Source organism: Scyliorhinus torazame, chromosome 29 (genome assembly GCF_047496885.1).
Source record: "Scyliorhinus torazame isolate Kashiwa2021f chromosome 29, sScyTor2.1, whole genome shotgun sequence".
NCBI lineage: Eukaryota > Metazoa > Chordata > Chondrichthyes > Carcharhiniformes > Scyliorhinidae > Scyliorhinus > Scyliorhinus torazame.
The window spans coordinates 8,193,272-8,481,629 of NC_092735.1; the positions used below are offsets into that span (position 1 = coordinate 8,193,272).

At 49.4% G+C, this 288,358-nt stretch overlaps 1 protein-coding gene and 1 non-coding gene across 2 annotated transcripts; both read left to right on the forward strand.

The window, feature by feature from the left end:
- Window positions 1-476: 476 nt before the first annotated feature.
- Window positions 477-221,782, forward strand: LOC140404121 (meiosis inhibitor protein 1-like). Its single transcript, XM_072492540.1, has 15 exons — window positions 477-638; window positions 26,102-26,225; window positions 26,646-26,696; window positions 30,942-31,015; window positions 36,170-36,275; window positions 117,383-117,586; window positions 142,014-142,087; window positions 145,085-145,144; window positions 169,040-169,154; window positions 179,572-179,688; window positions 182,919-183,018; window positions 185,310-185,444; window positions 191,895-192,027; window positions 203,642-203,733; window positions 221,356-221,782. Exons 1-15 carry the CDS (start codon window positions 477-479, stop codon window positions 221,507-221,509), a joined length of 1,701 nt encoding a protein of 566 aa, XP_072348641.1. The 3' UTR covers window positions 221,510-221,782.
- trnav-uac (transfer RNA valine (anticodon UAC)) lies at window positions 213,649-213,721 on the forward strand. The gene has a single exon. It is a non-coding gene; the product is annotated as a tRNA-Val (tRNA).
- Window positions 221,783-288,358: the final 66,576 nt, after the last annotated feature.

Genomic DNA, 288,358 nt, shown 5'->3' on the forward strand with positions numbered 1-288,358 from the left:
GGGTGCTCTATGCTGCCGTCCTGCTAGCTCCCAGCAAAATGGGGAATCGGCAGTTTTGCACCAGTTTTTCTGGCGCACAACGCCACCGTTCCCATGCCAGCGTGAGGACATACCTCCATAATCGGAGAATCCAGCCCAGGATCTTTGGGATTTGAAGGGCAGTAGAGCAGAAATGTGAGGTTCAGTTTACTGAATTTGGGACCTGGAGATCAGGAACATGAGATTAGATTATTGGGATTGTATTGGAGAAATTACCAGAAGAGTTAAATGGGGATTTTTGGTGGATTTTTGAGCGCCAGTTTATTGGGACTGATCTTGTCAGCAGTGTGAACCTCATGTGATCAGGAGTTTTCAGACAGGCTTACTGGGATTGTAAAAAAAAAATTATAGTAGCCAATTTTGAATGCTTAAGAGCCTTTTAAATCACCTTTATTGATTGAATTAATATTTGGTTTATGAAGGAAACGATTTGCTAAATGGAGGAGTCAACATCTGACAACTGGAATGTGGTATGCGAGCAGATTCATTCTCGCCACGATGGGCATTGGACACTGCGGTTCAAGGAGGACTTGCAGGATAGAGAGCAGCTGCTATGTGTTGCCTGTGTAATAGAGATGGCGGAAGGAAACAAAATATCGGTAAGAAAGAGGAGAGTACATTACTTCAACAGTGAATTGTAACTATAATGAATGAAGAGCCATTCAGCCCCTCGAGCCATTCAACAAGATCATGGCTTCAACTCCACATTACATTTACCCCTGATAACCTTTGACTCTCTTATCAGAATCTGCCTTAAAAGTATGAACTGACCCTGCCTCCACCGCTCACCGGAGACGAGAGTTCCAATGATTCACGATCTTCAGAGAAAACATTTCTTTTCATTAATGTTTAAACGGTAGACCCCTTATTTGTAAATTGTCTCCTCTAGTTCTAGTCTCTCCCTCAGGGAAACATTTATTCAGCTTCCACCCTGTCAAGTCCCCTCAGGATCTTTTATGTTTCAATAAGATCACGTTTCAATCTTCTAAATACCAATGGATACAGGCTCAGCTTGTTCAACCTTTCCTTGTAAGGGAAGCCTCCTCCATTCCATCCCATCCCAGGTATCAGTCAAGTGAATCTTCTCTGAACTGCTTTGAATGTATTTATATCCTTTCTGGAATAAGGAGACCCAAACTGTACACAGTACTCTAGACATGTGTGGTAATACCAGATATTGCAGTACCTGAGAGGTGGCTGACCATTGGCTAGACCTCGGAGTCTACCATTGGCGAATGTACATAGCTCCGCCCTGAGAGGCGGAGTATAAGAACCAATGCCGTCCCAGCAGCCTTCACTTTCTGTATCAAAGCTGCTGGGAACAGTTCTAGCTGATTAAAGCCTATTAGTTATGACTCACCTTGTCTTGAGAGTAATTGATTGCGCATCAATTTAATCAGCTATTACTTCAGTTGAAAGGATGGATCTCCGCATCAAGCCGGAGTGCCTTCAGCTTAGCCCCCACGCAGACAACTCCGCTGCTATCTTCAAGCATTGGCTGGCGTGTTTTAAGGACTACCTCGACACGGCCGCCGACACCCCCATGGAAAGGCAGAAAATTTTCCTTCTACGCTCGAGGGTCAGCCCTGGGATCTACCCTCTGATCGAGGAGGCGGCGAACTATGCTGCAGCTATCGAGCTGTTAGAAGGACATTACATCCATCCTGTGAACCAGGTCTACGCCCGTCACCTGCTGGCAACTAGAAGGCAAAGCCCTGAAGAAACACTGGAAGACTTCTATCGGGCACTGCTAGTGCTGGGCCGAAACTGTGGCTGCCCACCAGTTTTGGGGAACGAGCATACGGAACTTTTAATTAGGGATGCTTTCATGGCAGGTATGACTTCCCCCGACATCCGCCGAAGGCTCCTTGAAATGGACACACTGGGACTCACTGAGGCACGGGCCCTGGCGGGGTCCATGGACGTTGCGTATAAAAACGCGCTGGCTTTTGCTCCCGGACGCGCGGCGCCCCCCTGAGCTGTGTGGCACCCCGTCGCGGCAGCCCCCCAGACTTTTCCGCTAACCCCGCAAGCCTGTGCGGCGAGACGGCCCGCTATCGCCGCCGGCCTACGCTGTTTCTTCTGCGGGCAGGCGAATCATCCCCGCCCGCGCTGCCCGGCCCGCACTACCACCTGCAAAGGCTGCGGCAAGAAAGGCCACTATGTCGGGATCTGCCAGGCCCGCGCCGTGGCCGCGGTCTCCAGCAACTATCGGCAGCCTTTCTTTCAGGTCCCGGCCGTCCAAGGCCCACCGCCGCCCTCCTATCCCCAGGCCGCATGCGACCCACGGCCGTGGCCATTTTGCCCCCCCCGGCCCCCACGCTGGACAGGTGGGTGCCGCCATTTTGTCCCTCGCCGCCGCCATCTTCGGCATCCCCGGACTCCATGTGTGACCCGTGGCTGACGCCATCTTGGATGGGGCCTCAGGCCCCCAGCACAGCCGACTACACGCTGCCCGACCAGAACGCTCCTTTACTGCAGCTAGCCTCCGTAACCCTGGACCAGAGTCGGCCCCTGACGCTAGCGAAAGCCACTACAACGATCGCCATCAACGGCCACGTGGCGTCGTGCCTGATCGACTCCGGGAGCACGTAAAGCTTTGTGCACCCCGACATGGTAAGGCGCTGTTCTCTTGTCACCCATCCCGTAAACCAAAGGATCTCCCTGGCCTCCGGGTCACACGCGCTGGAGATAAAGGGGTTCTGCCTAGCGAACCTCACTGTCCAAGGCAGGGAATTCTGCAATTTCCACCTGTACGTTCTGCCGCACCTCTGCGCAGCCACCCTTCTTGGGCTGGATTTCCAGTGCCATCTGCATAGCCTGACCTTTAAATTTGGCGGCCCTATATTCTGGTCGCCACACTACCAGAAGGATGTGGAGGCTTTAGAGAGGGTGCAGAAGAGATTTACCAGAATGTTGCCTGGTATGGAGGGCATTAGCTATGAGGAGCGGTTGAATAAACTCGGTTTGTTCTCACTGGAACGAAGGAGGTTGAGGGGAGACCTGATAGAGGTATACAAAATTATGAGGGGCCTAGACAGAGTGGATAGTCAGAGGCTTTTCCCCAGGGTAGAGGGGTCAATTACTAGGGGGCATAGGTTTAAGGTGAGAGGGGCAAGGTTTAGAGTAGATGTACGAGGCAAGTTTTTTACGCAGAGGGTAGTGGGTGCCTGGAACTCGCTACCGGAGGAGGTGGTGGAAGCAGGGACGATAGTGACATTTAAGGGGCATCTTGACAAATACATGAATAGGATGGGAATAGAGGGATACGGTCCCAGGAAGTGTAGAAGATTGTAGTTTAGTCGGGCAGCATGGTCGGCACGGGCTTGGAGGGCCGAAGGGCCTGTTCCTGTGCTGTACATTTCTTCGTTCTTTGTTTATACCCCCCCCTTACTGTCTGCGGCCTCGTGACCCTTAAGGTCGACCCGCCTTCCCTGTTTGGATCCTCACCCCGGATTGCAAACCCATCGCCACCAGGAGCAGACGGTACAGTGCCCAGGACCGGACCTTTATCAGGTCAGAGGTCCAAAGGCTGCTGAAGGAAGGGGTCAGCGAAGCGAGCAACAGCCCCTGGAGGACTCAAGTAGTGGTGTTAAAGACTGGGGAGAAGGATAGAGTGGTCATCGACTATTGCCAGACGATCAACAGGTTTACGCAGCTGGACGCGTACCCTCTCCCCCGTATAGCTGACCTGGTAAACAGGATTGCGCAATACAAGGTTTTCTCCACGGTGGATCTCAAGTCTGCCTACCACCAGCTACCCCTCCATAATGGGGACCGCCAGTACACTGCCTTCGAAGCAGATGGGCGGGTCTATCAGTTTTTAAGGGTTCCCTTCGGTGTCACGAACGGGGTCTTGGTCTTCCAACGTGAGATGGACCGAATGGGCAGCACGGTAGCATTGTGGATAGCACAATTGCTTCACAGCTCCAGGGTCCCAGGTTCGATTCCGGCTTGGGTCACTGTCTGTGCGGAGTCTGCACATCCTCCCCGTGTGTACGTGGGTTTCCTCCGGTTGCTCCGGTTTCCTCCCACAGTCCAAAGATGTGCAGGTTAGGTGGATTGGCCATGATAAATTGCCCTTAGTGTCCAAAATTGCCCTTAGTGTTGGGTGGGGTTACTGGGTTATGGGGATAGGGTGGAGGTGTTGACCTTGGGTAGGGTGCTCTTTCCAAGAGCTGGTGCAGACTCGATAGGCCGAATGGCCTCCTTCTGCACTGTAAATTCTATGGTGAATGGTTGACCAATACGGCTTATGCGCAACGTTCCCGTATCTTGATAACGTCACCATCTGCGGCCATGACCAGCAGGACCACGACACCAACCTTCTAAAATTTCTCCAGACCGCAAATATCCTTAATCTGACCTACAATAAGGATACATGCGTGTTTAGACCGACCGTCTAGCCATCCTAGGCTACGTAGTGCGAAGTGGAGTCATAGGCCCCGACCCTGAACGCATGCGCCCCCTCATGGAGTTCCCCCTCCCTCACTGCCCCAAGGCCCTAAAGTGCTGCCTCGGCTTCTTCAGCGATTATGCACAATGGATCTCCAATTACGCAGACAAGGCTCGACCACTGAACTAGTCCACAACCTTCCCCCTGTCGACGGAGGCCCGCCAGGCCTTCTGCCGCATCAAAGCGGACATCGCAAAAGCCACGATGCGCGCCATCGACGAGTCCCTCCCCTTCCAGGTCGAGAGCGATGCGTCCGACGTAGCTCTGGCGGCCACCCTCAACCAAGCGGGCAGCACCCTCCACGCTTCCGAAATCCGCCACTCCTCGGTCGAAAAGGAGGCCCAGGCCATAGTAGAAGCTGTGCGACACTGGAGGCATTACCTGGCCGGCAGGAGATTCACTCTCCTCACGGACCAACGGTCGGTTGCCTTTATGTTCGATAACGCACAGCGGGGCAAGATTAAGAACGACAAGATCTTGCGGTGGAGGATAGAACTCTCCACCTACAATTACGAGATCTTGTACTGTCCCGGGAAGCTGAACGAGCCTCCTGATGCCCTATCCCGCGGCACTTGTGCCACCGCACAAGTGGACCGCCTCCGAGCCCTCCACGAAGACCTCTGCCACCCGGGGGTCACTCATTTCTTTCATTTCATCAAGACCCGCAACCTGCCCTACTCCATCGAGGAGGTCAGGACAGTCACCAGGGACTGCTAAATCTGCACGGAGTGCAAGCCGCACTTCTACCGGCCAGAGAGGGCGCACTTAATAAAGGCTTCCCGCCCCTTTGAACGCCTCAGCATGGATTTCAAAGGCCCCCTCGCCTCCACCGACCGCAACACGTACTTCCTGAACGTGATTGACGAATACTCCCGTTTCCCATTCGCCATCCCCTGCCCAGACATGACCACAGCCACCGTCATCAAGGCCCTCCAGGGGATCTTTACACTGTTCGGTTTCCCCGTATACATTCACAGTGATAGGGGGTCCTCCTTTATGAGCGACGAACTGCGTCAATTCCTGCTCAGCAAAGGCATCGCCTCCAGCAGGATGACCAGTTACAACCCCTGGGAAAACAGGCAGGTAGAAAGGGAGAACGGAACGGTCTGGAAGACCGTCCTGCTGGCCCTAAGGTCCAGGAATCTCCCAGTCTCCCGCTGGCAAGAAGTCCTCCCGGTGGCCCTTCCCTCCATCCGGTCGCTGCTCTGTATTACCACAAACCAGACACCTCACGAACGTCTCCTTGTTTTCCCCAGGAAGTCCTCTGGGACCTTGCTCCCAACCTGGCCAGCGACACCCGGACCCGTCCTGCTTCGGAGACATGTGTGGGCGCACAAGTCGGACCCGTTGGTCGAGAGGGTCCACCTGCTGCATGCCAATCCCCAGTATGCCTACGTAGCGTTCCCCGATGGCCGCCAAGACACAGTCTCCCTTCCGGACCTGGCACCCGCCGGAGCCCCACGCGCGCCCGCACCATTGCCCCCACCCCCACCCTCCCCGCAGCACCTGATCGGAGGGTCAGTACTGCCGCTGCCCCTACCCAGTGCCGAACAAGCACCGGCGCCCCCTACAGGCGCCCCTCGCCCCTGCCCACTTTTCGCCCCAACAGCGCCGCCTAGGGGTGACAAAGCTGCCTGGGAGGAAGACACCACATTCCCGGAGTCGCAACCGCCAGGGCCCCCACCAGGATCATCGCCGAAGCTCAGAGGCTCCAGAAGGATGACCAGGCCACCCGATCGACTGATTGCTGCACCATGAACACTTTTCTGTTACCCTCGACATCACGCTACCTCCATACCTGGTCCTGCCATGCGAAAGGCGACATTAATGCTGGCCAACACCCCGCCGGGTTCTTTTTAACAGGGGGTGAATGTGGTAATACCAGGTATTGCAGTACCTGAGAGGTGGATGACCATTGGCTAGACCTAGGAGTCTACCATTGGCTAATGTACATAGCTCCGCCCTGAGAGGTGGAGTATAAGAACCAATGCCGTCCCAGCAGCCTTCACTTTCTGTATCGAAGCTGCTGGGAACAGTTCTAGCTGATTAAAGCCTATTAGTTATGACTCACCTTGTCTCGAGAGTAACTGATTGCGCATCAACATGGTTTCACCAACACCCTGTACAACTGTAGCAAAACATCCCTAATTTATATTCTGGTCCCTTTGCAATAAATTACAATATTCCATTTACCTTCCTAATCACTGGCTGTACCTGCATAATAACTTTTCCTGATACATGTACCAGGACACCCAGATCCCTCTACACTAGAGTCTGGCAGTCTCTCTCCACAGTAAGAAGTCTTACAACACCAGGTTAAAGTCCAACAGGTTTGTTTCGATGTCACTAGCTTTCGGAGCGCTGGTCCTTCCTCAGGTGAATGAAGAGGTATGTTCCAGAAACACATATATAGACAAATTCAAAGATGCCAAACAATGCTTGGAATGCGACCATTAGCAGGTGATTAAATCTTTACAGATCCAGAGATGGGGTGACCCCAGGTTAAAGAGGTGTGAATTGCATCAAGCCAGGACAGTTGGTGGGATTTTGCAGGCCAGATGGTGGGGGATGAATGTAATGCGACATGAATCCCAGGTCCCGGTTAAGGCCGCACTCATGTGTGCGGAACTTGGCTGTAAGTTTCTGCTCGGCGATTCTGCGTTGTCGCGTGTCCTGAAGGCCGCCTTGGAGAACGCTTACCCGGAGATCAGAGGCTGAATGCCCTTGACTGCTGAAGTGTTCCCTGCATTGTTTGGCATCTTTGAATTTGTCTATATATGTGTTTCTGGAACATACCTCTTCATTCACCTGAGGAAGGAGCAGCGCTCCGAAAGCTAGTGACATCGAAACAAACCTGTTGGACTTTAACCTGGTGTTGTAAGACTTCTTACTGTGCTCACCCCAGTCCAACGCCGGCATCTCCACATCAAGTCTCTCTCCAGTTAGATAATCTGCTGCTTTTCTACTTTTCCTGCAAAGTGCAAAAGTTCACATTTTCCCACATTATACTCCACCTGCCAAATGTTTGATCAGTCACTTAACCTATGTCCCTTTGCAGACTCCTTACATCCTCTTCACAACTTACTTTCCTATTTATCTTTGTGTTATCAGCAAATTTAATATCACACATTCGGTCATTTCATCAAAGTCATTGATGTGAACTGTTAAATATTCAGACCCCAGTACTGATCCCTATGGCACCCCACTCGTCACATCTTACCAACCTGAAAAGGACCTATTTATCCTAAATCTCTCCTTCCTGTTAGCTAACCAATCTTCTACCCATGGTAATATGTCACCCCCAACAACATGAGCTCTTATTTTGTGTAGTATCTTTTAATGTGGCAACTTTACAAATGCCTTCTGGAGACCCAAGTACAGCAGATCCATAAGTTCCCTTTTATCCATACTGTTTGCTTTCCTCACAGAACTCCAACAAATTAGTCAAAACTGATTTCCTTTGCACAAAATCATGTTGACTAAGCTTGATCACATTGAGAATTTCTAAATTCCTCACTATAACCTCCTTAATAATAGATGACATGTACCTTTTCCGAGTCTTCGTAAATATTTCCTAAGTGTCTGCCGCTGCATCTCTACTGACCTATCCCATGAACTAATCACCCAGTTCACTTTAGTAGCTCTGTCTTCATGCCCTTATAATTGCCCATATCTAAGTTTAAAACACTAGTCTTAGATCCACTTCTCTCTTCCTCAACACAGTGTTAATGTGGCTATTTCAGTTCAGTTTCTGATCAATCGTAACTCCCAGTATGTTGATTGTGGGGATTCAACGATGGTAATGCCATTGAATGTCAAGTGCCGGTGGTTAGATCCTCTCTTGTAGGAGATGGTCATTGCCAAGCACGTGTGTGGTGCAGATTTGGCATCCCCAATGCGAGGAGCAGGTCTGTCCACTGCCATGCTTTGTTGATTGGAGTGAGTGGTGAGGGAGCGTTTAAAAGCAGCTCCCCCTTGTTAGCGGTGAGCAGCTGAGGCACGAGTCTGGCGAATCAGACGGCGAGGCAGCCAGCAATGGCGAGAAGCTCTTGGGGGTTCATTTCCGGCACTGAGTGCCATTGAATACGGGTCGCCAATGCGGCCATCGAGAAACACCTCTCCAATTGTGCCCAAAATGGCACCTAGAAATATTCCCGTTAATTTGCGCCCGGAAGCTCATCCAGGTGGTGGTTACTGTCTCTGGGCCCTCTTTTCACCTCCTCTTCAGGGGCTGGTTTAGCACAGTGAGCTAAATAGCTGGCTTACAATGCAGAACAATGCCAGCAGCGCGGGTTCAATTCCCATACCGGCCTCCTCGAACAGGCGCCGGAATGTGGTGACTAGGGGCTTTTCACTGTAACTTCATTGAAGCCTACTTGTGACAAAAAGTGATTATTAATAATAATATTGTTATTATCATGGTTTTATTATTGCAAAAATATACTTTATTCATAAAATGTCTGAAAGAACATTACAAAACATCTCAAAATGGTCATTACAGAAAGTGCAGTGATCATGTCCGGAATTCCCCGTTTGGGAGACTTTTAGTGTTGCCGCCGGGACTGAATAGCGTGTTTTGGTTGGAGGCACTATTCGATAAGCGAGTCAGGACATGCAAATAGGCCAGCATTCTGGTGGCCAGAGCAATTCCTGGCCCAACGTGCATTGTAACCACTGAGGCCAGAGTTAGCACTAAGGAGCCTGACAGTTTTTAGTGCCCCACATACCACACACTCACTGCAGCCAAGAAGATGGCTCACCGAAGATCTGCCCCCCATTTGAGAGGTCGAGGTGGGCTCACAACTGCATGCCAATGAGGAGCAGAGGGACACCCCCTTCCCCTCGGTGGACAGCAGACTGAAGCCTGCCTGAACAGCTCCTGGGAAGTCATGGAAGAGGCAGTCAGCGCTGCCAGCCTCACCACAAGGAGACAGCTGGTGATGGGGAGGGGTGGGGGGCACTGATGATGCAGAGGGGTGGGGTCACTGTTGAGGCTGGGCAGAGAACCAGGGAGGGTTCCAAAGGACCCTGTGCAGGTGTCATGTGGTTGGGGTGAGTTCTGCTGATCCCCTGCTTCCTCTGCAGTGGGACAGTGCTTCTGAAGAGTGCCAACAGTGGTGGGCCTCTGATTGAGCTTGGCCACGCCCATCCCCTGGGGTATGGAGGGTGTCCAGAAGGGCGGCCTGGGTGGACTCGCAGATGACCAGAGGCTCTCTGAGCATTCAAAGTACACAGGCAGCACTCAACAGTGTGAGCAGCCTGGAGCCTGTCAGTAGCACTTTTGTGAGGGCCACGAAGAATCCAGCACGAGTTGAAGGATAGAAAGAAATAACATTTATTTACAATAAAATATATATACAGCAGCAGCAACTCCTTGCTGCTCACTCCTCTCTAGCTGGTTCCAAGCTGACCAGCTTTATTTATGCAGGGAATCTGCTAATGATTTCTCCGCCCCCCTCAATGGGGAAGCTCATACTCCCAAAGGATTGTGGGATTGCCATTAGTCCCCAGCCAGTGGTAAGCAGGCAGGTTATAACAAGCACTAAAGGGATGTTTAAAGTAAATACAGCCGCAACAGCAGTCGGAACCAGGCTTTCCCGGCCGAGTACACAGACTTGGCACCAAGTCGCTCCCCGCTACTGCTTCTGGTCTGGGTAGCTAAACCCCAGCAAACCCGTCAATTTTTGAGGGTTTTTAAGAGGTTTTTTTTAGCCTTCCGCTCCTGCTCCGCAGCCATGGCGCCCAATTCCCAGCCCCTCGGTGCACTATGGCTGAAAGGGCTTAGACAGCGACCTTTTCCCTCAGCACCTCTGCAATGGCTGCCCCAAGCTTTCAGCACATAGTCATGGACTTTGGAATGTGCCAGTCTGCAACAGTCAGTTGAGGAAAAGTCTTTGCACTGGAAGACCAGAAAGTTTCAGGCAGATCAAAAAGCGTCTTTCACTGAGTTGATGATCCTCTAGCTGTCTTGGTGTGCATCCCTGGGAATAGTCCGTAGAACACAGAGTCCTGCACCACAGAGATGCTTGGGATGCACCTCAACAAAAAACACTTCATTTCTCTCCAGACCTTCTTTGCAAAGGCACATTCCACAAGGAGATGGATAATGGTCTCCTCCCCACCACAGCCAACTCGAGGGCAACATACAAACAGGGGGAGACTCGGGGTGTGTAGGGAGGATCTGACAAGGAGGGCCTTTCTCACCACCAACCAAGTCACGACTTGTTGGTAGTTTAAATGTTTTGACGATCAGGCATTCTGGCAAATGACTTTGGTCTGCTCAGGAAACCATCCAACAGTCACAAAACGTTAGCATGCAAGTGCAACATGTAATCAAGAAGACAAATAGAATGCTAACCTTTATTACAACAGGAATTGAACGTAAAAGGAAGGATATGCTTCAGTTATACAGGACATTGGACAGCCCGCAACTCTGATATTGTGTGTAGCTTTTGTACAGTTTTGGCTTATTTAAGGAAGGATGTAAATGTATTGGAGGTGGTTCAGAAGAGGTTTACTAGATTGATACCGAGAATGAACAGATTGTCTTATGAGGATAGGTTGGACAGGTTGAGCTTGTTTCCGCTAGAGTTTAGAAGAGTCAGGGTGACTTGACTGAAGTATATAAGATCCCGAATGGTCTTGGCAAGGTGGACATTGAAAGGCTGTTTCCACTTGTGGGTGAATCTAGGACTGAGGTGCACTTTTAAAATTAGTGGTTGTCCTTATTGGACAGAAATAAAGAGAACCTTTTTCTGTCAAAGAGCTTTGCGACTTTGGAACTTTCTGCCTCAGAAGGCGGTGGAAGTGGGGTCATTGAATATTTTTAAGGCATAAGTAGATAGATTCTGTTGGGTATGGGAATCAAAGGTTATTGGGGGTAGATGGGGAATGTGGAACTCGATCTTATTGAATAACGGAGCATACTCGAGGGACAGAATGGCCGACTTCTGCTTCTATCTCATGTTCGTATTAGGATCCACCATGTTCTTTTCCTGCAGAGCCTTGATGACGCTATGTGCAGACCATTGCCTGATGGACTTGTGGACAAGGTGTTTCTCTGCACAAACATTTCCGCAAGGAGCAGATGATAGGGACTGTCAAACCACTTGGAATGTTCCGCTGCAGTGTAGTCAGACACACCCTTCTCAACACTGGGGACAGGTAGAATCTCAGCTCATTAGTGACACTTAGTGTTTACGCACAGCTTGATGCAACCGCATACAAAGGAGCCATCAGGATGAGGGTGACATTGGGTATGTTTTCCCTCTATCCAGAGCTTTGTAGATGGTATCCTTGTGGACACAATCTGTCTTTGACCCCCAGATGAAGTAGAAGATGGTTCGAGGACCGCTGCAGTGCAGGATTAGGGTATGGGCCACACCTCCGCCGAGCCATCATCAGCAACACAGAGCCTCACACTTGACGACCAGGTTCTTATCGGCAATGGAGAGGGAGCATCCCTGCCACATGCCCAGTTTCTGTCTCACCCTGATTGTACGCTCCTCCCAGAGTTTGTTACATGCCCCAGCCTCCAAGCCCCCATATCCTCAGCACCTTTTAGGTTAGCTAGCCTGACGATGAAGAAGACAAAGGATCGATAAGCCCAGTTCCCAAAGAACATGGCTTCACTTTGGCTGCGATATACCATGGTGCCATAGGCTAGTTCGAACTGGTCACATTTTCTTTTTAAATTTTATTCCTTTCTCAGTTATAAAGTGAAAGTTGTTGGGTAAGTGCACCCTGACATACCTTGACCAGTTCGCAGTAACCCTTTTCAACGCAGGTGGATTACGCAGTGAGATAGACAAAGGGGACAAGATTCAGGTGAATGTCCAACACAAATTCATTGAACACTTTATTATGAAACAATATTTATCAAACTCTCTTTTAATAAACAGTCTCAAATCTACACTAGCTGTCTACTTCTGAAATGTGCTTCTGAGGATTTGCTATACCCTATCCACAAATTCTTACCACTGTACTTGAACAGTTTGTCTGAAAGGACTGGTAATGCACGTTTAATAAAGCTGGGACAGGCTGTTCCTCGGCCTTTGAGAGTTGGCCGATGTCTCCAGGATCTGCAGTCATCAATTTGAGCTTCACCTCTTGTGTAGAGCTGGTTCAGTCTTCGGGTCGTCTCACTGGGATGGTCTCAGGAAACGCTGTTGAAGAAAGTTCAAAGGCAGAGAGGTGCCAAGGCAGAGAGAGAGAGAGAGCTGAGTTCCAGATTGTCTTTTTATACCCCTTCTCAAAGATTCTGTGGCCTGTGTCCAATACTAGCATCGGCCGTGGGGAGGGGTGGTGGGGGGAGGTTAGCTCCAATGAGGTTTCTACTCCCATATTTGGAGATCGCAGAACAGGGTTTTGAACTTTCAACTGTCAGGCCATGCCATGCCTCTGGCTCCCCATTCTGAGCTGGGTGCCACCAAGCCTGTGCAGCACATCACTTAACAAAAACAGGTTCTCTGGAGGTGTAAACAGTGGCTTCTCTGGTGATGTAAACAATGGTTCATTCTGAAGCAATGTGGCTGTTAGTACCTGACCAAGCAGTTCTAGGCCTGTCTGGTTTCAATGGGAAGTTGATTGTCCAAGGCCTGGTTGCATGAATACAGTCTGTTTCAGTTCTGTAGTTTACAATTGCAGGGCCTGGCTCTGTTTAAACTTAATTTTCACATTCTGAGTTTTCATCCATGTTGATGAAAGAAAAATATCAATACTTTGGTAAAAATCCTAGAGATCATGAATCACCTGACTACAAAAGGACATGAGTCAGCTGACTACAAAAGGACATGAGTCAGCTGACCACAAAAGCCCACGAGTCACCTGACCACAAAAGCCAAAGCGCAGAGTGGACAGGGCAAGCCCTCAATCCATCTCCTTGCTTTCTCCAAAAAACAATTCAAATTCAACTTGAATCCAATTCACCGTCACCACAAAAGAAAGATACCAGATCCAAGCCAACAAGAACAGGCATTATGTCTGCGAACTGGTCACAACTGCTCATCAGTCTGAACACCCGCCATCGGATCGCCTTTCATCAAGTCGATGGTCTTCCAGCTGCAGTTGTTGATCGTCACTATTCTAGGTGAAGGTTACTGCCTCCAGGTCGTCTGCTGATTTACAAAATTATAATATCCGTCTCCCTGCAACACAAGAAAAAGTGAGATGCTCATGCTGAAATATTAACTCAATATTGGCTCTTTAAAATTTGTGTCACGTTTCTGATGATCAACCAAAATTATGGTGGGAGATCAGGTGAATCCTTGTGGAGAGTACTAGTGATTGACTGATAACTGGGCTATTGCCGTGCGATTTTAGAATGAGTGCGTTTGCTTTAAAGAAGGAGGAAAATAATCGGGGTTGTGAGCCAGAAATGTCCACATGTGGATGTTGGGTAAGTAGAAGAATAGAATCAGGCTCAACTGGCATGGTTGGATAGACATGTCTACTTCAAATGCAGCCTGATTGTATGATGCCAATTCTGGCAGAATTGTCTTCCCACTTTTGGATGGGTGCATTGTGAGTGAGGGAGTATTGGCAACTTAATGTCATGCACCTAATTTCCTGTCATTTCTGCTTGTTTTCTGTTGACTAATCATCCATTACACCATTATAAAGCTGGTGTTCAGAGTGGCTAGTGTTATTCTGAAGATGGAAATAAATTTAATGGGACAAGCTTTTTTTAGTTGCTCTCTCTACTACTTCATTGTTGGGCCTTAGGATTTCTTTCTGCTGATTCCACCATCTGCTGTTGTGCCATTTGTCAAGGGGATGACATTTAAACCCTTTACAGATGAGGCACAATGAGTTTCCCATAATGGATTCCCATCTGTCTCTGCTTCTTGGAAGAGCAAAAGAGGAAGCCTCTGTTGATGAGGCTGCACTGCTGCCACATGGCACCAGTCACTCAATTGGAGCTGCAATGCAGCTGGTCCCACTCTACACCAGCTGCCAGAAACTTATAGGGTGATTTGAAGTAGGGTAGGAAGGACGCTCCTGTATAGAATGAACACCGTCACCAGTTGTTCCAAATGGGCAGCCTGTGCTGTAGATGCGACAAAATTCTCTGTAAGTCCTGAGGTTGAATGCACAGAGAGCAGTCAATCATCACCTTGACACAATTAACTCATGTTTTTACAGTGCCGAAAGTCAGAAGGTTGATGATTGAGTGTATGCTCTTGTACAGTTGTCAGTGTAATAAATAAAACAGCAAGATTTCCATTTGTATTGCATGAGTGCTCTTCTTGAAGGCAGTTCTTTGGCTCATTTTGTGCTGGTGCTTCATCCTGAGCTGATTTTGCCAGCGGTGGTTTTCCATTTCCTTCCACTCTCAGACAGGGTGAGGAGGCAGCTCCCAAATCTACCTTAGCCGGAATGGGAATCATACCCCTGCTGTTGCCGTTATTCTGACAACATGCTCGCCATCCAGTCAACTGAGCCCCTGCATTTCTATAGCACCTTTCATGACCTCTGATCGTTCCAAAGCACTTTACAGCCAACAAAATGTAGTCACCGTTATAATACATGGATCACAGCCATCAACTTACAAGGTTCCATAAACAGCAATTTTAAACATTTCTCAGCCCAGACACAAGAACATTTGTTCGCTTCTCCGCATTATCCTGACCTTAAAGTTTCACTTCCAGATTCTCCTCTCTCTCCCTTGGTGGGTCTTCCTCCACACCCTGAACCCAAATTCCATTCTCCAAAGCAACATTTTGGAGAATGCATAAATTAATATACTGGAAACGTGTACTGGAGTATATTGAAGAGCATCACCAGTGCTGGCCAGACCCTGACATTTTGGTTTACAGTCCAAAAGCATATTCAGTGGTAGCCTTGGTCATTGGCATTATTGTACTCTTCGCAGTTAAGTCACCTGTATGTGATCTTTAAGAAAGGCTGACACTGAGGATTGCCTCATGATGAATGTGTAATGACAATTGCTAGGATACCAAACCGTAATGTGCATAATTTTATTCCTGTGGTTACAAACAATTTGTATATCAAGAGAGTGGAATTGCTTTCGGTCAGGCTGAGCAAATGGTGCAATCAACTGGTATTGATGATAATGTGACAGCAAATCCAAGATGAATGCCGTTGCAACCTCAGTAACCATGCTGAGATTAAATTAAATAAAGTTCTAAGTATCTATCACAGACCATAAGACCATAAGATATAAGAGCAGAATTAGGCCATTCAGCCCATCGATTCTGCTCCTCCATTCGATCAAGGCTGATATGTTCCTCATCCCCATTCTCTTGCCTTTTCTCCATAACCCCTGATCCCCTTATTAATCAAGAAATCCCCATATAAATCAAGAACACCAGATTTGTACTTGAGGTGCAGAGCACTGACCAAGAGCTGGGAAGTGGAATTAGACAGAATAGTTTTTTCTTAGAACATAAGAACTAGGAGCAGGAGTAGGCAATTTAGCCTCTCAAGTCTGCTCCACTGTTCAATATGATCATGGCTGATCTCATCATGGCCTCAACTCCACCGCCCTGCCCGTTCTCTATAACCCTTCAAACCCTTTAACTCTTCCTTAAATGTACTCACTGTCCCAGCATCCACTGCACTCTGGGGTAGCGAATTCCACAGATTCACAAACCTTTGGGAGAAGTAGTTTCTCCTCATCTCTGTTTTACATTTGCTATCCCTTATCATGAGACTATGGCCTCTCGTTTTAGAATGCCCCGCAAGAGGAAGGATCCGCTCCAAGTCTTATCCATACCTTTCATCATCTTTTTTCCTCAATTAGATCTCCCCATATTCTTCTAAACTCTAGAAAGTGTAGGCCTAAACTGCTTAATCTCTCTTCATAAGACAAATCCCTCATCTCTGGAATCAATCTGGTGAACCTCTATGCCTCTGCTAATAAAGGCGAATATACCATATACCTTCTTAACCACTGTGTCCACCTGCTCTGCTACCTTAAGGGACTGGTGCTTCCCAGGGTCCTGCCGTTTATCATGTATTCCCTTGCCTTGTTTGTCCTGCCCGAATGCTTATCCGGATTGAATTCTATTTGCCACTGATCTGACCATCTATATCCTCCTAAAATTGAAGGCTAGCCTCTTCACTATTTACCGCCCCACCAATTTTCATATCATCCGCAAACTTACTAATCAACCCTCCTACATTCATATCTAAATCATTTATGTAACCACAAACAGCAAGGGCCCACACTCATCCCTGCGGAACCCCACTGGACACAGGCTTCCAGTCAGATAAACACCCATTGACAATCGCCCTCTGTTTCCTGCCACTCAGCCAATTTTGGATCCAGTTTGCCAAATTTCTTTGGATCTCATGGGCCCTTACCTTCGCTATCAGTCTCCCATGGGGGACATTATCAAAAGCCTTGCTGAAGTGTAAGTAGACGATGTCAAATGCATTTCCCTCATCTACACACCTGGTCACCTCTTCGAAAAATTTAATCAAGTTGGTTAGACATGACACCCCCTTAACAAAACCATGTTGACTGTTCTTCATTAACCCCGCCTCTCCAAATGCAGATTAATTCTGTCTCCCAGAATTGCTTCCAATAGTTTCTCCACTACAGGTTAGACTGACTGGCCTGTAGTTTCCTGGTTTATCACTTGCTCCCTTCTTGAATAATGGCTATCCTCCAGTCCTCCAGCACCTCTCCTGAAGCCAGAGGGGAATTTAAAATTATTGACAGCACTCATGCTATTTCCTCCCTTGCCTCACTCAGCAGCCAGAAATACATTTTATCTGGCCCTGGAGACTTGTTTACTTTTAAGCCTGCCAGACCACTCAGAACCTCCTCTCTATGTTAATCTCTTTAATTTTATCACATTCCTTCTCCTGAGTGAACACTGACACAAAGTATTCATTTAGAACCCTACCTACATCCTCCGGTTCCACACACAAATTGCCACTGTGGTCCTTAATGGGCTCTACTCTTTCCCGGGGTATCCGGGATGCACTTGTAAAACAATTTAGGATTTTCCTTTATTTTACCTTTGCAAGTAGGAATAATGCTGCACTTAGGAATATGTCAACAAGCATCTATTGAAATTGCCAAAATACTTTTTCGACTCAGACACAGGCAGGTGGTTCTTTTTCAAAATGTAAAGGGCAGGGGATTTACTTGACATCTCGACACTTCTACCCATCTTACACCTCCTTTGTGAGCATTCACGTCTGCACTATAATGTTATTGGAATACACAACTGCGTGTTGAGGGCACTCAAGTAGTGAAATTCGGATCTGCTTCTCCTGTGCTTGGAGTTTAAATGGCCCGGCTGATTCATAATTTGCACCAGTGTGCTTCACCCCTCCACCCCTTTCCCCTACCAGCAAAAATGGAACCTGCCGGAAATGGAGGAGGGAGATCTTCTGAATCTGATCTCCAAGCCTGCCCATGCTGCCCACCTAAAGTAAAATCTTCTAAAAGAACAATAAAAAATGCAGCACAGGAACAGGCCACCCATTTTTAAAGAATCTCTCCGACTCCGTGAAAATCCAGCTTGCAATGTAATTTTGCCTGTAATTTCGCCTGTTGTCACAACCTATCTCCAAAATAGCCACCTTATACATTAATTGCCTGACATTGTAAGGTGTCTTAGATCATCTGCAAATGTGTATGTAAAGGTGTGCATATAGTTGAGGCCCCAACATACATTTCTGGGAAACCACTAGTCACATCTGCCAATTACAATATCCTCCCATTACTCCTACTCTCTAAGCCTTGTCACTCAGCTAATTTCCTAACTTGCCTTCAGTTCCATGAACCTAGTGAACAGCCTCTGTTGAAGGATTTTATCAAAAGCCTTTGGGACACCTAATTCAACAACATACATAGACATTCTCCATTTGAATAGTTAACGTCTCAAAAAATTCAATCAGGATCACCATGAATGACCAACCTTTAAAAATCCCTGCCAATTCTTTCTGATAATCTGAAAATTTTAAAGGTATTCTGTCACGTTATCTTTAATTATAGACTCTTGTAATGTCCTGACAACAGACGTTAGGCTAATTGGTCTGTAATTTCCTGTATTTCCTATCTTAAATAACAGAGTGACATGGGTAATTTTCCAATCTAAAGGAACAGTTCCTGATTCCTCCTGCAAGGCTACCCATTTGGCCAGCTGCTGGATGGGAATTGGAGCTAAAATCTGTGAATGAGTTCCAACTGTTATGTTTGGCAGGACCTCTGCATAACCAACCTTCTGCCATTTTCAGCCTCGTTCACTCTCCCTGCCTCACTCTAATTATCAGGCCCAGCGATATACTTCCAAAACAAGGGGCTAACCCAATCCCAGCAATAAATTGACATTCTGTCTCACTGCCAGTTTTACATGGCACCCAGTTTTACCTTCCAGTAACTTTAAACGCTGTTGCTTCACAGCTCCAGAGACCCGGGTTCGAATCCCAGCTTGGGTCTCTGTCTGTGTGGAGTCTGCATGTTCTCCCCGTGGGTTTCCTCCGGGTGCTCCGGGTCCCTCCCACAAGTCCCGATCGACGTGCTTGTTAGGTGAATTGGACATTCTGCATTCTCCCTCAGTGTACCCGAACAGGCGCCGGAGTGTGTCGACTGGGGGCTCTGCACAGTAACTTCATTGCAGTGTTAATGTAAGCCTACTTGTGACAATAATAAAGATTATTATTATTACAGTGGAAATCAGGAGGTCAACCTGATCTTTTCAGATTTCTGCTGGGCATGTTTGGCTAAAATTAAATCTCAAGTTTTATATTTCCAGCCAAATTCTAGAAATCAGACTCTCAGATCTGCAATGTCCATGCCTTGCTGTCAATGCTGATGGGATCAGCTGCCCAAACCCCTTAATCCACTCTGTCAACCCAGGTTCTTCCTCCACAGTATTACCAGACCTAAGATAATGGTAGCAGCTCCACTACTGCAGCCAAACCCCAGAATCAACACCTTGGGCGGGATTCTCCAATATCGACACGATGTCCGCCGACCGGCGCCAAAAAAGGCGCGAATAACACCTGCATCGCGCCGCCCCAAACGTCGCTAATTCTCCGGCCTGGAATGGGCTAGCAGCGGCGTGACGCTATTCGCGCTGGCTCATGTGGTTCACGCCGTGCGGCGTCCTTCACGCCGCACGGCGTGACGGCTCAAAAGACGCGCTGCTCCCCCCCACCCGACCAGAAGACCCGACCGGATGGCCGCCCGCCGCTCAGCCCCGAGGTTCCAGTCCCGCGACATCGAGGCACTCCTGGACGCAGTGGAGCAGAAGAGGGAGGCCCTGTATCCCGGACACGGCCGCAGAGTCGCCCCACGCCACAGCCGGCGTCTGTGGAGGGAGGTGGAAGAGGCCGTCAGCGCTGTGGCTCTGACACCATGGACAGGCACCCAGTGCCACAAGAAGGTGAACAACCTCGTCAGGGCAGCCAGGGTGAGCCCCCCCCTCCCTGCCTGATATCCATATCCCCCATATCCCCCCCTCCCCCATATCCCCCTCCCCCATATCCCCCTCCCCCTTATCACCCTCCCCCATATCCCCCCTCCCCATATATCCCCCCTCCCCATATCCCCCCTCCCCCATATCCCCATATCCCCCCTCTCCCATATCCCCCCTCCCCCATATCCCCCTCCCCATATCCCCCTCCCCATATCCCCCTCCCCATATCCCCCTCCCCATATCCCCCTCCCCATATCCCCCTCCCCATATCCCCCTCCCCCATATCCCCCTCCCCTATATCCCATATCCCCCTCATATCCCCCTCCCCCATATTCCCCCTCCCCCATATCCCCATCCCCCATATCCCCCCTCCCCCATATCCCCCTCCCCATATCCCCCCTATCCCCCATATCGCCCTCCCCCATAGCCCCTCCCCCATAGCCCCTCCCCCATATCACCCCTCCCCATATCCCCCTCCCCCATATCCCCCTCCCCCATATCCCCCTCCCCCATATCCCCCCTCCCCCATAACCCCCCTCCCCCATATCCCCCCTGTCCCATATCCCCCCTCTCCCATATCCCCCCCTCCCCCATATCCCCCCTCCCCCATATCCCCCCTCCCCCAAAACCCCCCTCCCCCAAAGCCCCCCTCTCCCATATCCCCCACCCCCATATCCCCCCTCCCCATATCCCCCCCTCCCCCATATCCCCCCTCCCCATATCCCCCCTCCCCATATCCCCCCTCCCCATGTCCCCCATGTACCCCCTCCCCCACATCCCCATATCCCCCTCCCATATCCCCCTTCCCCCATATCCCCTACCCCATATCCGCCCTCCACCATAACTCCCATATCCCCCCTCCCGCATATCCCCCCTCGCTCATATCGCCCTCCCCATATCCCCCTCCCATATCCCCCCTCCCCATATCCCCCCTCCCCCATATCCCCCTCCCCATATCCCCCTCCCCATATCCCCCTCCTCATACCCCCTCCCCATATCCCCCCTCCCCATATCCCCCTCCCCCATATCCCCCTCCCCATATCCCCCCTCCCCCACATCCCCCATATCCCCCTCCACATATCCCCCTCCCCATATCCCCCTCCCCATGTCCCCCCCTCCCCATATCCCCCATATACCCCCTCCCTCACATCCCCCTCCCCATATCCCCCCTCCCCATATCCCCCTACCCCATATCCGCCCTCCACCATAACTCCCATATCCCCCCTCCCGCATATCCCCCCTCGCCCATATCCCCCATATCCCCCTCCCCCATAACCCCCCTCCCCATATCCTCCCTCCCCATATACCCCCTCCCCCATATCCCGCATATCCCCCTCCCCATATCCCCCTCCCCATATCCCCCTCCCCATATCCCCCCGTCCACCATATCCCCCTCCCCCATATCCCCGCCCCATATCCCTCCTCCCGATATCCCCCCTCCCCCACATCCCTCATATCCCCCTCCCCCATATCCCTCCACCCCCATATCCCCAAGTGAATCCAGCCCTAACCTTAACCTCTGCAATACACGCGCAACCGATGGCGTGCATTCATATACCTGTCTAACACTGTTGCCTTTTACCCCTGCCACCCCCCCCATCCACCCCCCTCCCCCCCCACAGGAGAAGCGCGCACACAACACCAGGGAGCATGTGAGGACTAGAGGAGGCCCAGCTGATGAGAGACCACTGTCCGAACATGAGGAAAAGGCCCTGGAACTGGCTGGCGGACCTGAGGTCCGGGCGGTTGCCGATGCAGAGGTTGGGGCCCACCAGCAAGTGAGCAACCGACAGCCCGTCCCCATATACCCCCTCCCCCATATCCCCCCCTCCCCATATCCCCCCTCCCCCATATACCCCCTCCCCCATATACCCCCTCCCACATATCCCCCATATCCCCCGTCCCCATATCCCCCCTCCCCCATTTCCCCCCCTCCCCCATATCACCTGATCACCACCCGCGTGTCTAACCATGCATGCTTCATTGTGTATCGCAGAAGCAAACGTCGAGGCACCCATCCCTGCAGATGCAGACCGCCCGCATGATACCCCTCGGAGACCACGGGAGACGGAGAGACCTGGACCCTCTGGCACGCGACGACCGCATGATGCCCCCGCGGAGACCACGGGAGACGGAGAGAACCGGACCCTCTGGCAGGCGACGCTCGCATGTTGCCCCGCGGAGACCACGGGAGACGGAGAGACCCGGACCCTCTGGCACGCAACGCCCGCATAATGCCCCGCGGAGACCACGGGAGACAGAGAGACCTGGAGCAACAGGGAGACGACGCGCCCGTCGCGTGAAGTTGCTGCGACGCAGGCGTGTGCCACCCAGCGACAAGAGGGGCAGCCACAGGCCCCCGTCACAGCCGAGCCACGAAACCACAACCCAGGACACCCCTACCCAGGACACCCCTACCCAGGACACCCCTACCCAGGAAACTGAAATACAGGACAGTGACACAGATTGGATGGGTGGAGACGAACCGCCACCCCAAAGTGCCATGGACTCAGAGTCGGACGATGCGCATGACACAACGCCACTGCTGTCACCAACACCCTCCACCATCGCAGAGACGCTCACCTCGGTTGGGCACTTTAGTGATGAGGCGTCTGGTACACTCACTGGTGCGCACAACACAGCCGTCCCGGTACATGGAGGTAGGAGCAGCAGAGGGGCCGGGCGATCGGAGGGCAGCCCGGCGCATGCCAGAGGGGCCGGGCGATCGGAGGGCAGCCCGGCGCATGCGAACATCTGCCGCCCAGATGGATCCCGGGTTCCTGGAGTTACCACGCCCACCCATAGGTCCGATGCAACCACCGAACCTGGGACGAGTGAAGAGGCTGCAGTCGCCGGTGGAGGAGTCCTGCCGCGTCCAGGAGCTGGCAGTGGTGCCGGTCATGCGTGCCACCCAGGCTGACACCGTACGGGTGGCGTCCGCGGTGGAGGCAATGGGTGCGACGGTGTCAGACATGGGGAGCGGTTTGCGAGGCCTGGGGCTTTCCGTGCAGGCGGCGTCTGTGGCCCAGGACATGGCTGCCCTCTCACAAGAGGCCATGAGCCAGCAGGTGGCAGATGTGTGCCACGGTTTCCCGGCTCATCGGGAGTCTCCTCCTGCATTCCCGGTCCGTGAGGTCCTGTGCGACAGCCGGGGCTGGTACACACGGGGCGTCCTCGGGTGCCTCCGTTGCCGTGGGGCCGCGACGTCCACCTCCCCGCCTCGTCCAGTCGGGCGGGTGTCCCTCCAGCCTGGTCGCCTGCCCCCTGCGGCAGCCTGCGCCGCCTCTCTGGCACGCTCCTCCTCCTCATCCAGAGCAACATGGACATTAGCGGCAGCCGCCACGGCGGCCAACATCGCTGACTGACTGAAAACATGACGGCCTGCGGGGGGGGGGGGGGGGGGGGGGGAAACGACGACATGTCATCATTGCCCATACCCCCTCCTCCCCCCAGCCAGGTGGCATGGACCGCATCAGCGCGACTGTTGGAGGCTGGCACCTGGCCAGGTGGACAAACTCACTTGCCCTCGCACCCCCCCCTCCCCCGGCACGGACCCCCCCGTCCCCCTCCCGGCACGCACCTCCCCGTCCCCCCTCCCCGGCACGAACTTTCCCGTCCCTCTCCCCCGGCACGCACCTCCCCGTCCCCCTCCCCGACACGCACCCCCCCCCCCCCCCAGTCCCCCCTCCCCGGCACGGACCCCCCCCCCGTCCCCCTCCCCGGCACGCACCCCCCCCCCCCCGTCACCCTCCCCGGCACGGACCCCCCCGTCCCCCTCCCCGGCACGGACCCCCCCGGTCTCCCTCCCCGGCACGGACCCCCCCGTCCCCCTCCCCGGCACGCACCCCCCCGTCCCTCTCCCTGCACAGACCCCCCCCGTTCCCCTCCCCGGCACGCACCCCCCCCCGTCCCCCTCCCCGGCACGGACCCCCCCCGTCCCCCTCCCCGGCACGCACATCCCCCTGCCCCCCTCCCCGGCACGGACCTCCCCGGGCGCCTCCCCGGCACGCACCTCCCCGTCCCCCTCCCCATCACGCACCCCCGTCCCCCTCCCCGGCATGGACCTCCCCCGTCCCCGGCACGCACCTGCCCGTCCCCATCCCCGGCATACACCCCCCGGAACGCACCCCCCGTCCCCATCCCGGCACGCCCCCCCCCCCCCCCATCCCCGGCAGTCATCCTCCCGTCCCCCGGCACTCAACTCCCCCTCCCGGCACTCCCCCGGAGCCCACCCCACTCTAACCCCCCCCCCCCCCCCGCGCCGCGCACACACACACACACAACCCTACACACAGCTCTCCCCCACACACACAGACTGCGGCCCACGCCATCACCTCTCCAGCGGCCCAACCCCCCAGGCAGTCACTCACCTCCACTCTGGTCGGCGTCAACAATGAGCACTGGTTGACGCCGATTTAAAGGTTTTTTGATTTACGACGGGTCACTTCGGCGAGACTTCGGCCCATCCGGACGGGAGAAAATCGGCAGCCCCGAAATCCATTGCCTCGCGCCCACCCGTGCCATTCTCCGAGGTGTGCAGCGCGATTGACACCCTGCCGACTTTTCTCCCTTCGGAGAATTCGGCGGGGGCGGGATTCACGACGGCCCACGGCGATTCTCCGCCCCGGTGGGGGGTCGGAGAATCGCGCCCCTTATTTCCTTCAAATTCAACCTTGGGTGATGCCTTGGAAGGGTCTTCAAATTAAGGCTTTGTGGGTAGAGCTTTGTGGGTAGACTGAACAAAGAGGCAATCAGATTGCCAGGGGTGTATTATAGGCCCACAGTCAATGCGCAATAGAGGAGCAGATATGTAGACAATTCACTGAGTTGTGTAAAAATAATAGTATTTGGGGGATTTTAACTTCCCCAATATTAATTGGAATAGTCATAGTGTAAGGGCTTTGAGGGGGTCGATTTCTTGAAATGCATTTTTATGTCAATATGTCGAAGGTCCAACAAAGGTTGGCGCAGTGCTCTTTCTAATTTTGGGGAACATAGCTGGATAGGTGTTCGAGGTGTCAGTGGGGGAGCATTTTAGTGATAGCGACCACAACACAGTGCGATTTAAGTTTGTTATGGAAAAGGAAAGTGGTGGTCTGCAAAAAGCGATTTTGGATTGAGGGAAAGGCAGATTTTATTAAAATAAGGCAGGATCTGACTAAAGTAGACTGGGAACAGCTGTTTCTTCCCAAATACTATTTAGTAAAAGTGGAATTTACTAGCCCGGTGCAGACATGGTGAGCTGAATGTCTGCCCTCCTGTGCTGTAATTAATTTCGTGAACCCTGGTTAATGTAAATCGGTACCTGTGATAAACACTTTTATTACTACAAAATAATATATCTTCTGACTCACTGAACAATGCTGGTAAACAGAAAGCTAGAATTTATTTTGTTATGGGAGAGGCGTTTTCAGAATCCCAAAATGTATCATGGAGTTCAACCAACCTCCCCCTTTAATGCTATTGTTGCTTTTCCGAGCACACGGCTTGTTCTCCAGGTGTGGGATTACAATTATGGATACGTGGGTTTTTAAACACAAAACAATGTTTATTCTATGAACTCAACTTAACCCTTTTAAATAAACATTGGATCACTTAACACCCCTCACTTCAAAGATAACCCCGAAAATAATACAACACTAAATAATCCTTCAGTTATTCCTTTCAACATCCAAGAGACTTAACACCTTTAAAGAGGAACACATCAGGTTAAAGGCTTTACTCTTATGAGTTTAAATCATAATGATCCAGAGATAGTCTTTCATGGCAGAGATCACAGTAGATCCAGCTCACTGCAAACACAGGCACCCCCAAGCTCTTTTCAAACTGAAACTAAAAAATCAGAACTAACCTCAAAATGGCCGAACTGAGCTCAGCCCCACCCACACTCTGACATCACTGCATTTCTTAAAGGTACATTGCTTAAACCTCCATTTCTTAAAGGCACTCTCACGTGACAATTTCAAGAGTAAAATATTGTGGTGGATGGAAAGTTGAAATAAAAACAGAATGCAGCATTTACAGGTCTGGCAGTCTCCGTCAAGGAAACATTATTAACATTTTAGGTCGCTGAAATTGTTGATGTTGAAGGATCAAAAGCTAAATTAAACATTCAACTAGTGGGGAGACATGAGAAATTTTGAGACAACCCCAAATGGTGACAAGCTAGCAAGTTTTCCCATGATCTAACTTGCTTACTTTACAGATTGTTCGCAAAACGTATACGCTGACCTGCTTCCGGAATGTTCTGGTAAGATTCCCGCAAGCTGTGGTAGAAGTGCTATCGATGGATGCTCGAGTGTGCGTCCACTTCATAGTTACTCTGCTGGGTAAGGCTGATGTGCTTTCAGGACCATAATACTAACTCGTAATTTTTATTTGATAATCGCTTTGCACTTGAAGTTGTTGCTAGCAGGGACCAGAATTCTTCAGCTATATAGTATCAGTGTCATATCTCCGATTTGAGTGTAGCATGGTTTGATAGAGTGGTTAGTGCCCCCTCTCTCCTGCCCAATAATATACCTTACTCCTAGCCTCAGAAAAACACGCTTGAACTACACATGAAGAGATTTATTTCAGTGCAAAGCATGCACATTTTCTAGATGGAATAATATATTAGTTTTACTGGTTCTACTGAAAGTAATATTTTTAGGTGATTTGCTGTTCTAGTTTATTCAAATTTTTTGTGGTCATTTAAAAATGTATTTAATATTTTTGTTATGCTATGCTTTGTCCTATGTTAATTTTAGATCTGCTACAGAATTTTGAAGACAGTGCCTCATTGGACTTGGTGATTGAAGGTAATGTTGATGGCTCTACTCTGATTCATACTGCAGCATTTTGTGCCATATGATTCATGTTGCAGCGCTAGGTACTTTGTTTCATTGACTTTTCCTATGAGGTAATATACTTTTAAAATATATGCCTGTTCTGAGATTTTACAGACATAAATTTCATTCAGTGACGCTACTGAGACCTAGTGACACTTGCTGAGGTGTGTGGCATTATGTGGGCTTCCATGTTGAGAAGGGCACAGAGGTTGGTGCGTTCAGCATGAGCTAGAAGCCTTGAAGACAATGTTATCCCTCCCAACATGGCACAATCTATTCAACAAGTGACAAACATGCATGTCACTGTACAAATAACAAGCACAGAGAGGCGGGGGGGGGGGGGGGGGCGGTTGGTGGGGGGGGAGAGGGGGAGAGAAGATGGCAGATATTGTATTGAGCTATGCAAAGGGTGAGGCACTCAACTTGCCGGAAAGGTAATTTTAAGAACTTGTACTATTGCAAAATGTCTGGAAGGACTCCAAACTTTTTTTTGGAGCAGCTGTGGCGAGTTCTTGGATTTGCCAAAAAGTGTTTCTCCATCCTTACAGTGGGCAGAGTGTTAGGCGCCCTGGCTACACAAAGGGTTCAGCAGGTATGGAGGTAGTAGTTGCGGTGCCTGTGGCTTTGAAGCATAATCCGGATATGGAGCAGAGGCTGCGAGAGGGCAAGAGTTGGCAACTTGTAGCTAGGCTCCTCCATACTCCTTGACAGGAAACTGTCTGGTATACCAGCCAATGTGCCCAGCATCTCATTAATGCTAAATTGCATATAGCAGAGTAACCTTGCCCTCTGGTGAACTGGCAGAGGAACCACCCTTTGTTCTTGGCCTGGCTGCGTCATGCAGCCCAACAAAATTTAGAGGATATATTATTATTGCTCCTCCATAGGGCTTATAAAGTGCAGGTGCTCCTGTCCACCCCTGATAGTTCTGCTTTGCTCCTTTCTATCATATGGCACCTTGGCTTGACAAGAGAGAGGCTATAATCTCAATGATTGTCTAGTACTCTGGTTGGGTGATGTTTCTGATATTCAATGGTTAGCTCGGCTGTCTGTCTCACAGCACTAGACACCCAGGTTCAATTCCAACCACACTGTGTGGAGTCTGCACTTTCTCCCCCTGTCTGTGTGAGTTTCCTCATGATGCTCCGGTTTCCTCCCACAGTCGAAAGATGTGAAGGTTAGGTGGATTGGCCGTGCTAAATTGCCCCTTGTAGTGCTATGCATCACTGTATATACACAAGGGGTTAATGTAAATACACTACAACTAAGTAACCACTAGAGGGAGCACCAGAGATGTATAAGATAGACAAACAGGAAGTCAAAGGGCACTCTACACAGGAACTGCAGTTGGTGAGCAGGACACAGACAGCTCAGATGTAACGTATAGTATAAGCGCTGGAGAGGGAACGAACTCACAAATAAAGCTTCTACTTCAACTGTAAGACTACGAGCTTTATTCAGACACAAGGAATCATACATGGTACCAGGAGACTTCAGAGCGCTTACTAGAAGATTACACAAGATGCAGACAAAGAAAGATCGAAATGACAAGAAAACTCGTACCGGACATTCGATGTGGGGAGACTTCGCTGATTCGATGGAACTCGTTGGAACTCCACCACAGCTGAAAACAACCGGTAATGTAAGTCATAGTGGGAAGATTTTTGAACAAATGTTCAAACTATATATCGTAGCTAATGATTTGAGCACGGCCTCTGAAGAAACAAAAATAGCACTGCTACTAGCAGGACATGAAGCTAGAGAAATCTATAACTGCTTTAATTACTTGAAAGGTGAAGACAACACCAAATTAGAAGTAATACTCATAAAATCTGAAGATCACTGCAACATCAGTAACAATGCTGCTTTAAGGCATTCAATGCTTGGAGACCAAATTGCACAGAAAATAAGTGATGCGAAACTCAAACAATCATTATCAGAACAGAAAGGCTTAAAGCTGGAAATCGCGATTGATTGCAAGATAAGAATAACATTAAGTGTTTACCTAGAAAGAACACCGAAAAAGTTATTCTCCACTGGTCTAAAGAAGTTGAAATGGCGTCTGAGTACCTTTTAAACAGCCCGGGGAACAAATCTGCTTCTGCGCATGTGCAGGAAACCGCATCCGCGCATGCGCAGTTGAAAATAGCCATTTTGCGCAAAGACCGTTCTGCGCACACAACAATCAAAGTCAAACTACTCTTGAGTCCAGTGAGATCGCATCAATTAAAACCTCATCCATTCTTGACAACCCACAAGAAACTGAAATCTTGACGACGTTGACTCCAAAAGAGGAGCACCTAGAGACCAACGATGAAGCAAATCAAGCAGAAATGACTCCAGAAGAGGAGCACCAAGGAATCAAAGAGGAATCACATCAATCACAAATGACTGATGTCACCAAGATCTATGCAACATCAGATCATTCTCACGATCCTCAAGAAGAAATGCTCAATGGAACATTAGATACCACAGAGGACACTGATACCAATAACTTTGAGAATGACTCAAATTATCAACACGGAACAGTCATTGAGCGCAACAAGAACAACGACAAAAGCAACATGAACAACAACAAAAACAACAAGAACAACAACGAAAACAACAAAGACAGAAACAACAAAAACAACAACAATGAAACAACGACCTGTACAACATGGTACCACTCTGCACTTGAAGGACAATGCAACAGCACAGTCCAAAACAATGGCAAGACTACAAACATCACATGGCATGACGGCGAATCTCACAGATTCATATCTGCTCCACAACAGGCAAGTGGAACGGTTTTCAGGACAGATGCCATACAGAGGCAATGCCGCGGGCGAGGGAAAGAGTCCAGGTCAGACAAGGCGGATGACATACAGAATCAATACCGCAAGCGCAGGAAAAAGTCATGGTCAGACAAGGAGGATGACGTGCAGAGTCGATATCGCAGGCACAGAGAAAGGTCTAGATCAGCCAACAGGGGTGGTTCAACCATTCAAATGCCTTGTGATGACTTGTTGGTTGCTTGGGCACAAGAACACTGACGACATTCACAAGGAAATTACAATATCAACATCACCACATCAACAACAGATGAAAACAAACCTCAACCAAACAAATTCATAAACTTTGAACTCCTAAGTTTTTTTATTAAGATTGGACGCATAAATATTAATCGGCTTTGTATAATCATCAGTATCATCACAACTTGCACATATCATCATTTATCTACCTGTTTTGTACAATTTTCTTTAATAAAGTACAGAAAATATGTAAAAAGAAAAAAGGGGGAATGTAGTGTTATGCATCACTGTATATACACAAGGGGTTAATGTAAATACACTACAACTAAGTAACCACTAGAGAGAGCACCAGAGATGTATAAGATAGACAAGCAGGAAGTCAAGGAGCACTCTACACAGGAACGGCAGCTGGTGAGCAGCACATAGACAGACAGCTCAGATGTAACATATGGCATAAACCCTGGAGCGAGAAAGAACTCACACAATAAAGCATCTACTTCAACTGTAAGACTACGAGCTTTATTCAGACACAAGGAATAATACATTGTCCCTTAGTGTCCAAAGATGTGTAGGTTAGGTGGATTGGCCATGCTAAATTGCCCCTTAGTGTCCAAAGATGTGCATGTTGGGTGGGGTTGCGGGCGGAGGGGTGGGCCTCGGTGCTCTTTCATAGTCTCGGAGCAGACCTGATGGTGTGAATAGCCTCCTTCTGCATTGCAGGAACTCTATGTCATTGGTAAATAGCTGGAGCTATGTGGAGGTAGTGAGTGGTGACTGTGGAGCTGGCAGCATTCGTTGGTGTATGAGGGTAGAGCTACAGTATCCGGCAGTTAGACGTCAGTCCTGAGTGACAAGGAGTGCTGCTGTATGAGTGATGGGACTGTGGTGCACTGATCAGCATTAGAGGCTGGCGGTGTGGTGGATAGGAGATGCCAGAAGGTGACATCTGTGTCAAGTCATTAAACCTTTTGTGACACTGTTGCTGGTGTCTCGGGTCCAGACTCTGGAACTTCTATCCCTGATCAAACTTCCTACAGAGGGTAATCCACAAGGGACTTCTGGTTCCTCGCCCCCGCGGAAATATGGTGCCTTTCGCATTGACAACACCATCACTAATGCCTCCAGTGCTATGTCTCTTCCCCCCACCCCCGATGGAGTAATGTGTTTTAACCAATGTTGGCTAACATATTTGCATTTCTTTTAGTTCTTGCACTTCTTACTGCAGAATTGAAGTCAGAGCAGTTTGTGTGCTGTGTGCTGGAAGAATGCCAGAAACAGGTCAGTAATTGCATAGATGAAAGATATGTCACAATATTTTCATAATGATAGTTAGCTGAAAAAAATATTGAAATAGCATACAGCACATTCTTTGTTGAAAGGTTTACCTTTTTAGAAATAAGTTTAAACACTTGCAAGCATATGCTCACAACCTGTATTGTTCTCACAATAAAACCCTAATTTTTCAAATCTCTAAATACTTATTTTCGTGTGGAGCCCAAAACTGTACACATTAGGTTCATAATTACCATTTGTTATTATATTGTATGCCTTTTGGGATATTAGCTTCATTTTCAGAGCCTTACCAGAGTTGCTGCCTTTAATGTCAAATGAACTTGTACTCCAAATTACTCTGCTCTCCCACTGAGCACCAAACCTACTTCCATTCAGAGTATAATTGCTGCTTTTCTTTTACTGAAATGCATCTCTTCATCCTTTTCTGTGATTCAATTCAACCTCTGCTTTTAGTCCATTTCCCCAGTTTAGCAATCTTTCTGGTGCAGCCTCCTTTTGTCTTCTAGCCATTTAACTTGAACTAATTCTAGGATGGCAAGGTGGCACAGTGGTTAGCACTGCTGCCTTGAAGTGCCTAGGACCCGGGTTTGATCCCGGCCTAGGGTCACTATCTGTGTGGAGTTTGCACATTCTCCCGTGTCTGCATGGGTCTCATCTCCACAACCCAAAGATGTGCAGTGTTGGTGGATTAGCCACCCTAAATTGCCCCTTATTTAGAAAAAACTATTTGGGCGTCACAGTGGTTAGCAGGAACCCGGGTTCAATTCCGGCCTTGGGTGACTGCCTGTGTGGACTTTGCACTTTCTCCCCGTGGGTTTCCTCCGTGTGCTCCGATTTCCTCCCACAGTCCAAAGATGTGCAGGCTAGGTGGATTGGCCATGATAAATTGTCCCTTAGTGTCCAAAAGGTAGGTGGGATTACTGGGTTACGGGGATAGGGTGGAAGCGTGGGCTTATGTTGGTGCTCTTTCCAAGGGCTGTTTGGACTCGATGATCTGAATGGCCTCCTTTTGCATTGCAGGGATTCTTTGATTTTATGCTTCCCATTTTGATAATATACAAATTTTCAAGCTACTCCCTCTAGACGAAATCAATGGTCCCAGAGCTGAGTCCAGTGAAAGAACACTACCGTAATCCCTACTCTTTGGATTAAAATTTGTTAGAATGGAGTAGAAATTTGCTGTCAGTTCTGAAATTCCATAATCTTCTGTAGGCTTTCTGAAATTTAATGGCCACTACCTGTATTTTCCCCAGCTCCCTTTTCTGTTATCTCTTTAAAGAATTCTGAGATTTTTCAAGTGCAGTTGTCCCTTCGGAAACCGTATTGTCTACTTCCAACTATTTTCTCTTTATCTAGATGTGTGATAATTTCATCCTTACTAAAAGACTTGGAGTTCTGTTTACCTTCACACATGTTAAAGTAACTGGTCTGTAATTACACATGTTTCTCTATCTTCCTTTCAAAAACGGGTCTACTTTGGCCAATTTTTAGTCTTCTGGCGCACATTCACACTGAATACCAAACAATCTCAAATGTATCTCAAACAACGATGAATCAGACTACAGGAGGGAGATAAATCACTTGGTTGCATGGTGTACCGAAAACAACCTCTCTAAATGTTGGAAAGACTGATCATTGATCAGGAAGCGTAGCATGACACACACTCCCGTCTGCATCAATGGCTCCGAAGTGGAGATGGTCGATAGCTTTAAGTTCCTGGGGGTCACCATCACCAACAGCCTGCCCTGGTCCATTCACGTTGGTGCAACAGTCAAGAAAGCCTAACAAAGTCTCTACTTCCTACGGAAGCTAAAGAAATTTGGCACGTCTGCATCGACTCTCACAAACTTCTCAAATGTGTGAAAGCGAGCATCCTATCCAGCTGCATCACAGCTTGGTATGGCAACTGCTCGGTCCAAGATCGCAAGAAACTGCAGAGTGTGGTGAACTCAGTAATGCACGATCAATAACCACTAAAGCGAGGTTGTAGTCCAACTGAAGGCTTTAATAAGCTAGATGTTTCCCCCAGCAGCTCAGGTACAGAATGAAGGCTGCTGGGGCGGCACGGGCTCTTATACCCCGCCTAGCAGGGCGGAGCTACCATACATCCTAACCAATAGAAAGCATACAGTTTCCACCAATGGTGCTCCAGCCTATCAGGTACCGTAATATCTATAATACCACATTCACCCCCTGTTAAAAAAAAGTCCGGCGGGGGTGGTGGCCTGATACTACAAACATGGCAACATGGTAGAATTAGTTATGGAGGTACTGTAATACCTCCATACAGTGTTTTGTAACTATTTACAATTCTGATAGCTATGTACATTCGATGATTTACATTTACATTTACAGTTTTTACAATTTAAAATGGAGCTATCAGTTTACAGTGTACAATTTAAAATGAAGCAATCAGTCGATCGGGGGCCCTGGTCGTCCTCTGTGATCGTCGGAGCTTCGGTGGGGGCGCGGGCGTCTGTGACTCCGAGAGCGTGGCTTCGATCTCCATGGCAGCTTCGGCACCCCTAGCAACCCACGGCGCTGGTGGGGAAAACGGTTGACCTGGGAAGGGAGCGCCTGCGGGGAGCATCGGTGGGTGCGGGGGCCTAGACGGGGCCGGCGGAAGGACTGATCCTCCTGTAAGGTGCCCCGGTGGAGGGGAGGGCAGGACTGGTGGCTGGGGCTCCGGCGGGTGCCAGGTCTCGTAGGGAGACCGTATCTTGACGGCCGTCGGGGTACGCCACGTAGGTGTTCTGGGGGTTAGCATGGAGTAGATGGACCCTCTCGACCAACGGGTCCGACTTATGCGCCCGCACGTGATTTCGGAGCAGGATGGGTCCGGGAGCTGCCAGCCAGGTCGGGAGCGAGGTCCCAGAGGAGGACTTCCTGGGGAAGACAAGGAGACGGTCGTGAGGTGTCTGGTTGGTGATCGTACAAAGCAGTGACCGGATGGAGTGGAGGGCATCCGGGAGGACTATCTGCCAGCGGGAGACTGGGAGGTTCCTGGACCGTAGGGCCAGTAGGACGGTCTTCCAGACCATTCCGTTCTCCCTCTCTACCTGTCCGTTACCCCGGGGTTGTAACTGGTCGTCCTGCATGTGGCGATGCCCTTGCTGAGCAGGAATTGACGCAGTTCGTCGTTCATAAAAGAGGACCCCCTATCACTATGTATGTAAGCGTGGAACCCGAACAGTGCAAAGATACTATGGAGGGCCTTGATGACGGTGGTTGCGGTCATGTCGGGGCAGGGGATGGCGAATGGGAACCGGGAGTACTCAACAATCACGTTCATGAAGTACGTGTTGCGGTCGGTGGAGGGGAGGGGGCCTCTGAAGTCCATGCTGAGGCGTTCAAAGGGACGGGAAGCCTTTATCAGATGCGCTTTCTCTGGTCGGTAGAAGTGCGGTTTGCACTCCGCGCAGATTTGGCAATCCCTGGTGGCTGTCCTGACCTCGGTGGAGTAGGGCAGGTTGCGGGTCTTGACAAAATGGAAAAAGCGAGTGACCCCCGGGTGGCAGAGGTCCTCGTGGAGGGCTTGGAGTCGGTCCACTTGTGCGGTGGCACATGTGCCGCGGGACAGGGCGTCAGGAGGCTCATTTAGCTTCCCAGGATGATACAAGATCTCGTAGTTGTAGGTGGAGAGTTCGATCCTCCACCGCAAGATCTTGTCGTTCTTTATCTTGCTACGCTGTGCAGTATCTTTTTAAAATAAAATATATTTATTCAAAATTTTCAACAAATTTTCAAGAAAACCCCCCCCAACCCAACAAAAAGAAAGAAACAAGAACACAACAGTCAGAAATTATACATTGAATTTCCCCCATATACAATAACCCCCCATATAACATTTAAAAACACAAATAGGAAAACCCCACCACTTTCACCCAAACGCCACCCCAAATGAAACCCCCCCACCCCCGGCCCTTGGGCTGCTGCTGCTGCTGACCTCCTAGCGCTCCGCGAGATAATCTAGGAACGGTTGGCACCGCCTGAGGAAACCCTGCACAGACCCTCGCAAGGCAAACTTTATCCTCTCCAGCTTGATGAACCCTGCCATGTCATTGATCCAAGCTTCCACACTAGGGGGCTTTGCATCTTTCCGTAGTAGCAAAATCCTCCGCCGGGCTACCAGGGATGCAAAGGCCAGAATACCGGCCTCTTTCGCCTCCTGCACTCCCGGCTCGTCCGATACCCCAAATAATGCCAATCCCCAGCTCAGCTTGACCTGGGCATTCACCACCTTGGACATAGTCCTCGCAAAACCCCTCCAAAACCCATCCAGCGCCGGGCACGACCAGAACATATGGACATGATTTGCCTGGCTCCCCGAGCACCTTCCACATCTGTCCTGGAATTGAGGATGTAGGGCTTTGGGGCATAGTCTAAGTATCAGAGGTGGACTATTCAGAAATGAAGTCAGGAAACATTTCTGTAAACAAAGATTACGTGAAGTCTGGAACTGTTTACCACAAAGGACAAACGATGCCTACGTAGCTATTAACTTTAAATCTAGGGGCTGATTTAATACATCGTACTAAACAGCTGGCTTGTAATGCAGAACAATGCCAGCAGCGCAGGTTCAATTCCCGTACCAGCCTCCCCGAACAGACGCCGGAATGTGGCAACTAGGGGCTTTTCACAGTACCTTCATTGAAGCCTACTTATGACAATCACCGATTATTATTATTATTAAATCTGGGCAGCATAGTGGCGCAGTGGTTGGCACTGCAGCCTCATGGCGCCGAGGTCCCAGGTTCGATCCCGATTCTGGGTCACTGTCCATGTGGAGTTTGTACATTCTCCCCGTGTTTGCGTGGGTTTCGCCCGCACAACCCAAAATGTGCAGAGTAGGTGGATTGGCCACGCTAAATTGCCCCTTAATTAGAAAAATGAATTGGGCACTCAAAATGTTTTTTTAAAACTTTAAATCTGAGACTGATGGATTTTTATTAACCAAAGGAATATGGACCAAAGGAGAGTATATGGAGTTAGGCCACAGGTCAGTGAATGTGGGAACAGGTCTTGCAGGCAAACATGTGTCATAAATTAGCTCAATTATCTTTACAGTTGGAGTTTGGAAAATGAGATTGCGACATACATTTTAAGAATGATTGATATTCTGTTTATCCTTTTATCCAGTTGTCAGAAAAAAACAGTATGAGGAAGAGTTTACCAGTATTTAAACTGTTGGGTAAACTGTTACTCACCATCCCATTCCTCGCAGAGAAGTTGATCCAGGAGTATAGTGAGTATTCAGAGAAAGATGTAATGCCATGTAACAAACATCACAATGAAAAACAATTTTCGAAATGATGCATTATCAGATTTTCCAGATCAGTTATACCACTGGATAATTTCACTGCCCTTGTCTGTTCTACCCGATTAGTATTTTTAATGCCAGGGACAGAAGAAAAATTCACTACAACAGTGAGGCATTTTCCATCTCTTAGTCAGACAGCCAATCAGTACTAAATTATGAAAATTGTTGTGCTTGGCTCTTATGCCTATTGTGAACTGAGTTAAAACTGAATGACCTTCATTTTAACTTTGACAGCTGGTAAGCGGATGAAGGCCTTTCAGACAGAATTTAACTTGGTTGCTATCCTTAAAGCGTTTCTGCCGAGAGCCAGGAGTTCCATCTTTAAGCCCATATAGCTCATAAAGTGTATATGCTACACTGTGATCTCGATTGCTATTTTGGCAGACTATCAAGCGCCTCACTCCCATACTTCTGTGATCATTCTTTTTCTCCCCTCCCTTCCCCTTTCTGGATCTGCCTTTTTGTCAGCTGTGTCAGCCTCTGCACCACTTAATAGTCATGATGTGGAGATGCCGGCGTTGGACTGGGGTGAGCACAGTACGAAGTCTTACAACACCAGGTTAAAGTCCAACAGGTTTGTTTCAATGTCACTAGCTTTCGGAGCGCTGCTCCTTCCTCACCTGAGGAAGGAGCAGCGCTCCGAAAGCTAGTGACATCGAAACATACCTGTTGGACTTTAAGCTGGTGTTGTAAGACTTTGTACTGTGCCCACTTAATAGTGGCTAATTGGCATCCACACCTTGCCAGAAGCTTGGGAGTGTGTGAAGACCTTCAGAATGGACAGACAGATCAGATAGCCAGGCAGAACACATCTTCTGGTTAGCTGTCCTGTAAGTCTGGATTCAGATACAGGGGCCAAATGTGGGAGGACAATCATGATTTTTGTTTGTTTGTTGCATTTTAAAAGTTCATAATCACTTTTTAATTTCTTTATTTTTTTCAAGTGATTTTAATCCCCACTATCATTTCCTGATGGATTTCCCTATTTGGTGTGATATTGAATATGAGAAAAGGAATATTAAAGACAACAGTAAAACGTTTTGCAAATATATGAAAAGAACGGGTGACGAAGAGTAATGTGGTCTGTTAGTGACAAGTGCAGGATGTATTGTCATTGGATTCGGGAAATTATGGACTTGCTAATTAACTTCTTTGTGTTGGTCTGCACAGCTGAGGGTGAGGATAAAACACTAAAGGTGTTATGGGCGAGGCGTTTTCAGAACCCCAAAATGTATCATGGAGTTCAACCAACCTCCCCCTTTAATGTATTTGTTGCTTTTCCTAGCACACAGCTTGTTCCCTAGGAGTGGGATTACAATTATGCACACGTGGGTTTTTAAACACAAAATAATGTTTATTCCATGAACTCAGCTTAACATCTCAAATAAACATTGGATCTCTTAACCCTCCTTACTTCAAAGATAACTCAGAAAATATTGCAACAGTAAATAATTCCTCAAAATGTTCCCTCAAACTTCCAAGAGACTTAACACCTTTAAACAGAATCACATCAGGTTAAAGGCTTTACTATTATGAGTTTAAGTCACCCAAATGATCCAGAGATAGTCTTTCATGGCAGAGATCCAGCTCACTGCAAACACAGACACTCCTAAGCTCTTTTCAAAGTGCAAAACACAGACACTCCCAGCTCTTTTTCAAAACTGAAACTAAAAACTGCCAAAATGGCTGATCTAAAGCCCAGCTCCACCCACTCTCTGACATCACTGTTTTCTTAAAGGTATATTGCTTAAACATCCATGTCTTAAAGGTACTCTCACATGACACCTCCCCCCAAGAAAAATAAAAATAAACCATCAACTTCAAGATGGTTGCATTTTTCACTTTTGCACCATCCACTGAGAAATGTACACAGTAAATATACCTTTTTGTTTTTTTTAAAAAAACAACACATGCAAACAGGTATAATAATATAGTCCATTTTTCTTTGTTCTTCTTCCTCCAACCGAAATCCTTCTCGACTGACAGTCTCTTTGAACAAAGTCTCTGCACGATCCATCCATTCCTCTACTCCGCGGCATTTCTCTTTGGAACCAGATACTTTAGTTCAATCTGACCACAGAGTCCCTTGCAATTCTCCAATACAGGAACATTGGTGATCACAGCTTTCAGGCAGTCAAATGCCTGTTGAAAGTACGCTGTCCATTGAATTTTTTAATGTTTCTTCAGCAATTCCATCAGTGGAGTAATCATGCCACAAAACGTTTGCTCAAATGTTCGATCAAATCCACTCATGCTAAGAAATCGCATTATTTCCCTTCGTCTTGAGGGCATCGGAAACTCCGCAAGGAAAGTGATTCGGGCTTCCAAATTCACTTTTGGCTAGGTTCATCATCAAACCTGCCTCCTGAAGTCGACCGAAGAACTCCATACGATGTTTTAAATGTTCTTTCCATGTCTGGAAGTTGGAAATAAAAGCAGATTGTCCCTCTTTCTCCATGCAATCCTTCAATGATGGGACAGGATAAGAGTCCGTTCTTGTAACTGCATTCACCTTTCTATAGTCCACACACAACTGTTGGGTACCATCTGGTCTAGGTACCATCACAATGGGTGAGCTCCATTGGCTGCAACCCACTTCAATTATGCCATTTTTAAGCATACTCTCAATCTCTTTGTTAACCTGTGCCAATTTTAAAGGATTAAGTCTATATGGATGTTGTTTGATAGGAGCAGCATTTCCCACATCTACATCAAGTATAGCCATTTTAGTACTTCCCAATTTATCTCTATAAACTTGCCCATGTGATATCAATAACTTTCAGGTCAGTTCGTTTTTCCTCTGGAAGGTAACAACAATTCATCCCAATTTTTAAGAACATCCTCATTTTCCAATTTAATTTGAGGTATGTCAAATTCACAGTCATTTGGTTCGTCACTTTGAGTTAGAATCATTAAAACCTCCTTTTTCTCTCCTTCCCTTTCAAAGTACCTTTTAAGCATATTCACATGACACACTCGGTGAGTCTTCCTTCTATCTGGTGTTTTTACCACATAATTCACCTCACTTAATTTCCTTTCAATCTGATACAGTCCACAAAACCTAGCTTTTAAAGGCTCCCCTACCACTGGTAACAACACTAAAACTTTACCCCCACTGGCAAAACTACAAACTTTGGATTTCTTGTCCGCGACCCGTTTTATCACATTTTGTGCAACTTTCAAATGTTGTTTAGCCAATTCACCTGCTCTATTTAATCGTTCCCTAAAATTTGACAACTAATCCAATAGTGTAATTTCCAATTTCTCACCCACCAATTTTTCCTTAATCAATTTAAGTGGTCCTCTTACCTCATGACCAAAAATTAGTTAAAAAGGACTAAATTTGGTAGACTCATTAGGTGCATCCCTAATTGCAAACAATACGAATGGGATTCCTTTATCCCAATCCTCTGGATAATCTTGACAAAACACCCTCAACATTGTCTTTAATGTCTGATGCCACCTTTCTAACGCTCCCTGCGATTCTGGATGGTACGCAGTTGATTTAAATTGTTTTATTCCTAAGCTATTCATAACTTCTTTGAATAACTTTGAAGTAAAATCCGTTCCTTAATCCGATTGAATTTCTGTGGGTAGTCCATATCTAGTAAAGAATTTAAGTAACTCCTCCACAATCCTTTTAGCTATAATATTATGTACTGGAATGGCCTTTGGAAACCTAGTAGACACATCCATTACAGTTAAAAGATATTAATTCCCACTTTTTGTTTTAGCAAGCGGTCCTACACAATCGATTAGGGCCCTTGTAAAAGGTTTCTCAAATGCTGGAATGGGTATTAAGGGCGCTGGTTTTATCACTGCTTGGGATTTCCTTATCACTTGACACGTGTGACATGATTGACAAAATTTAACTACATCTTTATGTAGTCGAGGCCAATAAAAATGTTTCTGGATTTTAGCTTGAGTTTTCCTTATTCCCAAATGACCTCCCGCTGGTACCTCATGTGCAACTCGTAACACCGCCTTTCTATACCCTACCGGCAATACTACTTGATGAACTTCTGCCCACTTTTCATCCGCCTGCATATGTACAAGTCTCCATTTTCTCATCAAGACATCATTTTTACGGTAATAACACTCTGGTATACTCTCAGATTCCTCTTCCATATATGCTTTCTGATATATCCGTTTTATTTCTACATCTTTCTGTTGTAACTCCGCCAATTATCCTGAACTAAAAATATCCACCTCGTCCTCCACCTGTTCTTGTTCTTTTTCAACCATCTGATCAAAAATCGTTTCTGATAATTGCACTTCAACTTCATCTTCACTCTTTGATTTCTCCTCTTGTCTTAACCTGTGACTTTGTGACCTTGTTACTACACAATCCGGAAAAATCCCAGGATATTCGTCCTTCAACACTTCAGTTGTCTGATTTTCCACTGGCTTATCAACCACAGTCGGCATCACTCCCACCTGCGATCCAGCTATATCATTACCCAATATAAACTGTATTCCTGGACAAGATAGTTTATCTATTACTCCTACTACCACTTCACCACTCTTCACTGGCCTTTCCAACCTTACCTTAGATAATGGAACGCTACTCCTCTCACCCTGAATTCCACATATCACCACCTTTTCTGGCAACATTCTTCCCAAACTACATAATTCCTCATCTCTTACCATTAAAGATTGACTAGCCCCTGTATCTCTTAAAATTGTGACTTCTTTACCTGCTCCTCCTGATACACATGAGTAAACTTTACCCACACAAGTAAATTCTTTAAAAGACATCTGGCACCTTCTTAACAATTACTTCTTGAACAGGCTGTACAATCGTTTGCACCTCCTTCGCTTCCCTTGGGCTTTCCTTTACCACTCTAACAAATCCCACTGTCTTATCCTGTTTTACCACATCGGCCTTCCCAGTGCTTTTCTTCAACCACCAACACTGTAACTTTACATGGCTTAGTTTATTACAGTGAAAACATCTGAAACTTTTCATTTCTTTTCCACCGTCCTGGATTTCTTTTTTAATCTGAGGTACACTCTCTTTATTGTCTCCCATCAGATCACCTTTACCTTTACGACTTGAGTATTTCTCATGTCCCCAGTTTCTATCCCTCACCGGCTCAAACTGATGTCGGAAACCAATCTTTGATTTATGAACTAATTCATAATCATCTGCCAATTCTGCTGCTAATCTTGCAGTTTTAACCCTCTGTTCTTCCACATGAGTTCTCACTCCATCAGGAATTGAATTTTTAAACTCCTCCAAAAGTATAATTTCTCTGAGAGCTTCATACGTTTGGTCTATTTTCAAAGCCCTTATCCACCTATCAAAATTACTCTGTTTGAGCCTTTCAAACTCCATGTATGTTTGACCAAATTCTTTCCTTAAATTTCTAAACCTTTGTCTGTAAGCTTCAGGCACTAGCTCATATGCACTTAAGATGGATTTCTTCACCTCCTCATACGTTCCAGATACCTCCTCCGGTAGTGATGCAAACACTTCACTAGCTCTTGTTTGAATCAGTAACACCCACATGTCCTGTGGCCATTTCATTTGTTTAGCTACCTTCTCAAATGAAATGAAAAAGGCTTCCACTTCCTTCTCGTCAAACCTTGGCAATGCTTGGACATATTTCAATAGATTCCCACCAAGCCTTCGACTATGACGCTCTTTCTCACTACCCTCATCACTATCATCCAACTGTACGTTTCCCTTCATGTCTGCCAATTTTAACTGATTGTCATGTTTCATGGCCATTTTCTGAAGTTCAAACTCCCTCTCTTTATCTTTTTCCCTGATCTCTATCTCCCTTTTTCTTTTTGTTCTGCTAGGGCAATTCTTTCTTTCCTCCTTTATTCTCTCTTTTCTTTTTCCTCTCTCACTCTTTCTCTTTCTTTTTCCTCTCTCTTTCTCTTTCTTTTTCCTCTCTCTCACTCTCTTATTCAAGCCGCTTTAATTTCTCATGTTCCATTTGTTTAATTTGCAACTCAATTTTTGCCATTTCCAATGAGTCAAACTCTATCTCAGGCAACTTTAAATGCTTAACCACTGCCATAATTACCTCATCTTGTCGCATTTTGACAAGTAATGTTAACTGCAATGTTCTTGCCAAATCTAACCGTCTGCTTTTCGTTTCTGACCGTAAAGTACTACGTGTGACATTCTCCACCCCCAAAAACTTATGAGCCTCTGAAAGAGCCATTGTTGACAACACTTTCCCCATTTAAACTAAAATACCACACCGGAAAAGCAACAATCCTTCACTGTCTTTAAGTTCACAAAAGCCAATCCAATAGATCGATCTTTATCCCCCTCGAGCCCCCAATTGTTATGGGCGAGGCGTTTACAGAACCCCAAAATGTATCATGGAGTTCAACCAACTTCCCCTTTAATGTATTTGTTGCTTTTCCTAGCACACGGCTTGTTCCCTAGGTGTGGGATTACAATTATGCACACGTGGGTTTTTAAACACAAAACAATGTTTATTCCATGAACTCAACTTAACATCTTAAATAAACATTGGATCTCTCAACACTCCTTACTTCACAGATAACTCAGAAAATATTGCAACAGTAAATAATTCCTCAAAATGTTCCTTCAAACTTCCAAGAGACTTAACACCTTTAAACAGAATCACATCAGGTTAAAGGCTTTACTATTATGAGTTTAAATCACCCAAATGATCCAGAGATAGTCTTTCATGGCAGAGATCCAGCTCACTGCAAACACAGACACTCCTAAGCTCTTTTCAAAGTGCAAAACACAGACACTCCCAGCTCTTTTTCAAAACTGAAACTAAAAACTGCCAAAATGGCTGATCTAAAGCCCAGCTCCACCCACTCTCTGACATCACTGTTTTCTTAAAGGTATATTGCTTAAACATCCATGTCTTAAAGGTACTCTCACAAGACAAAGGTACAAAGAAAAATTCCCATCCTATTCATGTATTTGTCAAGACGCCCCTTAAACGTCACTAATGTATCTGCTTGCACCACCTCCTCCGGCAGCGAGTTCCAGGCACCCACTACCCTCTGTGTAAAAAAAACTTCTCTCGCACATCTCCTCTAAACTTTGCCCCTCCCACCTTAAACCTATGTCCCCTAGTAATTGACTCTTCCATGCTGAAAAAAAACTTCTGGCTGCCACTCTGTCCATGCCCCTCATAATTTTGTTGACTTCTATCAGGTTGCCCCTCAACCTCCGTCGTTGCTGTGAGAACAAACCGAGTTTATCCAACCTCTCCTCTTAGCTAATCCCCTTCATACCAGGCAACATCCTGGTAAACCTCGTCTGTACCCTCTCCAAAGCCTCCACATCCTTCTGGTAGTGTGGCGACCAGAATGGAACATCACATTCCAAGTGCGGTCTAACTAATATTCTTTACAGTTGCGGCATGACTTGCCAATTTTTATACCCAAGCCCTGGCCCATGAAGGCAAGCATGCCATTCACTCTGGAGGTAATCCTTAAAGGAATCTGAATTTCTAACATTGTCATCAAAAGACTCTGTTTTATTAAGGAGGTGCTACTGCAGTCTGAGAGCAGGATGAGGACGCATTTCTGCATTGGCTGTGCTGGTGACTGTGGTCAGGAACCTTTTCTGTCCAGCTCCCCCCAGGATCGGGCAGATGATACTTGCAGTATTCATCTGCTTAAGATCTGACCTAATTCCCTAACATTCCACCTCTCTGCTACTGATCATAATGTTCACTTGGTCAAAAAGTGAAATAAAAGACACCACTAAAAGCCATTTCAGACCAACATTATCCAAAAACACTTCCAAAAGTATACAGTAAACTGAATTATTCTCCTTATCCACTGCCGGAAGCATGGTTGGTGAAATGTTGTTGATGCCCTTTAGCAGCTCTGGGCCTTGAGGGACTGCACAACCTCAACACGGCGACACCAACTTGGGCTAGCTGGCTGAAAGACAACAGTAAAGGAATTGAGAGAGGACAACAAGCTCATGCTTCATGGGGCAGCAGGCCACCTGCTCGAGGAGCTTTGACTCAGTCATTGAGCTGGAAGCTGAGCTGGAGACACTGCAACACATCAGGGAGGGGGAACATTACCTGGATGCTTTGTACCAGGAGGCACTCTCATCACTTAGGATAGTGGAAAGGCAGCGCAACTCAGCCGGTAGATGCCAGGAGATACTGTAGTCACCTGGGTTGGCCACTTCCCGACTTAAAATGGAGATCCGCAAAGAATGCAGGGAAATTCAGCCAAGCCAGGAAAAACTAGCAAGTGCAAAGTCTCCTGTGTATTAGAACTTGCAGAAGCCCAGACAGCACAGCCATCTGCATACTAATGAGCGATCCCTGGGAACAATTGAAACATGTAAGGTGAATAAGGCCAAGCCAGACTCCTCGGCGGCAGCAGAAGCCAAGACAAAGGAAGGCAACGGACACTCGGGGACCGCCCTGCGATCAGGGAACAACTCCAGTATTGGAGAAATCGATCCAAGTGATCGGAAAGTAGTTCAATCACTTGGAACCAGATACGGGGTACGCCCCGAATGGCGCAAAGCCCCTGGGGACTATAAAGTAGAGCCCCCAAGTTCAAATTGGTCTTCTTGGCAGGGTCACTCAGCAGTGCGAAACAACCCTTGACAGTGACCTGCCTAGCTACCGCAACAACCAAGTAAGTCTCCAGTCAACGCACGCTACGAGATAGGCGCTCCTACCAGTCCATACCAGCTTTTGAATCCTGCAGACTCGGAATCGAATGAAGGCCATTTGTTCCCTGACCTGGCGGGCCAGTTCCGAAGCTAAGTATAGGCCTTTTAGTGTTAGAGATAGTCTAGTACGTAGCGTTTTATGCATGAATAGTGATTGCCTGTGTACAATAAATGTGTTTTGATTTGAATCTTACTAATTGGTGTGTCGAGTTATTGATCAGTACTTGAACTTGAACCTTATGGCGGTATCATTAAGATACCTGGCGACTCTAGAGCAAAGGTTATAGAAACAGAGCAAATTAAGTAAAGACACCACGGGCAACAAATTAAGAACCAACCAAAGTTAGCAACATTTACTGGCGACTCCTGATGGGACCCGACTTAAAAGTAGCCTAACCACTCCGGGAGAACCCAAAATTTGAATTGAGAATCCACTTGCGAACAGGAACACCACAAGTGTTCAAGCAGTTCTGATCAATCCTCATAATTCGGAAGCGTGTTAATGCATGCGTAACTAACAGGGCTATAAGGTAAAACTGATAGATTTTTGTTACAAAAAAACTGTCGGGAGTTTGTATTCCGGAATGTAGCGAACGCCGTACCCGTGTTTACAGCACCGCCTTAGTACCCCTCGTTCCAAATTTTAAAAGAGCATTCAGATAGAGAAAATGGCAATGAAGGCAATGGTACGCCTTATGAACCCCCAGGAATTCGAGGTCGCAGCGACCAGCAGCAGAGTAGGACATTGTCCCGTTTGGGAAGAATAGATCAGAAATATCTCAAAGGGAAAGGATGGCCCCTTTGGAGTGAATTCTGTGATAATGAGGAAATAGGACCTGGGAGTATAGGACATACTTGGTGGGAGTACCTGTCAGAAATCCATAAGAAAAGCTTGGGAAAAGCTCGCAAGCCGATGGCAATCGTGTCCTGTCTGGCACAATTGCGAGGCACAGAGGAGGTCGTTCGGACGCTCCGCAAAGAGAAGAGAGACATCGAATGAGCAAGGTCGATGTTAGTGAGATCGAGAGAGAGAATATAGATTTAAGAAGGAAGTTGGTAGCAAAGGACGGAGAGGTGGATGATGCCAAGTGGGCACACCAGTCTTGCCTAGCGCATCTGAGCAGCTTCCAAACTCAATACGAAAAGGCCTATCAGGACACGCAACGTGCAGTCCTGGTAACAGAAGGGACAGAGAAACAGGTAGAGGCATTGCAAAGGCAGCGCAGCGATCTAAAGGCAGCGTTAAGAGCACTCCATGCTGCCACTACAGAACACAGACAAAGCTTATTAGATAATGCGAAATGCAGGAAGCAGATTGTGGAACTGCAGCCTTTGCTTTCAGTGCAAAATGGGTTTCAGAGCACCTTTGGATCCCAATTAGATGAGGAAGACGGCCCTGATTGGCAAGAATTAAACAAGACCGCGCAGAGGTATGTTCAGGGAACATGTGCGCAAGGAAAGACCCAAAAGAGAAAAGCACCCCAACCCCCCTCAGAGCAGTAAAAATCAGGCACCCATGAATCCAGTCACTACCCACCGCACAGTCACATCGGAAGGAGACACGGAATTCCTTTACACCACCCCCTTAACCATGACCTAATTATGGGACGCGTGTGAAAAGATCACACCGTTCCTCCCCACCTCAGACCCCACCACGTCTTTGCTAGAGTGAAGCAGCAGGCGACCATGTACGGCCTGGATGAGCGTGAGCAAGTGAAGCTCACATTTTTAAGCTTAGACCCTTCGGTTGTAGCAGCGCTTCCTGACCCACAGAATGTAGGAGGAGGCACCCTTGCAGAGATGCACACGGCGATCCTAGACGCGATCGGCTATAACAGAGGCGACCCCGTAGAAGGCTTGAATAAGTGCAGGCAGAAGAAAACCGAACACCCACAGCGTTTGCTGGACGCCTGTGGATCCATTTTATAGCCGTTTTCGGAATGACCGCGCCCATTTGTCCCCAGACAACATGGCCAAATGGACCCGCACCCTTATCTCCCATGCCACAGAGGCAGGACAAAAAGCTCGTACCAATTATGACCCCTCGAAAGAAGCGCACAACGAAAAATGAATTTTAAAAAGGTTGTCCCGCACCTGGGAGCAATCTGTCCAAAACAAACCCGCAATTAGGAAACCCGAAGAACAGCAGGCAGAGGCAGATATCCAAGCAGTTAAAGCGCACCAGAACCCCGCATGGGTGAACGAAGGCAGGAACAGCCCCCCACAGAAGCCACCGGAGTGTTACAACTGTGGACAATTAGGTCACTTTGCACGAGAATGCAATGCCCCACGAAAGCCACAGAGAGCCCAGCAGGCAGGCACTCTGAATAATAACAAGACAAAGCCCATACATAGTGTGAGCGCCCATTCAGACCAGACAGACCTGAACGGAACTGACTGACAGTGTTCGGGCTCCCCCAGTTGGGTCTGCGACACCCTTTGGGATAGGTCCGGCCGACCAGTCGTTGCAGTGAAAATACGGGGTCAGACCATCGAATTTCTCTGGGACACAGGAGGGTCCCGCACCACAATTAATTCCTCCACCATGTTCCAAAAAGACACGTGTCCCACTACAGCCACCATCACCGTCAGCAGCTTCACAGGCCACTCACAACAGGGACATATCACAGCCCCTGCACCCATTCAAATTGGCAACATTACGACAAAACACCCCATAGTTTTGGTCTATCTGGACCACACAGCAGGGCGCATTTTGGGCATCGATTTCATGAACTCCCACAACCTATCATTTGACCCAGTAAATCAATGTGTCTGCAAAATGACAAAGTCAGCAAGAGCCCCCGCAACGCTCACAGTAGGTGAGTATGCTAATAAGATTAGCGCAGTCGGCGATTTTTGGTTTGACCCGACCACGATTAGTGCAGACAAACAGGTTAGGGCAGTTCTACAGAAGAACAGGACCGCATTTGCAAGTCATAAACATGACTGCGGCAGAATGGCTGGTTCGGTTCAAATAATAGGACCTGACCCTAGACCCCAGAAGCAATACGGATTTCCCCAAGAGGCAGAGGGAGAAATCTCAAAGGTTATTGACAGCTTATTAGAACAAGGCGTAGTTAGATCGGTAGCCTCTACCAATAATGCCCCGATTTGGCCAGTGAGAAAGCCCGATGGATCATGGCGACTGACCATCGATTACCGGGAACTCAACAAAGTCACCCCCGCAGCAGCCCCCACGGTAGCCACTAGTCCCGAGACCATGCTCAAACAGGGACTCAACTCACGATATTTTACGGTTTTGAACGTCAGTAACGGATTCTGGTCCATTCCATTGGCAAAAGCGTGCCAGTATAAATTTGCCTTCACTTTCAAAGGTCAGCAGTACACGTGGACATGACTTCCACAAGGATTCCACAACTGCCCCTCCATTTTCCACTTGACAGCTGGCAAATGGTTTATCAAAATTATCTCGCCCCGAATGTCTGGTCCAGTATGCGGATGACCTATTACTGCAGACAGACACCAAGGCAGAGCACATCGAGCTTCTGGGCGAAATCCTGGAACTCCTACAGCAAATTGGATGTAAAGTGAACCCCAAGAAGGCCCAAATTTTGGAAAACAAGGTGGTATATTTAGGAACAATTATCACGCATGGTAAACGCGAGATCGAGCATAAAAGAATTGACTCGATTGTCAAATTACCCCTTCCCCAGAATCCCCCTAACCTGCACATCTTTGGACTGTGTGAAGAAATCGGAGCATCCCGAGGAAACCCACACAGACGCGGAGAGAAAGTGCAAACTTCACACAGACAGTCACCCGAGGCCGGTATTGAACCTGGGTCCCTGGAGCTGTGAGGCACAGTGCTGAGCACTATGCCACTGTACCATTCAATATTGAAGGGTAGAAGGTTAGGAAGTTAGGAAAAGGTGGTGGAGTGGTTCTGTTAATCAAAGACAATATTAGCAGCTTCTTCCGACAGCGACCATGGTGTGAGTGGTCGCACGTTTGGTAGCTCCCGCTCGTGGTGGACTTTTGGGGTCTTTTCCCCCGATTTACAGTGGATTTGTTCGATAAAACAAGGGGCTGGTGAAGTAGGATTCCCCACCAATGTATGGATTTGTGAACCAAAAATGGTCTGAAAAGAAGAGAACGTTGGTCGAAGACGGGAGTGGAGCCTGCGACACAGGGGAATATGGCGGAAGGTCAGGGACCGAAACTGCCGGCCCAGTGGTTGACGGAGCAACTTGTGGCCTTTCTCCATGAGAAATTTGCTCAGCAGAGAAAAGAATATCTGGAAGACCTGGTCAGGGTGGTGGACCCGATAAAGGCGGGGATTGATCGTCTGGAGCAGAGACTGGAAACCCAGGGCCAGGCGATCCAGAAGGTGGTAGAGGCGGTGGCTGAGCACGACGATCAGCTAGCCTCGATGGCTGTGGAGATGGGGTTGATGAAGGACCACCAGAAGAGGCTGCAGGACGAGGTGGAGGATCTGGAGAACTGATCGCGCAGGCGAATCTGAGGATTGTCGGCCTGCCGGAGGGCAGCGAGGGATCGGATGCAGGTGCATATGTGGCGCACATGTTTGAGAAGTTGCTGGGAGAAGGTGTGTTTGCTTGGTCCTTGGAGGAGGACAGGGCACACAGGGCTCTTATGAGGAAGCCTCTGAGGAATGAGCTGCCGAAAGCGATGGTGGAACGAATGCATCGGTTCCTAGACAAGGAACAGATCTTCAGGTGGTCTAGGCAGATGAGGAGATGCTTATGGGAAGGCAATTTTATTAAAACAAAGAGTTTTAATAAAGTGAAATCGTCCCTCTTTAAGAAAGGGGTGAAGTTTGGCATGCTGTACCTAGCACGCTTGTGGGTCATATATGAGGGCCAGGAATTTTACTTCGGATCGCCAGAAGAGGCGATGAACTTTGTCAAGGATAAGGGGCTGGCAGGTGATGGAGGACATTGAACTTGGGGGCGAGTAGTTGTGTTCTTGAATGCTGTTAAACTTCTTTTTCTTCTGGTTTTGAATGCATTGTTTTGTACTAAGTTTGGGGTCGTTGCTCAGTTTTGTTTGCGGGTTAACTTTGTTCTTAATGGTGGATGGAATTTTCTTCTTTGTGTTTGTTGGGGATTGTAATGTTTGCATATGTATGTAAGTTGGTTGAGTGGGGGAGGGGGGGACCAGTGGGGAATAGGATGCTGGGCGCCATGGGCGGGGGCTACCAGGCTAGCTGGGTGGGCTAGCTCACGGAAGCGCAGTGGGGGCTAAGTTTCCTGAAGGGGGTTGGGATTGTTATTTTGTTATGGGGGGAGAGGGAGGGGTATTGATCTGCTAACGGGAGGGACTGGTGTTTGGCGACTGAATGGGGGTCGATGACGGTGGGCGCCTGGGGTGGGCCTGAAGAGGCGCAGGACGCGGGATGGAGGCTGGCCTAAGAAGGGTGATGGTTAAATTGGCAGGGGGCGGGTGGGGGGGAGGTGGATCAGACTAGGCTGAGGAAAGGATGGGTGAGGCAAGTATTTCATTTGGGGCTAGACTCTAAAACTAGTGGTTGCGATTTTGATTCAAAGTGGGAAGCATAGTGGCAGACTCGGGGGATAGGTATGTTATGGTAAGTGGGAAGCTGGAGAGGATGCCGGTGGTATTAGTGAGCATTTATGCACCAAACCGGGACGACGCGGAGTTCCTGAGGCGGGTGTTGGGGAAGATTCTGGACCTGGACTCACATAGGTTCATCATGGGGTGGCGACTTTAATGCGGTTATAGATTCGAGGCTGGATCGGTCGAGTTCGAGAACAGGGAGGGTGCCAGCTGCGGCGAAGGAGCTAAAGGGGTTTATGGAACAGATGGGAGGGGTAGATCCGTGGAGGTTTGGACTGCCAAGATAGGAGTTTTCGTTTTTCTCCCATGTACACAGTGGCAGCACGGTAGCATTGTGGATAGCACAATTGCTGCACAGCTCCAGGGTCCCAGGTTCGATTCCGGCTTGGGTGACTGTCTGTGCGGAGTCTGCACATCCTCCCCGTGTGTGCGTGGGTTTCCTCCGGGTGCTCCGGTTTCCTCCCACAGTCCAAAGATGTGCAGGTTAGGTGGATTGGCCATGATAAATTGCCCTTAGTGTCCAAAATTGCCCTTAGTGTTGGGTGGGGTTACTGGGTTATGGGGATAGGGTGGAGCTGTTAACCTTGGGTAGGGTGCTCTTTCCAAGAGCCAGTGCAGACTCGATGGGCCGAATGGCCTCCTTCTGCACTGTAAATTCTATGATTCTATGATTCTACGATACACAAAGTGTACTCCCGGTTCGACTTTTTTGTTTTGGATAGGGCTTTCCTGGCGGGGGTGGTAGACGCCGAGTGCTCGACGATTGTGGTGTCGGGCCATGCTCCACACTGGGTGGATTTATGGGTGAGCAAGGAGGGGGGCCAGCGCCTGCACTGGAGATTAGATGTAGGACTTTTAGCAGATGAGGAGGTGTGTGTGTGGGTGAGGGAGGCCATCCAGAACTATGTGGAGATAAATGATACGGGAGGTTTCAGCAGCAACGGTATGGGAGGCGCTGAAGGCAGTAGTTAGGGGGGATTTGATTTTCATACGGGCTCATAGGGAGAAGGTGGAACAGGCAGAAATGGACAGGCTGGTTAGGGAAATTCTCCAGGCAGATAGGAGGTACTTGGAGGCCCCAGAAGCATAGCTGTTGAAGGATCGGCAGAAGTTATAGATGGAGTTTGGTCTGCTATCCACAGGGAAGGCGGAGGGGCAGTTGAGGAAGGCAAGAGGGGCAGTGTATGAGTATGGGGAGAAGGCCAGCAGGATATTAGCACACCATCTCAGGAAACGGGAGGCAGCTATGGAGATAGGAAGAGTGAAGGATAGAGGGGGAAACACGATCTTGGACCCAGCGGGAGTGAAAGGGGTGTTCAAGGAATTCTATAGTCGGCTGTATGAGTCGGAGCCCCCAGTTGGGGTGGAGGGGATGAGGCAGTTTTTGGAGGGTTTGGAGTTTCCGAAGGAAGGGTTGGTGGAGGGTCTGGGAGCCCCGATCGGGTTCGTTGACATAGTGGAGGAATTGGAGGCCATGCAGTCGGACACGGCCCCGGGGCCGGACGGATACCCAGCGGAATTCTATATGAAGTTTTCTGGGGTGCTGGGGCCTTTGCTGTTTAGGGCATTTAATGAGGCTGGGAGCGAGGGGTCCTTCACGCAACAATATCACTGGCTTCAATCTCCTTGATTCTGAAGCGGGAAAAGGACCCAGAAAAATGTGGGTCATACAGACCAATCTCCCTCCTGAATGTAGACACCAAATTGCTGGCCAAGATTTTGGCCTCGAGAATAGAGTGGGTGATAGGGGAGGCCCAGACGGGATTTGTCAAAGGAAGGCAGTTAACGGCCAACTTTGGAAGGCTCCTGAATGTTATCATGATGCTCTCCGAGGGTAGGGAGGTGGAAGTAGTGGTCGCTATGGACGCGGAAAAGGCCTTTGACCTGGTGGAGTGGAATTATTTCTGCGAGGCCCTGGGGCAGTTTGAGTTTGGGCAGGGCTTTGTAGACTGGGTCCGGTTGCTGTACCAGGCACCGGTGGCGAGTGTGCGGACGAACCGAGTGAGCTCGGAGTATTTTAGAATGTACCCCCGGGGGATGAGGCAGGAATGGCCACTTTCTCCATTGTTGTTTGTCTTGGCTATAGAACCGTTCGCTTTCGTGCTGAGAGCGTCAAAGAACTGGAAGGGGTTAGTCAAGGGGGAGGGTGTGGGGAGGTGGAGCATAGGGTCTTGTTATTCGCAGACGACCTACTCCTGTATATTTATTTTTTTTAAACTAAATTTAGAGTACCCAATTCTTTTTTCCACTTAAGGGACAATTTAGCGTGGCCAATCCACCTACCCTGCACATCTTTAAATTGTGGCGACGAAACCCACGCAAACACTGGGAAAATGTGCAAACTCCACACGGGCAGTGACCCAGAGCCGGGATCGAACCTGGGACCTCAGCGCCACTGCTAACCACTGCACCACCGTGCTCCCTCTCTTGTATATTTCTGACTCGTTAGAACAAAAGAACATAAGAACAAGGAGCAGGAGTAGGCCATCTGGCCCTACGAGCTTGCTCTGCCATTCAATGAGATCATGGCTGATCTTTTGTGGACTTAGTTCCACTGGTTTAGCACACTGGGCTAAATTGCTGGCTTTTAAAGCAATCCAAGGCAGGCCAGCAGCACGGTTCAATTCCCGTACCAGTCTCCCCGAACAGGCGCCGGAATGTGGCGACTAGGGGCTTTTCACAGTAACTTCATTGAAGCCTACTTGCGACAATATCGATTTTCATTTCATTTCATTCACTTTCCCACCCGAACACCATAACCCTTTATTCCTTTATTCTTCAAACAACTATCTTTATCTTGAAAACATTCAATGAAGGAGCCTCAGCTGCTTCACCGGGCAGGGAATTCCATAGATTCACAACCCTATGGGTGAAGATGTTCCTCCTGAGCTCAGTCCTAAATCTACTTCCCCTTATTTTGAGGCTATGCCCCCTAGTTCTGCTTTCACCTGCCAGTGGAAACAACCTCCCCGCATCTATCCTATTCCCTTCATAATTTTCTGTGTTTCTCTAAGATTCCCCCGCATCCGCCTAAATTCCAATGAGTACAGTCCCAGTCTACTCAACTTCTCCTCGTAATCCAACCCCTCAACCCTCCAGCACCAGTACATCCTTTCTCAGGTAAGGAGACCAAAACTGAACACAATACTCCAGGTGTGGCCTCACTAACACCTGATACAGTTGCAGCATAATCTCCCTAGTTTTAAACTCCATCCCTCTAGCAATGAAGGACAAAACTCCATTCTCCTTCTTAATCATCTGTTGCACCTGTAAACCAACTTTTTGATACTCATGCACTAGGACACCCAGGTCCCTGTTACTTGGATAATTGGAGCACATTGTTCAGTTACTTGGATAATTGGAGCACATTCTGGGGTAGGTGGGACCTGTACAAACAGGACGGGTTACACCTGAACCAGAGGGGCACCAATATCCTGGGAGGGCAATTTGCTACAGCTCTTCGGGAGGGTTTGAACTAATTTGGCAGGGGGATTGGAAACTGATTTGTAGTCCAGGAGATAGTACCGTACTGAGCAAGGTACCAAGGTTACAAGAGTGGGCCTGCAGGCATGAAGGTGGTTTGAAGTGTGTCTACTTCAATGCGAGGAGCATCAGGAATAAGGTTGGTGAGATTGAAGCATGGACTGGTACCCGGGACTACGATGTTGTGACCATTACGGAGACGTGGATAGAACAGGGGCAGGAATGGTTGTTGGAGGTTTTGGGGTTTAGATGTTTCAGTAAGATTAGGGAAGGTGGTAAAAGAGGTGGAGGAGTGGTTTATACTATCCTTGTTAATCAAGGATAGTATAATGGCTGCAGAAAGGCAGTTTGAGGAGGATCTGTCTACTGAGGTAGTGTGGGCTGAAGTTATAATAGGAAAGGAGCGGTCACTTTGTTAGGAGTTTTCTATAGGCCCCCAAACAGTAACAGAGATGTGGAGGAAAAGATTGCAGTGCAGATTTTGGATTGGTGCGGTAGTCACAGGGTAGTTGTAATGGGTGACTTTAACTTTCCAAATATTGATTGGAACCACTACAATTCGAATAGTTTGGATGGGACTGTTTTTATCCAGTGTGTGCAGGAGGGTTTCCTCACACAATATGTGGATAGACCGACAAGAGGTGGGGCCACATTGGATTTGGTACTGGGTAATGAACCGGGCCAAGTGTTAGATTTGGTTGTGGGAGAGCACTTTGGGGATAGTGACCACAATTCGGTGACTTTCACTATAACAATGGAGAGGGATAGGAACATTTAGCAGAGCAATGTTTATAACTGGGGTTCTGCACCATCAATTACCACAAGACGAGAATGGTGGAACAATCGAGGCTTTATTGAACAAGATGTTGTGCGTCCTGTAGCTGGAACCAGAATGGCTGCAGCGCAGGAGAGCATATACTTTTATACGCCGCCTGCTGGGGTGGAGCCAGCAGGCAGGGATTTACCATTGTACCTCTAATATATGGGCAGTGCCGTAATACATACAATATACCACTAGTGGTGACTACCACATTCACCCCCTGTTAAAAAGAGTCCGGCGGGGGTTGTGGAAACATTACAAGTTAAGTCTGTCGGGGGCCTTGACCCTCCTCTGCGATCGCCTCAGTCCTGGTGGTGATGTGGGCGCCAACTTGGTCACCTGCGACTCTTGGGAGTGTGTTGTCCTTGACTTTGTCACCCCTGAGAGGGACCAGTGGGAGGACGGATTCTGCTGGGGTGGGGCTGCGGTGAGGTTCGCTGGAGGGACGGTGAGTGGCGCAGGGTGAATGAGACAACCGGGGGGGTGGTGTCAGGTCAAGGGTCGTGGGTGGGGATCCAGCGGGTGCCAGGTCCTGGAGGGAGCCTGTGTCTTGGCGCCCGTCGGGGTGTGCCACGTAGGCGTACTGCGGATTTGAATGTAAGAGGTGGACTTTTTCGACCAAGAGGTCCGACTTATGGGTCCGCACATACTTCCGGAGGAGGCCGGGTCCAGGAACTGTCAGTCATGTTGGCAGTGAGACCCCGGAGGTGGACTTCCTGGGGAAGGCAAACACACGTTCGTGAGGGGTCTCATTAGTCACGGTGCAGAGGAGCGAACGGATGTAGTGGAGCGTGTCGGGGAGGACCTTCTGCCAGCGGGAGACCAGGAGACTTTTAGACCATAGGGCCAGCAGGACGGCCTTCCAGACCGTCCCGTTCTCCCTCTCCACCTGCCTGTTTCCCCGGGGTTGTAGCTGGTCGTCCTGCTCGAGGCGATGCCCTTGCTGAGCAGGAACTGACGCAGGTCATCGCTCATGAAAGAGGATCCCCGATCACTGTGGATATAGGTGGGGAAACCGAACAGAGTGAAGATGCTGTGCAGGGCTTTGATTACTGTGGAAGAAGTCATATCGCGGCATGGGATGGCGAAAGGGAACCGGGAGTACTCATCAATCACATTCAGGAAATACCTGTTGGGGTCGGTGGAGGGGAGAGGCCCTTTGTAGTCCACGCTGAGGCATTCAAAGGGGCGGGAGGTCTTCACCAGGTGCGCTCTATCTGGCCGGGAGAAGTGCGGCTTGCACTCTGCGCAGACTTGGCAGTCTCTGATGACGGTCCTGACCTCCTCAATGGAGTAGGGCAGACGCGCCTTGATAAAATGGAAGAACCAGGTGATCCCCGGGTGGCAGAGGTCATAGTGGAGAGCCTTGGGTCGGTCCACTTGTGCGCTGGCACATGTACTGCGGGATAGGGCATCAGGGGGCTCGTTGAGCTTCCCCGGGCGATACATGATCTCATAATTATAGGTGGAGAGCTCGATCCTCCACGTCAAGATCTTGTCATTTTTGATCTTGCCCCGCTGTGTATTATTAAACATAAAGGCAACCGACCGTTGGTCAGTGAGGAGAGTGACTCTCCTGCCGGCCAGGTAATGCCTCCAATGTCACACAGCTTCCACAATGGCTTGGGCCTCCTTTTCGACAGAGGAGTGCCGAATTCCGGAGGCATGGAGGGTGCGGGAAAAGAAAGCCACGGGTCTGCCCGCCTGGTTGAGGGTGGCGCCAGAGCCACGTCCGATGCATGGCTCTCCACCTGAAAGGGGAGGGACTTGTCAACCGCGTGCATCGTGGCCTTGGCGATGTCCGCCTTGATGCGGTTGAAGGCCTGGCGGGCCTCAGCCGTCAGGGGAAAGACTGTGGACTGAATGAGTGGGCGGGCCTTGTCGGCATAATGAGGGACCCACTTAGCGAAAAAGGAGAAAAACCCCAGGCATCGTTTCAGGGCCTTGGGGCAGTGGGGGAGAGGTAGTTCCAGGAGGGGGCGCATGCGGTCGGGGTCGGGATCGGGCCCTAGGACTCCATTTTCCACTACATAGCCAAGGATGGCTAAGCGGTGTTGCTAACTTTTGGTTGGCTCTATTTAATCACGTTTGCTCAAGAGTCGCCAGGTATCTTTCGACAACTCCACAAGGTTCAGAACCGAATACTGATCAATGACTCGATACACCAGTTAGTAAGTTCAAAAGCAATGCTCATTTATTTACACACAGTCAAATCTACTCATGCATAAACCCTACAAACTAAACTACCACTATTACTATAGCCTATACTTAGCTTTGGGCGCCCACTCAGTCAGAGGAACAATGGCCGTTGCTCGGTTCTGAGGCTGCTGGGTTGAGCTGTTTACAGGGTAGCAACTAGGAGCGTCTGCCTCGTAGCGTGCGTTGACTTGGGACTTACTTGGTCTGATGCAGCTGCTAGGTAGGTCTCTCTCTTCGGTGAGAGCCAAAGCCAAAGGAGGAAGATTCTCCTTTGGGTGATACCTCTTATACTGCAAAGGGCTTCGCGCTCTTTTGGGCGGGCCTTGAACTTGGCCTCAACTAATTGGGTCTTTCCCAATCATCTGTATCGATTTTCCTCCAATAGAGGGGTGGTTCCCTGATCGCTGGGCGTGTCCTGGTGACTGTCAGTCTGCTTTGTCTTAGCTTCTTCTGGCGCCAGGGAATCTGTCCTAAAATTGTGTATCTAAATGTTTCCCTTTTGTCCCCGGAGATGGCTCATTAGTATGTAAATCGTTTGGTAGTTTCTGTCATGTCTGAGCATTTAAGGTTCGAATCAACAGACGAAGCTTGCACCTGCTTGTTTCTTAGCATTGTCCAATTTTCCTTGCATTCTTTGCGGGTGTCCATTTTGTAATCGGGACGTGGCCTTCCAGATGGCTACAGGGGTTGGGGTGGAACACGCATTTCTCCTTATTGTATGTGAGATTAAGGAGTTTGGCGGTCTGGAGGAATTTTTGGAGGTTTGCGTTGTGGTCCTGCTGATCGTGGCCGCAGATGGTGACGCTATCTAGGTATGGGAAGGTGGCCCGCAGTCCGTACCGGTCAACCATTCGGTCTATCTCTCGCTGGAAGACCGAGACCCCATTCGTGACGGCGAAAGGAACCGTAAGGAAGTGATAGAGGCGGCCATCTGCTTTGAACGCAATGTATTGGTGGTCCTCCGAGCGGATAAGGAGCTGGTGGTAGGCGGACTTCAAATCCACTGTGGAAAAGACTCGATACTGCGCAATCTGCTTGACCATGTCAGATATGCATGCAAGGGGGTACGCGTCGAGCTGCGTGTACCGATTGATGGTCTGACTGTAGTCAATGACCATCCTGTGCTTCTCCCCAGTCTTCACTACCACTATTTGAGCTTTCCAGGCGCTGTTGCTGGCCTCAATGACCCCCTCCCGCAGAAGCCGTTGGACCTCCGACCTGATGAAGGTCCTGTCCTGGGCACTGTACCGTCTGCTCCTAGTGGTGACGGGTTTGCAGTCCGTGGTGAGGTTCGCAAACAGGGAGGGTGGATCGACCTTAAAGGTCGTGAGGCCGCATACGGTGAAGGGGGGGGGGGGGGGGGTAGGGGTCCGCCAAATTTTAAAGTAAGGCTTTGGAGGTGCCATTGAAAATCCAGGCCAAGTAACAGGGCAGCGCAAAGGTGGGGGAGGATGTAGAGCTGGAAGTTGCTGAACTCTACGCCTTGGATGGTGAGGGTCGCGATACAGTACCCCCGGATTTCAACGGAATGGGATCCTGAGGCCAGGTAGATTTTCAGGGTGAAGGGGTGTACCGGGAGGGAGCAGCGCCTTACCGTAGTGAGGTGGATGAAGCTCTCTGTGCTCCCGGAGTCAAAGAGGCAGGTCGTCTCGTGCCCATTGATCTCCACCGTCGTCGTCGCGGTCGCGAGGTTGCGGGTCCGGGACTGATCCAGGGTGATAGAGGCAAGCTGCGGAAGATGCTGGGAGGTCCCGGGCTGGTCAGTGGTGGCGGAGGTAGTGGTCGGCGATGAACGGCCAGACGGGCAGGGGTCCTGCGGCGCAGTCCAAAATGGCGCCGAAGATGGCGACGCCCCTCGGGCCCACATGGCAGGCGGCATCAAAGATGGCGGCGCCCACGGGCCGCATGTGGCTTGCGGTGAGGAAGATGGCAGCACCCACGGGCCGCACATGGCTTGTGGAGGGGACTGGCGGCTCCCGTGGGTCGCACGTGGCGGGTGTAGAAACGCCGGGCCTGGAAACAGCGGTGACCGACCGGGCCTGGCAAACAGAAACAAAGTGCCCGGACTTCCGGGTGCGGCGATGACCAGCTAAGTTGCACGTTTCGGCAGCTCCCGGTAGAACGGACTTTTGGGCTCTTGATAGGAGCCCCAACGGCAATTTTAACGGCAAAAAACACTGCTGTAATCCAGAAGGGAATCCCCCCTGGACACGGATGGAAAAAAGAGAGGAAGGTGGCTGGATTGCGGTGGATCCTCTAGAGCAGCGGCCAGGAAGACAGGCACAAAGCAAGATGGCGTCCGAAGGAGGCAGTTTAATATGGGGCCCTGACCAACAAGAGTTCCTGCGGCGTTGCGTGGAAGAATTAAAAAAGGAGATGAAGAAGGAGCTGTTGGCCCCGATATTACAAGCAATTGAGGGGCTAAAGGAGGAGCAAAAGACCCAGGAACAGGAGCTTCGGGTCGTGAAGGCAAAGGCTGCTGAGAATGAGGACGACATACAGGGCCTGGTGGTGAAAACGGAGATGCACGAGGCACAACACAAAAGGTGTGTGGAAAGGCTGGAGGTGCTGGAGAATAATGCAAGGAGGAAGAATTTAAGGATTCTTGGTCTTCCCGAAGGTGTAGAAGGGGCGGACGTCGGGGCATATGTGAGCACGATGCTGCACTCGTTAATGGGATCGGAGGCCCCGACGGGTCCGCTGGAGGTGGAGGGAGCCTATCGAGTTATGGCGCGAAGACCGAGGGCTGGAGAAATTCCTCGAGCCATAGTGGTGAGATTTCTCCGATATAAGGACAGAGAGATGGTCCTCAGATGGGCAAAGAAAACTCGGAGCAGTAGGTGGGAGAAGGCGGTGATCCGCGTATATCAAGATTGGAGTGCGGAGGTGGCGAGAAGGAGGGCAAGCTTTAATCGGGCCAAGGCGGTGCTGCACAAACGGAAGATTAAATTTGGAATGCTGCAACCGGCAAGACTGTGGGTCACACATCAAGGGAAACACCACTACTTCGAAACGGCAGATGAGGCGTGGACATTTATTGTCGAGGAGAAACTGGAGTGAGCGGGCCATAAAAAGAACGTTTGGGACAAAGTGGGGGGGTGAATATGTGGGATGAAGGGGGGGAAAAGAGGGAAGAGGTGACTTCCCAAGTTGTTAATCCTGCGACCCTGTAACTTTTCTCTCTTCCCCATGTCGTGGGGGAGGGAGGATGAGGAGCTGTGGGCGCCGGCCATTGGGGGCGGGGCCAAAAGGGAAGCACGGGCTTTGTTCTCGCGCTATGGTAATCACGGCGGGAACAGGGAAGCAGGAAGGAGGGGGCCTTGCACAGTGTGAGCCGAGGTCACGGGGGGAAGCCGAGGTCGGCCAGAATTTGCTGACTTCTGGGAGCAACATGGGGGGTGCAATTACGCTAGTTTGGGATCTAGAGGGGGGGGGGGGTTAACTGGGTTGCTGCTGCTGGGGAGAAGGGGGAGCTGGTATGGGGGAGGGTGGTGGTCGGGGCGGGGGGGTGCCGCTTGGGGGAGATACGGCTACGTGGGAACCGGGTGAGGAGCTGCATTGGAAAAGGAGATGGCTAGTCGTCAAGGGGGGGGGTAAAGAGCCCCCCAACCCGGTTGATCACGTGGAATGTGAGAGGGCTGAATGGGCCGATTAAGAGGGCACGGGTACTCGCACACCTAAAGAAACTTAAGGCAGATGTGGTTATGCTTCAGGAGACACATCTGAAGCTGATAGACCAGGTCAGACTACGCAAAGGATGGGTGGGGCAGATGTTTCATTCGGGGCTAGACGCAAAAAACAGGGGGGTAGCCATACTAGTGGGGAAGCGGGTAAAGTTTGAGGCAAAGACTATAGTGGCGGATAGTGGGGGCAGATATGTAATGGTGAGTGGTAAATTGCAAGGGGAGGCGGTGGTATTAGTGAACGTGTATGCCCCGAACTGGGATGATGCCAACTTTATGAGGCGTATGTTAGGACGAATCCCGGACCTAGAAGTGGGGAAGTTGATAATGGGTGGAGATTTTAATACGGTGCTGGACCCAGGGCTGGACAGATCGAGGTCCAGGACCGGAAGGAGGCCGGCTGCAGCCATGGTGCTTAAGGACTTTATGGAGCAGATGGGAGGAGTAGACCCCTGGAGATTTAGTAGACCTAGGAGTAAGGAGTTTTCGTTTTTCTCCTATGTCCACAAAGTTTATTCACGGATAGACTTTTTTGTTCTGGGAAGGGCACTGATCCCAGAGGTGACGGGGACGGAGTACACGGCTATAGCCATTTCGGATCATGCTCCACATTGGGTGGACCTGGAGATAGGGGAAGAAAAACAACAGCGTCCACCCTGGAGAATGGACATGGGATTATTGGCAGATGAGGGGGTGTGCTTAAGGGTGAGGGGGTGTATTGAAAGGTACTTGGAACTCAATGATAATGGGGAGGTACAGGTGGGAGTGGTCTGGGAGGCACTGAAGGCAGTGGTTAGAGGGGAGCTGATATCTATTAGGGCACATAAAGGAAAGCAGGAGGGTAGGGAAAGGGAGCGGTTGTTGAAAGAACTTCTGAGGGTGGACAGACAATATGCGGAGGCACCGGAGGAGGGACTGTACAGGGAAAGGCAAAGGCTACATGTAGAATTTGACTTGTTGACTACGGGTAATGCAGAGGCACAATGGAGGAAGGCACAGGGTGTACAGTACGAATATGGGGAGAAGGCGAGCAGGTTGCTGGCCCACCAACTGAGGAAAAGGGGAGCAGCGAGGGAGATAGGGGGGGTGAGAGATGAGGAGGGAGAGATGGAGCGGGGAGCGGAGAGAGTGAATGGAGTGTTCAAGGCATTTTACGAAAGATTATATGAAGCTCAGCCCCCGGATGGGAAGGAGAGAATGATGTGCTTTCTGGATCAGCTGGAATTTCCCAAGGCGGAGGAGCAGGAGAGGGTGGGATTGGGAGCACAGATTGAGATGGAGGAGGTGGTGAAAGGGATTGGGAGTATGCAGGCGGGGAAGGCCCCGGGACCAGACGGATTCCCAGTTGAATTCTATAGGAAATATATGGACTTGCTGGCCCCGCTACTGATGAGAACCTTTAATGAGGCGAGGGAAAGGGGACAGTTGCTCCCGACTATGTCAGAGGCAACGATATCGCTCCTCCTAAAAAAGGAAAAAGACCCGCTGCAATGCGGGTCCTACAGGCCCATTTCCCTCCTGAATGTGGACGCTAAGATTCTGGCCAAGGTAATGGCAATGAGGATAGAGGATTGTGTCCCGGGGGTGGTTCATGAGGACCAAACTGGGTTTGTGAAGGGGAGACAGCTGAATACAAATATACGGAGGCTGCTAGGGGTAATGATGATGCCCCCACCAGAGGGGGAAGCAAAGGTAGTGGTGGCGATGGATGCCGAGAAAGCATTCGATAGAGTGGAGTGGGATTATTTGTGGGAGGTGCTGAGGAGATTTGGTTTTGGGGATGGGTATATCAGATGGGTACAGTTGCTGTATAGGGCCCCGATGGCGAGCGTGGTCACGAATGGACGGGGGTCTGACTATTTTCGGCTCCATAGAGGGACGAGGCAGGGATGTCCTCTGTCCCCATTATTGTTTGCACTGGCGATTGTACCCCTGGCCATAGCATTGAGGGGTTCCAGGAAGTGGAGGGGAGTACTCAGGGGGGGAGAAGAACACCGGGTATCTCTGTATGCGGATGATTTGTTGCTATATGTGGCGGACCCGGCGGAGGGGATGCCAGAGATAATGCGGATACTTGGGGAGTTTGGGGATTTTTCAGGGTACAAACTGAACATGGGGAAAAGTGAGTTGTTTGTGTTGCATCCAGGGGAGCAGAGCAGAGAGATAGAGGATTTACCGTTGAGGAAGGTAACAAGGGACTTCCGGTACTTGGGGATCCAGATAGCCAAGAATTGGGGTACATTACACAGGCTTAACTTAACGCGGTTGGTGGAACAGATGGAGGAGGACTTTAAGAGATGGGACACGGTGTCCCTGTCATTGGCAGGTAGGGTGCAGGCGGTTAAAATGGTGGTCCTCCCGAGATTCCTTTTTGTGTTTCAGTGCCTCCCGGTGGTGATCACGAAGGCTTTTTTCAAAAGAATCGAGAAGAGTATTATGAGTTTTGTGTGGGCTGGGAAGACCCCGAGAGTGAGGAGGGGATTCTTGCAGCGTAGTAGGGACAGGGGGGTGCTGGCATTACCGAGCCTAAGTGAGTAGTACTGGGCCGCCAATGTTTCAATGGTGTGTAAGTGGATGGGAGAGGGGGAGGGAGCGGCGTGGAAGTGATTGGAGAGGGCGTCCTGCAGGGGGACTAGCCTACAAGCAATGGTGACGGCGCCGTTGCCATTCTCACCAAAGAAATACACCACAAGCCCGGTGGTGGTGGCTACATTGAAAATTTGGGGGCAGTGGAGACGGCATAGGGGAAGGACGGGAGCTTCGGTGTGGTCCCCGATAAGAAACAATCATAGGTTCGTTCCGGGGAGAATGGATGGGGGATTTGGAGCATGGCAAAGAGCTGGGGTAGTACAACTGAGAGATCTGTTCGTAGATGGGACGTTTGCGAGTCTGGGAGCGCTGACGGAAAAATATGGGTTGCCACAAGGGAATGCATTTCGGTACATGCAATTGAAGGCTTTCGCGAGGCAACAGGTGAGGGCATTCCCGCAGCTCCCGACGCAGGAGGTGCAGGATAGAGTGATCTCAGAGACATGGGTGGGGGATGGTAAGGTGTCGGACATATACAGGGAAATGAGGGACGAGGGGGAGATCATGGTGGATGAGCTGAAAGGGAAGTGGGAAGGGGAGCTGGGGGAGGAGATTGAGGAGGGGCTGGGGGCTGATGCCCTACGTAGGGTAAACTCATCGTCCTCGTGTGCCAGGCTAAGCCTGATACAATTTAAGGTGTTACACAGGGCGCATATGACTGGAGCACGGCTCAGTAAATTTTTGGGGGTAGAGGATAGGTGTGCAAGATGCTCGAGAGGCCCAGCGAATCACACCCACATGTTCTGGTCATGCCCGGCACTACAGGGGTTCTGGGTGGGGGTGGCAAAGGTGCTTTCGAAGGTGGTGGGGGTCCGGGTCGAACCAAGCTGGGGGTTGGCTATATTTGGGGTTGCAGAAGAGCCGGGAGTGCAGGAGGCGAGAGAGGCTGACGTGTTGGCCTTTGCGTCCCTAGTAGCTCGGCGCAGGATATTGTTAATGTGGAAGGAAGCCAAACCCCCGGGTGTGGAGACCTGGATAAACGACATGGTAGGGTTTATAAAGTTAGAACGGATTAAGTTTGTGTTAAGGGGTTCGGCTCAGGGGTTCACCAGGCGGTGGCAACCGTTCGTCGATTACCTCACAGAAAGATAGAGGGAATGGAAAAGAAGTAGACAACAGCAGCAACCCAGGGGGGAGGGGGGTGGGGGGGGGGGGGGGGGGGAAGGGCGGGGGGGGGGAGGAATTGAACGGACTCTCAGAGATGTTATTGTATATGTATAATATGTATAGGTAGTTGTTATAGGTAATTGTATATTGGATTGTTGGATTGTATTTTTGGAGAGTATTTATTTTGGACAAGGCAGTTGCCATTCAGTTCTGTTTTTGTTTATATATTATTTATTTATTTGTTTAAAACTGGCCACTGTTATTTATATTGCTTTATTGTTGTGTAAAAGAAACACTACGTACTGTTATGTTTGGCCAAAAATCTTGAATAAAATATATTTTTTAAAAAAAGAAACAAAGTGTCCTTTCTTCCCACACCCATTGCAGGCCGCGCTCCGCGCCCGGCAGCGCTGCCTGGGATGTTTGTTTTGATCGTAAAAATAACACTTGGGGGCCCCCCCAGAGTTGGCAGGCTGCCGCGCGGCGCAGGCTTGCAGTGAGCTGGAGTCGGCAGCTGATGGGGCCCACGATGTCCACGAGGGTGACGTGCGGTCGGGGGCGTAGGACTGAACGTTACGGGAGGCCACTTCTAACGAATTATGTTCTATTAAGGGAATAGTGTAGATGGGGCTTTAGAGTGGTTTCACAGGTCGGCGCAACATCGAGGGCCGAAGGGCCTGTACTGCGCTGTAATGTTCTATGTTCTAATTAGCGAGCTGCCTAGTCCCCGCAAGATCGAGCGTACCCCCTCCCAGTAGCCTCTGGCAGACGTACACAGACTTCATGCCCGTAATGTAAGCGTCTCAAATTAAAAGTTCGGTGTGCTGGACTGCTGAAACTGCCTGGCAGTCACAGTTCCTACCTAGGATCTGCAGGGCACGCAAGAAATCATCCAGAGTCTCCCCGGGGAGTTGCTGTCTCGTGGCCAGGAGTTGCCTGGCGTACACTCGGTTCACCGGTTGATCGTAATGTCCCTTCAGGAGCTCCATCGCTTTGGAGTAGGTGGGCACATCCCGGATGAGGGGAAAAATATCAGGGCGCACCCGTGAGTAGAGGACTTGGAGCTTCTGCGCGTCCGAGGGTTTTTCAGCAGCTGCTCTGAGGTAACCTTCGAAGCAGGCTAGCGAGTGGCCGAAGGTGGACGTGGCGTTGGCTGCTTGAGGGCTCAGCTGCAGGCGATCAGGCTTGATGCAGAGATGTCAATAAATTGATGCACCGTCAATTACCACAAGACGAAAATGGTAGACAAGATGTTGTGCCTCCTGTAGCTGGAACCTGAATGGCTGCAGCGCAGGAGAGCACACACTTTTATACGCCGCCTGCTGGGGTGGAGCCAGCAGGCAGGGATTTACCATTGTACCTCTAATGTACCGGCAGTGCCATAATACATATAATACACCACTAGTGGTGACTACCACATGGGGGAAGGGTAATTACGATGCGATTAGGCAAGAATGGGGAGCATAAGATGGAAACAGGAACTGTCAGGGATAGGCACAATTGAGATGTGGAGCTTGTTCAAGGAGCAAATACTGCGTGTCCTTGATATGTATGACCCTGTCAGGCAGGGAGGAAATGGTCGAGTGAGGGAACCATGGTTTACAAAAGAGGTTTAATGTCTTGTCAAGAGGACGAAGGGGCCTTATGTAAGGATGAGAAAACAAGGTACAGTTAGGGCACTTGAGAGATACAAGATAGCTAGGAAGGAGCTCAAGAAAGGCTTAGGAGAGCTAGGAGGGGGCATGAGAAGTCCTTAGCGGGTAGGATCAAGGAAAACCCAAAGGGTTTTTAACACTTATGTGAGGAATAAAAGAATGATCAAGGTGAAGTTAGGGCCGGTGAAGGACAGTAGTGGGAACGTGTGCATGGAGTCTGAAGATATAGGAGAGGCCCAAAATGAATACTTTTCTTCAGTGTTCACAAAGGAGAGGGGCCATGTTGTTGAGGAGGTGATGCGACCATCAATTCACTGAGAGACACGTTGAGAAGTAAACCGTGGTTTTAATCAGCTTACAACTGAGCCTGCCTGTACAACAATGAATGCAGCCCCGCAGGTCAGCTGCCTTTATACTTCCTGTAAGGGGTGGAGCCATGGGCGAGCCCGTACATGCCTCGACATATCCCCCTGTGGGTGAATCCATACAATGGCCCATAGGTGTAGCCAACAGGGTTAAACACATAACGTAACACGATACAGCAGTAACATGATATCACAGTGCACTGGTGAATTAACAGTAGTTCCATTCACCACAGGAGGATAGTGCGATACAGGCTGGAGGAGGTAGATATTCGGAAGGAAGATGTGTTAGAAATTTTGAGAAGCCTGAGGATAGATAAGTCCCCTGGGCCTGATGGGATATATCCTAGGGTCCTTTGGGAGGCGAGGGATGAGATTGCAGAGCCTTTGGCTTTGATCTTTATGTCCTCACTGTCTTCAGGAATAGTGCCAGAAGGCTGGAGAGAGGCGAAAGTTGTCCCCTTGTTCAAGAAAGGGAATAGCTATAACCCTGGGAATTATAGGCCAGTTAGTCTCTCTTTGGTCATAGGTAAATTATTGGAAAGGGTCCTGAGGGATAGTATTTATAATCATTTGGAAAGATACAGCTTAATCCAGGATAGTCAGCATGGATTTGTGAGGGGCAAGTCTTGCCTCACAAGTTTGATTGTATTCTTTGAGGTTACTAAGTACATAGATGAAGGTAGAGCAGTTGATGTTGTATACATGGATTTTAGTAAGGCGTTTGATAAGTGCCCCATGGTCGGCTCATGCAGAAAGTAAGGAGGCATGGCATAGAGGGAAATTTGGCTGATTGGATCAATAATTGGCTATCACATTGAAGACAGAGGGTGGTGGTAGATGGTAAATTTTCATCTTGGAGTCCAGTCACCAGCGGTGTACCACAGGGATCAGTGCTGGGTCCTCTGCTATTTGTGATTTTTATCAATGACTTGGATGATGGAGTTGAAGGTTGGGTTAGTAAATTTGCTGATGACACCAAGATTGGTGGAGTAGTGGATAATGTGGAGGGCTGTTGTAGGCTGCAAAGAGACAGTGGTAGGATGCAGAGCTGGGCTGAAAAGTGGCAGATTGAGTTTAACCCTGATAAGTGTGAGGTGATTGATTTTGGTGGGACAAATTTGAATGCGGATTACAGGGTTAACGGCAGGGTTCTGAAGAATGTGGAGGAGCAGAGAGATCTCGGAGTTCATGTCCATAGATTTCTGAAAGTTGCCGCCCAAGTGGATAGAGCCGTGAAGAAAGCCTATAGTGTGTTAGCATTTATTAACAGGGGGATTGAGTTTAAGAGCCGTGAGGTTATGCTGCAACTGTACAAGACCTTGGTTGGACCACATTTGGAGTATTGTGTGCAGTTCTGGTCACCTCATAGGAAGGATGTGGAAGCATTGGAAAGAGTGCCAAGGAGATTTACCAGGATGCTGCCTGGATTGGAGGGTAGCTCTTATGAGGAAAGATTGAGGGAGCTAGGGCTTTTCTCATTGGAGCGAAGGAGGATGAGAGGTGATTTAATTGAGGTGTATAAGATGATGAGAGGGATAATTAGAGTGGACGTTCAGAGACTATTTCCTCGGGTGGATGTAGCTGTTACAAGGGGGCATAACTATAAGGTTCATGGTGGAAGATATAGGAGGGATGTCAGAGGTAGGTTTTTAACTCAGAGAGTGGTTGGGGCATGGAACGCACTCCCAGCTATGGTAGTGGAGTCGGACACTTTAGGAACTTTCAAGCGGTTATTGGATAATCATATGCAGTGCACTAGAATGATTGGGAGTAGGTTGATTTGATCTTAGTTTCAGACTAGTTCGGCACAACATCGTGGGCCGATGGGCCTGTACTGTGCTATACAGTTCTATGTTCTATGTACATCTGCACAGCAGCATGTTTTAATAATTTATCATTTAGATAATAATCCCTTTTTTTATTCCTACCAAAATGGATAACCTCACATTTGTCAACATTGTATTCCATCTGCCAGACCCCAGCCCATTCACTTAAACTATCCAAATCCCTCTGCAGACTTCCAGTATCTTTTGCACTTTTTGCAATACCACTCATCTAAGTGTCATCTGCAAACTTGGACACAACTCCAAATCATCTATGTAAATTGTGAACAAATTGTGAACAGATATAAATTGTTAGGGGGGAATGGGAGAGATTATGCGGATCCTAGGGGAATTTGGCTGGTTCTCGGGGTATAAATTGAATATGGGTAAAAGTAAGGTCTTTGTGATCCAGGCGAGGGGGGCAGGAGAGGAGGCTGGGGAAATGCCATTTAAAGTGGTGGGAGGGAGTTTTCGATATTGGGAATTCAGGTGGCGTGGGGATGGGAGCTGTTACATTAATTAAATCTGGCCCGGTTAGTTGAGCAAATGAAGGAGGACTTTCGGAGGTGGGACATGCTCCCGTTGTCACTGGCGGGGAGGGTACAGGCCGTAAAGATGACCGTTCTCCCGAGATTTTTGTTTACTTTCTCCCTATTTTTAGCCCAAACATTTTTTTTTAAGAGGGTCAATGCGGTGATCTCTGGGTTTGTCTAGGCAGGCAAAACCCCGCGAGTAAGGAAGGTGCTGTTGGAGCGGAGCCGAGGGGTGGGGGTGTGCTGGCCTTACTGAACTTTAGGAATTACTACTGGCGGCAAATATTGACATGATCAGGAAGTGGGTAGTGAGGGAGGGATTGGTATGGGAGCAGGTGGAGGCGGCATGTAAGGGCACAAGTTTAGGGGCACTGATAACAGCCCCTCTGCCGTTCTCGCCAGCTCGGCACTCCACAAGCCCGGTGGTGGTGGCAGCTCTGAGAGTTTGGGGGCAATGGCGGAAGCATCTGGGAGTGGAGGGAACGTTGGTGTGGACTCCAATTTTTGGGAATCACTGGTTTGTGCCGGGGAGGTTGGATGGGGGGGTGTCGGAGGTGGCAGAGAGCAGGGATTGAGAGGCTGGGGGATCTGCTTATTGATGGGAGCTTTCCTTATTTGGAGGAGGAGTTTCAAATGCCAGGAGGGAATGGTTTTCGTTATCTGCAAGTGAGGGACTTTGTACGGGGGCAGGTCTCGACCTTTTCCGCTTCTACCGCCCCAGGGGTTACAGGATAAGGTAGTTTCAAAAACGGGGGTGGGGAGGGGAAGGTCTCGGAAATTTATAAAGAGCTTATGGAGTGGGAGGGAACCCAGATGGGGAGGTTAAGCGTAAGCGGGAAGATGAGTTGCGTAAGGAACTAAAGGCGGGTTTGTGGGAGGATGCACTGAGTAGAGCCAACACATCGTCGTCATGTGCCAGGCTCAGCCTGATACAATTTAAGGTGGTCCACCGGGCACACATGACAGTGGCCTGGATGAGCAGGTTTTTTGAAAGGGTGGAGGACAGGTGTGGGCGGTATGCAGGTGCGCCCGCATACCATGTGTAGCACAATCAATCACTCACGAGGCGAGATGAGATGAAGTCAATCGATGGCTTTATTACGCAGACTTGTTCCTCAGCAGCTCGGTTACAGAATTCGGCTGCTGGGAGAACCCGGGTTCTTATACTCCGCCTTACTGGGTGGAGCCAGTAGGCGGCAGATCCAACCAGGACCCAGTGTCTGTCCACCAATAGCCTCTCGGCATCACTGGGTACCGTACTACCCCTAATACATACCACCACATTCACCTCTTGTTAAAAAAGAACCCGGCGGGGTGGTGGGTCGCAGGTGGTAGGGGTTTACATGGTCGGTACTGGGATTCCACTAACACAGTGGCTATGTAAAGATATCAACTGTTAACTATTTACAATGCCGCTTTTACTGGGCCACTGAATTATTTACAGATCTTGCTTTGTCACGCAGATTCGATGAGTCGAATGGGTGCCCTGGTCGTCCTTGCCGATCGTCTCAGCCCTGGTGGTTGTGCAGGCGCTGGCTCGGGCACTGTTGTCTCTGGGAGCGTCGCGATGTTTGTTCCTGTTTAACTACTTCTGGGCGGACACGGGAGGAGGACCGATCCACCCGGGAAGGGAGCGGCAGTGGGGTGTGCTGGCGGGAGGGAGGGGGTGACTGGTGTTGGGGGGTGTGGGGAGCCTTCTGGACCGTAGGGCCAGTAAGACGGTCTTCTAGACCGTTCCGTTCTCCCTCTCTATCTAACCGTTCCCCCGGGGGTTGTAACTGGTCGTCCTGCTTGAGGCGGTGCCCTTGCTGAGCAGGAATTGACGCAGTTCGTCGCTCATGAAGGAGGACCCCCTATCGCTATGGATGTAGGCGGGGAAACGGAACAGTGTAAAGGTGGTGCAGAGGGCTTTAATGACCGTGGCCGCGGTCATGTCGGGACAGGGGATGGCGAAAGGAAAACGGGAGTATTCATCAACCATGTTCAGGAAGTATGTGTTGTGATCGGTGGAGGGGAGGGGGCCTTTAACATCCAGACTGAGGTGCTCAAAGGGACGGGAAGCCTTTATCAGGTGTGCTCTATCTGGCCTGAAAAAGTGCAGCTTGCACTCTGCGCAGATTTGGCAGTTCCTGGTGGCTGTTCGGACATCCTCGACGGAGTAAGGGAGGTTGCGGGTCTTCACGAAGTGGTAGAACAGAGTGACCCCTGGGTGGCAGAGGTCCTTGTGAAGGGTTTGGAGATGGTCCACTTGTGCGTTGGCACATGTGCCGCGGGATAGGGCATCGGACGGCTCGTTCAGCTTTCCGGGACGATACAAGATCTCATATTTATATGTGGAGAGTTCAATCCTCCACCGCAAGATCTTGTCGTTCTTGATCTTGCCCCGCTGCGCATTATCGAACATGAAGGCTACCGACCGTTGGTCAGTGAGGAGAGTGAATCTCCTACCGGCCAGGTAATGCCTCCAATGCCGCACAGCTTCTACTATGGCTTGCGCTTCCTTTTCCACTGAGGAGTGGCAGATTTCTGAAGCGTGGAGGGTATGGGAGAAAAAGGCCACGGGTCTGCCCGCTTGATTGAGAGTGGCCGCCAGGGCTACGTCAGATGCGTCGCTCTCGACTTAGAAGGGGAGGGACTCATCGATGGCGCGCATCGTGGTCTTTGCGATATCCGCTTTGATGCGGCTGAAGGCCTGGCGGGCCTTTGTTGCCAGGGGGAAGGTAGTGGACTGAATCAGCGGGCGGGCCTTGTCCGCGTAGTTGGGGACCCACTGGGCGTAATAAGAGAAAAAGCCCAGGCAGCGTTTCAGGGCTTTGGAACAGTGAGGGAGGGGGAACTCCATAAGGGGGCGCATGCGTTCAGGGTCGGGGCCGATAACTCCATTACGCAGCCAAGGATGGCTAGACGGTCGGTGCTAAACATGCATTTTTCCCTGTTGTAGGTGAAGTTCAGGGCTTTAGCGGTCTGGAGGAATTTGCGGAGGTTGGCGTTGTGGTCCTGCTGTACGCAGATGGTGACGTTGTCAAGATACGGGAACGTGGCCCGTAAACCGTGCTGGTCAACCATTCAGTCCATCTCCCGTTAGAAGACCGAGACTCCGTTAGTGGACGCCGAATGGAAACCTTAAAAAGTGGTAGAGCCACTTCCGGTTGCGGCTATGCGGAGCTAAGCCGCACGATTCGGCAGCTCCCGCTATTACGGACTTTCGGGCTCATTGGAGGAGCCCCAACGGAATTTTTTCGAAGACAACCCGTGGGGAAGGGAAGAGAGAGGTCCCCCTCCAACTTTTATGGACCGGACCAGAAGTGCAACGGCCAAAAAAGCGGCATTGGAGCAGCGGGAGAAGCGAGGGCAAAAAATCAAAATGGCGGCGGCCGGGGACAAAGCGGAGTGCGGGCCGGAGCTGCAGGAGTTAATCAAGCGCTGCTTCGAGGAGCTGCGTAAGGAGATGCTGGCGCCTATGCTGGCGGTAATTGAAGGATTAGGGATAACCCAGAAGGCCCACGAGGTGAAGATCCAGGAGGTACAGAAAAGAGTGAGAATGAGGACGAGCTCTTGGGCCTGGCGGTGAGAGTGGAGCAGCACGAGGCGCTACACAAGAGGTGGGCGGGAAGACTTGAAGACCTGGAGAACAGGTCGAGGAGAAAGAATCTGCGGATCCTGGGTCTCCCAGAAGGAGTGGAGGGGGTCGATGTCGTGGCATACGCGGGCACGATGATCGGGGCGATGATGGGCGCGGAGGCCCCTTCGAGGTCACTGGAGCTGGACGGGGCACACCGGGTGCTGGCGAGGAAGCCCAAGGCAAATGAGCCGCCAAGGGCGATGGTGGTGAGATTTCACCGGTTCACGGACAGAGAGAGGGTCCTGAAATGGGCCAAGAAGGAGCGGAGTAGTAAGTGGGACAATGCAGAGATCCGAATAAACCCAGACTGGAGCACGGAGGTCGCAAAGCGGAGAGCGGGTTTCAACCAGGCGAAAGCGGTGTTGCACCGGAAAGGAGTGAAATTCGGAATGCTGCAGCCAGCGCGACTGTGGGTCACATACAAAGACCAACACTATTACTTTGAAACGCCTGAAGAGGCGTGGACCTTCATACAAACCTAAGAGTTGGACTCTAACTGAGAGTTTGTGAGGGTGGGGGGGGATGTTTGAGGTTTGATGTGTGATGGTTGTTGTATATAGGGGGTCAATCACGCGCAGGAAATGTTACACGGGCTGAGGGAGAGAGACAAGGCCGCGACAGGAGCTGCGTCAGACGGGGCGGGGCAGGCTTTGGAAAGCGCGGGGTTTTTTCCCGCGCGCGGGAAGAAAGGTGGGAAGGGGAACAAAGGAACGCGTATTGATTGGGAGACTCCCACATGGGGAGGTCAAAGGGACGGCGGGGGAAGCCGGGGTCAGCAGGTGTCAGCTGACTTACGGGAGTGATTATGGGGGAGCAAAAAAGCTAGGGGAAGAGAGGGAGGTGAGGTGAGAGACCCTCCAATCCGGCTGACAACGTGTAACGTGAGGGGCCTGAATGGGCCGGTGAAGAGGGCTCGAGTGTTCGCGCACTTAAAGGGACTGAAGGCAGACGTGGTTATGCTCCAAGAGACACACCTGAAGGTGGCGGACCAGATCAGGTTAAGAAAGGGATGGGTAGGACAGGTATTCCACTCGGGACTGGACGCGAAGAATAGAGGGGTGGCAATATTGGTGGGAAAGCGTGTGTCATTTGAGGCCAAGACTATCGTAGTGGATAATGGAGGGAGATATGTGATGGTGAGTGGTAGGTTGCAAGGGACGTGGGTGGTGTTGGTAAATGTATACGCCCCGAACTGGGATGATGCTGGATTCATGAAGCGCATGTTGGGGCGCATTCCGGACCTGGAGGTAGGATGCCTGATAATGGGAGGGGACTTCAATACAGTGTTGGACCCAGCACTGGACCGCTCCAGATCAAGGACTGGAAAGAGGCCGGCGGCGGCCAAGGTGCTTAGGGGGTTTATGGATCAGATGGGGGGAGTGGACCCATGGCGGTTTGCAAGACCGCAGGCCAGGGAATTTTCTTTCTTCTCCCATGTGCACAAAGCCTACTCCCGGATAGATTTTTTTGTACTGGGCAGGGCGCTCATCCCAAGGGTGGAGGGGACGGAGTATTCGGCCATAGCCGTTTCGGATCACGCCCCGCACTGGGTGGAACTGGGGCTGGGAGAGGAGAGGGACCAACGGCCACTGTGGCGGCTGGATGTGGGACTGCTGGCAGATGAGGTGGTGTGTGGGAAGGTGAGGGGGTGTATCGAAAGGTACTTGGAGGCCAACGACAACGGGGAGGTGGGATGGGGGTGGTATGGGAGGCGTTAAAGGCAGTGATCAGTGGAGAGCTAATCTCCATCAGGGCTCATAGGGAGAAGACAGAGGGCATGGAAAGGGAGAGGTTAGTGGGGGAGATTTTGAGAGTGGACAGGAGATACGCAGAGGCCCCGGAGGAGAGATTACTTGGGGAAGGACGACGGCTCCAAACGGAGTTTGACCTGTTGACCACAGAGAAGGCGGAGGCACAGTGGAGGAAGGCGCAGGGGACGACCTACGAGTATGGGGAAAAGACTAGTCGGATGCTGGCACACCAGCTCCGTAAGAGGACGGCAGCGAGGGAAATAGGGGGAGTCAAAGATGGAAGGGGAGCCACGGTTCGGAGTGCGACGAAAATAAACGAGGTATTCAAGGCATTCTATGAAGAGCTGTACAGATCCCAGCCCCCAGCGGGGGAAGAGGGGATGAGACGATTCCTAGACCAACTGAGATTCCCGAGGGTGGAGGAGCAAGAGGTGGCTGGTTTGGGGGCACCAATCGGGTTGAGGAGCTGAGCAAAGGTTTGGGGAGTATGCAGGCGGGGAAGGCCCCGGGACCGGACGGGTTCCCGGTGGAGTTCTACAGGAAGTACGTAGACCTGTTGGCCCCGCTACTAGTGAGGACCTTTAATGAGGCAAGAGAGGAGGGGGACCCTGCCCCCGACAATGTTGGAAGTGACAATTTCTTTGATCCTAAAGCGGGACAAGGACCCACTGCAATGTGGATCGTACAGGCCGATCTCGCTCCTCAATGTGGATGCTAAGTTGTTGGCAAAAGTGCTGGCCACGAGGATCGAGGACTGTGTCCCGGGGGTAATCCACGAGGCCCAGGCGGGATTCGTAAAGGACAGGCAATTAAACACTAATGTGTGGCGGCTCTTAAACGTGATAATGATGCCATCGGAGGAGGGGGAGGTGGAGATAGTGGCAGCTATGGACGCGGAGAAGGCCTTTGACCGAGTAGAGTGGGAGTACCTCTGGGAGGTGCTGCGTAGGTTTGGGTTTGGGGGAGGGTTTATCAGTTGGGTTAAGCTCCTTTACAGAGCCCCGGTGGCGAGTGTAGTGACGAACTTTCGGCTGTACCGAGGAACGAGGCAGGGATGCCCCCTGTCCCCCCTGTTGTTTGCATTGGCGATCGAACCCTTGGCCATGTCATTGAGGGAGTCTAATAAATGGAGGGGGGTGGTCCGAGGGGGAGAAGAGCATCGAGTGTCGCTATATGAGGATGACCTGTTGTTGTACGTGGCGGATCCAATGGGGGGGATGGTGGAGGTCATGCAGACTCTAAGGGAGTTTGGGGAGTTTTCGGGCTATAAGCTCAATGTAGGGAAGAGTGAGCTCTTTGTATTACAAGCAGGGGACCAAGAAAGAGGGATAGGGGACCTACCGCTGAGGAGGGCGGAGGGGAGCTTTCGGTATCTGGGGATCCAGATAGCCAGGAGTTGGGGGCCCTACATAAACTGAATCTGACGAGGTTAGTGGAGCAAATGGAGGAGGACTTCAAAAGATGGGACATGTTACCGCTCTCGCTGGTGGGTAGAGTGCAGTCGGTCAAAATGGTGGTCCTCCCGAGGTTTCTGTTTGTGTTTCAGTGCCTTCCCATCGTGATCACCAAGGCCTTTTTTAAGAGAGTAGGTAGGAGTATAATGGGGTTTGTGTGGACGAATAGGACCCCGAGGGTAAGGAACGAAGTAGGGACCGAGGAGGGTTGGCGCTGCCAAACCTAGGGAGCTACTACTGGGCAGCAAATGTGGCGATGAGCCGCAAGTGGGTTATGGAGGGAGAGGGGGCAGCATGGAAGAGGATGGAGATGGCGTCCTGTAAAGGAACGAGCCTGGGGGCGTTGGTGACGGCACCGCTGCCGCTTTTGCTGACAAGGTACACCACGAGTCCGGTGGTGGCGGCAACGCTAAGGATCTGGGGTCAGTGGAGACGGCACAAGGGTGCAATGGGAGCCTCGGTGTGGTCCCCGATCAGGGGTAACCACCGGTTTGTCCCGGGGAGGATGGACGGGGGGTTCCAGAGCTGGCATCGGGCGGGGATTAGAAGAATGGGGGACCTGTTCATTGACGGGACGTTTGAGAGCCTAGGGGCACTGGAGGACAAGTTTGAGATACCCCCGGGAAATGCTTTTAGATATATGCAGGTGAGGGCGTTTGTGAGGCGACAGGTGAGGGAATTCCCGTTGCTCCCGGTATAAGAAATTCAAGATAGGGTGATCTCGGGTGTATGGGTCGGGGAGAGCAAGGTGTCGGCAATATACCAGGAGATGAAAGAAGAGGGGGAAGCGCTGGTAGAGGAGCTGAAGGGTAAATGGGAGGAGGAGCTGGGGCAGGAGATTGAGGAAAGTCTGTGGGCTGATGCCCTAGGTAGGGTTAATTCCTCCTCGTGTGCCAGGCTCAGCCTGATACAATTTAAGGTGGTCCACAGAGCGCACTTGACGGGGGCGAGGTTGAGTAGGTTCTTTGGGGTAGAGGACAGATGTGGAAGGTGCTCAGGGAGCCCGGCGAACCATGTCCATATGTTTTGGTCATGCCCGGCACTGGAGGGGTTCTGGATGGGAGTGGCGGGAGCAATATCTCAGGTGGTGAAAGTCCGGGTCAAGCCAAGCTGGGGGCTAGCAATATTTGGAGTCGTGGACGAGCCGGGAGTGCAGGAGGCGAAAGAGGCCGGCATTCTGGCCTTTGCGTCCCTAGTAGCCCGGCGAAGGATCTTGCTAATGTGGAAGGAGGCGAAGCCCCCTAGCGTGGAGGCCTGGATAAACAACATGGCTGGGTTCATAAAGCTGGAGAGGATTAAGTTTGCCTTGAGAGGGCCTGCACAGGGGTTCTACAGGCGGTGGCAACCGTTCTTAGACTATCTCGCGGAGCGTTAGAGGAAGGTCGGTCAGCAGCAGCAACCCGGGGGGGGGGGACGTCCTGGGAAAGGGGGGGAGGGGGGGGGAATGGGGGATTGCTTGGGGGGGTGGATGAGCAAGAGATAACATGAAGGGCTGGGGAAACTGGCACGTGCGGGAGAGAGCCAGTGTACAAAGCTATGTAAATATACCATTTTGCCATGTATGTATCTTGCTCAGTGCGATTTCTTGTTATTTTGTTACGGGGGTGGAGGGGGGGGGTGGGGGGGCGCGGGGGGGAGGAAGGGGTTATTGTTTGTAAGGGAGAAAAAGTGTGTTAAAAAACTTTAATAAATATATATATTTTTTAAAGTGGTTGAGCCGCCCGTCTGCTTCGGAGGCAGTGTACTTGCGGTCGCTCGGGCAGATGGGGATCTGGTGATATGCGGACTTAAGGTCCACGGTGGAAAAGACCTTGTACTGTGCAATCCGATTGACCATGTCGGATATGCAGGGGAGAGGGTACGCATCCAGCTGCGTGTACCTATTGATGGTTTGACTATAGTCTATGATCATCCTCTGCTTCTCCCCGGTCTTTACAACTACCACCTGAGCTCTCAAGGGACTATTGCTGGCCTGGATTATGCCTTCCCTCAGCAGCTGCTGGACTTCTGACCGGATAAATGTTCGGTCCTGGGCGCTGTACCATCTGCTCCTCGTGGCGATGAGTTTGCAATCCGGGGTTAGGTTCGCAAACGGGGAAGGCGGTTCAACCTTGAGGGTCGCGAGGCCGCAGATAGTAAGTGGGGGTATAGGGCCGCCGAATTGGAACGTTAAACTCTGGAGGTTACACTGAAAATCTAACCCCAGGAGTGTGGGAGCGCAGAGGTGGGGGAGGACATAAATTTGGTAATTCTTAAACTCCCTCCCCTGCACCGTGAGGTTCGCGAAGCAGAACCCTTTGGTTTCTACGGAATGGGATCCTGCTGCCAGAAAAATCTTTTGGGTACTCAGGTGGATTGAAAGAAAACAGCGCCTTACCGTATCCGGTTGGATAAAACCTTCCCTGCTCCCAGAGTCGATCAGGCATGGCGTTTCATACCCGTTAACCAGCACCGTCATTGTTGCCGTTTGGAGAGTCTGGGGCCGCGACTGGTCCAGGGTCACCGAAGCCAGCCGCGGTTGCTGCAGCGGGGCATTTTCTTCAGGCCCCGTGGAGCCATCCATGCTGGGGTCCTTGGCTGTCAGCCAAGGTGGTGGCGTCCACGGATCGCACATGGCCGGGGGCGGGCAAAATGGCTGCGCCCATGAATCGCACGTGGTCGGGGGGGGCACAAGATGGCGGTGCCCATTCCCCCCGCATGGAGTCCGGGACCCAAAATGGCGGCGCCCGTTGGCCGCACATGGATCGTTGGGGGGGTTGAGTCTGTGGTCCCAGTTCTCCCCCGGAGATTGCAGCGACCCCCCGGGACTGGCTCACCGCTGAATAGTGCCCTTTCTTGCCGCAACTTTTACAGATGGCAGAGCGAGCCGGGCAGCGCTGCTGGGGGTGTTTCGACTGCCCGCAAAAGTAGCAGCGGAGCCCCCCCGGGTGGTCTGGTGCTCTGGCCACGCAGGCTTGTGGGGGGATGGGGGGTGCCGGGGAGTTGGTCGCGGTGGGGGTCCACGGAGCCCAAGGGGCTGCCGCGCGGTCGGGGGCGTAAGCGCGGGCATTCTGCGATGCCACATCGAGGGAGGCCGCAAGGGCCCGTGCCTCCCTGAGCCCCAGTGAGTCTCCAGCAGTCGCTGGCGAATTGGGGATGAGGTCATACCTGCTACGAAAGCATTCCGGATGAGGAGCTCCGTATGTTCGTTAGCTGCCACCGGTGGGCAGTTGCAGTTCCTCCCCAGTATGAGCAGCGCGCTGTAGAACTCGTCCAGCGATTCCCCGGGGATTTGTCGTCACATCGCGAGTTGGTGGCGTGCGTAGACCTGATTGACGGGCCGAATGTAGATCCCTCTCAGCATGGTGAGCGCCGCCGGGAAATCCTCCGCGTCTTCTATGAGCGTGTAGACTTCCGGACCCACCCTGGAATGCAGGACCTGCATTTTCTGGTCTTCCGTAGGTCTGCCGGGGGATGTTCGGAGGTATCCCTCAAAACACGCTAGCCAGTGTTTAAAAGTGGCCGGTGAGTTTGCTGCGTGGGGGCTGATTCGCAGACACTCCGGGGCGATCCGGAGCTCCATAGTCTTTTAAAGTGTGCGTAATAAATTGTAGCACAATCAATCACTCATGAGGCGAGATGAGATGAAGTCAATCGATGGCTTTATTACGCATACTTGTTCCCCAGCAGCTCGGTTACAGAATGCGGCTGCTGGGAGAACCCGGGTTCTTATACTCCGCCTTACTGGGTGGAGCCAGTAGATGGTAGATCCAATCGGGACCCAGTGTCTGTCCACCAATAGCCTCTCGGCATCACTGGGTACTGTACTACCCCTAATACATACCACCACACCATGTCCACATGTTTTGGGCATGTCCGAAGCTTAGGGGATTCTGGCAGGGATTTGCCGATGTCTTATCCACGGTATTAAAAACAAGGGTGGCACCGAGTCCAGAGGTGGCGATTTTTCTAGTGTCGGAAGACCCGGGAGTCCAGGGGGGCAAGAGAGGCTGATGTTTTGGCCTTTGCGTCCTTGGTAGCCCGGCGACGCAGCTTATTGCTGTGGAGAGACTCGGAGCCCCCAAAATCGGAGGGGCGGGGGGGGGGGGGGGGGGGGGGGAGGGGGGCGGGGGGGTTAGCAACATGGCTGGGTTTTTCAGGCTTGAGAAAATCAAGTTCGCCCTAAGTGGTCCAACGTTTGGGTTCGTCCGGAGGTGGCAGCCATTTATCGACTTCTTCGGGTAAAATTAAACTGTTAGCAGATACAATGAGGGGGGGGGGGGGTTGTTAGGGAACAAGGGGGTGTAGGGAGAGATTAGTTTAGTTTAGGCGAGATCAGTGAGAGGAGGAGGAGGGACTGGGGAATTGTGTGTATAAGCCACGTGGCTGGGTATGGTCGTTGGTTGGGGGGTGTTATTTACTGAGTTATGTTTACATTTGTATTTGTTGTTATAAAATCATAAATGCCTTAATAAAATGTTTCTTAAAAAAAAGACAAAATTAGCACAATAGAGAGGGATGACCTAAGTTCAGGATACCAAGATACAGAAGCAGCAGCTTGGGTATGAATGGGGAATGATAAACGCAAGTGGTCACTTGTGGTACAGGCCCCCTTATTGTGTGTGGCAGGCCGGGTCCGCATGCACGGCCATGGACCCGGCAATTCTCTGGCCATATCCGCAGGTAAAGCCAGGGGCTTTACGCTGCATGGCTGCTAGCCCCACACCAGACGGAGGATCGGTGCAGCTTTTGCTCCATTTTTTCTGGTGTAAAACGCCACTGTTCCCATGCTGGCGTCAGCACTTAGTCTTCAAATCGGAGAATCCAGCCCAGAGTCTTTGAATATCTTTGAGGTAGATTGATTCTTGAGAAGCAAGGTGGTGAAAGGTTATCCGGGGTCGGCAGGAATGTGAAATAGTGAAATAAATGCTGGCTTTGCCAACAATGCCCATATCCCACAAAGAAATATATTTTTAAAAACTTTCTGATGCTGTCTTACCAGCTGCTGTAGCCTGAGCGCACCTTGCCTTTTAAGAGGGCAGGCTGTTTAAAAGGTGCAGGGTTGCTGTACGTTGTGCCAGCCACACGTGCACCTGGGTCACCACTGAACATGCAGCCAATCAGCAACACGTTTGTGCTGGATGCCTGCTGGAATCATGTTGTTAAGCAGTCAGCATGCAATTTGTGTGCTGTCTGCCTCATCCTGACCAGTTGAGGTGTGTCGTGAACCATGGTCTAACAGGCCTAATCGAGTCTTACCCCATAATGTTTTTCTAATACAACTTTGATTAAGGGTTCCATTATCTTTCCTACCATTCATGTTAAACTAATTGGCCTGTGGTTCCCTGGATTTGTTCTTTCTCCCTTCTTAAATATAGGAATCACATTAGGTGTCTGCCAGCCCTCTGGCACTATTCTGATTGCTAATGAGTTTTTATATACAAGTAATTTATCTCTGCTCTCTCTTCCCTAACTTATTTTAATATCCTTGGATGCAATGCTGTTCAGTTTGATTTGTTTATCAATTATCTCTCGCCTTTCGATATCTTTATATCTTCTTTGATCTCTTCTTCTAATGTCACGCTCACCATGTTAGTCTCCCTATTGAATACCAAGGTATAATAATTAGAATCTCTACTATTATGTTGTTATTATCTGTGAGCTTATTGTTTGTAACTCTAGTGACTCTAATCCCTGTCCTGATTTTTCTCATGCTGTTGATGTGTCTGCGGAATACTTTATTAAATTTCTTTAAATTCCTAGATACTTTTAATTTAATAGTTCTAATTGTCTTTATAATTTTTTATGGACTTTTTTCCTAACCTTTGTACATTCCCTTTGTCCTCTCCTTTTTGTCTACATATTTAGTGTATATATTTTCTTTAATTTTAATATTGCTCTTATTTCTTTATTCATCAATGGTATGCCATTACTGCCCAATTAATTATTTTGTGCAAGATATTCCTTCTGACTCTGTTGATCATATTTTTAAACATTCCCACAGCTGTTCTATTTTATTGTTAATAAATTTCTCCAGTTTGTTTCCTAGTTCCATTCTCATCCTCTTAAATCAGCTTTTTTCAATTGATCACTTTAGTCTTTGCATTAGTTATGTCCTTCTTCATCTTTTTCTTAAACCTTATATTGTGGTTGCTGTTGCCTAGATAGTTCCATACAGTTACATCTAATGGGCGGAATTCTCTGGTCTTCTTCATGGCGAGACCCATTGCCAGCAAGAGCAGATAATTTGGCGTTCCAGCCAAAACTTCATTCACTTTCAGCGACAGTGTTGGCTGCTCGAAGAGCTCCGGCTCAGAGTTGATGAGCTGGAGTCTGAGCTTCAAACACTGAGGCACATCCGGGAGGGGGAGACTTACCTGGACACTGTGTTTCAGGAGGCAGTCACACCTGTCAGAGTAAGTAGTTTAAATCCTGCCAGTGGCCAGGGACAGCAGTGTGTGACTGCAAATCAGGCAGGTAAAGGAAACCAGCAGTCAGGAACTCAGCCTCAGCCCTTGACCCTGTCCAACAGGTATGAGGCACTTGCTCCCTGTGTGGATGGCGAACAGGGCTGCAGGAAGGATGAGTCAGCTGACCAAGGCACCATGGTTCAGCAGGCCATTCAAGGGGAGGGAGTAAATAGGCAAGTTGTAGTTGTAGGGGATTCTATTATCAGGGGGATAGATAGTATCCTTTGTGAGCAGGATAAAGAGTCCCGCATGGTATTTCGCCTGCCCGGTGCTAGGGTGCGGGACATTTCTGACCGGCTTGAAAGGATACTGGAGGATCCAGTTGTTGTGGTCCATGTCGGTACCAACAACATAGGCAAGTCTAGAAAAGAGGATCTGTTTAGAGATTATAAAGAGCTAGGATTCAAATTAAAAAACAGGACCTCAAGGGTCATAATCTCCGGATTACTGCCCGAGCCACATGCAAATTGGCATAGGGAGGCAAGAATAAGGGAAGTTAACACATGGCTGAAAGAGTGGTGTGGGAAAGAGGGGTTCCTTTTCATGGGACACTGGCATCAGTTTTGGGACAGGGAGGACCTATACCGTTGGGATGGTCTCCACCTGAACCGAGCTGGGACCAGTGTTCTGGCGAAAAGGGTAAATAGGGTGGTCAATAGGACTTTAAACTAGAGATTGGGGGGGAAGGGAAAGTCAGGGAACCAAGAGGTGAAGTAATCAGTGGGAAGCGTAGCTGCTTAGGAATACAAAAAAGCACGAAAAGACAGAACTCAGGAGAGGTTACGATAGTCCCCATCCCACAAAATATGACACAGTGTATGGAAAGGCTCAGTAAACCAAGGTCCACCACACTAAGAAAACAAAAAGGGACGGTCAATTGAGAATTAAAGGTGCTATATTTAAATGCGCGCAGTGTACGGAACAAGGTAGATGAGCTTGTGGCCCAGATTGTGACTGGCAGGTATGATGTGGTAGGCATCACAGAGACGTGGTTGCAGGGGGTTCAGGACTGGCATTTAAACATCCAGGGATTCACAACCTATCGAAAAGACAGAGTGGTGGGCAGAGGGGGCGGGGTTGCCTTGTTAATTAGGAATGAAATTAAATCAATAGCACTAAACGACATAGGGTCAGATAATATGGAGTCTGTGTGGGTAGAGTTGAGGAACCACAAAGGCAAAAAAAACATAATGGGAGTTATGTAAAGGCCTCCTAACAGTGGTCAGGACCAGGGGCACAAAATGCACCACGAAATAGAAAGTGCATGTCAGAAAGGCAAGGTCACAGTGATCATGGGGGACCTCAGTATGCAGGTGGACTGGGTAAATAATGCTGCCAGTGGACCCAAGGAAAAGGAATTCATTGAATGTTTACAGGAGGGCTTTTTGGAACAGCTTGTGATGGAGCCCACGAGGGAACAGGCCATTCTGGACTTAGTGTTATGTAATGAGCCAGACTTGATTAAAGATCTTAAAGTAAGGGAACACTTAGGAGGCAGTGATCATAATATGGTAGAATTCAATCTCCAATTTGAAAGAAAGAAGGTAGAATCAGATGTAAAGGTGTTACAGTTAAATAAAGGTAACTACAGGGGCATGAGGGAGGAACTGACGAAAGTCGACTGGGAGCAGAGCCTAGTGGGAAAAACAGTGGAACAGCAATGGCAGGAGTTTCTGGGAGTAATTGAGGACACAGTACAGAGGTTCATCCCAAAGAAAAGAAAGGTTATCAGAGGGGGGATTAGGCAGCCATGGCTGACAAAGGAAGTTAGGGAATGCATCAAAGCAAAAGAGAAAGCCTATAATGTGGCAAAGAGTAGTGGGAAGTCAGAAGATTGGGAAGGCTACAAAAACAAACAGAGGATAAAAAAGAGAGAAATAAGGAAAGAGAGGATCAATTATGAAGGTAGGCTAGCCAGTAACATTGGAATGATAGTAAAAGTTTCTTTAAATACATTAAAAACAAACGGGAGGCAAAAGTAGACATTGGGCCGCTCCAAAATGACGCTGGTAATCTAGTGATGGGAGACAAGGAAATAGCTGAGGAACTAAATAAGTACTTTGCATCAGTCTTCACAGTAGAAGACATGAGTAATATCCCAACAATTCAGGAGAGTCAGGGGGCAGAGTTGAATATGGTAGCCATCACAAAGGAGAAAGTGCTAGAGAAACTAAGAGGTCTAAAAATTTAAAATCTCCGGGCCCAGATGGGCTACATCCTAGAGTTCTAAAGGAGATAGCTGAAGAAATAGTGGAGGCGTTAGTTATAATCTTTCAAAAGTCACTGGAGTCAGGGAAAATCCCAGAGGATTGGAAAATCGCTGTTGTAACCCCCCTGTTCAAGAAGGAAACAAGGAAAAAGATGGAAAATTATAGGCCAATTAGCCTAACCTCGGTTGTTGGCAAGATTCTAGAATCCATTGTTAAGGATGAGATTTCTAAATTCTTGGAAGTGCAGGGTCGGATTAGGACAAGTCAGCATGGATTTAGTAAGGGGAGGTCGTGCCTGACAAACCTGTTGGAGTTCTTTGAAGAGATAACAAATAGGTTAGACTAAGGAGAGCCAATGGATGTTATCTATCTTGACTTCCAAAAGGCCTTTGATAAGGTGCCTCACGGGAGACTGCTGAGTAAAATAAGGGCCCATGGTATTCGAGGCAAGGTACTAACATGGATTGACGATTGGCTGTCAGGCAGAAGGCAGAGAGTTGGGATAAAAGGTTCTTTTTCGGAATGGCAACCGGTGACGAGTGGTGTTCCCGCAGGGTTCAGTGTTAGGGCCACAGCTGTTCTCTTTATATATTAACGATCTAGATGATGGGACTGGGGGCATTCTGGCTAAGTTTGCCGATGATACAAAGATAGGTGGAGGGGCAGGTAGTATGGAGGAGGTGGGGAGGCTGCAGAAAGATTTAGACAGTTTAGGAGAATGGTCCAAGAAATGGCTGATGAAATTCAACGTGGGCAAGTGCGAGGTCTTGCACTTTGGAAAAAAGAATAGAGGCATGGACTATTTTATAAACGGTGCCAAAATTCATAATGCTGAAGTGCAAAGGGACTTGGGAGTCCTAGTCCCGGATTCTCTAAAGGTAAACTTGCAGGTTGAGTCCGTAATTAAGAAAGCAAATGCAATGTTGTCATTTATCTCAAGAGGCTTGGAATATAAAAGCAGGGATGTACTTCTGAAGCTTTATAAAGCATGGCCTTACTTTCACTCCTATGTCTTATGTGTCATGATATTCAAACACACACATCATGATGGACACACTAACAGGCAAATCAGAGTACACAACACCACAACCAATCACAGACAAGAACACCAACCACATAAAAAGCACGAGCACGACACCTGGAGGTCAGTAGGTCTGGGGAGAAGGAAACAAGAAAGAGCTGTTGAAACACCACAAGCAGGGAGCCCCCCACGTGCAGAGTGCAAAGACCAAGTTGTAAATAGTGAGTTTAAATAAAGAAGCGTTGTACCACATGCAACTGTGTTGGCTCTTCTGTGTGTCAGAACACCCAACACCACATGGTACAGGAGTGGATCGATACCTGCCTACTAACCTGCCATTCTGGACATGGACCACACCGGCAAACCGCAGCCGATGCAAGTCACGGGGAACCTAGGCACCAACTGGAAGCTCTACAGGCAGCGATTTGACCTGTACATCCGTGCCACCGAAAAACAGAATGCCTCGGATGATTCGAAGATTGCAATGCTCCTCTTCTACGCAGGCCCCCACCCAAACGATGTCTTTAATTCACTGGTGTTCGAGGAAGGCGAAAACCAGGCCAAATATGACACGGTCATCCTCAAAATGGACCAGCACTTTCAAACTGAAGTAAACGAAACTTTCGAAAGATACATCTTTCAGCAACGCCTGCAAGGTAAGGAGGAGCTTTTTCAACCCTTTTTGACGCACCTCCGGATTCTAGCCCAGTCCTGCGGTTACGGCACCACTACAGAGTCCATGATCAGGGACCAGATTGTTTTTGGCGTTGCCTCTAGTGGCCTACGCCAGCAGCTTCTTAAAATAAAGAGCCTCACCTTAGCGTCTGCTGTGGAAGCCTGTGTCCTCCATGAAAATGCTACCTGCCGTTTTGCCCGATTTCAGGCGTCCGAGTTGGCACGGAGGGGGTCCCCAGCCGTCGAATCGGCAAGCCAGGCCGCCCACGACGTTGAACGCATCCAGGCCGTCGATTTCTTCCCGCCCCACGGCCCGGACGACAGCGGCCGCCTCCCGCGCTTTTCGCGGTCTCCCGCGCAGGTGCGCGCCAAAAATAACGGCCACAACGAGGGACGCACTGCGCAGGCGCGCCCACCGCAAGATCGCACTGCGCATGCGCAGTGGCGCAACGAACGTCGTGACGTCATGACGTGCAGCAATTGTGGAGGTCTACACTTAAAAGGGCAATGTCCTGCAAAATACCGACAGTGCAACAGATGTGCCATGATAGGCCACTACGCAGCCCGCTGTCGTGCGGCTCAACCCATGGATCCGGCGCATCCTCGACAACCTCGCACACGAGTCAGGACCGTCCAGCCCACGCATCACGACTTCCAGTTAAGTGATGCAGATGACCAGGATGACTTCCGAGTTGCCGTCATTGATGTCAACAAGGTCAATGCCATCAATCCAGACGATGAGTGGTGTGCCACCCTGACGGTCAACCGATCGCGCGTCGCCTTCCGTCTGGACACCGGCGCATCCGCCAACCTGATTGCTTACTCTGCAGTCCAGGCCATGAAGGTCAAACCACCCATCACACCATCCCGGCTTAAGATGGTTGACTATAACGGGAACGTTATCCCGTCCGTAGGATCTTGCCAGCTACAGGTGACTCACAAGAGGTACACGGCCACACTCCCCTTCGAAGTTGTGGGCTCATCAAAGGACTCGTTACTGGGCGCACAAGCGTGTAAGGTCCTTCACCTGGTACAGCGCATCATGTCTCTCTCTCCAGATGAGATATCCGACTTCCCGGATGCTGAGTTCCACGCGAATCTCCATTCCCTCCTCGCTCACAACCAGGAGGTTTTTGAAGGCATGGGGACATTGCCACACACGTACAAGATTCGACTCAGACCGGACGCCATCCCTGTCGTTCACGCACCTCGCAGGGTTCCTGCGCCTCTCAAAGACCGCCTCAAGGCACAACTGCAGATTCTTCAGGACCAAGGGGTCCTATCCAAGGTCACGGAGCCCACGCCATGGGTCAGCTCCATGGTCTGTGTAAAGAAGCCCTCTGGCGAGCTCCGTATATGTATAGATCCAAAAGATCTGAACAACAACATCATGCGGGAACACTATCCCATCCCGAAACGAGAAGACCTCACCAGCGAGATGGCGCGAGCCAACATATTCACTAAATTGGATGCGTCCAAAGGATTCTGGCAGATCAAACTGGACCCGGCCAGCCGAAGACTATGCACATTCAACACCCCTTTTGGCAGATTCTGCTACAACCGGATGCCATTCGGCATCATTTCGGCATCTGAAGTATTCCACCGCATTATGGAGCAGATGATGGAAGGCATCGAAGGGGTACGTGTATATGTGGACGATATCATCATTTGGTCCACCACTCCGCAGGAACACATGCATCGTCTTCGACGTGTCTTCACCCGCATACGGCAAAATGGCCTGCGTCTCAACCGTGCGAAGTGTGCTTTCGGCCAGACGGAGCTGAAATTCCTCGGGGACCACATCTCAAGGTCCGGGGTCCGTCCCGATGCAGACAAGGTTAGCGCCATCACAGCCATGCCACGACCGGCTGACAAGAAGGCTGTCTTAAGATTCCTGGGCATGGTCAACTTCCTTGGGAAGTTCATTCCCAACCTGGCTTCTCATACAACAAACATGCGCCATCTCGTAAAAAAATCGACAGAATTCAACTGGCACCAGTCGCATCAGCGGGAATGGGAGGAGCTCAAGCACAAACTGGTCACGGCACCAGTGCTGGCCTTCTTTGACGCGACTCGCCCTACAAAGATCTCAACAGACGCCAGCCAATCTGGTATTGGAGCGGTACTCCTGCAAAAAGACAGCACGTCATCATGGGCCCCGGTTGCGTATGCCTCACGAGCCATGACCCCTACCGAACAGCGCTACGCGCAAATCGAAAAAGAATGCCTGGGCTTGTTAACTGGACTGAACAAGTTCCACGACTATGTGTATGGCCTGCCACGATTCACGGTCGAAACTGACCACCGCCCCCTGGTCAACATCATTAACAAAGACCTGAACGACATGACTCCTCGCCTCCAGCGCATCTTACTTAAACTCAGGAGGTACGATTTTGAACTGATCTACACTCCGGGGAAGGAACTCATAGTAGCGGACACTCTTTCCCGAGCAGTGAGCACACCACCAGATGCGGAGGGGTTCGTGCGTCAAATTGAGGCACACGTGACTCTGACAGCAGCAAATATGCCAGCTGATGATCCTTGTCTGGCCCACATACGCGCAGAGACGGCGACTGACCCTCTGCTGCAGCGAGTGATGCGCCACATGACGGAAGGGTGGCTAAAAGGGCAGTGCCCCCAGTTTTATAATGTGCGAGATGATCTCACCAATATAGACGGGGTCCTTATGAAATCGCATAGGATCGTCATTCCACACAGTGTGCGCCAGATGATTCTTCGTCAACTACACGAAGGCCACTTGGGCGTCGAAAAATGCAGACGAAGGGCCCGGGCGGCGGTATATTGGCCGGGTATTAATGAAGACATAGCAAACATGGTGCTCAACTGCACAACCTGTCAGAGGTTTCAGCCAGCGCAACCTCCGGAAACACTTCTACCACACGAGATGGTGACGTCCCCCTGGGCGAAGGTGGGTGTTGACCTATTTCACGCGCTCGGCAGAGATTACATTGTTATTATAGACTACTTCTCAAACTACCCGGAAGTCATGCCTCTCCATGATCTGACGTCGTCCGCAGTCATTGGGACCTGCAAGGAAACGTTTGCTCGCCATGGCATTCCAAGGACTGTCATGTCAGACAATGGACCTTGTTTTGCCAGCCGTGAATGGTCGTCCTTTGCCGCAGCATATGGTTTCACTCATGTGACATCCAGCCCTCTGCATCCACAATCGAACGGGAAGGCTGAAAAGGGTGTCCACATCGCAAAGCGGCTCCTGTGCAAGGCGGCTGATGCCGGATCGGACTTTAACCTTGCCTTGCTGGCCTATCGATCGGCCCCGTTATCCACGGGCCTCTCGCCAGCGCAGCTACTAATGGGTCGCTCCCTCAGGACGACGGTACCTTCCGTCCTGGCACCGACAACAGACCATGAGGCGGTTCTTCGGAACATGCAACTGCAGCGTGATCGCCAGAAAGGTCGGTACGACACACGAGCGACGGACCTGCCCCCCCTGTCCTCCGGAGACAAAGTACGCGTCCATCAACCGTATGGTGGCTGGTCAGCACCGGCCGAAGTCCTCCGACAAGTGGCTCCCCGCTCGTTCCTGGTTCGCATGCCGGATGGTTCCGTGCGTCGCCGCAATCGGCGCGCCCTTCGCCGACTTCCACGCTCACAGCCACACAACACGCCAGATCCTCAACAGGCTTCCGAGGATGACTTTGTGGAGCTGCCGCACATCACGCCCTTTCCATCGCCACCCATGGCCATGCCTGCACAGCAGCCGGTGGTTCTTGATCCACCCTTAAGGCGGTCAACCCGAATTCGTCGCAAACCCATTAGAATGGACTTATAATACAGTTCATATGTTTAATAAGTTGGACAATTTTACATGATAACCTGTTGTTGTTTATCGTTCCAGATGTCGTCTGACTGGACAACTGTTCAAATTTTTTTTCTTCTTCTCTCGTTCCCATTTCTGTTATGTTATGGTACAACTGGATTCATGTGACGCACTCGACATCGCCCCATGTACATAGTTCCGTCATAGACACATGCTGCACACGACACACACACACTCTTAGATGCACTCACGTCACGATCATATTTATTACCACGTAGGCACATATCTTTGTAAAAAGGGGGGATGTCATGATATTCAAACACACACATCATGATGGACACACTAACAGGCAAATCAGAGTACACAACACCACAACCAATCACAGACAAGAACACCAACCACATAAAAAGCACGAGCACGACACCTGGAGGTCAGTAGGTCTGGGGAGAAGGAAACAAGAAAGAGCTGTTGAAACACCACAAGCAGGGAGCCCCCCACGTGCAGAGTGCAAAGACCAAGTTGTAAATAGTGAGTTTAAATAAAGAAGCGTTGTACCACATGCAACTGTGTTGGCTCTTCTGTGTGTCAGAACACCCAACACCACATTATGGTCTTATACCCGAGTTGTCTACCCTTGTTTTTAAAAACGGCTGATTTCACCAGTTGGAAAGTTTCTTTGTTACACTTCTGATGCCATATTTGTAGATGCCAGAATTTCCTAGAATTCCTACAATGCAGAAGGAGGCCATTTGGCCCATTAGATTTGCACTGACCCTCTGAAAGAGCACTCTACCTAGGCCCACTCCTCCACCCTATCCCCGTAATCCCACCTAAACTGAACATCTTTTGGACACTAAGGGCAATTTAGCATGGCCAATCCACCTAACCCGCCCATCTTTCGACTGTGGGAGGAAACCGGATCACCCGGAAGAAACCCACAACAGTTACAGAGAAAACGTGCAGACTCCACACAGTCACCCAAGGCCGGAATTGAATCCGGGTTCCTGCCATTGTGAGGCAGCAGTGTTAACCACTGTGCCACCATGCAGCCCAAAATTAAATTCCACCAGAAGCCACAGTGGGATTTGAACATGTTGCCCCAGACCATTTGCCTAGCTGGGCCTCCAGTTTGCTAGTCCAGTAAAATTACAACTACGATGCAATCTCCCAACTTCTTTTCAGTTTTCTCAAGTAATGACATTGCATACCCATAACCTCGCTGCTTCTGTACATAAGAATTATGTTTTAACCTCTAATACTTTACTGATTTCCTGCTCAGTCTATTGGATTTCCGAGGTTGTTCAGTTTTCCCGAGTAAATGCAGCAATATATTTCAAATACTTTCCATGTCAATTGTAGTAATTGCTGAATCGCTAAGTATTGAGAAGTAGACGCCTATTGAATGTCAAATGTAATCGTTGATTTGCTCCTTCCAAGAAAATGTGACCCGTTGTGAGAGTTGGAAAATAGTCCTTCAGCCTCTCATCATTTGTTGTGGAGTAACTGCAACACATGATATGAACAGATATTAGGGAGCCGCAAACAAATTCTCAACTTAAACTTGTGATGGCTATGAAATAGTCACTTACTCTGATTTTTCCATCTCCTGGAGAATGCTGGAGTTAATTGATGGCTACTTATTTATTTTTTGCTGCCAATATTATCCTCAAAATTCCCTTCCGTAACTTTAAAGCCCATTCTACATATGCAGTGATGAAAATGGAGACACCAATAAAACTATTGAATCATTACACTGCCTATGTGTACAAACTTGAAGTTTTTAATCGCTAACATCCTCCGCCTCTGAGGAAGATTATATCAAAGACCATACAGTTTGTGCGGCCATTGATATTGTTATCTGGCAGGCTGCTGCAGATGCGAGTGTGTTTCCACAAAATATAACACAAAGGTATTTTAAGCAAGATTTCCAGTGAAGCTATTTTGCCGGTGATATAATTTCCTGATAGACTGGTTTCAGCATTCAGTGCCAACTATGACTGGGAAGTGATCTGTTTTCTTTTGTCTTGACCGTGGCACATCAGTTGCACTCCTTCAGAGTTGAGTATCCAAAATAAGAGATGGCTTGATTGTCACCATGCCGATGCTGGGTAATGCTGAGCTGTTTGATGCACCATATTTTTGAGGAGCCAAGAAACCGATGGGTGGAATAGGAACAAAATCCCATAGCGAACATGTTCAGCCATGTGTTTCCCAGCGATCTCAGCCAGTACCGAGAAACACAATGCTATAAAAAGGCACCCGGGTTAGACAGGGGGCCACAAAGGGAATCGCACATCCGCGGCTGCACTGAGGAGCTCCGCTCGCCAGAACGCATAAGTGTAGCGAGAGATTGAGATGCCATTTGCCCCCGAAGCAATCCACGACCCCTCCCAAAGCCCCAATGCACTTTGGGAGGGTCACACCCTCTCCGCCCCCCAATGCCCTTAATTGGCACCCTTGGCCCGATCGCCACCATGCAAAAATTGGCAGCTTGACACCTTGGCAGTGCCAACCTGGTACCTTGGCAGTTCCAGGCAGGCACTGAAGTGGCACTGCCAGGCTGGCAGTACCAGGGTGGCAGCAGCAGTGCCAGCATACCACCCTGCCCAAAGGGCATGCACCTGTGGGCCTCTGATCCTTCAGGAGATAGGTGGAGGGGCAGGTAGTATGGAGGAGGTGGGGAGGCTGCAGAAAGATTTAGACAGTTTAGGAGAGTGGTCCAAGAAATGGCTGATAAAATTCAATGTGGGCAAGTGCGAGGTCTTGCACTTTGGAAAAAAGAATAGAGGCATGGACTATTTTCTAAACGGTGACAAAATTCATAATGCTGAAGTGCAAAGGGACTTGGGAGTCCTAGTCCAGGATTCTCTAAAGGTAAACTTGCAGGTTGAGTCCGTAATTAAGAAAGCAAATGCAATGTTGTCATTCACCTCAAGAGGCTTGGAATATAAAAGCAGGGATGTACTTCTGAAGCTTTATAAAGCATTAGTTAGGCCCCATTTAGAATACTGTGAGCAATTTTGGGCCCCACACCTCAGGTAGGACATACTGGCACTGGAGCGGGTCCAGCGGAGATTCACACGGATGATCCCAGGAATGGTAGGCCTAACATACGATGAACGTCTGAGGATCCTGGGATTATATTCATTGGAGTTTAGGAGGTTGAGGTGAGATCTAATAGAAACTTACAAGATAATGAATGGCTTAGATAGGGTGGATGTAGGGAAGTTGTTTCCATTAGCAGGGGAGACTAGGACCCGGGGGCACAGCCTTAGAATAAAAGGGAGTCACTTTAGAACAGAGATGAGGAGAAATTTCTTCAGCCAGAGAGTGGTGGGTCTGTGGAATTCATTGCCACAGAGGGCGGTGGAGGCCAGGACGTTGAGTGTCTTTAAGACAGAAGTTGATAAATTCTTGATTTCTCGAAGAATTAAGGGCTATGGAGAGAGAGCGGGTAAATGGAGTTGAAATCAGCCATGATTGAATGGTGGAGTGGACTCGATGGGCCGAATAGCCTTACTTCCGCTCCTATGTCTTATGGTCTTATGGAGACTCCCACAAGTGTTGTTCCGTCTGGGCCCTGTTTGTGGAGACCAGTACTGAACAGCACTCATCCTGGGTCTCTGAGGCAAAGGGAATAGATCCCAACACCTCGGGTACCTCGGGAAATTGCACATTAAATTGAGACTAGCTGTCTCGCCCTAATATGCAGATTTTCCTAAATGGGATTTACATCACAATGAGGCATTGCGAGCCGACTAGATCCCAGGAGCGGGGTCTCCCCGCTTCTATCGGCCACGAATGGCCAGGCTGCGCCACGGCAAGCTGCTTTTCGGGTGCAGCCTGGCCATTCGATCGTACCCAGTGTTTCGGTCAGCCCTGTCAGGGGCCTCAAATGATCGCATGTCAATGCTTCCAAACTACACAAATTCTACCATCCACCCCATTCAATCTCATGCGGCCCGTAGGTCCATGACCCTTCTGACACCTGCCTGCAACCTGCACTTTGAAAAACCGTCCTAAAGTTCCCTCCCTAATAACACTGGGTGTACCTACACCACATTGGCTGCAGTGGTTCAAGAAGGCATCTCACCACCACTTTCTCGAGGGCAGTTAGAGATGGGCAGTAAATGCTGGTCTAGCCAGTGACACCCATATCGCATGAATGAACAAAAAAAGGATAGTCCTATTAGCATAATCGATCCCTTCTTAGTCTGTTAGTTATGACCCTTTTTCTACAGCCATTATGTTATATTTTATTTACAGATAGCCACCTCCAACTATCTTATCTGCCATTTTTGATTATATTATAACCTGCAATGATTAGTTGCCAGTCCTGACCTTTGCATAGCCTTGTTTCAATTATCTCCACTTCATCATTTCCTGACTACCTTCGGCTCCCCAATTTTATTTTTATTCTGTGTACATTGGCTTTGCAGGCATTTTAATTTGTCTTTAATAATTGTCCCTTTACTTCATTTGAACAGCTGTTTTATTACTCTTTTAGTTGCCTGGTTACTTATGTTACTCTTGCTGCATTCCTTGTTCTATTCCCTACTCTCATCGTTTATTTCTTTTATCTTCTGGGTACTGTTATTTTCACCAAATCTCACCCCCTCCTTTCTGTCAATGACCCATTTATTGTTTCCACAAAGAAACTGGTCCCACTCCAGTACAGGTGGAGCCTGTCCCAGCAGTGCAGATCCTTTCTTTCCCAGTCCTGGTGCTCATGTCCCATCAAACAGAACCTCCCCTCCCCACATGAGCCTTGCAGCCAAATGTTCACCTTCATGATTTGCCTGTTGCTTTGCCAATAGACACAGGGCTTGGATAATAATCGTGAGGCCCTGTTGTTTAATTTTGTTCCTCACATTTGATATTCGGGGCAGCACGGTAGCATTGTGGATAGTACAAATGCTTCACAGCTCCAGGGTCCCAGGTTCGATTCCGGCTTGGGTCACTGTCTGTGCGGAGTCTGCACATCCTCCCCTGTGTGCGTGGGTTTCCTCCGGGTGCTCCGGTTTCCTCCCACAGTCCAAAGATGTGCGGGTTAGGTGGATTGGCCATGCTAAATTGTCCATAGTGTCCAAAATTGCCCTTAGTGTAGGGTGGGGTTACTGGGTTATGGGGATAGGATGGAGGTGTGGACCTTGGGTAGGGTGCTCTTTCCAAGAGCCGGTGCAGACTCGATGGGCCGAATGGCCTCCTTCTGCACTGTAAATTCTATGATAATCTATGATATTCTCTATGTAAGACCTTCTCCTTTTTATTCCCGAAGTCCTAATGTGGATCACAGTAACTGGCTCTCCCCAGTTGCTTTGCACGTTCCTCTCCTGTTGCTTTGAAATATCATTTACCTTTGAATCAGGTAGGCAACTGTTAAGAACCCCATTGAAGTTAGATGTGAGAGTATCCCAAAAAACAGAAGGGTAACTTAGAACGCTGGTTCTTTTAAAAAAATATATTTTTATTCTCCATTTTCACATTTTCTTCAGAATTTACACCCCACCAACAAACAGTAAACGGTAATGAATACAATGTCAATCCCTCCACCAACAACAACAATCCCATCCTCCCACCACCCCACAAACAACGGCCTGCATGACAATATAAGCATCAAATAAAACTAAACCTCCCAAGGAGGAAAAAAAGAAAAAGGAATCAGGAATCGTCTCTGGTCACGGTTGACATATAAAGTCCACCCCAACTCCCCCCCCCCCCCGAATATTCAAAATCCCAGATAGAGTACCGTGAATGGCACCCATGAATTGTAGACACGCCCACACCCCCCCCTCCCAGACTCCTCCCCTCAACTTCCTCTTGTAAACTCCTCCCCCCAACCTCGGTTCCTTCCCCCAACTTTTAACCCCGTCTAGACTCACCGAAACCTGTTCTATCAGACTCCGATGGCCGCAGCCCCTCCCCCAACTCACTCCCGTTCACTGGCCAGCTTAAACAGGCCAGTGTGGAGGCCCCCGCCCGGGTCTCCTTCCCCCTTGCCCTGTCCCAGGAAAACCAAGAAATCCCCTTTTGCACACAACCCCAGCATGCACACCCAAGCCCCAAAGAACCATCATTGCAAATGAAAGTCCCAACTCTTCCCTTGTCCAAATATACAGCGTTGACTCATTTAGTACATACACCAACACGCAGTGAAAAAATAAAGTTACATGAGGCTACATCGGTACACGACCCGCTCTCAGTCCCATTTCTCAATTCTGCCACAGTCCTTCTGCCTTCGCAAACTCCTCCGTCGCTTCCGCCGTCCCAAAATAAAAGTCCTTGGATTTGTAGGTCACCCTCAACTTAGTTGGATATACTATGCCGCACTGCACCTTGCTGATGTACAGTGCCTTCTTCACCCGGCTGAAGGCAGCCTGCCTCCTCGCCAGCTCCACTGTAAAGTCCTGGTGTATGCGTATACCAGCTCCAGCCCACTTAACCACCCACTTCTGCTTGGCCCAGCACAGGACCTTCGCCTTCACGCTGTACCTACGGAAACACACAGTTACTACTCTTGGCGCTCACTCACCTTTGGTATAGGCCTCCACGACCGATGAGCCTGATACAGTTCGTATCGCGAGGGATTGTCCCCCTCCTCCAATAGCTCCGCCAACATCGTGGTAAAATACTCCGTCGGACTCGGGCCTTCCACCCCTTCGGGCAGACCCACGATCCTCAGATTCTGCCGCCTGGATCTGTTTTCCAGGTCTTCCATTTTGGCTCGCAGACCCTTATTGGTCTCTGTCACCTTCCGCATCTCCTTCCTCATCGAGGTGAATTGATCACTGTGCTGTGATAATACCTCTTGCACTTACTTCAGTGGCTCACCTTGCTCCCACACCTCCGCCTCTGCGCTTCATTCCGCCGCCCTCACCGGGGCAATCGCCTCCTCCAACAGCACTTTCTATACGGCCCCCATCTCCTTCTTCATCGATTCCATGTGCTTTGTGAACTGTTTTTCAAGTTCCACAACCGTAACTTTGGTCCTTTCCTCTGCAGTGAGCGATGTGGCCTCCCCTGGTCCTCCAGCCTCCGCTTTCCTTACAGTTCCTGCGCTGATTTTTCCACTCACCGGCGGACTTTCATTAACCCCCTTTTTCACGGTCGTTTTTTCCCCAAGCTTGGACACTTCTCCCTGTGCCTTCTTGCAGATTTGTCAGCCTACGTTGCCCCTGGGACCGGGCGTTAAAACCCCAAAATTTCAGGGCAGCACGGTGGCGCAGTGGGTTAGCACTGCTGCCTCACGCGCCGAGATCCCAGGTTCGATCCCGGCTCTGGGTCACTGTCTGTGTGGAGTTTGCACATTCTCCCCGTGTTTGCGTGGGTTTCGCCCCCACAACCCAAAGATGTGTAAGGTAGGTGGATTGAACACACTAAATTGCCCTTTAATTGGAAAAAATATATAATTGGGTACTCTACATTTTTTTTAAAAAAAGGAAATTTCTATTCCCGAGAGGGAGCCCTCCAGTGTGCGACTGCCTCCCGCCCGCCGTCACCGCAGAACACTGGTTCTTAAGTATTTGTTTTACAGTTTGGTATAATGCGAGGACAGATATGCAAACTTGTGAGGTAAGGTCCAGTCTTGTCGTAAGCATTCAATAAAAAGAATGTTTGTCAAACTGTAAAACCACAACAAGAAAGGCCACAATGCCAAAAACAATTAACTACAGTAATGGCTACACACACACACCCTCACGCGCACTATACTTAAATTAACCCTGTTCCACATCTGTCTATGTTCTAAAACTCTGAGAATGTTCCTTTTCTCAAAACAACACCCCATAAGATTTAACTTTACCAGCCAAATCAAACAGGTAGTTACCACCCACAATTTGTATCTTTATTTTAGGAAGCCTTCTGGTTCAGCAAAGAACCTTGCGGTTTCCGAAACTGCAACTTCTCAGCCTAGAAGCCTGCTTTCGGGAAAGCGTCTGGTGTAGCTCTGATCTAAGGTGTTCATCAGCTGTGCTTCTCTCTCCAGTACAGAACTAACCCAGCTGCTGGCATATTTTGATCTTAACCTATCTAAACAACTCCTCAGAAGTCATACTTTTTGCATGTAAGCATACATTCTTATTCACTTTGAATGCCTGCCTTTTGCAGCTTTTGTTTTTTGCTCCACGAGAAAATCTAGGAACGGTTGTCACCATCTGAAGAACCCTTGCACAGACCCTCGCAAGGCAAACTTTATCCTCTCTAGCTTGATGAACCCTGCCATGTCATTAATCCGGGCTTCCACGCTAGGGGGCTTCGCATCCTTCCACAGTCACAAAATCCTCCGCCGGGCTACCAGGGTGGCAGAGGCCAGAATACCGGCCTCTTTCGCCTCCTGCACTCCCGGCTCGTCCGATACCCCAAATAATGCTACCCCCCAGCTCGGCTTGACCCGGGCGTTCACCACCGTGGACATAGTCCTCGCAAAGCCCCTCCAAAACCCATCCAGCGCCGGGCACGTCCAGAACATATGGGCGCGATTTGCTGGGCTCCCCAAGCACCTCACACATCTGTCCTCCACCCCAAAGAACCTACTCAACCTCGCCCCTGTCATATGCGCTCTGTGAACAACTTTAAACTGTATCAGGCTGAGTCTTGCGCAAGAGGAGGAAGAATTAACCCTACTCCGGGCATCAGCCCACAGACCCTCATCTATCTCCTCCCCGAGCTCCTCCTCCCATTTGCCCTTTAGCTCCTCCACCGAGGTCACCTCTTCTTGCAGCTCCTGGTAAATCGCCAAGACTTTGCCTTCTCCAACCCATACCCCCGAGATCACACTGTCCTGAATCCTGCGTGCTGGAAGCAGCGGGAATTTCCTCACCTGCCGTTTCACAAACGCCCTCACCTGCATATACCTAAAAGTGTTTCCTGGGGGTAGCCCAAATTTCTCCTCCAGCGCCCCTAGGCTCGCAAACGTCCCATCAATGAACAGGTCCCCCATTCTTTTAATCCCTGCCCGATGCCAGCTCAGACACCCCCCATCCATCCTTCCCGGGACGAACCGATGGTTCTCTCGAATCGGGGACCAAACCGAGGCCCCCATCCCATGACCCTTCCACTGTCCCCAAATCTTCAGTGTCGCCGCCACCACTGGACTCATGGTGTACCTTGTCGGCGGGAGCGGCAACGGTGCCATCACCAGCGCCCTCAGACTCGTGCCCACACGACGCCATCTCTAGCTTTTCCACGCCGCCCCCTCCCCTTCCATTACCCACTTACGGATCATCGCCACATTGGCTGCCCAGTAGTAGCCACATAGATTCGGCAATGCCAGCCCTCTTCTGTCCCTGCTACGCTCCAGGAAAACCCTTTTTACTCTCGGGGTCTTATTCGCCCACACAAATCCCATGATGCTCCTGCTTGCCCGTTTAAAAAAGTCCTTAGGGATCAGAATGGGAAGGCACTGAAATACAAAGAGAAACGTCGGAAGGACTGTCATTTTAACCGACTGCACCCTACCCGCCAGTGAGAGTGGCAACAGATCCCATCTTTTCAAATCCTCCTCCATCTGCTCCACCAACCGCGTCAAATTGAGCTTGTGCAGGGCCCCCCAACTCCTAGCTACCTGGATCCCCAGGTACCAGAAGCTCCTTTCCACCCTCTTCACCGTAAGCTCGTCTAACCCCCTTCCCTGGTCTCCTGGGTGCACCACAAAGATCTCACTCTTCCCCACATTAAGTTTATACCCCGAAAAGTCCCCAAACTCCCTAAGGACCCGCATGACCTCCGCCATCCCCTCCACTGGATCCGCAACATACAATAACAGGTCATCGGCATACAGCGACACCCGGTGTTCCTCTCCCTCCCTGAACCAATCCCCTCCAGTTCCTGGACTCCCTCAATTCCATGGCCAGCGGCTCAATTGCCAGTGCAAACAACAAGGGGGACAGGGGACACCACTGCCTCGTCCCCCGGTACAGCCAAAAGTACTCCGACCTCCCCCGGTTCGTAGCCACACTCGCCACCGGGGCTTTATATAGTAGCCTAACCCAACTGATGAACCCCTCCCCGAACCCAAACCTCCGCAGCACCTCCCAAAGATACTCCCACTCCACCCTATCGAAGGCCTTCTCCACGTCCATAGCCGCCACTACCTCCGCTTCCCCCTCCACCGAAGGCATCATAATTACATTAAGGAGCCTCCGCACATTGGTGTTCAGCTGCCTACCCTTCACAAATCCTTTCTGGTCCTCATGAATCACCCCCGGGACACAGTCCTCAATTCTCGTGGCCAGAACCTTCGCCAGCAACTTTGCGTTGACATTGAGGAGCGAGATCGGCCTGTACGATCCACACTGTAATGGGTCATTATCCCGCTTCAAGATCAAAGAGATCAGCGACCTGGACATTGTCGGGGGCAAGGTCCCCCCGTCCCTCGCCTCATTGAAGGTCCTCACTAGCAGCGGGCCCAGCAGGTCCACGTACTTCCTATAAAATTCTACCGGGAACCCATCCGGTCCCGGGCGTTCCCTGCCTGCATGCTCCCTAGTCCCTTAACCAGTTCCTCCAGCCCAATCGGTGCCCCCAGCCCAACCACCTGCTCCTCCTCCACCCTCGGGAACCTCAGCTGATCTAGAAATTGGCGCATCCTCCCCTCCCCGTCGGGGGCTCAGACCTATACAGCTCCTTATACAAGTCCCTGAATGCCTCGTTTATTCCCTCCGCACCGTGTTCCCCCCTTTATCCCTAACTCCACCAATCTCCCTCGCTGCCTCCCTCTTCCGAAGCTGATGTGCCAGCATCCGATTCGCCTTCTCCCCATACTCATACGCCGCCCCCTGCGCTTTCCTCCACTGCGCCTCTGCATTCCCAGTAGTCAGCAAGTCGAATTCCGTCTGGAGGTTCTATTGCTCCCTAAGTAGTCCCTCCTCGGGGGCCTCTGCATAGCTCCTGTCCACCCTTAATATATCCCCCACCAGTCTCTCCCTCTCTCTCCTCTCTCTCTTCTCCCTATGGGCCCTAATGGAGATTAGCTCTCCCTTGACCACCGCCTTCAATGCTTCCCAGACTACCTCCACCTGCACCTCCCCATTGTCATTGGCCTCTAAGTATCTATCGATACACCCCCGAATCCGGTCGCACTCCTCCTCATCCGCCAACAGTCCCACATCGAGGTGCCACAGCGGGCGCTGGTCCCTCTCCTTCCCTAGCCCAGCTCCACCCAATGCGGGGCATGATCTGAAATGGCTATGGCCGAATATTCCCTGCCCTCCACTCTTGGGATTAGTGTCCTATTCACGATGAAGAATACAGTAAGTTTTAAAGTACTGGTGGACAAGGATAAGAGTGGTCCTAGGATGAATGTGCTAAATTGGGGGAAGGCTAATTATAACAATATTAGGCGGGAACTGAAGAACCTAGATTGGGGGCGGATGTTTGAGGGCAAATCAACATCTGACATGTGGGAGGCTTTCAAGTGGCAGTTGAAAGGAATTCAGGACCGGCATGTTCCTGTGAGGAAGAAGGATAAATACGGCAATTTTCGGGAACCTTGGATGACGAGAGATATTGTAGGCCTCGTCAAAAAGAAAAAGGAGGCATTTGTCAGGGCTAAAAGGCTGGGAACAGACGAAGCCTGCGAGGAATATAAGGAAAGTAGGAAGGAACTTAAGCAAGGAGTCAGGAGGGCTAGAAGGGGTCATGAAAAGTCATTGGCAAATAGGGTTAAGGAAAATCCCAAGGCTTTTTACACGTACATAAAAAGCAAGAGGGTAGCCAGGGAAAGGGTTGGCCCACTGAAGGATAGGCAAGGGAATCTATGTGTGGAGCCAGAGGAAATGGGCGAGGTACTAAATGAATACTTTGCATCAGTATTCACCAAAGAGAAGAAATTGGTAGATGTTGAGTCTGGAGAAGGGTGTGTAGATAGCCTGGGTCACATTGAGATCCAAAAAGACGAGGTGTTGGGTGTCTTAAAAAATATTAAGGTAGATAAGTCCCCAGGGCCTGATGGGATCTACCCCAGAATACTGAAGGAGGCTGGAGAGGAAATTGCTGAGGCCTTGACAGAAATCTTTGGATCCTCGCTGTCTTCAGGGGATGCCCCGGGGGACTGGAGAATAGCCAATGTTGTTCCTCTGTTTAAGAAGGGTAGCAAGGATAATCCCGGGAACTACAGGCCGGTGAGCCTTACTTCAGGGGTAGGGAAACTTTAATTTATGGAATCTTGTAATCAGAAGATTCTAGGTTCGACTCCTGGCTGGCTCGCCAATTAAAGGAAACTTTAAATTATGGGATCTTAACCTGTCGAACCACGCCAAGTTTGGGGGAAGCTTAGTTGATGAATCAAGTCCTGGCGCAATACGACAAGTTATAAGATTTGTACTATTTGTAGACTGTGTTAAGTTGTTCGATTCCTTGTATTATTCGACTTTGTATAGTTGAAGGAATTTATATCATCTCTGCTATTCGGTTATCAGTAGCACTTTGCGAATACTGGAACTCAGCAGAAATTTGCAGTATAAACTCCTCAGGTGCCAAAAAGAATTGTTTTATTTGTAGTCGCTTGATTACAATTTGAAAGTCATTTAAAAGGCAATTCGTAGACAATTCGAAGCTTTCAGAGAATTACAGACATTATCTTTCTTTGCTAAGGCAGACAGCTCGAAAGTAACTTTTTAAAGGTCAAAGTCTGGCAATGAAACATGAAGAGAGAGAGAAAGCTAATCTTCAGCTAAACTCAAACTCAAAGTCAAAAGTGGACTAACATCACTGACACAGACTGTTAAACTGACAACCCCCAAAAGACATAAACTAAAATGGAGACTAGAATCAAAGGCAAAAACTGACTAAACTAACAGAAAGACAAAACTTAAGCTACAAAGACAATACTCACAAAGACAACAAAACCCCAACCTAACCTAACCTAACCTAACCTAACCTTACAAAGACAATAAAACCTAAAATGGCGGGGAGAAACTTTTTAGTTATACACTTTCATATCTGTCTTAAATCGTCTAATTACACCCCAATATAATCCTAATTGGTTTGGGTTAGACTCAAACACATTTGATTTGATGGCAAGCCGTCCATCTTCAATGTGCAACATCAGCTTTTCTGACCTAGCTGTTATCTGCATTGTGAACAATGGTGCTGTGTATTCAATCCCTTGACCTTGACAATTAGCACAAGACAGTGTCATTATCTTGAAAATATGCATTTGCCAGAACAACGGACTTCAGTAAAAGTGAATTATGCTGTATAAATGGGTATTTAAAACTGGGGCTCAACATTTATGCTTAAACAGCTATCTTTTACCTATACTAGTTGTATTTGAAATACTTGGCTTCTACAGTCGGCCCTTTGATAAATCGAAAAATTGAGATATATCAGAAAAGATTAAAATACATCATTAATGCGATAGGATAGGTAAAAGCGCAAAGAATCATTGCAGTTTTAAACAATAAAATGGAATTAACATTGCAACAGGCATTTCAAAATAATTATTATAATTAATAGATTAATCAAATTTGATCACATTGGTAATTAATAATAACTTCATGTAAAATGATTATACAATAAAAGTTGAACATATGATCTAGTAATAAATGGTAAAATTATTATCAAAATTGATGTCAAGTCTTTGACATCTTCTGGATAATACACAAAAGCTTGTTGAAAGGGTTAATTTTCTTACAGAGACAAAAAGAGGCGTATAGCTTGGAATGATGCCATTCGCATCTTTAAACTTTTTTTTTTGTCACTCAAATGGACTGGGAGTAAAAGTTGGATTGCTGCCAAATTCCCGTTATCAAATTTCTTTGAACGCTATGTTCTTTTGACTTTTAATCAAAGATTGTTGGGTTTTTTTTTAAACCAGCCTCCACATTGTTTGAAGTTTTAATTTCCAGGCTAATTTTAAATATTTATTTTAAAATATCAAATACAATAACTTATTAAATATATAACTGAACCAATCTTGTGCTGTATCTTGATTTTCTGTAGATGAATTTGCCGATTCTGTTAAAGGAAACACAGCTAACAAGATATGTTAATTTCTTTAAATTAATAAAGCAACGTTCAGAATAATGACAGTTTTCTTAAGTTGACAGTTCTTGGCAACTTTTTAGTGATACATTGAGGTTTCTTTAGCTGCTTTGATGGCAGCCGTTCTCTTCTGAGTAAGTTCCCTTTTTCGTTTGGAAATTTTCTGTCCAAGTAAACATCTTTCTGGGCAATTTGTGCTTTGTGAAAGCTAGCTTTGCGACTGTTAGTACTAAGGTGGTTCAAGACCATCCGTAAATCTTTGTCATGATCATCTTTATTGATAGAGGTTATCAGAACATCATCTTCATATTGGATAATGGTGGAAGGCCGAACAGGCAGTTGCCTGAGATGATTCTGTAAAGCCATGTGGTAAACAGTTGGGCTATTATGATACTGTTGTTGATTAACTGTAAAAGCAAACCATGGTTGTAGTTGCTTAGCCAGTGTTGCTGACCAGAAGCCAAACTGGGTGTGTCTTGTTGGTACGTGTTACATGGTTGACCATGAGGTGGAAATGTATTGTAGTGAACATTGTCTACTTCATTATCATCTCTCGAATCCATCCGTTGTTTTTGATAGCATTTTGCCATCCAGTGTCCTACTCTACCACAGGAAAGACATTGTGGTATTTTCTTACGTGATTTTAATGGAGCAAGGGTACATGTTTGTTCTAGCGCTGGTGGTGAAATTGTAGTTACTGCTGATATTCCTGCAGGTGCTGCAACAGCCGCCGCTGGAGCAGCAGGTAACATGGGCTGGATTTGAGCAATAGGCTGGATTTGAGCAGCTGCAGTGTTAAAAGTTGCCTGATTGTGCAAACCACGATCTATCTGAATGCATCGGTCAACTATGTCTCGGTATGTGCCAGCTGTAGCCCAAGCTGGTAAAACCAAATTCAAGGCAGCAGAAACTCCAGGTTTAACACCGGCTATAAAAGCCGTTTTTAATGGACTTAAAGTGCTTGCATCCCATGTGTCATTTTCCTGGTCGAGTGTCATCCCTGAATATTCCATCCAAGTACGTAAAAATCTTTCCTCAAAATCCTGAATATCTTCATTCTTTTTTTGAAAGCAAGCTGTGATCTTAGACCAATTGGTCCTCGGGGGGCGAAATTGTAATAGCCAATTCTTGATTGTTAGCCAACCAGCTTCTAAATTTTGCAAATCGTCTCCAAGGGCAACTTCTACTTCATTTCTAAGGGTCGAACTTATACGAGTACCTAGCATGATAGTCAGAATTTGTACTCCATCAAGTGGGTGGAGACTGTAAATGGCTTGTAATCTGTGAATTCCATCCCATGTGGTCATACCACCCTTTTTAGGGTGTGGAAGACCCTTGGACCATTCGTCAATTTTAGAAGGATCAATTTGTTCATGAACCCATTGGTGGTCAAATATGTTTCTAGTGATAGTTTCACCATCTTCTTCTATTTTTTTGCTTCCAACTCTAACCCGTTTGCGTTTTAAAGGGGCTAGTCGAATTGCTTTAGTATTTTGTATTGTAGGAACACTATCTTCGTCTGATTCATCCGACAGAGAAAATGATTTATTTTTAACAATTGATCTCGGCTGTGCAATTGCCGATTGTGCCACTAGGTGGGTGGCTTGGACTGCTTTCTGAGTTTGTTCAATCTTTTGTACAGAAAGCATGTTTGTCAAAGATTTACAATGTTCATTCACGCTGGTTATATTTCTTTCTAAAACACATCTTTCTTTCACTAACTTGCAATTTTCAAGTTCAATTCGCTCAGTTTTTAATTGCAATTGTCGGTATTTTGACTCCACTTCAAAGACTTGATTTTGGAATTCTGTTATTTGAAAAGATAACTGCTGGAGTTCAGAGGTTTTGTTTTGCAAATCTGTTTTAATTTCATCATGATGCTCAAGTTTGGATTTTGCAACTCGTAAATCTGTTTTAATTTCATCATAATGCTCAAGTTTGGATTTTGCAACTTGCAAACCTGTTTTAATTTCATCAGAATGCTCAAGTTTGGATTTTGCATCTTGCAGTTCTGTTTCAAGTTTGGATTTTGCATCTTGCAATTCTGTTTTAATTTCATCATAATGCTCAAGTTTGGATTTTGCAACTTGCAAATCTGTTTTAATTTCATCATAATATTCAAGTTTGGATTTTGTATCTTGCAATTCTGTTTCAAGTTTGGATTTTGCATCTTGCAAATCTGTTTTAATTTCATCATAATGCTCAAGTTTGGATTTTGCAACTTGCAAATCTGTTTTAATTTCATCATAATGCTCAAGTTTGGATTTTGCATCTTGCAATTCTGTTTTAATTTCATCAGAATGCTCAAGTTTGGATTTTGCATCTTGCAAATCTGTTTCAAGTTTGGATTTTGCATCTTGCAATTCTGTTTTAATTTCATCAGAATGCTCAAGTTTGGATTTTGCATCTTGCAAATCTGTTTCAAGTTTGGATTTTGCATCTTGCAATTCTTCAACAACTGTAATTAATTGTTTTTTAGTGGACCTATACTCATCATCGCTTCGCTCAGTAGTTAATTGCAACTGTTGGTATTTTGACTCCACTTTAAAAACTTGGATTTGAAATTGCTGGAGTTCAGAGGTTTTGTTTTGCAAATCTGTTCTAATTTCATCATAATGCTCAAGTTTGGATTTTGCAACTTGCAATTCTGTTTCAAGTTTGGATTTTGCAACTTGCAATTCTGTTTCAAGTTTGGATTTTGCAACTTGCAAATCTGTTTTAATTTCATCAGAATGCTCAAGTTTGGATTTTGCATCTTGCAAATCTGTTTCAAGTTTGGATTTTGCATCTTGCAATTCTGTTTTAATTTCATCATAATGCTCAAGTTTGGATTTTGCAACTTGCAAATCTGTTTTAATTTCATCAGAATGCTCAAGTTTGGATTTTGCATCTTGCAAATCTGTTTCAAGTTTGGATTTTGCATCTTGCAATTCTTCAACAACTGTAATTAATTGTTTTTTAGTAGACCTATACTCATCATCACTTCGTTCAGTATTTAATTGCAGCTGTTGGTATTTTGACTCCATTTTAAAAACTTGATTTTGGAATTCTGACTCCACTTCAAAAACTTGATTTTGAAATTCTGCGATTTGAACATTTAACTGCTGGAGTTCAGAGGTTTTATTTTGCAAATATGTTCTAATTTCATCATAATGCTCAAGTTTGGATTTTGCATCTTGCAAATCTTCAAGAACTGCACTTAGTTGGTCTTTAGTGGACTGAAGCTGATGATCACTTTTATTTTTAACAATGATCTCTTGCTGACTGTGTATCTGTCCCGTAATTACCAGGGACCATTTTACACGTTCTGCACCGTGTAATCGTGTGCATTTTCCCCATGCTCTCTTGATATTATTGAAGGACCACTGTCCTCTGGGGATATCATACTTTGATTCAATTTTTTTTGAGGTTTCACATAGGTTAAAATGTCTACGAGTGAAAGATCTACAATCCCCCAACATATCTTCAACAGAAACATCTGGTATTCCAGCACCCCCCTTGGATGTAGTGGGGAGTAATTTTCTGTCTGCTAAAGGCTCTGAATCTACACTTTGATTAGGATCAGCCATAACTTTTCTTGATCGCTGACTGACGTTTTATTTTAGTTACTGCAGTGACTCATCTTCCAGTCACGTCTGATAGTCTGACCGACCGACTGGCACTTGGGCCGACTGGCACTTGATTTATTTAACACAGTCTATAAAAAATGTTCTTTTCAAGGGTCGAAGTACTGATTGATGCGGCTTTAAGACTTTTAATGGGTGAAAAAGATATTTCTTACCCCAGTCTAGCCGTGGGTTCCGGCTGTCTTCTGGGCCTCCTCCGATTATCTCCGAAGCTTCCCGAAGGTTCCCGACCTCCTCCGATTATCTTCGAAGCTTTCCGTCGTCACCTGGGCCTCCGAAGGTCGTCCTCAGTACTCCCCCCCACTGCCTGACTACGCCAATTAAAGGAAACTTTAATTCAAGGAAATCACTTGTAATCAGAAGATTCTAGGTTCGACTCCTGGCTGGCTCGCCAATTATTGGAAACTATAATTTAAGGGATTTTAACCTGTCGAACCACGCCAAGTTTGGGGGAAGCTTAGTTGATGAATCAAGTCCTGGCGCAATACGACAAGTTATAAGATTTGTACTATTTGTAGACTGTGTTAAGTTGTTCGATTCCTTGTATTATTCGACTTTGTATAGTTGAAGGAATTTATATCATCTCTGCTATTCGGTTATCAGTAGCACTTTGCGAATACTGGAACTCAGCAGAAATTTGCAGTATAAACTCCTCAGGTGCCAAAAAGAATTGTTTTATTTGTAGTCGCTTGATTACAATTTGAAAGTCATTTAAAAGGCAATTCGTAGACAATTCGAAGCTTTCAGAGAATTACAGACATTATCTTTCTTTGCTAAGGCAGACAGCTCGAAAGTAACTTTTTAAAGGTCAAAGTCTGGCAATGAAACATGAAGAGAGAGAGAAAGCTAATCTTCAGCTAAACTCAAACTCAAAGTCAAAAGTGGACTAACATCACTGACACAGACTGTTAAACTGACAACCCCCAAAAGACATAAACTAAAATGGAGACTAGAATCAAAGGCAAAAACTGACTAAACTAACAGAAAGACAAAACTTAAGCTACAAAGACAATACTCACAAAGACAACAAAACCCCAACCTAACCTAACCTAACCTAACCTAACCTTACAAAGACAATAAAACCTAAAATGGCGGGAGAAACTTTTTAGTTATACACTTTCATATCTGTCTTAAATCGTCTAATTACACCCCAATATAATCCTAATTGGTTTGGGTTAGACTCAAACACATTTGATTTGATGGCAAGCCGTCCATCTTCAATGTGCAACATCAGCTTTTCTGACCTAGCTGTTATCTGCATTGTGAACAATGGTGCTGTGTATTCAATCCCTTGACCTTGACAATTAGCACAAGACAGTGTCATTATCTTGAAAATATGCATTTGCCAGAACAACGGACTTCAGTAAAAGTGAATTATGCTGTATAAATGGGTATTTAAAACTGGGGCTCAACATTTATGCTTAAACAGCTATCTTTTACCTATACTAGTTGTATTTGAAATACTTGGCTTCTACACAGGGGTAGGGAAATTACTGGAGAGAATTCTTCGAGACAGGATCTACTCCCATTTGGAAGCAAATGGACGTATTAGTGAGAGGCAGCACGGTTTTGTAAAGGGGAGGTCGTGTCTCACTAACTTGATAGAGTTTATCGAGGAGGTCACTAAGATGATTGATGCAGGTAGGGCAGTGGATGTTGTCTATATGGACTTCAGTAAGGCCTTTGACAAGGTCCCTCATGGTAGACTAGTACAAAAGGTGAAGTCACACGGGATCAGGGGTGAGCTGGCAAGGTGGATACAGAACTGGCTAGGCCATAGAAGGCAGAGAGTAGCAATGGAAGGATGCTTTTCTCATTGGAGGGCTGTGACCAGTGGTGTTCCACAGGGATCAGTGCTGGGACCTTTGCTCTTTGTAGTATATATAAATGATTTGGAGGAAAATGTAACTGATCTGATTAGTAAGTTTGCAGACGACACAAAGGTTGGTGGAATTGCGGATAGCGATGAGGACTGTCGGACGATACAGCAGGATTTAGATTGTTTGGAGACTTGGGCGGAGAGATGGCAGATGGAGTTTAATCCGGACAAATGTGAGGTAATGCATTTTGGAAGGTCTAATGCAGGTAGGGAATATACAGTGAATGGTAGAACCCTCAAGAGTATTGAAAGTCAAAGAGATCTAGGAGTACAGGTCCACAGGTCATTGAAAGGGGCAACACAGGTGGAGAAGGTAGTCAAGAAGGCATACGGCATGCTTGCCTTCATTGGCCGGGGCATTGAGTATAAGAATTGGCAAGTCATGTTGCAGCTGTATAGAACCTTAGTTAGGCCATACTTGGAGTATAGTGTTCAATTCTGGTCGCCACACTACCATAAGGATGTGGAGGCTTTAGAGAGGGTGCAGAAGAGATTTACCAGAATGTTGCCTGGTATGGAGGGCATTAGCTATGAGGAGCGGTTGAATAAACTCGGTTTGTTCTCACTGGAACGAAGGAGGTTGAGGGGAGACCTGATAGAGGTATACAAAATTATGAGGGGCATAGACAGAGTGGATAGTCAGAGGCTTTTCCCCAGGGTAGAGGGGTCAATTACTAGGGGGCATAGGTTTAAGGTGAGAGGGGCAAGGTTTAGAGTAGATGTACGAGGCAAGTTTTTTACGCAGAGGGTAGTGGGTGCCTGGAACTCGCTACCGGAGGAGGTGGTGGAAGCAGGGACGATAGTGACATTTAAGGGGCATCTTGACAAATACATGAATAGGATGGGAATAGAGGGATACGGACCCAGGAAGTGTAGAAGATTGTAGTTTAGTCGGGCAGCATGGTCGGCACGGGCTTGGAGGGCCGAAGGGCCTGTTCCTGTGCTGTACATTTCTTTGTTCTTTGTTCTTTGAAGAAATCTATCCGGGAGTAGGCTTTATGGATGTGGGGAAAAAAAGGAAAATTCCCTGGCCACCAGCCTGGCAAACCTCCATGGATCCACTCCCCCCATCTGGTCCATAAACCCCTATGCACCTTGGCCGCAGCCGGCATCTTACCCGTCCTGGACCTCGACCGGTCCAGTGCTGGGTCCAGCACCGTGTTGATGTCCCCCCCATTATCAGGCTCCCTGCCTCCAAATCCGGATCCGACCCAACATGCGCTTCATAAATCCGGCATCATCCCAATTCGGGGCATATACGTTCACCAGTACCACCCGCACCCCCTGCAACCTACCACTCACCATCACGTACCAACCTCCATTATCTGCCACAATGTTCAGCGCCTCAAACGACACCCGCTTCCCCACCAGAATCACCACCCCTCTATTCTTCGCGTCCAACCCTGAGTGAAAGACCTGCCCTACCCATCCCTTTCTCAGCCTAACCTGATCTGCCACCTTCAAATGTGTCTCCTGGAGCATAACCACATCTACCTTCAGCCCCTTTAGGTGCACGAGCACCCCCTCCTCTCAGGCCCCTCACATTCCAAGTTATCAGCCAGATCAGGGGGCTTCCCGCACCCCCCCCCCCTGCCTACTAGCCATCTCCCTTTTTAGGACAGCCACGTGCCTGCGCCTCCCGCCCCCTCCATTCCCCCAGGCAGCGGACCCCCTCTCCCTCTCCTAGCTCCAGCTCCCCTTTGGCCAATGCAGCAGCAACCCAGTTTCCCCCCCCCCTTCCCCCGCTAGATCCTCCTCTAGCCGTTTTGCTACCCCATGGCACTCCCGTAAGTCAGCTGACTCCTGCTGACCCCGGCCTCTCCCACCACTCCATCGACCCCCCAGTGTGAGAATCCCTCCATCTTCCCCTGGCAATCCTCGTTCTCCAAGGCTTTTTGCCGCACCTCCCGGATCACCACCCTTTGGGCCTTCTGGGTCTCCACCAGCTTGTCGATCAACGCCTTCATCGGCTCTAGCAGTTCTGCCTTCAGCTCCGCAAAGCAGCGTTTGAGGAACTCCTGCTGCTCCTGCAACCATAGCGCCCACGCTTCTTGGTCTCCACCTGCTGCCATCTTGCTTCTCCTCCCTCGCACTTTTCGCTGCACTAAAATCACTTTCTTGACCGCTCCACTCCTGGTCCAATCCATACAGTGCCGGGGGAACCCGTACTGTCACGTTCCCATGCTGTGAACCGTCGAACAATTGCTGTTGGGGCCCCTCAAAAGAGCCCAAAAGTCTGTTTCTGGCGGGATCTGCCGAACATGCGACTTAGCTCAGCACAGCCGCACCCGGAAGTCCGCCTTTTGCAGTTTTAACACCTACCATTCTGTACTCTTCTCCACTTCCCTTAAATAAATATCTGTTAACTGTTAACTGTTTCTCAGCGAATTTGCATATCAAGAATCCCTCAGTGCCACTGAACCCTTATCAATTCCCTATTATCCCATTCTTTGATCTTTATTTTATTCCAGCTTCTTGATAGCAACACACACTTCTGAACTCTTGGTGCTGACTCCAGAGTAGAATTAGGGGGGAATTGAAAAGAAATGCTTTCACCCAGAGGTTGATGGGGGTCTGGAACTCATTGTCTGACAGGGTGGGAAATGCAGAAGCCGTCATTACATTTCAAAAGCACTTGGCAACGTACTTGAAAGGCCACAGCCAACAATGGGATTAAGCTGGACAGCTGTTTTTCACCGGAACAGAAGAGGTAGGCTGAATGGTCTCCTTCTGTCTGTACTGCAGATTTCTATGATTCTATGGCCCTGTCAGGCTAGCTGTGGATTTCTTGTTTCAGGTTGAGAATTAATTTGTGGAATTATTTTGGTCTTTTTTTGTCAGTCAGAAAATGTTCATTTTGTCTAAATGGTGCAACTATTTGTTGGACTTGCATGTTCTTTGGTTTAGTCACAGATAATTTGGCTGCACCCATGGCTGGTAGAACTTCAGTAATGGATGACGAGGTGGAACCATCTGCTGGACAACTTCTTGCTCAGCCCTTAACTTTTCTGTCCCATATTCTGCTGCATATTCTCAATCAGATTTAAATTATCTTCTTTGCCCACCCTGGGACTGGATCTTTTAGAAATGTTTCTTTGCTCAATGACATTACAATAATAAAGGAGGGGGATTGAAGATTGATGGTTTGACATACAGTGTGCCATTTGACATGATCCTGAAGCAGGGATTGAGAGATAGAGATATGGCCGTAGCCAGTTTTGTACGCTGTTTTGTTTGCGAGAATCAAATCATGTGAAGCTGCATCTTAAGGATAGCTCACCACTTCCATCAGTATCGGAAATAAAAGAGGGACAGTGGTAGCTTGTGTAAGGGAGAGCTACGAGAGAAACTTGTACATTTTTAAAATGGAGGGGTGAGGATTATGAATGAAGAAACCCAGGGAGAGAAGCTTGTTGTTTTTTAGAATCTGTGTTTGGCGGGGGGGGGGTCTACTTAATGAGGCCTCACGGACTTCTCGCTGCAAATGAAGGCTCGCAAGCTCATTCGCCTGGACCGCGCTCGCCAGCCCCCATTATCTAGACCTTGAGAGGGGGTGAGGGGGTAGGGACGAGGGGGGGGGGGGGGCAGAGGGGGGGGGGGTGGGCAGAGGGATTTCCTGGAGGGTAAGCCATAGGGCAGCCAGTGCTGCCTGGGTCGAGGTGGTGGCAGCTGTGAGCTTGGGGAGAGTGGCCAGGAGGACTCTCCTCCAGTGTCGAAAAAAGGTCAATGACCTACACCGGGCAGCACGAGTGAGTAGACACCACGACCCCCCCCCCCCCACCCCCAAAGAGCAGTTACCCCACAACTTCCCATGCGACCTCCAACCCTCCCTCCACCCCATCCCCCTTCAACCCCACCCCAACCCTACCTACACCCCTCCTCTCCCTTTAACCCCCACCACCCAAACAGCCCCCATCACAGTCCCCTCTCACCATGGGGAACCACCCGTGTGGCTAACAATGCCCTCTCTGTGTCTTCTCAGGAAAAGTTCTCCCATAATCGTCGGTGAGGGCCCAGACTGGCGGTAGGATACTGGTGGAGTGGCCGAGGTCAGGGCGGTCACCCACATGGAGATTGGCGGATGCTTCAGAGGTGAGGAACCACCGCGCTCCACCCGGGGGATCTGTCAAACGTGAGTTATTGCCCTACTGACTGACTGACCCATCCCTCCCACTGACCACATGTCCATTCACCCACAGGTCCTCCAGCCGACTGCGCCGGCCTATCCTTGGCAGCCCTCTCTGCTGCCTCCCATGAGACCACCTCAGAGGAGAGCTCCGAGGCTGCAACCATTATAGTCACGGCACACCCTCCAGCAGCGCAGATACACACACCTCGGTGGGACATGTTAGTAGACATGCTTCAGGGGCACAATCTGGTGAGCACCACACTGTTGCTGATGCACACCAGGTGGAGGCAGTCGGAGGGCTGCTGGATCCCAGGACCCAGCTGAATCTCAGCCAGATGCAGAGCCTGTGATACAGAGGTTCCTGGAGCCGATGGAGACGATAGTGAGCAGCTGTGACATTCCGAGGGCGATGTCAGCGTCGTTCTCGCAGATCCATAGCCGCTTGGAGGAGTCCCAGAGGCTATGGGCACAGGAGATGTTGCTGGCAATGAGTGGCACTGAGGCCAACACTGCTAGGGTGGGGCCATGGTGGAAAGCCTGGTGCATGCCGTCAGCACCATTGGTAAAGTTGTCGCACAGTTGGTGAGGGTCTCGGCACAATGTCTGTCTCACTGAGAGATGTCACCCAGTACCAGGCTGACCTTGATGAGGTTTTGCGTGACATGTCCCACTCTCAGGTGGTAATGGCCGAGGCACTGCGGAGCTTGTCCCAGTCGCTGAGGAGCATCGCTGAGAGCGTCAACACGATGTGCAGACTATGGGGACTGCCAGGGCTGGCATATCCAGATGATATCTCCAGGCATCTCCCCCTCCGCGTGGTACTCACCCACCCTCACACCCTCGGAGCTGTGTCCCATTCCCTGGGTGTTTGGATGTTGGCTGCTGCGTGTGTGGTGTTTCCTCCTGCAGTGTTCAGGCATAGTCGCCAGCCATCAAGGTGTGATTGGGATGCTAGGCAATGACTCCAACATGCTACATGGTCCGCCCATCCACGAGAATCCACTTGGTATGTGTGAGGTGCTCACTTAACCATGATTGCCAATTCCCTGTCAGTAATAGCCTTCAGCCGCACGGCCCCAGGCCTCGGCAGTCGGGTTATGGGTGATCGTTGGGGCAGACGGGCAGAGACAAGGGTTGCCCCTGGAACGGCTAAACGATCCGAGGTTGTCACAGTGGTGCCGCTAGCGGTTGCCCCCCAGTTGACCTCCCTCCAGCACCTCCGCCCCACCCTCCTATGGTAACCCACCCCTGCGGAGGGTCCTCCACCTTCAGCTGAGGGTCCCACACACCCCACCGATCACTGGGGTGGCAAGCCCAGCACCGCCGGGTTCTTTGCCTGTGAGCAAAGATGGCTACTCACCTCCTCGGCTCCCCACAGTAGCCCTTACGCCAGGTTCAAGTTTTTCAGAAGGAGTACTAATCGGCGCTAGCATGATCACTTGCTGGGGAGGCCATTGAATGACAGGAGGCCGTTGGATATGGGGGAAGCTCTCGTTAATTGTATGGAAATGGGGCTTAAGTGGTGATAATTGGTTTTTCACCATGATACGGCGAGATCCAAATTTCGTCTATGGGAGTGGGCTGGTTGCAACACAAACTGTTTGGCCCCTGGCGCGGTTCTCATTTTTGGCTACTCCCGTTATTCACCAGCCTCGTTTCTTTTGAGCGAGAGTGCAACGAGGAGAATCGCGCCCCTGATGTAATGCCACCTCCAGTCACCATTACCTTGACTCGCCTTTGCATATGTGTGTTAAGATGTGAGTTGTTAATAAATGAGGGCTGTCATGGTGTGTGTATATGTGTAGGTGGTGTGCAATAATTGTAGGAGAATGAAGGGAAGTGGGAGAGGGCATTCCTGTGAGTGCTGTGAATCTTGTGAACATAAAGGCCATTAGCAATAATCTTATCTTAATCATTTTAGTGAGATCATTAAATATTGTATCCATGTTTGGGGTGTTAGACTGCTTACATTTACATACCCTACAATATCTTCCCAGTGATAGCAGAGGACCCTTTGCACCCTGAGGAGGAAGAGGTAGTCCTTTCTCCTGTCTATTGCTTGTGATTGGGCCTTCCAGGCATTATCTGAGAACCTTGGTGCTCTCTCAGTACTTCATCTCCTTCTAAAGATTTGTCCCTGGTATCTACAACCACAATGCTCCCCCACCCACTTCCTTTATGCAGCTGGTCGCTTTTAAGTGATAACATAGATGCCCTATAGTCAGCTTCCTTGCAGCTGATGAGTAGCACAAAATGCTTGTTTCATGCCTGACATGATAATGATAAGCTAGCATGAATATTACAGCTTGAATTAGTTATCTGAGCCAGTGTGTCTGCAGAATCATGCCTGATTCTGGCTGCAACTGGATTTCTATAGACCTATATAAAAGGTGTGATTTTACTCAATGGGATCAAAGTCCTTAGCGAGGTTCTAGATTAATAAGGGGATCAGGGGTTATGGGGAGAAGGCAGGAGAATGGGGCTGAGAAAATATCAGCCATGATTGAATGGCAGAGCAGACTCGATGGGCTGAGTGGCCTAATTCTGCTCCTATGGTCTTATGGTGTTTGTGCCGAGGAATACAAGGCTATAAAATGACACTTGCGTTTTATAAGGGGCCTCAGCGAGGAACGTGTGGCCGAGGCCATACATAGCCCAGTTTTGTGCAATGAAGAGCTCCGCTCAATGGCATCCCACTCTCCGAGGTCTCGACGTGACCCCTGACCCTCCCCCAAGCCTCAGCGCACAATGGGAGGACCCCCGGGATTTAATATGTGGATTTGACGGAATTTACAATGCAAGGACTCACAAGATTGCGTTAGATCTCTCGAGGCGTTACGAGCCACATAGATCCTGGCTTCTCTTGGCCATGTTGTGCCACGGCGAGATGCTTTGGACACAGCATGGCTATAAAATCGCGCCAGAAATTCCAGGGGCTGGATTCTCCGTAGCCCCGCAACGTAATCGTGGCCGGCGCAGGGCCGAGAATCCACTTTCGCACCTCGCCGCCGAGGGGCCTTTGCCAGAGGCCCGCCCAGCAATCCTCCGCTCCCAATCCGCCGAGATCCCGACGGCGTGGAACTAACCACCTATTGTCGGTCGGGATGCTGGAGTGGCGGCTGCGGACTCAGTTCGCTGCCGCCTGGTCAGGGGCGGGCGAATTGGAGACCAGGGGGGGTCTCTAGGGGGCCGGGGATTGACTGTGCGGGTATCGAGGCTCTGGCGTACGGCCACTTGGCGAGTCTCTTTTTTCGGTGTGGCTCCGCGGTCTGAGTCCACCATGGAGCACGGCGTGGCCGCTGGAGACTGCCGCCATGCGCATGGGCGGTCTCCGAACTGGAAGTGCGGGGGCCCGCATCTGCAGCCAAAGCGGCGAGATTCACTCCGGGTCCCTGCTAGCCCCCTGCAGGGCATTGAATTAGTTCAACTTTCTTCTGGAATTTCGAGAGTAAAACGCCACTGTTTTTACGCCGGCGTGGGGACATAGTCTCATTTTCGGAGAATCCAGAAGTTTGTTATCCAAAACTGAAACCGTTTTGAGTGGCATCTTTTGAAAGAATTCTTCCAGAACTCCTACAGCAAAGAGAAAACCAATAAACTCGAAACAAACATGCTTCATTGTTGCTGGTGAGTTTGCAGTAACCAAGTTACCATTCTACTTTAAGTGTTCAGTAAAGTGTAACCGCGCATTGATGCATTTAAGGGGAAGCTCAATAAAAACGTGAGGGAGACAGGAATAGCAGGATATAATGGTAGAGTTATATGAAGTAAAGTTGAAGGAAGTTTGAGTGGTGCATAGACACCAGAATTGACCAATTAGACTGAATGTCCTGTGTCTGTGCTGTACATTCTATGAAAACATGATATGGAGGAAGCTTTAGCTTAAATTACTTTGTGAACAATTGTTTCAGTGTGAAGCATTTATTTTCAATATATTATTGCAATTTACTTTATTTAAGCGATGCTTCTGGAACCCATGCGAGTAGGACTGGTTTACCCTGATGAAGCAGTGAAAGCGTCAGTGTGCTATATTTTCTGTACGCTGTACAGTTACCCATCTGTTGCTGAGAAGCTATCCATGTATTTCGATGAGAGACTTTGCAAACTCTTTGTATCAATCATGGAGGCAGCACAGACCAAAGAACTGCAAGTAAACTCCCTTGGTATGTCTGCAGTGTTCTGCAGTGTATAGCGTTTTCTATGTGACATTAAAGTTGCGGAAAGTAGTTTTGGTTATTAGTTTGCATGCTACATTAGTTTATTCAGGAGATGATTTAGTTATTAATTAAACATGACTTTTCGTGTTTGCATTTTTATGTTGATAATTATGCATCATTAACCTGTAATGCAATTGAGTGAGATGGTAAAGTCATAGTAATATCACTGGACTAGTAACCCAAAGGGCTCGCCTAATGCTGTGGGGACACTGGTTCAAATCCCATCATGGCAGCTGGTGGAATTTTAATTCAACTAATAAATCTGAAATTGAAAGCTAGTCTCAGAAATCGTAACCATGACAATGATCAACAATTGCTGTAAAAACTTATCAAGTTTGTGTAATGTGGTCTGCTCTGGCACTAAAAGTGACTCCAGGCCCAAAGCAATGTGGTTGACCCTTTACTGCCCTCTTACATGACTCAGTTCAAGGGCAGTTAGAAATCGGCAACAAATACTGGTCTTGCCAGTGACACCCACATCCCATGAAAGAATTTTAAAAAAATTAGTGACATTTTGTTTTGTTGGGAGATTTTCTTTCTAATTTTTTCCTTGTGGTTCAATGGTAGCACTCTCGTCATTGAATCATAAAATTGTGGATTCAAATGTCACTGTAGAGGCTTGAGCACAAATCTAGAATTGGGGAAATAAACTTGCAGTGCTACAGGGATAGAGCAGGGGAAATAGGACTGATTGGATTGGTCTGCTGAGAGCCGGCATGGACTTGATGGGCTGAATGGTCTCATTCTGGGTCTTATATGTGTTGCATTGTTTGGAGTGGTGGCTTTTGGATAAGGTGATGGACTGGATTTTCATGAAGTCGGTGAGATTCCATGCAGGGATGAAAATGGCAGCCACAACCCCATTCCCAGAGCTCCTGATTATCGTGGAGCCTTTTAAGGGCTTGGACTGTTTTGGGTTACGAGCCTGCACTCCAGACCTGGCTGGCTCCATTGCGGGATTAGATATATCCTCGTCCTGCACAATGTTCACTGAGTCGGACTGTTTTTCCAAGGGTTATGGTTCACGGCACCTCAGAGAAGTTGTGAGCCATAGCCTGCATGAAGGAACCTTTTGAGATACATTCTGTTCATGCCCAATCCATGCCAAGGTATGCTACTTATCCATCCTCAAAGACTTCAAATGTCCTCCCATGCCCCCTTACCCCTCCTCCTATGGCCTCTCATGCCTATCCCCAGACCAAGCTATGGCACCTCCATGCACATTCAACCACTAGATACTGAATAGAACCAATGGATGCTATAGTGTCAATAGAAAGTGTAAAATTGCTTTGTAAAACGTCATTCATTGATAACTTTCCACTTCCTTAAAAATAGCTAATTTTTAACTACAGGCTGCAGCCACCTAAAATGGCTGATTCCCGATTAGAATGGTCAAACCCCGATCTAAAATGGCGAACGAAAGAGGCTGATGGGAAAATCAGCCAACAGGACTCAAACGGACAGCTGCAGGCAAAACAGTGTATTCGGCTCTGGGGAAGTCGGCCCAGGCCGATACCTGCAGCCATTAACATCACAACAACCCAGCCATCTGCATAGTAAGCAGTCATCCCCGGGAACAATTGCTACACATTAGCAACATAAAGCCGATCCAGACCTTTCGGCGCCAGCAGTGGCTGTGACAAAGGAAGGTAGACGACCACCCCCCGATCAAGGAATCGCCCCATTATTGGAGCATATCGAACCAAGTGATTGGGACCAAGTCCAATCACTTGGAACTAGGTACGAGGTCCGCCCCGAGAGGCGGGAAGCCCCTAGGGACTATAAAAATAGGGGCCAAGTTCAGATCGACCCTTCTCTTCCTGCTCGCAACCTTCGAGACCCTTCAACAAAGAAAACAAGTAAGTCTTACTCCAGCAATCGCTACCAGATAGGTGCTCCAGACTATCGACTCGTACCAACCTTTTTGAATCCCGCAGGCCAACCCAATTCGATAGACCATTCGTTTCCCTGACCTGGTGGGCCATCACCAAAGTTAAGTATTGGCCTTTAGTGGTAGGTAGTAGTCTAGAAGTAGGATTATTGTATAAGTATTTATTGCTGTATATAATAAATGATCGTTGATTTAACTTTTACTAAGCGGTGTGCTGCCTTATTAATCATTACTTGGACTTGAACCTCGTGGCGGTATCAGAAAGATACCTGCCGACTCGTGAGCAAAGGTGACAGAATTAGAGCTAATAAAACGAAGGCTAATAAGAGCAACATTTTGGCGACATCCTGACGGGACCCGATCTAGAAGTGGAAAACCACTCCGGGAGAACCCAAGAAATTTTGAATTAGAATCCAGTTGGAAACAAAAAAACCCACAAGTGTTCAAGCAGTTCTGATTAATAGTCATAATTCGGAAGTGTGTGTATGCATGCGTAACTAATAGGGCTATAAGATAAAATTGATAGATTTTTGTTGCGTCAAAACTGTCGGAAGTCTGTATTTTCGGAAATTAGCGCAAGCCGTACCCGCATCTATGACACCGCCTTAGCCCCCTGTTCCAAATTTAAACAAAGCAAGCGGATAGGAAAGATGGCCATGCAGGCAATGCAACGCCTCATGAACCCCGAGGAATTTGCGGTCGCAGCGACCAGCAGCAGTAGAGTGTGACAGTGTCCCATTTGGGAAGAGGAAATCCGGAAATACCTCAAGGGCAAAGGATGGCCCATGTGGAATGATTTCTGCGATAATGAAGACTCAGGTCCCGGAAGTATAGGGCATACTTGGTGGGAGAACATGAGTGAGATCCATAAAAAGAACTTAGCAAAAGCTCGCAAGCCGATGGCAATTGTGTCCTGTCTGGCACAATTGCGAGGCACAGAGGAGGTCGTCAAGATGCTCCGCAAAGAAGTGGAGGGCATACATCGTATGAGTAAAGTCGATGTATGCGAGGTGGAGAAAGAGAATCTGGAACTAAGGAGGAAATTAGCAGCAAAGGACGAAGAGGTGGCTGACGCCAAACGGGGTCACCAGTCTTGTCTGGCGCATTTGAGTAGTTTCCAGTCCCAGTATGAAAATGCTTATCAGGACACGCAGCGTGCAGTCCTGGTAAGGAAAGAAACAGAGAAGCAGGTGGAGACGCTACAGAAACAATGTAGTGATCTCAAGGCAGCCTTGAGAGCACTCCACACTGCAACCACAGAAGAAAGATAGAGCACCATAGACCATGCAAAGTGCCGGAAGCAAATTGCAGACCTGCAATCACTGCTTTCTGTCCAGAAAGGATTTCAAAAAACCTTGGGGGAAAAATTAGACCAGGAAGACGGCCCTGATTGGGAAGAATTACAGGAAACAGCACAGAGATATGTTCAGTGAACATGTGCGCAGGGAAAGCCCCAAAGGAGAAAAGCACCCCCACCCCCCACACAGCAGGTAGTTCAGGCTCCCATGAACCCTGTAATAACCCACCGCACAGCCACATCAGACGAGGCGGAATTCCTATATTCCACCCCCCTCACAGTGACCCAATTACGGGACGCATGTGCAAACATCACACCGTTCCGCCCCGCTTCAGACCCACACCATTTCTTTGCAACCGTCAAACATCAGGCGACCATGTATGGCCTGGATGAGAGAGAGCATGTAAAGCTCATGGTTCTAAGTTTGTATCCATCGGTAGCAGCAGCCCTTCCCGACCCCAGAACGTAGGAGGAGGCACCCTTGCAGAAATGCATACCGCGATCATGGATGCGATCGGGTATAACCGGGGTGACCCCGTAGATGGCCTAAATAAGTGTAGGCAGAAGAAGTCTGAGCACCCCACAACGTTTGCAGGACGCCTGTGGATTCACTTCGAAGCCGTTTTTGGAGATGTAGACCAAGCCCATTTGTCCCCAAACAATATGGCACCCTTATCTCCCATGCCACAGAGGCAGGAGAGAATGCCTGCAATAGTTATGATCCCTCGGAGGAGGCTCATAACGAGAAGTGGGTGGTTAAAAGAATGTCCCGCGTTTGGGAGCAGTCTGTTCACAATAAACCCGCCGCTAAAACCACCGAGGAAAAGCAAGCCGCCGCAGACATGCAGGTAGTAAAAGCCACACCTCACAACCCCGCCTGGGTAAATGAGGGAAAGAACAGCCCCTCCACCCAAATCACAAGAATGTTACAACTGCGGATAGTTGGGACATTTTGCAAACGAGTGCAATGGCCCCAAAAAGCCACAGAGAGCGCAACAGACAGGCGCTCTGATTAAGAAAAAGGCAGAGCCCATCCATTGCGTTAGCGCCCGTTCGGATCAGACGGACTTGACCGAAACAGACTGACGGTGTACGGGCTCCCCCAGTTGGGTCTGCGATACCCTTTGGGATAGGTCAGGCCGACCCGTAGTCGCAGCGAAGATTCGGGGACAGCCTATCGAGTTTCTTTGGGACACAGGAGGGTCCCGCACCACCATAAATTCCTCCACCCTTTTTCAAAAGGACACGTGGCCCATTACAGCGCTATCACCCTCAGCAGCTTTACAGGCCACTCGCAGCAAGGACACATCACAGCCCCTGTATCCATCCAAATCGGAACCATAACCACAAAACAGCCCGTAGTTTTAGTAGACCTGCCCCACACAGCAGAACACATCCTGGGGATTGATTTTATGAATTCCCACCACCTATCCTTCGATCCAGTCAACCAGTGTGTCTGGAAGATGGCGAAATCCGCTAGAGCCCCCGCAACGCTCAACATAGGGGACTATATGAACAAAATTAGCGCAGTCGGCGGGTTTTGGTTCAACCCCACCACACTCAGCACGGACAGGCAGGTTAGGGCAGTCCTGCAAAAGAACAGGGCAGCATTGGCGACCCACAAGCACGACTGTGGACGGATGACTGGCTCCGTACAAGTGACAGGACCGGACCCTAGACCCCAGAAACAGTACGGATTCCCCCTAGAAGCAGAGGGAGAAATCCTAAAAGTTATAGAGAGCTTATTAGAGCAGGGCGTGCTAAGATCAGTAGCCTCTACTAATAATGCCCCGATTTGGCCAGTAAGAAAGCCCGACGGATCATAGCGCCTGACCATTGATTATCGGGAACTCAATAAAGTCACCCCCGCAGCAGCCCCCACCGTAGCAACAAGTCCTGAGACCATGCTCAAACAGGGACTCCATGCCCGATATTTCACGGTTTTGGACATCAGTAATGGATTCTGGTCCATTCCATTGGCAAAGGCGTGCCAGTATAAATTTGCCTTCACTTTTAGAGTGCAGCAGTACACGTGGACATGCCTACCACAAGGCTTCCACAACTCCCCCTCCATTTTCCACCGACAGCTGGCAAATGGACTAGCAAAATTTTCTCGCCCCGAATGTCTGGTACAGTATGTGGACGGTCTACTACTGCAGACAGACACTAAGGAAGAGCACATTGAGCTTCTGTCCGAACTCCTGGAATTATTACATTCCATTGGCTGTAAAGTCAACCCCAAAAAGGCCCAGATATTGGAAGAAAAAGTGGTATATTTGGGTCCAATTATCACACACGGCAAACGCGAGATCGAGCATAAAAGAATTGACTCGATTGCTCAATTGCCCCTTCCCCAGAACGTTTCAGCCCTCCGGTCGTTTTTAGGACTGGTTGGCTACTGCCGAAACCACATTGACGGTTTCGCCAGCAAGGCAGCGCCCCTCTCAGACCTCCTAAAGAAAGGAGCCCCCTGGGAATGGCTTCCACAGCATACGGATGCTGTGGAGTCATTAAAACAGGCGCTCATAGCCGCCCCCGCACTACAAGTTCCAGACCCGCTTTCCCCTTACGCAATAGAGGTAGCGACCACAGACCGCACCCTTTCAGCCGTGCTCCTGCAGGAACGGCACGACCAGTTAAGACCCGTAGCTTATGCTTCCTGACTTTTAGATGCTGTGGAGCAGGGATTTTCAGCCTGTGAGAGGCACCTGCTCGCAGTTTTCTGGGCAGTCCAGTACTTTTCCTATATTACCGGACTGAACCCCATCACCATTCTGACCAAGCACACCCCCACCCAACTTTTACTGGACGGACGACTTAAGGACGGTACCGTCAGCCAAATACGTGCAGCTTGGTGGACCCTTCTCTTGCAAGGACGGGACATCACAGTAAAGCGGACAAAGACTCACACATACTTAGCGGACAATTTGCAGTACCCCGGAACCCCCCATGAATGTGAAATCATCTCTCCACACCACAACACAGGCCCCTTTATAGCAAAAACACCCCCCCAGAAAAATAGGAAATCCATCTCGGAGCCCCCCTCACCCGGACACGTGTGAACCCATTAAGATTTATGTGGATGGATCTTCCACAGTCTTAGATGGGCAACGCATAACAGGTTGCGGGATTTATGTTGAGGACGCGCAGGGACGCGCCCTCGAGGAAATAGCATTAAAACTCCCCGGACACTTAGGCGCGCAGGCAGCAGAGCTTGCGGCCATCGTGTACATAGTAGACCACCCAGATTCCTTCCCCAGCCCAGCAGACATATACTCAGACAGCCTCTATGTCTGTAACAGCCTTACAGAATTTCTGCCCCTGTGGGAAACAAGAGGATTTGTTTCCGCGGATGGGAAACCCCTCCCCTCAGCCCCATTACTCCGCCATATTTTACAAAAAGCCCAGAACAGGACCTTTGGCATCATAAAAGTCCGCAGCCACCATCGTTCCTCCCCCCCTGGAAATGTAAAAGCCGACGCACTGGCTAAGGCAGGATCCAGGCATGGGTATTTCTGGAAACCCCCCGAACGCGCGCCAGTGAGTGCGCCAGTGAGTGCAGTTCAGGTCACGCAGACTAGGATCGAGGATCTAGTAGAGGCCCAGAAGCAGGATAGCGCTCTCACTGAGATCGTGAAAGGGAGGTTTCCAGCCTCCTACGAGAGGTTCAGAAATACACTAACCACACATGACGGTGTGGTGTTAAAGGACACCCTTTATGTAGTTCCTGAGCAGGATAGGAACCAATTAATTTGTTTATTCCATGATGGTCATGGACACCAGGGAATCGATCGCACTACAGCCCACCTGAAACAGCTTTGTTGGTGGCCAAATCTCAAGGAAGATGTAAGCCATTACATTGAGAATTGCCTTATCTGTGCGCAGAACAACCCCGATAGATATGCCAAAAAGGCCCAACTCAGCCACATCCGACCCCTCAACGGCCCCTGGACTAACCTCCAGATTGATTTTATAGGTCCATTGCCCACTTGCAGGAATGGCTATAAATATGTTCTGGTGGTCATAGACACTTTTACAAAGTGGGTGGAAGCATTTCCAACCCGCACCAACACTTTGAAAACCACAGCCAAGATCCTAACCCACCACATCTTTACAAGATGGGGACTCCCCCGCTGTATTGAATCGGACCAAGGTTCTCACTTTACGGGACGGGTCATGCAGAACGTCCTCACGATATTTGGCATCACCCAAAAATTCCACATTGCGTACCACCCACAGTCGAGTGGTATAGTGGTGCGCATGAATCTGACCCTAAAAACCACCCTCAGAAAAATGGTCCAGCAGAACAACACCACTTGGGACTCAGTCCTCCCTTTTGCGCTGATGTTTTTGCGTAACACTGTTTCCACCTCCACAGGTTACACCCCACACACTCTTATGACCGGACACCCGATGAAAGGGACAGAATACTTGTTAGGTTTAGACCTGACCAGCCCTGAAGTAACGGCCCTCACCCACGAGAAAGCCGTGGAACAATTAGTTGCGAATGTAAAAACGGCTCAGTTAGCAGCCGCAGTTAAATTGGGCACCAAAAAGAAACAGAGCAAGGCCTGTTTCGATAAGGCAGTGCATGCAACGGAGTATGATATAGAACAGCAAGTGATGTTGTCTGTATATAACCCCAGCATATTCCTGTCTCCAAAATACTCGGGTCCGTACTCCATTGCGGATAAAGTAAGCCCATCGGTATACAAAATAAAATACCCAAATGGTAAGACTGCGTGGTTTCATATAAACCAGTTAAAGGCTTATGGAACACAGTCAAACCACGCCCACCACGTCATGCTTGACGCAGCAGACCACACCCCGCCCACAGCCAACGTAACCCGACCAACCCCTACCACGTCCAGCCCAGCCACGGACTCGACCTCGACTCCACCCCCAAAATATACACTCCGCCCTGGAACGGCCACAGACTGCAGCAGCAGAGACAGCGACTGTGACTCAGACGATGGCCACAGCACGCCTCCCTACTATCCCCATACAACCGGACCCATACCCAGCGACTCCGACTATGATCCCAGTGATCCCTTCCTGATCACTTTGCTAAATAAATCCCACCACCGACCACCGAACCACACGGACGACCCCGACTTTGTCCCCACACAACTCGATACAACTCATTGGCACCGCGACAACTCCTACAGACTCGTCCACAACGACGAGAGCAACCCCAACTCACACCAAGCAGCCCTTTCAGCCCTAATTCACTCCAGAGTTTGGCACCCGGGAGAAGGGGACGACCTCGAGTCTGACTCCCAAGCCGCCAACCCCTTTGCGACCCTGTTCGCAACAGAGAACTGAGGTGTCCACATGATGTTTAAAGGAAACGCTTGGGAGAAGTGTTGTCCTTCCTGATGGAACCTGCAGGATGTTTTATGTTGTTTGTACGTTTGTTTTGTGTTGTTCGTCCGACAGGAGAATTTTTTTTCCAGCCGCTTGTTCAGCGGTACCAACTTATCTGCAGATACCTGGTCAACAGACCAGACGCTTGTTCAATGGAACTAGCTTGTCTACAGACACTGGTCAACAGACCACACGCTTGTTCAGTGGAACTAGCTTTTCAGCAGATACCTGCTCACCAGACGCCCGATCATAACTGCTCTTGTGATTCAAGGATAGAATCACTGTAGCAACCCCACCACGATGACTACATTTCTGCCCGTTCTTGTCGGTTGCTCAGGCAGTGGAGAAACGACGTGAGACCCGCCCTGCCTGGGGACCCCTCCGTTGGTCAAACACGCTCGGGTAGGGGAGATACGGCATTGGTAGCCGTCCTATCCGGGGACTCCATCCAAATCTTACCCGTCGCGGCCCATACGCACCTCATTTGACATTCTTTCATTTCAAAAAGTTTTTATTTGTTGAGGTGACCTTTAGGTTGCTGCCATCTGCTATTTACATCCTGGAACATTTGGATGGTAAATAAGCACTGGTCCGTCATTGGGATGTATGCCGTGTCCTAACATTTGTTTTGGAAAAAAAAAATGAGGGAGTCACATATAGTGACCAATTATAAGGGAATAATTGGCCCCAAAGGACAGACACACTAACACACCGGATATTGAACCAAGGTAGTTACAGATACTATGCTTGTTTTTACAGAACTCCAGAGGCTCCAGGACCGGAGAAAACTAAGAACACAAGAAGGAAAAGGAAAGAGGACAGCCAGGACAGCCATGAGGACGCCCTTCATCGTGCTCAACATGCTTTTTGTGGACACTTGGTTGTGCGGGAACGCAGACCCCATTACTTCAAACCTCCCTGCCGTTAATGCTTCACTGCCCCGCAGTACCCAGAGCCCAGTCACCAGCGACACTGCATCTTCCTGGTGTGCCAGGTTCATAACCTGGTACTCCCTGTCCTACGTGATCGAAGCACTGTTAGCGTTGGCGATACTCTGCTGTGTAGTGCAGACTATGCGCCTCCGCAAATGGAGAAGGAGAGCGTACTGCGCTCGAACCCCGGTATATCGGATCAGACCCCCTATATTCGGTTACGACCAGACCCCCGGCCCCCGTGATCTATAACAAAATAATAAAGAGCATTCACTTGCGTTATTACTGTGAATAAAGAAATGTACAAATTTTTCATGAAAAACACTGTATGATCCTGAGCTTGACTGCCAAGCCAGGAAAGATTATGGAATAATGTGATTTTTGTTGTATGTTTTAGGAAGATAGGATAATGCAATGTTTAGTGAGTGTAGCGTAATAAGGTTAAAATAGAGGTTCCAAGTTTGTTATTTTGTAAATGCATGTCCCTGCCTGACATAGCGCCCTTAGAATTGTTAGGTAAAAATGTTTGTGCATAGCTAGGGTCAGAGCAGAGGCCATGTAGGAGGTGTGTCCCCCCCCCCCCCCCCCCGGTCAGGGAATGGAAAGAACAACATTTATGTGATCCTTCACGCTTCGCATTAGGATCACAAGGAGGGAATGTAGCCACCTAAAATGGCTGATTCCCGATTAGAATGGTCAAACCCCGATCTAAAATGGCGAACGAAAGAGGCTGATGGGAACATCAGCCAACAGGACTCAAACGGACAGCTGCAGGAACAGTGTATTCGGCTCTGGGGAAGTCGGCCCAGACCGATACCTGCAGCCATCAACATCACAACAACCCAGCCATCTGCATAGTAAGCAGCCATCCACTGGAACAATTGCTACACATTAGCAACATAAAGCCGATCCAGATCTTTCGGCGCCAGCAGTGGCTGTGACAAAGGAAGGTAGACGACCACCCCCCGATCAAGGAATCGCCCCATTATTGGAGCATATCGAACCAAGACGCCGAGATGACGGAGGCAGTGGACTCCGACTCTGAGATGGAGACACAGGACGCCTCAGAGGGGGAGTCCTCGGGCCCACGGGCCGTGGATGTACAACCGTTCATCACGGAAGCGCCGTTCTCCGTCTCATTACACGCTGCCCGATCCAGCGCCTTGTGCAAATGATGTCCAGCCTGCGGCAAAACAAGTCAGACGCCCTCCTTCGCCAGGGTCTTCGGTGGATTCCTTGGACTTTGGGGGGGTGGGATGTTATAACCTGCCTGCTTACCACTGGCTAGGGACTAATGGCAATCCCACAATCCTTAGGGAGTATGAGCTTCCCCAATGAGGGGGGGGGGGGGGGGGGGGGGACAGAGAAATAATTAGCAGATTCCCTGCATAAATAGAGCTGGCCAATTTGGAACCAGCTAGAGAGGAGTGAACAGCAAGGGAGTTACTGCTGCTGTTGTATATATATATATATGTTATTGTAAATAAATGTTATTTCTTTCTATCCTTCAACTCGTGCTGGATTCTTCGTGGCCCTCACAAAAGTGGTATTAAACTGTTTCTACTTCGATGCAAGGAGTATTACAAACAAGGTAGAAGAGTTAAGGGCACAGGTCGATAAATGGCAGCTGGATGTCATTGCTATAATGGAAACTTGGCTAAAGGAGGGGTAAAATTGGCAGCTCAATATTCCTGACACGGTAGAGTGGGTGATAAAAAAGGAGAGGAATAGCACTAATGGTTAAAGAATCAATTCTAGTTGTGAGAAGGGCTCATATACTAAACGTGTCAACAAACAAGGTTTTATGGGTTGAGCTTAGAAATAAAAAAGGGGCAGTCACACTTCTGGGAATATACTACAGACCCTCAAATAGCGAAAGGGAGAAAGAAGATCAAATATGAAGACACGTTGCTGCCTGTAAGAACAAAAGGGCAATAATAGTAGGAGACTTTACCTTTCCCAATATCAACTGGGATTCAAACAATATAAGGAGATCTGAGGGAGAAAGATTCATGTAGTGTGTCCAGAATAATTTTTTCAACCAATTATTGACAAACCCAATGAGAAGAGATGTCTAGACCTAGTCTTAGGGAACGAAGAAAGGCAAGTGGGTGAAGTGAGACTTAGCGACCATAGAGGGGATAGTGATCACAATTCAATTAGATTCAGCATTACCATGGAAAAGGACAGAGATAACACAGGAGTAAAAATTTAGAACTGGGGGAAGGCACATTTTGCAGAAATGAGAAGCGACTTGGCCGAGATGGACTGGCCAACACTGCTAGAGAACAAATCAGTGGAAAACCAGTGGGAAGCACTAAAAAGTGAGATCCTAAATGCAGAAAGTAGACATGCCCCCCCCAAGGAATAAGAGTGGTCTTCCCCTGGTTGTCTAGAAGAATACAGGGGAAGATCAAACAGAAAAAGAAAGCGTACAATAGGCACAAAGAATTCATAGCGACATGAACCCTGGTTCAATTCCGGCTTTCGGTCACTGTGGAGTTTATACGTTCACCCTGTGTTTGCGTGGGTTTCCTCCGGGTGCTCTGGTTCCCTCTAACAGTCCAAGGATGAGCAGGTTAGGTGGATTGGCCATACTAAATCGCTCATTAGTGTCCAAAAGATTAGGTAGGTGGGGTCATTGGATTATAGGGATTGGGTGGGTCGTGGGCCTAGGTAGGGTGTTCTTTCAGAGGGTCGGTGGAAACTCAATCAGCTGAATAGCCTCCTTCTACACTGTAGTGATTCTGTGATTCTATTCTAACTAAGCACTGCAGAGAGCCTAAATGAGTATAGGAATTGAAGGGATGAAGTAAAAAAGGAAATAAGGAAATCAAGGAGAGGTCATGAAAATAGATAAGCAAGTAAAGTTAAAGAGAACCCAAGAGGTTTTTCAAATATATATGATGAAAGGTTAGTTAAGGAAAAAGTGGGGCATATCAGAGATGAAGAAGGGAAGTTGTGTGCAGATACAGATGCTTTTGGAAGGGTTGTAAATGAATATTTTATATCCGTATTTACAAAGGAAATGGAAGATTCAGATGCAGTAGTACAGGAGGAACACTGTGATACATTGGATAGGATAATCATAAAGGAAGTACTCGAAGGATTGAAATCCTTGAAAGTTGATAAGTCGCCAAGGTCAGATGAAATGTTTCCGAGGCTACTGAAGGATGCCAGGGAGGAGTTAGCAGATGTTCTGAGGATGATTTTCCAATCCTCACTAGATACAGCGAGGTTCCGGAGGACTAGAGAAATGCAAACGTGGTTCCGTTGTTTAAAAAGGGATCAAAGGAAATGCCAAACATTTATAGGCTAGTTCATCTTACATCGATGATGGGCAAATTAGTAGAATCAATCCTGAGAGATAGGATTAACTGTCACATAGAAAGGCATGGACTAGTCAGGGATGATCAGCATGCATTTGTTAAAGGAAGATCTTAGCTCACAAATTTGATTGAATTCTTTGAGGAAGTGACAAGAAGGGTTGATGCAGGTGGTGCAGTGGATGTGGTGTACATGGATTTTAGCAAGGCGTTTGACAAGGTCCCACATGGCAGATTGGTCAAAAAAAGTAAAAGCCCATGAGATACAGGGCAATGTGGCAAAATGGCTGAAAAGTTAGCTTAGTAACTGGAAACAAAGGGTCGATGGATGCCTTTGCAAATGGAAAACTGTTTCAAGTAGTGTGTATTGGGACCCTTACTGTTTGTGCTATATGTTAATGATTTGGATGTGAATGTGGGGGCACGATTGGGAAATTTGCAGACGACACAAAGATTGTCTGAATGATGGACAGTGTAGAGGATAGCTATAATCTCCAGAATGATATAGATGTGTTGGTGGAGTGGGCAATAAAGTGGCAGATGAAATTTAACACAGAAGTGTGAGGTCATACATTTAGGGGGGTCAAACAGTTATACGGAATACGCAGTTATGGGCGCACGGTAGCACTGTTGCTTCATGTTGCCAGGGACCCGGATTCAATTTCTGGCTTGGGTCACTCTCTGTGCGGAGTCTGCACGTTCCGTGGGTTTCCTCCGGGTGCTTCGGTTCCTCCCAAAAGTCCCGAAAGACGTGCTTGTTAGGTGAATTGGACATTCTGAATTCTCCCTCTGTGTACCCGAACAGGCGCCGGAATGTGGCGACTAGGGGATTTTCACAGCAACTTCATTGCAGTGTAAGCCTACTTGTGACACTAATAAAGATTATAAAAGATTGCAATAAATGGGAATATACTAAGAGGAGTAGATGAAATGAGAGATCTTGGCGTACAAGTACACAGGTCCCGAAAGGCAGCAGTTCAAGTAGACATTGTTGTTAAGACAGCATATGTAATGCTGTCCTCCATTGGCAGAGGTATAGAATATAAAAGTTAGGATATAATGTTGGAATTGTATAAAACACTGGTGAGGCCACAACAGGAGCATTCTGTGGAGTTCTGGTCACCACATTACCGGGTGCTAGGGCTAGAAAAGTGTAGCTACGAGGAGAGATTGGATAGGTCAGGGTTATTTTCGTGGAATAAAGAGGGGTGACTTGACTGAATTGTACAAAATTATGAGGGAAAGTGATTGAGTGGACAGGATAAAATTATTTCCCTTGGTGGAGATTCTAGAATAGATTCAAGATAAGTGGCAGAAGGTGTAGAGGGGACATGAGGAAGATCTTTTTTATGCAGAGGATAGTGGGTGTCTGTATTTTGCTTCCTGAGTTGGTGGTGGAGGCAGAGACCCTAAACTCTTTTTAAAAAGTACCTGGATCTGCCCTTAAGTGCTGTAAGATACAGGGATATGGACCGGATGCAGGAAGGTGGGAGTAGGAAGGGCACCTGGGTGTCCTTGGGCTGGCATGGACAAGATGGGTTGAATAGCCTCCTGTTCTGTAACTTTTCTATGGTTCTATATTTGTGCTTGTCTTCTCAGTGGAAGTTGTAAATTTCATACCAGAAATAGAAGGTGAGCCAAGAGTGAGAGTTTGGAACTCGCTGCCTGAAAGGGTGGTGGAGGCAGAGGCCTTCTAACATTAAAGAAGTATTTAGATATGTGCTTGCGATCCCAGGGCATACAAGGAGGTTATGACGGAACTGTATAACACATTGGTTAGGCCACAGTTGGACATTGTGTGCAGGTTTGGAATCCACATTACAAGAGGGATGTGATAGCACTGGAAAGGGTGTAGAGGAAATTTACCAGGATGTTGTCTGGGTTGGAGAGTTTTAGCGATGAAAAGAGATTGGATAGACTGCAGTTATTTTCCTTGGAGCAGAGGAGACTAAGGGGGGACATGATTGAGATGGATTAAAATTATGAGGGGCATAGATAGAGGAGTCAGGAAGAAACCTTTCCCCTTGGTGATGGGATCAGTGACCACAGGGCACAGTTTTAAGGTAAGGGACAGAAGGGTTAGAGGGAATGTGAGGAAACACCTTTTCACCCAGAGGATGGTGGGAGTTTGGAACTCGCTGCAAAGTAGCTACAGAGATAGTGGGTGCGCTGGTTACGATTTTCTAAAATTACGTAGTTTCTAGTAGGGTCCTTTGAGGGGAGTAAAGTAAGAAGTCTTACAACACCAGGTTAAAGTCCAACAGGTTTGTTTCGAAGTCACTAGCTTTCGGAGCGCTGCTCCTTCCTCAGGTGAATGAAGAGGTATGTTCCAGAAACATATATATCGACAGATTCAAAGATGCCAGACAATGCTTGGAATGCGAACATTAGCAGGTGATTAAATCTTTACAGATCCAGAGATGGGGTAACCCCAGGTTAAAGAGGTGTGAATTGTGTGATGCCAGGACAGTTGGTAGGATTTCGCAGGCCAGATGGTGGGGGATGAATGTAATGCGACATGAATCCCAGGTCCCGGTTGAGGCAGCACTCATGTGTGCGGAACTTGGCTATAAGCTTCTGCTCGGCGATTCTGCGTTGTTGCGCGTCCTGAAGGCCGCCTTGGAAAACGCTTACCCGGAGATCAGAGGCTGAATGCCCTTGAGTGGAGACAGCGGCATAGTGGTATTGTCACTGGACTAATAATCAAGAAGGCAGGGTAATGCTCTGGGGATCTGGGTTCAAATCCCACCACAGCAGATGGAGAAATTTGAATTCCATAACAAATCTGGAATGGAAAGTCTAATGATGACCATGAAATTGTCGATTGTCGAAAAAATCCACCTGGTTCACTAATGTCCTTTAGGGAAGGAAATCTGCCGCCCTTACCCAGTCTGGCCTACATGTAATTCCAGATCCACAGCAATGTAATTAATTCTTAAATGGCCCAGCAAACTACTCAGTTCAAGGGCAATAACAGGGGCTGGTTTAGCACACTGGGCTAAATAGCTGGCTTGTAATGCAGAACAAGGCAGCAGCACGGGTTCAATTCCCGTACCAGCCTCCCCGATCAGGTGCCGGAATGTGGCAACTAGGGGCTTTTCAGAGTAACTTCATTGAAGCCTACTTGTGACAATAAGCGATTATTATTATGATTATTATTATTAATTAGGGATAGACAATAAATGTTGGCCCATCCAGCGACACTCGCATCTGTGAATGAATTTTAAAAAGTTGGAAGCTAGCGAATATAACATTGCTTTTCAAGAAAGGGTGGAGGGAAAAATAGGGAACTGCAAGCCAGTTAGCCGATTTACATCAGTCATTGAGAAAATGTTGGAATCTGTTATGACAATGTGCTTTGAAAATCACAAAAAGAATATGATCAGACAAAGTCAACATAGTTTAATGAAAGGGAATTCATGTTTGACAAATTTATTAGAGTTTTTTGAGGATGTAACTAGCGGAATAGATAAAGGGGAGCCAGTAAATGTAGTATACTTGGATTTCGAAAAGACATTCAGTAAGTTGCCACACAAAAGATCAATAAACAAGTTAAGGCCTCATGGATTTGGGGGCATGGATGTGACATGGATGGAGGATTGGTTAACTGACGGGAAGCAGAGTGTCGGGTAAATGGGGCATTATCAAGTTGGCAGGCTACATGTAGCCATCTGGGATGGCCACTTACAGCCAGGGACAGAGAAACCCGCAAAGCCTAGCGGGTAAAATCAACAAAGCAAGATTCAGGCAGGCTCAGAGCCTGAAATGTATATTTGCAAGCAAGGAGCCCAGACGGTATCGAAACTCCGACCAATTAGCATTTTAATGGGGCCGATTAGCATTTGATGGCCCATCTCCACCAATACAAAGAACTGGTACTTGAGCGACCGGTACAGTCCAAGACAGTTCAGCGCCACTCCCTGTTCTAGGGAAGCGGAAACAACAGGATCAGTGACCACTTGAGATACGCCCAGCCATTCAGGCACCCGCCCATTTATTGGTTAGAAATCGAACATAGTGATCGGGGATCACCCAATTAGTGGGGTCCAAACTGAAGGACCGCCCAAAAGAGCGCGAAAACCCCCAAGTCTAAGAAGAGAGTCCTCCATATGTTCGTCCTCTCTTGGACCTGGCGCCCCGGCTACGTCTGTTTCCAAGTGCAGCACCACCAGAAGCAAGTCCAAGTTCAACACTCGCTGCCAGGCGGATGAGTCTAGCTGAGTAGCAGTTATTTCTACAGACTCGATAGATCCAGAATCAAACAGCGGCCACTGTTCCTCTGACCTAAGCCGGGTGCCTGAAGTTAAGTACAGATTGTCTTAGTCGATACGTGTAGTTAACTGGTAGTGTTTATGTTGCATGACTAATTGTGTGTAAATAAAGTACCCATGACCTTGAACTAACTAACTGGTGTTTGGCTCTTTGATCGATAGCCGGTTGAACCTTGTGGTGGTATCATTTGATATCTGGCGACTCTGAGCATTGGAATATAGATATCAAAAGAAAGGAGGGCAAACTCACTGATTGCCGTAGTTCGAACAGAGCCACAGAAAAGGCAACAACAACTACTGGAATGCAGCAGAATAAGTGCTGGGGCCTCAGCTATTTACAATCTATAGTGTCTTAGGTGGAGAGACAGAAAGTAAGGTAGAAAGTAAGTTTGCGGATGAAGGTTGGTGGGAATGCAAGATGTGAGAAGGACACATAGGCTGCAAAGAGAGAGACAGGTTAAGTGAGTGGGCAATAAGGTGGTAGAGTGAGTATAATGTGCGGGAGTGTGAAGTTATTCATATTGGTTGTAAGAATAGAAAAACAAAACATTTTTAAAGGCTTAAAATTTATAAATGTTGATGTTTAGGGGGACTTGGGGGTACTTATAGAAGCAACACAGAAAATTATCATTCAGATACAGCGAGCAGGGGCTTCTGGTTGCGGCTATGCAGAGCTAAGTCGCACGTTCGGCAGCTCCCGCTAGAAACGGACTTTTGGACTCATTAGAGCCAGTAACGGCGCTTGCTTGACGTTTCCCGGTGTGGGAAGGAGATAGCAACATTCCCCCGATAGTGTATGGATTGGACCAGGAGTGGGGCGATCAAAAAAGTGGCAGTGAAGCAAAAGAAGGTGCGAGGGAGGAAGACCAAGATGGCGGCGGGTGGAGACCAGGCAGTGTGGATCAGTGGGCGCAGGAGCAGCAGGAGTTTCTTCAGCGCTGCTTTAGGGAGCTGAAAGCGGATCTGCTGGAGCCGATGAAGGCGTCAATCGATAAGCTGCTGGAGATCCAGACGGCAAAAGGGGCGGCGATCCGGGAGGTCCGGCAAAAGGTCTCTGAGAACGAAGATGAGATCCTAGGCCTAGCGGTGAAGGTGGAAGCGCACGAGGCGCTCCATAAAAAATGGCAGGAGAGGTTCGAGGAGCTGGAGAACCGGTCGAGGGGGAAGTGTCTGCGGATCCTGGGCCTCCCGGAGGGACTGGAGGGGTCGGACGTGGGGGCCTACATGGTCACCATGCTGAATTCGAGGGAGCGGGGTCCATCAAGTGCTGGCGAGGAGGCCCAAGCCCAACGAGCCGCCGCGGGCGGTGGTGGTGCGGTTCCACAGGTTTGCTGATCGGGAGTGCGTGCTAAGGTGGGCCAAAAAGGAGCGGAGCAGCAGGTGGGAGAATGCGGCGGTCCGGATCTACCAAGATTGGAGCTCGGAGGTGGCGAAGAAGAGGGCCGGGTAGAATCGGGCGAAGGCGGTGCTGCACAGTAGGGGGGTGAAGTTTGGCATGCTGCAGCCGGCGGGTCTATGGGTCACCTATAAGGACCAACATCATTATTTTGAGTCCCTGGAGGAGGCAAGGGCCTCTGTCCAAGCCGAAAAATTGGAATCGGACTGAGGGTCAGGGGCGGGGGGCCGTGGTGAAGGGATGGTTAGGGATTGTTGTGTTGTATTTTGAGGGGGGGTTCTTTGTTCGTTGTTGGTTCTTTGTTTTTTGTGGGTTGGTTGGGCACTGTTTCGGTTGGGTCCGCCCTTGTAGGGGGCAGGTAAACGGCTTCATAGAATCATAGAATCTACAGTGCAGAAGGAGGCCATTCGGCCCATCGAGTCTGCACTGGCTCTTGGAAAGAGTACCCTACCCAAGGTCAACACCTCCACCCTATCCCCATAATCCTGTAACCCCACCCAACACTAAGCGCAATTTTGGACACGAAGTACAATTTATCATGGCCAATCCACCTAACCTGCACATCTTTGGACTGTGGGAGGAAACCGGAGCACCCGGAGGAAACCCACGCACACACGGGGAGGAAGTGCAGACTCCGCACAGACAGTGACCCAAGCTGGAATCGAACCTGGGACCCTGGAGCTGTGAAGCAATTGTGCTACCGTGCTTGGGGGGGTTGATGGCCGGCAGGTTGGATGGGGCCCCGCGGGGGGTGGGGGGGGTGTTGAGGCCTGAGTTGGCGGCAAGGGGACCGGGCCTGAAAAGGGAGCTGCGCCAGAGGAGGCGGGGCCGGGCGAGTGGAAAGCGAGGGCTTTTTCCCGTGCTAAGGGCTGAAGGGGGCGGGGCCAGAGCTGGGAAGCACGAGCTTTTTCCTGCGCTGGGAGTGGAAGGGGGAGGGGGAGAGCCTGCTGGTGGGCAATGGGGGTGGGTGGGGATGTTCCACACTGGGAGGGGTCGAGGGAGTGGCTGGGGTCAGCAGGAATCGGCTGACTTACGGGAGTGCAATGGAGGGAGCAATGCAGCTGAGGGGGGCCTAGCTGGGGGTGGGGGGGTGGGGGGAGAGAACCGGGTTGCTGCTGGAATGGCCAAGGGGGAGCTGGAGTCGGTAGAGGAGGTCAGGGCGGAGGTCTGCCGCTGTGGGGAGCGGGCCGTGCGGGGGGCGCGGGCACGTGGCTGGCTTAGGAGGGGATATGGCTTGTCGGCGGGGGAGGGGGGCGGGTAGCCCCGGCGGGGGAGGGGGGCGGGTAGCCCCCTGATCCGGCTGATAACCTGGAACATAAGGGGACTGAACGGGCCGGTCAAACGGACCCGGGTGTTCGCGCTCCTGTAGGGGTTGAAGGCAGATGTGGCCATGCTTCAGGAGACGCACCTGAGGGTGGCGGATCAGGTAAGGTTGAGAAAGGGGTGGGTAGGCCAGGTGTTTCATTCGGGGTTGGATGGAAAAAAATCGGGAGGTGGCGATCTTGGTGGGGAAGAGAGGCGTCGAGCATCGTGGCAGACAATGGCGGTAGGTATGTGAAGGTAAGTGGCAAGCTGCAGGGGGATCGGGTGGTGTTGGTCAATGTATACGCCCCGAATTGGGACATGCGGGCTTCATGCGGTGTATGTTAGGCCGGATTCCGGACCTGGAGACAGGGGGACTGATAATGGGGGGGGGGGATTTCAATACGGTGCTGGACCCGGCACTAGATCGCTCCAGGTCTAGAACGGGTTGGAGGCCGGCAGCGGCCAAGGTTCATGGACCAGATGGGAGGGGTGGACCCATGGAGGTTTGCAAGGCCAGGGGCCAGGGAATTCTCATTCTTCTCCCATGTCCACAAGGCCTATTCCCGGATTGACTTCTTTGTTATGAGTAGGGCGCTGATTCCGAGAGTGGAAGATACTGAGTACTCGACGATAGCCATTTCCGATCACGCTCCGCATTGGGTAGACCTCGAGCTGGGGGAGGAGAGGGACCAGCGCCCGCTGTGGCGCTTAGAGGTGGGGTTTCTGTCGGACGAGGAGGTGAGCGGGCGGGTTCGAGAGGTACCTGGAGGCTAAAGACAATGGGGAGGTCCAGGGGGGGGTGGTCTGGGAGGCGCTGAAGGCGGTGGTCAGGGGAGAGCTGATCTCCATTAGGGCCCATCAGGAGAGGAGGGAGAAGAGAGAGAAGGAGAAGCTGGTGGGGGGAGATGGTGAGGATGGACAGGAGGTACGCGGAGGTCCCGGAGGATGGACTGCTTAGGGAGCGGCGCAGCCTCCAGGCCGAATTCGATCTGTTGACCACCAGGAAGGCGGAGGCGCAGTGGAGGAAGGCGCAGGGGGCGGTATATGAATATGGAGAAAAGGCGAGCCGGATGCTGGCGCACCAGCTTCGGAAGCGAGAGGCAGCTAGGAGATCGGGGGAGTTAAGAATGGGGGAGGGAGCATGGTGCAAAGTGGGGTGGGTATCAATGGGGTCTTCAGGGACTTCTACGAGGAACTGTATCGTTCGAGCCCCCACTGGAGGAGGGAGGGATGGGTCGCTTTTTGGACCGGTTGAGATTCCCGAGGGTGGAAGAGGGGCAGGTGACGGGGCTGGGGGTGTTGGTTGGGCTGGAGGAGTTGGTCAAAGGGATAGGAAGCATGCAGGCGGGGAAGGCACCGGGGCCAGATGGGTTCCCGGTCGAATTTTATAAGAAGTATGTGGACCTGCTGGGCCCTCTGTTGGTAAGGACCTTTAACGAGGCAAGGGAAAGATGTCTCGGGCGCTGATCTCCTTGATCCTGAAGCAGGACAAGGATCCACTACAATGTGGGTCATACAGGCCGATCTCACTCCTAAATGTAGATGCAAAGTTGTAGGCGAAGATTTTAGCCACGAGGATAGAGGATTGTGTGCCGCAGGTCATTCATGAGGATCAGGGTTCGTGAAAGGGAGACAGCTGAATACGAATGTATGGAGGCTCTTGAATGTTATAATGATGCCGGCGGTGGAAGGGGAGGCGGAGATAGTGGAGGCGATGGATGCGGAGAAGGCCTTTGATAGGGTAGAGTGAGGGTACCTGTGGGAGGTGCTGAAAAGGTTTGGGTTTGGGGAGGGATTTGTCAGGTGGGTTAAGTTGCTGTATGAGGCCCCGGTGGCGAGTGTGGCCACGAAGAGAAGGAGGTCAGAGTATTTTTGGTTACTCCGGGGGACGAGGCAGGGGTGTCCACTGTCCCCCCGCTCTTTGCTTTGGCGATTGAGCCCCTGGCCATGGCATTGAGGGAGTCGAGGAATTGGCGGGGGCTGGTGCGGGGTGGGGAGGAACATCGGGTGTCGCTCTGTGCGGACGATTTGCTGTTATATGTGGCGGACCCGGTGGGGGGGAATGCCGGAGGTGATGAGGATTCTCAGGGAGTTTGGGGATTTCTCCGGGTACAATCTCAATATGGGGAAGAGTGAGTTGTTCGTTGTTCACCCAGGGGACCAGGAGAGCGGGATTGGTGAGCTCCCACTAAAAAGGGCGGAGAGGAGTTTCAGGTACCAGGGGGTCCAGGTGGCGAGGTGTTGGGGGGCCCTGCATAAGTTTAACTTCATGAGACTGGTGGAGCGAATGGAGGAGGAGTTTAAGAGTTGGGATGTGCTGCCACTCTCCCTGGCGGGTAGAGTGTAGTCAGTTAAAATGACGGTGCTCCCGAGATTTTTGTTCCTGTTCCAGTGCCTCCCCATCCTGATCCCTAAGGCCTTCTTCAGGCGGGTTAATAGGAGCATTATGGGGTTTGTGTGGGTGCAGAAGACCCCGAGAGTGAGAAGGGTGCGGTGCAGGGATAGGGGGGTGGTTGGCGCTGCCTAACCTCTGTTGGTATTATTGGGCCGCCAACATGGCGATGGTGCATAAGTGGTGATGGAGGGGGGGCAGCATAGAAGAGGCTGGAGATGGCGTCCTGTGTGGGCACGAGCCTGGAGGCGCTGGTGACGGCGCCGCTGCCGCTGCCTCCAACGAGGCATACCATGAGCCCGGTGGTGGCGGCTACCCTCAAAATTTGGGGGCAATGGAGACGTCACAGGGGGGAGGAGGTGGGGGCCTCGGTGTATTCCCCGATACGGGGGAACCACCGGTTTGTCCTGGGGAGGATGGACGGAGGGTCCCTGAGCTGGCACAGGGCAGTTATTAGAAGGATGGGGGACCTGTTTGTGGACGGGAAGTTCGCGGGCCTGGGTGAGCTGGAGAAGTTCGGGCTCCCCCTGGGGAACACCTTCAGATATCTGCAGGTAAGGGCGTTTGTTCAGCGGCAGGTGGTGGAGTTCCCACTGTTGCCGCCACGCAGGGTCCAGGACAGGGTGCTGTCGGGGCTGTGGGTTGGAGAGGGGAGGATCTCGGCAACGTATCAGGTGATGCAGGAGGAGGAGGAGGCCTCGGTGGAGGAGCTAAAGGGTAAGTGGGAGGAGGAGTTGGGTGAGGAAATTGACGAGGAGACGTAGGCGGATGCCCTGGGGAGAGTGAACTCTTCCTCTTGCTGGGGGCTCGCAATATTTGGGGTGGCAGAGGAGCCGGGAGTGCAGGAGGCGAAAGAGGCCGGTGTTCTGGCCTTTGCGTCCCTGGTAGCCCGGCGAAGGATTCTTCTTCAGTGGAAGGATGCGAGGCCCCCAAGCGTAGAAGCCTGGATTAATGACATGGCAGGGTTCATCAAGCTGGAGAGGATAAAGTTTGCCTTGCGAGGATCTGTGCAAGGGTTCTTCAGGCGGTGGCAACCGCTCTTAGACTTCCTGGCAGAGCGTTAGGAGATGGTCAGCAGCAACTCGGGGGGGGGGGGGGGGTTGGTTCTTTTTTCTTGAGTGGGCGTGTATATTTGCTTTTGTGTTGATGATGGCTGTTAATTTATTATTTATGTATTTGGGGGGGGGGGGGGGCGTTCTTTTTTTTCTGTATTTTGTTGTTCATATTTTGTGAAAATTTGAATAAAAATTATTTTTTAAAAAAAGATCCAGCGAGCAGTTAGGATGGTAAATGGCATGTTGACCTTTACTGTATGAGAATTGAAGTATAAGAATAAGATAATCTTACTACTAATTATACAATTTGGTGAGACTACACATGAAGTACTGTGTGCAGCTTTAATCTCCATGTCCAGGTAAGAATGCACTTGATTTGGAGATGGTCCAGTGAAAGTTTACTGGATTGGACTGGGTGATGAGAGGGTTGTCTTATGAGGAAAGGCTGAGGAAATAAAGTCTATGCTCTATAGAGTTTAGAAGAAAGAGGACTGATTTTATCAAAGCATACAGATTCTGAAAGGATAACAAGAAGGTTGTTTCCCCTGGCTGGGGAACCTAGAACATGAGAACACAGTCACGGGAGGGGGGTGCGATTGCGGATCTTTGCAATTCTTCAACTCAAGAAGATTGCAATTACTCCATAGTTGGGTATATTTAAAGCTGATATAGGCAGATGTTTGGTCTCTCCTGGAACAAGGGATATGTTGAAGTGTGTGGGAGGAAGGAAACTGAAGCAGAAGATCAAGCGTGAGCGAATTGAATGGCAGACCAGGCTCAATGAGCCAAGTGATCTACTTCTGTTCCTATTTGTTATTGTGTTCTTACTAAAAATAAACAAACATCCTTGTGGTGGTATGTATTAGGGGTAATACGGTACACCAGGAATGCCGAGGAGCTATTGGAGGACAGATGCTGGATCCCGATTGGATCCTCCACCTACTGGGCTGCATAGATAGGAGGGGTATAAGAACCTGGGTTTAATCCCCGCAGCAGGATTCTGTGACTGAGCTGCTGGGGCACGTGTCTGAACAAGTCTGCTCAATAAAGCCTCGATTGAAGTTCTTTACGTCTCGCCTCGTGTGTGATCGATGGTGCTACAATCCTTTAACACACCTTTGTTCTTTTCACGTAAATATAGGGCTCCTGAAACATCTCCTGCAGTTTAGACAGTTTGTGACTGTTATGATGGGTTCATTTGGGACAGAAGAAGTTGTCCCTGAGGATGAAGCAATTTCTCAAGGTATGGTACCACAAAGCCTTTACATACAGGGTGACTGGGGAAAATAACATGAACAATGACAGAAAAAAAAGACCTTCTGGTCTTTTTAGCCTGTGCTACAGAACTATGATGTCTTTTGCATCAAAATATGTATACTCTCCACCTTGCCCGAAAACCATGTGATCTTATGGAAGTGGTGAAATAAGATCAAAATCTGAGGCCAGTTTATAGAGTAATTCAACTGCCTTAATTGATTGAAACTAGTCTAGTAGGTCACATTGATTTCAAGTCTTGTTGTACCTACCATTTTTACGTGTTAAATGCACCCCATTCAGAAACAGGTCCTGCTCCCACTGGAAGAAATTCTGTGTTCGCTGCATGAGCCAGCAGCCTGTTCCATTTTCCTTGGGAAAAGCACCTCTTCAAATGCAGTCTAGTTCTGGCCTTTTATAACTTGAAATTGTGATCCTTAGTCCTCCCTAACCTTTAAGTGACAAAATATGTCCACATAAACAAAGTTTGTGCTTATTGTCTTATTGTCCTGTACATTTGGTCAAATCATCTATAAGTCCCCACAGTGCAGAAGGAGACCATTGGCCCATCGAGTCTTCCCTGACCCACTGAAAGAGTACCCTATCAAGGCCCATGCCCCCACCCTATCCCTGTAGCCCAGTAACCACACCTAACCTTTTGGATACTAAGGGGCAATTTATCATGGCCAATCCACCTAACCTGCACATCTTTGGAGCACCGGGAGGAAACCCACGCGGACGCGGGGAGAATGTGCAAACTCCATGCAGTGACCCAAGGCTGGGATTGAACTCAGGTTCCTAGCACTGTGAGGCAGCAGTTCTAACTGCTGTGCTGCCCACTATGTTTCTCTAAAATGTAGGGTCCCACTTATTTGAGCTTTTCTTGATAAACGAGGTGCTTAAAACTGGAAATTAATCTAATGGCCATTATTGGCACTTTTTCCCAAGCCTCAGTATCACCCAGGAAGGACACCAAAAATAGACACAGCAGTCTACCTGAGGCCTAGTTATTGTTTTTTTACAAAGACAGTATGGCATTCCTGTTGAAAACTCTATTACGAAGGAGAGGGCAAACTAAGATCTAGTTTTCCCTAAGAGTGTAGTCCAATAGCCTAAACAGTATGAGTATAATCTGTGATGATCCTTGGATAAAGGAAGGGCATGGATGCAGTTTAAGACAAGAAGTTTAAATTCTAATGCATTAGAGGATAGTGAGTGAGGTGATAAGTCTGAAAGGACCGGAGTTATAGATGAATGGGGATAAATGAGAGACTACGGATTGGTGTGGATTTTTAATCAGAAGAACAGAGTGCCAGTAATGCTGCAGTGTAGGCATTCAAAACACTTAATGGAGAAGAAAATGATGCTGAATAAAATGTTGAGAGTTGACTGAAGGCATGATTGTCGAGGGAGGTTTGAGCAGGTGTTTCAATATGAATAGTGGTTCGTGGTAGCAAGGCAGAGGGGTTTAGAAAATGATGTGGAGATGCTGCCGTTGGACTGGGGTGGGCACAGTAAGAAATCTTACAACACCAGGTTAAAGTCCAACAGGTTTGGAAATGATAGCAGGGCTAATCCAACTAAAGGCTTTGCTAAAGCTGGAGGGAGGAAAACACAGGAAACCAACATCACAAGAACAGAAGGTGACTGCTGGCACATGAGATTGGAGTCGCAAAGATTTGAGACTGAGTTTTACCTCTTTCCCCACCTCCACCCTGACCATGGGGGATAAAATTAGGCATAAGAGCCATGGTAGTCGCACCATGCCTGTCACCTGTTTGCTCACTTGTGGGCTAATTGATGCCCTTAAGTGGTCGGTTAATGGCCGACCACCTTACCACCACTAGGGTTTTTCTCTAGCAGGGGAACACCACGCCAATTGTCCAGGCTGTTCCGTGAAACCTGATTGGGCCAGGGCTGATGGGTGTTCAGGCACCCAAGGTATTCTTCTCCCATCTCCCTGCGTTTCTCCTACCCCTCCACCCTGTTAATCCTCCACCCCACCTCGCCAAAGTCTGCCAGCCTAGCCTGGGAAAGACCCTGACATAACCCCGGGTTCAGTCGGCATCTTCTGTTCAGATTGGATGCCGCCCCATCTTTGGCCATTGTTTCCAGTGAAGCTTCTGGGACAAGAGATTGCGACATTTGATTGGCCAGCAGCTCTTGGAGGCAGGATGTACTTTCTGATGGGCACAGAGTTCCCGCCTCAAGCCAATTAAAATGGCCACGGAGTGCGCCAGCCAAGCACAGTGTGGCCTGCCCCCAATATTATATCAAGGACAAGGGAGTTTGCGCCCTGTATAAAATTCACTGGAGCAAGAGGGTCAATTAGGCAAAGAGAATGATAAGTGGGCAAATCTCAAATCTTAGTTTGGGATAGAACTAGGAGTTTGTGAAGATTGGAGTGTAGGTAGTGGTGTTCAAGGCCAGTTGAAAGTGGCACTGCTAACTCCCAGGTTTTTTTCAGAATCTGCCAAGATTATATAGCAATGCAATGCACAGGCCAACTGACCATTAGGAGAATATCAACATGTGTCACTGAGATGGTTTCACAAATTAAAAATGTTGGAAGTCTGCGAAATTCTGAGGAAAATGTTTTTCAGAATTCTCTCTTAAATTGGATCTTTACAAATTAATTTGAAGTGAGGGATGTACATAACACTGAGAACTGATTGTTATTTGCTTCGGAAATCTTCTCAAAACCAAGGACTAGGGTCAGATATAAGATGCAAAAGGGACGTTATTTTTATTATTGTTATGACCATAGCGGATATCAATTGCGAAGCAAACCAAATCCCAAAGGCGTCAAGGGTGACACGGTAAGTGATTAGCACTGTGGCTTCACAGCGCCAGGGTCCCAGGTTCGATTCCCGGCTTGGGTCACTGTCTGTGCGGAGTCTGCACGTTCTCCCCGTGTCTGCGTGGGTTTCCTCCGGGTGCTCCGGTTTCCTCCCACAGTCCAAAGACGTGCAGGTTAGTTGGATTGGCCATGCTAAATTGCCCTTAGTGTCCAAAAAGGTTAGGAGGGGTTATTGGGTTACGGGGATAGGGTGGAAGTGAGGGCCCAAGTGGGTCGGTGCACACTCAATGGGCCGAATGGCCTCCTTCTGCACTGTATGTTTTATGTTCTATACTTGTTATTTGTATTCAGAAACCTAGTAGAAAAGTATTTTAAAAAAAATTTAGAGTACCCAATTACTTTTTTCCAATTACGGGGTAATTTAGTGTGGCCAATCCACCTAATCTACACATCTTTGGATTGTGGTAGTGAAACCCACGCAGACAAGGGGAGAATGTGCAAACTCTGCATAGTCAGTGACCTGGGGCTGGGATCGAACCTGGGTTCTCGGCGCCATTGGCAGCAGTGCTAACCACTGGGCTACCGTGCTGCCCTTAAATAATAGAAAAGTATTGATCTCAGCAGAAATAAGTCCAGTAACACGTGGGATTATAAATTCATAAAATATAGGAGCAAAATTAGGCCCTTTGGCCCTTCGAGTCTGCTCCGCCATTCTATCATGGCTGATATGTTCCTCATCTGTTACCTACAATGTTACAGACCAAGAGCTGAATTACAAAATCAGCCAGAGCATCTCCTCCCTAGAATACATGACCTAGGAGCAGGAGTGGGCAATTTAGCCTCCCGAGACTAACATCCTCAATGTGATCATGGCTGATCCCATCCTGGCCTCAACTCCACTGTCCTGCCCGTCCTCCATCTCCTTTCAACCCATTACCAATTAAAAATCTGTCTAACTCCTCCTTAAAATTACTCACTGTCCTAGCATCCACCGCACTCTGGGGGAGCGAATTCCGCAGATTCACAACCCTTTGCGAGAAGTAGTGTTTCCTCAAATCTGTTTTAAATTTGCTATCTCGTATTCTAAGATTATGACCTCTCGTTTTAGAATGCCCCACAAGAGGAAGCATCTGCTCCATGTCTACTTTATCCATACCTTTTAGCATTGTAAACCTGTGGTAATACCAGGTATTGCAGTACCTGAGAGGTGGATGCCCATTGGCTAGACCTAGGAGTCTACCATTGGCCAACGTACGTAGCTCCGCCCTGAGAGGCGGGGTACAAGAACCAATGCCGTCCCAGCAGCCTTCACTTTCTGTATCGAAGCTGCTGGGTACAGTTCTAGCTGATTAAAGCCGATTAGTATGACTCTCCTTGTCTCACGAGTAATTGATTGTGCATCAATTTAATCAGCTATTACTTCTGAAAGGATGGACCTCCGCATCAAGCCGGAATGCCTTCAGCTCAGTCCCCACGCAGACAACTCCGCTGCTATCTTCAAGCGCTGGCTGGTGTGTTTTAAGAGCTTCGTCGACATGGCCGCCGACACCCCCACGGAAAGGCAGAAAATGCACCTTCTACGCTCCCGAGTCAGCCCTGCAATCTACCCTCTGATCGAGGAGGCGGAGAATTATGCTGCAGCTATCGAGCTGCTAGAAGGACATTACATCCGTCCTCTGAACCAGGTCTACGCCCGTCACCTGTTGGCAACTAGTAGGCAGAGCCCTGAAGAAACACTGGAAGACTTCTATCGTGCTCTACTAGTGCTGGGCCGGAACTGCGGCTGCCCACCAGTCACGGGCAACGAGCACACGGAACTTTTAATTCGGGACGCTTTCGTGGCAGGTATGTCTTTCCCCGACATCCGCAGAAGGCTCCTTGAAATGGACACGCTGAGCCTCACGGAGGCACGGGCCCTGGCAGGGTCAATGGACGTTGCGTACAAAAACGCACTGGCTTTTGCTCCCGGGCGCACGGCACCCCCCTGGGCTGCGTGGCACCCCGTCACGGCAGCCCCCCCAGACTTTCCCACTAACCCCGCAGGCCTGCGCCGCTACATGGCCCGTTTTCACCGCCGGCCAACGCTGCTTCTTCTGTGGCCAAGCGAATCATCCCCGCGCGCGCTGCCCAGCCCGTACCGCCACCTGCAAAGGGTGCAGCAAGAAAGGCCACTATGTCGCGGTCTGCCAGGCTCGCGCCGTGGCAGCGGTCGCCAGCGACTATCGGCAGCCTTTGTTCCAGGTCCTGGCAGTCCAAGGCCCACTGTCGCCCTCCTATCCCCAGGCAACATGCGATCCACGGGCGCGGCCATTTTGCCCCTCGGCCACCATGCTGGATGGGTGGGCGCCGCCATTTTGTCCCTCGCCGACGCCATCTTCTGCATCCCCGGAATCCATGTGTGACCCGTGGCTGACGCCATCTTGGATGGGGCCTCAAGTCCCCAGCACTGCCGACTCCACACTGCCTGACCAGAACTCCCCCTTGCTGCAGCTGGCCTCCGTTACCCTGGACCGGCCTCAAGCCCCCAGCACCGCCGACTCCACGCTGCCTGACCAGAACTCCCCCTTGCTACAGCTGGCCTCCGTTACCCGGGACCGGCCTCAGCCCTCCAGCACTGCCGACTCCACGCTGCCTGACCAGACCTTCCCCTTGCTGCAGCTGGCCTCCGTGACCCTGGACCAGAGTCGGCCCTGGACGCTAGCGAAAGCAACCACAATGATCGCCATCAACGGTCACGTGATGTCGTGCCTGATCGACTCCGGGAGCATGGAAAGCTTCGTCCACCCCGACACGGTAAGGCGCTGTTCTCTTGTCACCCATCCCATAAACCAACGGATCTCCCTGGCCTCCGGGTCACACGCGGTGGAGATAAAGGGGTTCTGCCTAGCGAACGTCCCTGTCCAAGGCAGGGAATTCCGCAATTTCCGCCTGTACGTTCTGCCGCACCTCTGCGCAGCCACCCTTCTTGGGCTGGATTTCCAGTGCCACCTACTAAGCCTGACCTTTAAATTTGGCAGCCCTATACCCCCCTTACTGTCTGCGGCCTCGCGACCCTTAAGGTTGACCGGCCTTCCCTGTTTGCGAACCTCACCCCGGATTGCAAACCCATCGCCACCAGGAGCAGACGGTACAGTGCCCAGGACCGGACCTTCATCAGGTCCGTGGTCCAAAGGCTGCTGAAGGAAGGGGTAATCGAAGCAAGCAACAGCCCCTGGAGGGCTCAAGTAGTGGTGGTAAAGACCGGGGAGAAACATAGGATGGTCATCTACTATAGCCAGACCACCAACCGGTTTACGCAGCTGGACGCATACCCTCTCCCCCGTATAGCCGACCTGGTAAACAGGATTGCGCAATACAAGGTCTTCTCCACGGTGGATCTCAAGTCTGCCTACCACCAGCTGCCCCTCCGTCATGGGGACCGCCAGTACACTGCCTTCGAAGCAGATGGGCGGCTCTATCACTTTTTAAGGGTTCCCTTCGGTGTCACGAACGGGGTCTCGGTCTTCCAGAGTGAGATGGACCGAATGGTTGACCGGTACGGCTTACGCGCAACGTTCCGTATCTTGATAACGTCACCATCTGCGGCCATGACCAGCAGGACCACGACACCAACCTCCGAAAATTTCTCCAGACCGCGAATCTCCTTAATCTGACCTACAATAAGGATCTACAGAAGACCTACAGAAGACAACATGGGACACAACCGACAGAATACCCTTCGTCGTCCAGTACTTCCCCGGAGCGGAGAAACTACGTCATCTTCTTCACAGCCTTCAACATGTCATTGATGACGATGAACATCTTGCCAAGGTCATCCCCACAACCCCACTACTTGCCTTCAAACAACCGCGCAACCTCAAACGAACCATTGTTTGCAGCAAACTACCCAGTCTTCAGAACAGCGACCACGACACCACACAACCCTGTCATGGCAATCTCTGCAAGACGTGCAAGATCATCGACATGGATACCACTATTACACGTGAGAACACCACCCACCAGGTACGCGGTACATACTCGTGCGACTCGGCCAACGTTGTCTACCTCATACGCTGCAGGAAAGAATGTCCCGAAGCGTGGTACATTGGCGAGACCATGCAGACGCTGCGACAACGAATGAACGGACATCGCGCAACAATCACCAGGCAGGAATGTTCCCTTCCAGTCGGGGAACACTTCAGCAGTCAAGGGCATTCAGCCTCTGATCTCCGGGTAAGCGTTCTCCAAGGCGGCCTTCAGGACCCGCGACAACGCAGAATCGCCGAGTAGAAACTTATTGCCAAGTTCCGCACACATGAGTGCGGCCTCAACCGGGACCTGGGATTCATGTCGCATTACATTCATCCCCCACCATCTGGCCTGCGAAATCCTACCAACTGTCCTGGCTTGGTACAATTCACACCTCTTTAACCTGGGGTTACCCCATCTCTGGATCTGTAAAGATTTAATCACCTGCTAATGCTCGCATTCCAAGCATTGTGTGGCATCTTTGAATTTGTCTATATATGTGTTTCTGGAACAGACCTCTTCATTCACCTGAGGAAGGAGCAGCGCTCCGAAAGCTAGTGACATCGAAACAAACCTGTTGGACTTTAACCTGGTGTTGTAAGACTTCGTACTGTGCTCACCTCAGTCCAACGCCGGCATCTCCACATCATGGCTACCAACGACACCGCAAACCGCCGGCTCAAAGTGGAGAGGATCTCCAGGAAGATCGCGCATATAGACACTGACATTAAGTTTCTACAAAGATGCAAGAAAGCAGACAAGATCCCGAAAGGGCTACAGATCACAAACCCACTCAAGTCGACCTACAACACAGACTTCGCTGAGAGACTCTGCCGTTGCACCTCTCACACTCCTCAACCACCTCGTACACCAGCTCTACAGCAGACGACGCAACCTGGAAACCAAGATAGAGGCCATATTCTCAACTTGCGCTCAGGATGCAGCAGACCAGCTGCGGAACACCGCCAAACAGATGAGACAACAATACTATGCCACCTATATGCATACCAAGAACAGAAAGCTTGAGAAACTTGGCATCACCACCGGCAGCAACCAAGCCACCCCCGGTGTCACAGTAGAAAACAATACAGGGAAATCTATTGTCAACTTGTCAGACTACACCCTTCAACCAGATGAAATCGAAGTCCTCAGCAGAGGGCTCAATTTCTGCACCACCACCAAAATGGACCCCATCAGTCTCGCGGCAGACACGGAGGAATTCATCAGGCGAATGAGGCTCCGGGAATTCTTCCACAGACCCCAAGAGGCCAACAGCGAACCCAAGCAGACTACCAATGAACCGGAACAGCAGACCGAGAGATCTGCGGTGCGGCAACCGAAGAGGAAAGAGTCGAATTGGACCCCTCCGGAAGGCCGCTGCCTTAGACTCGACATGTATGCTCAAGCCGTCAGGAGTCGCGTCAATGCCAGATTCATCAGTCGCATTCACAAGACAGCCCCGAACGTCACCCAAGCACAACGCAATGCCATCCGCGCTCTCAAGACCAACCACAGCATCGTCATCAAACCAGCAGACAAAGGGGGGGCCACTGTCGTACTGAACAGAACGGACTACTGCAAAGAAGTATACCGACAACTGAACAACCAAGAACACTACAGACAGTTACCCGCAGATCCGACCAAGGAACACATCCGCCAACTTAACAGACTGATCAAGACCTTGGATCCAGATCTTCAGAGCACCCTACGTGCTCTCATCCCACGTACTCCCCGTATTGGAGATCTCTACTGCCTCCCGAAAATACATAAGGCCAACACACCAGGCCGCCCTATCATTTCAGGCAATGGGACCCTGTGTGAGAACCTCTCTGGCTACATCGAGGGCATCTTGAAACCCATCGTACAAGGTACACCCAGCTTCTGTCGCGACACGACGGACTTCCTACAGAAACTCAGCACCCACGGACCAGTTGAACCAGGAACATTCCTCGTCACAATGGACGTCTCGGCACTCTACACCAGCATCCCCCATGACGACGGCATTGCTGCAACAGCCTCAGTACTCAACACCGACAACTGCCAATCTCCAGACGCAATTCTGCAACTCATCCGCTTCATTCTGGATCACAACGTCTTCACCTTCGACAACAAGTTCTTCATCCAGACGCACGGAACAGCCATGGGGACCAAATTCGCACCCCAATACGCCAACATCTTCATGCACAAGTTTGAACAGGACCTACTCACCGCACAGGACCTTCAACCGATGTTATACACCAGATACATCGATGACATTTTTCTCCTTTGGACCCACGGCGAAGAATCACTGAAACGACTACACGATGACATTAATAAGTTCCATCCAACCATCAGACTCACCATGGACTACTCTCCAAAATCAGTTGCATTCTTGGACACACTGGTCTCCATCAAGGACGGTCACCTCAGCACTTCGCTTTACCGCAAACCTACGGATAACCTCATGATGCTCCACTTCTCCAGCTTCCACCCTAAACACATTAAAGAAGCCATCCCCTATGGACAAGCGCTCCGTATACACAGGATCTGCTCAGACGAGGAGGAGCGTAACAGACATCTACAGACGTTGAAAGATGCCCTCGTACAAACGGGATATGGCACTCGACTCATCGATCAACAGTTCCAACGCGCCACAGCGAAAAACCGGACCGACCTCCTCAGAAGACAAACATGGGACACAACCGACAGAATACCCTTCGTCGTCCAGTACTTCCCCGGAGCGGAGAAACTACGTCATCTTCTTCACAGCCTTCAACACGTCATTGATGACGATGAACATCTTGCCAAGGTCATCCCCACACCCCCACTACTTGCCTTCAAACAACCGCGCAACCTCAAACGAACCATTGTTTGCAGCAAACTACCCAGTCTTCAGAACAGCGACCACGACACCACACAACCCTGTCATGGCAATCTCTGCAAGTCGTGCCAGATCATCGACATGGATACCACTATTACACGTGAGAACACCACCCACCAGGTACGCGGTACATACTCGTGCGACTCGGCCAACGTTGTCTACCTCATACGCTGCAGGAAAGGATGTCCCGAAGCGTGGTACATTGGCGAGACCATGCAGACGCTGCGACAACGAATGAACGGACATCGCGCAACAATCACCAGGCAGGAATGTTCCCTACCAGTCGGGGAACACTTCAGCAGTCAAGGGCATTCAGCCTCTGATCTCCAGGTAAGCGTTCTCCAAGGCGGCCTTCAGGACCCGCGACAACGCAGAATCGCCGAGCAGAAACTTATAGCCAAGTTCCGCACACATGAGTGCGGCCTCAACCGGGACCTGGGATTCATGTCGCGTTACATTCATCCCCCACCATCTGGCCTGCGAAATCCTACCAACTGTCCTGGCTTGGTACAATTCACACCTCTTTAACCTGGGGTTACCCCATCTCTGGATCTGTAAAGATTTAATCACCTGCTAATGCTCGCATTCCAAGCATTGTGTGGCATCTTTGAATTTGTCTATATATGTGTTTCTGGAACAGACCTCTTCATTCACCTGAGGAAGGAGCAGCGCTCCGAAAGCTAGTGACATCGAAACAAACCTGTTGGACTTTAACCTGGTGTTGTAAGACTTCGTACTGTGCTCACCCCAGTCCAACGCCGGCATCTCCACATCATGGCTACAATAAGGAGAAATGCGTGTTTAGCACCGACCGTCTAGCCATCCTAGGCTACGTAGTGCGAAATGGAGTCATAGGCCCCAACCCTGAACGCATGCGCCCCCTCATGGAGTTCCCCCTCCCTCACTGCCCCAAGGCCCTAAAGCGCTGCCTCGGCTTCTTTAGCTATTATGCACAATGGGTCCCTAATTACGCAGACAAGGCTCGACCCCTGATCCAGTGCACAACCTTCCCCCTGTCAACGGAGGCCCGCCAGGCCTTCTGTCGCATCAAAGCGGACATCGCAAAAGCCACGATTCGCGCCATCGACGAGTCCCTCCCCTTCCAGGTCGAGAGCGATGGGTCCGACGTAGCTCTGGCGGCCACCCTCAACCAAGCGGGCAGGCCCGTGGCTTTCTTCTCCCGCGCTCTCCATACTTCCGAAATTCGCCACTCCTCGGTCGAAAAGGAGGCCCAGGCCATAGTAGAACCTGTGCGACACTGGAGGCATTAGCTGGTCGGCAGGAGATTCACTCTCCTCACGGACCAACGGTCGGTGGCCTTCATGTTCGATAATGCACAGCGGGGAAAGATTAAGAACGACAAGATCTTACGGTGGAGGATAGAACTCTCCACCTACAATAACGAGATCTTGTACCATCCCGGGAAGCTGAACGAGTCTCCTAATGCCCTGTCCCACGGCACTTGTGCCACCGCACAAGTAGACCGCCTCCGAGCCCTCCACGAGGACCTCTGCCACCCGGGGGTCACTCGTTTCTTTCATTTCGTTATGACCCGCAACCTGCCCTACTCCATCGAGGAGGTCAGGACAGTCACCAGGGACTGCCGAATCTGCGCGGAGTGCAAACCGCACTTCTACCGGCCAGAGAGAGCGCATCTGATAAAGGCTTCCCGCCCCTTTGAACGCCTCAGCATGGATTTCAGGGGCCCTCTCGCCTCCACTGACCGCAACACGTATTTCCTGAACATGATTGACGAACACTCCCGGTTCCCATTCGTCATCCCCTGCCTGGACATGACCACGACCACCGTCATCAAGGCCCTCCAGGGTATTTTTACACTGTTCGGTTTCCCCGCATACATTCACAGTGATAGGGGGTCCTCCTTTATGAGCGACGAATTGCGTCAATTCCTGCTCAGCAAAGGCATCGCCTCCAGCAGGACGACCAGTTACAACCCCCGGGGAAATGGGCAAGTAGAGTGGGAGAACGGAACGGTCTGGAAGACCGTCCTGCTGGCCCTTCGGTCCAGGAATCTCCCAGTCTCCTGCTGGCAAGAAGTTCTCCCAGTGGCACTTCACTCCATTCGGTCGCTGCTATGTACTACCACAAACCAGACACCTCACGAACGTCTCCTTGTTTTCCTCAGGAAGTCCTCCTCCGGGACCTCGCTCCCAACCTGGCTAGCGACACCCGGACCCGTCCTGATGCGAAAACATGTGAGGGCGCACAAGTCGGACCCGTTGGTCGAGAGGGTCCACCTGCTGCATGCCAACCCCCAGTACGCCTACGTGACGTTTCCCGACGGCCGCCAAGACACGGTCTCCCTTCGGGACCTGGCGCCCGCCGGAGCCCCACGCGCACCCGCACCATTGCCCCCACCTCCACACCCCCCGCAGCACCTGACCGGAGGGTCAGTAATGCCGCTACCCCTACCCGGCGCCGAACGAGCACCGAAGCCCCCTACAGGCGCCCCTCCACCCTGGCCACTTTTCGCCCCAACAGCGCCGCCTAGGAGTGACGAAGCTGCCAGGGAGGAAGACACCACGTTCCCGGAGCCACAACCGCCGGGTCCCCCACCAGGATCATCGCCGAAGCCCAGACGTTCCAGAAGGACGACCAGGCCACCCGACCATCTGATTGCTGCACCTTAAAACACTAAAAACTATCTCTGTTACCCTCGACATCACGGTACCTCAATACCTGGTCCTACCATGCAAAAGGCGACAGTAACGCTGGCCAGCGCCCCGCTGGGTTCTTTTTAACAGGGGGTGAATGTGGTAATACCAGGTATTGCAGTACCTGAGAGGTGGATGCCCATTGGCTAGACCTAGGAGGCTACCATTGGCCAACGTACGTAGTTCCGCCCTAAGAGGCGGGGTATAAGAACCAATGCCGTCCCAGCAGCCTTCACTTTCTGTATCGAAGCTGCTGGGTACAGTTCTAGCTGATTAAAGCCAATTAGTATGACTCTCCTTGTCTCACGAGTAATTGATTATGCATCAATACCTCAATTTGATCTCCCCTCATTCACCTAAACTCTCGAGAGTATAGGCCTAAACTGTTCAATCTCTCCTCATACGACAAACCCCTCGGGCGCAATTCTCCGCTCCCGCGCCGGCTGGGAGAATTGCCTGGGTCGCCAGATTTTTCCGCGACGCCGGTCCGACGCCCTCCCGCGATTCTCCCAAGCAGCGAGAATGCCCCGTCGAGATCCGTGCGGCGCAGGCCGGAGAATCGTCGGAGACACCCAAAATAGAGATTCTCCGGCACCTCTGCTATTCTCAGGCCCGGATGGGCCGAGCGGCAAGCCCAAAATGGCGGGTTCCCCCCGGCGCCGTCCACACCTGGTCGCTGCCGGCGGAAATAGCGCAGGAACGCTGGGGGGGGCGGCCTGCGGGGGGGGGGGAGGGGGGATCCTGCACCGGGGGGGCCTCAAATGGGATGTGGCCCGCGATCGGTGCCCACCGATCGTCGGGCTGTCCTCTCTGAAGGAGGACCTCCTTTCTTCCGCAGCCCCGCAAGATCCGTCTTGCATCCTCTTGCGGGGCGGACTCGGAGAGGACGGCAACCGCGCATGTGCGGGTTGGCACCGGCCAACCCATGCATGCGCGGGTGATGCCAGTTATGTGGCGCCGGCCGCGTCATGTATGTGGCGCCGCCTTTACGCGGCGCCAAGGCCTGGCGCGTGTAAATGACACGGCGCCGCTCCTAGCCCATTATTGGGCCCTGAATCGGTTGGGATAGGGGCCGTTTTGCGCCGTCGTGAACCTCGACGGTGTTCACGACGGCGCGAACACTCTGCCTCCATTTCGGAGAATCCCACCCCCTATCTCTGGAATCAAGTAGAACCTCCTCTGAACTGCCTCCAATGCCACTACATCTTTCCTCAAATAAGGGGACCAAGACTGTGCACAATTCTCCAGGTGCAGTCTTACCAATGCCTTGTGTAGTTGCAACAACACTTCCTTCTCTTTATACTAAATTCCTTTTGCTATAAATGCCAACATTCCATTTGCATTCCTTATTATCTGCTGCACCTGCATGCTCGTTTTCTGTGACTCATGCACGAGTACACCCAGATCCCTCTACATCAGAGCACCCAAAATCTCTCCCCATTTTGATAATAAGTTGCCTTTCCATTTTTTCAACCAAAATGCATGACCTCACACTTATCCACATTAAACTCCATCTGCCACATTTTAGCCCACTCTCCTGACCTATCTATAACCATTTTGTAAGGTTCTTATTTCCTCATTGCAACTTACTGTCCCACCTATTTTAGAGTCATCTGTGAATTTGGCTATAGAACCTTCTATTTTTATCCCTGTAGCCAAGTCGTTAATATAGATTGTAAATAGCTGGGGCCCAATGACCGAACCCTGTGGCACCCAACTAGTTACATCTTGCCATCCAGAAAAGACCCATTTATCCCGACTCTCTGTCTCCTCTTCGTCAGCCAGTCTTCTATCCAAGCTAATAAGTTACCTGATTCAAACTTCACCTTCTCCCAGCCCAGAGCTGTTTTCATCAGGAGGTCTTGCTCACACGGACAGCAACAAATCCTCTCAACATTGTTCCTTAAATATCCTTTTTCTCTTTCATCTACAATTCCATTGTCCTCAGCACTTCTTTGAACTCAACTTTTCCAAAATAAAAAATCTTTCCTGTCTTCCTTTCATCCCCACTTTTGGGTCAAATAATATTGAATAACCTTCCCTTGTTTACTTAGGAACAGTTGCAAGTTGTAAAAGCTTTTTACCTCACTTTAAAATTTAACAGCTGATAAACCAGGTCCCTAATGGAAATTCTTAATCTTTATGTATTTACTTAGAAAAACATTTGACCATAACTTCATTACAAATGCATGCATTTAGCACCTTCTCATCTCTCAATTCTTCAGACAAACTGACACCATTTAACCTATTCCCAACTTAATTAAATCATTTACACACAGCCTTCTTTACAGAATAACACAATATCCCCCCCAAAATATATTTTTAAATCCATTTTCACAAAGTTGGATACAGAACTGGCTTGGGCACAGAAGACAATGGGTATCAATAGAAGGGTTCTTTTCTGAATGGAAGGCTGCGACTAGCGGCATTCCACAGGTATCAGCTCTGGGGCCTTTGTTATTAGTGGTGTATATAAATGATTTGGAACAAAATTTGGCTGATCTGATTTGTAAGTTCGCAGATGACACAAAAATTGGTGGAGTTGGTGATAGTTAAGAGGATTGTCAGAGGATACAGCAGGATATAAACTGGTTGGAGTCTTAGGCGGAGAAATGGCAGATAGAGTTTAAGTGTGAGATAATGCACTTTGGAAGGTCCAATGCAATTAGGGATTACACAATAAATGATAGAACACTTGCGAGAACTGACAGGCAGAGAGATCTGTATGTCCACTTATCATTGAAAGTAGCAACGCATGTGGATAAGGTGGTCAAGAAGGCATGCTGGCCTTCATCGGTCGGGGCATTAAATATAAAAATTGGCAAGTCATGTTGCAGCTTAGTTAGGCCTCATTTGGAACATAGTGTACAATTCTGGTCGCCACACTACCATAAGGATGTGGATGCTTTGGAGAGGGTACAGAAGCGGTTTACTGGGATGTTGCCTGGTATGGAGGGCATTAGCTTTGAGGAGAGGTTAGATAAACTCGGTCTGTTCTCACTGGAATAACGGAGGTTGAGAGGCGACCTGATAGAGGTCTACAAAATTATGAGTGGCATGGACAGAGTGGATAGTCAGATTCTCTTTCTTAGGGTAGGAGAGTCAAGTACTAGGGTACTTAGAACAAAGAACAAAGAAAAATACAGCACAGGAACAGGCCTTTCGGCCCTCCAGGCCTGCGCCGACCATGCTGCCCGTCTAAACTAAAATCTTCTACACTTCCAGGGTCCGTATCCCCCTATTCCCATCCTAGTCATGTATTTGTCAAGATGCCCCTTAAACGTCACTATCGTCCCGGCTTCCACCACCTCCTCCGACAGCGAGTTCCAGGCACCCACTACCCTCTGTGTAAAAAACGTGCCTCATACATCTCCTCTAAACCTTGCCCCTCACACCTTAAACCTATGCCCCTTAGTAATTGATCCCTCTACCCTGGGAAAAAGTCTCTGGCTATCCACCCTGTTTATGCCCCTCATAATTTTGCAGACCTCTGTCAGGTCGCCCCTCAACCTCCTGTGTTCCAGTGAGAACAAACCAAGTTGACTTAGGTTTAAAGTGCATTGGGAAAAGTTTAGAACAGATGTGTGAGGAAATTTTTTACATAGAGAGGTAAATATATGGAACGCGCTGCCTGGTGAGGTGGTGGGAGCATGTACGATAGCGGCATTTAAGGGGCATCTAGACAAATATATGAATAGGGTGGGATACGGACTCCGTAACGGCATACGGTTTTAGTTTAGGCAGGTACCATGGTCGGCGCAAGCTTGGAGGGCCGAAGGGCCTGTTACTGTGCTGTGTTGTTCTTTCTTCTTAGATGTTGGCTCGTATTTTTGTAGGAAAACCTGACCTTTGCGCCTTTAAAAATGCACATCCGACCTGTGTGTGACTTTGCCCAAGGTTTTGTCTTTCACAAAGGGGTCATGTGTGCAATGCATTTTGTGAGCCACAGTGGAGTGCGTGAGGTGTGTGAGTGCAGTGTTGGGCCAGTTGGAGGATCTACCTTGGTTCTCCAATGCAGTCGTACAGTTCACACCATAATTGTTCCCTAAACTTCACTCACTCACTCCCCAGCACCTCTTATGTTACCCCATGCCCCTCAGATCATCCATGCTACTCTCTGCCACCTAATCACCCATGCCAACTCCATGCCTCTTCACCCCCATTCACCCCATGCCCTCTCAGATTGCCCATGTCATCTCCATGCCACCCATGCCCCACTCAGATCCCCATAACCCCTTCATATCCCCATAACCCCTTCATATCCTTCGCCACCTCCATATCTTCCATGTATTTTCCATAGCCACTCACCCAGTATGAGCCATGTTTAGTCCTCAGGAGCCATGAAATTATTTTAAAATCATGGAAAAAAATAAGCCTGTAATAATCTAATAAAACCTTGAATTGAACCCTTGTTATTGATGCTGGGATAAAAAACATTCCAGTACAAAAAAATTGTAATCCTTTAATTGCCTGTTAGGTTTGTTATCAAACAAGAAACCATGCCAAAGGTGTATTCTGTTATTACAGTCTTTTAAAAGTTTCAGTTGTTCTTGGATCAACAGATCATTTGCTGAGCTGAAACCATGATAAGGTTTGGACACCAACCAAGCATTCATAATGGCTATATTTGTCAGAATAAGAGCTTCCCAGTTACATTGACTGAAACTCTCAGAACAGAATGATGTCCGATTTCCATTTTGAAGCAGAGTGCCTGTTAGTTTATGGAGGGGAGCAGGTGCAGAGGTTTTTAAACTTGCAAAAGTTTTTTTTTTTAAAGAGCCAGAGCTGCCTGCCGATTTAAATCACAACACACAATGTGACAGCAGAGTCCGACAAGACATATTTTAACACTTTTTAATGTATTCTGGCACTTTTAACAATTGAAACACTACTGTAATGTGATGACAATTACACAATGTTGGTCAACGTAAGAGTCAACTTAACTTTGCAGGATAGGTCCCTATGATGAATCACTGTATTAAAAACACATCCACATTACAATCCAACATCTAACAGTGACATTTAAAAGTTTCTAAACATTTTACACACCTTTCAGAATGTTCCTGACTCCTCAGCAGGCTCACCCAGTGGTTATGGTTCACAAAATCCACCTCAGTGCATGAAAATAGTGTGCAGGTGGAGATACAATTTTTCTGTGGTCCTCTCAATGGGGACCCTGACCTTGGATAAGGTGTGTGTATGTGTTTTGCACCCAAGGCCTTCCTGACCTCCAAACGGCCACATGAAAATGGTGTGAGGAAGACACAGGGAAATTGTTTTTCAAACGACCCGATTTGCACCCTCACTAGAAGATGAGTATCGGCCCGAGAAGTGGATTAACACATTTCATGTAGGACACTTTCAATGGTTAGAAGGGATTTTATGTAGTAAATCTGGTTCAGACTTTAAACCAGAGCTCAGAAGTTAAAGAACAATTTCTACCTCGTGCCTAAATATAGAATTAGAGCAGCGACACTCTAGTCACAACGAATGTAGCAAAATAATTAAAGTCAACATTCCTTTAAATCTGAGTGAGATAAGTCTTTGATTGGTATAAACAAAATCAATTTATTGAGTAAGACATTATTAAGGATCTTCTGTTTTTTAGGTGGAAATTCGCTACTGTTACTGTTAAAAAAGGTAAGAGTCTTGAGTCGTGCAATCCAAATTTTCTACGGTTGTAGATGTGTGTATTCTGTATTCCAGATCCGTGTTTTGCCTGTATAGTTCTTCAATCAGATGTAAATGATTTATTTTCAAACAATAAATAATTAGGTCAAAGTTGTTAATCCTTTTGTGTGAATGTAATTGCAGGGGTGTAAAATGAACTAAAACCTGCACCAGTGTCCCCCTAAGGTATAAGATTTGACTGGAAACGGAATTAATTTACCCATCACCCTCAAAGATAAAAACAAATCCAAATGTGTTGCATAATCTCCTTGGATTCAATTTTATAATTACTTCCAACTTTCCAGTATGTCATATAGACATAGAACATACAGTGCAGAAGGAGGCCATTCGGCCCATCAAGTCTGCACCAACCCACCCTATTTCCACCCTATCCCCCTTACCCAATCACCTCACCTAACCTTTTTAGTCACTGAGGGCAATTTATCATGGCCAATCCACCTAACCTGCACGTCTTTGGACTGTGGGAGGAAACCGGAGCACCCGGAGGAAACCCACGCAGACACGGGGAGAACGTGCAGACTCCGCACAGACAGTGACCCAGCGGGGAATAGAACCTGGGACCCTGGCGCTGTGAAGCCACGGTGCTATCCACTTGTGCTACCGTGCTGCCCAAATTTGAAGTTCTTGATTAACTTACAGTCTCCTGTATAAATATAATTCTATATTTAAATGTATTTTCTCCAAGAGATCTGAGGGTTGGATTTGGTTGAATACATTAGGTGCTAATATGGGTCTGTGGTGACCAAGATGGGGTCTTAAGTTACAATGCCGATTTAGTCTATGTTTAGTGTCAAACACCATCTTGATAAATGAGTTGAAGCATGTGCTTGGGACAGCCACCTGGAGGATCGTTAAGGGGCCAATTCAGGATTAAATTGTATGATTGTACCCATTAAAAAAAGCTGCACAACATTTTAGTACACGACACTTTGTTTACCCTCTCCTAATAGCTACCAGCTGATTGGTATATAGAAGGCTTTGCTGAGAATTTCAAGCACTAATTAAAAATATATTCAATTGTCAGTGTTGACTTGTTGATTGAGATTGACTGCATTTGAGGAGGGCCTTTGGAACACCTGGGCGACTTTCTTGAACACTTTGTCAATTGGGCTTCACCAACATTTTATCAACATTTTTCCATGGATAATCTCCAGGATTTAACCAAAAAGGTTGAATGGTGTACTACTCCATCGGACATCTTAAAAGAGTCACCAGGAGAAAGAGAGCTGAGTTTGGGGCATCTTGCTAGCAGTCTTCCTTGCTTTGCATGTTGGAATTGAGGAGGAAATGAGGTCAAGTAGAGCAGCCTTAAGCTGCTGCAGAAAAGTATGAGAAGGGTCCTCAGTAGGAAGCCTTGTCCACCCAGAATGCCACTCTTCTATTTGTGATCTTCAAGCAAGTCTTTGCTCCAGATTTGTGCCTCCAGGTTGGGTGCACAGAGACGGAAGAATTCCTAACTCTGGGAAATCAGCCTTTAAAATTGGCTGCCCAACATTCTGATTTTTAGTTGGCCGATGGTAGGTGGTGCCAGGATGGCACTGCCAGGCTGGCCCAGGTGCAGAGGGAGTGCCAAGGTACCACCCTGCCCCGACCATCCAGGGGACTCTAATGGCCTGGGAGATCCCCCCCCCCCCGCTCCCCAGGTCCACGTTTGTGGAAACCAGTATTAAACGGCACCCTGGCGAGGTCTCCCAGGCCCAGTTGACACTGCGCCCCAATCTATTTTGCCATCAACGTAGCTCTCCAGATAATTTTAGTTGAATCTCACATCAGAGGAAAATAAAACTGGAACAAATCAATATCGACACATATTGTCAGTGAACGTTGCTGAAAGTGAGCCAAAAAACATAAAACATAACCAAGATCCACAAAACAAAGGTAAAATACACACAATGCAACATGCACTTTTATTTACATGCATTGCTTTTTGGATAATGCAGAATGGTATTTGAATATGAATATTATATTGAGAGATGAAGAAGTTCCTTATAAATATGGGGACAGAATATATGGCTTTAAAATGGCCATTTAATTATCCCTGTGCACCCTGGCTTGATAGAATTGATCTTGAAGCCATATGCAATAAATAACATGAAAAATTCTTCTTATTAACTATTCTTAAGCTCAAATGAATAAAGCATTTATATCTTTCTGAATTGTTAGTATATTTTATAAATATTACTTGCAATCATGTCTTATAAAAACCTATTTCAAAAGCAAAGATTACTAGCAGAACCATATTTTAAAAAAACTAGACAGCACCACCCTCTTCACAACCTATATCACCAAGTTTTAATGATGCTTTTGAGTCAACATTTGTCATTTGTATGGATTGATGCGACTCCTGTCTGATTTCTATTAATGTATAAGAAGGAAAATTGCATCAACTGGAATCAAGGCAGTAAACTTATTGCTATTATTTTAACTGCGCTATCGCTGCCCACAGCACATTGGTACCCAATCCATCAGTGTTCACCCATGCATGCTAATTTCAGACTCATGCTTGCGGCCCAGCCATATCACTTTGAATCCTGTCTGTTCAGGGTTTTTAGTAACATCACATAGCTGTTGTGAACGTTTAAGTTATTTAAGCAAACTTGAATTAGCATTGTTCCCAAAAGATGCATCTTCCCTAATTGTCTTCCTGTCTACTAATCTGAGATGATTGCAAGACACCGGCTGTGAAGTACAAATACTTTGGTATTTTGGAGCCTCTTAAAATACATTCAAATGTTATATTCACAGATGACTATGAGCAAACATTTAACATTTCCTGCTGTTGGCTGATTTGACTTTCGCACTTTGCTATTTTTTTCTTTGCTCTTCATTTTCTCTTGGCCCCTTTGTCTTTGTAGTAGGTCCAAAGGGCAATCCTGCAGCAACTGCAACATTTAGTCAAATTGACAGACACTTGCAGGCCACCAACACTTAAAATAGTACAACACTATTTTATTAAGTTAGAAACTGTTGAACATACTTTCACTGTGGGTTAACACAATGTTAGATTAAACCTATGCCTGTCCTAACCAGTCTATGCACTCAGCACATGGTGAAGATCTGTGCTGTAAGCTGTAAGCTCTGTCCTTCTGAGAGGCTGCATCCCGAATGAGCAGGAACGCTGATGCCCTCTGTGAGTGTGCTCTAACTGGTGATTGGCTGCGGTGTTGTGTGTGTTGATTGGTCTTGCTGTGTGTCCATCAGTGTGTGTGTCTGCACCATGATATACTGGTGTATATTATGACATCCCCCTTTTATAAAAAAATGTACGTGTGTGGCAATAAATAATGTGTGGTGAGAATGTTCCTCACTACGTGTGGGGTGCGAAGACATATTTACAGGACTACGTACATGAGAACTAAGCTATTTACATGGGAAGGAGCCTGGTGCAGAGAAGCAGTATGCAACAAGAGTAACGAGATCAACACTATATACAAACCAGGGAAATGATCAAACAAAGCAACGAAACAATTCAGAGAGTCCATAAATTTGAAAAGTTCATAAATCTAGTCTCTGAGGTGGGCGACGAATTCTGGTTGACCGCCTCAAGGGTGGGTCGAGAGCCGCCGGTTCAGGAGCGGGTTGGACTGCGTCAAAGTCAGGGGGAAGCAGAGTGACAGGGAGCTCTGCAAAGTCCGTGGCAGGGTCAGCAGGAGGGTAGGCGACACTGGAGGATCACGTGGCGAGTGTGGAACGAGACGAAGGGCACATCGATTGCGGCGCAGAATAGAGCCATCCGGTAGACGAACCAGGAACGAGCGGGGTGCCACCTGCCAAAGGACAACAGCGGTTGTAGATCAGCCACCATCCGGAAGATGGACGCGGACATTGTCATCTGGAGCCAGAGCAGGGAGATCAGCTGCACGGGAGTCCTGAGCAGCCTTGTGCAGTGCACGAGACAGCTGCATCCGGCGAAGGACCGGAACGTGGTCTAGGTCTGGGACATGGATGGACAGCACCATCGTCCTCAGGGTGCGACTCATGAGTAACTGGGCTGGCGACAGGCCAGTGGACAGTGGGGTGGAACGATAGGCCAGCAAGGCAAGGTAGAAATCAGACCCAGCATCGGCAGCCTTGCATAGGAGCCGTTTGACGATATGTACTCCCTTCTCTGCTTTGCCGTTGGATTGGGGGTACAAGGGACTGGACATCACATGGGCAAAACTGTACTGCCTGGCAAAGCTGGACCATTCTTGGCTGGCGAAGCAGGTGCCATTGTCCGACATAACCGTGAACGGGATGCCGTGTCGAGCAAAGTTTTCTTTACATGCACGAATGACTGCAGATGAGGTGAGGTCACGCAACCGTATCACCTCTGGGTAATTCGAAAAGTGGTCCACGATCAGGACATAGTCTCTACCCAGCGCGTGGAACAGGTCGATGCCCACCTTGGTCCATGGTGACGTGACCAACTCATGGGGCTGCAAGGTCTCACGTGGTTGGGCCGGCTGGAAGCGCTGACAAGTGGGGCAGTTGAGCACTGTGTTGGCTATGTCCTCATTAATGCCGGGCCAGTACACTGCCTCTCGGGCCCTCGGTGGCACTTTTCCACGCCAAGGTGGCCCTCGTGTAGTTGTTCCAGGACAAGCTGGCGCATGCTATGCGGGATGACTATGCGGTCATCCCGCATAGATCATCTCTGACATTATAGAATTGAGGGCATTGGCCCTTGAGCCACCCATCCGTTAGGTGGCGCATGACACGCTGTAGCAAGGGGTGAGCCGCCGTCTCGCGGCGAATTTGGACGAGGCGTTCATCCGAGGCAGAGAGATTGGAGGCCGCGAATGCCACATGGGCGTCAACCTGGCAGACAAATCCCGCTGGGTCACATGGAGTTTTGACTGCCCTGGACAGAGCGTCAACAATGATGAAGTCCTTGCTTGGGGTGTATACCAGCTGGAAGTCGTATTGCCGGAGCTTGAGAAGAATGCGCTGGAGGCGAGGCGTCATGTCGTTCATGTCTTTTTGTATTATATTGACCAGCGGGCGATGGTCGGTCTCGACGGTGAATTGAGGAAGTCCGTAGACACAATCGTGAAACTTAACAACACCGGTCAGAAGGCCGAGACACTCCTTTTCTATCTGCGCGTAGCGCTGCTCCGTGGGGGTCATCCCATGTGACGCATATGCAACGGGGGCCCATGATGAGGCCTCATCACGTTGAAGGAGCATTGCCCCAATGCCGGATTGACTGGCATCGGTTGAAATTTTGGTCTCCTTTGCTGGATCAAAGAAAGCTAAGACCAGGGCCGTGGTCAGTTTTGCCTTGAGTTCTCGCCATTCGCGCTCGTGGGCAGGGAGCCATTGGAAGTCTGTCGTCTTCCTGACCAGGTTCCTGAGAGCCGTGGTATGAGAGGCGAGGTTAGGGATGAATTTCCATAAATAATTGACCATGCCCAGAAATCGGAGGACGCCTTCTTGTCCTCTGGTGTTTTCATAGCTGTGATGGCAGCTACCTTGTCCGCATCCGGCTGCACACCCAATTGGGAGATGTGGTCCCCGAGGAACTTAAGTTCTGTTTGACCAAAAGAGCATTTGGCCCTGTTGAGGTGGAGGCCATGCTCATGTATATGTCTGAATACGCGCTGGAGGCGACTAACATGCTCCTGCGGGGTGGTGGACCAAATGATTATGTCATCAACATAGACACGAACACCTTCAATACCTTCCATCATTTGTTCCATAATCCTATGGAACAGTTCTGATGCAGAGATGATCCCAAACGGCATCTTGTTGTAACAATATCTTCCAAAGGGGGTGTTAAATGTGCAGAGTTTCCTGCCGGATTTATCGAGCTGGATTTGCCAGAATCCTTTCGAGGCGTCAAGTTTGGTAAAGAGCTTGGCGCGAGCCATCTCACATGTGAGCTCTTCGCGCTTGGGAATTGGATAGTGCTCTCTCATAATATTGCGATTTAGATCCTTGGGATCAATGCAAATTCTCAATTCGCCGGAAGGCTTTTTTACACATACCATTGAACTGACCCAGTCGGTCGGTTCTGTCACTTTGGAAATCACGCCTTGGTTCTGGAGGTCCTGCAGCTGCTGCTTGAGGCGGTCCTTAAGGGGTGCTGGGACCCTGCGAGGTGCGTGCACCACAGGCGTGGCATTCGGTTTTAATAAAACCTTGTAGGTGTACGGGAGTGTGCCCATGCCCTCGAAGATGTCGTGGTACTGGTTGATAATGGCGTCGCATTGCGCCCTGAAGTCAGTGTCCTGAAAGGCAGACGCGTGAGCAGGAGAGAGAGAGTGAACTCTCTGAACTAGGTTCAACAGCTTGCATGCCTGCGCGCCAAGCAGGGAGGCTTTCGAGGAGCCCACGATTTCAAAGGGATGGATGGCTTTGCGTCACTTCAAGTTGGCATGAGCCGCTGGCAGCAATGGCATTGCCATTATAATCTAATAGCTGGCAGGCTGATGGCAGGATGGCTGGTTCGACACGAAGGCTTTGGAGGTCAAACCGCACAATGAGATTGGCGGTGTCCATGCGGAATCGTATTTGGGACCGGTTGACCGTAAGGGTGGCACACCACTCATCGTCCGGATCGATGCTGTATACCGATAGGGGCTGGATTCTTTGCTTCGGGGACACCCTGTTTTTTGTAATGATACCGACTCGAAAAGGCGCCTTCGGGTCCTCGGTGTCAATATCGGGTAGCAGGTCCATGGGTTGAATGGCCCGGACATTCCTGCGGGGCTGGCTGGAGCGACGAGAGTTGGCAGGCTGATCTGATCTGCATAAAGCAGCATAGTGGCCAGGTTTGCCACATCGCAGGCATCGTCAGGATTTAGCAGGACATTGCCGCTTTAAGTGGGCGGAGCCACAGTTGCCGCACATTGTAGCATCAGTACGTTTGCTGCGCCACCGCGCATGCTCAGTGCGGTCGTACGTGGTGCACGCCTGCGCAGTACGTTCGTCGACGTCGCCATCCCCTCGTTCGGTGCGCATAAGCGCGGGAGTCCGCGAAAAGCGCGCGAAATGGCCGCCCTCATCCAGGCTGAGGCCCTGGAGTTGCTCGATTGCTTGGACCCGTTCTGCCTCGTGGGGACCTTGCTTCGCCGTTTCAGCCGCTTGGATGTGGGAATACCGACTAGTGGCGTGTTCGTGTAGCACGCAGGTCTCAATGGCAGTCGCTAGGGTGAGCTGCTTTACCTTGAGGAGCTGCTGGCGTAGGGGGTCCAACTGAACACCAAAAACGATCTGGTCGCGTAACATGGAGTCGGAGGTGGGCCCGTAATTACAGGACTGCGAAAGGATGCGGAGGTGGGTGAGAAAGGACTGGAAAGGTTCATCCTTACCCTGCAAACACTGTTGGAATACATAGCACTCGAAACTTTCATTCACCTCGATGTCGCAGTGACTGTCAAACTTAAGGAGGACCGTCTTGAATTTTGATTTATCTTCACCATCAGCAAGGTGAGATTGTTGAAAATGTGGATGGCATGTTCCCCGGCCGTGGATAGGAAGAGAGTGATCTTCCTGGTGTCTGAGGCAGCTTCCTGGTCTGTGGCTTCGAGGTAGAGCTGGAAGGGTTGTTTGAATATCTTCCAGTTGGCCCCTAGGTTACCGGTGATGCGGAGCGGCGGCGGCGGGCGGACGCTGTCCATTTTGCAGGATGGCTGTATGCTGGTGGAAGGCAGATCACTTGCAGGTAGGTCTAAGAAGTTCTAACATCTCTCAACTACTGGTACCATGATGTGTTGGGTGCCCTGGATCCGTGGAACACATACAGGCCACCAACACTTAAAATAGTGCAAGACTATTTTATTAAGTTAGAAACTGTTGAACATACTTTCACTGTGGGTTAACACGATGTTAGGTTAAACTAAAGACCTATGCACTCAGCACATGGTGAAGATCTGTGCTGTAAGCTGTAAGCTCTGTCCTTCTGAGAGGCTGCATCCCGAATGAGCGGGAACTCATGGGCGTCATTCTCCGACCCCCCGCCGGGTCGGAGAATGGCCGTTGGCCGCAGTGAATCCCGCCCCCGCCCCCGCCGAAGTCTCCGGTACCGGAGATTGGGCGGGGGGTGGAAATCGGGCCGCGCCGGTTGGCGGGACCCCCCGCTCAATTCTCCGGCCCGAATGGGCCCAAGTCCCGCCCAGAAATTGCCTGTCCCGCCGGCGTAAATCAAAGCTGGTATTTACCGGCGGGACCAGGCGGCGTGGGCGGGCTCCGGGGTCCTGGGGGGGGGGGGGGGCGGGGCGATCTGACCCCGGGGGGTTCCCCCACGGTGGCCTGGCCCGCGATCGGGGCCCACCGATCCGCGGGCGGGCCTGTGCCGTGTGGGCACTCTTTCCCTTCCGCCTCCGCCACGGTCTCCACCATGGCGGAGGAGGAAGTGACTCTCCCCACTGCGCATGCGTGGGAAACTGTCGGCGGCCGCTGACGCTCCCGCGCATGCGCCGCATTTCCGTGCCAGCTGGCGGGGCAACAAACGCCATTTCCGCCAGCTGGCGGGGCAACAAACGCTATTTCCGCCAGCTGGCGGGGCGGAAATCCCTCCGGCGTCGGCCTAGCCCCTCAATGTTGGGGCTCGGCCCCCAAAGATGCGGAGCATTCCGCACCTTTGGGCCGGCGCGATGCCCGTCTGATTGGCGCCATTTTTGGCGCCAGTCTGCGGACATCGCGCCGTTGGGGGAGAATTTCGTCCCTGATTCCCTCTGTCTTCATAGTGAGTGTGCTCAACTGGTGATTGGCTGCAGTGTTGTGTGTGTTGATTGGTCTTGCTGTGTGTCCATCAGTGTGTGTGTCTGCACCATGATATACTGGTGTGTATTATGACAAGTATCAGGAATTGTATATCATTGATATAGCAAGGAGTAACAACACTGGCAAATGAAACAATAGTTAAAATCAGATTTTATTCTGTTTTCTTTCAGTTGTTGCTCAGCAGAGATGAAACACTACAGATTGCAAGTGTGCAATGTATGACTTCCATACTGGTCCACTCTCCAGTGCAATACGCTCCTGCAGTAGTATATGCAGATATTCCAGGTACTTTTTTTTTAACCAGGATGTATTTCCTGTCTGTTTCATTGTGAAAGATGGTTGCATATTTAGAAGTGATGTATCTCGATATCTCGTCTCTGCGCCATTGTGTGCCTATTTGCTGCTGACACCCTTGGTTGTGTTTGTCGTCTGCAAGTATGACTATTCTAATGCTCTGTTTGGCTGCTACCATTTTACCCCCAAACTACAGCTTGTCTGACTTCTGCTGTTCATATCCTATTTCATAACAGATCCAGCTTGTACATTTCACCCAAACTCAGTGACCCATGTTCATTCACTGTGCCAGAATTCTTAAGAAGTTCTGATTTTAACTCACTCAAAATCCATTCGCTTAGGTAAAGTTACAATCATGATCCTTGTCCTTGCCTTCTTTTCCTGCACGAACCCACTCCTTACTAACATAATGGGTTCCTTTATTTGCTAAGATAGAGAAATTAATTATTTATTTTCAGTCCTAAATAGAACATGAAGGGAAATTTCAGACACAGCAGATTTTAACCCCAGCTTTGACAAAGGGCCATCTGGACTCGAAACGTTAGCTCTTTTCTCTCCCTACAGATGCTGCCACACCTGCTGAGATTTTCCAGTATTTTCTCTTTCAGTTTCAGATTCCAGCATCCGCAGTAATTTGCTTTTAACACTGCCTGTTCAGTTGAAAACTGGTGTTGTGGGACAGGGATGGTTAGAATCACCCAGTTCACTTAGCTGTCCTGGAGTTTCTGAGAACTGGCCTGCCAGGCTTTGCACCTGCTCGATGCCAATCAATAAAAGTTGACAGGAACCTTTCGCAATCGATGCATGCTGGGTTTTTTTTTTCATTTTCCTTGTGGGACCTGGAATGCTCATGTAAGTAAAGTTTAAGCTTCCTCTGTTGTGATCTCCTGGTTTCCTGGGGCACAAGTTCTTCTGGAGGTTGCAAAGAGGCTACGAGGGGTTTAAGACAGGAAAGTGAGTGAGCAGCAACATGGTAGATGGCATTTAATGTGGAAAGATGTGAAGTTATCCACTTTGGTTGGAAAAACAGAAATGCGGAGTACTTCTTAAATTATGAGAGATTGGGTAGTGTTGATGTGCAAAGAGACTTGAGTGTTTTATTGCAAGATTTGAGTACTGTATCTGGAATATTGTGTACAGTTTTGATCTCCTTACCTAAGGAAGGACTTGTTTGCCAGAGAAGGAGCGCATCAAAGATTCACCAGATTGATCCCTGAGATGACAGCACTGTCCTTGAGATGTCGGCACTGTCCTCTGTGGAGAGATTGAGGAGACTGAGCCTATATGCTCTAGAGTTTAGAAGAATAAGAAGTGATCTCATTGAAGTATGCAAAATTCTTGCAGGGCCTGATAGGGTGGATGTAGGAAGAAATTGGAAAATCTCAGCAGGTCTGACAGAATCTGTGGAGAGAGAATTGAGCTACTGTTTCCAGTCTGGATGACTTTTTGTCAAACCAGATGCAGGAAGGATGTTTCCCCTGACTGGGGTGTCAAGAACCAGGGGACACAGTCTCAGAATAAGAGTTGGGAATTTAAGACTGAGATGAGGAGTAATTTTTTCACTCCGAGGCTCCATCGTTGAGTATGTTCAAGTTAGAGATCAGTAGATTTCTAGATATTAAAACTATCCATATTAAAGCTTGGCCATAGAAGACAGGGTAGCAGTGGAAGGGTGTTTTTCCGAATGGAGATCTGTAACTAGTGGTGGTCTGCAGGGATCAGTTCTGGGACCTCTGCTCTTTGTAATATATATAAATGACTTGGAAGAAAACGTAGCGGGTCTGATTAGCAAGTTTGAGGATGATACTAAGATTGCAGGAGTTGCGGATAGTGATGAACATAGAACATAGAACAGTACAGGCCCTTTGGCTCTCGATGTTGTGCCGAGCTTTGTCCGAAACCAAGATCAAGCTATCCCACTCCCTGTCATTCTGGTGTGCTCCATGTGCCTATCCAATAACCGCTTGAAAGTTCCTAAAGTGTCCGACTCCACTATCACAATTGATAAAGATTGTTAGAGAATACAACATGATATAGATAGGCTGCAAAATTGGGCAGAGAAATGGCAGATGGAATTTAACCTGGACAAATTCGAGGTGATGCATTTTGGTAGATCCAATTCAGGTGGGAGCTATTAAATAAATGGCAGAACCATCAGGAGCATAGAGACACAGAGAGCGTGGCTGTGCAGGTCCACAGATCCTTAAAAGTGGCAGCAGAGGTGGAAATGGTGGTAAAGAAAGTATATGGCATGCTTGCCTTCATAGGACGGGGTATCGAGTATAAAAGCTCAAAATTATGTTACAGTTATATAGAACGCTGGTTAGGCCACATTTGGAATACTGTGTCCAATTCTGGTCACCACACTGCCACAAGGATGTGGAGGCTTTGGAGAGAGTACAGAAAAGGTTTACCATGATGTTGCCTCGTATGGAGGGTATTAGCTATGAGGAGTGATTGAATAAACTTGGATTGTTCTCCCTAGAGAGACGGAGACGGAGGGGCGATCTGATAGAAGTTTATAAAATAATGAGGGGTATAGATAGGGTGGAGGCTTTTCCCCAGGGTGGAAATGACAATTACAAGGGGGCCCAAGTTCAAGGTGAAGCGGGAAAGGTTCAGTGGAGATGTGCGAGGGAAGTTTTTTACACAGAAGGTGGTGATGGCCTGGAATGCACTGCCAAGTGAGGAGGTTGAAGTAGATACGTTAGCAACCTTTAAGACTTATCTGGACAGACACATGAACAGACAGGGTATAGAAGGATACAGGCGGGTGGTCTAGACAGGACACATGATTGGCGCAGGCTTGGAGAGCCGAAGGGCCTGTTCCTGTGTTGTATTGTTCTTTATTCTTTGGTATCAAAGGATATTGGAAATAGTGCAGAAAAATGGCACTGATCTAGTTGAATGGTGGGTCAGGCTCGAGGGGACAATTGGCCTACTGCTCTATTTTCCTAAGTTCTAACCCAGCTGCGGCCTTGTACTGCTGGTTTTGATGGGAACCTTGCTTGAAAATTTTAAAAGACGTCTTGCTTCTAATTTCTTTTAAAAAATATATTTTTATAGGCATTTATATTATAATTTTAACGATTTTAACAAGATAACAAAATAGCAAAATGAATAACACACAACCAACCAACAACAAAACCTAGCCAACATGGCTTACATCAACAACTCCCCAATGCTTCCCCCCACCCCCTCCCCCTGCTGACAGCTTAATTTTTCCCAAAGAAGTCGATAAGTGGCTGCCAACTCTAACATCGGTCCCCTCAGGCAAACTTAATCTTCGCAAGCCGGAGAAACCCTGCCATGTCACTGACCCATATCCCCTATTTTGGGGGCTCCGAGTCCCTCCATGTCAATAAAACCCACCTCTGGGCAGACAAAGGCCAAGACATTGGCCTCTCCCGCCCCCTGGACTCCCGGTTCTTCTGACATACCAAACATCGCCACCTCTGCACTCAGAACCACCCGTACCTTCAGTACCTCCGACATCAGCGAATCCCTGCCAGAATCCTCTAAGTTCCCCAAAACATATGGGGTGGGATTCTCCCTTCTGGGAACTAAGTCCCCACACCGGCGGGAAAACCGGCACCAACCACTCCGGCGTCAACAGCCCCCGAAAGTGCGGACTTCTCCGGAGGGGTTGGCGCCGCCGCCGAAGGGCTAGCGCGAGTTCACACGTGTGGAGTAGCCGGCGTGATCTCGCACATGCGCGGAACGGCCGGTGTGATTCCGGGCATGCACAGACCGGCCGGCGTAATCTCTTCTCCGCGGCGGCCCCCGGGCAATATGGCGGAGCCCTACAGAGGCCCGGCGCGAAAGAAAGAAGTGCCCCCATGGAACAAGCCCGCCCGCAGATTGGTGGGCCCTGATCGCGGGCCAGGCCACCGTGGCCCCCCCCCCCCACCCCCCCCCCCCCCCATACTCACCTGTCAGAACCTGCCATGCGTGAAGTGAGTAATTCACGCCGGTGGGACTGACCAAAAATGGACGGCCGCTCGGGCCATCGGGACTCGGAGAATCGCCGAGAGTGGGGGCGCTGTCAGCGGCCCCCGACCGGTGTGACCCGCCGCCGGAGAATACGGCAACTGGTGGTGTGGCGGGATTCACGCCTCCCTCCGGGGATTCTCCGACCCGGCAGGGAGTCGAAGAATCCCGGCCCAGGACATGATTCGCAGGCCCATCTGCACACCGTCCACACCTGCTCCACACCTTCAAAGAACCTGCTCTTCCAGGCCACAGCCATGTACGTCCTGTGGACCACCTTAAATTGTGTTAGGCTAAGCCTGGCACATAATGAGGATGCATTCACTCGCCTCAGGGTATTCTCCCACAACCCAGCCTCCAGCTCCCCACTAAGCTCTTCCTCCCACTTTCACTTCACCTCCTCTATCAGGACTCCCTCCCATTCCATCAGCTCCTTAGAAATCTCCGATACCTGCCCCTCCCCCATTCCTGTTTTCAACACTACCTTGTCCTGTAGCCCCTGAGGCGGCAGGTGCGGGAAAGCCGTTAACCTTCCTCCGCACAAAGTCCCTCACCTGCAGGTAGCGGAACCCATTCCCCCCAGACAGCTCAAACTCCTTCTCTAACTCATTCAAACACGTAAAGTTGCCGTCAATAAACAAATCCCTAATCACTCGTGCCCTGCCCGTTACCATCCCCGGAACCCACATCCAACCCCCCCCCCCCCCCCCCCCCGGAACAAAGCGGTGATTACCACAGATTACACACCGTTGCCCCATCCAGCCCCATGTGCTGCCGCCACTGTCCCCACACCCTCAGGGCAGCCACTACTACCCAAAACCCACTTCCTGACCATCGCTATGTTTGCCGCCCAGTAATAATTTATAAATTTCGGAAAGCCAGACCCCCTCCACTCGATCCCGCTCCAGCAGCACCTTCTTCACCCGCGACGTTTTACCCGCCCAAACAAACCCTGAGATCACCACATTCACTTTCTTGGAAAACGCCTTGGGGATAAAGATAGGAAGGCTCTGGAAAACAAACAAAAACCGCGGGAGTACCGTCATCTTCACCATCTGAACCCTCCCCGCCAATAACAACGGGGGTGCATCCCACCTTCTAAACTCCACCCTTCATCTGCCCCACCAACTGAGCCTGATTCAGCTTGTGCCGCCGCTGCAATGCTCCCACCCCTGTGCCACCTGAATACCCAAATACCGAAAGCTCCCCCCACCCCACACCGCCTTGAAAGGCATCTCCCCCAATCTCTTCTCATGCTCCCTCGCCTGGATCGGAAAAACCTCACTCTTACCTATATTCAGTTTGTACCCCGAAAACTGGCCGAATTCTTCTAGGATCCCCATGATTCCCCCCCCCCCCCCGCCCAAAGTCGTCTGCGTAAAGTGAGACCCTATGCTCCAGCCCCCCCCCCTCCCCCGGACTATCCCCTGCCAGTCCCTCATCGCACTCAGCGTCATCGCCAACATCCTCCCCGTGTGTGCGTGGGTTTCCTCCGGGTGCTCCGGTTTCCTTCCACAGTCCAAAGATGTGCAGGTTAGGTGGATTGGCCATGATAAATTGACCTTAGTGTCCAAAATTGCCCTTAGTGTTGGGTGGGGTTGCTGGGTTATGGGGATAGGGTGGAGGTGTTGACCTTGAGTAGGGTGCTCTTTCCAAGAGCCGGTGCAGACTCGATGGGCCGAATGGTCTCCTTCTGCACTGTAAATTCTATGATAACGGTTCTATAGTCGAAGCAAAAGGCAGTGGAGAAATTGGATCTCCCTGCTTTGTCCCCAGTCAGCCTAAAAGAACCCAAACTCACCCAGCTCGTCCACACACTCGCCACCGGCGTCTGATATAGCAGCCGGACCCAGTCCACAAAGCCCTGCCCAAACCTAAGTGCCCCATGACCTCCCACAAATAGTCCCACGCCACCCGATCGAAGACCTTCTCCGTGTCCATGGTGACCACCACCTCCACCTCTTGTCCCTCGGGGGGCATTATTATCACGTTTAGCAACCTCCTGAAATTCGCAGCCAGATGACTACCTTTAACGAACCCCGTCTGGTTCTCCAGTATCACCCCCGGCACACAATCCTCAAATCTCGAGGCCATGATCTTGGCCAATAACGTGGCATCCACATTTAACAGGGAGATCGGCGTATATGACCCACACTGCTCCGGATCCTTATTCCCGCTTTAAGATCAGAGAGATCGAGGCCTGCGACTTTGTCGGGGCAAGCAATCCCCACTCCTTTACCACCAAGGGCCGCAGAACCCCCACACACTTTTTATAAAACTCCACTGGGTAGCCGTCCGGACCTGGGGCCTTGCCCAATTGCATCGCCTCCAGCCCCTCCACCACTTCTATCAGCTCAATTGGGGCCCCAGGCCCTCCACCAGCTCCTCTTCAACCCTCGGGAACTCCAACCCTTCTAAAAACCACCTCATCCCCTCCACCCCAGTTGGGGATTCCAACTCATACAGCCTACTGTAGAAATCCCTAAACACCCCATTCACCCCCACCGGGTATAAAAACCAGGTCCCCCCCCACCCCTGTCCTTCACTTTCCCGATCTCCCTCCCTGCCTCCTGCTTCCTCAACTGGTGCAGCAACATCCTGCTTGCCTTCTCATCATATTCATACACCGCCTCTCTTGCCCTCCTCAGCTGCCCAACCGCCTTCCCCATGGATATCAACCCGAACTCCATCTGCAGCTTCTGCCGCTCCTGCAACAGCCCCGCCTCCGGGGATTCCGAGTACCTCCTGTCCACCTGCAAGATCTCCTCCACTAGCCTTTCCATCTCCACCCACTCCGCCTTCTCCTTATGTGCCTGTATCGATATAAACTCCCCTCTCACCACTGCCTTCAATGCTTCCCATACCATGGCTGCCGAGACCTCCCCTGGATCATTTATCTCCACCGACCCCCGGATGGCCTCCCTCACCCATTCACACACCTCACCCGTCAACACCCCACATCTAGCCTCCATTGTGGGTGCTGCCCTCCCCACTTACTCACCCGCAAGTCCAAGGGGCAGCACGGTAGCATTGTGGATAGCACAATTGCTTCACAACTCCAGGGTCCCAGGTTCGATTCCGGCTTGGGTCACTGTCTGTGCGGAGTCTGCACATCCTCCCTGTGTGTGCGTGGGTTTCCTCCGGGTGCTCCGGTTTCCTCCCACAGTCCAAAGATGTGCAGGTTAGGTGGATTGGTCGTGATAAATTGCCCTTAGTGTCCAAAATTGCCCTTAGTGTTGGGTGGGGTTGCTGGGTTGTGGGGATGGGGTGGAGGTGTTGACCTTGGGTAGGGTGCTCTTTCAGGAGCCGGTGCTGATTCGATGGGCCGAATGGCCTCCTTCTGCACTGTAAATTCTATGATAATCTATGATTAATCTAGGACAAAGGTTCGGCACAACATCGTGGGCCGAAGGGCCTGTTCTGTGCTGTATTTTCCTATGTTCTATGTTCCACCCAATGCGGAGCATGATCTGACACCACTATCGGTGAGCATTCCACATCAACCACCCCCGCCAGCAACGTCTTATCTAAAACAAAAACGTCAATTTGGGTGTTCACCCTGTGCACATGAGAAAAGAATGAAAATTCCTTCGCTCTCGGCCTCCCAAACCTCCACGGATCCACCCCACCCCATATGCTCCATAAACCCCCTTAGCGCCTTCGTTGCCACCGACACCCTCCCTGACCTCGAGCTCGACCGATCCAGCCATGAATCCAGAACCGTATTAAATTCTCCCCCATAATCAGCCAATGTGAGTCCAGATTGGGAATCTTTCCCGTCTCATAAACTCTATATCGTCCCAGTTCTGAGCATAAATATTCACCAGCACCACTGTCAACCCTTCCAATTTCCCACTCACCATCACATATCTTCTCCCCCCGCGAGTCAGCCAACATACTCCCCACTTCGAATGCCACCTGCTTATTGATCAAAATCGCCACCCCCCCCCCACCTTGTTTTAGAATCTAACCCCGAGTGAAATACCTGCCCTACCAACCCTTTCCTCACCCTAGCCTGATCCACCATCTTCAGGAGTGTCTCCTGCAGCAGAGCCACATCCGCCTTCAAGCTTTTCAAATGTGTGAACACACAGGCCCTCTTGACCGGCGCATTCAACCCTTGCATGTTCCATGTCATCAGCCTGGTCGGGGGGCACCCCGAACAGCCCCCCTCCCACACCCTCGACATACCACCTTTTAGAAACCCCTCCCCTGTCAGCAGTCCTCCCCCTCCCGCCCCTACCTCTCACCACACAATCCCAGCCCCAAGCCCCCTCAGTCTAACCACCTGCTCACCCACCACTGCGCTTCTGTGAACTAGCCCGCCCAGCTAGCCTGGTAGCCCTGGCCCATGGCACCTAGCATCCTAGCCCCCATTGATCCCCCCCCCCTGCTCAAACAAACTCTCAGTGCAAAACCTAGAAAAAACAAACCCAAAACAATGGCCCCAAACAGTCCCAAAATAAACCAAACAAACCGCAAAGGAACAGTCCTCCAGAGTTCAATGTCCTCCTTCTCCTGCCAGTTCATTGTCCCTGACTAAATCTATCACCTCCTCCTGGGTCCAGAAATACAGCTCCCGACCTTTATAGGTCATCCAGAGGCGTGCCTGTTACAGCATTCCGAATTTCACCCCCTACTTTAAGAGGGCCGCCTTCACCTTATTGAAGCTCGTTCTCCTCTTGGCCGGCTTCGTACCTAGGTTCTGGTACACACGGAACTCACTGCCCTACCACCCACCTCAAAATCCGTTCTTTGTCCAAGAAGCGGTGCAGTTGCACCACCATCATCCTCGGCAGCTTGTTCCCCTGCGGCTTCCTCATTAGCGCCCTGTGCGCCCGGTCCACTTCCAAGGGTCGTGCAAATCCCCCCACTCCCAGCAGCTTCCCAGACATCTGAGCCCCATACCCGCCGGCGTCCGTTCCCTCACTGACCTCCAGCAGACCCACGATCCTCAAATTCTGCCTGCGAGACTGATTTTCCAGGTCCTCCATTTTCTCCTGCAGCTGCCTCTGTTGGTCCCACATCATCCCCATCTCCACTGCCAGCGAGGCAAGGTGCTCCTCGTGCTCCCCCACCGTCTCCTCCACCTTCTGGGTCACCTGGCCCTGGGCCTCCAATCTCGTCTCCATGTGGGCGATCCCTGCCTTTATCGGGTCCACCACCCTGGCCAGGTCCTCCAAATTCTCCTTCCTCTGCTGGGTGAACTTCTCATTCAGGAAGCCCACCAGCTGCTCCGTCGACCACTTGGTGGGTAGGATCGGTCCCTGACCCTCTGCCATCTTCACCTGTGTCACAGGCACCACTCCAACTTTCACCGACTGTTGCCTTTTTTTTAGGCCACCGGTGGGCCACTCTTCTACCACCCCTCCTGCACCATTTTTCAGTCACAAAATCCACCCGTTAACCGGGTATTAGGTCCAAAAATTCCACCACTAGCGGGAGCCACCAGTTGTGCGACCACTCACACCATGTCCGCCACCGAAAGTGTTAGGCCTCAGCCCGAGAAGCTTGCTTCTAATTTCTACATGACATTGTGGAAACCCTTGTATCCTGGAAGATAGGTTCAGAAATCTAGTCCACCCTTTTACTGCCCTGAATAATTACAGGGACCGAACGTTTATTGCTAAAAACTGGTTCTCTATTGGGGCCATTTTGATTTTGCACGAATATTTGAAAAGTCTAATTTCAAGGCGTAAGTTTTTGGTTAATGTCAACTATTAGATAATAGTGAAACGTGTTAAGTGACACTGTAACTGAGAACTATAAAAGCTAAAGTTAGTGGATTCAAATGACAGGCCACTATATGAAATCTCTGGATGCCTGTATATGGTAGTTAAAAGAACTTCCTTTTTGCTTTCTCTGCAGTGGAGATTTGGACTGACCAAAACGCTCCACCTGATGCCGAGGTAGCTATTGAAGCTTATCTTTAGTGTAGCACAATCAATCACTCACGGGGCGAGATGAGAAGGAGTCGAACGATGGCTTTATTACGCAGACTTGTTCCCCAGCAGCACAGTTACAGAATGCGGCTGCTGGGAGAACCCGGGCTCTTATACTCCGCCTTACTGGGTGGAGCCAGCAGGCGGCTGATCCAATCGGGATCCAGTGTCTATCCACCAATAGCCTTTAGGCATCCCAGGGTACCTTAATACCCCTAATACATACACCACAATTAGTTAGCCTCAAATGTAATTTTCCTCTGGATTGAATATCAAACCTTGCACTGCAGGTAAATACAGGCCAGGCAGCATGTATAGAGAGAAAGACAGAGCTGATATTTCTGTTTCTCTCTTCAGAAATTATGCCTGATCTACTGAGTACTTCCAGCATTTTCTGTTTCTAATTCCAGATTTACAGCATCTGTAATATGTTGTACTTGCACTGATTTTTTTTCTCATTCTGCTGTCACCTCTAGAATTCCTGTTTGAGCGACTCTGCAGTACGGATGAGATATTAGTGTGGTCGGTGTACAGTTGTCTTCTCCTGCTGACTGAGGAAAAACGTTTCTTTTCAAAGTGCCACACCATTTATGGTAAGATTAAAGACTGCTTGTAGGGATGTCTCTGAGCCAAAGTAAACGCAAGTATATACTAGCCTACACAATGTAGAAAGTCAAATAATGCTGTGTCAAAAGGATCTTTTACTACTTTAGCTCAATAACTCTCTGTCCATTAAGAGGTGACCAATTAAGGGAGAAACATTTTTGATTTAAAAAGGGAGCCGAATGAATACCTCAATAAGAGCACAATTTAACGTTAAAGAATAAATATGGAAATAAAACTGATAAAATACTCAATGATTCCAGTCCTGTATGATCATGGAAATTCAGTTATGGATTTGAATACCATAGACTGTAATATTAGATTTATATCTGGAGACTTTTTGTTTGGGGGTGGGAGCTAAGCATAACGTTCACAGAATTCATTCTCCTTGCATGTTTATCAGTGATGCTTTACCTTCATCACATTAAGTATGGCTAGAACTCCCTCCCTTTCCCCCCTGCCTCTCCCCAACATTGCAATTTGTACTCGGCCTTATGTAAGAACTAGGCAAATTGACCTTAGTTTGTAACTTGTTTGCCAGAATTGGAGAATTGAGATGCTGTTTACAGTTATATGACCTGTACTAGAAGATAATTGTTCTTCAGCCCAATTAATTTCATCCTTTCCGAATACATGGATTTTCACTGAGTTAGGATGACTTGAGAGCCCTTTAAAAATGCAGGTCTGTCTCGATTCCGGGATTCCCAAACCCATTCCAGAGTTGTCTTTTTAGGGAGTGCCTTTAAAGGGTGCAGCCTGGTTCCTGTCAAAAGCCTATATGTAGCCTGCTCTATTTTGGAGATAGGCATGCAAGTTCAAAAGGTCCTCCTCATTCCAAACTCCTCCCTCCCTTCCACCTACCACCCAAGGCCATAGTCTTGCAGGTGACCACACTTTAGATGGGGATCGAGGTACCTTTTAAATGAGTTGAGGATTTCAGTCTCAACCACCAACTTAGGCAGCAAATTCTTCATGCCCAGCACCCTCTGGGTGAAAAGGTTTTTCCTCACCTCCTCTCTAATCCCTTCTGCTAATCATTTTAAACATCTGGTTATTGACCCCTCAGCTAGGAGAAACAAGTCTTACCTGTCTACCCTATCTAGGCCTCTCACAATTTTGCACAACTCAATTAGGTCACCTCTTAGCCTCCTCTATTATAAGGAAAACAACCCTAGCCTAGCCAATCTCTCCTCATAGCTGCAATTTTCAAATCTTGGCAACATTCTTGCAAATTTTCTCTGTACTCTCTCCAGAGCAATTATGTTCTTCCTGTAATGTAGTGACCAAAACTGTATTCAAAACTCCAGCTGTGCCCTAACCGGTGTTTTACACAGTTCCATCATTACCATAAGAAATAGGAACAGGAGGAGGCCGTTTGGCCCCTAAAGGCTGCTCCACCATTCAGTAGGATCATGGCTGATCTAACGTTCCTCACCTCCTCTTTCCTGCCCTTTCCCCGTAACCCTTGATTCCCTTACCAATCTGGAATCTATCTCAGCCTTAAATATACACAAAAACTCTGCCTCCACAGAGGGGCAAGGAGTTCCAAACTCACAACTCTCTGAGAGAAGACATTCCTCCTCATCTCAGTCTTAAATTGGCAGCCCTTTATTCTGAGACTGCCCTCTGATCCTAGACTCTCCCATGAGGGGAAACATCCTCTCAGCATTTACCCTGAAAGCCCCTTAAGAATCCTATACATTTCAATGAGGTCACCTCTCGTTCTTCTAAATTCCAATGAATAGAGTCCCAACCTGTTTAACCTTTGCTTATAAGTTAATCCCTCCATACCTGGGATCATCCTAATGAACCTTCGCTGAGCCACTTCCACTGTCCCGGGTACAATTCCGGCCTTGGGTGACTGTCTGTGTGGAGTCTGTACGCTCTCCTCATGGGTTTCCTCCGGATGCTCTGGTTTATCTCCTACATTTCAAAGATGTGCAGGTTAGGTGGATTGGCCATTCCAAATTGCCCCTTAGTGCCCAAAGATTAGATGAGGTTACTGGGTTTCTGAGATTAGGGTAAGGGCGTGGGCCCAGGTAGGGTGCTCTTTCAGAGGGTCACTGCAGACTCGGTGGGCCGAATGGCCTCCTTCTGCACTATTGGGATTCTGTGAGAAGGGGGACATTGAAAGGATATTTCCTCTTGTGCGTGAGTCCAGAACTAGGGGCACTGTTTTAAAATTAAAGGTCGCCCTTATTGGAGAGAGATGTGGAGATTTCTTTCCTCTGAGAGCTGTGTGACTTTGGAACTTTCTACCTCAAAAGGTGTTCGAAGAGGGGTCACTGAATATTGTGAAGGCTGAGGTAGATATATTCATATTATTGGGGGCAGATGGAGAGTGTGGAACTCAACACAAATAGATCAGCTGTGCTCTTATTGAATGGCGTAGCAGGCTGAAGGGGTAGAATGGCCTTCTCCTGTTCCTATTTTGTATGAATAATGAATGCGTAGTGTTTGGTTCTTAACTATGATTCTTGTGACTCATTTCAGCTCCACCTGCATAAAAAAACAAATTCCTGCAGTACATCTTAAATTTGCTATTTATAATCCTGCTGAGAGCCATCATTATATACTGGGTTTTCTTTCTCTATTCCATTAAGTATCTTGTATACCTCTAACAGGGTGTCAAAACACCCGGGTGCATGGTGTGGACCACATTCAGCAGAAGCTATTTGGAAACATGAGGATAGAAACTGGTTATGTCCTTCACCTGTTTTGAGGCATATCGGTTTCCTGCATGAGGCTGTGTACATTTGCTCACTAAGTTACTCTGGGTTGCTGGCAGCCGATACTTGGCCCTCTTTTGTCTCACTCTGTAATGTGATGTAAAATCAGGGCACATAGGTTCTACGCATACAATAAAAATCCTGAATCTTTCCCTACAATCTCTTCGAGCCTCTCAGCATTGGAAATGGTCCTTTTGTTATTCCCCGCAGGAGATTGGACACAGCACATAGGCCAGGTGAAACTGTTCAACAGACTGTAACAGTCCTGCTCTATAACTTCTTCTCTCAAGATTATGAGCCTCACTTTCATCACTTTTAGCTCATACATGAAACACCAAATTCTGATTCCTGAAGTTCTCTTGGAATTTATAGGAGATATTTTGATCATTCAATACTAAATATATCGTCAGTGTTAAAGTCATAGATTCAAGACCAAGTGAAACCTACCAAGCTCTTAATACAAACATAGATAATATTTATATAAATTACAGGTATTGAATCCTTAGTTCGTAGCTTGAAGGAGACTATGAGAGTGAACAATGTTGAGGTCCAGAAGCAAGGTCTACTATTGTTTGGAGAGATTTTAAAACGGTAAGCATCTATGTTGGTTGAGGTCTTCGAACAACAAGCAAGGGGCCCAATTTTAAGTTTGTGATTCACGGGCAGATGGGGTGGGGATGAGGGGAGAGCTGGAAGTAAGCTCAACTCATCTGTTAGTGATGTTTTAACTCATTTTACTTCTGAATTTTCTGTCTAATCAGCAGCATTAGAAGTGATGTGAACCCACATGATGCGATCTCCATTCCAGTAATCAGAAACAATCCAAACAAGCAGATTTCAGGAGAGCAAAACAAATGTTGAAATGAAATCCAGTGGCTGAGAGCCCCACTTTGCTAACACCTCCTCGAATGTGCTGCTAAGAGTAGCCTTTCTTGTTCAGCAGAGAGATGCTTTGCCATCTGCTGCAACAGCAAACACTAATTAGTATTCAAGCTGGCACATGCATTGGCAATAATAGTAGCTTGATTGCACCTCCTTGACGGCAAGCTGCAATGCTAAGGGATAGAGTGGAAGATCACCATTCTCAAAAGCACCGCATGCAAATTCAACCGTGAAACAGTGTGGAGGTGGGCTTATCTGCAGACACATTGAGCAAAAGTCTCAATTTTTTGTTCTAAGTGTTGGACCAGGCGAGAAAACCAGCGTGCAAGTCTTCAGCTACACAGCAGGCTTTTCTCTCCATATTGTCCAGCACCACACCCTCTCCCTGGCACTGCTAGGGGTACTGCCAAGCCATGTCCCTCTCCCTCCCCGGAGGTGGGGCGCACAGGTTTCCCAGCGATGAGGGGTATAGTCAACAGAAAATCCCCTTTGACAACGCCGGGACCAGAAATCCCGCTGGCGGGCTGCCTCCGCTACCCAAAAACATGCGGCAGGTTGGTTGGTGAACCCTGCCTCTGTTGTAAACCTCGTCCACGTGACGCCACGTTGGTGAGTGGGGGAGTCCTATGTGGGGGGCAATTTGACAGGGAAGCCCGCTAATGATATTAAATGGATTGAAATGAGGGTTCAGACCTTCTTGGGTGGAAACCTTGTTATATCATTGGCGGTGCAAATCTGGAAATGAGATCTCACCGGCGAGTTTGACGTTTTCAGCTCTCGCAGAATTTAACATCCGCGTCGCTATTCACGTCTGCGATGAACGCGGGTGCAAAATCTCCCCCATTCTTACACTTTTGGGTTTCCTGTTACTTCATTTATGTCTCTTTCCAATTTGGCAAAATCTGCTCATGGTTTTAGATGTCCTTTATGGCTCTCTTCGTCTTTCAAAATCTTTGTTTCCCTGTTGTATTGCTTCTCTTTAATTGTCCTTATTTCTTTAAGTTTAATTAAAACAGGATTCTGTGCTCCCTCCACTGTGCTCTCCAGTCATCCAAATCTGCACCTGGAGCAATGGTAATGACATTAGAAACTAGGATGTAACTGGCAGACTTCCATTTCAATCCATCTGTAACGCACCAATAGCCACTTTGACATATGTAGCAACAGCATTGGAAAAATTATACTTGAGTATGTCCCAAATGGCTACTGTAATTTCTCTGAAGTCAATTCTGCAGGCCAAACTGGTAGCAAAAAACCTGCAAACAGTAACCTGGCTGCATGAGCTTACAACCCTGCTGTTAGTATTTTGCCTCTATTGTGTATCTTTGGGTTGCCATCCAGGTCAGTGCGAGGTTGTGCATTGATTTCAATAGATATTCTTTAGGATTTAATTGATTAGTAACAATAACTTCTGTCACTGTAACATTTCCTGGTACAAGTGGGGAACTGAAATGGTAGAGCTGAAATTTGTGCCTGGGAACTGCTTACACTCTTAGGTGCAAACATGATTTCAAAGGCTGGGGGGGGAGGAATCTCTATGAAGGCAGTTCTACATCAATTTTTCTGAACTGTTAATGACGTTATCGAATATCTTAGTCAGTAATGCTATAAAACTGGCAGAAAGAGAGTGGACATTTTTCTTCTGCTGCTCTTGTAAAGATCTCTGATATATTTTTAGACAGCACACAGCCATTATCACAACTGCAGGCTCTAATGGTTTTAATTCCAGAATCGAGATGGGTTCATTCCATATCAGGCAGAGTTTGCTTTCTTGTGTTCTATCTGACATGTGCGCAGGTAGAATGGAAGACGATTGGGGCCTACAGTTCTCCATGAGGAAAAATGAATCGGAAATTGAAACTATTTTCTGTAGGGTTTTTCAAAAACTATATTGATGGGAGGGTATCTGCTGTGTTATCCATTTATTGATGTTTCTACAATTTGTTTAAAATGTGTAAGCGAAAACATCGAATCATGTTTTATAAATGTATCTTTTACAGGCAGCCTATAGGAATAAAGCTGTTTATGAATTTCACTATTTGGCATGAAGCGATTGTTGTATTACGGGAAGCAATGACCAGCTGCAGCCTTGAAGTCACGACTGAGGCAGCCAATGCTTTGGCAGCCTTCCTGCGGTAAACATTGCTAACTTTCTTGTTACCAATTACATAAATAACAAGAGGTTTTTTTTTACAAAGAGTTAGCAGAAATAAAAGAAAATTCGCTGAACTGGATTAATTACACAAATGCCATTTTTAGGTTTCTCTTTCATGGAAACAAGGATATTATGTTCAGCTTCCTGAAACTATTCTTCATTCTGTTAGATTTATCCACCTTTGTTGCATCCCAATACTCGAGCAAATTTTTATCACTCTTGGTTTGAAAAATTTCAGTTGACCTAACGTTTCAGTCTTTTGGAGGAGAGAGCTCCAGATCTCCAACTACCCTCTATGTAATAAGTGATTCTTGATTTTGCTGATAAATGGCTCAGCTCTAATTTTAAGATGTGATGCACGATCAATGACCACTAAAGCGAGGTTGTAGTCCAACTGAAGGCTTTAATAAGCTAGATGTTTCCCCCAGCAGCTCAGGTACAGAATGAAGGCTGCTGGGCGGCACGGGCTCTTATACCCCACCTAGCAGGGCGGAGCTACCATACATCTTGACCAATAGGAAGCATACAGTTTCTACCAATGGTGTTCCAGCATTACCAGGTACCGTAATACCTCTACTACCACAAGATGATAGCCCGATTTTTTGCTCCGCGGTTGGGAGTACAGCAATGGGGAATTTCCAGGCTCCACGAGTCCAACCTGAGGAAAAGAGACCCGGAATGTCGGATTTTCGGTCTGGGGATGCGGGCTGCATGAGAAGTCGGGCTTGCTGCCGTTGGAACGAGTGTGGATGGACTGCCGGGCGTGGAGGTGGGCTGGCTGGAATGCTTGCCTCTGTGCACCAGTGTTTTGTTTGTTATTTAAAAAATGAACAAATCATAAAACATCCCACCAGCCCTTACCTGCCACAAGCTCCTCATGCCCCATCCATCACCTCATGCACTCCCCCCATGGCCCCTCATGCTCCAATGGCACCTTATGCCCCTCTACCCATCTCCTGTATAGCACTCCATATCTCACCTCCAATGCCACTCTATGCCCTTCTACATACCCCCATTAACCTAGCCATTCCAGGCCCCCAACATTCCCATGATCCTTCATAGTCCTGATGTCAATTTAGTGCCAACACATGCTCCCCACCCAACCCCCTTTGCTCCTTTTGTGCAAACTCACCTAGTATCCACTATGGACAAACTGCCATGCTGACATAATATAGTTATGTGTCCATTGATAATGTCACAAATTTTATAAAAAAGTCACTGTCCTTGATTAAAAACACAGTCAAGACATTGAAATTTTCCAACTAATCTCTTACGACAACAAACCTTTCTATTCCATAACCACTTGGAGTTGTCAATCAAACTGCTCACTTAACAGGCACCCACTGTGATACTGTTAAGTTGCAAAATCCGAAAACCCTATAATGATAACCCTCAGGCTTATGTCATGATTTATGATCATGAATAATAAATCATGAATCATTTATGATATGATATCATAAATGAATCATGATATCTTTTATATCACGATTCAATGATATAAATGCGTTAGAAGCAGTTCAGAGCAGGTTCACTTCAACTGATGCCTGGGATGAGAGGGTTATCTTAAAGAGGGTTATCTTAACGAGGAAACATTGGATAGGCTGGGCCAACACATTGGAGTTTAGAAGGTTGAGAGGTGCTCTTATTGAAACACATAAGATCCTGAAGGACTTGAAAGAGTGGATATTGGAAGGATAGACTAGAATTAGGGGACACAGTTTTTTTTTTAATGTGGGAGGGGGGGGGAGGGGAGGGTCTGCTCTTTAAGACGGAAACGCGAAGAAATATTTTCTCTGAGGGTCCTGAATTTTTGGAACAGTCTTCCTCAGAGCACAATGGAGACAGGAGAAGTTAATATTTTAAAGTTGTGGAAGGTAGATTCTTGACTAACAAGAGATCACCGAGGAATGGGGAATTGAGGCCACAATCAGATCTTATTGAATGACGGAGCAGATTCGAGGGGCTGGCTGGCCTAATCTTGCTCTTAGTTCATATGTTACCTGCTATGAAAATGGCAGAGGCTGGATTCAGTAGTGGGACTTCTAGATTTGGACCTCTGCTAGCATTTATGCACAGCAGTAAGCCGCTTAATCTGTGTGAAAATTCAGACCAATGTCTCCTTGCTTCTAGATTTCCACACCAGAAGAAATATTTCCCCTATTTCCTGTGCCTCCTAACTTGATGTCAAGCCTGGATATAACTGCTTTTTTTCATCCAAATCATTAATGTAAATGATAAAATGTTGAGACTACTACTTCCTAACCAGTTAACAGCCAATAACACTCTGTGCACTTATTTAGTTTAAAGCCCTTGGGTGAAAGCCATCAAGTCCATACAATCCCTACAGTGCAGAAGCAGGCCATTCGGTCCATCGAGTCTGCACCGATCCTCTGAAAGAGCACTCTATGTAGGCCCACTCTCCCGCCCTTTCTCTGTAATAACCCCTATGCATTGATCATGGCCAGTGCACCTAACCTGCGCATATTGGAACTGTGGGAGGAAACCGGAGCACCCAGAGGAAATCCAAACGGAGAGAACGTACAAACTCCACACAGTCACCCAAGGCTGGAATCGGTCCTTGGCACTGTGAGGCAGCAGTGCTAACCACTGTGCCACCACCCAATCAATCGTGGAAATTTGTCCATCTTCATTCAGCCCATTATTTTCTCCATTACCATTTTGATGACTCAGAAATCTACTAGGTTCCTGAACTTAAGTTTTAGAATTCTTTATAAAGCTAGAATTTTGTCTGCATCCTCCGCTATGAAAGCAGTTGGAAAGAACCCATTTAACATACCTGCAATTTCTTTATTGTCCATTATAGTCTCATTCTTGCCTTAATGGGTCCACATTCTCCATTTATTTCTGTTTGTGTTTTATGGAGGAAATTCCTTTAGGACCAGAACACACACCCCTACCAGGAGGCCTGAGACTAATCCCAACTTGGGCCTTGGACCTCAGACCTCAGGGACATTATTTGGACGAGTTGCTGTCTGAGGGATGTTTACCTTGCCAGCCTGGTACCTCTGAGAAGGAAAGGACAACAGAGAGAGGCCAATTGTTGGCCCAATGTGGCTGTGAATCTGGGATGAGGACTCTTGTTAGGTCCACACCACTGGCCTCTTGTTCAGCTGCATCCAGGCCTGGAAAACCTGAGCAGAGCAGGTCTGTGACGACTTGGTTCAGGTCAGCCCAAACGTCTTGAGGGGTCCTGAGCCAGGTGTTGTACTTCTTATCAACAGAGATAAGGGGCGGACTTCCGGTGACGGCGGGCAGGAGGCGGCCGCACAATGGAGGGCTCCCGTTCGGCAACGGTATTTTCAGGGCTTTAAGTCCGGTCCCAGGGTCCACGGAGGCGGCAGAAGCAGGGAGAAGGCACGGAGGAGGCACAGTGAAGACACAAGAGGAAAAAAGAACAAAGAAAAATGTCGAGGGTGAGCAAGAAAACGGCCAAAAAAAAAACAGCTGAAAGTCCGTCGGGGAGTGGAAAGGTCACCGCGGGTTCACCAAGGAAAATGGAGGCTGGAGCACCAGGGAAGGCCGCACTGCTTACGGCTGAAGAAATAACTAAGGTGATGGCTTCGGAATTTGAAAAGCAGTTGGCGCAGATTGCGAAATGCATGGAGACGGTGAGGAAGGAGATGAGGGAGGTTTTGAGTGTGCTGGTGGAGGAGGCGGTTTCCCCGATGAGGACGGAGGTGGCGAGCGCAGTGGCGGAGGTGCGAGAGCAAGGGGAGGCGCTGAAGGAAGTGGAGGAGACGTTATTGCAGCACGGTGATCAACTTGCCTCGATGGGGAAAGAGATGCGGAAGGTGATGGATACTAACAAGGATCTGCAAGGAAAAATGGAAGACCTGGAAAACAGATCCAGGCGACAGAATTTAAGGATTGTGGGGCTGCCCGAAGGAGTTGAAGGACCGAAGCCGACTGAGTATTTTGCCGCGATGTTGGCAAAACTATTGAGGGAGGGGGAGGATCCCTCCCGATATGAACTGGATCGGGCTCATCGGTCGTGGAGGCCTGTACCAAAGGCGAGTGAGCCGCCAAGGGCAGTGACTCTGTGCTTCCGTAGGTACAGTGTGAAGGAGAAGGTCCTGAGCTGGGCCAAGCAGAAGCGGGTGGTGCAGTGGGCTGGAGCGGGTATACGTGTATACCAGGACTTTACGGTGGAGCTGGCAAGGAGGTGGGCTGCCTTCAACCGGGTGAAGAGGGCAAGGTGCGGTGCGGCATTGCATATCCAGCGAAGCTGAGGGTGACTTACAAGCTCAGCGACTTTTATTTTGGAACGGCGGAAGCAGCGGAGGAGTTTGCGAAAGCAAAAGGACTGTGGCAGAACTGACAAACTGAGGAATGGCCATGTGCCGATGTAACCTCATGACTGTATTTTCTTCTTTTTTGTATCACTGCGCGCGGGTGTAGAGATTAAAGGAGCCAATGTGGTATATATTTGGACAAGGGAAGGGACGGGACTTTCACTCGAAATGAGAGTTCTTTGGGGTGTAGGTGGATATGTGGGGTTTGTGTGCTAAAAGGGGATCTTTGGGCTTTCCTAGGGCCGGGCAAGTGGGAAAGGGACCCGGGCGGGGGCCTCCACGCTGGCCGGTTTAAGCCGGCCAGTGAACGGGAGTGAGGTGGGGGGAGGGGCTGCAGCCATCGGAGCCTGGCAGAACAGGGTCCGAGTGGTCTAGCCGGGGTGGAAAGTTGGGGGGAAGGAACCGAGGTTGGGAGGAGGAGTTTTACAAGAGGCAGTGGACGGGAGGAGCTGGAGACCTGGGGTGTGGGGGGGGAGGTGGGGGGGTGGGAGCTGTGTAAGATTAAGGGTGACTGCGGGTAATCCTTGATTCCTTTTTGTCATTTGTTTATGTAAACATGCGGGTTGAGGCTTGAGGGTTGGTGGGTAGATGGGATCGTTGCTTTATGGGGACTGACATATCTTGCTGATTATTGTTTATTGTTGATGGATGTAAATGTGGGAGAAAATGTGAAAAAGGAGGAGAATAATTTTTTTTAAAAAACAGAGATAAGGGGCTGGACTATCGGCACCGCCGCGCCACATTTCTGTTTTACCTCGCCGGCGGGATACTCCGTTACGCCAGCTAGTCAATGGGGTTTACCATTGTGGACAGCCCCACGCCGTCGGGAAATTCCCAGGCTGCAATGGAGAATCCTGACAGCGGAGTATCCAGCCCCAAGTGGTTTGGGGTCTTCAGCATGCATTATTATTACTATATCCAGCTTCTTCAGTAGACAAGGGGAGAATACAATGAAGATACTGCTAGAATGCTGGTCACTGTTCCTCTGATGAAATATTTAAACAAGACATTTAAGAAAAATATATGCATGAAGATGCTTCCTCTTGGAGACTGAAGGGAGCAGGAAAAATAAATATAACATGATAAATTATTATTGGTAGGGAAATTCAAATCAGAATTCTCCATGCACGTACAATAAGTTATAATAGTTGGATAACCCTATAGTTGGCTGAATTATTTCAAAGTTACAATATTCCAATTTAAAGTTGTGCCAACAAGTTAAACAGAGGATTTAGGTGGTTTGGAGACTAGGGCGGAGAAATGGCAGATGGAATTTAATCCGGACAAATGTGAGGTAATGCATTTTGGAAGGTCTAATGCAGGTAGGGAATATACAGTGAATGGTAGAACCCTCAAGAGTATTGAAAGTCAGAGAGATCTAGGAGTACAGGTCCACAGGTCACTGAAAGGGGCAACACAGGTGGAGAAGGTAGTCAAGAAGGCATACGGCATGCTTGCCTTCATTGGCCGGGGCATTGAGTATAAGAACTGGCAAGTCATGTTGCAGCTGTATAGAACCTTAGTTAGGCCACACTTGGAGTATAGTGTTCAATTCTGGTCGCCACACTTCCAGAAGGATGTGGAGGCTTTAGAGAGGGTGCAGAAGAGATTTATCAGAATGTTGCCTGGTATGGAGGGCATTAGCTATGAGGAGCGTTTGAATAAACTCGGTTTGTTCTCACTGGAACGACGGAGGTTGAGCGGTGACCTGATAGAGGTCTACAAAATTATGAGGGGCATAGACAGAGTGGATAGTCAGAGGCTTTTCCCCAGGGTAGAGGGGTCAATTACTAGGGGGCATAGGTTTAAGGTGAGAGGGGCAAGGTTTAGAGTAGATGTACGAGGCAAGTTTTTTACACAGAGGGTAGTGGGTGCCTGGAACTCGCTACCGGAGCAGGTGGTGGAAGCAGGGACGATAGTGACATTTAAGGGGCATCTTGACAAATACATGAATAGGATGGGAATAGAGGAATACGGACCCAGGAAGTGTAGAAGATTGTAGTTTAGTCGGGCAGCATGGTCGGCACGGGCGTGGAGGGCCGAAGGGCCTGTTCCTGTGCTGTATATTTCTTTGTTCTTTGTTCTTTGTATTAATATTGTTCAAAAAAATTATTCAGGAAGGATCACCTGTCCGTACCTGCACAGTATCAGGAACTGCAAAGACTGATTGAAGTTCTGTTAATGCGCTGTGCAGATCTTCCAGTGCCTTCCATGATCAGAAGCAATGGCAGCACTATCAAGGGTAAAGAGGTAATGTGACATGTTTTTAAATGTATTGAAATTATACTATATTTCATATTATGGAACATAAGAATCAATACCATGTTCATGAGTTTTCAGGATATTTTTAAAAAAAATCTTTTTATTGGCATCTCCCATATTTACAAACAGTTGTATATATACACATCACATTTTTCTCGCCCGCGCTAATTTTCTTTATTGTACAGAGAGGTTTAGTTTGTCCTTCGCTTAACTGACCCTATGTGCATTTTGTTGCACTCTTGATCGGTCTATGGTTCCTCCCCCTTCGTGTTCCCCCCGGCTTTGGCTGTGCTTTTTTACATTTTCTGGACAGAATGGAAAAAAAAGGGGGGTATCTCTCGTGCCGCCCCCCCCCCCCCCCCTTTGGAACAGACCGACAAACTGCCCCCAAGTATCCAGGAAGCCTTCCTCGGACCCTCGGGTGGCGTACTTAATCTTCTCCAGGTGGAGAAATTCCGAGAGGTCAGCGGGCCAGTCTGCAGCTGTGGGTGGTGCTGCCGATCGCCAGCCGAGCAGGATTCTACGGCGTGCAATTAGGGAAGAGAAAGCGAGGGCGTTGGCCCCCTTCACCATGTGTAACTCTGGCTGCTCCGATACCCCGAAGATTGCCACTATTGGGCATGGCTTCACCCTTATCCCCACAACCCTGGTCATTGCCTTGGAGAAGGCTGTCCAGAACCGAGCAAGCTTGGGGCAAGCCCAAAACATGTGGGTGTGGTTGGCTGGGCTCCTCTGGCACGCTCACATTTGTCCTCCACCTCCGGGAAGAACCTGCTCTTTCGGGTTCTGGTCAGGTGCGCTCTGTGCACCACTTTGAGCTGCATTAGGCTTTGCCTTGTGCAGGAGGAGGTGGAGTTCACCCTGTTCAGTGCTTCACTCCAGAGTCCCCATCCTACCTCTGACACAGTTCGTCCTCCCATTTTTGTCTGGTCTCGTCCAGTGGAGTCCGGGCTCTGTCAAGTAGCTGTCTGTATATTTTACCACATAGCCCCCACTTCTCATTGCTTGTGCCTATCAGGTCCTCTAGTAGTGTGGTTTCTGGGGCCCCGGGGTACCCTATTTTTCTTTGCGGAGGAAGTGTTATTTGGAGGTGTCTCATTTCCTGTCCTTTTGCTAGCCTCCACTTCCTCGTCAGTTCGTCTAGTGTCGCCAGTCTGTGCCCTACATAGAAGTCCCCGACCGTCAATGTGCCCCCGTCCCGCCTCCATCTTTTGAAGGTGGTATCCAGCATGGCTGGGGGGAATCTGTGATTGCCGCATATGGGAGCCATGGGGGACATTTTAGTTATCCCGAAGTGTTGTCTCAGCTGGGTCCATGTTCTCAGCATGGCCGCTACCACTGGGCTCGTTGTGTATCTTGTTGAGGAGGATGGGAGTGCTGCTGTAGCCAGGGCCCGGAGGGTCGGTCCTTTTCAGGATGCCTACTCCATTTGTAACCAATCTGTGTCAGGTTCTTGTACCCATCCCCTCACTCTTTCTGCCGCTGCTGCCGAGTGGTAGTATTGTAGGTTTGGTAAGGCCAAATTTCCTTCTTTGCAGTGTCTGTTTGGGAATTCTCAGGTTCTTACCCCCCCCCCACACACAAACGCCATGATTAGACTGTCTACTTTTTGGAAGAAGACCTTGGGGATGAAGATCGAAATGGATCTAAACAGGAAGAATAACCTTGGCATTACGTTCATCTTGATCGTCTGCACTCTCCCCGCCAGGGAGAGTGGGAGTGAGCCCCACTTTTGAAGGTCTCTTCTTACTTCCTCCACCAGGCTGGTCAGGTTCAACTTGTGGATCTGTGTCCAGTCTCTGGCTATCTCCGGATCCCCAGGTAGCGGAATCTTTTCTGGGCTGTTTTGAACGGGAGCCCCTCCAGCTCTCTCCCTCCCCCTTTTGGTTTCACTGGGAATGCCTCGCTTTTGCCCAGGTTAAGTTTGTAGCCCGAGAAGGTTCCAACCTCTTTCAGTATTTGCAGTATTGCCTTCAGTCCCTCCTGTGGCTTCAAGACATTGAGGAGCAGGTCACCTGCATAGAGTGAGACTCTGTGCTCTGTGCCTCCTCTCCAGATTCCTTTCCAGCTTTTCGCGTTCCCGCAGGGCTATCGCCAGAGGTTCGATCGCTAGCGCGAACAAGAGTGGGGACAGGGGGCAGCCCTGTCTTATTCCTCTCTGCAGCTGGAAGTATTCAGAGCTGGTGGTGTTAGTTCGGACGCTCGCTTTGGGAGCGTTGCACAGGAGCCTCACCCAGGCGGTGAACCCCGCTCCTAGCCCAAACCGTTCCAGTACCTCGAGGAGGTATTTCCATTCGACTCTGTCGATGGCCTGTTCTGCGTCCAGGGAGACGATCACCTCTGGTGTTCTCCCCCCGGAGGGGGGTCATTATTACATTCAGCAGCCGCCTGATGTTCGCTGTGAGCTGCCTACCCTTGACAAAGCCCGTTTGGTCCTCTGCGACCACCTCTGGTACACAGCCCTCCAGCCTTTTGGCCAGGACCTTTGCGAGTATTTTCGCATCCACATTCAGCAGTGAAATGGGTCTGTATGATACACATTCCGTCAGGTCTTTATCTTTTTTGGATATCAGTGAAATTGTGGCCTGCGCTAGCATGGGGGGCAGGGTGCCCCTTGCCAGTGAGTCCGCGAACATGGGACTTAAGTGTGGGGCCAAGACTGGTGCAGATGTTTTGTAGAAGTCCGCTGGGAACCCATCGGGTCCCTGTGCCTTCCCCGCCTGCATGGAGCTGATGCTCTCCATGATTTCTCCCAGATCTATTGGTGCTTCCAGCTCCTGCCTGATTTCCCCCTCAACTGGTAGTTCCAGTCCGCCTAGGAACTGTTTCATCCCCGCGCCCCCGTTGGGGGGTTCGGAGGCGTACAGTCCCCGGTAGAAGGTCTCAAATGCCTGATTGACCTCCTTTAGTTCTGTTACCAGTCTGCCTCTGCTATCCTTTACCTGCACCATTTCCCTTGTGGCTGCCTGCTTCCTCAGCTGGTGAACCAATAGGTGGCCAGCCTCGTCTCCGTGTTCGTAGAAGGTCCCCTGTGTCTGGCAGAGTTGGTACACTGTTTTCCTAGTGGATAGCAGGTTAAAGTCCATTTGCAGCTTCTTTCTCTCCACCAGCAGCTCTACAGTCGGGGCCTCGGAGTATTTTCTGTCGACTTCCAGGATGGAGTCCACCAGTTGTTGCCTGGCCACCCTCTCTTCCCTATCTCTGCTTGCCTTGTAGGCTATGATCTCTCCTCTAATCACGGCCTTCAGTGCCTCCCAGAACATGGAGGGTGAGACCTCCCCATTTTGGTTGTTACTAACGTAGTCACCTATGGCCGTGATGTTTTTTGACAGAAGGCCTTGTCGGCCAGGAGGTCCATGTCCAGCCACCACGTGGGGCGCTGGGCCCGGCCTGTCTCCAACCTCACATCCATATAGTGTGGAGCGTGGGCAGAGATCACGATCGCGGAGTAGTCCGTTCCCGTGATCCCTCGAAGCACTGATTTCCCCACTGCAAAGAAGTCGATATGGGTGTATACCTTGTGTACTTGTGAGAAGTTAGTGTAGCACCGTCAATATGACGCGAGGCAGGTTAAGGTAATGTCAATTGAAGGCTTTATTAAGCAGAACTTTATCCCCAGCAGCGTGGTAACAGAATGCAGCTGCTGAGGGAAATGGAGGGAAAAGCTGGGTTCTTATACCGGCATTTCTGGGTGGAGTCCAGTAGGTGGCAGATCCTATCAGGACCTGGCATCCCTCCACCAATAGCCTGTCGACACATGGTGTACCGTATTACCCCTAATACATACCACCACATTCACCCCTTGTTGAAAAAGAAACCGGCGGGATGGTGGTTCGCATGGTGGTAGGGGTTTACAGAGTCGGTACTGTGCCGTAACTTTGAACAAAACACAAAATTATCGCTTCAACTGGGTCAACGGGCCAAACAGGGTCGGCATGATGCCATAACTATAACAAGACACAATAACTGAAAACTGGGCCAACGGGCCAAACAGGGTCGGCATGATGCCATAACTATAACAAGACACAATAACTGAAAACGTTGAGAGTTAAAGTGATTCGATGAGCCGGATGGGCGCCCTGGTCGTCCTTTCCGATCGTCTCGGACGTGGTGGTGCTGGCGCTGGCTCGAGTCCCGTCGACTCTGGGAGCGTAGCGCTGTCCCCTGTGTCCTTACTCCTGGGCGGGTCTGGGAGGAGAACCGAACCCCCCCGGGAAGGGGGTGGCTGCGGGATGAACCGGCGGGAGTGAGGAGGTGGTGATTGGCGTTGGGGGGGTGTGGGTAGCTCCGGCGGGCGCCAGATCTCGCAGGGAGACCGTGTCCTGTCGCCCATCGGGGTACTCCACATAGGCGTATTGCGGGTTGGCGCGAAGGAGATGCACCCGTTCCACCAACGGATCTGACATGTGCGCCCGCACATGTTTCCGGAGCAGAATGGGTCCTGGAGCTGCTAGCCAGGTCGGAAGTGGCGTTCCAGAGGAGGACTTCCTAGGAAAGAGGAGGAGGTGCTCGTGAGGCGTTTGATTCGTGGTGGTGCACAGCAGGGACCGGATAGAGTGAAGGGCATCCGGGAGGACTTCCTGCCAGCGGGAAATTGGGAGACTCCTAGACCGGAGGGCCAGCAGGATGGCCTTCCAGACCGTTCCATTCTCCCTTTCTACCTGCCCGTTCCCCCGGGGGTTGTAACTGGTCGTCCTGCTCGAGGCTATGCCCCTGCTGAGCAGGAATTGACGCAGTTCGTCACTCATAAAGGAGGACCCCCTGTCGCTATGGATATAGTCGGGGAAACCGAACAGTGTAAAAATGGTACCGAGGGCTTTAATGACCGTGGACGCTGTCATGTCGGGGCGGGGGATGGCGAAAGGGAAACGGGAGTATTCGTCAACGACGTTCAGGAAGTACGCGTTGCGATCGGTGGAGGGGAGGGGGCCTTTGAAATCCAAACTGAGGCGTTCAAAGGGTCGAGAGGCCTTAACCAGGTGCGCTCTATCTGGCCTGAAAAAGTGCGGTTTGCACTCAGCGCAGATCTGGCAGTTTCTGGTGACTGTTCGGACGTCCTCGATGGAGTAAGAGAGGTTGCGGGCCTTAAGGAAGTGGTAGAAACAAGTGACCCCCGGGTGGTAGAGGTCCTCGTGGAGGGCTTGTAGACAGTCCACTTGTACATTGGCACATGTGCCACGAGATAGGGCATCGGATGGCTTGTTCAGCTTTCCGGGACGGTACAAGATCTCATAATTGAAGGTGGAGAGTTCGATCCTCCACCGCAAGATCTTGTCGTTCTTGATCTTGCCCCGCTGTGCATTATCGAACATGAAGGCAACCGACCGTTGGTCAGTGAGGAGAGTGAATCTCCTACTGGCCAGGTAATGCCTCCAATGCCGCACAGCTTCCACTATTGCTTGTGCCTCTTTTTCCACTGAGGAGTGACGGATTTCTGAAGCGTGGAGGGTTCGGGAGAAGAAGGCCACGGGTCTGCCTGCTTGGTTGAGGGTGGCCGCCAGAGCTACATCTGATGCGTCGCTCTCGACCTGGAAGGGGAGGGACTCGTCGATGGCGCGCATCGTGGCCTTTACGATATCCGCTTTGATGCGGCTAAAGGCCTGGCATGCCTCTGTCGACAGGGGAAAAGTAGTGGACTGGATTAGCGCACGGGCCTTGTCGGCGTATTGTGGAACCCACTGGGCGTAATAAGAAAAGAAGCCCAGGCAACGTTTCAGGGCTTTGGCACAGTGGGGGAGAGGGAACTCCATGAGGGGGTGCATGCGTTCAGGGTCGGGCCTATCACTCCATTACGCACTACGTAGCCCAGGATGGCTAGACAATCGGTGCGGAACACGCATTTTTCTTTGTTGTAAGTGAGGTTCAGGGCGTGAGCGGTCTGGAGGAATTTTTGGAGATTGGCGTCGTGGTCCTGCTAGTCGTGGCCGCAGATGGTGACGTTGTCAAGATACGGGAACGTGGCCCGTAAACCGTGCTGGTCAACCATTCGGTCCATCTCTCGTTGGAAGACCGAGACTCCGTTCGTGACGCCGAATGGAACCCTTAAAAAGTGGTATAACCGCCCGTCTGCTTCGAAGGCAGTATAGTTGCTGTCACCGGGACAGATGGGGAGCTGGTGGTAGGCAGACTTGAGGTCCACGGTGGAAAAGACCTTGTACTGTGCAATCCGATTGACCATGTCGGATATGCGGGGGAGAGGGTACGCATCTAGCTGAGTGTACCTGTTGATGGTCTGACTATAGTCGATGACCATCCTCTGTTTCTCCCCGGTCTTAACGACTACCACCTGGGCTCTCCAAGGACTGTTGCTAGCCTGGATGATGCCTTCCTTCAGCAGCCTCTGGACTTCGGACCGGATAAATGCTCGGTCCTGGGCGCTGTACCGTCTGCTCCTTGTGGCGACGGGTTTGCAATCCGGGGTGAGGTTCGCAAACAAGGAAGGCGATTCAACCTTGAGGGTCGCGAGGCCGCAGACAGTCAGTGGGGGTATAGAGCTGCCAAATTTAAATGTTAAACTCTGGAGGTTGCATTGGAAGTCCAAACCTAGGAGTGTGGGCGCACAGAGATGGGGGAGGACATACAGCCGGTAATTTCGGAACTCCCTCCCCTGCACCATTAGGTTAGCGATGCAGAACCCCGTGATCTGAACGGAGTGGGATCCCACCGCCAGGAACATTTTCTGGGTGCTTGGCCGAATTACGAGGGAACAGCGCCTTATCGTGTCCGGATGAATGAAGCTCTCCGTGCTCCCAGAGTCGATAAGACACGGGGTCTCGTAGCCATTCACTAGGACTGTAGTGGTTGCAGTCTGGCGCGTCCGGGGTCGCGACTGGTCGAGGGTCGTCGAAGCCAGACGTGGTTGTTGAAGTTGAGCACTGTAATCAGGCAGTATGTGGCCGCCTGTGTCGAGGTCCTTCAGCCAAGATGGTGGCGTCCACGGATCGAGCGCGGTCGGGGGTGGACAAAATGGCAGCGCCCATCTCTCCCTCGTGGCGTCCGGGGTCCAAAATGGCGGCGTCCGTTGGTCACACGTGGATCGCTGGGGGGGGCTGGGTCTGTGGTCCTGTTTCTTCCCCGGAGATAGCGGCGACCCCGCGGGACTTGCACACCGTCGCGTAGTGGCCCTTCTTCCCGCAGCTTTTGCAGGTAGCCGCGCGGGCCGGGCAGCGCTGCCGAGGGTGTTTCGGCTGGCCGCAAAAATAGCAGCGGGGCCCCCCCCCGGTTGGCGGGCTGGATGTAGATATCCTTCAGCGCGGCGATGGCACCGGTGAAACCGTCCTCGTCCTCGATAAGGGAGTAGACGTCAGGACTCACCCTGGAATAGAGGGCCTGCATCTTTTGTTCGTCTGTCGGTGTGCCGGGGGCCGTTCGGAGGTAGCCCTCAAAGCATGCCAGCCAGTGCTTGAAAATAGATGTCGAGTTAGCTGCTTGGGGTGCGATGCGCAGGCACTCCGGGGTGATTCGGAGCTCCATGTTCCCACGTTTTCTTCAATTTAAATTCTGTTTAATAAATTGTAGCACCGTCAATATGACGCGAGGCAGGTTGAGGTAATGTCAATTGAAGGCTTTATTAAGCAGAACTTCATCCCCAGCAGCGTGGTTACAGAATGCAGCTGCTGAGGGAAATGGAGGGAAAAGCTGGGTTCTTATACCAGCATTTCTGGGTGGGGTCCAGTAGGTGGCAGATCCTATCAGGACCTGGCATCCCTCCACCAATAGCCTGTCGACACGTGGTGTACCGTATTACCCCTAATACATACCACCACAGTATGAAAATTCCTTCTCCCGGGTGCAGGAACCTCCATGGGTCCACCGCCCCCATCTGCTCCATAAATGCTCCTAGTTCGCTAGCCATGCCAGTCTTTTTCCCCGTTCTGGGGTTTGATCGGTCGGTCAGTGGGTCTTGTACACAGTTGAATTCGCCGCCCCCCATGATCAGTCGGTGTGTGTCAAGGTCGGGGATTTCTGCCATGGTCTTCTTTATGAATTCTGTCTCGTCCCAGTTGGGAGGGTACACATTTAGCAGTACGACCAGTGCCCCTTCCAGGACACCGCTGACCATAATGTACCATTCCCCTGGGTCCGTAACTGTCTTGGTTTCCGTAAACCTCGTTCTCTTGCTAATTAATATTGCTACCCCCCCTAGCCCTCGTCCCGTAGCATGAGTGGTATGTCTGTCCCACCCAGCCCTTTCTTACCAGCAGTCGGTCCTTCTCCCTCAGATACGTCTCTTGTAGGTAGATTATGTCTGCTTTTAGGCCTCTTAGGTGGGTGAAGACTGGATCTTTTCACTGGGCCTTTGAGTCCCCTTACGTTCCAGGTAACAATCCTGGTGGGGGTTTTTCGACCCCCTGGTCCCGTGGGATCACCCATACTCACCTGGTGGACGCTCCCCTGCACTCCGGGGTTTCCCTTCATTAGGGGGCCGTCCCAAATGGCCACGGTCGCCACTCTCGCCATGAGGCCGGGCTCCGGGGTTTCCTTTTGTCCAGGGGGCACCCAACATGGCCGGCAGCTATGTGTACGCCACGTGGCTGCACCCCTGCACTCCAGGGTCTACCTTCGCCCTGAAGCCCTCCCGAGTGGCTGTTTGTGGCACCATCTTGGTTCCTCGCTCTGCTCCATGCCTGCCGAGGCCTGTGTTCGTGCTGCTTATCTACCTCACTCTTCTCTTTGCTTCTCTTTTGTTCTGCGCTCTCCCCCCAACTCCATTCCCCCCCCCCCATAGTCCCTGTTCCTCTGTCCACCCCCTGTGTTCTTCCCCCCCCCTTCTGCCCTGTCACCCCCCTCTTTGTGCCAGGTGCTCCCTCACCCCTAAGAGGCACGCCGCAGCCCTCCTTTCTTCCTGCCCTCCCGTGTTGGCCCTCCTTGCTAGCACGGTGGCCACCCTCCCAGTACTTGCCCTGCTCTGGTCCAGTTTTACCTTCCCTTTGCTCGCCCTTGTCTCGCCCGCCTGTCCGCCTTTCTCACCCTCATTTACCTTGCTTCGCTCCCCCCCCCCATTGCATTGAGAGATGGAACGAGCCCGGGAACGAGTCAGCACAGTCCCACGCAGTAGACCAAACGCGTGTGTACAGTTCGTGATCGTATTGTCTCTGTTTGTGGTCTGCCCGCTGCTCTTTGTTCCGATTCGTCCTTTCTTTTCCATCCCCGTCGCTTTCATGATGGCCGTTGCCGCTGTCCCTCCCCCAGTTTGTTCGCTCTAACAAACTCCTCTGCTGCCGCTGGGGTGTTTAAAAAACAACTCCTTCCCCTCAAATGTTACCCAGAGTTTAGCCGGGAATAACATCTCAAATTTCACATTGCTTTTGTAGAGTACTGATTTGGCCCTGTTGAATTCAGCCCTTCTTTTGGCCAGGTCCACCCCAATGTTCTGGTACACTCTTATGATCTTCCCTTCCCGCGTGCTCGATTTCATCTGCCGGGTCCACTTTAGGATTTTTTCCCTGTCTTGGAACCTGTGCAGCTTCAAGATAATCGCTCTGGGCTGCTCCCCAGCTTTGGGCCTGGGTCGAAGCGACCTGTGTGCCCTTTCGATTTCTGGGGGGTTTGGAAATTTCTCCCTTCCAACTAGCTTGCCCAGCATTTGGGTGACATAGCCTGCTGGGTCTCTGCCCTCCATCCCCTCTGGCAGACCCACCATTCTGCCACCTGGACCTATTTTCTTTGTCCTCCACTTTCCCTCTTAGGCTCCCCTGGGTCGTTACCAGCCTTTTCACCTCGGTTTCCTGAGTTACCATCCTGTCGCTCTGGTCCGAGGCGGCCCTCTCCAACTCCTGAATCGTTTTCTCCTGTGCCTCCACCTTCCTTTCCAGGCCATCGATGGTTCGCTGCATTTTGTCCGTTGTCTCCGCCAGCATCTCCTTCATCATTGTGTGGCGCTCCGTCCTGAGTGCCTCCCTCATGGCATTTATCTCCGTTTTTAATCTCCTCCTTTATGGCGTTTATTTCCGTTTTCAGCACGCTTCTCCATTCCTCCCCCTGTGTGCGGGGGGGGGATGGTCGCTGTGTCCTGTTCCTGCTCCACTGCTCAACTCGCCAGCTTTTCCGGTTCCTGGTTCGCCTGAACCTCCGACTTGCCTCGTGGGGCCGTCTGCCTGCGCGGCTGCAGCTCCTGCTTTTCCTTCGCCTTCGCTGCTGCTCCTTCTTACATCTCGCCGTCCGATTTATTATTATTTGCAGGCATATTTCTGTTATGTGCCTTTCTCTTTTTTTCCTGGGCTTTGGTGCGAAAAAGAATTCATTTTTTGCCCTCCCAAGAAAAAAACCCCAAGGGTTTTATATCCTTTTAAAAACAATTTTTCTAAAAATAAAAAGGCATTTTTTTTAGAAAGGAGAGGGGAAAAAAAGTTGAATTAAAACATTTTTTTTCGTCTTATCCTCTCCGTGCTCCGACTTTCAGGCTGTTTCTTGTTGTGATCCCTACTCCTTCACGTGCAGCTGCTCCGCTGACCAGGACCAGACTCTCTTTTTCTTTCGCTTCAGCTCCATGGAACGGAGCTTTGGCGCCTGGGCAGGGCGAGGGAGGCAGGGCCAATTTCACAGGAGTTTAATTTTTTTTAAACCCGTCAGGAAACCCCCCGAAAAAAGGCACGATTTTGTGGACCTGCGGTCGCAGGTTTTCAGGATATTAATTGCACCGTAGGGCAACACGGTAGCACAAGCGGATAGCACTGTGGCTTCACAGCACCAGGGTCCCAGGTTCGATTCCCCACTGGGTCACTGTCTGTGCGGAGTTTGCACTTTCTCCCCGTGTCTGCGTGGATTTCCTCTGGGTGCTCCAGTTTCCTCCCACAGTCCAAAGACGTGCAGGTTAGGTGGATTGGCCATGAGAAATTGCCCTTAGTGACCAAAAAGATTAGGAGGGGTTATTGGGTTACGGGGATAGGATGGAAGTGAGGGTTTAAGTTGGTCGGTGCAGACTCGATGGGCCGAATGGCCTCCTTCGGCACAGTATGTTCTATGTAACCCCCCCCCCCGACCCGCCCACTAGATCTACTAGGCACCTGGGCGTACAGCGACCACCGTGTCCATTTAGCAGATTCCAGGATCAGGGCATCCCCTTTCAAGGAATGTGGTAGCCCATTAACTGGAAAAGTAACTCTCTGGCAATGCTTCAGAATTTGGAACAATCTTAGGTGAGGTGCAACAAGGAAGGAATACTGCAGTCCAATCACAAAATATTTGTCTCATCCAGTTCACTACATATATGATCATTTTGAAAATAAGCACACCTGCAGGTAAAGGACACCTGGTGCAAGTCTCTTACTGATTTACAAGTCTCACAGTTGATCTCCTGTTGCATTGCACATAGGGGGTGGTATTTAATGAAGGTGATGGGGGTCTTTCCCGTCGCTGGAGAATCAGCGAGGGCCCCGAGTCAGCTGTTTTGTGGAAGTCCCACTGGCTCCAAACTAAGTGCAACTCAGGTACTTGACAGATTAGTGGTGGGCCTTGCCTGACATCAAGGACCCCAGACGCTGGCAGCTCTTCCCCATCGGGGAAGTGCTGACTGCTGCTATTTCGACAAACAATCAATACTGATTATTACTGCAACTCCAGGTTTCACTTTTAACCATTACCTATTGTGTTCTTGTTCCAGAGTCAATCTGTGATGAGGGAACAAAGCAAAAAGTTTTCAAGACAAGGACAGTTGTTATTAAGTGCTTTAGAGGCTTTTCTTAATGCTTGCAGGTATTTTATATACATCAACCCTATCATATTAGGTGTGTATGTGTTATGAATAACATGCATGTATTGATTTTGTGCACTCAAATTATTTGTTACCTTTGTTATGACCATGTGAGAATGAGTGAACTGGCTCCTCTCTATTCAACCTCGTTGTTTGGTCGCAACTATGGTTTAAGTTTATTTTTTACAAGGATATGCCTTTTCCAAATCAGAATGTATTTAACTATTTAAGCTCTGAGCAATAAGCAGTCAATCAAACAAGGTTTTCTTGAATGAAAGAAGGAGAATATTTATTCATCACTAAACCCAAGAGAAGTAATAAAAGTGTAACCTTAAGCATTCAGCCCTCGTGCAGTCATGCGCCATACTGCCACTCCTCTCCCCCCCCCCCCCCCCCCCCACACACATACATATAGACAGGTATCAGAGATAAGGGGAGTCCAACAAAAAAGGTAAAATAATACACAGTCCTTTGGTTGCCCTTGAGGCAGAGATTTTAAATGCTGTGGCCGATTTGAGTTCGCTTTTTTTGTATATGGTCAGATGTAAACGATATTACAACTAGTATGAGATCTTGGTTCACTGGTGGGTTGCTGATTGAGTTAGTATTTCAAGTGAGGTGCACTCTTATTCCCAAAGAGAGGGGGGGGGGTGAAAAGAGCAGCCGTTGGCCTGTTTCCTCTGCTGAAGACTTTCTTTACACTGTTTATGTCACGTGCAATCTCCTCCCAAGTGGCTAGGCAGCTCTACCTTGAAATACTTTACCAATTGTGTACTTCCAAGAGGTTTGAGGTGTGTCTGTCTGTGGCAGCCATTGTTTTAATAGCCAGTACTCTACATTTTAAATGTCTTCTCCTTAGGCAGTTGCAATTTTCGATGGGTGCCTGGATTACAGGAAATATCTCTCTCTTCACATTCTTCTGAGGGTGATTAGTTTGCTTTCTCACCCTTGCCTTGAAATTTGGCCTTACATTTTTAAGCTGTTTGCTCCATCTCCGTTCAAATTGCAAAATTTCCATCGAGTTGAAAGTCGAATGATCATATTTTCAAAAATAATGGGGCATTGCCTTGTGACACCTTATTCAAGATAAATTGTTGAATATTAATTTTTATATACATGATGTGAAAGAGCGAAACGCTTCAGAAGTTTTTTTCTACAGAATTACTTGATTACAAGAATGTCCAACAACAACAACTTGTATTTATACAACACCATTTTATACCAATCGTGTATTTAAAAATAGCTATGCATATGGTCAGGTCAAACCTTCATAGCATGTTTAGAAATCTGGGCATTAAGCTTTCTTGTCAAAACTTCAACTGCTGCTTCCTTCTTATCATCACCCGCCACATATTAAGGATGTGAAATTTCAGCTATCTTGGAGAGACTCGAGAAACTGGGTTTCATCTCCTTAGAACAGAGAAAGTTACGCTTAATAGAGGTGTTCAAAACTATCAGTAACTATTTTGAGCAAATAATGAAAAACTGTCAGGAGATTCAGTAACTGGAACCCATAGATTCAAAATAATTCATAAAAGGCCAGGAAGATGGGGAGGAATATTTTTGTTCAAGCAATTTGCTATGATTAGAATGCACTGCCTGAAAAGGACCATGGAAGCAGATTAAGTAAAGACTTTCTAAAGGGAATTGGTACTTCACTTAAACAAGGAAACTTTTGCAACACTATGGGAATAGAAAAGGGGGAATGGGACTACTTAGCAGCTCAGTTTGGAAGCAGATACAGCACAATAGGCCAAATGCCCTCCTTCTGTGCTGGGTATAAGGCAGATTGGATCTATGCGATGAATATAGTAAATAGTTATATTTTATATTTTGTTGTAGTAATGTTATTAAAAATCCTGGTTTAAAATACGCACAGGTAGATGGCTGCTAAAGCTGTAATTAAGGAATCATAAAGGTGGGTAATGATTAATTTTAATCAATTACTTATGTTACAACGTTGGGCGTGTGCACGGTCAATTCCAGCCCCACAGTCCCCGGAGTCCCAAAATAAGTGAATTGACCAATAATTTGTGTATTTTCCTGAGATCTTTGACCCTTGACTGCTCTAATGAGTTTCAGGCACCAGATTTGTAAGTAAAATAGTAACAAAACTGTTTATTTATAACAAGAGTAAAAGATGAACATAAAATGGTAAAAATGAAACAATGCTTATCTAATTATTCCTCAAACCCCATCCTGTCGTGTTGGGTGTTCTGGTCTACAAACAGGTCAACACGGCTGGAGATGGTGTAACTCTATTTTATTAACAACTCAACTGTTATAACATACTGTAAGCTTGGGTACGTGCATTACCAGCTTATCTGTGGACCCTGTCCTATCACTATCTAGGTGAGGCACTCAGCACATGGTGAATGTCTGAGAGGCAGGCTGTGAGCTCTGTGCTCTGAGCAGGCTGCTGCTAGAAGGAGCGGGAACACTGGTGTCCCCTGTCTTTACAGTGCATGTGCTCTCACTGGTGATTGGCTGCGATGTTGTGTATGCTGGTTGGTCCTACTGTATGTCCGTCAGTGTGTGTGTGATTTCACCATGATATGCTGATGTATATCTTGACATCCCCCCTTTTCGCAAAGAATATGTGCCTACATGAGAATAAATAAAGTGTAGTGAGTGTGTCTGATCATGTGTGTGCATAATTTACATCAATATGTACATGTGGCTATGCTACATACACGTGAAGGTGCCAGGTGCAGAGGAAAACTATGTTACACCAAGAACGAAACAAATGCTATTAACAAATCATGAAAAACTCTTAACCAGCACGGCAGAACAAGTCAGTGAGTCCAATAGTGCAAGGTTTATAAATCAAGTCTTTGGGGTGGGCGATGAATTCGGGTTGACCGCCTCAAGGGTGGTTTAGGATCCACCGGCTGAGGAATGGGCCGGGCCACGGTCGAGTGAGGAGGAGGCAGGGTATCCGGAAGCTCAACAGAGTCCATGTCAGGGACAACAGGAGGGCGTGGCACCCGTGCAGTATTTCGTAGCGAGCGTGGAACCAGACGAAGGGCACGCCGATTGCGGCAGCGAATGGAGCCATCAGGCAAACAAACCAGAAACGAGCGGGGAGCCACCTGTCTAAGAACCTCAGCGGTTGCCGACCAGCCACCCTCCGGAAGATGTATACGGACATGATCTCCAGGCACCAGGGCAGGAAAATCAGTCGCCCGAGCATCATGAGCCGCCTTGTGTTGCTCATGCTCTTGTTGCATCCACCGAAGTGCCGGAGCATGGTCGAGGTCTGGGACGTGAATGGACGGCACAGTGGTTCTGAGGGTGCGATCCATAAGCAGTTGGGGCGCGATAGGCCCATGGACAGTGGGGCCGAGCGATAGGCCATCAAGGCGAGGCAGAAGTCAGATCCTGCATCAGCAGCCTTGCAGAGGAGCCTTTTTACAATGTGGACTCCCTTCTCTGCTTTGCCATTTGACTGAGGGTGCAGGGGCCTGGACGTCACATGTGCAAAGTTGTATGCACTAGCGAAGGAACACCATTCCTGACTCGCGAAGCAGGGGCCATTGTCTGACATCACGATGAGCGGAATGCCGTGGCGAGCAAAGGTCTCCTTACAGGCCCGGATAACAGCCGATGACGTGGTGTCGTGCAGGCGTATGACCTCAGGATAGCTGGAAAAGTAGTCAATGATGATGATGTAGTCCCTGCCGAGCGCATGGAACCTTCGACCAGGGGGACGTGACCAACTCATGGGGCTGAAGGGTCTCACGTGGTTGTGCCGGCTGGAACCGCTGACAGGTGGGGCAATTGAGCACAGTGTTGGCAATGTCCTCATTTATTCCTGGCCAGTATATAGCCTCTCGGGCCCTCCGTCGACACTTCTCAACGCCGAGATGGCCTTCGTGCAGCTGTTCTAAGACAAGCCGGTCGGTGCATGCTGTGTGGGATCACAATGCAGTCCAGCTTCAGGAGGACACCATCCACGACTGCCAAGTCGTCCCGAATGTTGTAAAACTGTGGGCATTGTCCCTTGAGCCACCCGTCCGTCATGTGGCGCATCACACGTTGCAGAAGGGGGTCAGCCGCAGTCTCACGGCGAACGTGGGCAAGGGGTTCGTCAGTGGCCGGCAGATTGGCAGAAGTGAAGGCTACATGTGCGTCGACTTGGCCAACGAACCCCTCAGGGTCGGACGGCGTGTTGACTGCCCTGGACAGAGCGTCTGCTATGATCAGGTCCTTGCCCGTGGTGTATACAAGTTGGAAGTCGTACCTCCGGAGTTTGAGCAGAATGCGCTGGAGGCGAGGGGTCATGTCATTAAGGTCCTTTTGGATGATGCCAACCAGCAGGCGGTGGTCGGTCTCCACAGTGAACTGGGGAAGGCCATACACATAGTCGTAGAACTTGTCAATGCCAGTCAACAGGCCTAGGCACTCCTTCTCAATTTGCACATAGCGCTGCTCTGTGGGCGTCATGGCACGTGACGCATAGGCTACAGGGGCCCATGATGAGGCGTCATCTCGTTGCAGGAGGACCAGCCCCAATGCCGGATTGGCTGGCGTCAGTCGAGATCTTCGTCTCCCTTGCAGGATCGAAGAACGCCAGTACCGGGGCGGTGGTAAGCTTGACATTGAGCTCCTTCCATTCACGTTGGTGGGTGGGAAGCCACTGGAATTCAGTTGTCTTCCTGACAAGGTGCCGGAGAGCTGTGGTGTGGGAAGCGAGGTTAGGGATGAATTTTCCCAGGAAGTTGACCATTCCTAGGAAGCGTAGCACCGCCTTCTTGTCTGTTGGCTTCTGCATAGCCGTGATGGCTGCCACCTTGTCGGCATCCAGCCGCACACCCAACCGGGAGATGTGGTCCCCCAAGAACTTGAGGTCGGTTTGGCCAAAAGAACATTTGGCTCTGTTAAGGCGCAGGCCCTGGTCCCGTATCCGTTGAAAGACGCGTTGGAGGCAACTGATATGCTCCTGCGGTGTGGTAGACCAAATAATGATATCGTCCACATAGACGCGCCGCCTTCGATGCCCTCCATCATCTGTTGCATGATGCGATGAAAAACTTCAGAGGCCGATATGATTCCAAATGGCATCCTATTGTAGCAGTATCTGCCAAATGGAGTGTTGAAGGTACACAGCTTCCTGCTGGACTGATCCAGTTGAATCTGCCAGACGCCCTTTGAGGCATCAAGCTTGGTGAATATTTTTGCCCGAGCCATCTCGCACGTGATCTCTTCACGTTTGGGTATAGGGTAATGTTCCCTCATTATATTGCGATTTAAGTCTTTCGGGTCTATACAGATCTGGAGCTCACCGGAAGGCTTCATGACGCACACCATGGAGCTGACCCATGCAGTTGGCTCCGTCACCCGGGAAAGCACTCCTTGGTCCTGAAGGTCCTGCAGCTGCTGCTTGAGGCGGTCCTTGAGGGGTGCAAGAACTCTGCGAGGTGCATGAACTACCGGGGTGGCAACCTGTTTGAGCAGGATTTTGTATGTGTAGGGCAGTGTACCCATGCCCTCGAAAGCATCCTGGTTGTGAGAGAGGATTGAGTTTAGTTGCACCCTGAATTCCGCATCTTGGAAGTCAGACGGGCCTGCTGGAGAGAGAGAGTGTACTCGCTGAACGAGGTGGAGGAGTTTGCACGCCTGTGCGCCTAGCAGAGAGTCCTTTGAAGAGCCCACGATCTAAGGGTAGGATGGCTTTACGCGAGTTGTACGTCACTTCGAGTTGGCCCGAACCCGTGGCGGGGATGACGTTGCCATTATAGTCGACCAGTTGACAGATGGATGGAAGAATTGCTGGCTTGACCCTCAGGGCTTGAAGTGCTGACCATGCGAGGAGATTTGCGGAAGCACCCGTGTCCAGGAAGAATGTGATCTGGGATCGGTTGACCGTCAGGGTGGCACACCACTCATCGTCCGGATCAATGCTGTGCACTGACAGCGGCTGGTGCGTTCGACTCGGGGACAGCTTGTTCTTGTTGATGACAGCAATGCGGGAAGGCTCCCTGTCCTCAGTGTCACTGGTCTGTATGATGTCAGGATCGGACTCGGTGAACATTGGTAGAATTGCCCGAACATTTCTGCGAGGCTGGTTAAACTGTTGCGAGTTGGCAGGCTGAGGTGCTCGACAGCAGGCAGCATAGTGGCCAAGCCTGCCACAGCGTAGGCAGTGTCGCGCTTTGGCCGGACATTGCCGCTTTAAATGGGCGGAGCCACAGTTGCCGCACGTCATGACGTCAGTGCGTTCGTTGCGCCACCGCGCATGCGCGGTGCTGTCTTGTGTAGTACGCGCCTCGCGTTCCTCCGCATCAACGTCCCCTCTTTTGGCGCATACAAGCGCAGGAGGCCTCGGAAAGCGTGCAAAACAGTCGCCCTCCTCCGGGCCGCGGGCCGGGAGGTACTCGATCGTCTGGACCCGCTCAGCCTCGTGGGGCCCCTGCCGCGCCGTTTCAGCCGCCTGGATGTGTGAGTACCAGCTGGTGGCGTTCTCATGCAGGATGCAGGTCTCGATAGCTGTCACTAGGGTGAGTTGCTTGATTTTAAGGAGCTGCTGGCGCAGGGTGTCCGACATGACCCCGAAAACTATCTGGTCGCGTATCATGGAGTCAGAGGTGGGCCCATAGCCGCAGGACTGCGCGAGGATGTGGAGATGCGTTAAATAAGACTGGAAAGACTCGTCCTTACCCTGCAGGTACCTTTCAAAGCTTTTGTTAACTTCAGCGCTGAGGTGTTCATCAGATTTTAGGAGCACCGTCTTGTATTTGGTTTTGTCCTCGCCGTCCGCGAATGTAAGGGAGTTAAAGATGTGGATGGCGTGTTGCCCTGCCGTGGAGAGAAGAAGTGCAATCTTTCTGGTGTCCGATGCATTCTCCCTGTCTGTGGCCTCTAGTAAGAGCTGGAAGCGCTGTTTAAAAAGCTTCCAATTCACCCCGAGATTGCCAGCGATGTGTAGCGGCAGCGGCGGGTTGATGTTCTCCATGCTGCAGGATGGCGGATTGCTGATAAGTTGCAGGTAGGTCTCACAGGGGCTAGTATGCGTCCACTTCTGGAACCATGTCGTGTTGGGTGTTCTGGTCTACAAACAGGTCAACACGGCTGGAGATGGTGTAACTCTATTTTATTAACAACTCAACTGTTATAACATACTGTAAACTTGGGTACGTGCATTTGTGTGTGATTTCACCATGATATGCTGATGTATATCTTGACATTCCCCCTTTTCGCAAAGAATATGTGCCTACATGAGAATAAATAAAGTGTAGTGAGTGTGTCTGATCATGTGTGTGCATAATTTACATCAATATGTACATGTGGCTATGCTATATACCCTCAACGCAGACACACACGATAGACACACGGTGGAGGGGGGTAGGAAAGGTTAAAAAATAACAGGGATTAAAAGGTATGAGAGATTTGAGAATCTTTGCAGCTGAGGTGGAGGTCTTTATAGGCGGTGACCTCTCAGAATGCGAGGTGTTGAAAACTGCAGGTTGGTTTTGATCTTCAAGCTGAGCCACTCAGGCCGGATTCTCAGGTTTCAGGATCCGCTCGAGGGGCACACTTCAACTTGTGTTGAGCTGAGCCTTTTCCATGGAAGATGCACTTCAGGTTTGCTCAGTTTCTGATATGTGGTCAGCTTCAGCAAATTCACCAACAGCTTGTCTCAGTTAAACAGAATATCAGTGCAGCAGTTTTCGCAAGGTCTTCGAGTGGTCTGATAATTTTCATGGGAGAGGAATCTGGTAAGTTCCCATCTCCTCAGCTCTATCCTCAGCCTTTGAATGCTCACTAACTGCTCTGTTTACCTGAAGGGAGTTCCAGTTAAGATTTGAGAAAGAATTCCACCCCTTCTGGGAGAGAGATTCAAAAGGATCCTGCTCAGCTCTGCAGTTCCAATCAAAATTGAAAGTAACACACACACAGGCACCCAGCAGGGCATTCAGGATAAAAAGCCCCAATCCGCATCGAGGATCTGGTTAGCCCCGGGGATTGCAATACAGCTGATTGATTGTTAGTGAAGTCTGTCAAGACGTGTCACTGTTGATGGCAGAGCACATCCTGCTACTGTTACTTTTAAATTAAAGGTGTAGGCCCCAGCAGTGCCCAGGTGCAGGGGTTTTAACAGCCAAAAGAACAGGAATTAAAAGGGAAACAAGAATCCAATGAGGATTCACAAGAGGGTTCCTTACACTTGTTTACAGAAAGATGGCTAATGGAATATTGTTTATATTTTTGGAGGTTCCCTGGGGTATAGATAATTAATGAGGCATGGTGACTCATGATCTTAGCTAAGCAGGCCATAGGACATCTTAGTGGGATACATATGATGTAACTATTGGAAGGAGCCAGGTCAGTCTGTGGTTTTGGCACAAGGTGTTGTGGGTGAAGTATTCTTTCCTCACAATTTTACAAATTGCAAGTTGTGTGTTTTTTTCATCCGATATCCTAACAAAAGTCGGGGTCTGCTCCGGTACCCTAGCAACTGCTAGTATTAAACACCAAGAGCTGAGAGGAAAAATAGGTCATTGTGAGTAGTCATCTTGATACCTAACTTAGGTCAGGAACTGTTATCATAGGTTCTGTAATAAGTCCACGGAGGAAGAAGTCCCGTCACCAGAATTCCTTTTATTTATAAACTCAACATCCACGGTCTCCATATCAGAGTCCGATGTCCTCACCAGTGGTGTCGGAGGGGCGTGAATAGTTTGTCGTGGAGGACTCGCCTTGGTGTGCTGGTCTGAGTCAGCACCGGAGGAGGAAACGACTCTGAGGCCCTGCTTAGTTTTGCGCCGGGTCTGGCTCTTCCACTTCGGCCTCCGACGTATAACGGCTGGGCGCCCGTCTTTTCCGATGTGAACGCCTGAGGGGCGGTTCGCCCCCTTCCTCCGGCGGCAGGGGTACAGCTGCGGCATCATCCACGGACTCCATATCCGAGTCCGATGTCCTCACCAGTGATGTGGGAGGGGTGTGAATAGTTTGTCTGGGAGGACTCTCCACAGTCTTTGGTATGCTGGTCTGAGTCAGCTCCAGAGGAGGAAACAAGTCTGAGGCCCGCACCTGGTCCAGGTGTTTCTTTATTACATGTTTTCCCACACATATCTCATACGACACAGGTCCGGTCCTGGCCTTGACTGTTCCTACAACCCATGTGGGGCCATTCGCATAATTTCTAACCCATACATTTTCACCCGTGTTGAACTGCCTTTCTCGGCGAGAGTTGTCGTGGCCCCTGAATTAGGCCTCTTGGTGTCTCTCTATTTTGTCACCTAAATTCTGGAATAGTAGACTCAGCGGGTTCGGAGTCGTCTGCCCATGAGTAGCTCCGCCGGTGCTATTCCCGTTGTGGCATGTGGGGTTGTTCTGTAGTCAAGTAGCCAGCGTGACAGTTTGGTGTCCAATGATGCTGCTGACTGTTTCTTCAACCGGCATTTTAAGATCTGGACGGCTCTCTCCGCCAAACCATTCGATGCCGGGTGGTATGGTGCCGTCCTTATGTGCCGAATGCCATTCGACTGAAGTCATGGCTGGTGAAAACCGATCCATTATCCGAAACTAACACCTCCGGGATACAATGAGTTGCGAATGAGGTATGGAGTTTTTCCAATGGTAGTTTTTGAATTTGCAGAGTTCATTTTGTAGATGTCCAGCCATTTGGAATTGGTGTCTACGATTATAAAAAACATTGAACCCATAAACGGGCCTGCAAAATCGACATGAAGTCGCGACCATGGTCTACTGGCCATTCCCATTGGTGCAGCAGGCTGCCGGTGGCACCTTCTGCCCTTGTTGGTATTCTTGGCACCGACCTACCAGTGCCACTATGTCTGTGTCCAGGCCCGGCCACCAGACATAGCTTCTGGCCAGCATTTTCATTTTTGAGACTCCAGGGTGCCCATGATGTAGTTCAGCCAGTATGGCTCGACAGCCTTCTGCTCCAGTAAGTTTCTGTAGTGTAGTGGTTATCGCATTCGCCTTACACGCGAAAGGTCCCCGGTTTGAAACTGGGCAGAAACATTTCGTACTTCTAGTCTGTGGCTGGTTTAGCACACTGGGCTAAATCGCTGGCTTTTAAAGCAGACCATAGCAGGCCAGCAGCACGGTTCAATTCTCGTACCAGCCTCCCCGAACAGGTGCCGGAATGTGGCAACTAGGGGCTTTTCACAGTAACTTCATTTGAAGCCTACTTGTGACAATAAGCGATTTTCATTTCATTTAATTTCATAAGGGTGGAATTCCACCTGGACCGGTCTTTCCACTCCCCAGTTAGCACCATGTGTTTCATTTCATTACAGGCCCTTCAGCCCACATGTTGTGCCGACCATTTATCCTAATCTAAGATCAACCTAACCTACACCCCTTCAATTTACTGCTGTCCATGTGCCTGTCTAAGAGTCGCTTAAATGTCCCTAATGACTCTAACTCCACCACCTCTGCTGGCAGTGAATTCCACACACCCACCATTCTGTGTAAAGAACCTACCTCTGACATCTCACCTATACATTCCTCCAATCACCTTAAAATTATGTCCCCTTGTGACAGCCATTTACACCCTGGGGAAAAGTCTCTGCCTATCCAAGCTAGCCATGCCTCATCACCTTGTACACCTCTATCAAGTCACCTCTCTGCCTTCTTCGCTGGAGTGAGAAAAGCCCTAGCTCCCTCACCCTTTCTTCATAAGACATGCCCTCCAGGCAGCAGCCTGAATGAAAATCGCTTATTGTCACAAGTAGGCTTCAAATGAAGTTACTGTGAAAAGCCCCTAGTCGCCACATTCCGGCGCCTGTTCAGGAGGCTGGTACGGGAATTGAACCGTGCTGCTGGCCTGCCTTGGTCTGCTTTCAAAGCCAGCGATTTAGCCCTGTGCTAAACCATCCTGGTAAATCTCCTCTGTACCCTCTCCAAAGCATCCACATCCTTCCTATAATAAGGCGACCAGAACTGGACACAATATTCCAAGTGTGGTCTAACGAGAGTTTTATAAAGCTGCAGCAAAACCTCGCGGCTCTTAAACTCAATCCCCCTGTTAATGAAAGCCAACACACCATACGCCTTCTTAACAACCCTATCAACCTGGGTGGCAACTTTGAGGGATCTATGTACGTGGACCGCAAGGTCCCTCTGTTCCTCCACACTTCCAAGAATCCTGCCTTTAACCCTGTATTCAGCATTCAAATTCGACCTTCCAAAATGAATCACTTCACATTTATCAAGGTTGAACTCCATCTGCCACTTCTCAGCCCAGCTCTGCATCCTGTCAATGTCCCGTTGTAACCTGCAACAACCCTCAACACAATCTACAACGCCCCAACCTTCGTGTCATCGACAAACCTACTATCCCACCCTTCCACTTCCTCATCCAAGTCATTGATAAAAACCACAAAGAGCAGAGGTCCCAGAACAGATCCTTGCAGGACACCACTGGTCACCGACCTCCAGGCGGAATACTTTCCATCCCCTGGAATACTCGCTGTCTTCTTTCGGCCAGCCAATTCTGTATCCAGACAGCCAAATTTCCCTGTATCCTATGCCCCCTGAATGAGCCTACCATGGGGAACCTTATCAAATGCCTTACTGAAATCCATATACACCACATCCACTGCCCGACCGTCATCAATGTGTCTCGTCACATCCTCAAAGAATTCAATGAGGCTTGTGAGGCATGACCTGCCCCTCACAAAACCATGCTGACTATCTTTAATCAAACTATGTTTTTCGAAATAATCATAAATCCTATCTCTCAGAATCCTTTCCAATATTTTGCTCACCACAGGCGTAAGACTGATGGATCTGTAATTCCCAGGGATTTCCCTATTCCCTTTCTTGAACAGGGGAACAACATTCGCCTCCTTCCAATCATCCGGTACGACTCCAGTGGAGAGTGAGGACGCAAAGATCATCGCCAACAGCGCAGCAATCTCCTCCCTCGCTTCTCGTAGTAACCTTGGGTATATCCGGTCAGGCCCAGGGGACTTATCTATCTTGGTGCTTTTCAAAATTTCCAGCACATCCTCCTTCTTAATATTGTAGCCATCTGGGATGGCCACTTCCCGATTACAAAATGGACACTTTGCAAAGGTTGCAGGGAAAATGGACAATACTGAGAAAGCAAGCAGGTGCAGGGTTTGTCTGTTGATTGGAGCCGCAGCTCCCAGACAAGACCAAAACTGCAAACCCATTACCATACTAATGAGCCATCTCCGGGGACAAAAGAGTAACATTTAAGTAAACGATACCAAGGCAGACACCCCGGCGCCAGAGGAGACTAGAACAAAGCAGGCCAGCGGCCACCTAGGACACGCCCAGCCATCAGGGCACCTATCCCTTTATTGGAGGAAATCGATAGGAACGATTGAGAAATGGCCCAATTAATTGGGGCCAAGTTCAAGGCCCGCCCAAAAGTGCGCAAAGCCCCCTTTGGGTATAAGAAGGAGCCCCCAAGAGAGAATCGTTCTCTTGGCTCCGGCTCTCACTGAGGAGAGACCTGTCCAACAGCTGCACCAGAACAAGTAACTCCAAGGTCAACGCACGCTACCAGACAGACATCCTTAGCTTTTATCCCGTACCAGTTCCACCCCAGCAGCCTCAGAACCGAACAACGGCCATTGTTCTTCTGACTGAGTGGGCATCCGAAGCTTAAGTATAGGCTTTAGCAGTAGTGATAGTTTAGTCTGTAGTATTTGTGCATGAGTATATTTAACTGTGTGTGTAAATAAATCAGCATTTGACTTTGAACTAACTAACTGGTGTATCGAGTCTTTGATCAGTATTCGGTTTGAACCTTGTGGCGGTATCGAAAGATACCTGCCGACTCTAGAACAAAACGTAATTAGAATTAAGGAAGGCAACCATATTGACCGCCATATTCAGAGCCAAATAAAGAGAACACAATTAGCAACTGGCGACCTCTGACGGGACTGGACTTAGAAGTGGCCTAACCACTCCGAGAGAACCCAAATTTGAATTGGAATCCAATTGGAAACAGAAAAACCACAAGTGTGAGAACAATACTGATCAAACCTCCGAGATTCGGAAGTGTGTTAATGCATGCGTACTAACAGGGATACAAGGTAAACCTGAGAGATTTTATTGCGTGAAACTGTCGGGAGTTTTGTAGGCCGGAAAATAGAGTAAGCCGTACCCGTGTTTACATCACCACTTTATCACCCCCTGTTCCAAATTCAGTGGAGAACCCAGATAGAGAAAATGGCAATGAAGGCAATGGAACGCCTTATGAACCCCCAAGACTTTGAGGTCGCAGCGACCAGTAGAGTAGGACAGTGTCCCGTATGGGAAGAGGAAATCAGAAAGTACCTCAAAGGGAAAGGATGGCCGCTTTGGGGCGAATTCTGCGCGAATGATGAAACAGGTCCCGGGAGGATAGGACATACTTGGTGGGAGAATCTGTCAGAGATCCACAAGAAGAGCTTAGGGATGGCAATAGTGTCCTGCTTGGCACAATTGCGAGGCACAGAGGAGGTCGTTAGGATGCTCCGTATAGAGATTGAGGAGAGAGACAGAAATAGTGAGGGAGATGTGAGCGAGTTTGAGAAGGAGAATAAAGATTTGAGAGAACAGTTAGCAGCGAGGGACAGAGGTGGATAATGCCAAGAGGGCACACCAGTCTTGTCTCGCCCATTTGAGTAGTTTTCAGACCCATTATGATAAGGCCTACCAGGACACGCAACGTGCAGTCTTGGTAAAACAAGAAACCGAGCAACAGGTAGAGCAATTGCAGAAACAGTGCAATGATTTAAAAGCAGCCCCACGACCCTCCACACTTCCACGACGGAACAAAGGCAGAGCTCAGTACATCACGCAAAGTGCCGGAAGCAAATTGCAGAATTACAATCTCTGCTTTCTGTTCAGAATGGGTTTCAAAGTACGTTTGGACTCCAGTAAGACCAGGAAAACGGCCCTGATTGGCAGGAGTTAAATGAAACTGCCCACAGATACGTACATGGGACATGTACGCAAGAAAAACCCCAAAAGAGGAAAGCAACCCAACCCCCGACTGAACAGGCAGAACACACCCCCATGAACCCTGTAACCACACACCGCAGGGCCGCAGCGGAAGGAAACACAGATTTCCTATATACAACCCCGTTAACCGTGACCCAATTACGGGACGTGTGTGGAAAGATTACACCGTTCCTTCCCACATCAGACCACACCAGTTTTTCGCTAGAGTTAAACAGAAGGCTACCATGTACGGCCTGGACGAAAAGGAGCAAGTGAAGCTCACAGTTTTAAGCCTCAACCCTTGAGCCGTGGCAGCCCTTCCCGACCCACAGAATGTAGGAGGAGGCACAATCCAAGAGATGCACACAGCGATCCTAGATGCAATCGGCTATAACAGAGGAAACCCCGTAGAAGGCCTAAACAAGTGTAGGCAAAAGAAAACAGAGCACCTCACAGCTGGACGCTTGTGGGTACATTTCACAGCAGTTTTCGGTGAATTAGCTCGTGCCCATTTGTCCGCAGGTAATATGGCCAAATGGACTTGAATCCTAGTCTCTCATGCGACAGAGGCAGAACAGAGAGCTTGCGCAAATTACGACCCCTCAGACGAGGCACACAACGAGAAAGTGGTTTTGAAGAGATTGTCCCGCACTTGGGAACAATCAGTCAAAGGCAAAACCGCATTTGCAAAACCTGAGGAAGAGCAGGCAGACATGAATCCAGTTAAAGCGCACCAGAACCCCGCATGGGTAAATGAGGGCAGGAACAGCCCACCACAGCCAAAATCCCAGGAATGTTACAACTGTGGACAATTAGGACACTTTGCACGAGAGTGCAACGTGCCCCAAAAGCAGCAGAGAAACCAACAGACAGGCACCCTAAATAAGAATAGGGCAAAGCCAATCTATAGCGTTAGCGCCCGTTCAGAGAACATAGACATGAACGGCACTGACTGACGGTGTTCGGGCACCCAAACTTGGGTCTGCGACACCCTTTGGGACAAGTCCTGTAGACCCGCCGTAGCAGGCAAAGTCCGTGGACACCCCATAGAATTTCTTTGGGACACAGGAGGGTCCCGCACCACATTCAATTCCTCCACGATGTTTCAGCGAGACACATGGCCCACAACAGACACCATCACACTCAGCGGCTTTACAGGTAATTTACAACAAGGACACATCACAGCCACTGTAGCGATACAAATAGGGAACATTACAACTAAACACCCCGTAGTTTTGGTCAATCTACCCCAGACAGCTGAACACATCCTAGGAATCGATTTTATGAGCTCCCACAACCTCACTTTTGATCCAGTTAATAAATGTAGTTCCCAGCCAGGACAGGAACCAGATTATTTGTCAGTTCCATGACAATCATGGACACCAAGGCATTGAACCCACCCTAACCCACCTCCGACCTCTCTGCTGGTGGCCTGATTTAAAACCGATGTTACTCACTACATTGAAAATTGCTTGATCTGTGCCCAGAACAATCCGGACAGATATGCAAGAAAGACTCAGCTTAGTCACACCCGCCCCGTTAATGGCCCCTGGACGAATTTGCAGATAGATTACACAGGACCCCTACCCCCCTGCAGAAATGGTTTTAAATATGTGTTGGTGGTCATCGACACCTTCACAAAATGGGTGGAAGCTTTTCCATCCAGAACGAATACAGCCAAAACAACAGCTAAAATCCTCACACAGCACATCTTCACAAGATGGGGCCTCCCACGCAGTATAGAGTCCGATCAAGGCTCCCATTTTACAGGACGAGTAATGAAGGACGTCCTCACAATTTTCGGAATTAGGCAGAAGTTTTACAAAGCCTACCACCCCCAGTCAAGCGGCATTGTAGAGAGGATGAACAGAACTCTAAAAGCCACTCTCAGGAAAATGGTGCATTAGAACAACAGCACCTCGGATTCAGTTCTCCCATTTTCATTAATGTTCTTGAGAAACACGGTATCCACGCCCACAGAATACACCCCCCACACCCTCATGACCGGACGCCTCATGAAAGGGACAGAGTATTTATTAGGACTGGATTTGGCCAGCCCTGCAGTCACCGCCCTCACGCGTGAAAATGCTGTACAGCAGTTAATTGAGAACATAAAGGCAGCCCAACTTGCCCAGCTGTGAGACTTGGGACCAGGAGGAAACAAAGCAAAGCTTGTTTCGATAAAATGGTACACGCCACCGAGTTTGTAGTAGGGCAGCAAGTGATGCTTTCCCTATACAACCCCAGTTCATTCCTTTCCCCCAATTTCTCTGGACCGGACTCCATTTCGGACAAAGTAAGCCCCTCTGTATACAAGATCACATATCCCAATGGCAAGTCTGTGTGGTTTCACATAAACCAGCTCAAGGCTTATTGTTGCAGAACAACCATTCACACCACATCTTGCTCGCAGCAGCAGACGAGCATGCCCCGCCCACAGATGATGCATTCCTACCCTCCCCCAGCCAGTGCAGCCCGTCCTCAGACACATCTTCAACTCCACCCCCAGAGGCACGACTCCGTCTCTCCCTTCCTTCAACCAGCAGTGACAGCGACAGTGATAGCGACAGCAATGACGACAGCCACAGCACACCACGTTATAATTATACCCCTGCACCAGGCCCCACTCCCAGCGAAGCCGAGCATGATTCCAGTGATCCCTTCGAAATCACATACATCAAAGCCCCTGACCCAGACCCACCGCCCGACGATTACGGATTACAACCTAGCAGCTCCAACCTCAACACACGATTCTGGCATTGCGACAATTCATTCAGGCACATCCGGAATGATGAGATGGACCCCAATTCACCCCAAGCAGCTTTAGCCAAACTATTCCAGTCAAGAGTATGGCAGCCAGGAGAAGATGATGACATAGAGTCTGACTCCCACCAAACGAATACCTTTGCGACCCTGTTCGCTACTGAGCAATGAGGTGTCCACATGATGGAAAAAAGGAACCGATGGAGAGATACGGTATCCTTTTTGATGGAACCTGCACCATGTTTGTTGTATGTTAGTTCGTTTAAGGTAAATGTTTGTTGTTTGTGAATTTGAAAGTTTTTCATGGCTTCTACGCCACCACACTTTGCCGCCCAATGGCTGTTAGAGGAACTAGTTTGTCGACAGACAACCGTTCAGAGGAACTAGTTTGTCGGCAGTCACCACTCATAGCTACTCTCCTGATTCGATCATGAGGGGCAGCCCCCCACGACGACCATATTCTTACCTGTTCTTGCCGGTCACTCAGGCAGTGGAGAAATGGCACTGGTCCCCGCCCTGGCTGAGGACCCTCCTCTGGTCAGCTACGCTCGGGTAGAGCACATACGGCACTGATCACCGTCCTACCCGGGGATTCCACCCATTTCTTACCCGCCGCGGCCCATACTCACCACATTTTGGCTCATTAGGTTCGAAATTCTTTTGTTTGTTTTTGGCGATCCTTAGGTTCCTTCCGTATGCTATTTACATCCTCAAACACCAGGATGAAAGATTGCACAGGCTGCGAGATGGCTCGCACTATATCAGCATTTTTCTCGGATGTGTTGTCCCAAATATTTGGTTTTTTAAAAAATGAGGGAGTCACAGATGGTGACCAATCATAATGGGCAATTGGCAACAAAGGACAGACAGACAGACATACAAGATCTTAAACAAGATAATAACAGATATTATGCTTGTGTCCATAGAACTCCGGAACCTCAGGAACCCCAGAGGAAGAAACACAAGACAGAAAGACGGAAAGATGAAGCCAACCTTCATGTTCACCTGGATCTTAGCGGGATCCTTTCAGCTGCACGCGGACGCTACCCCCCTGACCTCTACCACACAGGCTGTGAATGATTCTCACCCCTACCATACACTACACCCCGAGATAGTTAACCCCGAGATAGTTAACGACACCCGGACCTGGTGTGACAAGTTCATAACCTGGTATTCACTATCGTACATAGTAGAATCACTCTTAGTACTGGCGATACTCTGCAGTATCGTGCAGACACTTAGTCTCAGAAAACGGCGAAGGAGAGCCCACCGCTCTTGCACCCCGGTATACACGTTTAGGTCCCCTATTTTCGGACTTCACCAAACCCCCCAACCCCTTGAGTGAATTAAAGTGCATCCGCTTCTCTTTATGTGAGTTTTGTTCAATAAGGAAATGTAAACCTATGTGCTTGACTGCCAAGCCAGAGAAACTTGTGTTGCTGTTATTTGTCCATTTAAAATGTTGTAGAATTATTGTTGATTGTTTGAGTGAGGATAGTTAGAGGTTCCAGTTTTTTTATTTTGTAATGCATGCCTGAATGTCATAGCGCCCCGTAGAGTTTTATACTGATGTATGTAAGTAAAATGATTTTAGGTAAAAATTGTGTTTCATAGGATAGGGCAGTGTAGAGCCCATGAAGTGCTTATGGGTGCCCCGCTTGGTCAGAGAATGAAGACGACGCAGTAATGTGATCCTTCACGCTTCGCGTTGAGGATCACGAGGGAGTGTAGTGATCTCGGATGGCCACTTCACAATTACAAAATGGACACTTTGCAAAGATTGCAGGGAAAATGGACAGTGCTGAGAAAGCAAGCAGGTGCAGGGTTTGTCTGTTGATTGGAGCCGCAGCTCCCAGACAAGACAGAAACTGCAAACCCATTACCATACTAATGAGCCATCTCCAGGGACAAAATTTAAGTAAACGATACCAAGGCAGACACCCCGGCGCCAGAGGAGACTAGAACAAAACAGGCCAACGGCCACCTAGGACAGGCCCAGCCATCAGGGCACCCACCCCTTTATTGGAGGAAATCGTTAGGAACGATTGAGAAATGGCCCAATTAATTGGGGCCAAGTTCAAGGCCCACCCAAAAGCACGCAAAGCCCCCTTTGGGTATAAGAAGGAACCCCCAAGAGAGAATCGCTCTCTTGGCTCCGGATCTCACCAAGGAGTGACCTGCCCAACAGCTGCACCAGAACAAGTCAAAGGTCAACGCACGCTACCAGACAGACGTCCTTAGCTGTTATTCCATACCAGTTCCACACCAGCAGCCTCAGAACCGAACAACGGCCATTGTTTCTCTGACTGAGTGGCGCCCGAAGCTAAGTATAGGCTATAACAGCAGTGATAGTTTTGTCGATATTATTTGTGCATGAGTATATTTAACTCATATACTGTGTGTAAATAAATCAGCATTTGACTTTGAACTAACTAACTGGTGTATCGAGTCTTTGATCAGTATTCGGTTTGAACCTTGTGGCGGTATCGAAAGATACCTGCCGACTCTAGAGCAAAACGTAATTAGAATTAAGGAAGGCGACCATATTGACCGCCATATTCAGAGCCAAATAAAGAGAACACAATTAGCAACATTTATCAACCTGTTCGAGTCTATTAACCTGGTTCACACTGTTCTCATGGGCAACTAGGTCCCTCTCTCTAGCGAATACTGAAGCAAAGTATTCATTTAGGGCCTCCCCCATCTCCACAGACTCTAGGCACAAGTTCCCTCCACCATCCCTGATCGGCCCTACTCTCACTCTGATATCCTCTTATTTCTCACATAACTGTAGAACGCCTTGGGGTTTTCCCTCATCCTTCCCGCCAGGGCTTTTTCATGCCCCCTTCTAGATCTCCTCAGTCCATTTTTGAGTTCCTCCTTGGCTACCTTGTAACCCTCTAGAGCCGAGTCAGATCCTTGCTTCCTCAATCTTACGTAAGCTTCCTTCTTCCTCTTGACCAGAAGCTCCACTTCTCTTGTCATCCAAGGCTCCTTCACCTTACCATTCCTTCCTCATCTCAGTAGGCCAAAAGTATTCAGCACTCGCAGCAAGTGCTCCAGAGGGTGGTGGGTGCCTGGAACGCTTTGCCAGTGGAGGTGGTAGAGGCGGGCACGATAGCATCATTTAAGATACATCTAGACAGATATATGAACGGGCGGGGAACAGAGGGAAGTAGATCCTTGGAAAATAGAAGACAGGTTTAGATAAAGGATCTGGATCGGCGCAGGCTGGGAGGGCTGAAGGGCCTGTTCCTGTGCTGTAATTTTCTTTGTTCTTTGTTCTTAAACAATCCCCACATTACAATTGTGCATTTCCCCAAGAACAATTGTTCCCACTTTATGCCCCTCAGCTCCTGTCTAATAGCAGTATAATTTCCCCTTCCCCAATTAAAGACCTTCCCATACTGTGTGTTCCTATCCCTCTCCATGACTATGGTAAAGGTCAAGGAGTTGTGGTCACTGTCACCGAAATGCTCTCCCATCGAGATATCTGACACCTGGCCTGGTTCGTTGCCGAGCACCGAGTCCAATATGGCCTCCCCCCTAGTTGGCCTATCTACATATTGAGTCAGGAATCCTTCCTGTACACACCTGACAAAATCTGCTCTATCCAAACCATTTGCACTAAGGAGATTCCAGTCAATATTAGGGAAGTTGAAGTCACCCATGACAACAACTCTGTTACTTCTGCACTTTTCCAAGATCTGCCGCCCAATCTATTCCTCTATCTCGCTGCTGCTATTGGGGGGTCTATAGAAAACTCCCAATAAAATGACTGCTCCTTTCTGGTTTCTGACTTCCACCCATACTGACTCAGTAGACAAACTCTCCTCAATTACTTCCTTTTCTACAGCTGTGGTGCACTCCCTAATTAACAGTGCCACTCCCCCTCCTCTTTTACCTCCCTCCCTATTCTTCTGAAAACATCTAAGCCCCGGAACATCTAACAATCATTCCTGACCCTGTGAAATCCACGTCTCCGTAATGGCCACAACATCGTAGTTCCAAGTACTGATCCATGCTCTAACTTCATCTCCCTTATTCCTGACACTCCTTGCATTGAACCAGACACACTTTAACCCATTCCACTGAGTGCAACTTTGCCCTATCAACTGTCTATCCTTCCTCACAGACTTGCTGCATACTATTTCTGCCTGTTCAACAGCTACCCTATCCTCTGATCCATAGCTCCATCCATCCCTCTGCCAAACTAGTTTAAACCCAACCGAAGAGCTCTAGCAAACCTCCCACCCAGGATATTGGTGCCCCTCCAGTTTAGATGCAATCCGTCCTTCATGTGCAGGTTCCACCTTCCCCAGAAGATATCCCAATGATCCACATATCTGAAGCCTTCCCTCCTGCACCAGCCCTGCAGCCACGTGTCCAACTGCACTCGCTCTCTGTTTCTTGCCTCACTTGCACGTGGCACCGGTAGCAATCCTGAGATCACTACTCTGCTTGTCCTGCTCTTTAGCTTCCAACCTAACTCCCTAAAATCACTTTTAAATCCTCATCCCTTTTCTTAGCTATGTCGTTGGTGCCTATGTGCACCACGACTTCTGGTTGCTCCCCTTCCCCCTTAAGAATCCTGTAGACTCGATCCAAGACATCTCTGGCCCTGGCACCCGGGAGGCAACATACCTTCCGGGAATTTCACTCGCGACCACAGAATCTCCTATCCATTCCCCTAACTATTGAGCCTCCTATCACTCTTGCTTTTCTATTCTCCTGTAGCCATCTGGGATGGCCACTTCCAACTAGGTACAGAGAAACTCGCAAAGCCTGGCAGGTAAAATGGACAAGCCAAGACTCAGGCAGACTCAGGCAAAAAATCCTGACGGTATCGAAACTCCGTTCAATTAGCATTTTAATGGGGCCGATTAGCATTTGATGGCCCACCTTCCCCAAAACAAAGGACTGGTACTCAAGCAACCAGGACAATCCCAGACATTTCGGCGCCACTCCCTGTTCAAGGGAAACGCAAACAACGGGGAACAGTGACCGCTTGGGACATGCCCAGCCATCCAGATTCCCGCCCACTTATTAGCTATGGAATCGAATGGAGTGATCAGGGATCACCCAATTAGTAAGGACCAAATCGAAGGACCACCCAAAAGAGCGCGAAAACCCTCCGAGTATAAGAAGAAGACTTTGGCATATGTTCGCTCTCTCTTGACGCCCTCTTGGCCTTGGTACCCCGGTCACGGCCATCGCCAATTGCAGCAACATCAGAAGGAGTCCAGGTTCAACGCCCACTGCCAGACGGATGAGCCCAGCTGAGCAGCAGTTACTCCTTTGAACCCGAGAGATCCAGAATTGATCAGCGGCCACTGTTTTCTCACCTAAGCCAGGTGCCCGAAGTTAAGTACAGGTTGTCTTAGCTGATAGGTGTAGTTAACTAGTAGTGTTCATGTTGCATGACTAATTGTGTGTAAATAAAGTACCCTTGACCTTGAACTAACTAAATGGCGTTTGGCTCTTTGATTGATAGCCAGTTGAAACTTGTGGTGGTATCATTCGATACTTGGCAACTCTAAACATTAAGACATAGATAACACAGAAAGAAAGACAAACTCACTGATTGCCATCATTGGAACAGAGCCACAGAAAAGACCCAAGTAGAAAAGAAAGGCAACACTCCCCCCTTCCCTTCTGAGCCACAGAGCCAGACTCAGTGCCAGAGACCTGGCCGCTAGGGCCTTCCCCCGGTAGGTCATCCCTCCCCCCAATAGCATCCAAAACGGTATACTTGTTTTGAAGGGGAACAGCCACGAGGGATCCCTGCACTGTTTGCCCGTTCGTTTTCCTTCCCCCGACTGTAACCCAGCTACTCATGTCCTGTACCTTGGGTGTGGCTACCTCCCTGTAACTCTTCTCTATCACCCCCTCTGCCTCCCAAATGATCCGAAGTTCATCCAGCTCCAGCTCCCTAACACGATCTCTGAGGAGCTGGAGTTAGGTGCACTTCCCGCAGGTGTAGTCAGCGGGGACACCGGAGGTATCCCTCAGAACCCACATCCTACAGGAGGAGCCTCCATCCCCTCTGATCTTACAGAATGTAGCTGCCCTGTGGACCAACTGGAACTCCGCCCTCCAACTCTGCTCCCAGTCAGCTGCACTCTGTAAACTCTCGGCTCCCTCCTCGCTCTTTGAGGAAATGAAATGAAAGGAGCAGCTTGCTCCCTCCTCACCTAACTCCCTCAGTCACCAAACTCTCACTATAGCACTCAAATGCACCCAAATTCAGCACTCAGTGCAAACTTCTGCCTTTGTTTTCCCTGTAATGAGGACGTTGTACAGGTAAATGGCGACTTGTGGTAGCCCTTGCAATATATTCTCCATTGTCCTCTGGAATATTGCACAAGCTAATGATACCCTGAAGGGCAATCTTGTATACTGAAAAAGGCCCTTCAGGGCGTTTATCGTTTAGAATTTTTGGGACTCTGTCCAGCTTCAGCTGTAGATATGCTTGGCTCATATCCAGCTTTGAGAATAGGAGTCCTCCAGCCAACCTTGCATACAAATCCCCAATCCGGGGAATTGGGCATTTGTCCAGTTGTGAGTAGCCATTAATCGTTTGTTTAAAATCTCCACAAAGGCGGACCGAGCCGTCCGGCTTAAGGATAGGCACCACGGGTGCCGCCCACTCTGCAAACTGGGCCAGTTTTATTATTCCCTCACGCTCTTTAATCGTTTTATTTCCATATTGACTTTCTGCCTTAATGCGAAGGGTACTGGTCGGGCCTTGTAGAATTTTGGGACAGCCTCTGGATCTACATGCAATGTCGCCTTTGCTCCCTTTTTTGTTCTGAGCCCTTCTCGGAAAACCTCTGGGTATTTGCACAGGAGTTCGCTTAGGTGGCCATTTTCCAGCTGGAAAATGTTTACCCAATCCAGCTGGACCTCTTTTAGACAGTTTCGTCCCAATAAGCTTGGTCCCCCACCTTTCACTACCATTAAAGGCAGCCTAACCAGTTGTTCTCCATAAGCCACAGTTACATGCGTTGTGCCCAATACTCTCAGTGGTTTCCTTGTGTATGTCCTCAGTTTTGCCGAGGTCCTGGTTAGGAATAAGGGTTGGAGTCCAGTGTGAATTTTATTGAATACTGTTTCCCCTATCACTGATACTTTTTAAAAATTAATTTAGAATAGCCAATTATTTTTCTTTTCCAATTAAGGGGCAATTTAGTGTGGCCAATCCACCTAACCAGCTCATCTTTGGGTTGTGGGGGTGAAAGCCAGGCAGACATGGGGAGAATGTGCAAACTCCACACGGACAGTGACCCAGGCCCGGATTCGAACCCGGGTCCTCAGTGCCGCAGTCCCAGTGCTAACCATTGCGCCACATGCCACCCTCCCTATCACTGATACGGTTGCTCCAGTGCCGACTTCCATCAGTGTGGGAACGTCCATTCAGCCGTATGGATAATTTAATGGGTTTTGATTTCACCATCGTTACACAATTTAGTTGTTCCTCGTCGGAGGTAGGTGGAGCTTTTAGGGTATGTATTCTCCTGTACCCTGGCCTACATGACCTTCTCCAAGATGATGGTTTTGGGCTTCTATTTCTCCTTTCTGGCTACGATCTCTGGCAACAACTACAATATTTTGCCGGGCGAAAGGCTGCAGGGGCTGCCGTCTGGACCTAATATTCCCTTGCTTGGGTGGGCTTCTGCGAGTGGGCCTGGTTAACGTAGTATCCGAGTCGTTCCTGAGGGTAGCTATGCAGTTGCCTATCCCCCAGTGGTAGTCCCTTAACCCAGTTTCACTGGTATGGGCGTCTTCCTCCATCGGAGTACCCTGCAACACATGCGCTCTGCTTGCCGCTTTTTCTAAGGACAAAGCCAGCGGCAATGCTTGTTTGCAATCCATCTCGGCCTCTGCTAACAGACGTTCCTGTTTTGTTAAATTATTTATTCCACATACCAAACGGTCTCGGAGCATCTCATTTAGCGTCAGACCAAATTCACAAGCCTCTGCTAATCGCCTTAATCTTGTTAAAAAGTTTGTTAGTGACTCCCCAGTGTCTTGGAATGCTGAGTAAAACCGGTACCTTCACAGGATCAGTGGTGGCTTAGGGTCAGAGTACTCTTTTACTAAGTCCATCAATTCCTGGAAAGTTTTCATGTCCGGTGCCTCCGGAAAAGTGAGACTGCGCATAATGGCAAAGACTGCTGGCCCACACGCGGTCAGCAGAATGACCCGTTGCTTTTCATCCAGAATTATATTGTTTGCTCTGAAGAAGTACTTCATCCGCTCTACATATTGGGCCCAGTCTTCTACTGCAGGGTCAAAAGAGTCCAACTTTCCGAATGAAGGCATTTTGCCTGTTAATGGCTTACCCTCAGTATGAGGCAGCTGCTGACGAGCAGGTTTCTTCGGGTCGTTCCGGTTTCCTCATCACCACTGTAATAAGTCCACGGAGGCAGAACCCGTCACCAGAATTCCTTTTATTTACAAACTCAACAGCTGAACAACCGTGACCATTCAATCTGCTGTCTACACCCGGAGTGCAGAGGATCTGACACTCCCTGTTATATATACAGAAAGGGGTTCCCTGATTGGGCCACTAATCAGGGAACTCGTATTCTAATTGGCCAATCTCAAAGGCCTGGCCTAAGTCATTACAGGTTCCAAGTGCCAGTCCTTTGCTCAGTGGTCACTGACCATCTCGTCTTTCCCACCAGTTTCTGGTGGTAGTTGTTTTTCCGCATGTCGTAATGTAGCCTGGGCCTCATACTGACTCTTCAAGAGTGTTTCCCACTCACCTTGGCCTCAATGCTCACATTGTAACTTAGAATCAGGACTGCATTGAGAATGCTTGAAGGGGCCTTCGTCAATACACATGAGTTACAATGTGGATGCGTTCATATATTTATCCTGCATGCAAGAAAGGTGTCCTAGCTTCATTTCCCCACCTTGTTGCTCCTCCATCCCTTTTTTCTTCATCTGCATATCCAATTCAATCTTGATGTAGCTTCTGCCTCAACCACTCACCTTCAGAGTGAATTGCACTTCCTAACAACTGACTGTAAGTAGAATTCTCTTGCTCTCCGTTCCAAAGCACAATATCCTTCCTTTGATATGGATTCCACTACCTAATACAGTATTCTAATAAAGATCCTATTAAAGTTTCATTAAGACTCTTTGTTATCTCTTGGTTGTAATATTCTGTACCTCCCGTGCTAAAACCTTGAGTTTCATTAGCTCTTTTTACAGTCCTACCAATTTGAAGTGCTGCCTTTAAAAGCCTATGAATGTGCGCTCCCAAATCTCTCTGCTTATCTGCAGCATTGAGGCTACGTCCAATCAAAGTTTATTGACTACAGTTTTGTTTTATTGAAATCCTGGGCAAATCCTTTCAGAATATTTTGTCTAGTGTATGTGAAAGTGATGGTCTGGCAATTGTCAACTGGTTCACCGAATTTGTATTAATGTGTAGATAAATGCCACAATGTTTGTGGCCCCACCACATCACCTAACCGGCAAAAAACAAACTTAAGAGAGTCTTAATTCAAGGGAAAAATGTTTCAAGGAAATTCCTGTCCGAGATGTTGCTAACTTTTGGTTGGTTCAATTGGCTCTGTTTTATAACCTTTGCTCTCGAGTCGCCAGGTATCTTTATGATACCGCCACGAGGTTCAAGCCCAAGTAATGATCAATAACTCAATACACCAATTAGTAAGATTCAAATCAAAGCACATTTATTATACACAGTAATCGCTACTTATGCACAAATTCTACGTCTAAGCTACTTCTACAACTAACAGGCCTATACTTAGCTTCGGACTGGCCCACTAGGTCAGGGGAACAAATGGCCTTTCGTTCAGATTCAAAGTTGGTACGGATTGGTAGCTTGGAGTGCCTAACTCGTAGCGAGCATTACCTTAAGACTTACTGGATCTCGGCGGCAGTTGAACCGGTCACGGTCAAGGTTGGTTCGCGTTGCTGGGTGACCCGGTCAAGAAGAACGATTTGAGCTTGGGGGCTTAACTTTATAGTTCCCAGGGGTTTTCCGCCTTTTGGGGCGGACCCTGTACCTGGTTCTAGGTGATTGGACTTCGTTCCAATCGCTTGGTTCGATTTCTCCAATACTGGAACAGTTCCCTGATCGATGGGCGGTCTTGAGAAGTCCGTTAACCTCTTTTGTGTTTGCGCCGGGGAATCTGGCTTAGCTTTGTTTGTCCCAAATGTTGCGATTGTTCCCGGCGATCGCGCATTAGTATGTAGATGGCTGCTACATTATTATGCCGGTGGCTGCTTGTATCGATGCTGTCTGGGCTTTTGCAGAGTTTAATACACAGTAAACTTGCACCTGCTGGTTTCTGCCTGTGTTGGCTGAATTTCCCTGCAGCCTTTGCTATTCTCCATTTTACATCGGGAGTTGGCCAACCCAGGTGGCTACACTCCCTCCTTGTGATCCTAACGCAAAGCGTGAAGAATCACATAACTGCGTTGGTTGTCATTCCCTGACCCGGCGAGCACTCTTCTATGGCCTCTACACTGACCATAACTATGCAAACAGTTTTAACTGACAATTCTAAGGGGCGCAATGTCAAAAAGGAACATGCATTACAAAACAAAAAATTGGGAACCTCTAACTATCCTTAATATACTACACTCACTCAAACATTTCATCACACTAGCTTCCTAAACCATACAAACAAAATCATAGCAGTTTTATACATATTTTCTGGCTTGGCAGTCAAGCTCAGGATTGTACAATTGCTCATGAACATTTCTTTATTTACAACAAATCGCAAACGAAGGCTCTTTATTGTAGATCGCGGGCGTCTGGGGTCTGGTCGTATCTGAAAATAGGTGATCTTATTCTAGATACCGGGGTGTGAGCGCGGTAGGCTCTCCTCCATTTTCTCAGACGAATAGTCTGCACGATGCAGCAGAGTATCGCCAATACCAATAGGGATTCTATCACGTAGGACAGGGAGTACCAGGTTATAAACCTGTCACACCAAGATGGTGTGGTGTCGCTTGTGACTGGGTTCTGGGTACTGTGGGGAAGTGAATCATTAACGGCTGGGGGAGTTGAGGTCAGGGGGTTCGCGTTCGCGCATAACCAAATGTCCATTAGTGTTATGAGGCACGCGGAGGATGTCCTCATGGTTCTTCTTCTTTCACTTCTCTTCTCTTCTCTTCTCTTGTCTGGTCCTGGAGCTTCTGGAGTTCTGTGTGATCAAGCATAGTGTCTGTTAATATCTCGTACGACAGCCTGTCTGTCCTTTAGTGCCAATTACTCCCTTTATAATTGGTCACTATGTGTGACTCCCTCATTTTTTTTTTTCAAAAACGGAATTTCAGGACAAGACACACTTACAAATACTGAACCAGTGCGAGCCGTCTCGCAGACTGTGCGGTTTACCATCCAAATGTTTGAGGATGTAAATAGCAGAGGGTTGGCAAGCTAAGGGTTACCTGAAAACAAAAGAAAACTTTTTGAACCAAACTTTGCCGAAATGAGGTGCGTATGGGCCGTGACGGGTACAATTTGAATGGAGTCCCCGGGTAGGACGGCGACCAATGCCGTGTGTGCCCTACCCGAGCGTTGCTGACCAGAGGGGGGGTTCCCAGGCAGGGCGGGTCCCGATGCCGTTTCTCCACTGCCTGAGCAACCGACAAGAACGGGCAAGAAATGTAGTCATCGTGGGGGGTTGCCGTATTGGTTCTTTCCTCGAACCAGAAGAGCAGTTACGAACGGGGGTCTGTGTTTCCATCGACAGACGAGTTCCTCTGAACTGGCGTCTGGGACCTTAACAAGTCTTTGTGGACAAATTCTCAGAGGTTTCGGCAGAAAAGGCGTGGGGCCGTGGAAAAGAAATTTCCGATCTGACATACAACATTTAACAAAACACTACAAACAACATAAAACATGCTGCAGGTTCCATCAGAAAGGATACCGTTTCTCCCAAGCGGTTCCTTTTAAAACATCATCTGGACACCTCAGTTATCGGTTGCGAACAGGGTCGCAAAGGGGTTCTCGTTTTGGGAGTCAGACTCCAAGTCGTCATCTTCTCCCGGATGCCAAACTCTCGAGTGTATCAGGGCTGATAGGGCTGCATGGTGTGATTTTGGATTGCTCTCGTCGTTCCGGACGAGTCTGTATGAATTATCTCTGTGCCAATAGGTGGTGTCGAGTTCTGTGGGGACGGAATCGGGGTCGTCATTGTAGGTCGGTGGTCGGTGGTGGGGTTTGGTTAGGAAAGTGATTGAATCGTGGTCAGATTTGTTGGGTGTGGGGCCTGTTGCATGGGGATAGTAGGGAGGTGTGCTGTGGCTATTGTCTGAGTCACAGTCGCTGTCCCTGCTGCTGCAGTCTGTGGGCGTTCCGGGGCGGAGTGTATATTTCGGGGGTGGAGTCGAGGTTGAGTCCGTGGCTGGGCTGGACGTGGTGGGGGAGGGTAGGGTTACGTTGGCTGTGGGCGGAGCGTGGTCTGCTGCGTTGAGCATGACGTGTGCGTGGTTAGACTGTGTTCCATATGCCTTCAGCTGGTTGATATGGAACCACGCAATCTTTCCATCGGGGTACTTTATTTTGTAGACGGAAGGGCTGAATTTGTCCGCAATGAAGTACGGACCCGAGTACTTTGGTGACAGGAATGTGCTGGGGTTGTATACGGAGAGCATGACTTGCTGTCCTACACTGAACTCAGTCGCATGTACTGTCTTATCAAAACTGGTAACTGACTTCAGGAAGCAAAGTACTGTACACACCCCTGTCAGCATCAACGGGGCCGAGGTGGAGATGGTTAGCAGTTTCAAATTCCTAGGGGTGCACATCTCCAAAAATCTGTCCTGGTCCACCCACGTCGACGCTACCACCAAGAAAGCACAACAGCGCCTATACTTCCTCAGGAAACTAAGGAAATTCGGCATGTCCACATTGACTCTTACCAACTTTTACAGATGCACCATAGAAAGCATCCTATCAGGCTGCATCACAGCCTGGTATGGCAACTGTTCGGCCCAGGACCGCAAGAAACTTCAGAGAGTCATGAACACCGCCCAGTCCATCATACAAACCTGCCTCCCATCCATTGACTCCATCTACACCTCCCGCTGCCTGGGGAAAGCAGGCAGCATAATCAAAGACCCCTCCCACCTGGCTGACTCACTCTTCCAACCTCTTCCATCAGGCAGGAGATACAGAAGTCTGAGAACACGCACGAACAGACTCAAAAACAGCTTCTTCCCCACTGTCACCAGGCTCCTAAATGACCCTCTTATGGACTGACTTCATTAACACTACACCCTGTATGCTTCATCCGATGCCAGTGCTTATGTAGTTACATTGTATATGTTGTGTTGCCCTATTATGTATTTTCTTTTATTCCCTTTTCTTCTCATGTACTTAATGATCTGTTGAGCTGCTCGCAGAAAAATACTTTTCACTGTACCTCGGTACACGTGACAATAAACAAATCCAATCCAATCCGATCCAACAGGCCTTGCTCTGTTTCTTCCTTGTGCCCAATTTCACAGCGGCTGCTAGCTGAGCCGTTTTAACATTCTCCACTAATTGTTTGACTGCGTTCTCGTGTGTGAGGGCCGTCACTTCGGGGCTGGTCAAGTCTAAGCCTAATAAAAATTCTGTGCCTTTCATGGGGCGTCTGGTCATGAGGGTGTGTGGGGTGTAACCTGTGGATGTGGAAACCGTATTTCGCAAAAACATCAGCACAAAAGGGAGGACTGAGTCCCAAGTGGTGTTGTTTTGCTGGACCATTTTTCTGAGGTTGATTTTAGGGTCCGATTCATGCGCTCCACGATACCACTCGACTGGAGGTGGTATGCAATGTGGAATTTTTGGGTATTGCCAAATATCGTGAGGACATTCTTCATGACACATCCCGTAAAATGGGAACGTTGGTCGGATTCAATGCTGCGGGAGAGTCCCCATCTCGTAAAGATGTGGTGGGTTAAAATCTTGCCTGTGGTCTTTGCCGTGTTTGTTCTGGATGGGAATGCTTCCACCTATTTTGTAAACGTGTCTATCACCACGAGTACGTATTTATAACCATTCCTGCAAGGGGGCAATGGTCCTATATAATCAATCTGGAGGTTAGTCCAGGGGCCATTAACAGGTCGGGTGTGACTGAGCTGAGCCTTTTTGGCGTATCTGTCCGGGTTGTTCTGGGCACAGATAAGGCAATTCTCAATGTAGTGATTTACATTGTCCTTTAAACTCGGCCACCAACAGAGCTGCCTGAGGTGGGCTGTAGTGGGATCGATTCCCTGATGTCCATGACCGTCATGGAATAAACAAATCAGTTGATTCCTGTCCTGTTCAGGAACCACATAAAGGGTGTCTTTTAACACCACACCGTCATGTGTGGTCAGAGCATTTTTAAACCTCTCGTAGGGTGCTGGATAGTTTCCTTTTAAAATCTCCCTGAGATTGCTGTCCTGCTTCTGGGCCTGCACTAAATCCTCGAAATTAGTCTGCGAGACCTGAACTGCATTCAGTGGTGCGCTTTCGGGGGGTGTCCAAAAATATCCATGCCTGGAACCTGCTTTAGCCAGTGCGTCGGCTTTTACATTTCCAGGGGGGAGGAACGATGGTGACTTCGAACTTTGACTATCCCAAAAGTCCTGTTCTGTGCTCTCTCTAAAATGTGACGGAGCAATGGGGCTGAAGGGAGGGGGTTTCCGTCTGCGGAAACAAATCCTCTTGCTTTCCACAGGGGTAGGAATTCCGTAAGGCTGTTGCAGACATAGAGGCTGTCCGAATATATGTCTGCTGGGCTGGGGAAGGAATCTGGGTGTTCCACTATGTATGTGATGGCCGCAAGTTCTGCTGCCTGCGCGCCTAAGTGTCCTGGAAGTTTCATTGCTATTTCTTCTAGGGCGCGTCCCTGCGCGTCTACCGCATCCTGTTATGCGCTTCCCTTCTAATATTGTGGAAGATGCATCCACATATATCTTTATGGGTTCGCACATGTCTGTGTGCTTGGGGCTCTGGGTTGAACTACCTATCTTTCTGGGGGGTGTTTTAGCAATAATGGGGCCTGTGTTGTAGTGTGGAGAGATAATTTCACATTCATGGGGGGTTCCGAGGTACTGTAGGTTGTCGGCTAAAAAGGTGTGGGTCTTTGTCCTTTTAACAGTGATGTCCCGTCCCTGCAAAAGAAGGGTCCATCTAGCTGCTCTTATCTGGCTAACTGTACCGTCCTTGAGTTGTCCGTCCAGTAAAAGTTGGGTAGGGGTGTGTTCTGTGAGGATTGTGATGGGGTTTAGTCCGGTAATGTAAGAAAAATACTGTACTGCCCAGAATACTGCGAGCAGGTGCCTTTCACAGGCTGAAAATCCCTGCTCCACAGCATCTAAAACTCTGGAGGCATAAACCACGGGCCTTAACTGCTCGTGCCGTTCCTGAAGGAGCACGGCCGAAAGGGTGCGGTCTGTGCTTGCTACCTCTGTCGCATAGGGGGAAAGCGGGTCTGGAACTTGTATTGCGGGGGCTGCTATGAGTGCCTGTTTCAAAGAGTCCACAGCATCCGTATGCTGCGGAAGCCATTCCCAGGGGGCTCCTTTCTTTAGGAGGTCTGAGAGGGGTGCTGCCTTGCTGGCGAAACCGTCAATGTGGTTTCGGCAGTAGCCAACCAGTCCTAAAAACGACCGGAGGGCTGAAATGTTCTGGTGAAGGGGCAATTTAGCAATCAAGTCAATCCTTTTGTGCTTGATCTCGCGTTTACCATGTGTGATAATTGTACTCAAATATATCATCTTATCTTCCAAAATCTGGGCCTTTTTGGGGTTAACTTTATAACCAATTGAATGTAAGAGTTCCAGGAGTTCGGACAGAAGCTCAATGTGCTCTTCCTTGGTGTCTGTCTGCAGTAGTAGGTCATCTACGTACTGGACCAGACATTTGGGGCGAGAGAATTTGGCTAAACCATTTGCCAGCTGTCGGTGTAAAATGGAGGGGGAGTTGTGGAATCCTTGTGGCAGGCCTGTCCACGTGTACTGTTGGTTTTAAAAGTTGACGGCAAATTTGTACTGGCATGCCTTTGCCAATGGAATGGACCAGAATCCATTACTGATGTCCAAAACCATAATGTATCGGGAATTGAGTCCCTGCTTGAGCATGGTCTCGGGACTTTTGCTGCTGTGGGGGTAATTTTGTTGAGTTCCCGGTAATCGATGGTCAGTCGCCATGATCCATCGGGCTTTCTCACTGGCCAAATCGGGGCATTATTAGTGGAGGCTCCTGATCTAAGTACGCCCTGCTCTAATAAGCTTTCGATTAATTTTGCGATTTCTCCCTCTGCCTCTTGGGGAAATCCATACTGTTTTGGGGGTCTGGGGTCAGGTCCTGTGATTTGTACTGAACCAGTCATCCGGCCACAGTCGTGCTTGTGGGTCGTGAATGCTGTCCTGTTCTTCTGTAAAACTGCCCTAACCTGCTTGTCCGTGCTAATTGTCGTCAGGTTAAACCAAAATTCGCCTACTGCGCTACTTTTGTTGGCGTATTCACCAATTGTGAGCGTTGCGAGGGCTCCTGCAGACTTTGCCATTTTCCAGACACACTGGTTGACTGGATCGAATGAAAGGTGGTGGGAGTTCATGAAGTCTATTCCCAGAATGTGTTCTGCTGTGCGGGGCAGGTCAACTAAAACTACGGGGTGCTTGGTGGTGATGTTGCTGATTTGAATGTGTACAGGGGCTGTGATGTGTCCCTGCTGTGAGTGGCCTGTAAAGCTGCTGTCGTGTTGGGTGCTCTGCTACACAGACGACCCAACACGGTTGTGGATGGGACAACTCAGTTTTCTTACTAACAATATTTACAATGGTAAACTGGTTACTGTGGTTTGTTCATTACCCTTGAATCTGTGGACCTATCCCTAACACTATCTTGGAGTGGCACTCAGCACATGGTGGATGTCTGAGTGGCTTGCTGTGAGCTCTGTGCCCTGAGCTGTCTCCTGCTGGAATGAACGGGAAGTGTCGTGTTCCCCGTTTTATAGTGTGTATGTTCTTGCCTGTGATTGGCTGTGGTGTGTGTGTATTGATTGGTCCGTTGATCTGTCCATCAGTATGTATGTATGTTTGCACCATGATGTTTACCTGAATATCATGACATCCCCCTTTTTTACAAGAACATGTGCCTATGTGGTTATAAATAGAGATGTGTACTGAGTGCAGCTGAATGTGTATGTATGCAATATCTACAGCATGTACATGAGGCTAAACTATATACATGGGGTGATGTCAGGTGCGACATAGCAACGAGGTTGTACCATAAACAAAACACATGGAAATGTTAAACGTCAAAACAAACTCCTGTAACGACAAGGAAAAAGAGAAACATATTAACACAGTGGTATGATACATCAGTGAGTTCAATGTTCAAACAGGCTCATAAGTCCAGCCTAGTAGGTGGGCGACGAATTCGGGTTGACCGTTAGGGTGGCACACCATTCATCACCCGGATTGATGGTGTTCACTGGCATCGGCTGGTGGGTCCTGCCTGGAGACATCCGGTTCCTAACAATGACCGCAACACGGAAGGCATCCCGGTCGTCTGTGTCACTGGTTTGGATATCGTCTGGGCACACTTCGTACTACGGAGGCTGAATGGTCCGCACAACCCCCTGCAAGGTTGTCGGAATTGGGGAGCATTGGCAGGTTGAGCTGCTCGACAGCAGGCAGCATCGTGGCCCATCTTGCCACAGCAGAGGCATTGTCGTTTTTTTGCCGGACATTACCGCTTTAAATGTGCGGCTCCGCAGTTGCCGCACGTCGTGACGTCATGGTGTTCGTTGCGCCACCGCGCATGCGCAGTTCGGTCTTGCGTCGAGCGCGCCTGCGCATCACGTCCCTCTACGTCGACGTCTTTTTTGGCGCGCACAAACGCGGGAGGCCGCGGAAAGCGCGCAAAATGGCCGCCCTCGTCCGTGCCGCGGGCCGGGAGTAACTCGATCGCCTGGACTCGTTCGGCCTCGTAGGATGCCCGCCTTGCCAATTCGGGCGCGTAGGACCCCTGCCGCGCCGATTCGGCCGCTTGAAGTTGGGAGTAGCGGCTGGTTGCGTTTTCTTGAAGGCCACAGGCTTCGATTGCAGAGGCTAGGGTGAGGCCTTTAATTTTGAGGAGCTGCTGGCGTAGGGCACCCGAGGTGACCCCAAAAACAATCTGGTCCCGAATCATTGAATCGGAGGTTGTGTCGTAACCGCAGGACTGCGCGAGGGTAAGGAGGTGTGTAAGGAAAGATTGAAAGGGCTCATCCTTACCCTGCAGGCGCTGCTGGAAGAGATACCTCTCAAAACTCTCATTTACCTCGACGCTGAAGTGTTGCTCGAGTTTGAGAAGGACCGTCTTGTACTTGGTCTTGTCCTCACCTTCCGAGAACACCAGGGAGTTGTAGACATGGATGGCGTGTTGCCTTGCCGTGGAGAGGAGGAGGGCGATTGTTCTGGTGTCCGAAGTGCTCTCCCTTTCGGTGGCTTCCTGGAAGAACTGGAAGCGCTGTTTGAACAGCTTCCAATTGACACCGAGGTTTCCAGCGATTTGTAATGGCTGCGGCGTGCTGACAGTGTCCATGGCACAGGATGGCGAATTCCTGAGGATTCGTAGGTAGGTCTCACAGTTACCGGGTTCTAATCCTGGTACTATGTTGTGTTGGGTGCTCTGCTACACAGACGAACCAACACGGTTGCAGATGGGACAACTCAGTTTTATTACTAACAATATTTACAATGGTAAACTGGTTACTGTGGTTCATTCATTACCCTTGAATCTGTGGACCTATCCCTAACACTATCTTGGAATGGCACTCAGCACATGGTGGATGTCTGAGTGGCTTGCTGTGAGCTCTGTGCCCTGAGCTGTCTCCTGCTGGAATGAACGGGAAGTGTCGTGTTCCCCGTTTTATAGTGTGTATGCTCTTGCCTGTGATTGGCTGTGGTGTTGTGTGTGTATTGATTGGTCCGTTGATCTGTCCATCAGTATGGATGTATGTTTGCACCATGATGTTTACCTGAATATCATGACAGCCGCTGAGGGTGCTAGTGGCTGTAGTGGGCCACGTGTCCTTTTGGAACATGGTGGAGGAATTTATTGTGGTGCGGGACCCTCCTGTGTCCCAGAGAAACTCGATGGGCTGTCCCCGTATTTTCGCTGCAACTACCGGTCGTCCGGACCTATCCCAAAGGGTGTCGCAGACCCAACTGGGGGAGTCCGAACACCGTCAGTCCGTTCCGTTCAGGTCCGTCTGATCTGAACGGGTGCTCACACTATGTATGGGCTCTGTCTTATTCTTACTTAGAGTGCCCGTCTGCTGGGCTCTCTGTGGCTTTCGTAGGGCATTGCATTCCCTTGCAAAGTGTCCCAACTGTCCACAGTTGTAACACTCCTGTGACTTTTGTGGGGGGCTGTTCTTTCCTTCATTTACCCATGCGGGGTTCTGGTGTGATTTTACTGCTTGTATGTCTGCTTCTGCCTGCTTTTCTTCGGGATTTTTAACTGCGGGTTTGTTTAGTACAGACTGTTCCCAGGTGCGGGACAATCTTTTTACTACCCATTTCTCATTATGAGCCTCCTCTGAGGGATCATAATTCCTGCAAGCTTTTTGTCCTGTTCTGTGGCATGGGAGATAAGGGTCCATTTGACCATGTTGTCTGGAGACAAATGGGCGCGGTCTAAGTCTCCAAAAACTGCAGCAAAGTGGATCCACAGGCGTCCAGCAAACGCTGTGGGGTGCTCGGTTTTCTTTTGCCTGCATTTATTGAGGCCATCTACGGGGTCACCCCGGTTATACCCGATCGCATCTAGGACCACGGTATGCATTTCTGCAAGGGTGCCTCCTCCTACATTCTGTTGGTCGGGAAAGTGCTGCTACGACCGAAGGGTTTGGACTCAAATGTGTGAGCTTTACATGCTCTCGCTCATCCAGGCCGAACATGGTCGCCTGCTGCTTTACTCTGGTAAAGAAGTGGTGGGGTTCTGAGGTGGGTCACTGTTAAAGGGGTGGTGTACAGAAATTCCGTATCGTCCGATGTGGCTGTGCGGTGGGTGGTGACTGGGTTCATTGGAGCCTGAACTATCTGCTCTGTGGGGGGTTGGGATGCTTTCCTCTTTTGCGGCTTTCCCTGCGCACATGTTCCCTGAACATATCTCTGCGCTGTCTCATTCAACTCTTCCCAATCAATGCCGTCTTCCTCATCTAATTTTGCTCCAAAGGTTTCCTGGAATCCTTTTTGGACTGAAAGCAGTGATTGCAACTCTGCAATCTGCTTCCGGCACTTTGCGTGGTCTAACGAGCTTTGTCTTTGCTCCGTGGTGGCAGCATGGAGTGCTCTTAATGCTGCCTTCAGGTCACTACACTGCCTCTGCAATGCTTCTATCTGCTTCTCGGTTTCTTCACGTACCAGGACTGCACATTGCGTGTCCTGATAGGCCTTTTCATACAGGACTGGAAGCTGCTTAAGTGCGCCAGACAAGACTGGTGTGCCCACTTGGCATCATCCACCTCTCCGTCTTTTGCTGCCAACTTCCTCCTTAACTCTAAGTTCTCTCTTTCTACCTCACTAACATCGACCTTACTCATTCGATGTATGCCTTCCACCTCTTTCCGGAGCGTCCTAACGACCTCCTCTGTGCCTCGCAATTGTGCCAAGCAGGACACGATTGCCATCGGCTTGCGAGCTTTCCCTAAGCTCTTCTTGTGAATCTCGCTCAGGTTCTCCCACCAAGTATGCCCTATACTCCCGGGACCTGTTTCCTCATTGCTACAGAATTCGCTCCAAAGGGGCCATCCTTTCCCTTTGAGGTACTTCCTGATTTCTTCCTCCCATACGGGACATTGTCCTACTCTACTGCTGCTGGTCGCTGCGACCGCACATTCTTCTGGGTTCATGAGGCGCTGCATTGCCTGCATTGCCATCTTTCTTATCTGAATGCTTCTTTTCCATTTGGAACAGGGGGACTAAGGCGGTGCCGTAAATACGGGTACGGCTTTCGCTACTTTCCGAAATACAAACTCCCGACAGTTTTGTCGCAACAAAAATCTATCAGTATTACCTTATCGCCCTGTTAGTTACGCATGCATACACACACTTCCGAATTATGAGGATTGATCAGAACTGCTTGAACACTTGTGGTTTTCTGTTCCCAATTGGATCTCTAATTCAAATTTTTGGATTCTCCCGGAGTGGTTAAGCCACTTCTAGTTCGGGTCCTGTCAGAATGCCGGCAGTAATATGTTGCTAACTTTTGGTTGATTCAATTGGCTCTGTTTCATAACCTTTGCTCTTGAGTCACCAGGTATCTTTATGATACTGCCACGAGGTTCAATTCCAAGGAATGATCAATAACTCAATACACCGATTAGTAAGATTCAAATCAAAGCACATTTATTATACACAGTAATCGCTACTCATGCACAAATTCTACGTCTAAGCTACTTCCACAACTAACAGGCCTATACTTAGCTTTGGACTGGCCCACCAGGTCAGGGGAGCAAATGGCCTTTTGTTCGGATTCAAAGTTGGTACAGATTGGTAGCTAGGAGCCACACAAAAGGTTGTTGCATAAGATAAAGATGCATGGCATTAAGGGGAAAGTAGTAGCATGGATAGAGGATTGGTTAATTAATAGAAAGCAAAGAGTGGGGATTAATGGGTGTTTCTCTGGTTGGCAATCAGTAGCTAGTGGTGTCCCTCAGGGATCAGTGTTGGGCCTACAACTGTTCACAATTTACATAGATGATTTGGAGTTGGGGACCAAGGGCAATGTGTCCAAGTTTGCAGACGACACTAAGATAAGTGGTAAAGCAAAAAGTGCAGAGGATACTGGAAGTCTGCAGAGGGATTTGGATAGGCTAAGTGAATGGGCTAGAGTCTGGCAGATGGAATACAATGTTGACAAATGTGAGGTTATCCATTTTGGTAGGAATAACAGCAAAAGGGATTATTATTTAAATGATAAAATATTAAAACATGCTGCTGTGCAGAGAGACCTGGGTGTGCTAGTGCATGAGTCACAAAAAGTTGGTTTTCAGGTGCAACAGGTGATTAAGAAGGCAAATGGAATTTTGTCCTTCATTGCTAGAGGGATGGAGTTTAAGACTAGGGAGGTTCTGCTGCAATTGTATAAGGTGTCAGTGAGGCCACACCTGGAGTATTGTGTTCAGTTTTGGTCTCCTTACTTGAGAAAGGACGTACTGGCACTGGAGGGTGTGCAGAGGAGATTCACTAGGTTAATCCCAGAGCTGAAGGGGTTGGATTATGAGGAGAGGTTGAGTAGACTGGGACTGTACTCGTTGGAATTTAGAAGGATGAGGGGGGATCTTATAGAAACATATAAGATTATGAAGGGAATAGATAGGATAGATGCGGGCAGGTTGTTTCCACTGGCGGGTGAAAGCAGAACTAGGGGGCATAGCCTCAAAATAAGGGGAAGTAGATTTAGGACTGAGTTTAGGAGGAACTTCTTCACCCAAAGGATTGTGAATCTATGGAATTCCTTGCCCAGTGAAGCAGTAGAGTCTCCTTTATTAAATGTTTTTAAGATAAAGATAGATAGTTATTTGAAGAATAAAGGGATTAAGGGTTATGGTGTTTGGGCCGGAAAGTGGAGCTGAGTCCACAAAAGATCAGCCATGATCTCATTGAATGGTGGAGCAGGCTCGAGGGGCCAGATGGCCTACTCCTGCTCCTAGTTCTTATGTTCTTATGTAACATCTCTTTCTGGTTCAGCAAAGACAACTAACTGCGTATTTTCGAAAAGAATGTCTGCAATCTGCCGTGGCTCTAAATCTTAGCTGGAACAGACCTCCATGGCTCAGATCATGGATGGAACTGGCCCCTGTGACTGTTGGATGGAGAACTAGTCTCCTTCCCCAATGAGGGTGTGAGCAGTTATACTTTTAAGTCTCTTTCATATCCCACCCTGTGGATTCAGCTGTCTGCATCCCTCAAATTCTTTGGCTTTTGAAGTTATCATTCGTATAGCCCCACTGATCTCTGGTAAATAATGTTTCAGATATGACCATTCGCACTTCTATGTCACTAGACGTCTACTAATCTTGGAACTGGGTAAATTGCAGCTCATTGTTCCTCCAGAAGCCTGCTAGTCTTGTTACTCGTCTGTTATTTTGTTTCCATCTCAAATTCACTGTTAACCTTGTTACCGTCCCAAACTCTTAACACATAGCTTTTATCCTACTGAGTTTGATTAGTTTATTTAATTCATCCACCGTATTATTTTAAATGCGCTCATCCCATTTAATTGGTCATCCCATTATCCAATGTCAATTCCACCTGTTCCATCTCACTGGTAAATACTGAAAAAAAGTAATTATGTTATATTTTTATCTCAATTTCTTTTAATGACAGTATGCCATGCAAGTAGCACAGTGATTAGCACTGTTGCTGCACAGCACCAGGGTCCCATTTTCGATTCCCGGCTTGGGTCACTGTGCGGAGTCTGCACGTTCTCCCTGTGTCTGCGTGGGTTTCCCCCGGGTGCTCCGGTTTCCTCCCACAAGTCCCGAAATACATGCTTGTTAGGTGAATTGGACATTCTGAATTCTCCCTCCGTATACCCGAACAGGCGCCCGAGTGTGGCGATGAGAGGCTTTTCACAGTAACTTCATTGCAGTGTTAATGTAAGCCTACTTATGGCACTAATAAAGATTACTATTAATTATTAAAAAGCATTAAAAAACAGTTTATGCTCACATTTTTTGTAGATTAGCCGTTGATTGTCAGAAGGATCCTTCTGTGCAAGAAAATGCATTCACAGCTCCTAGCATTGCAAGTGAGAACATGTTGGAGAAGTACTCAGAGTTCCTCATGAAAGTTTGCGACACTTTATGTATCCCAATTACAATGGTAAGAAGCATTAACATTTTAATTAGAAAGAAGCAAGTTAGATTTAATTAACCAATGATGAAGATCTCAATTATATGGAGAGACTGAGGAACCTGGGGATATTCTCCGTGGTGCAGATTTGATAGAGCTGTTAGAGCTGTTCAAAATCATCAATGTTTTTAATGGAGTAGATAAGGAGCAACTGCTTCCAGTGGCAGAAAGGCCAGTAACCAGAACAGATTTAAGGGGACTGGCAAAAGAACCAGAGGGGAGATGAGGGAAAAATAATGAGTTGTTATCACCTGGAATGCACTTCCTGAAAGGGTGGAGAAGCAAATTCAAAGCAACTTTCGAAAGGGAAGGAAAATAAATACTCAAAGTGAAAATATTTACAGGGCTTCAGGGAAGTGGCAAAGAGAACTATTTGGACAGTTTCACTACAGGCATATAGGGCCGAATCTCTCTGTATCAATCTATAACACTATGTTTTGTTAGAGAGATGTCCTCCGAAAGAGCACTTGTGGAGCTTTTCCTTCGACCTTCAGCCTCAGCTACTGAGGTTAGTTGCAAGATGAAAAGGTATCTCGTAACTAGCCTCCGCATGTGAAACCGCTGCATTTTGTGCACAACACATACTGGACAATATTTTGACTTGCTCAAAACCCATTTACTTACACAGAGATCAGGCCCAATAAGTGTGGAGACTGACCTCTTGTGCTTGTGAATAATTTGAATCTGTTTCCCGTTGACTCAATTATGGAGTTTATTGATACATTCTTGGGACCTTAAGCTTGATCCAGCAGCTCTTAAAGTATTCATACTGTAAAGTGTTTAATGGGGGTTGAGGGGGGGTTATGGTGGCCTGGATGAACAAAATAGAACATAATTGTATACTTGCCTTCAAGACCAGGGAGATTATGCTGGAACTGTATTAAACATTGGTTAGACCACAGCTAGAGAATTGTGTGCAATTCTGGAATCCATAGGCATGTTGCCTGGGCCGGAGAGCTTTATCTATGTAGAGAGATTGCATAGACTGGGGCTGTTTTCCTTGGAGCAGAGGAGTCTGAAGGGGGACATAATCGAGATGTATAAAATTATGAGGGGCTTAGATAGAGGAGACAGGAAAAAACTTTTCCCCTTGGTGGGGGGATCAATGACCAAGGGGGCATAGATTTAAGGTAAGTGGCAGGAGGTTTAGAGGGGATGTGAGGAAAAACCTTTTCACCCAGAGGGTGGTGGGGTCTGGAACCTGCTGCCTGGAGGCAGAGACCCTCATATCATTTAAGAAGTATTAATATGTGCACTTGCGATCCCAAGGCATACAAGGTTATGGACCAAGTGCTGGAAAATGGGATTAGAATAGTTAGGTGGTTGTTTTTGACTGGGGCAGACTCGATGGGCTGAAGGGCCTTTTCTGTGCTATGTAACTATGACTCTAATGCACTCGAGGTTTGGAGTGATGGAGCACCTTGCTGCTTGGTCAACGGCTGGTAGATTACGTGTACTGCTGCATGAAATGGCCAAAAGTATAATGGCATTCCAGGTCAACTTCTTCACAGGCAGCAATGCCTGACAGCAGGTAGTTGCCAAACTCAGTGATGTGCACAGTGGCTAGAACAGATCAAGCATTTAAGGAATGTGACTGTCATGTGAGAGTACCTTTAAGAAATGGATGTGTAAGCAATGTACCTTTAAGAAATTGAGCTGTTCATATTACTGAAGTGATGTCAGGGGGGGGGGGGGGGGGGGGGCGGGGAGCTGAGCTCACTTCTGCTTTTTTGAGTTTCAGTTTGAGAAGGCAGCTAGGAGTGTCTGTGTGTTTTGCTGAGAGCTGCAGGAAGAAACACAGAGCTGATCTGTTGATGTCTGCAATCCAAAGAGTATAAATATATTGAATGTAACCTAATGTGTTATTATTTTTGAAGGTTTGAAGTCTTTTGGATGTTTAAAGGAACAGTTTGAAGGATTATTTAGTGTTGTAGTCTTTTGGGGTTATCTTTGAAGTAATGGGTGTTAAGATATTCAATGTTTGTTTTTAAAAGGTTAACTTGAGTTCATAGAATAAACATTGTTTTGTTTTAAAAACCATTTGTCCATAATTGCTGTATCACACCTGGAGAGTTCGCCGTGTGCTTCCCACACCACCATCTATTAAAAGTTGTGGGTCGGTTGAACTCCATGAAACACTTTGGAGTTCTGTAAACCCGGACCCATAACAAATGAGGGCTCAAGGGGAATAAAAGTCTATCTATTGGATTGGCTTAGTGAACTTAAAGACAGTGAGCGGTGAGCATATTGTGGTTGCTTTTCAGGTGTGGTATTTTAGTTTAAGTGGGGAGTGTGTTGTGGACAATGGCTCTTTCAGAGGCTCAGAAGTTTTTGGGGGTGGAGGCGGTCACATGCAATCCCTTATGGACAGAGACTAAAAGCAGACTGTTAGATTTGGCAAAAATATTGCAGTTAACATTACCTGACAAAATGCGAAAAGATGTGGTAATTATGGCAGTGGTTAAGCATTTAAAGTTGCCTGAGATACAGTTTGATTTATTGGAAATGGAAAACATTCAGTTGCAAATTAAATAAATGGAACATGAGAAAGAATTAAAGCAGCTTGAATACGAAAGAGGTAGAGAGGAAAGAGAGAGAGAGAGGAAAAAGAAAGAGAGAGAGAGGAAAAAGAAAAGGAGAGAGAAGAAATGAGAAAAGAAAGAATAGCCCTAGCAGAACAAAAAGAAAGAAAAAGAGAGATACAGATCAGGGAAAAAGATAAAGAGAGAGAGATTGAACTTCAGAAAATAGCCATGAAACATGACAGTCAGTTAAAATTGGCAGATGTAAAGGGAAACGTACAGTTGGATGATAGTGATAAGGATAGTGAGAAAGAGCGTCAAAGTCGAAGGCTTGGTGGGGATCTATTTAAATATGTCCAAGCATTGTCAATGTTTGACGAGAGGAGGTAGAAGCCTTTTTCATTTAATTTGAGAAGATAGCTAAACAAATGAAATGGCCACAGGACATGTGGTTATTACTGATTCAAACAAAGCTGGTAGGTAGAGCTAGTGAAGTGTTTGCATCACTACCGGAGTAGGTTTCTGGAACGTATGAGGAGATGAAAAAATCCATCTTAGGTGCATATGAGCTAGTGCCTGAAGCTTACAGACAAAGGTTTAGAAATTTAAGGAAAGATTTGGTCAAACATACATGGAGTTTGAAAGGCTCAAACAGAGTAATTTTGATAGGTGGATAAGGGCTTTGAAAATAGACCAAACGTATGAAGCTCTCAGAGAAATTATACTTTGGAGGAGTTTAAAAATTCAATTCCTGATGTAGTGAGAATGCATGTGGAAGAGCAGAGGAATAAAACTGCGAGATTAGCAGCAGAAATGGCAGATGATTATGAATTAGTTCATAAATCGAGGCTTGGTTTCCGACATCAGGGGCAAAATTCTCCGTTATCGGCGGAAAGTCCGCCAATCGGCGCAAAAAATGGCGCAAATCCCATTTGCGTCACGTCAGAAAAATGGGTCGATAGTCTCCGGCCCGAAATGGGCTAGCAGCGACGTAACGGGATCCGCGCTTGCGCAGTGGTTCACGCCGTGCAGCATCATACGCGCCGCACGGCGTGACGGCTCATAAGGCCGCGCTGCTCCCCCCCCACACGACCGGAACACCCGACCGCAACCACCCGACTGGATGGCTGGCCGTCGCTCAGCCCCGAGGTTCGAGTCACGCGATGTGGAGGCGCTCCTGGACGCGGTGGAGCAGAGGAGGGACGCCCTGTATCCCGGGCACGGCCACAGAGTTGCCCCACGCCACAGCCGGCGTCTGTGGAGGGAAGTGGCAGAGGCCGTCACCCGCTGTGGCCCTGACACCACGGACAGGCACCCAGTGCCACAAGAAGGTGAACGACCTCGTCAGAGCAGGCAGGGTGAGCCTCCCCCATATCCCCCCTCCCCATATCCCCCCCCCATATCCCCCATATCCCCCTCCCCATATCCCCCATATCCCCCCTCCCCATATCCCCCCTCCCCCATATCCCCCCTCCCCCATATCCCCCCTCCCCATATCCCCCATATCCCCCCCTCCCCCATATCCCCCTCCCCATATCCCCCATATCCCCCCTCCCCCATATCCCCCCTCCCCCATATCCCCCATATCCCCCCCTCCCCCATATCCCCCCTTCCCCCATATCCCCCATATCCCCCCTCCCCCATATCCCCCCTCCCCCATATCCCCCCTCCCCCATATCCCCCATATCCCCCCTCCCCCATATCCCCCTCCCACATATCCCCCATATCCCCCCTCCCCCATATCCCCCCTCCCCCATATCCCCCATATCCCCCCTCCCCATATCCCCCATATCCCCCATATCCCCCCTCCCCCATATCCCCCCTCCCCCATATCCCCCATATCCCCCCTCCCCCATATCCCCATATCCCCCATATCCCCCTCCCCATATCCCCCATATCCCCCCTCCCCCATATCCCCCCTCCCCCATATCCCCCCTCCCCCATATCCCCCATACCCCCCTCCCCCATATCCCCCCTTCCCCATATCCCCCCTACCCCATATCCCCCATCCCCCATATCCCCCATATCCCCAAGTGAATCCAGCCCTAACCTTAACCTCTGCAATGCACGCGCAACCGATGGCGTGCATTCATATTCCTGCCTAACACTGTTGCCTTTTACCCCTGCCACCACCCCCCCCCCCACAGGAGAAGCGCGCACACAACAATAGGGAGCATGTGAGGACTGGAGGAGGGCCCGCTGATGAGAGGCCACTGACCGTACACGAGGAAAGGGCCCTGGAACTGGCTGGCGGACCTGAGGACCGGGAGGTTGCTGATGCAGAGGTCGGGGGGCCCACCAGCAAGTGAGCCACCGACAGCCCGTCCCCATATCCCCTCTCCCCCATATCCCCCATATCCCCCATATCCCCCCTCCCCCATATCCCCCCTCCCCCATATCCCCCCTCCCCCATATCCCCCATATCCCCCCTCCCCCATATCCCCCATATCCCCCCTCCCCCATATCCCCCCTCCCCCATATCCCCCATATCCCCCATATCCCCCCTCTCCCATATCCCCATATCCCCCATATCCCCCCTCCCCATATCCCCCATATCCCCCCTCCCCCATATCCCCCCTCCCCCATATCCCCCATATCCCCCCTCCCCCATATCCCCCATACCCCCCTCCCCCATATCCCCCCTTCCCCATATCCCCCCTCCCCCATATCCCCCCTCCCCCATATCCCCCCTCCCCCATATCCCCCCTCCCCCATATCCCCAAGTGAATCCAGCCCTAACCTTAACCTCTGCAATGCACGCGCAACCGATGGCGTGCATTCATATACCTGCCTAACACTGTTGCCTTTTACCCCTGCCACCACCTCCCCCCCCCCCCCCCACAGGAGAAGCGCGCACACAACAATAGGGAGCATGTGAGGACTGGAGGAGGGCCCGCTGATGAGAGGCCACTGACCGTACACGGGAAAGGGCCCTGGAACTGGCTGGCGGACCTGAGGACCGGGAGGTTGCTGATGCAGAGGTCGGGGGCCCACCAGCAAGTGAGCCACCGACAGCCCGTCCCCATATCCCCCCTCCCCTATATCCCCTTCCCCCGTATCACCTAATCACTGCCTGATGTCTAACCATGCATGCTTCATTGTGTATCGCAGGACCAAACGTCCAGGCACCCATCCCCGCAGATGCACACCGCCCGCAGGATGCCCCTCGGAGACCACGGGAGACGGAGAGACCCGGACCCTCCAGCATGCGACGCCCGCAGGATGCCCCTCGCACACCACGGGAGATGGAGAGACCTGGAGCAACAGGGAGACGACACCCCCGTCACGTGCGGGAGCGACCACCCAGCGATGAGGGGGGCAGCCACAGGCCCCCGTCACATCCGAGCCAGGACACCACTACCCAGGACACCACTACCCAGGACACCACTACCCGGGACAGCACTACCCGGGACAGCACTACCCAGGAAGACAAAATACCGGACAGTGACTCAGAGTGGATGGGTGGAGACGAACCCCCACCCCAAAGTGCCATGGACTCAGAGTGGGACGAAGAGCACGACACAACGCCACTGCTGTCACCAACACCCTCCACCATCGCAGAAACACTCACCACGGTTGGGCACTTTAGTGATGAGGCGTCTGGTACACTCACTGGTGCGCACAACACAGCCGTCCCGGTACAGCAGGTGGAGGTAGGAGCAGCAGAGGGACCGGGCGGTCGGAGGGCAGCCCAGGCCAAGCGAACATCTGCCGCCCAGATGGATCCCGGGTTCCTGCAGTTACCACACCCACACATAGATCCGATGCAACCACCGACCCGGAGACGAGCGAAGAGGGTGACGGGCGGCTTGCGGCGGCTGCGGTCGCAGGTGGAGGAGTCCACCCGCGTCCAGGAGCTGGGAGTGGTCCCGGTCATGCGTGCCACCCAGGCTGACACCGCACGGGTGGCGTCCGCGGTGGAGGCAATGGTTGCGACGGTTTCAGACATGGGGAACGGTTTGCGAGGCCTGTGGCCTTCCGTGCAGGCGGCGTCTGTGGCCCAGGAAATGGCTGCCCTCTCACAGGAGGCCATGAGCCAGTGCCAGCGCCAGATGGCCGAGGCGCTCAACGCCATAGCCCAGTCTCTGCAGGCCATGGCCCAGTCTCAGCAGGCCATGGCCCAGTCTCAGCAGGCCATGGCCCAGTCTCTGCAGGCCATGGCCCAGTCTCAGCAGGCCATCGCTGAGGGCATCGGCGCCAGTGGCCATGTGCGAGCCGGCGTCGCACTGTCACAGACAGGGTTTGCCAACCCCCTGGGCTCCATGGCTGCAAACCTGCAGACCCCTGTCGATACCAGCATGGGCCTCCAGGACTGGCAGCGCCAGATGTCGGGGGGGCGTCGGATGGCCAGTCCGTTCGCATCCCCCACCCATGTAGAGGCCTGGGGGCCATCGGGCACCCCAAGGGAGGAGGAGGTGGTGTGGTCCGTCCCGGCTCCCTCTGTAGGGGAGGTCCCGGTACACCGCGACACCTCGGACTCCCCCCCTTCCGTCCCAGGTGCATCGGGTGGGCAACGGGCAGGACAGGCTGGCAGCTCGCCATCCCAGTCGCCCGGGCCGCAGCCTGGCCCATCTAGGCCAGGACGCCCCAGGAAACGGCCGCCAAAGGGATCCAGTGTCAGAGGGCAGGAATCACAGGAGTCCACCTCCAGTTCTGCTGTACCGTCTGGGGAACCACGTAGACGTAGTCAAAGGGCCCGTAAGGCCAAACAATTAGACACTGAGTAAGTTGGCACGGGTGCAGGGCACAGATGAGTTTTAGGGGCTAGGGCACGTGCATGAACTCCTTTGGTTATTAAAGTCAATGTTACACCTACCGAAGCTGCCTTTGTGCTCTGTCCAAAGTGTGCGGGCGTGTCATGTACATTGAGCGCAAGTGTGTGTGTGAGGGGTGGTCTTACCTCAGCCCCAGGTGAGTCTGCCCCCTTCCCCCTGTGCCGCCATCAACATCCCCCGGGCAGAGGACGGGACCGTGCGCTGCAGTGTCACAGCCGCATGCAGGGATGGTCCGGGTGGATGGTGGTACTGTGGCCATGGGTCAGACATAGTCCAACGATGTAGAGCCAGGAGCTCATCGCAGGGCGGGTTGTCATCATCCTCCATGGCCTGCGATAGACACGCGTCCACCCGCAACTGTGTGAGCCCGGCCCGTTGTGCCGCCGGTGGATCGGCAATGGGGGGGGGCTGGTGTGCATGCGGGTGGGGTGGGTGGGGTTGGGGAGGGGGGTGAGGGTGCTGTGTGGGTGGATGGATGGGGGGTGTGGGTGGTCGGCTGTTGCCATGGTGTGCGGTCTGTGGCCATACTACCCGATTCCCATGCCCATCTAGTCAGTGAAGCGGGCGTCTATCAGTCTGTCCCGTGCCCGCTGGGCCAGCCGGTAACGGTGGACAGCCACCCGCCTGTGTCTACCCCGTCTGCCCTGACCATTGCCCCCATCCCCCTCATCTGGGGAGGACTGTGCCTCTTCCTGCTGCTCCTCCACTCCGCCCTCCTCTGCCTGCGGCACATCGCCCCTCTGCTGGGCTATGTTGTGCAGGACGCAGAACACCACAATGATGCGGCTGACCCTATCTGACCGATACTGGAGGGCGCCCCCAGAGAGGTCCAGGCACCTGAAACGCATCTTCAGCACGCCAAAGCACCTCTCGATCACTCCCCTTGTCGCTACATGGGCATCATTGTAGCGGTTCTCCGCCTCATTGCGTGGCCTCCGTATAGGCGCCATCAGCCACGATCGCAATGGGTAGCCCCTGTCGCCCAGCAACCAGCCCCTCAGCCGGGGATGGCGTCCCTCGTACATGCCGGGGATGGATGACCGCGACAACACGAATGAGTCGTGTACACTGCCTGGGTGACGGGCGCAGACGTGCAGGATCATCATGCGGTGGTCGCAGACCACCTGTACGTTCATCGAATAGGTCCCCTTCCTATTAGTGAACACGGCCCTGTTATCTGCAGGTGGCCGCACGGCGACGTGCATCCCATCGATCGCGCCCTGGACCATGGGGAACCCGGCCACGGCAGAGAAGCCCACGGCCCGGGCATCTTGGCTGGCCCGGTCCACGGGGAAGCGGATGTAGCGGTGCGCCATGGCATAAAGGGCATCTGTCACTGCCCGGATGCACCGGTGCACCGATGTCTGCGATATGCCGGACAGGTCCCCACTCGGTGCCTGGAATGACCCCGTTGCATAAAAGTTCAGGGCCACCGTAACCTTGACGGACACGGGGAGAGGGTGTCCCCCGCCAGTGCCACGCGGTGACAGGTGTGCCAGCAGGTGGCAGATGTGTGCCACGGTTTCCCGGCTCATCCGGAGTCTCCTCCTGCATTCCCGGTCCGTGAGGTCCTGGTATGACTGCCTGGGCCGGTACACACGGGGCGCCCTCGGGTGCCTCCGTTGCCGTGGGGCCGCGACGTCCTCCTCCCCTCCTCGTCCTGTCGGTCAGGTGTCCCTCCAGCCTGGCCTGCGCCGCCTCTCTGGCACGCTCCTCCTCCTCCTCCTCCTCCTCCTCCTCATCCAGGGCAACATAGACATGAGCGGCTGCCACCACGGCGGCCAACATCGCTGGATGATCTGAATACATGACGGCCTGGTGGGGGGGAGGGGAACGACGACATGTCATCATTGCCCATATCCCCTCCTCCCCCCAGCCAGGTGGCATGGACCGCATGGGTCCAACTGTTGGAGGCTGGCACCTGGCCAGGTGGACCAACTCACTTGCCCTCCCATCACCCTCCTCGGCACGGACCCCCCCCCCAACCTCCACCCCGGCACGGACCCCCCCCAACCCCCAACCTCCACCCCGGCACGGACCCCCCCCCCCCAACCTCCACCCCAGCACGGACCCCCCTAACCCCCAACCTCCACCCCAGCATGGACCCCCCCCAACCCCCAACCTCCACCCCAGCACGGACCCCCCCCAACCCCCAACCTCCACCCCGGCACGGACCCCCCCCCCACCCCCAACCTCCACCCCAGCACGGACCACCCCCAACCTCCACCCCGGCACGGACCCCCTCCCCAACCTCCACCCCGGCACGGACCCCCTCCCCAACCTCCACCCCGGCACGGACCCCCTCCCCAACCTCCACCCCAGCACGGACCCCCTCCCCAACCTCCACCCCAGCACCGACCCCCCCCCAACCCTCAACCTCCACCCCAGCACGGACCCCCCCCCAACCCCCAACCTCCACTCCGGCACGGACCCCCCCCCCAACCTCCACCCCGGCACGGACCCCCTCCCGGCACTCCCCCGGAGCCCAGCCTACTCTAACCACCCCCCCCCCCCGCCGCACACACACACACACAAGCCGAGACACACCTCTTCCTGCCCAGAGCCAACCCCCCAGGCCGTCACTCACCTCCACGCTGGTCGGCGTGAGCCTGGAGTACCGGGTCATGCCGATGAAAAGGAGGTTTGATTCACGTCGACGTGAACGGTCATCACGTCGACGGGACTTCGGCCCATCCGGAAGGGAGAATATCGGCAGGCCGAAAATCCGCTGCCTTGCGCAGACCCGTGACATTCTCCGCGGCAGCGGCGCCATTAACGCCCCGCCGACTTTTCTCCCTTCGGAGACTTCGGCGGGGGCGGGATTCACGGCGGCCAACGGGCATTCTCCGACCCTCTGGGGGGTCGGAGAATGATGCCCCAGTTTCAGCCGGTGAGGGATAGAAACTGGGGACATGAGAAATACTCAAGTGGTAAAGGTAAAGGTGATCTGATGGGAGATAATAAAGAGAGTAAACCTCAGATTAAAAAAGAAATCCAGGAGGATGGAAGAGAAATGAAAAGTTTCAAATGTTTTCACTGTAATAAACTAGGCCATGTAAAGTCGCAGTGTTGGTGGTTGAAGAAAAGCACTGGGAACGCTCATGTGGTAAAACAGTTATCCTGTGGGGTTTGTTAGAGTGGTAAAGGAAAGCCCAAGGGAAGCGAAGGAGGTGCAAACAATTGTACAGTTTGTTCAAGAAGTAATTGATAAGAATGTGCCAGATGTCTTTTAAGAATTTACTTGTGTGGGTAAAGTTTACTCATGTGTATCAGGAGGAGCAGGTAAAGAAATCACAATTTTAAGAGATACAAGAGCTAGTCAATCTTTAATGATAAGAGATGAGGAATTATGTAGTTTTGGAAGAATGTTGCCAGAAAAGGTGGTAATATGTGGAATTCAGGGTGAGAGAAGTAGCGTTCCATTATATAAGGTAAGGTTGGAAAGTCCAGTGAAGAGTGGTGAAGTGGTAGTAGGAGTAATAGAGAAACTATCTTGTCCAGGAATACAGTTTATCTTGGGTAATGATATAGCTGGATCGCAGGTGGGAGTGATGCCTACTGTGGTTGATGAGCCAGTGGAAATCAGACAACTGAAATGTTGAAGGACGAATATCCTGAGATTTCTCCGGATTCTGTAGTAACAAGGTCACAAAGTCCTTCCGGTTGCGGTGATGCCTTGCTAGCCGCACGTTTCGGCAGCTCCAGCTCCGACGGACCTTCGGGCTCTTTTAAGAGCCCCAACGGGGAATTTTTTGACGACGCAACCCGGTGTGGGGTGTGTGAGAAGGGAGTTCCCCCCCCCCAACGAAGGAGGAAAAAACCGGCGGCGGCGGCTGCAGCCCGAGGAATCGTCGACCAAAGGGTCAGAAAGAGAGAAGCACAAGATGGCGGCGGAGAAAGCGCAGGCGACATGGGGGCCTGAGCAGGATGAAATTGTGACGGTGCGTGGAGCTGCTGAAGAGGGAGGTGCTGACCCCGATGCTACAGGCAATTGAGGGGCTCAAGGAGACACTAAAGACCCAGGAGACAGAGCTCCGCGTGGTGGAGCAGAAGGTGACAGATATTGAGGATGAGATCCTGGGCCTGGCGGTTAAGACACAGACGCACGAGGCACTTCATAAAAAGTGTACTGAAAGGATCGAGGCCCTAGAAAACGGAGCGCGAAGGAAGCACCTTCGGATACTGGGTCTCCCTGAGGGTGTGGAAGGAGTGGACTGTGGAGCTTATGCAAGTACGATGCTGAGCTCACTGATGGGTGCTGAGGCCCCTACGGGCCCCTTGGAGGTGGAGTGGGCACATCGGATCCCGGCGAGAAGACCGAAAGCGGGAGAACCACCCAGGGCGATAATCGTGCGATTTTACCACCTTAAGGATAGAGAAGAGGTCCTGAGATGGGCTAAAAAGGTGTGGAGTAGCAGATGGGAGAATGCAGTGGTACGGGTGTACCAGGATTGGAGTGCGGAGGTGGCGAGAAGGAGGGCGAGCTTTAACCGAGCCAAAGAGGTGTTGCATAAAAGGAAGGTGAAGTTCGGGATGCTGCAGCCGGCAAGACTATGGGTCACGTATCAGGAGAGACACCATTATTTCGAGACGGCGGAGGAAGCATGGACCTTTATCAAAGAGGAGAAATTGGATCGGAACTGAGGGACTGATGCTGCAGGAAATGTTATTGTTAATGTTATGGTTGGAGTTAATTGAGAAGTAAATTGGGAAGGGGGGAGACATTGGGAAATGTGGGCGCCGGTGAGGGGGGAAAGACGGGACATAGTTGGAGAATGGGAAAGGGGAGGGGGAGGGGAAAGGGAGCTGCGCCATAAGAGGCGGGTCAGGTAAAGGGATGTTCCCGCACCAGAAAGAATGAGGCGGGAAGACAGGCGCAAGGCGGATGGGAGTTCCCCACACGGGGGGGTCGAGGAGTGAGCAGGAGTAGCCGGGGTCAGTTGAAGTCAGCTGACTTACGGAAGTAATATGGGGGGAGCAATCATGCTAGAATCTAGCGGGGGGCGGGGGGACGACACCTGGGTTGCTGCTGCGGAAATCCAAAAGGAAATGGCTAAAGAGTGGGTGGACGGGGATGGTGTGCGACGCAGGGGGAGCGAGCGGGAGCGCGGAGGCGGGATATGGGACTGGCCTAGAGAAGGTAATGGCTAGTCGACACGGGAGGGGGGCAGGTAGCCCCCTAGTGAGGCTGATCACGTGGAACGTGAGAGGCCTGAACGGACCGATAAAAAGGGCCCGAGTGCTCGCGCATTTGAAAGGACTAAGGGCAGACGTGGTTATGCTCCAAGAGACGCACCTAAAGGTGGCGGACCAAGTTAGGTTAAGGAAAGGATGGGTGGGACAGGTGTTCCACTCAGGACTAGACGCAAAGAATAGAGGGGTGGCCATTTTGGTTGGGAAACGGGTAGCATTTGAAGCAAAGAACCTCATAGCAGATAGCGGAGGTAGATATGTAATGGTGAGTGGCAGGCTGGAGGGAATGGAGGTCGTGTTGGTTAATGTGTATGCCCCAAACTGGGACGATGCGGGATTTATGAGACGGATGCTGGGGCGTATACCGGACCTGGAGGTAGGAAACTTGATTTTAGGAGGGGACTTTAATACGGTGCTGGACCCGGGGCTAGATAGATCCAGCTCAAGGACCGGAAGAAGGCCGGCAGCGGCCAAGGTACTTAAGGGGTTTATGGACCAAATGGGGGGAGTGGATCCATGGCGATTTCTTAGACCTAGGGCTAGGGAGTTCTCCTTCTTCTCCCATGTCCATAAAGTGTACTCCCGGATAGATTTTTTTCATTTGGGAAGGTCGTTGATCTCTAGGGTGGAAGAAGCTGAGTACTCAGCCATAGCGGTTTCGGACCATGTCCCACATTGGGTGGACCTGGAATTAGGAGAGGAAAGGGAGCAGAGAACACTCTGGCGATTAGAGGTGGGACTGATGGCGGATGAGGGAGTGTGTGCAAGAGTGCGGGGGTGTATTGAGAGATACCTGGAGGTCAATGACGACGGCGAGGTCCCTGTGGGAGTGGTATGGGAAGCACTAAAAGCGGTGGTCAGAGGAGAGCTGATCTCCATTGGGGCCCACAAAAGGAAAACAGAGGCCAAGGAAAGGGAAAGATTACTGGGGGAGATTTTAAGGGTGGATAGGGAATTTGCAGAGACCCCGGAGGAGGAACTGTACAGGGAGAGGAGACGACTCCAGACGGAGTTTGACCTTCTGACCACCAGAAAGGCGGAGGTACTGTGGAGGAAGGCACAGGGGAGGAGGTATGAATATGGGGGAAAGGCTAGTCGCCTGTTGGCTCATCAATTGCGAAAGAGGGCAGCAGCGAGGGAGATAGGAGGAATTAGAGACGAAAGGGGAGACACGGTGCGAAGGGCAGGAAAGATAAATGAGGTGTTCAAGACCTTCTATGAGGAACTGTATAGGTCTCAACCCCCAGAGGGAGAGGAGGGGATGCGGCAGTTCCTGGACCAATTGAGGTTCCCGAAAGTGGAGGAGCAGGAGGTGGTAGGCCTGGGGGCACCGATTGGGGTGGACGAGGTTATTAAGGGACTGGGAAGCATGGAAGCAGGGAAGGCCCCGGGACCAGGTGGGTTCCCGGTGGAATATTACAGAAAATATGTGGACTTGTTGGCCCCGTTGATGGTGAGGACGTTCAATGAGGCCAGGGAAGGGGGGACTCTACCCCCGACGATGTCGGAGGCGACGATATCGCTAATTTTGAAGAGGGATAAAGATCCGTTGCAGTGCGGGTCCTGTAGACCTATTTCATTATTGAACGTGGACGCCAAATTGTTGGCAAAGGTACTGGCATCGAGGATAGAGGACTGTGTCCCGGGGGTGGTGCACGAAGACCAGACAGGGTTTGTAAAAGGGAGACAACTGAATGTTAACGTGCGACGACTATTAGGGGTGATAATGATGCCCCCAGTGGAGGGGGAGGCAGAGATAGTGGCGGCAATGGATGCAGAGAAGGCATTTGATAGGGTGGAGTGGGAGTATTTATGGGAAGTGTTAAGGAGGTTTGGGTTCGGGAACGGGTTTATTAGCTGGGTTAGACTTCTTTATGGGGCTCCAACGGCAAGTGTAGTTACAGGTCGACAAAGATCGGAGTATTTCCGACTATATAGGGGAACAAGACAGGGATGCCCGCTGTCTCCATTGTTGTTCGCGTTGGCAATTGAACCTCTGGCCATGGCGTTGAGAGACTCCAGGAAATGGAGAGGGGTGATTAGAGGGGGAGAAGAACACAGAGTCTCGTTATACGCGGATTACCTATTGTTATACGTGTCGGACCTAGGGAGGGGGGATGATAGAGGTTATGCGAATTTTGAGGGGGTTCGGGGATTTCTCGGGGTATAGGCTAAACATGGGGAAGAGTGAATTATTTGTGATACATCCAGGGGACCAGAGTAGAGAGATAGAAGGCTTGCCTCTAAGGAAAGTGGAAAGAAACTTCCGATACCTGGGGATTCAGATCGCTAGGAGCTGGGGAACCTTGCACAGACTTAATCTGACACGGTTGGTAGAACAAATGGAGGAGGACTTCAAGAGGTGGGACATGCAGCCTCTATCGCTGGCGGGCAGGGTGCAAGCAATTAAGATGATGGTCCTCCCGAGGTTCTTATTTGTATTTCAATGTCTCCCTATACTAATCATCAAGACCTTTTTTAATAAAATAGACAGGAGCATCACGAGCTTCGTGTGGGCAGGGAAAGTTCCGAGAGTAAGGAGGGGGTTCCTTCAGCGTAGTAGGGACAGAGGAGGATTGGCACTACCGAACTTGGGCGATTACTATTGGGCCGCCAATGTGGCAATGATACGTAAATGGATGATGGAGGGTGAGGGAGCGGCGTGGAAAAGACTGGAGAGAAAGTCCTGTAAAGGGACGAGTTTAGAGGCGCTGGTGACGGCGCCGCTACCGTTCTCACCTAAAAAGTTTACCACAAATCCGGTGGTGGTGGCAACATTGAATATCTGGGGACAGTGGAGGCGACAGAGAGGGGTGCGGGGAGCCCTGGTGGGGTCCCCAATCAGGAACAACCATAGGTTCGCCCCAGGAAGAATGGATGGAGGATTTCAGAGCTGGCACCAGTTGGGAATTAGGAGGGTGGGAGATTTGTTTATAGATGGGACTTTTGCGAGCTTGGGAGCATTGGAGGAAAAGTATGGGTTGCCCCGGGGAAATTTCTTGAGATATATGCAGGTGAGGGCGTTTACTAGACAACAGGTGAGGGAATTTCCGTTGCTCCCGACACAGGGGATTCAGGACAGAGTGCTTTCAGGGATGTGGGTCGGAGAGGGCAAGGTGTCAGAGATATACCGAGAGATGAGGGAAGAGGGGGAGAAGTCGGTGGGCGAACTAAAAGGAAAGTGGGAAGAAGAACTACGGGAGGAGATAGAGGAGGGTATGTGGGCTGATGCCCTAAGCAGGGTAAATTCCTCTTCCTCATGCGCCAGGCTTAGCCTGATTCAATTTAAGGTGCTACACAGAGCACACATAACGGGAGCAAGATTGAGCAGGTTCTTTGGAGTGGAGGACAGATGTGGGAGGTGTGGCGGGAGCCCGGCAAACCACGCACATATGTTTTGGGCGTGCCCGGCACTGGAAGGGTATTGGAAGGGAGTGACGGGAGTGGTTTCGAAGGTGGTGAAGGCCCGGGTCAAACCAGGCTGGGGGTTAGCTCTATTTGGAGTTGCGGATGAGCCGGGAGTGCAGGAGGCGAAAGAGGCCGACGTTGTGGCCTTTGCGTCCCTAGTAGCCCGGCGCAGGATCCTACTCATGTGGAAGGAGGCGAAACCCCCCGGACTGGAGGCTTGGGTAAATGATATGGCGGGGTTCGTTAAATTGGAGCAGATAAAGTTTGCCCTGAGAGGGTCGGCTCAAGGGTTCACCAGGCGGTGGTAGCCATTTCTCGACTACCTAGGGGAACATTAGAGGGAAGACAGATGACCAGCAGCAGTAACCCAGGGGGGAGGGGGGGGGGGAGGGGGGAGGGGGGGGGGGTTAGTTTAGTTTATGTCAAAAGATAATGGGGTTTTGTTATTTGTGTATTGTTAAAAATGTCTTTATTGTTACGTTTGCTTTGTAAGAGGGGAAAAATTGTTGTTTGGAAAACATTTTCAATAAAATATATTTTTTTATAAAAAGGTCGCAAAGTCACAGGTTAAGACAAGAGGAGAAATCAAAGAGTGAAGATGAAGTTGAAGTGCAGTTATCAGAAACGATTTTTGATCAGATGGTTGAAAAAGAACAAGAACTGGTGGAGGATGAGGCGGATATTTTTAGTTCAGGAAAATTGGCGGAGTTACAGCAGAAAGATGTAGAAATAAAATGGATATTCCGAACTTGGGCGATTACTATTGGGCCGCCAATGTGGCAATGATACGTAAATGGATGATGGAGGGTGAGGGAGCGGCGTGGAAAAGACTGGAGAGAAAGTCCTGTAAAGGGACGAGTTTCGAGGCGCTGGTGACGGAAGAGGAATCTGAGAGTATACCAGAGTGTTATTACCGTAAAAGTGATGTCTTGATGAGAAAATGGAGACCTGTACATATGCAGATGGATGAAAAGTGGGCAGAAGTTCATCAAGTAGTATTGCCGGTAGGGTATAGAAAGGAGGTGTTGCGACTGGCACATGAGGTACCAGTGGGAGGTCATTTGGGGATAAGGAAAATGCAAGCCAAAATCCAGAAACATTTTTATTGGTCTGGACTACATAAAGATGTAGTTAAATTTTGTCAATCACGTCACACATGTCAAGTGATAGGGAAACCTCAAGCAGTGATAAAACCAGCGCCTTTAATACCCATTCCAGCATTTGAAGAACCTTTTACAAGGGTCCTAATTGATTGTGTAGGACCGCTTCCGAAAACAAAAAGCAGGAATCAATATCTTTTGACTATAATAATGTGTCTAGAACATAGAACATAGAACATTACAGCGCAGTACAGGCCCTTCGGCCCTCGATGTTGCGCCGACCTGTGAAACCACTCTAGCCCATCTACACTATTCCCTTATTGTCCATATGTCTATCTAATGACCATTTGAATGCCCTTAGTGTTGGCGAGTCCACTACTGTTGCAGGCAGGGCATTCCACACCCTTACTACTCTCTGAGTAAAGAACCTACCTCTGACATCTGTCTTATATCTATCTCCCCTCAATTTAAAGCTATGTCCCCTCGTGCTAGACATCACCATCCGAGGAAAAAGGCTCTCACTGTCCACGCTATCCAATCCTCTGATCATCTTGTATGCCTCAATTAAGTCACCTCTTAACCTTCTTTTCTCTAACGAAAACAGCCTCAAGTGCCTCAGCCTTTCCTCATAAGATCTTCCCTCCATACCAGGCAACATTCTGGTAAATCTCCTTTGCACCCTTTCCAATGTTTCCACATCCTTCCTATAATGCGGCGACCAGAATTGCACGCAATACTCCAAATGCGGCGCCAGCAGAGTTTTGTACAGCTGCAACATGACCTCATGGCTCCGTAACTCAATCCCTCTACCAATAAAAACTAACACACCGTATGCCTTCTTAACAACCTCTCAACCTGGGTGGCAACTTTCAGGGATCGATGTACATGGACACCGAGATCTCTCTGCTCATCTACACTGCCAAGAATCTTACCATTAGCCCAGTACTCTGTCTTCCTGTTATTCCTTTCAAAATGAATCACCTCACACTTTTCTGCATTAAACTCCATTTGCCGCCTCTCAGCCCAGCGCTGCAGCTTATCTATGTCCCTCTGTAACTTGTAACATCCTTCCGCACTGTCCACAACTCCACCAATTTTAGTGTCATCTGCAAATTTACTCACCCATCCTTCTACACCCTCCTCCAGGTTATTTATAAAAATGACAAACAGCAGTAGCCCCAAAACCGATCCTTGTGGTACACCACTAGTAACTGGACTCCAGTCTGAACATTTCCCATCAACCACCACCCTTTGTCTTCTTCCAGCTAGCCAATTTCTCCTGGCTCTTCTTAGCTCTCTCTTTAGGTCCTTCCTAGCTAACTTGTAACTCTCGAGCGCCCTAACTGAACCTTCATGTCTCATCTTTACATAAGCCTCCAACTTCCTCTTGACAAGTGATTTGACTGCTTTAGTAAACCACGGTTCCCTTGCTCGACCACTTTCTCCCTGCCTGACAGATACATACTTATCAAGGACATGCAGTAGCTGTTCCTTGAACAAGCTCCACATTTCCATTGTGCCCATCCCCTGCAGTTTTCCTCTCCATCCGATGCATCCTAAGTCATGCCTCATCGCATCACAATTGCCTTTTCCCCAGATATAACTCTTGCCCTGCGGTATATACCTATCCCTTTCCATCACTAATGTAAACGTAATCGAATTGTGGTCACTATCACCAAAGTGCTCACCTACCTCCAAATCTAACACCTGTCCTGGTTCATTACCCAGTACTAAATCCAATATGGCCTCGCCTCTCGTTGGCCTATCTACATACTGTGTCAGGAAACCCTCCTGCACACATTGGACAAAAACGGATCCATCTAAAGTACTCGAACTATAGCGTTTCCAGTCAATATTTGGAAAGTTAAAGTCCCCCATAACAACTACCCTGTTGCTTTCGCTCCTATCCAGAATCGTCTTTGCAATCCTTTCCTCTACATCTCTGGAACTTTTCGGAGGCCTATAGAAAACCCCTAACAGGGTGACCTCTCCTTTCCTGTTTCTAACCTCAGCCCATACTACCTCAGTAGACGAGTCCTCATCAAATGTCCTTTCTGCCACCATAATACTGTCCTTGACTAACAATGCCACCCATCCCCCTCTTTTACCACCTTCCCTGAGCTTACTGAAATATCTAAACCCCAGCACCTGCAACAACCATTCCTGACCCTGCTCTATCCATGTCTCCGAAATGGCCACAACATCGAAGCCCCAGGTACCAACCCATGCCACAAGTTCACCCACCTTATTCCGGATGCTCCTGGCATTGAAGAAGACACACTTTAAACCACCTTCCTGCCTGCCGGTTCACTCCTGCAACTTTGAAACCTTACTCATGACCTCACTACTCTCTCTGGAGCTACAATTCAGGTTCCCAAGCCCCTGCTGAACTAGTTTAAACCCTCCCGAAGAGCATTAGCAAATTTCCCCCCCAGGATATTGGTACCCCTCTGGTCCAGGTGTAGATCTTCCCGTTTGTAGAGGTCCCACCTACCCCAGAATGAGCCCCGATTATCCAAGAATCTGAAACCCTCCCTCCTGCACCATCCCTGTAGCCATGTGTTCAACTCCTCTCTCTCCCTATTCCTCGTCTCGCTATCACGTGGCACGGGTAACAACCCAGAGATAATAACCCTGTTTGTCCTAGATCTAAGTTTCCACCCTAGCTCCCTGAATTCCTACCTTACATCCCTATCCATTTTCCTACCTATGTTGTTGGTATCTATGTGGACCACGACTAGGGGCTGCTCCCCCTCCACCTTAAGGATCCCGAAAACACGATCCGAGACATCACGCACCCTGGCACCTGGGAGGCAACACACCAACCACGAGTCTGTCTCGTTCCCACAGAATCTCCTATCTATCCCCCTAACTATGGAGTCTCCAATGAGTAATACTCTACTCCCTTCCCCCTTCCCGTCTGAGCAACAGGGACAGACTCTGTGCCAGAGACCTATACCCCATGGCTTACCCCTGGTAAGTACCCCCCCCCCCCCCCCAACAGTATCCAAAGCGGTATACTTGTTACTAAGGGGAACAACAACAGGGGATCCCTGTACTGACTGCTTCCTCCCAGCCTCTCTCACCGTCACCCATCGATCTTTATTCTTCGGAGTAACTACATCCCTGAAGCTTCTATCTATGACCACCTCTGCCTCCCGAATGATCTGAAGTTCATCCAACTCCACCTCCAGTTCCCTAACGCGGTTTCTGAGGAGCTGGAGATCGGTGCACTTCCCACAGATGAAATCAGCAGGGACACTGATGGCATCCCTCACCTCAAACATTCTGCAGGAGGAACATTGCACTATCTTCCCTGCCATCCCCTCTAGATAAAGAAAAGAAAAAGAAAGAAAGAGCTTCCCTGTTTTTCACTCCCCTTCTCAGCAAGCACTCACTCAGCAACCTGTGCGCCCTGCACAATAACACCTGAGGGAAAATAAAAGAAAAACTACTTATCAGTCACCAGCCAATCCCTTACCTGCAGGCTGTGACATCACGGTTCAACTTCTTCCTACTTCTACCTGTCCTCGAGCCTTCCTCTTGATCTTTACAGTGGTTGATTTTTTTTGGTTAGAGGAGGAGGTAGGGAGGGAAACACTGAAGAAGTGTTTCGGGTTTAAGTGTCACTTGACAACAGCTCCTCCACAAACTACCGTCAGGTTAGGGTGAGCACACGGACGTATGCAAAATTCCCCCGCAATAGCCAATCAACAGCTCTGCTCTACTGCCCTCTGCTGGATTCCAGAGGCCATTCCAGTACATAATATTACAGCTAAAAAGATTGTGGAGGAATTACTTACATTTTTTTTACGCGATATGGACTACCCACAGAAATACAATCAGATCAAGATCAAATTTTAGGTCCAGGTTATTTAAAGAAGTTATGTATAGCTTAGGAATAAAACAATTTAAATCAACTGCGTACCGTCCAGAATCGCAGGGAGCGTTAGAAAGGTGGCCTCAGACATTAAAGACAATGTTGAGGGCTTATTGTCACGAATATCCAGAGAATTGGGATGAAGGAATTCCATTTGTACTGTTTGCAATTCGGGATGCACCTAATGAGTCAACCAAATTTAGTCCTTTTGAACTAATTTTTGGTCATGAGGTAAGGGAACCACTTAAATTGATTAAAGAAAAATTGGTGGGTGAGAAATCGGAAGTTACACTATTGGATTAGGTGTCAAATTTTAGGGAACGATTAAATAGAGCTGGTGAATTGGCTAGACAACATTTGAAAGTTGCACAAAATGTGATGAAACGGGTAGCGGACAAGAACTCCAAAGTTCGTAGTTTTGCCAGTGGAGATAAAGTTTTAGTGTTGTTACCAGTGATAGGTGAACCTTTAAAAGCTAGGTTTTGTGGACCGTATCCCACGTTTGGAGGATTGCATTGAGAAAGTGGGACAATCCGCTTTTATTTCAAAATTGGATTTACTTAAAGGTTCCTGGCAGGTACCTTTATCCAAAAGGGCGAAGGAGATTTCAGCTTTTGTGACTCCAGATGGTATATACCAGTTCAAAGTTATGCCATTTGGCATGAAAAACGCCCCTGCCACATTTCAACGGTTAACTAATACAGTCGTTTCAGGATTACCCAATTGTGCGGTATATATCGACGATCTGGTAGTTTTCAGCCAGACATAGAAAGAACATTTAAGACATCTTATGGAGTTATTCGATCGACTTCAGGAGGCGTGTTTGGTGATGAACCTAGCCAAAAGTGAATTTGGAAAAGCCCAAGTCACTTTCCTTGGCCATACAATCGGACAGGGTCGACTGGTCCCACGGGATGTGAAAACGAAAGTTATTGGGGAGTCTCCGATACCCTCGACACGATGGGAAATAATGCGATTTCTTGGTATGAGTGGATTTTACCGGAAATTTGTACCAAATGTTAGCAGTGTGGTCACTCCACTGACGGACTTGCTCAAGAAGCGTAACAAATTCCAGTGGACAGCGGACCTGAAGGCTGTGTTACCCACTGCTCCTGTGTTAGTCATCCCAAATTATACCAAACCCTTCAAAGTGGCTGTTGATGCGAGTGATGTGGGCGTAGGTGTGGTGCTTCTACAAGACGACGACGAAGGGCTAGAGCGGCCTGTTGGTTATTTTTCAAAGAAATTGAATTCTCACCAGAAAAAGTATTTGACGATTGCGAAGGAGACTTTGAGTTTGGTGCTGGCTTTGCAACATTTTCACATTTATGTGACCAGCAATCCGTCTGACACCGTTATATATACTGATCACAATCCTCTAACGTTTTTGGAGCGATTCCGGAATAACAATGTGAGGCTGTTTCGCTGGAGTTTATTGTTACAGCCATTTCATTTTAAAATAGTACATGTGGCAGGACGGGAAAACGTGGTAGCCATTGCTTTGTCACGAATGTGATGAACGGAAGGATTTCGGTTGGAGGAAGAAGAAGGGGAAAAAAAAAATGGACTATATTATTCTCCCTGTTTGCCTGTGTTGTTTTTTTAAAAACGGTAAAGTGTTTTTACTGTGTGCATTTCTTAATTGATGGTGCAAAGGTGAAATGGCCCGGGCCAAAATTTTCACAAAGCTTGATGCCTCGAAGGGTTCTTGGCAGATCCAACTGGATCAGTCCAGCCGAAAGCTGTGCACCTTCAACACTCCTTTCGGCAGGTTCTGCTATAACAGAATGCCGTTTGGCATCATCTCGGCATCCGAGGTCTTCCATAGAATCATGGAACAGATGATGGAGGGCATCGAAGGGGTGCGCGTCTATGTTGACGACGTCATAGAACATAGAACAATACAGCGCAGTACAGGCCCTTCGGCCCACGATGTTGCACCAAAACAAAAGCCATCTAACCTACACTATACCATTATCATCCATATGTTTATCCAATAAACTTTTAAATGCCCTCAATGTTGGCGAGTTCACTACTGTAGCAGGTAGGGCATTCCACGGCCTCACTACTCTTTGCGTAAAGAACCTACCTCTGACCTCTGTCCTATATCTATTACCCCTCAGTTTAAAGCTATGTCCCCTCGTGCCAGCCATTTCCATCCGCGGGAGAAGGCTCTCACTGTCCACCCTATCCAACCCCCTGATCATTTTGTATGCCTCTATTAAGTCTCCTCTTAACCTTCTCCTCTCCAATGAAAACAACCTCAAGTCCATCAGCCTTTCCTCATAAGATTTTCCCTCCATACCAGGCAACATCCTGGTAAATCTCCTCTGCACCCGCTCCAAAGCCTCCACGTCCTTCCTATAATGCGGTGACCAGAACTGTAGGCAATACTCCAAATGCGGCCGTACCAGAGTTCTGTACAGCTGCAACATGACCTCCTGACTCCGGAACTCAATCCCTCTACCAATAAAGGCCAACACTCCATAGGCCTTCTTCACAACCCCATCAACCTGGGTGGCAACTTTCAGGGATCTATGTACATGGACACCTAGATCCCTCTGCTCATCCACACTTTCAAGAACTTTACCATTAGCCAAATATTCCACATTCCTGTTATTCCTTCCAAAGTGAATCACCTCACACTTCTCTACATTAAACTCCATTTGCCACCTCTCAGCCCAGCTCTGCAGCTTATCTATATCCCTCTGTAACCTGCTACATCCTTCCACACTATCGACAACACCACCGACTTTAGTATCGTCTGCAAATTTACTCACCCACCCTTCTGCGCCTTCCTCTAGGTCATTGATAAAAATGACAAACAGCAACGGCCCCAGAACATATCCTTGTGGTACTCCACTTGTGACTGAACTCCATTCTGAACATTTGGTTCATCATCTGGCCCACCACACCACAGGAGCACATCAGTCGTCTCCAGCGTGTCTTTGCGCGGATACGAGAACACGACCTGCGTCTCAACCGAGCCAAGTGTTCTTTTGGCCAAACTGAGCTAAAGTTTCTGGCGGACCACATATCCCGGTCGGGAGTGCGTCCGGATGCAGACAAAGTGAGCGCCATTACAGCCATGCCGCAGCCGGCAGACAAGAAAGCAGTGCTACGCTTTCTACGCATGGTCAACCTCCTGGGGAAGTTCATTCCCAACCTTGCCTCCCACACAACGGCTCTTCGCCACCTAGTTAAGAAGTCCACGGAGTTCCAGTGGCTGCCCGCACACCAGAAGGAATGGGAGGAGCTCAAAATTAAGCTCACCGCAGCCCCGGTATAGGCGTTCTTCGACACCTCTCGGGATACGAAGATCTCAACTGATGCCAGCCAGTCCGGCATTGGGGCGGTACTCCTGCAAAGGGACGACACTGCATCATGGGCCCCAGTTGCCTATGCCTTGCGGGCCATGACCCCCACAGAACAGCGCTATGCGCAGATCGAGAAGGAGTGCCTGGGCTTGTTGACCGGAATAGACAAGTTCCATGATTACGTGTATGGTCTCCCCCAGTTTACCGTGGAAACCGGCCATCGTCCCCTGGTCAGCATCATACATAAATACCTGAACGAGATGACCCCTCGCCTTCAGCGCATCCTACCCAAGCTCCGGAGATACGACTTCCAACTGGTCTACACCCCGGGTAAGGACCTCATCATTGCGGATGCCCTATCCAGAGCAGTAAGCACACTGCCCGATTTGGAGGGGTTCGTCTGTCAAGTCGAAGCGCATAGCGCATGTGGCCTTCACATCGGCCAATCTGCCAGCTGACGATTCAAGTCTGGCCCGTATTCGCCGGGAGACTGCGGCTGACCCCCTTCTTCAACATGTGATGTGCCACATGATGTGAGGGTGGCTCAAAGGACAGTGCCCACAATTCTACAATGTCCGGGACGACTTGGCCGTCATTGACGATGTTCTCCTAAAGCTGGACCGGATTGTAATTCCACACAGCATGCACAAGCTGGTCCTCGACCAACTGCACGAAGGCCATCCTGGGGTTGAAAAGTGCAGACGGAGGGCCCGAGAAGCTGTATACTGGCCGGGCATCAGCGATGACATTGCCAACATGGTGCTCAACTGCCCCACCTGCCAAAGGTTTCAGCCGGCGCAACCCCCCAAAACGTTTCAGCCCTATGAGTTGGTGACGTCCCCCTGGGCGAAGGTGGGTGTGGACCTCTTTCATGCGCTTGGCAGAGACTATGTAATCATCATAGATTACTTTTCAAATTATCCAGAGGTCATACACCTGCACGATTTAACATAGTCCGCTGTCATAAGGGCATGCAAAGACACCTTCGCTCAACGTGGCATTCCGATTACTGTCATGTCGGACAATGGGCCCTGTTTTGCAAGCCAAGAATGGTCTTCTTTTGCTGCTTCGTATGGCTTCACACACGTGACGTCCAGCCCTCTGCATCCCCAGTCAAATGGCAAGGCGGAAAAGGGCGTTCATATCGTCAAGCGGCTCCTCTGCAAGGCTGCTGATGCCGGATCGGATTTCTGCTTAGCCGTGCTGGCCTATCGCTCAACCCCACTAGCCACTGGCCTCTCACCAGCCCAGCTGTTGATGGGCCGCACCCTCAGGACCACTGTGCCATCCATTCTTGTCCCTACACTCGACCACATTCCAGTACTGCAAAGGATGCAACAGCAGCGTGCTCAGCAGAAGGTGGCACACGGCACTCAGGCAACTGATCTTCCTGCCTAGGCGCCTGGAGACAACGTCTGCATCCACCTGCCGGAAGGTGGCTGGTCGGCAACTGCCGAAGTTCTCCGACGCGTGGCTCCCCGCTCGTTCCTGGTTCGCATGCCTGATGGCTCCATTCGCCGGCGCAATCGCCGGGCTCTTTGCCTGCTTCCGCGCTCGCTACGTGGTCATACACCAGTGCCACGCCCTCCTGTTGTTCCTGATGTCGAATTTGTGGAGCTTCCTGCCACCATGCCCATTCCTCTGCTGCCTGTGGCCAGGCCCATTCCTCAGCCGGTGGTTCCTGACCCACCCTTGAGGCAGTCAACCCGAATTCGTCGCCCACCTACTAGGCTGGACTTATGAGCCTGTTTGAACATTGGACTCACTAAAAGTTTTATGCCACTATGTTAATAAGTTTCTCTTTTGTTGTTACAGGAGTTCGTTTTTGATGCTTGATGTTTACACTTGTTTTGTTAATGGTACAACCTCGTTGCTATGTTGCACCTGACACCTTCCTATGTATATAGTTTAGCCTCATGTACATGTTGTAGATATTGCACACACACACATTCAGCTGCACTCAGTACACATCCATATTTATGACCACATAGGCACATATTCTTGTAAAAAAGGGGGATGTCATGGTATTCAGATAAACATCATGGTGCAAACACACATACGCACTGATGGACAGATCAACGGACCAATCAATACACACGCAACATCACAGCCAATCACAAGCAAGAGCAGACACACTATAAAATGGGGAACATGACACTTCCGATTGATTCCAGCAGGAGACAGCTCAGGGCACAGAGCTAACAGCAAGCCACTCAGACATTCACCATGTGCTGAGTGCCTCTCCCAGATAGTGTTAGGGCTGGGTCCACAGGTTAGAAGGTAATGAACGAACCACAGTAACCAGTTTACAAATGTTAATACTGTTAGTAATAAAACTGAGTTGTACCTTCCGCAACCGTGTTGGTTCGTCTGCGTAGCAGAGCACCTAGCACGACAGAGAGAAAAATAAATTCAGTGTTTCAGATCTATGATCCTTCATCAGACCTTGAATGAATTAAAGGTATATCAAATGCAATGACACAGAAAGGGAAGGGGAGGAAAGAACAAAAGGGAAGGTCTGTGCTTGGGTTGAAGGCAGGTGGTATTAAATGGCAAAAGAGATAATGCTGCAAGGAAAAAGGGGTGGTAATGGGATAAGCTCTTGAGGAGATGTAAATGGGAATAGCAGTCATTATTGCCATGCCCACGTAAAAGGCATTTCTTCAAGTGGTCCGTTTGTGTTTGTATGGCACCCCTTTTAATTTGAGTGATTCCATTTAAAAATAGTCCAGGAGTCTAACTTTATTCTGAAACAAGGTAGTTTATTATATAACTACTGCTGAAAGTTACTTAAGTAAACATGATGAACTTATAAACTAAAATACTGATACAAAAGATTAAAATATACATAATGAAAAAGATTCTTGAAGATGAGATTTCAAATCAGTCTCTGTGAGATATCATTGCGGGCCCGTTGCTTGAATTCCTCCTTTCCAAAGTGAAGGGGTTGAAACTTGAGGTTCAGTTCAGCAGCTGAGATGACTTGTGAAGCCGAAGAGTCAGAGTTTTTTTTCATAGGTAGACTTGATTGGTAGAGCAGATGCTGGAAGAGAGTATAGGCTCTTTCTCTGGAAACTACAGGTACCGACACTTGATGGTTGCATTTTATTTCTCAGCACACCAGGGATGATATTCTGGATGCCTTAACTCAAACTCCAGGTGGCAGAAAGAAACACAGCTCTCGCTTGCTGTTCACAGTTAGTTTAGCTGAGAGTTTTGGGCTGGAACTGACTTCCCAAGGCCCTCTGGGTTCTCTGCACACAACCATACAAAATGGCTTCTTACAGCCTCCTTTATACAGTTCAAAAATACAAAATGGCGACTTCCGATGACGGCGGGCGGGAGGCGGCCGCACAATGGAGGGCACCCGTTCGGCAACGGCATTTTCGGGGCTTTAAGCCCGGTCCCAGGGTCCGCGGAGGCGGCAGAAGCAGGGAGAAGGCACGGAGGAGGCACAGTGAAGACACGGGGAAAAAAAGAACAAAGAAAAATGTTGAGGGTGAGTAAGAAAACGGCCGGAAAAAAAACAGCTGGAGGTCCATCGGGGAGTGGAAAGGTCACCGCGGGGTCACCAGGAAAAATGGAGGCTGGAGCAGCAGGGAAGGCCGCACTGCTTACGGCTGAAGAAATAACTAAGGTGATGGCTGCGGAATTTGAAAAGCAGTTGGCGCAGATTGCGAAATGCATGGAGACGGTGAGGAAGGAGATGAGGGAGGTTTTGAGTGTGCTGGTGAAGGAGGCGGTTTCCCCGATGAGGACGGAGGTGGCGAGCACAGTGGCGGAGGTGCGAGAGCAAGGGGAGGCGCTGAAGGAAGTGGAGGCGTTATTGCAGCATGGTGATCAACTCGCCTCGATGGGGAAAGAGATGCGGAAGGTGATGGATACTAACAAGGATCTGCGAGGAAAAATGGAAGACCTGGAAAACAGATCCAGGCAACAGAATTTGAGGATTGTGGGGCTGCCCGAAGGAGTTGAAGGACCGAAGCCGACTGAGTATTTTGCCGCGATGCTGGCAAATCTATTGGGGGAGGGGGAGGATCCCTCCCGATATGAACTGGATCGGGCTCATCGGTCGTGGAGGCCTGTATCAAAGGCGAGTGAGCCGCCAAGGGCAGTAACTCTGTGCTTCCGTAGGTACAGGGTGAAGGAGAAGGTCCTGAGCTGGGCCAAGCAGAAGCGGGTGGTGCAGTGGGCTGGAGCTGGTATACGTGTATACCAGGACTTTACGGTGGAGCTGGCAAGGAGGTGGGCTGCCTTCAACCGGGTGAAGAGGGCACTGTCCATTAGCAAGGTGCGGTGCGGCATTGCATATCCAGCGAAGCTGAGGGTGACTTACAAGCTCAGGGACTTTTATTTTGAAACAGCGGAAGCAGCGGAGGAGTTTGCGAAAGCAGAAGGACTGTGGCAGAACTGACAAATTGAGGAATGGCCATGTGCCGATGTAACCTCATGACTGTATTTTCTTCTTTTTTGTATCACTGCGCGAAGGTTGGCCGGGTTGGGTCGCGAAGGTTGGCCGGCGTGGGTCGCGAAGGTTGGTCGGGTTGGGTCGCGAAGGTTGGCCGGGTTGGGTCGCGAAGGTTGGCCGGGTTGGGTCCCGAAGGTTGGTCGGTTGGTAATAATGGATCCCGGGAAAAAAAGTTTGAAAAACACTGGTCTATGGTACCACCTATTTTAGTGTAATCTGCAAACTTACTGATCATGCCTTGTACATTCTCATCCAAATCGTTGATATAGATAACAAACAGCAATGGGCCCAGCACTGACACAACATGGTGTAGAGATTAAAGGAGCCAATATGGTATGTATTTGGACAAGGGACGGGACGGGACTTTCACTCGAAATGAGAGTTCTTTGGGGTGTAGGTGGATATGTGGGGTTTGTGTGCTAAAAGGGGATCTTTGGGCTTTCCTAGGGCCGGGCAAGTGGGAAAGGGACCCGGGCGGGGGCCTCCACGCTGGCCGGTTTAAGCTGGCCAGTGAACGGGAGTGAGGTGGGGGGAGGGGCTGCGGCCATCGGAGTCTGACAGAACAGGGTCCGAGTGGTCTAGCCGGGGTGGAAAGTTGGGGGGAAGGAACCGAGGTTGGGAGGAGGGGTTTTACAAGAGTCAGTGGACGGGAGGAGCTGGAGACCTGCGGTGGGGTGGGGGGGGGGGGGGGGCGGGGGGGAACTGTGTAAGATTAAGGGTGACTACGGGTAATTCCTGATTCCTTTTTGTCATTTGTTTATGTAAACATGCGGGTTGAGGTTCGGGGGTTGGTGGGTAGATGGGATCGTTGTTATTATGGGGACTGGCATATCTTGCTGATTATTGTTTATTGTTGATGGATGTAAATGTGGGAGAATAGGAGAAAATAGGAGAAAAGGAGAATAAAAAAATCTTTTAAAAAAAATACAAAATGGCTCCTATGTTATAATTCAATCAGTCAAATAAGCAAAGATTTAATTATGTTGAGGTCCTTTGACGTCCCTTCTTTCTCCGAGTCCATGGATTTGGCGTAAAGTCGCTCCTCGCCACCCGTCAGCAAGCTCGACAGTTTTAAACGGTTTTTCAATATTTTTTTAGCTTCCTGCTCACAGCATGGCTTTGTGCATGGGAGATCATGCCTTACAAACTTGTTAGAGTTCGTTGATGAAGTGACCAGGAAGGTTGATGAGGGCACGGCGGTTGACGTAATCTATATGGACTTCAGTAAGACATGGCATATGGTCCAATACGTTGCCCGACATAGGGTGTTATCAGACGGACAAAGGGCCCAAATGGTCAAGTTCCACATGGTAGGTTGCTCTGGAAGGTTAAATCACATGGAATCCAGAGAGAGCTGGCAAATTAGATATACAATTGGCTTAATGGTAGAAAGCAGGGGTAATGGTGGAAGGATGCTTGTCGGACTGGAGGCCTGTGACTAGTGGTGTGCCTCAGGAGTCAGTGCTGGGCCCATTGCTGTTTGTTATCTATATCAACGATTTGGATGAGAATGTACAAGGCATGATCAGTAAGTTTGCAGATTACACTAAAATAGGTGGTACCATAGACCAGTGTTTTTCAAACTTTTTTTCCCGGGATCCATTATTACCAACCGACCAACCTTCGGGACCCAACCCAGCCAACCTTCGCGACCCAACCCGGCCAACCTTCGCGACCCAACCCGGCCAACCTTCGCGACCCACGCCGGCCAACCTTCGCGACCCAACCCGGCCAACCTTCGCGACCCACGCCAGCCGACCTGCGCGACCCATCATTTTCTCTTACCTTGTTTGTTGCTGACAAAAATGGAGGAAATGGTTTTGGGTCTCTTTGGCCCCAATGGTCCCTTTGGCCCCCCGAACTTGAAAACAAAAGGCTGTGACCATTAAAAAAAAATGCGGCCGTACTGCGCATAGTTTTGCGCATGCGCACCAATGAGCGGGCACGCATGCGCAGTGCGGGCAAATTTTTTAAATCTGTTACTACCCATTTTGAAGGCCGCTCTCAACTGGCATTAAAAGCCTGCTGCCTTGGCTGTTGCGCGCGGATTTGCGCGATCGGGAGCGCTGCGACAGACGGCTCTGCGACCCTCCCGACACCTGCCCACAACCCACCCGCGGGTCGCGCCCCTGAGTTTGACAGTGCCTGCTATAGACAGTGAGGAAGGTTATGAAAAATTGCAGTAGGATCTTGATCAGCTGGGTAAGTAGGCCGAGAAATGGCAAATGGAGTTCAAGACAGAAAAGTGTGATGTGTTGCATTTTGGAAAGTCAAATCAAGGTAGGACTTTCATGGTGAATGGTCGGACTTTAGGGAGTTTCATGGAACGGAGGGACCTTGGAGTTCAGATGCATGGTTCTCTAAAGGTGGAGTCACAGGTAGATAGGGCAGTGAAGAAGGATTTTGGCATGCTGCCCTTCATCAGTCAGGACACTGAGTAAAGAAGTTGGGAAGTTATGTTGCAGTTGTACAGGATGTTGGTGAGGCCGCACCTGGAGTATTGTGTTTCGTTTTGGTCGCCTTGCTATAGGAAAGATGTTATTAAACTGGAGAGAGTGCAGAAGAGATTTACAAGCATGTTACCAGGGCTCGAGGGACTGAGTTATAGAGAGAGATTGGACAGGCCAGGACTTTTCTCTTTGGAGCTTAGGAGACCGAGGGGTGATCTTATAGAGGTGAATAAGATCATGAGAGGCATGGATAGGGTGAATGTACTCAGTTCTTTTCCCCAGGGTTGGGGAATCAAGAACTAGAGGATATAGGTTTACGTTAAGAGGGGAAAGAATTAATGGGAACCTAAGGGCAACTTCTTTTACACAAAGGGTAATGAGCTACCGGAGGAGGTGGTTGAGGCAGGGACATTGACAACATTTAAAAGGCATTTGGACAGATACATGAATAGGAACGGTTTCGAGGGATATGGGCCAAATGCAGGCAAATGGGGTTGGCTTTTTGATTGGTATGGACCAGTTTGGGCCGAAGGGCCTGTCTCTGTACCGTAGATTCTATGAACCCCAGCAGGGGTTTGTGGTTGGTAAATACCATGGACGTCCGCCCATAAATGTACTGGTGGAATTTCCTCACCTGCCAAGCCTTCCTTTTCTATATGGGTGTAGTTTCGCTCGGCGTCCACCAGTGTGCGAGGCGCAAAAGCTAAAGGTCGCTCTGAGCCGTAGGGCATGCGGTGTGCCAGGACTGCTCCGACGCCGTAAGGCGAGACATCGCACGTGAGGGGCAGGGTTTTATCCAGGTCACAGTGGGTCAGCAATTCGCCTGACGAGAGATGCTGTTTCACCTCTTGAAATGCCTTCTTGTGAGGGAGACCCAAGTCCCACTTCTGTCTCTTCAGTAGTTGGTGGAGCAGGCTGAGCACCGTGGCCATCCTGGGTATGAACTTCCCATAGTGGTTCACTAGGCCCAGGAAAGAGCGAAGCTCCATTTGGTCTTGAGGGATGGGGGCCTGCCGAATCATCTGCAATTTTCTTCCACTGGATGGAGGCCTCTGCTGTCCACTCTGTAGCCAAGATATGTGACCTCCGGTGCGTGGAAAATGCACCTCTCCCTCCGGAGGCAGATCCGGCCCGAGCAAACTCTTTGAGGACCTCGGTTATGTTCTCCATGTGTACCTGATGTGAGGTCCTGGTGATGAGAACATCATCCAGGTAGACGTCCACCCTTGGCAACCCTCGCAAGATATTCTCCATAATCCTCTGAAATATCACACAAGCCGAGGAGACTCCGAACGGCAACTGCGTATCTCGTACAATCCCTGATGGGTATTGATTGTCACATATTTCCAGGAACTTGGCTTGAGCACCAGCTACAAGTACGCATGGCTCATGTCTAGCTTAGTGAACATTTTTCCTCCACTGAGCCGGGCGTAGAGATCTTTGATTCAAGGGACCGTTACCGAACGACAACCGAGTATATTCATACATTCCCTGATGGGAATTTATTGTCATATATTTCCAGGAACTTGGCTTCAGCACCAGCTGAAAGTACGCGTGGCTCATGTCTAGCTTAGTGAACATTTTTCCTCCGCTGAGCAAGGCATAGAGATCCTCGATTTGAAGGACCGAGTAATTGTCAAGGCGGGATACACGGTTCAGGGTCATTTTATAGTCCCCACAGAGTGGTACTTCAACACGGGGACTACGGGCGTGGCCCAATCAGATTAGTGGATGGGGCGAATAGTGCTCCCGCCAACCGGGAACGCTGAGTCGGGGGAAGCTCCACGGTCGCTCCGGGGTGAGTCGCGGCGGAAGTTGCGGGACCTGCGGTGACTTCCGACCTGGGACTTTACTTCTGGTGGTTGTCAGCTGGAGGCGACTCTTAATGTTCAGGACCGTCTGGTCCTGGAGTTCTCGGCGTCCGTGGTCGGCGCTTTCTTGGGCGAGCGCTATGTCGACGGCCCAATTGAGGGTCAGGGGTGTCTCCATTAGCAGCTTTCGCTGCGTCTTCCTGTTCCGAAGTCCACAAACGAAGTGATCCTGTTTGGAGCCAGTGCAGCTCCAAACTTGCAGGGGGCAGTGAGTCCCCGTACACGCACCAAGTATTCCCCGGAGACTCTGCGGGCGTCTGTGAAGCGGTATGGAAGCTGTACCGTCGGACCATAATTGGGGGCCATGGATTTAGGTGACGGCCCACGATCAACGTGGCGAACGTCAGTCCATCTGGCCTGCCAGGGTAAGTTAAGTTCCTGATTAGTGCATAAGTTGATCCGCCACTGGCAGTCAATAAGGTGATGGTCTGTCACTCATCAGTAGTGCGAAAAAAAGTTGAAGTCTTTTGATGTACTAGGCCCAATCCTCCAAGTCGGCATCAAAAGGCTCGTGTTTACCTGTGTGCCATGCCTGCCAGCTGAAGAAAGCCTCCCGAGGTAGTTGGAAAACGGTCCAGATTCGCAGCACTTGCTGCCTACGGCAGTTCCACTTGATCCTCGTCGCCAGTGTTGTAGACGGATGAAAAGACTCCACTAAAGGCAAGGCTGACAGGATGCAACTAACTTTATTCCACACTAATCACAATAATCACTCCCCACAGGATCTTCTTCCCCAAACTGCTCCCAGGTCGGGGTTTATATCCTGTGGGAAACTCCTCCAATCGAGAGGATGCTCTGCCCCCTAGTCACCTGAGTAATTGACACTCTGAGGTGTTGGAGGGGAATCTTTCCCTGAGCTCCTGCTGCTTGTGGCTGTAACCCTTCTTCCGGACCTGGTGTGTTATGTATGCTGGCTGCCTTTTTCAGACTTTGAAGCCTGGACTACGGCAAGTGAGAACACTGCTCCGATCGGTTGGATGGAGGGGAAGTTGCTTGCATCGATTCAGCCAGGGCAGGATAGAGTTTGCCTGCCTGCAGTTACCACGCCTGGTAACAAGGACTCGTACTTGTTACAGGCTGCCTTTCTGCTTATTGGCTGGGAATGGAGCTTGGGGGGGTTGATGGTTGGCCCGCTGCCGGGCTGAAAGTGGAGGAGAACTGACTTTCTTTTGCAGTTTTGGATTGGATGGTGTCCGGAGGCCCGATGCCGGAATGAGAGCAGCAGGGCGGTGGCCCAATTGACTATGTGTACTGCTTGTACTGATGTTGGCTTTGTTTTATCGTTGGGGGATTGTATGGTGATTATTGTATTTTTGTTGTGTTTTGGGTTTTTTTGTGCCTAGCGGCTGGGTGCTTGCCAGTTGCCTCCCTCCTGTTTCTGTGTATTTGGGGTTGAGGGGTCCCTCTCGGTGCTAGTGAGGGGGAGGGGTGTTTTATCTCTCTCTCTCCTCAACCGTGCGCTGCCTGTCCTTTTCTGGTGGACTGTATTGCTTGCGGGCGCCTCTCCACCGACATAGGGCTATTGCTGGAGCCAGTGGAGGGTTGGGGGAGGGGGGTTGGGGGGTGGGGGGGGGAGCTGGCTTGAATGCTGGTGGCTTTGCCTTGTACTTGGTTGATGTGGGGTATCTTGTGGTTTCTCTGTATTTTGTATTGTTTCTTTTTGTAAAGGGAGTTCTCTCTCTCCCTCTCTCTCTTTCGCCATGCCCTTTTCTGGAGGTCTGTGCTGCTCATTTGGGTGCCTTTCCACCGATGTGAGGCGACCATTGGGGAGGGGTGGGGGGAGAGGTGGTCGTATGCTGGCTTTGTAGCTGGTGATTTGTTTAAAGTAACTGTTTTGGGTTGAACTGTGCCTCCTCTTGGGAGGGGAAGGCTGTTTTCTCTCTCACTCTCTCTCTCTCTCCCTCTCTTTTTTGCCATGCCCTGTATTGGTGTGTCTTTTTCAGTGGTCTGTGCTGCTTGTTGGGCACCTTTCCCCTGATGTGGGGCTACCATTGGGGCCGGGGGGTGGTGGTGGTGTGTGCTGGCTTGAGAGCTGGTGGTTTGGTTTGGTTTTTTGGTGTCTTGTAAATGCCTTTAGCATATTTCTGATTTTCGTGACTGTTTAGGGCAGCACGGTATCATTGTGGATAGCACAATTGCTTCACAGCTCCAGGGTCCCAGGTTCGATTCCGGCTTGGGTCACTGTCTGTGCGGAGTCTGCACATCCTCCCCGTGTGTGCGTGGGTTTCCTCCGGGTGCTCCGGTTTCCTCCCACAGTCCAAAGATGTGCAGGTTAGGTGGATTGACCATGCTAAATTGCCCTTAGTGTCCAAAATTTCCCATAGTGTTGGGTGAGGTTGCTGGGTTATGAGGATAGGGTGGAGGAGCGGACCTTGTGTAGGGTGCTCTTTCCAAGAGCCGGTGCAGACTCGATGGGCCGAATGGTCTCCTTCTGCACTGTAAATTCTATGAATCTGAAACTGATATAAAATTCTATGAATTAGCATGTTGCCGATTCTTTTGTATTTTTGAGTTGTCAATAAACTTAGGAATCGGGTGTTATACAAGTTTCATCCCTGTAGGGGGTCGTAACAACAAATGTACCAAAAACAGTTGTCCTTAAAATTGGTAATATTGGAATTACATGCTTGTGGTGTAACCAATTATTCAAAAAAAGTCAGAGATTATGATCTGAAACTGTTGAACTCATTGAGTTGGAAGACTCTGATGCGTTAGGCAGGTTGGTTCAATGTGGACTGCACTCGATGCAGGGAAGTTAGAAACAGACGTCTAACACAGGAGAAGATCCAACACTGTTTTATTCAACTGGATGAACTGCTGTACATATTCAGCTGTGGGTCGACACTATACTGATCTGACCAGACTTGCTAACTGCATGGTTATTTGTGCTTGCTAGCTCGTGGACTCTTACTGTCTCAGTAGCTGGGTCCCGAGAGAGCGGGAAACCTAGTGCCCTCTGGCTTTATAGTGGTAGTGTCCTGTCTGGTGATTGGCTGTACTGTGTTGTATGCTTACTGGTCATCCTATGTGTCAATCACTGCCTGTCTACATCTCATTATATACATGAGTGGATATTATGACATCTCCCTCCTTTTTTTTGAGTTAAATAAATACTGAGGTATGTATACATCCATGGTTAAAAGATGGTCACGACTGGGAGTTAAATATCCAAGGGTATCAGACTAGACGAAAGGATAGAATGGACGGTAAGGGCGGTGGTGTAGCTTTGTTGTTTAAGGATGGCATCTGGGCAATAGTAAGGGATGATATTGGTGCTATGGAGGACAAGGTTGAATCAATTTGGGTGGAAATCAGGAATAGTAAGGCGAAAAGGTCACTGATAGGAGTAGTCTATAGGCCACCAAATAGTAACAGGATGGTAGGGCAGGCAATAAGCAAAGAAATAACGGATGCATGTAGAAATGGTACAGCGGTTATCATGGGAGATTTTAATCTGCATGTCGATTGGTTTAACCAGGTTGGTAAAGGCAGCCTTGAGGAGGAGTTTATAGAATGTGTCCGGGATAATTTCCTGGAACAGTATGTAATGGAACCTACAAGGGAACAAGCGGTCCTAGATCTGGTCCTGTGTAATGAGGCAGGATCGATTAATGATCTCATAGTTCGGGATCCTCTTGGAAGGAGCGACCACAATATAGTGGAATTTAAAATACAGTTGAAGGATGACAAGGTAAAATCAAACACAAGTGTTTTGTGCTTAAACAAAGGCGATTACAATGGGATGAGAGAAGAACTAGCTAAGGTAGACTGGGAGTAAAGACTTCATGGTGTAGCAGTTGAGAAACAGTGGAGAACCTTCCGAGCGATCTTTCACAGTGTTCAGGAAAGGTTCATACCGACAAAAAAGAAAGACGGTAGAAAGGGGAAAAATCGACCTTGGATATCTAAGGAGGTGAGGGAGAGTATCAAATTGAAGGAAAAAACATACAAAGTGGCAAAAATTAGTGGGAGACTAGAGGACTGGGAAGTCTTTAGGGGACAACAGAAAGCTACTAAAAAAGCTATAAAGAAGAGTAAGGTAGACTATGAAAGTAAACTTGCTCAGAACATAAAAGCAGATAGTAAAAGGTTCTACAAATATATAAGACAAAAAAGAGTGGCTAAGGTAAATATTGGTCCTTTGGAAGATGAGAAGGGAGATTTAATAATAGGAGACGGGGAAATGGCTGAGGAGCTGAACAGGTTTTTTGGGTCAGTCTTCACAGTGGAAGACACAAATAACATGCCAGTGACTGATGGAAATAAAGATATGATAGGTGAGGACCTTGAGATGATTGTAATCATGAAGGAGGCAGTATTGGGCAAGCTAATGGGGCTAAAGGTAGACAAGTCTCCTGGCCCTGATGGGATGCATCCCAGAGTGTTAAAAGAGATGGCTAGGAAAATTGTAAACGCACTAGTGATAATTTATCAAAATTCACTAGACTCTGGGGTGGTCCCAGAGGATTGGAAAGCAGCAAACGTGACACCACTGTCTAAAAAAGGAGGTCGTCAGAAAGCGGGTAATTATAGGCCGGTAAGCTTAACTTCGGTTGTAGGGAAATTGCTGGAATCTATCATTAAGGAGGAAATAGCGGGGCACCTGGAGGGAAATTGTCCCATTGGGCAGACGCAGCATGGGTTCATAAAGGGTAGATCGTGTCTGACTAATTTGGTAGAATTTTTTGAGGACGTTACCAGTGCAGTAGATAACGGGGAGCCAATGGATGTGGTATATCTGGATTTCCAGAAAGCTTTTGACAAGGTGCCACACAAAAGGTTGCTGCATAAACTAAAGATGCATGACATTGAGGGTAAAGTGGTAGCATGGGTAGAGGATTGGTTAACTAACAGAAAGCAGAGAGTGGGGATAAATGGGTGTTTCTCTGGTTGGCAACCTGTAACTAGTGGGGTCCCTCAGGGATCAGTGTTGGGCCCGCAGTTGTTCACAATTTACATCGATGATTTGGAGTTGGGGACCAAGGGCAATGTGTCCAAGTTTGCAGACAACACTAAGATGAGTGGTAAAGCAAAAAGTGCAGAGGATACCGGAAGTCTGCAGAAGGATTTGGATAGGTTAGGTGAATGGGCTAGGGTCTGCCAGATGGAATTCAATGTTGCCAAGTGTGAGGCTATCCATTTTGGGAGGATTAACAGCAGAATGGATTATTATTTAAACGGTAAGATGTTAAAACATGCTGCTGTGCAGAGGGACCTGGGTGTGCTGGTGCACGAGTCGCAAAAAGCTGGTGTGCAGGTGCAACAGGTGATTAAGAAGGCTAATCAAGTTTTGTCTTTCATTGCTAGAGGGATGGAGTTCAAGACTAGGGAGGTTATGCTGCAATTGTATAAGGTGTTGGTGAGGCCACATCTGGAGTATTGTGTTCAGTTTTGGTCTCCTTACCTGAGAAAGGACATATTGGCACTGGAGGGAGTGCAGAGGAGATTCACTAGGTTGATCCCAGAGTTGAGGGGATTAGATTATGACGAGAGGTTGAGTAGACTGGGACTGTACTCATTGGAGTTTAGAAGGATGCGGGGAGATCTTATTGAAACATATAAAATTATGAAGGGAATAGATAGGATAGATGCGGGCAGGTTGTTTCCACTGGTCGGGGAAAGCAGAACTAGGGGGCATAGCCTCAAAATAAGGGGAAGTAGATTTAGGACCGAGTTTAGGAGGAACTTCTTCACCCAAAGGGTTGTGAATCTCTGGAATTCCTTGCCCAGTGAAGTAGTTGAGGCTCCTTCTTTAAACGTTTTTAAGAAAAAGATAGATACCTTTCTAAAGAATAAAGGGATTCGGGGATATGGTGTACGGGCCGGAGAGTGGAGCTGAGTCCACAAAGATCAGCCATGATCTCATTAAATGGCGGAGCAGGCTCGAGGGGCCTGATGGCATACTCCTGTTCCTAGTTCTTATGTTCTTATGTTCATATATATATGCCTGACTATATACAAACGGTGATTGAACAAACGTATATACATGGGAAGGTGTCGATAGTGCAGATACATGGCAAACTAAGCAATATTTACAAGAGTTAAGTCGATGGATTCAGTCACAAAAATTTACAAAAGTTAAGTCTACAGATTCAGTCTTTGTGGCGGGCGACAAATTTGTGTCGATCGCCGCAGAGGTGGATCAGGAGCCGCCTGCACGTGGAGAGGTGGGATCGCTGCCATTGCGGTGGTCGCATGGGCCGGCAGGATCGCTGGCAGATCGGTGGCCTCGTGGCAGGGTACATCCGGAGGAAGCATGATAGCCGGCAGAGCACTGCGGTGGGCGTGGAACTTTTCGCAATGCCCGTCTGTTGCGCCGTAGCAGGGAGCCATCAGCCATGCGAACAATGAAAGACCTCGGGGCAACTTGTTTGACAACAACAGCTGTGGCTGACCAACCGCCCTCAGGCAACTGGACGCGAACATGATCGGCTGGAGCCAGCTCAGGTAAATCCGTGGCATGAGCATCGTATGTGGCCGTCTGTTGGGCCCGGGACTGCTGCACTTTTTGTAGTACCGTGAGGTGGTCAAGGTCTGGAACATGGATGGCTGGAACTGTGGTCCTCAGAGTGCGATTCATGAGCATCTACGCTGGAGACAACCCAGTGGACAGTGGGGTTGCCCTGTATGCCAGCATTGCCAGGTTGAAGTCGGAGCCTGAGTCTGCAGCTTTGCACAGCAACCACTTGACAATATGGACCCCTTTCTCGGCCTTCCCGTTTCATTGCAGGTAGTGGGGACTGGAGGTAACGTGACGGAAGTTGTAGGACTGTGCAAAATCAGACCATTCTTGGCTGTAAAAGCATGGACCATTGTCGCTCATTACCGTGAGCGGTATCCCGTGCCTGGCGAACGTTTCTTTGCAGACTTTGATGACCACCTTCGACGTGAGGTCAGACAGTTTCACCACTTCTGAGTAACTGGAGAAGTAGTCGACCAGGAATACGTAGTCACACCCCTTGGCGTACACCTACTTTGGACCACGGAGAGGTCACGATCTCGTGCTGTTGCAGTGTTTCCTTGGGTTGAGCCGGTTGAAACTTCTGACAGGTGGGGCAGATGAGGACTGTGTTGGCAATATCCTGGTTAATGCCCAGCCAGTAAACCGCCTCCCGAGCTCTGTGTCGGCATTTCTCGACTCCAAGGTGACCCTCATGGAGTTGACCCAGCACCATAGCCTGCATGCTTTGAGGAATAACAATCCTGTCGAGTTTCAGAAGGATTCCCTCCACAACCATCAGCTCGTCTTTAACATTAAAGAATTGGGGACATTGTCCCTTCTGCCAGCCATGGATAAGGTGCTGCATCACACGCTGCAGTAAAGGATCCTTGGCCGTTTCCTCACGAATTTGGACCACCCGTTCGTCAGAGGCTGGGAGGTTGGTGGCACACAATTGTACTTGCGCTTCTATGTGGCAGATGAAGTCACCTTGTTCACACGGTTTGGTGATGGACCGGGATAGGGCATCTGCAATGATCAGCTCTTTGCCTGGCGTGTAGACAAGTTCGAAGTCATAGCGGCGGAGTCGAAGAAGAATTCGCTGTAACTGAGGTGTCATGTCATTTAAATCCTTCTGGATTCTGTGGACTAGAGGCCTGTGGTCCGTTTCCACCATGAATTTTGGCAGGCTGTAAACGTAGTCATGAAACTTGACTATTCCTGTCAGGAGACCCAGACACTCCTTTTCGATCTGGGCATACTGTTGCTCAGTGGGCGTCATGGCCCTGGAGGCATATGCCACTGGAGCCCAGGATGAGGAGTCATTTCGCTGGAGAAGCATCGCCCCAATGCCGTCCTGGCTTGCATCAGTTGATATCTTGGTTTCCTTGGTTGGGTCGAAGAATGCTAGAACTGGGGCTGTGGTGAGCTTTACCTTCCGCTTCATGTGTGGGCAGCCACTGGAATTCCGTTGATTTCTTGACGAGATGGCGGAGGGCCGTGGTGTGGGATGCCATATTGGGAATGAATTTCCCGAGAAAGTTGACCATCCCGAGGAAGGGGAGGACTGCCTTCTTGTCCTCCGGGGTCTTCATGGCGTTGATCGCCAAGACCTTGTCGACGTCTGGCCGCACACCCTGCCGCAAGATGTGGTCGCCTAGAAACTTTATATCAGATTGACCAAATGAGCACTTGGCCCTGTTGAGCTGGAGACCGTGTTCATGAATTCGCTGGAAGACCTGCTTGAGGCGAGGGATGTGTTCCTGGGCCGACGTTTGCACCTGCGCAGTTGGGTTTTCGGTCTCGCCATCCACTCGGTCGTGGCGCGCATGCGCAGGGATCTGAGAAAAGCACGCGAAACGGCCACTCTCCTCGATGCTCAGGCCCTGCATCTGTGCAATGGCCTGCACCCTTTCTGCCTCATGGGAGGCCAGCTTTGCAGTTTCTACCGCTCTGATGTGGGAGTAACGATTCTTGGCATGCTCATGGACAACGCACGTCTCGATAGCGACAGAGAGGGTCAACTGTTTGATTTTAAGGAGCTGCTGCCGCAGGGAGTCGGAGTGGACCCCAAAAACGATCTGATCCCGGATCATGGAATCAGCTGTTGAGTCATAGTTACATGACTGCGCTAGGATGCGGAGATGGGTCAAGAAGGACTGAAAAGGTTCATCCTTACCCTGAAGCCTCTGCTGGAAGATGTACCGTTCAAAGCTCTCATTCACCTCAATGTCGCAGTGGCTGTCGAACTTCAGCAGGACTGTTTTGAATTTCATTTTGTCTTCGCCGTCGGCGAACGTAAGCGAATTGTAGATAGGGATAGCGTGGTCCCCCGCAGTGGAGAGAAATAGCGCGATCTTCCTGGCATCCGATGCTGCCTCGAGGTCAGAGGCCTCGATGTACAAGAGGAACTTTTGCTTGAAGATTTTCCAGTTGGTGCCGAGGTTGCCGGAGATGCGGAGTTGCGGAGGAGGCTGGATGTTTTCCATTTCGCTGGATGGCTGTTTGCTGGTAGATGCTGATTCACTCGAGGTAGGTCCGTCAAGATCAATATCACTCTGGTACCATGATGTGTTAGGCAGGTTGGTTCAATGTGGACTGCACTCGATGCCGGGAAGTTAGAAACAGACGTCTAACACAGGAGAAGATCCAACACTGTTTTATTCAACTAGATGAACAGCTGTACATATTCACCTGTGGGTCGACACTATACTGATCTGACTAGTGATCTTGTAGTAGCTTGATCAGACTTACTAGCTACCGTATGGTGTTTGTGTTTGCTAGCTCGTGGACTCTTACTGTCTCAGTAGCTGGGTCCCGAGAGAGCGGGAAACCTAGTGCCCTCTGGCTTAATAGTGGTAATGTCCTGTCTGGTGATTGGCTGCACTGTGCTGTGTGTTTACTGGTCATCCTATGTGTCAATCACTGCCTGTCTGCATCTCATTATGTACATGAGTGAATATTATGACAGGCTCAAAGTGCCTAATGGAAAGAAGAGGTGTTCTTCCTCGTGTTTACGTGGAGCTTCACTGAAATAGTTTAGGCTGCTGAGAACTTAAAGGTCAGGATAAGAGAGAACAGATAATTAAATTAGAGTGTGACTGGGAGTTCTGGGTCATGCTTGCAAACTGAAGGATGTGTTCCACAAAATCGTATACCCAAACTGCATTTGGTCTCCCCTCTGTAGAGGAGACCACGTTGTGAGTGAATACCATATACTAAATTGAATGAAGTACAATTAAATCATTGAGCTGGAAGGAGTGTTTAGGCCCCTGGGGGAGATGAAAGAGCAGGTGAGAAGGACCACCTATAAGTACCATGTACTAGATAAATGGCTAAAGATTGCATAAAGCTTTACCTTCAAAAGGTAGACATGTCGAAAAGACAGCTACCTACATGTATTATCAAGCTGAGTTCCAGTATCACAGCTGTGCTCTTCACAATACATGGCAAAGCTTTCCTAGATAACTTATTGCAGTAATATAACTCTTGAGGAAGTTTGCTTCAGTCAGACCAGGAGTAATGCACTTTCTGTGAGCATGGTGCATATTTGGGTGAAACCCAAGTTGGGAAATTCAGTGTGGGGTCTGGTTTGAATCATTAAAGTGAAGGAAATGTCGCTAATTTTCCTGTAGACATCAATGGTTGCTAACCATGAGGCATGCCAGTACTTAGAATGGCAAGTGAAATTCAGTTTTGAATAACACCAGTGCCATCTTTCTGTTCTTAAGTAATATGTTAATGTTTGGGCAGGAAAATTGTAACTGATGCAGAGCCCCCCCTGCTTGATCAGCAGTCTCTTTGATAGCTGACACCGGCTGCATAGTCACACACACACCGCATACACTTCGAATGTTAAGCGTAATCACCTGGAAAGCAAGAAAAGTAAGTGGTGCACAGTTCTGGTTAGATTTTTGGGAACAGCATGTCGTTGACAAAATCCTGGCTTATGTTTCAAGTGCTACTGTACTGGTAAAAGTTTGTTCAGTGACCATAAGCAGTAAATACAGCCCAGATTTCTTAATTATGGTGTATCACCCTCAAGCTCTGTACACTGGGGTCAGAAAAGTAATAAGCTTATTGATTGTATCATGAAAAACGTACGGATGAGTAAGACAATTGCTACAGTATTTGCTTTATATCATCAATCATAGTATGGAGTTAAGCATGCATTCATTATGGGACAAAATTTTATTTTCACCAACTGGGCAATAATGTAACATAGCAGAGGCGCATGCTCTTTATAGCTCTTTATAGAACCTGCCCAGTTTTTGTTTTCCTTTTTTAAATTTGATTGCTTCATGTCATCAATATGGGATTAAATATAGTAGATTACACCATAAAGTGGATTCTCACATGCATCACTTGGGCAGTAACCTACAGAACAGATTGCCTGCCCTTTATAGAATCAAACCGATTTTCATTACATTGTAAGCAATGGAATGAAATTTGGGCATGTCCAACAATTGGTGTATATTCCACTCTGCCACATTACAGCTCAGATGTTGAAAATCTACCTCCACATTCTTACTTTTCAGAAATGTCTCGTCTCAGGCAGGTACCAAAATTACAGAAAGCCCCAAAAATGCCGAGGTATTCACAATTTAGACGTATGGTAGCTCCACCTTT

Coding starts and splice junctions, on each gene's coding strand:
- LOC140404121 (XM_072492540.1), top strand. CDS start 477: ATGGAGGAGTCAACATCTGACAACTGGAATGTGGTATGCGAGCAGATT. Junction 183,019..185,309: donor TTTGGAGAGATTTTAAAACG/GTAAGCATCTAT, acceptor TATCTTTTACAG/GCAGCCTATAGGAATAAAGC. Junction 185,445..191,894: donor GCTTTGGCAGCCTTCCTGCG/GTAAACATTGCT, acceptor AAAATTATTCAG/GAAGGATCACCTGTCCGTAC.